Raw genomic sequence first — 288358 nt, 5'->3', positions numbered from 1 at the left:
TGCTTCTAGATGACGACGATTCAGCGCCTTGCTTGAGGTGTGCCTGTTACCGTGCCACTGCATCGGCTTCGAGTTTGAGTAGCTTTGAGCAGCTGGCATCGTCCGAACGATGCGGTCCCTGACAGTTCACGCAGTTGGTGATGCTCGTGTGAGTTTCGTCCTTGTTGGCGTATCCACAGTTGTGGGCAGCGAGCAATCGTTGCGCGGGAGCACACATCAGCTCTGTTTCCTGTGCCGAGGCGTTTGAAGCGTATTTGTGCCTTGGGACAGTGCGGCTTGCATCGGTCGATGGGGCCACCCAAGCTCACTTAAAGGGGTATGTATGTTCCCTAAAAAGTTATAATCGCTGTCGTGGAGCCTCCCATCATTCTTGCCGCGACGATGTTGAATCCGGGTGGAGCAGTAAGTAGTTGCATCAGAGTGCAGGATCGGTGTTGCGCTCGTCTTGGTAGATGACTCCTTTGAACGTTTCTCGACCGGCCGGCGCGTATACACTGACGCTATGGGTTGTCTGGTCGTGGGTGATTTGTGTGATCATTAAAAGCATGTTAATCGTTGATATGTTATTCCTGGTGATGCTGACGATATTTTTGAAGGGTTCTATAGTAGTAGTCATGCCTGCGCTTCCTCTGGGGTGAGGTTGCTCCTGAGGGCTAACGTTCTATGCAAGGCGAGTAGAGTAATCTGGCTAAGTTGCAGACTGCCTGGAGCACGGAGAATGAGTTTGCGCGGTTTACCTGGTTGGGTTTGTCGTACTGGATAGTGCCAGCCGTTTCCAGTGCTGTAGTACTTCATGTCTGGACCTAGTCGGCGCCGAGTGGCACCAGAGGGGTCGGCGTGCTTGGTTAGGCTTAGATCAGTCTCCAACGTCTGCGGCTGTAATTCGAATTTAACATACCGAGAAATATGCCGAGATTCTCCAAACTTAATAGAATGTCGTCGGAAGTTGTTCCGTACTTGGTAGAGATGGTCTGGTGGGCTTCCAGGGCGTTCTTCCGTGATTTAGCAAGGCTGTCTTGCAGAGTAAAACGCATGTGCGCCTGACAGGTGCGGCTGCTCGCAGCGCCCGCCGAAAGAAGGAAATACTCCCTTTCTGTCGACTACAATGATGACTGTTCGATGCTACTGCGAGAGCTCCTGCTTGCAGCCGTATTTCTCGAGCTGCCAACATACCTCTGGCGGTACCTTTCTGAACTACTGACAAGAGAAAACTCCGTCAGGCTATCAAACACGATACTCTAGGCTTTGGTCTGAGCTTTGTGATTTATCGTCCCTTTCTGGCATCTCAAACACCGCAAATTAAATTTGATAAACTGTGCGCTGTGCCGTAAGAAAGATAAAGTAGCCAGATTCTGTCGTCTTTTTTATTTTTACGGAGAGTTTAACAAATAGGCTCATTTTAATACCAATAAATGTCCACTTTTTCGTTACTAAATGCGAGCGCGAATCCGCAAGTCTTTCGGGTGCTGTCGTAGAGACGTACACTCGCGCAGCCAGACCTTGTCTCTTGTTGCATCAGCCATGACGTAGGGCTTGAGCCACAGAAATCCGTTGTGCTTTATGTATTTTGTAATTTATTTATTTTTCTTACAGCCAAAAACGGAAAGGAAAAGCTGAACGAATCCCACCCAAAAGCCGAAGGAAAAAAAGAGTCACTCTCGCCACAACCTGGATCTGATATACATACAACTCTTGACACCATCGCCAGCGTGGATCCAGGCTCTGGTTACAAGGACCAGAAATCCCCGCCACCCGTTGCACCGGCACTAGAAAGCAAAATCTATCCACCAGGCGAAATACAAGTGCCGACGCTTGCTGCCCAACCCGGCCCCACCGAATTGCTTTGCTACAACCGGGCAGACAAATCGCCGAGCGAGAGAGCACCAGTCATTGCACCGGTGGTCCCCGAAATATACCCCATCGCCAGCCATGATGGGCAAGGCGTGGTAGGTTTTACATTCGGCACTCAGCAATTATCATCTTCTCCGAAGATTAGAAAAAGCAAGTGCCGAGGGTCAAAATCCAGGAAGTCTAGGACTAAGCGTAGTCAGCCCACATCAACGGACGGTAGCGACCTGGTAACATTGGTGACGTTCAAGGATCAAGGCGGACAAGATGCGACGGTCAGTAGCGACCTAGTAACATCGGTGACGTCGAACGAACGAGTTAAGAATGAAAGCCAAGGAGCCGCTGAAACGCAGGCGATAGATGCATCTGACGTCTCGTTGTTCGACGATTCTCTCGGCTCCGACCAATTTGCAACCGTAAGCCAAAGCCCTCCGATGACTGATCCCCTACCACAGCCTATCCTTGTCAGTGGGAAATCGCGGGCGATTATCAGGGCTTGGCCTCCGGGGTCATTCTCTATTATGCCGCCGATTATCGCAACAAGAGAATGCGGCGAACAAACGGATTTCTCGTGAACATAAGAAGAGCTTATGCGATTGGGATGTGCTGCAAATTTTGACGTCGCCAAACACAGAATTTTCGTTTCTTCAAACTATGACCTTTTTTCAGGCGCTTGCCGACGAAAAAATTGCGGTCGTGTAACTTTTTTAGACCTTTATGAATATTTTTTTCGGTTCACATTGTACGCCTTAGAACACACTGTGGACAACGTACTGTTTGGTGAAAACCGGAAGAGTGGAAATCGCTTCTATGAACGAAGGATAGAACTTCGCCATCTGCAATGTTGCAGCGTCGTCTTGCGCGGACACAGCGACATGCCAGTACTAAGCTTTTATTTTATTGTCTTGTGGAAGTTTACAGGAACAGCATACTGCTTTTTTTACCCAGTTGTTTCTGTGCATGAGGAAGAAATTATACAAAGCAGCTTTCGTTGTATAGCGGGAAAGTTGAATAAACAGTGCCAGAAAAGTTGTACATGCATCGTGTGCCCAAATCTCTAGCATCATTTATTTTAATGTGGGGAATTTTTAATGCATGCAGATAACATCAAGGAGTTGGTAATTGAAAAGGCAAATCGGTAAAAATATGTTAGCACGAGCTCTAACGTGGTCTAAGTTATCTTTAATTCTGCTCCATATACATATTTTTCTCGGCAGATTAGTGAACCTTGAGCATATGTTTTATTTCGTATCTCGCAACCATACTTTTTACAGGGTAAGTTGTTTGTTAATTTCAACTTTGTTCAAATCTCAACCAGTCGCCTCATGTCGAAACAAGAAAATGACACCGTCACGTCTTGAGAGCTCACGCCAGTCATCTCAACTGATCACTCGGTGTGCATATACAAAACGAGCGAACCCTCCAGCTTCAAGTGCCACTGCACTTCTAAAGAACTCTCCCACCGACCCCGGATGCGTAAATAACTAAATGTGTTCCAGCTATCCACAGGGCAACGTATTCTCAAGAGCTAACATAGGGGACTCGCGACACACTGGAAAAACAGGCTTCCGTAAGACCAAGCAACTGGCATCCCAAGCATCTGCCCAACAGTTAATGTGGCTGGTCCCGGTAAGGTATCAATCATGGTGGGATGGGAGACAATACGAGGAACACGCGGAAACTCAAGTTAATGCTAACTGGACCCGCCGTGGTGGCTGAGTGGCTAGGGCATTATGCTGCTGAGCGCAACCGGAAGTTTCTGGAAATTGGTTCTGTGAACGAAGGACGTAACTTCGTCATCTGCAACTTCGCAGCGTCGCCTTGCGAGGCAACGCCGACATACCAGTACTTAGGTTTTATTTTATTGTCTTGAAGAAGTTGACAGGGACAATTTACTGCCTTTTTTTAACCCACCTTAGTCTGTGCACGAGAGAGAAATCTTACAAAGCACGTTCCGTTGTATAGCGGGACAGTGGACAAAACAGCGCCAGAAAAGTTGCACACGTTATCGTATGGCTAAATCTGTGGTACAATTCCTTCTAAGATTGAGAATTTTTAACGCATGCGGAAAACACGGAGGCGTTGATAATTGAAAAAAATGAATAGGTAAAAATAAATTTACTTCCAGCCCTGCCACATGTTTTGTCCTGCCAGATAAGTTACCCCTGAGCATGATTTCTTCGGTATCTTTCAGCCATATTTTTTGGCAGGGTAAGTTGTTAAGTGCAAGTTTCTTCAAATCGCAGCCTGTTACGCCCTGTCAAAAAAAATTACCCCGTCAATTCTTGAGAGCGCTCGCCAAGCATCGCATCTGATCACTCGCTGTGAAAATACACTGCAAGCTAACAGTCCAACCTCAAGTGTCTCAGCTCTTCTAAACCACTGTGCCACCGCACCCAGATGCGTAAATAACATGTTCCAGCTTCCCACTGCACTACATGTTTCTAAGAGGCAACATAGTGTATTTGCAGCTCATAAGCCTGCAGAAAAAGGCAACCAGGTGCCCGGGCAACCGGCCTTTCAAACATCTGTCCGACACTCAACGCGACAGGTCCCCCTACGTTAGCGTAGGACACGAGGAACAAGTGGAACTCTAGTTAACGCAATTGCTGTTGCAATTCGGCAGTTGTTTTATGACATCGATTCTCACCGAAAGTAAAATCATGATGGGGGGGTAAACACTGGCAATTTTTGAACGCACTCGAGCTACACTTGTAAAAACTCATCTCGAACGTGCAAATAAACAGCTGTTTTATTATAGCCGCACAAGAACTACTTGAATTTTTTTTAATTTGCGTCTACCCGGAGCCCACAAATTCGTTCATTTAAATCGAAAAGATCTGGAGAGTTAAAAATGCGTTTTTGAGGAAGTTAGTGCGGTATACCATATAGTTTCACGCGCTTTCAAATGATTCCTACGAACCGATCGTCTGTTAGAAGCATACGGTCGGCTTTCACATTTAGGCTCGACGTTCCGAAACCGGCAAACACGCGTTGATAGAGCATGTTAACGACGTGCCTCCTCTTAGATGTCACCCTTCACAGTCATCATTGTGCACGCCATGAACTTGTGGGGTGATTGATAACGTGTTCACCAGGGGGATTGATCGTTTCTCGTTACGCCTTCTTGCGATTCGTCAGTGACTTCTTGCGATTCGTCAGTTACGCCTTCTTGCGATTCGTCAGTACGTCGATTCTCACCTTCGTCCTCGAATTTATTTTAGCTCTTCCGTGCGGGGAAATTTGAACAGTTTAGGTGACGCTGAGTGACGACACTGCGTACATTGAGTCCCCATACGCAAGCTGTGCTACCGTGGCGTTGTGTTCAAAGGCGAAAAGTTAGAAACCATGAACGCTGCCTTTCGAAGCCATGATGTAGCTTCGGTCGATGGGCTCCAGGTCCGGAGATCCAAGACTCTACTGAGCGACAGGGTGAACTAAACTCTTTAACCTGCTTTTTATAATTCCGCATTGTGTTCTCCAAACACCTCCACAGAAGCGATCGGGCCCCGAAAAAGACTTCCCAACTTCCTGATTATGTAATCCTTTGCAAATCTACGCCAGTAAGGTTAAAGCCGGGGATCCTCATTGCTAAATTCATTACACAAGCTCTGGATCAAAACTAGAACAAGAAATTAAAGCCGTTCCACTCAGTGTGAAATCTGTCGGAAGTGCAGAGCAGTAATTCGCCATAGTGGGCTGTAGCACCGCTATCCGCTCACTGCTACCACCCAATGCAATTCGAATTTCCCGCCTTCGCAGTGCTCGCGCGCCCCCTGTCTGAAACTGCGCCAGCTGTTCTTTTTAGGCTTGCTTTCCCTCCAGCACGTGCCGGCGCTGCATCGCTACTTTTTTTGCTTGTTATAGTAAAATAATTTACATTGGCTTAGCTTGCCTATGCCAGGATATACGTAGCGTGAGCTAAGGTTGAGCTGGTTATTTTTAGCTTTCCTGGTTGTCTAGGATTAGCTTGATAATCATGCTTACTGCTGCTTCAATGACACACACACACAGTATACGCATTATGTGACACATGTGTATTTATCAAGCGGCTCCGGCACAGCGTCACCAATCGCCCCAGAGCTAAGCTGGTTCCACAGGCGCACGCCGGTGTTGCTGCGACGCACGAGCCATCGGTTCCACACCCGGCCACCCCTCGCATGATCATCAAGTACACGGGGCCGCCACGTGCGGAACGGAGGTTGGCGAAGACGCTGGGCGCGTGTGAGATACGCCGGGAAGCAAGCGTTCTGTGCGCCGTGTGACGTCGCTGCTTCTCGCGCATGCGCTGCACGGCTCTCCAGGAGCCACGCGAAACTGCTCAACCTCGGCCAGTGTAGCTCACGCTACAAAACCAACCAGCGTTCCTAACTGAATGAACGTGGGCGCTGCCGGTTAACGGTATATTTTGCCTCAAAGGTACCTACAGTTTTCTTTGCGCTAAACAACTGGGATATGTAAGACAAGTGCCAGGGGTTGACGAGTTTCGAACGCTTATGACTATATAAACCGCTTGGCTCTCGAAGCCTCTGGGTTACGTCGCAACGACAGCGGCTACGACGGCTCTACTTGGGTCCACCGAGGGGTTGCGCTGCTAAGGGGCTGCGCTGCTGAGCACGAGGTCGCGGGTTCGATTCCCGGCCGCGGCGGCCGCTTTTTTAATGGAGGCGAAAAGCAAGAACGCCCGTGTGCACGAGATTTCGGCGCAAGTTAAAGATCTCCAGATGGTGAAAATTAATCCGGAGCACTCCCCTACGGCGCAACGCGCCGACGCAACGCGCCTGCGTTGCGTCGGCGCTTTAAACCCTACAATCAATCAAATCAATCAATTTCTTGTCTTGGAAACGTTTACAAGGATAATTTGCTGCCTTTGCTTCACCCCGATGTGTCTGAACATGAGTCAGAATTTTTACAAATCACGCCCCTTTATATAGCAGGCACCTGAATGAAACAGCACCACAAAACAGCCCTAGCCTATATATGTCATCGTGTGCACAAAGCAGTAGCCCCATTCCTTTTAAGGCTGTGAATTTTTGACGCGTGCAGATCCTAGCATTGCGGCTTTTGTAATTAACGAAATGAACCAGTCTCTTACGTATGTTTTGTCCTGACACATAACGCACAACTTGGACATGTGCTTTATTTGTATCGCGCAGCATTCGCTTTTAAATGCATGGTAAGTTGTTAATTGCAAGTTTCCGCAGATTGCAGCCCTTCGCGCTCTGTCAAAATGAGACAAAAAATGACCCCGCCAATTTTTCAGAGCGCATGCCAGACACTGCATCTGACATTCTAAGAACTGGCCCATTCATTCATGCAACTGAAAACTACCAGCATTTTTTTTTTCTTTTTCATTACCCTTCCTCCACATCGCTTTCTTCTATTGTGACCAGTGGTCCTCCTTTCCCAATAAAGGTTCTCTACTACTACTACTACTACTACTTCTACTTACTCTCTGTGAAAAATACAAAGCAGGCGAACCCTTCATCCTCAAGTGCGGGCGCCCAAGGCGAGAGTTCGCACACACCATAACCCACGGGACGTTGCAGCCAAACAAGGAGGGTTCCGCCAGATAGGTTACGCTGGCGCCCGATTATAGGTGGGACCTTCTGTGGACGGTTTGTATGCAAAGGGGAGGATGAAGAATAAACTTTATTTGCAGCAGGCAATTTCAGGGGCAGGTGGTAACCATTGGGTGCAGGCCCAGTAGTGCTTTGTCAGAACGATCAGGGCTTCAGAGCCCCCCAACGCCGCCTCCCATTGATCACTCGAGGGAAGTAGGAGTAAGGGGTTTTGGGAGCATGCCCACATAGTGTGGGAGATGGTCTCACCTCCGCAGACGGGGCACAGGGGTGATGAGTACTGATCAGGGTTATGCAAGGTTTTTGCGACACGGAAGGCTGTAAGTTTGAACGAGTCGCCACAAGCGTTCTTCTGTTGCAGAAAGTCAGGTGTAGGCTGGGGGGTATTGCTGGCAAGGGAGGTAGTAGAGCGCGGTGATAGCCGTGTACGTGATGAGGCTATCTCTAGTGAATTGTGCTCCGTGGCTAGAGGTAACAGGAGGGCCTGCTGGGGCAGTAATATCTCTAAGTGCTTGTGTGGCCCGCCTCACTACTTCCTAAGCCGGTGTGTGGGCAGATATGAGCTCCACGGGCGCTTTGGGGGGATTGGGCTGAAGAATGTTTGGAGCTTTGGCTGGTATGTGTGCTCGGGCAAAATTCCGTGCAACACTTCGGAAATCGGACAAGATGACTGTTGGAGTAATGCAAAGAGAGAGGGCTGGCGCTATCTTCGCCTCCTTAGGTAAGTGGGTGGGGCTGGTGAGAGACGGGAGTGCGGGTGAGTTAGGATATCGATAACCGTCAGGGCATTGTCCGTGTGGCTTCGGTAGCTAGTGTCATCCACATAGTGCGCAGTGGATTTAATTGGATATTTTACCGCCAGGTACGGTGCGCGTTGTTCCCAGCGAGCGACGTGGTTTGCGGGGTGCATGTCGCGGGATAGCGGCTGGGTTAGGATACTACATAATGTCGGCATGCCACTATCGTGCTTACGTTACCATCTACAGCACTTTCGGGAGGCGTTTTCGCATGCAGCAGTAGTTACCGTGAACAGTAACTTACCGCTACAGGTTTTACCGTCGCCACCGAACTTCCTGCGCCGACAAAGTATACCGTCGATTCTTGATTACAGCAACTGCACTGAGCTCGGCGCCTAATGTCTGGTACAAACAGTAGAAGTTCTCTTTGTTACGGTTGTTAAGTAAGTTATCGTTGTTAAATGATGCTTAGGAGCAGGACAAATGACGCGTTTTCTGTGATGAATGAGCGGTGATATGCCCGCCTCTATTTGTCCTCAAAAACTTAAGACTAGTTTCCGAGTTGGCAAAGCGATCCTTATGCCTCCAAAATCGTGCTGGGTAAGATAATATAGGTTTTTCCATAATTATTACAACATATACTTATTTCATGCCGGAATATTTAGCGCACAGGTGAACCCTAATCAAACATTTTTGATTCCAGCTGTCCCTAGTAAATGCCGCCATCGACACCATGTTTGCTTGTTTAAGGCACTACGGATGATGCCTACAATATTCTCAAAACAAATAATTGTATTGTGAACGCCTAATCCGAAAAGTGAAAGCAAGTAGCTCTAAGCTAAGAAAAAGTCTTTCATCACTCGTTTTCAGATTAGGTCGTCGGCGGCGCCCGGTAATCCGAAATACATAAACCGCAAACGGTGTGCTAAAACGTATCCTACTGTTTCCAAAGGTAAACGGAAACTTCATCTTCCGCTAACACGGTAAACGGTAACGTAAACACGGTCGCGGTATGGTAATGCTCCCTATTGTCTCTCATGGTAGGGGGTATCGTGTGGGCAGAATCGGTGAGGATGAGGACGTCGATGTGTAGGGGTAGAATCGGCGGAAAATAGCCAGTCCCGCAGGAGAGAATGCTATATCCGGGAGTATTGATTCATTACGTGCACGCCTGAATAAGTTCCTTATTAGAGCTTATTGTCGAACACGATCGATTTATCCTTTCGGTAATGCATTGCTTGGCCTATCCATTTCAACTGAAAATATACGGTAGTTTCTAGGAAAAGTTCCGTCCAGACATTAGCGGTATTGAAAGGTGATTACGCCCGCAAGATTTGGTTCATGAGTATACTAAATAGCTGCTAAACTGCCCAATTAGGATTGATAAATAAGGGCTGTTGTTTGTCAGGCCATTATCGTAACATATGAATGATAGTTTAGCGCAGCGAGGACAAGGAAGGTGACGAGACGGGGCCGCTACCACTCGCAAGTGACTCATTTAAAAAACGCCGGGCATGTAAATGATAGTCATAAACACTAACTAAAGTCTCGGGCAGTTGGCAAGGGCGCACAATTAGGAACACTTATGCACTTCTCACCCACCATAACTACCTCAGCTTCGTAAGTTATTTCCAGTGTCGCTGCATCCGCATGACGGGTAATGGCCCGCTTGTCAAGCAACGTTTCTCAACGTAAGTGATCCCAGAGCCCCAATGCCAGTGCAGTCACCTTTGCCTTCCACGCCGCACGTTACTGAAGTGTTCTCGCAATTAATCATTTTCCTGCGGTAAGAATTACGTCTGATACGTATTCTTACCGCAGTAAAGGGGTGTAGCGATGGCAGCGCCGATGGGCCTCGACGGGGATATGTCTCCCCCCTCATTGTGGTCGTGTTTCGTTTTGCTCAGTCGGCGGGAGCGAAAGGAATTGAGGCCACCGGCGCCAGATATTGCTCCCTGCGCAAGCATCGGGGGAATGCCATTCTTTCCTCCTTACCGTCAGTAGGATGGAGTAGGGCGGAGTTCAAGGTCCTGAATTAGGTAGCGCACTGCTTATGAGTATAAACCGGTCGAACGGGACAGCCTGGCGACCGAAGACGCTAACTTCAACAAATTTGTCGGTAGGTGCTACTGCGAGTGGTCGCACGAAAAGTCGCTCCCGTGGCCGTGTCTGGGCGCAAGAACCTCCCGCACCTTTTCTGCCGACCGTGAGGTGGTGGTGGTGGGGGTGAAACTTTATTTCCAAAAAGGCTCCTGAAGGACACCTGACCGGTGTCAAGGTGTAGAGGGCATCTCCCACGTCGGGACGGGGAGCCTGAGACTCTCCTCCGCTACGCGGGCCTTCTGGACAGCCCAGAGTTGATCGTTAAGTTCACTGCTCCTGAGAGCACTGTCCCACTTGAACTTATCCTCCATATAGGAGGCTTGCGTAGCACAACCATACAACATATGACCCAAGTTCACACGCCCATCACACTTTAAACACGTAGCAGTTCCGTCGTAGTCCGAGTCGATGTGGCTCATCCTCCAAGGATTGGCGTATGAGTCCGTTTGTAACATGCGGAGAGTGACTGACTGCGCCGTGTTGAGTCATTTGTGTGGGAGCGCAAATTTTCTTGGCCTCTGGACTCCCACCAGGGATCGTGACGCGATACCCTCCTTGTGCACTGCGGTGCGTTTTAAATTGAACCCCGTTTTCATTTTGTCTTGTATTCGTGCTTCATCGACGGCTGTAAATTTTTGTGTTTACGTGTAAAAAACTTTTTCTTCCTCATCTACATCCTTCGTCTTGCCATCGGGTGCCTCACACCTCCTCCAAGACGACACCACCAGCATCATCGAAGAACGAAACTTTACTAGAGGCATCTTATAAATTACCCCTTCCACACATTTAGCATATTCTCCAAGATAATTCACGGGGTAGGCTGCGTTCATTTTGTAATTACATCTCTCAGTCTATTTTGCGCAGCTCGGATAATTTGCAGAGCATGAAACACGACAATAAGAATCAGACCTTGGCAGTTTTCGTCAATTTGTATGACGCACGCACCATTTTGTGCTTGACATGTTGCAGGTGCGTTTTAATAGATTTCAGCAATCCCTCAACAAAAGCACTGAACAAGAGCCGTGAGTATCCTGACGATAGGAGATTGAAGGCCGGAACCCTAAATCTATCAGACATTGCGTAGGGACATAAATTACATGCGATTTGCTGTTGAATCTGTACACAAATTATTTAGAATGTGGAATCTACGTTTTCTATTGCTTTATAAAAAATTGCTGATGATTACTACACTCCCTAAAGCGAAATTTGTGCGCGGCGCTAACTGCGGTCTTCTCAGTCACCGCGCATAGCTGCTGCGTCTCATAAAGGGATCGCGTGATCACAGAACGCACGGCGGCGCGCGCTACTCTGGCATTATCTCACAACGCGTCGCCGCCGCCGAGCATGTTGTTGTAAATAGTGGGCATCCTCGATTTACCAGTCCTGGACGGTCCGCGGGCAGTCCGAGGACTGCGTTCGGACCGGAAGCCCCATAGGAATACATGGGAAAATAGAGCGCCGGATCGGGCCTCGGCCAGTCCGCGGACGATCCGGGACTGATAATCGAGGAGGCCCAATGTTTGAACCTCCCGCGCACATGTCACGTGGTTCGGATGAGCTACACAACGAGGAGGAAGCGAAGCACTTCCACCGGTTGTCTCACTCGTTGTTTAGCACTCACTCCTGAGTGCTGCAGTGCGCTGAGGCGGCACTCACTTGTGCGTTCGTTCTCTCGGCGGCAGCCTCTGCGTAGGCGGTGCGAACTGAGTCTCAGGAAGGGAGCGCGAACGGCGTCTCAGGAAGTGAACGCACAACAACATCGAGCGTACGACGGCACGCGCTGCTATGGCGTCATTTCACGGCTCGTCGTCGCCACCAAATAGCGCATCTCACTGCCTCCCCCTTACACTTTTGCCATGCGTCGCCGTCGAGGATCGTCTCGTGCGGTCTCAGCATACTTCCCTACTTCTCTGTCACCAATTTCTTCTGAGGATGCACGGTTAAGATGTGGTGAGTCAACTCGAACGAAGAGACGACGCCACCGAACTTACAGGGTACCGGTGTCGAGGGGTGGCCGTATGATGCGCGGCCTTCGCCGACCGGAGCGGCAATGATGAGACCAAACCTTGAACGAAACATCAAAGAGACACTCATATTGGAACAGGCAAGATACGGTACAACGAGAGGTAACTCAATATATGATACAAATGCAAGAGTTAAACGGTACAGAATGATTCAAACGAGGAGCTTTAACAACGATTACAGAGCAGAAGAGTTAAAAAAAAACAGTTCGATGCATATGCAAGACACGAAAGTCCCACAATATTCACCGACCGGGCCGGATGATGCACCGCTGCCTGAGGCGATTCGGCTACCTCTGACGCGTTGCTTCGGTGTAGGCCAGGCCGTGCGATGACGACGCACGGTGATTAAAGACTGGAGAGCATGTTGGAATCTTCCGAAACGCTCGTCGCCGATGACGATGCACGCCCGGCCAAAAGTCGTCGTTACATCCCGACATTTTCACGCTACTGGACATTTCAACGCAACGGATTTGTGTCGGCGCGACTGCTATTTAATAACCGCGCTATAGCGCGAAGAGAGAAAAAATTGGCCGCGTATCTACGGCTTTCGCTGCAAATGTCGTCAAAAGACGGTAGTCTTTGTAGACATTTGCCAAGGAAATGCCCCCCTTTGGTTTTCCGCTCCCCTCTCATTCTGTTCATGTTCCGTCGCGCTCATTCCAAGGTAAACACACTAAAGGTTTGCTCAATGCGATTTGAATTTACCGCCTTCCACTGATGCCACTGGTTCCTCGATGCCAGCGCTGCAGTACGGCAGAGAAGCGCGTGAATCGAGGCGGCCGACTTCAAGGTTTATAGAACCGCGCTGCCGTGCTCCACGTGCGTTCCAAGCAGAATGTGGAACCAAGCTAGTGGAACCTTTCGTTGCTGTTGCCGCGTGATTTTTCATATGCCGCCAGGAGATGGCGCGGGCAACAGCAGGCGACAGTTTTCTGCAGTAGATGTAGAATGTCATTTGCTATTGAAAAACCAAGCATCCATAAATGTTTTAATAAAGGAACACTGTAAACATCTCTTGTGTACTAATTTCCTTACTTATATTTGCTTAATGTCTTGATCCTGTTCAACAAAGTTGACACGTATGACCATACAAACCAGGCTTAGACGTTTACATTTAATATAAGACTATTGCGCAGCATCCATTTTTCTTTGGTCGGGTGGCTCAATCGAGTCACAGACAGACAGACAAACAATTCCGGGTTTAAGTAGCCCAAGAAAGACTATCGTCTTTAAAACATCGGCCGCTGCAGTCTAACGTCCCACTTACCTCTTTCTTCCTTCTAGAATGACCGGTGCGGCTTTACACTGGTAGCGTTACGCCAGCCTCGCGCAAGCACGCGAAGGTTTGACGAAAACTGAGCGGCGGGGTTTTTTATTATTGTTATTTACTTGCCGGCGAGCCGGCGAGTGGGCTAAGTCATCGACACCTCGTACAAGAATGTTCGAGGCTTCTCCCGGAGGCTAGTAGAAAATAAATTGAATGAATCGAACGGCTCTGCAACTATAATTAGGTGCTCTACAGTAATGTGAAAAAGCTGTACAATAATTTTAGACGCCGTACGCTGGAGTTTGTGACACCCTCACACTTTGGCCACACTTTCCTCTGCCGTTTTCGTTCGCTCGGTTACGACACCGACGCCGATGTCAAATCACAGTAGCGGCCGCCAAAAATGCACTAAAATAGGCAGTAGATCGCAGGAGGTGCACTCTGAGTCTCAGCAGCATGCAGCTTTACGTGACCTGCTGACGCTGATAAATACTTCTGAAGTTAATGGTACTAACACCGCTTACCTTAAAGTCTGCTCATTTTTGTTTCTGGCGTATTTGTTGGGAAGTTTTAGAGACAGTCATGAGGAGTGCAGCATCAAAAAACATCCCCTATGAAGCTGGTTTCGCAGAAAAGGCAGCCAAATTGATGTCAATGCAGAAATATATCAAGCAGCCAATTGGCGAGGCAGTAATTTAAAAACATCAAGTGGAGAATAAACATAATTGCCTAGGTTATGACTGCTGGCCCTATCTCAGGGAAACTAAGAAGGCGCATTTACGGCTAGGGCGTATTCGCAAAGAAACAAGCAGCAGCTATCAGCGTAGGTCACCCCTCTATAACCACAACGACAGCCCCCGGGCTCTGCTACTTGTTCAGGACATAGTGCATTGCCAGTGTGGTGGCGAAAAGTGGTTTCAGAAATCAGTTCAAATAGTAGAACATGGCGGTTCGTCGCGAATACGCGTGCACAAAGAAAAGAAATCCTTACATTTAAATTTTAATAAAAGTTCTGACAAGTTCGAAAGCTTTCTGACAACAAAACTGCGTCAGGAGTGCATCAAAACCTTCGCTGGAAGTGCGCCCAATCGATCGTGAAACTTTAAAAGACCGAAATCACGAACGAAGAACAAACCCGTGCCGCGCGAGAGCAGGCAGTGCGGTTTAGGCAGCTGCAAACCAACTCTGTGCTCACGCCGGCGCTGGCGCGCTACGTGTGCCCGGAGGTGTTTGACAGTGAGCAGTGCAGTGTGTGTGGAAGTGCAACAGCGACTCTTACCCACATTCTCTGGGACTGCACTACGGACCTGTGAACACCCGGGTCACACCCGAGGGGCTTACCGACGGACGTGGTGTGGGCTATGCAGTCAAGAGACTATGAAGTGCAGTTGCAGGTAGTCCAGCGGGTCGAGGCGGCTCTCGCCCGGCAATCCCGACGGCGGGCTGATGCCGCGTGGGACCGAGGGATGCGAGCCCTCGGGACCGCCCGCGGTCCGGCCGGCCCGAGTGGAGGTCGGGGGGACACCGCGCCTTGACGACAGGCCTAGAATAGTCGGGCTGTGGGCGATCCTGCGTGGTCCGCCTGCTGCTTCCGTAGGATTTTTGATCCAATAAAGTCGATTTCTCTCTCTCTCTTCTTGATCGATGCGTGTATTGTCTTATCTAGAACTGTTCCTCTTTCGCGGTTTTCAAGTAACCGCTTTGACACACTGGGATCCCGGTTTCACGTACGCGCCGCGTGTCCAGAGACCTTAGCAAAGCTTTTCGGTCGACCAACCTATCTACGGGGAAATGCGTTACTTGTCTGACAGGACACCGTCGGACCCGCTAAAAAAACTTTCGCTTTAAAAGTGCCTTTCTGTTCACTGGTGCTCGTAGGCCTGCCACAACATTCAATTCCACATTGCCAGGTGGGTACCCAAAGCAATAGAGTTTCTTACAATATACGCTAGAGAGGAATCTGACACTAGCGTCAATGCGGCTCACATCAAGACCGTCTGTGTAGTCATGGACCGCCATTACATCATGCGCTCGCCTTAGTTTTTTATATAAGTGGACAATAAAACAGGCTGTTTTAAAGCTAAGGAAGAAGGAACTAAAGCGTATTTTTGCAGGAACGGTTGTGCCTACTATTCGGCAGGCCAAGCTGGTAGTTAACAATGATGTTAATATTTTGGGGGAAACTCATTAGAGACTGTTATTACTTTTATCATTATTTCAGAGAATAAGTAGTTTGCATAGTTTGGAAAGCTTTTTGAGCGTGCCTAAGAAAACGTCGTCTTCGCGGTGAACCGGTGCACCGACCGTCAGCTACAGTTTAACAAAACTTATTGCTGAGCCAGTTGGTTAACACTTGAAGAAAAAAAGAAAACGTGCGTTAAACAGTCGCGAACGGAGAGAAGATATGACTCATACAGGCGCTCGTATCTGACGAATTTTGTCTTCGTCGAAGTACGTTTTGTTTCTTTTTTTTTTTCGTCAGCGACAACTTTCGCGGCGGCATATTACCCGCTCAGTCATACGTCCTTTGACTGCGGCATGACCAACATCAGGTACGATCACGCACTGCCTGCCTTTTCACCGAACACGGCTACCATTTGTAGAGCATGGAGGATTTTGGCTTCCTCGTAGCTCGTAGGTGTGTTAATGCGTAGTGAAGAAAGCAAATCCCCAAAACCGCTTAAGCATCCAATTGTTATGCCAAGCCCAGCCAAAAGCAGGGGTCTTCTTATAACCCGCACGAAGACATTGATTCCCAGGTGCAGTTTCCTCTCTTGTACACTTACTAAGAAACTCTATGCCCAAAGTATAGTGGCTAGAATATTCTAGGCACTATACCCAAAGCCACAGTATGGGCAGTCCATTACAAGCCAAGCCAAGGTCGGCTTGAGTAAAGGAGCGTAAGAAAGGTCTTGACTGAGAAAAACTGCCCTCGCCGCGAAGTTCCTATCACAACGATCACCAAACCAGATCGGAGCAATTGATGGCTTGCTCAAGAATGCGTGTGGTGATTTTGTCCGAGCAAGGCGAAATTACCAAAAGCACAATTCATCTTTATTTCTATTTTTCAACATCTTATATTCGCTGGTATAAAGTATAGCTTATTTTCTTGCCAGAATAGCCTTAGCAATTGCTCTGGCGTGCTTACAAATGCATCCCATTTTTCATGCTTGAGTTTCAAAGCAATCAATGAATGCGTCAATCCTGTGGGGCAGATTCACAAGGTACTTTTATTCCGCAGCTTTCTAGGAATTCCGCAGACTAGACAGTCCTTGAATAGGTGTAAACCAAATATAGGCAGCATAAAATCTTATCGAAGTCTTTTAATTCCGTTATCCAGGTGTTTTTGTGAAGTTATGCCGAGTTGTCTTGCAGCACAAGTCACCGCGACCTGGAAAAACAAGGTTGATTGGGACATTTAGGTGTAGGATACTATTTGTTGAAGGCATTAGTAAAACTTCTAGGTGGTGTTTTGGCTTTACAAAACTTGGCAACGTTTTTTTTTCTTTACTGCACGGAGAGTAATGAAATACATAATACAAGCCAGCCTATCACAGTATTTTTTTATCAATTCTAATGCCGTTACATGTTTTTCAACTCAATTTGGTGCAGTTGAAACGCCAACACGATAATGAACTCTGTTAATACGCATCAGAACAAAAAATTGGCCACATGTCAGCTAGCTTCAAAAGTAGCCTAAAAGGCAGTCTTCTGCCACCCCAGCCACGTAATTTCCTTTTCTCTTTCGTACCTCTCACGCTACTTCCTCCTGTCTCGTCTTTCCCATGGTCAATATATGGAGGTTTGCTGAATTCAATTCAAGCTTCCTGCTTCCGCACACTTGCGCGCCATCTGCTAGAACAGCGCGCACTGTACCTGTATCTTGCGTTTTTTGTCCTGCTTAAAGTATAGATCACAGCGACATGTCTTATTTGAAGGTTTTTTTCTCGCCGCTTCAACACCATTTTAACGTGTTTTTTTTTTTTTCAGTTTGCTATCCTAAAATCCAATTTCTAACTAAAGCAATGCTGGTGCTCTCGGGTAATAGTTACATTTTGTCTTAAGTATGCGTCAAGCTTGCCTTATGCTGAATAATGTGGACACGTATGAGACGTGGCAGCGGTTCTCAGTTTGCCGCAAAGAAAGGAGATACGTGATCAATTTCCTGGCTTGGCGGCAGGTAGTTGAACCGACAGACCGACCAAATAGTTTCGCGTTTAGGTAGCTCTGCATGACTATCGTCTTTACAAAGCAAACTTTAAGATTGGTAATCCGTAGCACTACTGCACTTTCGTCTGCGTTTGTGACACTGGCTCAGAGTTGTTTTTAAATGCGGAGGCGAGAGTAACGATACCTATACTACACGCTCTCTTTCTATTATGTGACACAAATTGTTGCTGGTTGCTGTCTTGTCGTGCGTTCTTAATTATAATAGTACGGACAGTGCGTCAGTTTCCGCGTGACGGTAAAGTATACTTGCGGTAGTTTTCCTTTCGTAAGGAAGTAATTTCACACGAAAAAACTTTGCTTAGTTTTCCCAAATGCAGTTGGAACCTGGCTTTACTATGCAGACGGCACTTTTCTTCTTGAAAACGGGCATTTCTTGAAAATGTGAATAACATACATTGTTTCGAACAGTTTTTGTAGCGTATTCTTTTGGAGTATAATTCTTTTTACTTTAACCTAAAAGAAAGATATGTGCATTATATTAGGAATTGGCGTGGGTGTTTGTCTTTTATACCAGTTGCGGAGAATATTTCTTTTCGATTACAATGACAATTCTCTTTTGAATCTCTTTCTGCTGCGTGTGTAGGTCCGCAACAGTGCGCAGGGAGGTTTATCTTGAAAGCTGCTCCGAACTAAATCTCCCCTCACTTGCTTTCATTTACTGGCTTGCTTGCTCGGTAAGTTCATTTTCTCACTTTGCACGCTCTCAGCAGCCTCCTCAGTGAAGAGTCAGCTACCATTTGTTGCAAATTATTTAGGTCAACCCTTAAATGTAGCCTTTAAACCCCCCCCCCCTTTCCTTTATTCCCTAAGCCGACGGACGTGTGCACCCTCCCTAATAAACTTTTGTTATGTTATTTAGGCAAATTATAAAACCTGAGGTTGTGCGCGGTTTGTTCAGTCGCATCGTTTACAATCACAGTGACCGGTTGTTGCCTATCTCATCTCTCTCTGGAGGCCCAGGCACAGCTGTTAACAGGAATGCATTTGAGAGGGTTTCGCGTGTCTAACCCGTGGATTAAAACTTCTGCTGGCTATCAGTGGCACTTGACAAATAGTGCTGTAGCCGCAGTTTTTTTTTTTTTTCGTTACAAGCATTTCGTGAAACCAGGTTTGGTGATGAAATAGGTGCGCAAAATAGAATTCACAAATGCACTACCCAGATAACTAATCGCCGGGAAGTGTAATCTGTTTATACACTCGGTTCATTCGAATTGAGATCGCCTTGAAAAATTCGGTGTCAAGTTAATCTTCTATCTATATCCAATTGACCGTGAATTGAAACACTCATTTTGTGTTCCTTGATACATTATGGCCCTCTCTAAACTTTCAGCCTCCTGATACATTATTGCCCTCTCTAAACTATCAGCCTTCTATTTTCTCATCCAAGAATGCTCTCGACATATAGGCTGAATTCTTTTCAGTGAAGATATGCCTTCCTCACGTCGTGCTGCCGGAACTCTACATGTTTTGAATATGTGCGCAGTCACACGATAGCTGTGAGATTTCTTTAGGAATTTGTCCTGTGTTTTCACACGCAAGCCTGTGGTCATCTCTGCGGTGTCGAACTACCGCGTACTGAACAGCCAAGGCTACTTACAGGTTTGCAGGATTCAGTGCCTAGTGGCATTTCACTGAGCGCTTGGACCGCTGGATGGGCTGAAAAATACAGAAAGTCGAAGCGTTGCGCATTTGTCTCTATCATGCGGAAACAGTATGTCGGGGGCGCACTTAAGGTGTCTGTGTATGCAATTTAACAAAAAGTAAGGCGTAAATCAAGTGCGAATATAACGTCATACAGTGGGAATATTCTCTGCAAATACCATGCTGGCTCAGCTACTATTCTATACCTGTATAAGAAACTATGTGCGCGATGACGTCGAGCTTCTGCTCGGATGTTGAGCAGCAGGTTCAGCCCTTTCCTGTTCAAACCATGTCTTTTTCTGGCCAGGCCGGCAGGATTTCAGGAAAGCACCTCCCACGCGGAGGTCTAACTCGTTCTCGCTCTCATTTTCTTTCATTGATTCATTTTGTTTGGCTGGTCACCGACATCCCTTAAAGAATAGTTCCCTGCATGAGCAGTTTTTATTTTTTAGGTACTTTATAATGAAAGTAGCACGCGATAGCTGAATACGCTAAAAAAAGACGTGAAATGAGCCAGCGTGCCAAATGGAAGCACCCATTTTTACTCGTATAAAAGTAAGGCAAGTTCGAGAGGAAAAGTGAGTGTGTTCTTGCAACCACGCTCGCTTCCTTAAAGGCAGAGAGCTACTTGGAAATCATTCTCTTTTCATGACTCTCTGCGTTTCAAACACCGGCACGGCCTGTCGCCTGTACGTGCATGGAGGCTTTCTCGCGCTGTGCTGTCCCGTAGACTCTAAGCTGCCACCAGCTATCCGACGTCAATCCGACAAACTTCAAATGCCAAAGCATGTGCCTGGTCATTTCAGATACCGATGAGATGGTCGTGGACATTACAAAGGCGCAAGGCATTTCATTGCATTTCATCGCCATACTGGAAGCAACGGGGCATTTATTTTTAGTGAGTCGTTCATTGTGCGTACAGACGTACTCAACGGAACGCAGCCCGAATAAAAGGGGCCTGCCACGAGGTTCGGTCATAGCGAACGAAAGAACTCTGCAGGATGCAGAAGGGGCCGCGGCCGCCGTCACCTCCAACGTTGAGGGACTCGGCTCCGCATGCGCGTGTAAATCGCAGGCGACTTCGAACAGTGTAAAGGTATGGATAAAGCACGTTCTACATGGTGCGAATTTCGCGTGCGAATTCCCAGCTGCAGCGCGGCGCCGCTCGTGCGGCAAAACGATGCATTTCCTTAGTTTAACTGCTGCGACTAAGTGCCAATGCTAAGCGGCGTTCACAGTTTGCCATAGCAACTAGAATTGATCGTTTTGCCGCACGCGTGGTGCCGCAGCTGCGAGTTCGCAGGCAAAATTCGAACCATGTAGAATTGGATTAAGGCGCTGCGCGCACTGGTTGTTCGCCCTGGACAAATAACCTGTCGAACACAAATAATGTCGCTTTAAAAATGTAATTTCCGAGCGCCGAACACAGGAAATGTACTTTTGTATGTGCGCCTTAAGATTTTGAATTTGGATAGTATCCGTCATATCCACAAAGTAACAACAAACTTTATATCAGACTATAAAGAAGTAAAATGCTGGAAATGTTCATGAGCGATTTATTAAAAGTGCTTCCCTTGCGTTTGTTTTTTAGTTTTTAAATAATGCAACTCAAAACGAATATTTGATGGCAATTTAGCCGGCAAGCTGTAGCGTTCTGAAGTTGATAATAGCAATACACGTTCAATCGTAACTTTCACACTTCAAATAGTGGGCTCTCAAATATGTCATTTGGATTTGAAGGAAGACAGAGAAAAGAAAATAAAAGAAAAGAAAATAAAAGAAAAAGGTTTTGCATTTTCTGTGAACCGCCACATTAGTGATACGATTCTCACAATGAGGGCTCAATGAAGTATCTCTTTTCTCTCCACAGGCGGGGATAGGCCGCTGTTTCCCACACCCCGGAGCTGATCTCAAGTTTGTGAGTTTTAGTCTCGCCCTTAAAACGCTGTGAGCGGTCACTGAGATGCCGTATTGCTTAAAAATGGCTCACAACTACACGGGTTACTTGTTTTTGTATTTCTAAACATTTTGGAGGCAATACGGTCGACCGTTTTACTAGATATATCTACAGCTCTGCTTTACCTCCCCCCCACTGATCATATTTTTTTAGCAGAGACAGAGTGAGAGAGAGCCATCCATATCAACAACACTCACTATTTTGTGAAAGTCGGCGGCGAACCATGCCAGCATTTCCGACAGTCATTGCTATCGAGTTAAATTTTGTTGTCAGCGCGTACCGTTCCGTAACAGCGCAGAAGTGCAGATTTACAAACCCTGTATCAATGACATGTTCTTAACGTTCCAATGATTGCTACTATTGCCTATACAAAGAGGCTTCGGGAATGAAATGGCGAAAGCGGAAAGCCAGTTCTCACCTAGGGACGACAGCAGGTCCAGCAGGTCCAGAAGGTCCAGCAGGGCCAGCAGGCCCACTTGCTGGTCCTGCAGATACAGAGCCAGCAGGGACAACCACTGATACTGAAGATGCAGGCCCAGCAGGGCCGACTACTGGTCCTGCAGATGTAGAGCCAGCAAAGTTAGACACGCCGGCGGGCCCTCTCACGTAGCCATGATTGACTCCATAGGCTGGGTAGTTCCCATAGCCTGTGTAGCCATAGCCCTGGCCGTAGCCTTGTCCGTAGCCTTGTCCGTAGCCTTGTCCGTAGCCTTGGTAGCCGTAGCTTGGGTAGCCTTGGTAGCCTTGGTAGCCGTAGCCCGGGTAGCCTTGGTAGCCATAATTCGGGTACCCCCAGCCAGACTGCCCATATCCTACATTCCAAGTATTATAAGGGCTTCCATATCCTCCGGCACCGCCAAGTCCTTGGTTGAAGCCATTACTTCCGGAGAAGCCGTAGTTGCCGCCAAGGCCGTAACCTGCAAACGTGTCCGAAAACAGAAAGAATCCACAGTGTATACGATCGCGCTTGGAAAGCACTCAACTCATCACATTTTTTACGGACATGATTCTAAATGGTAAACATTCACTAAAGAGACACGCGAGATAGGCCACGATACTAGATGACCACCTGAAACAAGACCTAATCGGCCAACTTTGCACGCCAGCGTGTCCGTGCACTCGTTCGCTGAATGCCTTGTAACTATTTTCTTAGGCTCCCATGCATTGGAAGCACAGATTGGCCCTGACTCGGACTCTCGGAAACAAGCTATCCCGTCCAAAATAGCTGCGTCTAGATTAAAACATTATTCTTGGCGAACAAATGTGATCTTGCAATGTGAAGCTTATATTCAGTGAATAGACGGCGCGTCTATAAATGACCCAGATGTAATTTGTGTCAAATTTAATCATAGCTCGACATGGCAATAATTCGATATACAAGGCGGATCAGAAAATAACGAGATCAGGCCGAAATGCACAAGCTTACTTTCATACCACAACAGACCGCAAACGCTGCTTCGTAGACGCAGAAATTGCCGGCACCGTTAAACCCCGCGGTATTAACTCGTCCCATTGAATAAAGTAGTACCAAAAAGGCGTAAGTCAGCGTAACTCGCTATGAATTTACCGATCCACAAAGATCGCTTGCTTTTAAAATGTCCCACACTTCTGCGCCTACTGATGAGCCCCACGGTGTTCACCCATTGTATTGTATATTTACGCCGACCCCGTTACCCAAAGAACCCAAGTGCATGGCACGTCCCCTTCTTCCATTGCAATGCCGGAATCAACCAAGAGTGACTTCTGGTTACTGCTGTACATCATCTGACTCTGCAAGCGACGGGCTACGACGTTTGCGATTCGAAAGTGTGATCGTAGCTTAGAGCCCAAAGAAATATAGTACACTGAAACTTCACTTGAACTTCGAGGGACCTCAGGAAAAAGCTTTTTAAAGTGAAAGTTGACTCAACTGAAATAGGTATGTTGCAGCTTGTTACCACATGCGAAAGGAAACATGGGATGTTCGAACGATGTTTCAACCCATTTATTTGTTATTCTGTTCATTTGCAAGCGGATATTCACTATTTATCACCATTTGTAGAATGCAGTAATCTTTTGCTGCATCTGTGCACTTAGGCCTGCAGTGGTCATGAATTGTGGTGATGAAAAAGTGGTCATGAACCATCAGCCCACGTAAAACATCCAGTTTTTGGTCTAGAGAATGGCGTTTTCATTTGGTGCCCATGATTAACCAACACGCGAATGCCTTTTCTTTGTAGTTGCAGTCGTTGTAGGGCTAAAGCTGAAGCTGTGGCTATGGCTATGACTTCGGCTGGCTACAAGACTATCTAGGTGGTATATCCAGTTCAAAGTTAAAATGGGCCCTCTTATTGGTCGCGCGGCAATGAAACGCTGTTCTCAACGAGAAATGTGCCACAAAAAGTGCGTGTTGTGCTTATTGAAGTGATCAATGTGACCTGGGAGACGTAAGATGGTACCATGGAATAAGTTCGTAGAACTGAAATACGCACTGCGCTGAATTTTGTTAAACTGAAGCTCGTTTGCTTTGGGTTCAATGGCGGTTCAGTGGGGGATTTGAAAAAGTTTGTACAACTGAATGGTTCGTTTAAATGACGCTCGTTCAAGTGGTATTTTACTGTATAATACTGAAAGCGACTTGTTTCGCCACTTCTAATTACGTCCCACACGTCCCATTCGCTTACATATATTTAATGTACATTGATCTCGGGTTTTATAGTTTGCATTGAAATTTCCAAAGGTCATTTCCAAAGGGTCAAACAGAGAAGAAATCAATTGTTGCAACTGACGAGGTCGCGGGTTCGATTCCCGGCCGCGGCGGCCGCTTTTCTGATGGAGGCGAAAAGCAAAAACGCCCGTGTGTTCGAGATTTCGGCGCACGTTAAAGATCCCCAGGTGGTCAAAGTTAATCCGGAGCCCTCCACTACGGCGCGCCTCATCGCCTGCGTTGCGTCGGCGCGTTAAACCCCCACGATCAATTGTTGCAACTGTATTTTAAAAATTGACATTTTATTTCAGTAAATAAAATACTATCTGGCCTCATTACTTTTTAGGGCACAAATAAAGCTTCTGGACCTAGTAATTCCCACCAGAAAACTGGTGAAATGCGAAAGCAAGTTTGTCGATTTAGACAGCCTCTGCCCGCGTTTTGAACAACCAGTAAAATTCGCCATTTTACAAACAGAGATACCTGTATATGCAACTATGAATGACGTGAGAGAAAATTAGCGTGGGCTCGCAGGCGGATGTTCAATTGGACATCCTCCTGCGGACAGCCTCCGAGGTGTGCACTTGAGTTCTGAAAATTTAATTTAGAACGTGCAATGTCGGAACGCAGTCGGCGGTTTCATCACTACGCTTCAGTTGAAGCAGAAGTTATCTCCAATAGGTAGAAAAATTATTACTCATATCCTGGGTTATGGTAAAAAAAGATGCTCAGGCTAAACTATTTAGTGTACTTTTAACTTGCCAGAAAAAAAGGTGGTGCCTACAACGGGATCATTTTATGATTGAGACATAATTTTTTAGCCAAAATTATGTTTAACCCGATCGTATCAATGCCTTCTGAGAAGGTGGCGCAGATAGGGTGAGGACCGTGAGGTATCGGGTTTTACCTAGAAACGAATAACTGTATGCTTTACGCAATGATGATGCAATTCAGCCAAAAGTAACAAACCATGCAATGCGGGCAAGAGTTCCCTGGTGTCAGGAAATAAGAAGATGTCATCAGGTCCCCTCTACAATTTTACTTCTGGACTTCCCTCTGTACTAATAATTACTCGAAATATGTATATATGAAAACTTATAATAAACACCCCTGAAAAAGGTACAAACAGTGTTAATGCGAGACCGCCATCCGGAACAAACACAAAATAGGACGAAACGGAGCCTCTGCATAAAATCTGCACATAATTTTTATGAAGAAAGAAGCCAAAATGGTGCAAAAGGCCAAAGGGCCTTACCACTCATGCACACGCAGAGATTTTGGCGAAGGTTATAGAAACTCCAACTATGAGCTCACGTGTAATGCCCGCTTCAATTACCGATCGCCGAGGATTCAATGTCCCGTAACTTTTATTTCGGGTGATATTCAAGTTCTTTGCGTCCACAACCACAGATCAGCATCGTAATTCCACAAGATTGCATGGATAATGAGATAAGCCTCGTGCATCCATTTCACTAGTATGATTTAAGGAATTTTCAAAACAAATGTTGTGTGTTCAGGGTTCACTGTTGCGAACAAAATTTCCCGAGGTTCCATATGTTTCTGAGACGTCAGGCGTTCTGTAAGGCAGGAGTTTCAAGCAAACGTCCCGGTGCGTGCGTGCGCGTGCGTGCGTGCGTGTGCGCATGTGTGTGTGTGTGCGTGCGTGCGTGCATGCGTGCGTGCGTGCGTGCGTGTGTGTGTGTGTGTGTGTGTGTGTGTGTGTGTGTGTGTGTGCGTGCGTGCGTGTGTGCGTGCGTGCGTGCACGCGCGCACTATTAGCACGTCGTCAGCAACAACGCCGCACGCCGTTGGAAACACGATTTGGACCCGAAGCTTATACCTCTCATCACTTGGATACGCATTTTGAGTACATTAGTTACTAATAGGCACCGTTTTCAAGATCAAAACATGACTTAGACATCAAGAAGGGGCCTCGGAAAGGGGGGATTGATCAAAGAGATCCTGAGTTCCCCCTGTTGTCAAAAAGAAGGAGCCCAGCCTCTCTGATCTTGGTACAAATAGACAAGTCATGGCTCCGAAACCAAAAATGGCTGTAGTGGTCCAGAGCGCGAAGCTCAACACGACAGTCATTTTGGCCGTGCCAACGTCCTGTGTCTCTGAAGGCTAACCCTAATTTAATTCCCCATTCATTTTGTGTCTTTTGTCTCATATGTCTTTCTTTGTGTTTTATTTCGTGTTTTCTTTCGTGTACTCCGTGGAGGGCAAGCAGCTTTGCAGGTCATCCGCTTCCACAGAGTGGAAGGGAACTAATTTTTTTCGTATAACTTGTTACTAACACCTTACTATCATCGGTGTCATGCGATTCGTGTTATGAGGTTTACTTCCCATAATTTAATTCACGATATCGACTGTATCACGAGTGAAGGCACTTGATTATTAAAATATTGTCACGCAGTGAAGAAGGAAACAAGGTTCTTGTACAAATTAGCGCTCGGTGAGAACTTGTGCTCCGCAATAAGCTTAAAATGTACACAAGCGTCGAAGAAGCAGCCAAGCAATGCCTAGGCGTTTGCCCGATGAGCATTTAGCTCTCAGCGTTGATCTTTCTGGAACCATCCAATTGGATCGAAAACATTGTCGATCAAAGAAGAAATGTCTAGGCCAGTGTCGGCAAGGGAAACCCTCTCTCTATAAACCAATAAGATTACCTGGCGCGGCTCACAACAAAAAGAGCAAACGTTCTCATCTCGAAAATGTTATGAAAGCTGGGCGTTGCCAGGACATAAACAAGGGGCGTTCCGGGCAATATACTTCACTGTTAAATTACATACTAGGTTTGAAACGAATAAAAAGCTGTGAAATAAAATAAATGTTGTTTCAATAAATATTTAGTTGGAAAAGCCGGGTAGACCTGTGTGAAAAAAACTTCAGACGCCGAAAGAAAACGCCCTCTGGTCTCTAGAAGCAGAAAAGGCAAAAATAAAAGCTTCGCGTGGATAAAATCTCAGTAGCAGAAAACTGGGAATCGAGCGAAGGGTGTGCTTCAGCTTAAAGGATTTACTGATGATTACGATTCTTCATAATGCAAAATTTGGGCGCAGCGCAAACTGCAGCCTTCTCGGTGACGGCGCATAGCTGTCTTAGGAAGTGGTCGCGTCATCGGCGAACGCACTATGGCGGCGGTACTCTGGTGTTTTCTCGCAGCAGCACGTCGCCGCCGCCGAGCCTGTCTGACGCGACCTCGGCGTACAGCCCTCCCACTCACACTTTTTCCATCTTTTATTTCTCGGCTTTCGTCCTCTTCCTTCACTCGGTTACAACAAAGCCGACGGCGACGCAAAACAACAGGAGCGGGCCCTCAAGAGTTGCGCTCTAAAAATCCGCATTCACAGCGGTTGTTTTTACATCCACCCCGTTTAAAACCCTTTCGGAGCCACTGAACTCAAGCTTGCGTGTCTCATCACTTGGACACGTATTTTGAGCAGGTCAGTTGTCAACAGGCACCATTTTTAAGACCATTAGAGTCGAAATAACAGTATGTTCTGGTACATACATGTGTTTCTTAGGGATGACCGGTGTCAATTGCTGGGGAAAAATAAAATTTCCTCTTACGTTTTGCCTAAATGCTGTGCCACCTCTATGTACCGTGCTCAAAAGCTTCGCTGGTCATCCACCTTCGCACAGTAAAACGGCTCGTGATTTTTTTTTTAGATGTGTTGATAGAATTCGCAAGAAAGCTTTTTTTTCTAATCCCGCGCTTCGCTAACACAGACCATACTTTACGAATAGTTTTGTTTGGTTACTTCCTGGAGTCGCGACCACGTTCTTAACTAAGAGCAGCCATTTCGCATGATAAAAAGCCGGCAGCAGTTCAAGCACCGCGTACATACCTCCCCACTGTCCGCCGGAGCCGACAAGGCCAGTAGAAGCAACGCCACCAAGGTTTGCGCCGACTGATGCGCCGAGGTTAAAGGATGCTCCCGGGAATCCACCAGGTGCGGATCTCGATGCGCCTCCAAACAGGCCTCCAGTAAGCTTGCCTGATGCGCTTGCGTCGGTGTGCAGTCGCCGCCCGTTGACGAGGCTGGCTGTGCAGAGAACGTCAAAGAATTGAGCGGCCGCGAAACTCGCAGGTTACAATACAAAAAGATGAACACAGCGTGCGATTGAAAAAAAGTTGCAGATGATATCTAAGTTTAGGTCTTGAAGGGACACTAAAATGCATTAGTCAAGCTCCTGTTCTTGCTTGCACTGCGTAGACTAGCTCAAATAAACACACTTTTCGCCGTTTATCCGGTCGGTATTTATTTTATACAACCCGAAAGAAGAAAAACTACATGCGCGGTGTGCCGCGCAGCCGCACCAACTTTAGCAGTGACGTCCATACGAGGTGCTACGTGGTTGGACGATGTCCGAGATTAGAATTTAAACCAGTTTCGGTTCGGTTTTGTGAAACAACATTCTTGGCATCCGACGTTATCGCTGGCTGGGCATTATCGCTATCTCAGTAATCGGGATACCACTCTTCTGCCATGTTGTCGGCTGTAAATTCGTCAGATAAGCCTACCAGCCTGGCTTGGAATCGTACATTCTCTATAGTGATTGTACGAATCCACTGCGTACGCCTCGGTTATAGACGAGGCGTACGCAGTGGATTAACGCTCTCCACGTCATCGCAGACGCTCAAATGCGATGCACTTTTCCTACACTTTTGGAGCTTGCCTGGCTCCTGCTTGTATCATAAAAGACGTGTTCGCACCAGTCCAAGGGACGGCTGATTCTTGACTGTGCCCACAAGCAGTCGGTGCTTATGGCAACACCAGGGCAACGAGAACTCGCCAGCGCGTCAGTGTCATTCTGCACGCATTCTGCGAACTCGCTCGTGGAGCACTGAACGTTACAGCGCAAAAATGGTGAATTAAGTATAGAAAATATTGTCTCAAACAAATTAACTGAAAAATAGCAATAAACAAAACACACTGCACTCACGGGGATTCGAACTTGCGACTTGCAAAGAATAAAACGAGTACTCCGAGTACTCGGCCATACACCAGTGGTGCCACAGGGGGAAATATAAAGTATATAATGTGTAGCCAGTTTACATGTTTGTTTAGTTTTAGCATCGCAAGAAGTTTAGATTGCTATTTCTTGTATAGCGCTCATGCAGTCAGCGTCCCCCGATTTCCCACAATATCTCATGTCTAGCGGCTGCATTCCTTAGACCGAAAAGCGTTCGCACATGTGTGGTCGTGCTGCTGACCGCTGTGCTAGTTCACCCAGTGCAAAATGTGCTTCCCGCACCCTGGTTTTACGCTGAATGATAAAAGTTTTGATTGATTTTATTTCATTAGTACCTATATTAACTTCGCTGTCTCCTCTTTCGCCTTCAATTGGCCTTAGATGTTTTTACTAGCGTATCAGTCAGCGACGAATGTGGGCTCGTGTGCAGTGACTTGGACTCAGAGTTTGATAATGTCTACGAACTAACAAACCAAAGAAATGCACATTCTTCCATGCACAAACGTACCATGGCTTAGATTCAACTGTGCGAACGAATTGCGAAGACCCGCCGGGGGCCGGCCGAATAAATGCTGGGTCGACTGATGCTGTCGGAGGGCCGGCGAGCCGTGCAGTAGCGCAGTCAAGCCAAACCGTCTTGTTTTGACATCATACGAAATGTCATAGGAAATCAACAAGGGGGACGCAGAGAGGAGGACAGCATTTTTAAATTGATTTTTCTACTGAATAAATTCGCTCAAACGCAGCGAGAGAGGTCGAAACACGTCCTTCAGACTCCAGACTACAATTTGAGCTAGTAATTTCGCGATGTTTACGAATCACTTCAGTGTCTCTTTAATATTTACGACGCAATAGCGTTGCTTTGACGCCGATAGAGCATTTGGAGCGGTGCTGCTGCATTCACGATTTATGTGCTACGAGCGCTGAAGACTAGCCGCAACGGTTTTTAATCGCCATGACACATACAAGAAAAAGGTCATCTACACTTGCATGGCCTAAGATGTGGACGTGAAAGGTAGCGGCTTCAGGCTTTTGTTCTATTTGAGCGAGAAGGCGACAGTGGCAGTGTTTCAGGGCGCTTATTTTCTAGCCTCCTGGCCGTACTGAACGTGTCGTTTTTGCTGAGAGAAAGAGAGAGAAGGAGAGAGAGATAGAGAGAGATAGGGAGGGAGGGAGGGAGGGAGAGAGGGAGGGGGAAGGAGAGAGAGATAGAGAGAGATAGGGAGGGAGGGAGAGAGATAGATAGAGAGATAGAGAGAGAGGTAGAGATAGAGAGAACGAGGGGAAGGAAGGGAGATAGAGATAGAGATAGAGAGAGAGGGAGGGAGGGAGGGAGGGAGGGAGGGAGGGGGAGAGAGAGATAGAGATACATAGAGAAAGAGAGAGAGGGAGGGAGGGAGAGGGAGAGAGATAGAGATAGAGAGAGAGGGAGAGAGAGGGAGATGGAGATAGAGGTAGAGAGAGATAGAGATAGAGAGAGAGGGAGAGAGAGGGAGGGAGTGAGGGACAGACAGACCTTTGTTGAGTAACAATTTGGGCGAGTTCGGGAATAGGGAGCAAGCATATGGTAAAAAGCTCATGGGCAGAACCAGCGCGCGCAGGGGTGGCTGACTATCTTCCACACGATGGTCGGTGCCGGTAGTGCTTTTCCCAGCCGCTCCCTTTGTGCTAAAAGAGAAAATACTTCTCTGATTTATTCTAAGGTGGGCTTTATCAAAGCCCAATTTCAGGACCTTCCTGATGACCGTGAAAATAGGAAGGTTGAGGGCTTTCCTGATGATGGTGTTTATGTGGTTTTCTTCGGTGTTGGTAAGTTTGTGGTACGGCAACCTGTACGATATTCGCCTCATGGCGAGTGCCTGCACTAGTCTTATCGTTTATTCCCTCATTCCTGCTCTTCCCATGCTTGACTGCTTCTTTGCAATGCGAACAAATCCGGTGAAGATTTTCTATATTTAGGCGGTTATGATACCGGCTCTGCCGCTTCCCAGTACGGTCATGTCGGAGATTCTTACGCGACTTTTCTCTGGGATGACCTCCTTACCTATTTTAGCGTGATTTTCAACTTCACCGGTGCTGCCATCCATCATTCGCAAAACTCAGCTTGGGGCGGTGACAAAGCCGCGGGAAATTAGATAAGCACACTAAAATTTGTGTAAATACGTGATATATACCGGGTTTCGTTTCTTATTAGGACGCATATTAGTTCGCTTCTGCTCATAATTAAGGCCTATTTTTGAGCTACTGGCGTTAATATTTTGCCGCATTCTTTAGAAAACAGTACGTTGGTTCCCGCATCACTCCCGATGAGCTAGCGGCTTTGGTGTGATGGCGTCAGTTGCTGGCACAGCTGGCGGCTGTGCTGGCTGGGCGCGCTACCAACGACAGGGTACAAACTGCACTACGCAGGCGCGACGCCAGTTGAAATCACGTATCCTTCCTTAGTCGCCACCGCAGTATCATTGCCCTCCTTTCCACTACCCAGTTGCCGCCGCGTCGTATTTCGGATTTAGCAAAGCCCTCTCATTTGGCTACCTCAGTCGTAGCTTCCGGTTGGGAGCGATGACGTATTTTCCATGCGCTCCCCACCAGACACGTCCTCCACCACATCTACCCCACAATCTATCCCCACCAAAAGTGCCCGTTTACCCAGCCCTCCCACTACCTGGCTGGAGGTGACCGGGAGCTCCTCACCAGAGCTACAGCTCCTGACCGCCACTAGGGCTCAGGAGTACCTGGCACGCCTGACCCACCTAAGGGACACTCGCCAGGACTGAGCCTCGCCAGAATTAAAAGTTTTTCTCTTTCTCTCTCTCTATCTGTCTCTCCGCAGACGCTTTATGAGTACGGCTGATAGCGGACGGCTAGCGTCTACGGCAAAATTGCAAAATTAGTAGAATAACGCTGTCGCGTTAAAAACATTGGCTGTGGCGTTGCTCAGCTATGCCTGGGTGTGCGTAGCGAGAGGTACGGTTAACGTTATTGTTTACCTTGGTTCTCTGTACGGTTACGACACTTCTCGAGGCGTGCGGCTCGTTCTTACTCCGTCTGCTCGGCTCGCTACGTCCACTTGGTTTCGTTCCGACGACGAAGCCTGGCTTCTTTCAGTGTCTCCGACTCACTTTTTATATCTGCAGACGAATCCAATTTAGCCGACCCTTCTATATATTCGATTTTTTTCTCTTGTATTTGCGAGCGCCGCGGCCAGCTGCAGCGGGTAGGGAATCAGCCGCCGCAGGTTCCCTAGGAACCGCTGCCAGCTAAGGAAACGCTCAGCTTGCGTTGCGGCCACCGACCACAGCGAAAAGGCGAGAATACGGCCATTGTAGCTCTCCTTACAAAAATGTCGACATTTAAGTGGCGCTCCATATAGCAGGCTAGCAAACGTTTGGAAATGTGGCCGCCATATTGGCGATGCTAGCCATTTCGTGAAAGCTACAATGAAAGGTTTGGACGTGTGCGCATAGCATTTGATAACACGGAGAGAGAGAGAGAGGGACAGAGAAAGACGGAGAGAGGGAAAGCCTTAGGTAATGCTAAACAGGTTGGCCCCGCTCGCGGCAGGCTTGCTATTTCAGGTGGGGGTGAGTGTAGGGTAGCGAAAAAAAAAGAAGAGGCGGCAAAAGGACTTAAAAACAATAAATAGAAAAAGATGATAAACAAAACAAAGTAGCGCTGACATTTAAAAAATACAGTACCACAAGAAACGTATCTCAGTACCCTACGGCAAAGGCCCTTGGACAATTCTGAATCAATTAGAAAAGTCAAGAGAGCTCTTGCCCCCAGCGCCGCGTCCACGTGATTACGCCACGGTCCAAGAAAGTGGCACGGTTCTAAGGCGTTTCCTCGTCGCATTCGCGCAGCAGTTCTTTTTGCTGTTTCTCGTCCTGTAGAATATAGCGGACAGTATGAAGGCTGTAGGAGGAAGGCAGTAAATTTAGCTTGGCTACATCCTAGTTTGTTTTGCTGCGCGCGGGAAAGAGAAAATAGGCAAAAAAGAAGAAGGGGAAAGGTTGGGGCAGAGTGGTATGCCCAACACTAGGGCACTAAAGGTTCAAATTCAGTGACTGTCATTGAAGTGCCAGTGTATAGTCTTATGTTTAAGTTCGTCGGCGGCAGGAAGCGTACGAATATCTTAGTCGCCTTCTGAGCTGTTGACAGAATGCCAGTGACATGAAATGTTCTCCGAAAATGGCCGCCGAGAGTCCAGGTTGCGCAGTGCTGGCGACAACTTTTTTATTTAAAACGAGCTTTAGCAGTTGACGCCGATGTGAAAGAAAACTCTCCACCGCATAAAAAGAATATCCAACGAATTCGGAGGAGCGACGCAAGATATTGCGCGCATCTTGGTACAAAGCACACTGATTTCCAGAGCAGGCTACGGGGGTCTAAATTTCCACCTAACACAGTCAAACTCACTAGATCGAAAGCCTATCCCTTCGTGTAATTCCGGAACTCCCACACCACACGAAGGTGAAAGAACTTTACAGATACAGCCAACATCCTCTTTGAAAGGACATCATTGCACATTGAGCTCGCAACGACAATGCAAGGCACCTTTTCACCGCACAAGGCCAGCTCCTGCTTCAGCACGACGACAGAACACTATGACCGGGCTCACTTCGAAGTGGCAATATCTCCGTTGGAAGACACGATCGTGAAAGCCCACAGGCCTCTTCTGGCAAAGGTAACCGCAGGAACATACGTTCAACAGAGGGCCACCAAAGCGCTAGACAGCTGCACCCCGCTGCACACTGCGCAGCAAACCATCTTTGTACGTGGATGGCGTCATGAAGGAAGACCGATGTTTAATCGCAATGGCCGCCACTGACACGCATTTCTCCACAACCGACGCGATCTCTACACTCGAGCTTGAATTAAAAGCCATCCTCCTTGCAATGAAGACAGTGATGACGTTGAAATCTCCCAAAACATCGAAGGCAGTAATATATACAACAGCTTGGGTGCTCTAAAGTGACTAAGGGGACCACCTAAGCGCAACTCAACACTTCATCATATAAAAGAGTGGAGCAAAACAATTGGCCATAGCCACAATGTTGAAGTTCAGGTCAGGTGGATTACCGGCCACAGTGGCAACACGGGCAATGAGGTGGCCGACCGACTCGCGAGGGAGGCAAGACGAGCGTTCTAGAGGTTTGCTTTTGTTGAAACGTAGCGTTGGCTTTGATCCTTAGCGCATTATTTCTATCCTGAGCTTATTATGGTATTCTTCGCACTCAAATTGCCTGTTTTCTTTTAAATTTTCGCACCTCCAGTCGCCCCTTTCTGCAGAAATAAATTATGCCACGTCTCCGAAATTCAGTTAAAACTAGCCACAGACAACTTAAAGCCCGAAGCAATGTCGTGAATGAACATAAACGTGCGTGTTTTTATTTGCTGATTGTATAAAGTACAAGGGGAAGTGATTTTTCGGGCTCCTCCACGATGGGAAGCAAGAAAAGGCGCTTTTAACACTTCGATAGGCGAAGGAGGGGGAAATTGGTAGCATGTTGATTAAGTTCTGAATGCACCTGTTCCAAATTGCTTGCTCACAGAACCACTAATTTTTTCTCTATGCCTTGCCAAAATATTTAAACAAAATATATCGACCAAATATCAGAGGCCGGTACCGCAACTATAAAAAAAATTAAGTGAGCATTCTAAACAAAAACGTGCACGCGTAATTCAGTGACTTTTAGGGTTCCGGCAGGGAACGGTGCTTTCTTATTTTCTTTTTAGCTCAGTAATGTCCGAAATATAGGACACACAAAAGACAGCGTACTTTTCAGTCCTAAGTTTGAAAACTGCCGGTATCGTATGCCAGAAAAACAGCGTGACCGGAAGGAAATAACAATTATCTCTATGGTAGCCGGGTAAATCCTGGAATAACATTCTTAATGAGTGCCATCTTCGTTTTTTTATCAAAAATATTTCTGTTATAACTCATAAATGCCACCCGAAATGGTACTGATAAGCTCCCAGGGATAATACATGCGATGTTGCGAGCTCTGCAGCTTTTATTCAGTATATTGTCACTTTGATTGCGGTTTATTTCAGGGCCGTACCCAGAGGGGGGGTTTGGGGGTTCGAACCCCTCCCAAAATCTTTTCCAGGCAGCACGTAAGCAATACTTACTGTTGCTTTCAGCAAAACTACCCCCTTCCCAAAATTCATGAATCCCCCCTAAAAAAATTGCTGGGTACGGCCCTGGTTTATTTATAGAAACATGCCGAGTCACACATGTAGCTTCTCTAATTATCCCGAGAAAAACAACATAAGAACGCTACTAGAAAATGCTACAAGTTCAATCCCTTTCTTCCAGCAATTAAATTTCACAACACAACGCAAGGCGCAAAGAAGTTACTAATGTACACGTTTTCTTGGCTTCATTGTAAACAGCGTCTCAATTAATTGACACGTGCAACTGCGCGTGCGAGTGCGAAATAATTTGTAGACCCTGTCGTAAATACCATTGAATGATGAACCTATATATTTGCTTCGAAGATAGCTGGTACCAACTTGATTGTCAAAACAGTTCCCTAACTTCGGGACCTTCCTTTATATTACAATATCTCTTTCAATAAACCTTCCATCCCACGACAAAACAGGCTTACTACTGTTTTACGCTGGTCTACAAAGCGACAGTCTCTAAAGATCGAGAGCCGTTTAGCAGTTTCTTACCAAAAAAAACACATAATAGTGCATAGACAACGAAATCTTACCTGCCGAAAGAACGCATACGGCAAGAAGAGCCTTCATTTTGCTAGGCCTTGCACGCCTTCTAGTGAAACCACTGGTGGTCCCATTTTGGCGGCCACTTTTATTTATAGGGCTTGCGCGGGCCCGTAGAAATTTCTCTCGCTCTTTTGGCAATGTTACCTTTTGTCATTTGTTCAGACTTATTGTCTGACTTTGAACAAAAAGACCTCCAGTTGTACGCGTGAAAAATATGGTCGTTGCTTCGGAAGTCATGCATGATGTCAAACGTTAACCGAATGTTTCAACACTTGCTTTTGTATTGTTTTGGAAGGAGAACACACTTTCTCAGAAAACGCCAGCAACGCGCCCTGTACTTGTTCCCTATGAAAATTCTGATGGTGCGAAATAAGCTATGCAACATTTATTGCTAGCCACACAGCCTCACGGGTTCTTATATACCCCTTTGTTTCTTTTTGACGCGGTATGTATACATTTATATTTTTTCGGAAGCAACTCGCGCGCAGGTCGAACACGAAGCAAGGCAAAGCTACGTTCGGCCCGCACACGAGAACGTCACCTTTGTTCTTCGTGCTGTTGGGGCCTTTGACAAAAAAAATATGGTGTTCAAGGACGTTGCATAACTTTTTCGAATTTTCACCAGCTGCGAATTACCATTGTGTACCGAGCACGCCTACGGTCAGGCGAAAATGCAGCTCAGTTTCAAGCCAATCTGTTCTATTTTTGAGCACGTATCTCGCGTTGCTTTCGTCATGCAATCTGCTTTTCTTTTTCGCCGTTATTCTACTATGGAATGTGCTGCGATCGTGCAGTTTATATACTGTTTGCTATATAAAAGGTTAATATACTGTTACATAAAGGTTGTTAGATATACTATCGTGCTTCACAAAACAAGTAATGCGGATAAACATGTCTATTACCTTTTGTTGGCAACATAACTTCTTTTGTTGCTAGCCTCACAATTTCACTTGTCTAACACAGCGCACATTTAGTGTGTGACCTTGCCTTCACTTATGATAAGAAAACTACATTATTCATGAGGACATTTTTCACCTAACGTATTATTGTTACGCACAATACGCATACTTTCTACGAGTGGAATAAAAACATCCTGCAGCTGTATTTCCGGGTGGATTGTTGCGGAAACATGGGTTGTCGTTTGTAACGTTCTGTGGCATTTTAACGAAAGGCGCGTAGGTATATCCAATTTTTGAATGTTTTTCTACGCTTTAAAGGGGGAAAAGGTACCAAGATTTAAAAAAATCATCAGCCATTCTACACTTCGATGGTGGATGAGTAGCGAAGCTTTTAAAAACGCGCGACATAGAGGTGACAAACAATTTCGGTATAAAATTAGCGCGGTTGAACGCGGTTAAACAAATTTTGTGTATTCGATAAATGATAGCTCGGTTTTTGCGCCGAGTTGGCGCAGTTAAAGCGCGCACAATTGCACCGCAAGGCAAACCACAGACGCTTATCGGTGCAGTCGCCAGTCTATAAGTACGAAAGCTCATGCAGAGAACTTGGACGCGGAAATCGCAGCCGTGTATATTTCATTATGGCATTCGCCTGTACTCTTTCCCTTTATCCCCCTCTCCGCTTCCCTCCCCTTGGAACGAACGAGAGATTATACGCTTTCACTGTGCAACCACATGAGGCGCTGGCTTGACTTGGCTGAGCTTGAAGGTCAATTTGACACTACGAGGAGCGAGCCATTTTCTAGGTTTGGCATGGAGTATTAAGGTTCGTTTATAATTTGAGCTATGTTTGGTACTGGGTTATCGTGAGGTAGATTACCAATTGTCCCACGATAACTGGGGCGATGCGGTAATTCAGCCTGGGCACAGAGCGCTAAAAAACAAGCAAACTTGTTCGTCTTAGGGTGTGCTTGTAGCTTTTCCTGCTCTTTTTTATGAGAGTCGTTGTCCACATTCCGGTTAAGAAAATTACCTAACTGCCAGCACTCGTATAATTATTAACCTTGTTTCATTACTTTATACATTTAAGGAACACCGCTTGCCCCTACGACGAGGCTGTAGCAGGGGGGACATGATAGACAAAAATGTGTTTGCGGACAGCCCATGTACAAATATTACTTGTAGAGGTGATACCGTGTAAACAGCGCAAATTAAATCATGTATGTTATATTTACGATGAAAGGTGTGCAAAACTTACGGATTCACGCAATAAAGCCTCGATAAATGGCAGTATAAGCTTTAAGAATCATTATTCCGGGAATCCTGCTGAAAAAAATTGTTAGAATTTTTTTTACAGATTTCTACAGGCAAGCATATGACGATGCCATCAAGCAGAGATTTCCATTTTTTTAGTAGTTGAGGAAACAAAAGGCTTAAAGAGTCAGACAACCTATTTTTGTGGAGTCCATGTCCTCTAGCTCTCATGAAAACCAGCGGTTAATACAGTGAGGTAACCACAAGACATTTCCTAAAAAAAATGGCGGAAATGATTTTACTTTGCACTGATCTTTCTTACTTCTGAAAGGTGGCCAACGTGACACTACAGTTCATGTACAGACAACTCCGTTGGTTTTATTTCCTGATTCAAAAACCGCATAAAGGAATAATAATAGATTTCCCGCAATAGCGGGGTTAACCTCTCAAGCGTTGTCGTTCCTTACAAGGGCCAAGTGCCAGTTTTTGTTAACTATAGTGATTTTTTATGTTTAAGGTCACTGTAGGTTTGGCGCGCTGCCATGAACGACATTTGATTTATAACCCTGTCAAAAACAGCTGAAAAGACGGTGCAAATTCTCCACCGACACATCCTTCGGACCATCACGGGCCTTCCCAAGTTCACCGATCTACGGAAGCTACGGGACCTTGCACCCCTACCGCCAATCGAGGACATCCTCAGAGGCGCTCAGTCGTCATTGGACAACCGGCTGCACCTCACAATACAGGGCCAAGACACCTTGCTTTGGGACACCCGACGAGTCTGTACAGAATCCCGGATCACTCCAGGCGAAACAACCACCTTGAGTTTTCCTACCCTGCACCCCTCCAAGACTTGCACGCCCCCCGCAAATGACGCCACTTCAGTTAGAGAGCACCTCTCTCATAGGCACAATCAGCACAACGCCAATGCAGTATTTACTGATGCCGCTCTCGATGGATTTCGTCTGGCCTTGGCTTGGTACAAACCCTCAACCAGAGAAGCCAGACGTTACGTCTGCACACTGGACCACGCAACACCTGCACAAGCGGAACTTTTGGCTATCTGGACAGCTCTAAGGGACAACACCGGGCCTTCCGTCATATATACGGACTCATTTGAGGCACTACGTAGCATTGAGGACCCAAAAACAGACGACGCCACTGCTCAACGCATCCGCCAGATACTCCAGCACAAGCAGAGGAACGACATTGACGCTAGGGTCACCTGGACGCCGGGACACGTCGGGGATCGCGGGGGTGGTAACGAGGTGGCACATGCTCTTGCCACCTCACAATCTGGAGTTCTACCTGTACATCTCCAGCCTCTCCTGCTCGGATCTCCCGACCTCCGCGACCACCCCTACGCGGACTCGCTGCCAGGCAGCCACTTCGAAATGGCGCGAGTACGATTCTACCTCCGGTTTCTTCACCGCGAGAGATTAAAAAGCATTACCCCTCCACAAATCTTTAAGAATTTACCCCTCAGCCGATCGCAAGAAATATTTATTAACAAAGTACTTGCCAACACGGCCACTACACCTCATATCATCCATAAGTGGCAGACACTTGCTGACAGGAAGAAGGGCATTGGCACCGCTGCCCCCTGCACATGTACATTTTATCACACTGTGTGTGAAGCAAACATGGACCATCTTGTGCTGCACTGCTCCGCTTTTGATATTCATAGACTGGACCATAATGTTTTTCAAAATTCAGATATAGAATCATTACATAGGGACATTCTCGAAAATCCTCAACACCTGGTGACCTTAGCCCAGTTTGGCGTTGCCAGTGGCCTGGCGAGCAAGATTTAGTGGGCGTCTACCTCCCTCCCTATTCCCCCTCTTCCCCCTCCAGCGACCTTCGGTCCTCCCCTTCCTAATAAAAGAATTTATCATCATCATTACCGGCCGTTCTGCATGGCGCGAGCAGACATGTCACGTGGGGGCTCTGTGCAGCGAGTCGTTTGGAAATACGCTGCTCGGCTCCACCAAGGCACACGAATGCAAATGGTGGCTTCCAGAGACGCGGTGGATGTTCAACTTGGTGACCACCTGTGGCAGGAGAGCCGGCAGACTCCTGTCCTTCATCCCCCGAAAATTCAATGTCGTAGGGACCCCTCGCAAATTTAAAGGGAGCTTCCCAGACGTCAACGACGTACATGGATCCGCACTCGAGCATGGACGCCTGTACCCATTTAAAAAGGGTAAAGTGGGTGGGTTCAACGCACTGGACCACGGTTGGTGTTGGACAAGTATTCTTAGATCTCAATTGTGCGCTGGCCAAGTAGGGGGAGGGGTGCGTCTACGGAGAATCATCGCAAACCGAGCTTCTTGTAAGGGCAGCGACGGTAGATGTGGTCGGCCTCTCCGCAATGGTAGCACAACGGGCGATTATCGGGCGTTCGCCCCACATCGGTCTTCCTCGGCGTCTGGTATTGGACTACAGGGGGTCGGGCGGGCGACAGTGGACGGCGGTATGGCGGGGCCTCTTGACGACGGATTGGAGTAGGGCGGGGTTGACGAAGAGCTGCGGAATAGGTCATCGCTTATGGCTGGCGGGCTGCTTCGAATGGCGTAGTAGTCCCCAGTGCCTGTTGAACCTCTTCTCGGATGACGTCAGTCAGGGAAACCACTTGAGGTTGCGGCGTCGTTGGAAAAAGTTTCCGAAGCTCCTCCCTGACCACTGCTCGCAAGGTCTTGCGCAGTGTATCGGAGCTTACAGTTGCGGTACCGATGGTCTCCGAGAACAGCGCGTTGACAAGGCGGTCTTACTGCCTCGTTCGAATTTTGAGCGTCTTCTGCGTCGCAGCGGCTTCAGCGGACAAGGCAAGTAAAGAGTTCTTGCTTTACTCCTCGCATAAGAAATCTCAGTTTCTTTTCTTCCGTCATTTCTGGGTGTGCGCGGCGAAACAGCCGCTTCATTTCTTCAACAACGATCACGACTCCTTCGTTGGGGTGCTGCGTTCGAGTTTCAAGCAAAAGCGCAGCTCGCTCTTTTCTCGCCACAGTAGTGAAGGCCTTAAGGAACTCGCTTTTCAATTGAGTCCAGTCGGTCGAAGAGCTCTCATGGTTCTCGAACCAAGTTCGAGCTGCATCTTCTAGGTAAAAGAAGACATGCCGGAAAGTTTCTTCATCGTCCCACCTGTTGAAGATTTGGACGCGCTCCAGCTTCTGCAACCATTCTTCGGGGTCTTCGGCGGGGGCTCCCCGGAACGGTGGCGGTTCCCTGAGTTGGTGCAGGAAAATGGGAGGAGTGGCTTGTTGCTCCATAGTGTTGGTTGCAGCGTTCGTTCTCTTGGGCCCTTCTGGCAGAAGACCGAACTCAGGCATTAAACATTGCAGTCGGCGGCTGGCTCTAGTTGGACTGGCTTGGCGGCTTCCAGAGGTCGCAGGGAGCATTAAGGGTGCGTCCCCAGCACCTCCCCCAGATGTCACGAAGCCAAAGACGGCGCAGTCGTCTTGAAGGAAAACACGTTTATTGGAGCGAACTTGTGCTCCCCTAACAACTCAAAGAATACACAGGCCGCGAAGCAGCAGTCAACAAAGTGACGTGTGCAGGTGAGCGTCGGGAGTCGAATGCCGTGGCGTCTGCTCTGCGGGCATTTATCTGTCGGCGTGAGGGTTTCTCGAAAAGTCGAATTGCATCCAGAGCACTGTATATCAAAGAAGATTATTCTAGGCTGGTAACGTTAGTTCGAAACATTCTCCCAATCAAAGGAGGTGATACGTGCGGCCTAAAGACTGGAACATGCTCTTCATTTGGCCCACGCTTAACACAGATAACATAGCCCGGCGCAGCCGGTCGGCAAAAACAAAACATAAAGAAAAAAACCCAAAATATGGTTCATGGCAATATTGACACCTTTGTACAAATGCTGAAATCCACTATGACAAAGGTTACCAGGTTGGATTCGTGTTCCACGTGCCAGTGCTGGTGCAGACACAGGGAGTACGCACGGTTGCGCAATTCGACGTCGTGATGAGCGGCATTTTTGCCGCTTAGGAAAGCTAAAATATTACCGCAACGCCCACAGAACGTTAATGCAAATACGCAAGGAACTGCAGACTTTAGACAAACGTAGGTGGAGGTCCTTCTGTGCCGCTTTATCTCAGATGACATCAACGAGCAAAGTTTGGGATACGATTCGTGCTCTTCGATCACCTGTGCAGCAAGAATGCATTTTCAAAGGCTAGCGTTATATAGAGGATCGTTCGAAAAAGCTGTTGCGGACGAGTTCTGTACATGGATTACAAGCCTTCAGGGGCAATGGCCTATGATGAGTTTATCGCATCTCGCAATACCGCTAGGTCATCCTTCCAGAAATACAGTACGTCGTGCCACCCAGAGCTTGATGTCGGGTTCTCGCTGAGTAAGCTGTAAGAAGCCCTGCGAAGGAGTCGACGCAATGCTGCCACTGGACCAGGCAACGTCACCTACACTCTCCTTCGCAATCTTTGTGCCCACATGACCATCCATCTGCAGCATTTGTTCAATAAATTATGGAAAGCTGAGGAGATCGTAAAGTTCTGGAAGTTATCGAAGATTGCGCCTCTCCTCAAGCCAGGAAAATCACCACGTGCGATTGACTCGTTTCGGCCTGTCAACTAGTTGCATAGCCAAGCTAATGAGAGGATAATATTTTATCATTAAGTTGTTTTTAAAAAAACGTCTGGTGCTTTTTAGTCATGTATGTCAGGATTCAGGCCACGTCGATGCACTATGGACAGTGTCCTAAACCTGGTGACATATATTGAACAAGAAGTCGCTCAAGGAAACATAACAATAGCTGCTTTTTTAAACATTAGTCGAGCATGTGACAACGCAAATCCTTTCCACATTCGTCAAGCCCTTGTCGAAATGGGAATTTGTTGCAAGATACTTCGATGTATCGAAAACGTCTTGAATAACAGAAAAGTATATATGTGCACCAGCCAAGGAGAGAGCCACCGTCGTGCAGCAGAACGAGGGGTTACTCAGGGAAACGTGGTAAGTCCACTACTGTTTGATGTTGTAATAGCGAAGTTGCGAGCCTTGCTTTCCCCGCAGCTGCACGTAACCATCTATACGCTGATGACATTTGCATTTGGTGCAGCGGCGCTTGTTACTTATCGATTCAAGCTGAACTCCAAGCCGGAATACGTTTGCGAGGGATGCCTGTCTCTGCAGCAAAATCAGCCATTCTTGCTTTCACGCGAAAGGAGCTGCGTGGATTACCGCTCACCATGGGCGGTCAGCAGATACCTCGAGGAAATGTCACAAGTTTCTTGGTACGTGCATTGACAGATCGCTCACATGATGCCGGCATATTGATTATTTGCATGAAAGGGCATCACGCGTAGTCCACGTATTGCATTACCTCGCAAGCACGGGATGGGGTTGTTCATCCGATTCTATGCTTCAACTGCATGCTGCACTTGTCCATCAGATCGTACCATAGTCTATACCTGTTCTTCTTGGTCTGTGAAATCGTCAAGAGCAGCAACTGATTGTCAACCAGAGGCCTCCGTCTCTGTCTCGGAGTGCCCAGGCTGACGTCGGGAAATATGGTTCGCGTGGAAGTAAGAGAGCCACCTACAAATTCCTTGCGAGTGCAAGAGGTGCACCGTCATGACCTGCGCCTGACTACGAAGCAGGAGTCGCACCATTTGGCTCCTCGTCTTCAACAGCTTTCAGCGTCAAAAGTCCATGAGGTCATCTTTGGTGATGTGATGGCCCTGCCCCTTGTGTCTGAATGGCAACACATCTCTGGTTTGTCTCCATGTACTGTTCCCTGAATTGACATCAATGTTGATACCCCATGACGCCCAAAAATCATATCTATCTACAATGGCAGCAATGCAGATGACGCTCAATTATATACATGAACATTATGCTGATTGCGTGCACATATACGCCGGTGGATCGTCGACAACCACCTCGTCGTCGTCAGCTTTCAGAATACCGAGTGGTCAAGCTCTCGCACCACACATCGTCGACAGCTGCAGAGCTTTACGCTGTATACCTTGCAGTCACATTTATCGTTACCATCACTTCACCTACTCAATGGGAACTATTCATAGATTCAAAAGCGGCTATTTAAGCGCTAAGCGCAATTGCAGCTTACACCCACAACAATGTGTTGGCAAGGCGCATCTGGATGGATGGATGGATGGATGGATGGAAATGACTTTATTGAGTAAATCCTGCAGTAGGTATAGCCCGGTTGACGGGCCGACCTCAACGTGGCCGTGCGTTGCATCCTCTTGGGCAGCCCTACTCGACAGGGACACCTTTGCGGAGTCCGTGCCTTTCGAGCGCCTTGAGAACCTGCTGGAGTAAGGCGCATCTGTGATGTGATGGCAACTGAAATAAGAACTAAGACAATAACATTTCAGTGGATTCCCGGGCGCATTGGAATACGTGGAATGTCACGAGCTGACCGACTAACAGCAACCGCTCATTGAAATTCCACATCTGGCACCGTGCCTTTCACCAGAGGTGCTGTGAAAAATTATTTGAAACAACTCAGCACACACATTACTTTGGAAACCAGGTTGGCCGATAAATACCGATTACATCACCTTCATCTTGACGTGGCCTACACCAAGAAATTCCTTTACCGTATTCGATTTGCTGATGACACATGCTATGCTTGCGTACACAAATCTCGAGACGAGCGTCATGTCCTGCTCGAGGGCCCTCTATATGCGACCGAGTGGGAAAGAATAAATGACAAGCTTAGCCTGCTATCTCGGACACCCCTATCTTTTCAGAAACTGTTGGAACCGTGGGATAATAATGCACGTAACCAAACCAAAGCCTTTCTTGCCTTAAGAGAGTTTTTTTTTTCTTTCTCAAGTGAGGAATACGTGCGCACACTACTAAATCGGGGCACATTCCTCTGGATGAGTCTGGAAACACACAATGGTGTTAAATGTATAAGTGAGAGTATCCCTGTCGCATCATGGCCATTTTGTATTGTTTGTATATGGATGTATATAGGTTTTTCGGGTGACCATTGCCTTTTCAATGTACAGTCATCAAAAGTATTAACAACAACAAAAAATGAGGTGTCAGCGTATGCCTAGAATGGCAGCTTGCTACAGCGCCCAGGATAATCAGCGAATCAGCGATGCTGTGCCGCATGCGCAGGAAATGCCAAGAACAGAAAGCCAGCATCGGAAGCACCCATTATTAGGCGCCGAAGATGCGCCGGTGGCTACCGTAATCTGCCACTCCGTGCATAGGCTGGCACCCGCTTCTTCGTTATTGTTAACACTTTTGAGGACTGTACTTATTCTAACCTTGTGGTTCATTAAGATAACTATCGTACCTTTCAGTTTCTCCAATGTTTAAGTAGCCAGATCCTTTTTAGGTAGGAACTAGCCTCTCCAATGAATCATTATTTCTCTCTGTCTCTCGAGCGTCTGCAACACCTGGTGTGCGCAGCATCTTCCTTGGCTGCCGTTAAATGGCGCTACTCGTACGCGCTTGGCGAGGGGGGGGGGGGGGGGGAGGGAGGGCTCCCCACAAGCGGATGGTTTGACGCAACCTTCACGCGGCCTAAACAGGACAATACGCTTTTCTTCAACAAAGCGTCAATGCTGATCACGGGTCCCATTACGAAACATTTTTCGTAGTGGTTTGGAGCCGCGAATGACGCGGGAATTGGGATAAAGCCCGACTGAGTTGACCGATACTGACGAAACCATTTGCTACGTCGTAGCGTTACACTCGGTTACTTCTATACCGCTATACATTACCGCTGCCTCGCTTTCTTCCGGTTTACCGTGTCGCAAAGACCGGCTGTAGCAGCCGCTGTTTGCGCCATGGAGTGCTGCGAGGGAAATGAGCAATGGAAATTCTCATTTCCATTAACTGCTAATTTCCATGGAAATTAGCAGTTTCTCGGCACGTAAATCATTTTTAGGCATCGTATCAATGCTAATGTGGCTACGGGAAGGACAGAGTTCGTATTAGTTTAACTTTCTGGATGCCTTCAATGTTCTTTTAAAGGTGACAGCATGAAGCCCGCAGCCGATCAAGAGAAGGGCAACGAGTCACGACTCCAACGTAGCAACCAAGACTCTTGGGAAGCGGTTCCGGGCCGATCACATTGGATATTGTTATGTTTGTGATCGCTTGTGGCGTATCTTGCGTTTATGCCCCTGATATAGCAGTTTGAGAAGCCTTTTCTGCTTAGATCACATGCGCGGTGCCACATGGTGTCCTGGTGTTGCTGAGCTGCCGACGTTGGGCCGTGTGGGTTAACCCGGGTCTCGGTTCTGCGACTTGGAGCGGCACTGTCGTTGGGACTTGATCGATGGACCCCCCGAAAGTAGGCCAGTGATATACACTTTTGTTTGACGACAGACGATGCCTTGTTTCGCGCGAAATTAAAAACGAAACTTTCATAGTAAGCTGCAAAGGTTTAAAATGATGCATTTACATCTTCCTTTCTGTTTGACCTTATCTCAATGCATAGAGTATGCATTCGATACAACCATATTTAACTCCCTCCATAATATGTGTGCTTAATTCAAATGCTCCAGCCTGACCTGTTTTCTCTCGAACACTGCTGTTTCCTTAACAAGTTATCTATTAACGTACTGAAAACTTGCTTTGTTACAGTTTCATTCTAGGGAGAATCTCAGCCATTCCTTCCCTTTATATTTCATGTGGAAAAATAAAACTCCGTCATAATATTGACTTTTTGGAAGGTAATTGTTGAATCTCAACTTAAATTTTACGAGAGCGTAATCTCCATTATAAAAAAAAACTTTAATTTGACATAGGAGTTTTGATTAGGGCTATACGGTACTTCAACTTGCAGACTCTTCGAACCTTATACAGTAGCCGACCGTTTTTTCGGACTCCAAACATTCTGACCTGCTGGATATTTCGGACATTCCCGAGGAACCGCCGCTTGTCCCATAGGTGTACAAACAGATATTTTGGACGAAATGAAGCCGAAGTTTAATTTTCCCTACAAACGTTTGCGCGACAGAGCCAAAGTACGACACCAAGACGACGGCATTTTGAATCCTACCCACCAGTCAAGCTTCGGATTGCATGGGGATTGACTTGACTCTCGCGGGGGTAACAAAATTTGTTCTTGGAGGACATCATTTGGCATATGTAGTCTGCGGAGGAAGCAATCTCGAAACCGAAAACGGGTCATGCGGGGCCCATTTTTTTTAAAGACCACTTTTTTTATGCACCAGGTGACGCTGAATTATGAGTAGCCGCGTCAGTAGGTTTGTCTTGAATCATTCAGCTCTATTTAATAAACAAAAGTTCATTATTGCGCCTCGCGAATTTTTCGGACTGCTTTTTTATTCGGACTATTTTTCGTTCCCCTCCAGGTCTGAAAAATCGGCCGGCTACTGTATTACGTTTTTGTTCACAGCCCTTAAATTACTGCATTTCTTTCCCACATCACACCGTTAATAACACGGCAAGAACAAATGCGCACTATTGCATTGTTCGACCGACAAGCAGTGTCTTCTCCGCTGTTCTATCAGCTTCGTGTTTTGCCTCGACATCAACTCTATCGCTACAGCATCGGTATCGTCTTTTTTAACGTTTCTTTGCGATCACCTCGTTTTAGCGAGAGAGAGAGAGAGAGAGAGAGAGAGAGAGAGAGAGAGAGAGAGAGAGAGAGAGAGAGAGAATATACTTTACTGAGCCAAATGGGGCGGGGCCCTCTTCACGGGCTCCAAATGCTTTCCGGGCCTCAAGGCCCGTGGCGATCAGGAGGGTCTGGTCCTCCAGGGTGGGGCTGGTCCTCCAGGCTGGGGCTGAGCAGCACAGTCTGTCGATGCTGATCGGGGGGACAGGAGGCGAGACGGTGTGGGAAAAGTCGTACTCTCCAATTACGTGGTGGAGTGTGCCAACTCGTTTGCAGAAAGGGCATTCCTTGTCGTGTTGCGAGGGGGTGATTATGTTTTGAAGGATAGGGTGGGGAAAGGATCCGGTTTGAATTTGCCGATAGATGCATTGTTCTTGTCGAGTGAGGGAGTGGTGAGGCGGGTTAAACGTGTTTGAGTATTTCGCGTTAGCTAGTGATTGGTTGTTGTGTGGTCTCCTCGGCCCGGAGGGTAGCTTCGCGGGACTGTTGATGGGCAAACTCACTGCCCTCGACTTTGGAGTGTGATGGGAACCTATTGAGCTCTGTCTTAGGATTTGGAGGGTCTCTTTTTTTCGAGAATGCGGATCGCCGTGAGAGAGTGAGAAACTTTATTCTCTAAGCAGCCCTAGTCCGGGCCTTTGTGCCACACTCTCTTCATTAGGAGATCGCTGCTCCGCAGAACTCCCAGAGGTCCTCACTAACGCGAAGGCAGTGAGCTACCAGGAGTTCTTGCGACGACTTGACATCCGGTGTCTCTCACGGGTCGAATGCGTGGGAGATGAGAAGGGAGGTGTCTGTGTAAAGGATTCCGTTGTTTTAAAGGTGATAGTCTTTATTGGGCTACTTAAACGCAGAAATTTTGGTCTGTCAGTCCGTCTGTTTGTCTTTCTGTCTGTGACTCGACTCAGCCACCCGGCCAAAGTGAAACAGAGCTGCGCAGTAGCCTTATATACCCACCGCCAAATCTGAACGTCTAAGTCCGGTGTTAATGTTGATAATTGTCAGCATGGTTTTTGCGATAGAAAATGAAATACTACATCAACTTCAGAAAACCGTCGCCTGCTGTTGCCAGCGCTACTGTAGCTGCTGGCAGCATTTAAGAAATCAAACGGCAACAGTAACGAAAGGTTCCACTAGATATGTTTCGCTTTCCCCTTAGAACGCTCGTGGAGTAAGGCAATGTTGTTCTACAAACGTTGTAGTATGGTGCCTCGATTCGGTGGCGCCTCCGCCGTACGTCAGTGCTGGCATCGAGGCACCCGACTTGGAGCAGTGGAACGCGCTAAATTTAAATTAACTTGAGCAAACCTCTAGCGTGTTATCTTGGGAGGAGCGAGACAGGAGAGGAACAGCATGAGAGGTGAGCGGAAACCGAAAGGAGGCATTTACTTGCCAGGGGCGCCAGTCGACCATCGTCGGTCGTCGACATTTGCAACGAAACGAGCAGCTACGCGGCCATTTTTTGTCCAGGAGTTTGGCCAGGGATTTCACTCTAGCCTTTCGGCGACCTGTGCTGCGATCGGAGTTCATGTTTTGGGGAATTGCTTTACTTTCGATTACGGTGACCCAGATAGTGGACATTGGTACGTTGTCTTGGATACCTGCCATCCGATTTTGGCTAGGATGGTTCATCCCGCTGGGGTCTGGGTGGTTCGGATTCGTTGGATGGAGATGTGGGCCTCTGTTAGTTCGCGGATGGTATAGTGCTTGCCCATGCCCAGGAGGTTTTCGTTGGAGGAATAGACGGGGATGCCCAAAGCCAGTTTTGTAGCTTTTCTGATTATAGCATCGAGCTGGTCGATATCTTTTTTGAGGAGTTGGAGGTATGGGGCTGAGCATACTATACGGGATATTACAAAGGCTTGAACCAGCCGAAGCACGTCTTCCTCCTTGAGTACCCTTCGATGATTGGTTACTCGCCGGATCAGGTGGACGATCTGATCCGATGTCGTTTTGAGTTCGATGATTGCCGCCCCGGCCTTGCCGTTTTAGATCGTTTAGATCGAAGGCCAGGATGGCTGTTAGCGTTTGGTTTTTCGCTCTCTTGATGACAAGCTAGTGAAGTTGTAGGAGGACGTCGTTGGTGCTGAGATGTTCGCGGAAACCGTACATGGTTACCGGCATCTGTCCAGTGGCGTCCAGGTGCAGTTGGATGCGTTTGAGAACCATTCGTTCTAGGACCTTTCCCGCGCAGGAGGTGAGTGAGATAAGTTGCATGTCGTCGATATGTGGTGCTCTTCCCGGTTTGGGTAGGAACCGGACCTCGGCTTCTTTACACTCCTTAGGTAGTACCCCTTGTGCAGATACGTCGTTGGTGTGGTCTAGGAGCTCTAGGCGACTCTTGTTGCTGAGGTTGAGTAACCGGTAGGTGATGGTGTATCTGCCGGGTGCGATGCCGTGGTTGGATTCGTAAATCGCCGCAATGAGCTCTTCGTCTGAGAGCAGGACGTTCCCTCGCAGTCGGGGAGAGGCGCGGGGCTCTTTTCTGATACTTGTTTTTGAGGTCATGGATGAGTTGGTCACTACCCCCCGTGGAGTTATTGAGCGTGCGCATGAGGTTGCGGTTGCTAGCACTTTTCCCATTTAGTGGATCGATCATATGCCGGAGTAGGTTCCATGTTTTTCTTGTTGATAGGGTTGCTTGTAAGCCGTAGCAGAACTTCATTTAGTTCTCCCTGCAGAATTAGGAGGTGTATTCCATTGCCTGTCTGTTAAGGTCGTGGACGGAGCTGCGAAGCTTCTTATTGTGCCTTGTCCCTTCTATTATTTGGTTAGGGCGTGTCGAGCCTCCCATATGTGTCACAGTGTGCGAGTTTAGTGTCAACGTACGGGGTTAGGACTGTGGGGACTATGGGTGTATTTGTCGACCAACTCGAGGTGCTTCTTGGCCCAGGCTTGATATGTCCGGGGCGCCGTTTGGAATGTTGGCTCGCGCTTCTTGTTGTCCGTAGTGTTTTTACAGAGTCGCTCCCAGTCTGTTCAAGGGGCCTGACCCACCTGCGCTGTGAAATTTGGCCCCTTCATAATATCGTGATACTATCGGGATCAGATCCGAGGTTTGTGCCTATGTTCTGCCATGGCACAAATCCCGGATCTGATCGCGATACATTTTCGCCCAACACATTACTTAATATCCCCGATTTTTTTCACGCCGTTCATTTGGTGCTCCCATTTATACACAACTACGACGGCAAAGAAGATTCAGTTTTCCGCCCTCTCGCTTTGGAATTCGCTAAGTCCTGATAATTACACTCCGTGCTTTTATATCTAAACGAAAATATTTGCCCTTTGATATGACACGTTTGAATTATTTGTAACTGCAGAAATGTGTGTTCATGTTGTGAATATTGCATTTATTTTCAATTTTTGACTATATTGACGTTGTACTCATTGCTGTCTCTGTGTGTATCTGCTTATTAGTGTAATATTTTGCCCTTAGTTACTGTAGCATTTAATTTTCTCTTTTATTCTACTTCTATGCTGTTCTTTTTTTTTTCTTTAAGTCAGTGTTCTTGATGTAGGCGTCGCTACCACCGGCAATGTCTCTGCCAGTGATAGCTACTTCAACTCGGCGTGCACAAGACACTCGAAGAGATCGAGGAGGCGCAGCTGACTGCAGAGCTAGAGCGCCTCTCAACAACCAAGACAGGACGCCAGATTCTCAAGACCCTGGGTTACAACCCCCGAGAACCGGACCGGCACTCGAGCGACATCGGCGAGGATGCACAGGCCCGTATACGAGCGGACGCTATCCCCAAGAACGTCCACCCGGAATACAAGGAGCCGCGAGCGCCGCGGGCCAAGACCATCGTCGAGCAGTACGCCAAGGACGAGCATGCCCGTTACGTCGAAGTCGAGAAGGTATCGTCACGGTGGCCGTCAAGGCTACCACAGGTATCACGACAGCAGCAGCCAGCGGGCGGTGCACGGGTGCCGCGGACGCCGAGGAGGTCGCCATCGCTCTGGCGATATCCGAAGCCGAATGTCGCACCGAGCTCAGCGACTCAAGAACCGCCCTGCGCAACTTCGCCAAGGGTCAAGTTTGCGCCAGGCGGCCGCCATCATCGGCAAGACCTAGCTTCAAGACCGAGAAGTTCACATCAAGTGGTTCCCGGCTCACATGGGCGAGTGCGCAGCTATAACCACCACGGATCACTTGGAGGAGCATGCACTTACATTCCGCTCCCACGAGACCGACCGTCCGTGGTGATTAGAGAGCAAAGACTACCTATCAAGCTACTGCGCAATCACAAAGGCATACCGCCTGGCTCGACAGGTGATTCCTCCCCCCTCCCCCGCTCGCCAGAGACTGAGCCTGGAAAACGCCGTGTTGCTACGGCAGCTCCAAACCGGATGCGTCCTTCCGCCGGCAACGCTGCATGTGTTACACCCAGGACTTTATTTCAGTGGTCTGTGCAAAGTGTGTAAAATGGGTCTGGCACACCAGTGACGCATCTTCTGGGACTCTGTCCGGTTTCCAGACGAAGCGAAGTCAAGGACTTATCCGCCGAAACTCTAACAAGCAGTGGGCAGTAACGACAAGGACGTTCAACTTTGGGTGGTCCAGCAGGCCGGGGTGCGCTCGAAAAACAGGTCAGGCGACCCGGCAGCGGGGTGCGTTGGCGCTTCGCAGAGTAACAGCAAACCCTACGTCGACGCCACGCCCGCGTTGCGGCGCGTAAAAATCGTCGTTTTTTAGGCATCAATAAATTTTTACCTAACCTAACCTAAAGTCAGTGTTCTAGGGATGCTTGCCACATATTTATTCTTTAACTATCAACAAGGGAGCTCCCGCCTGCGGTTTTTACCTCGGGACCTGCCCGTGTTTTGTACCCATACACGTATCATGTATATGGTTTGGAAGTAAAATTCCAATTCAGTTCAATTCGATGCAGTCCCAATCTTGACGCTGTGTCTTACTAGGCTTCCATGGGTACCCGTTTTTGTGGTACATTAACAACGAATATGCTTTGACAACAGCTTAAAGCGGAGTACACTAAAGTTCCCAGTGCCCAATGCGACCTTTTGATCTACCTGGTGTTTGACTGTTTCAGGGGCACATTCAAAAGGCATATAGGCAAAAGGGGCATATTCGGGGGCATATTGGTGTTTTACTGGACTCTAACCTAAAATTTAATTCTCATATCAACCTTATAAAAAAAAACTGCATACGGGCCCTAATTAAACCTCGTCCGTTTTTCTCACATGATGCGCTTTTATCACTTTAATTTCTTTCATTCATAGTCATTTAAATTACGTGATCGTAGCATAGGGCAACACCTATCATTTTCATGCATCATCAGCCCAACATATCAAAAATCAATCAATTCGCATTATCACCTGGAGCCATCCTCGGTCATATTCCCAGGATTTATTGCGCCATTATAATGTGTTACCAATCAACAAGTTGTTTCAGTATAATTTAAGCATAATATTTTTGAAGTCTTTATGTTCCCAACTGCATTTCAATTTCATCGACCCGAAATTCTTAGTAAACCAGAACACCACAAGATTTGCCTCAAATAAAAATTTTCTGCTACCACGTGTTTTAACTAATTACGGCAAAATGACTTCAACTTTCACAGCCGTATCAATTTGGAATAGTCTACCAGCTGTTAAATCCACTAAATCCACTAAATGTTAAATCCACTAAATGCGTGTCTTCATTTAAATCATCCTTGAAAAACCATCTGTTGTCTTATTAATTGTGTTTCTATCGCTTAATTCTTTTTCTTGTTAGTCTTTCCTATTGTATAATTGATACGATGGCCTTGTACACCTACCTCGTACTTTTTCTGCTTCTATGGTTTACTCAAAATGTTGTAGTTCTTTTTATGTTGTATTTGCCATACATTTCCAATTGAATTTGTTTCTACTATTTATTGTTGTTTTGGATAATAATTGCTTGTCGCTGTTCATTGTTTGCTGCCTGAAGTTTACTCAGTGATTACCCCTGTTGTTAACTTACCGGTGCTCCCGGTACAGTCTTCGACTTTGGAACCCTTGTCTGAAAAACTTTGTACTGTTGTATCACTTGCCTACTGCATTTTAATAAACTTTCTTTCTTCTTCAAAAGAAAAATGTCTTAACAGGCTATAGCACTTTGAACTGATGTGCCAGAATACAAAACTGTTTTTTTTTCGCTCTCCCTGCTGGGTTACAATATTTTGATGAAGCTTAAAAAAGGCAAAGTATCTAACAGCAGGTTACAGCGGTCTAAGCTAAAGTATCCAGAGCTCGACGTTTTCAGCGGATTATGCACGTGTACGCTAAATCTATTTCGCCTCTGAGTTTGCAAGCCATTTTATTTAAAAGCATATTCTAATCGTATAATTATTTGCAATCTGATAATTAACATTTATTAAGCATTTTTTCGCTTTTTTCTGGCGAAAAATTGCGGAGACTAACGTTTTGCGCAAGGCCGTCTGTCTAAAATGGGCCATTTTAGAAAATTTTTAACTTTTCGCAATCTGAGAATTGCGAGCTACTTAATTCCTACTAACCGAATGCCTATTAACAGAATGTTTTCTCTTGCCTAAATGTTTAATTAACGGCACCCCATAAAAGTAACGGTAATTTATGCTTAGTCCCATTTTCAGGCCCACATCTAGGAACCTCACGTGCTCAACGCAGATAATCGGACCGCAACATTTTTCATCGAAAGAGGCGTTTCTTTTTATAGAGAAGTCCACGACAAGGAAATGTATTGCCTAACCGACCGTGAGTTCAACGTAAAACCTACGATCGAAAATTTGCGTGCACTTCCGACAATTGGTAAGTTTTTTGCACTGCTTGCGTAAGCGGTAGCTGATTGTTTTCTTCTTAAACGGAAGTAACGGAACACTTGCCTCTATTATTTTCTATAGGCTATTCTGTGTTTTAGACGAGCAAGAAATAACAGGATAAGGCCGGGTTCAGACTGTTGCCGCAACTGTCGCAGTAACTGTAAAAATGACGTCATTTCGCGTCTAAGCCAACCGAACTGCGTGACACGCCGTTTTTTACGCCCCTAAATCACCATTTGGCTTTTTCGTCGGTAGTCCGAACATAGCCTAAGCAAGAAATAAGCGAAAAATAACATGCTACTGAAATCTGTCAATGTAGTTCACCAATGCATTCTCGTTCGGCGCAATAAAACATCAAAAACCTCACACTATGCCGAATCATGCCAGCGAATGTGTTTTCCATGATTTCAAGTCGAACGTCCATGCCTAGGGATACGCATATGCATGATGCAAGTTATCCTAGCCCCATTGGCTGCTGTTGCTGTGGCGTGTTTAGTAGAACTGACAATGCACAATAGCTTTGTGGCGATATTTGCTGTCTTGAGAGGTAGACGGCCTCTGCCCGTAGCTAGAACTGAGGCAAAGTATTTCTGGGCACGTGTTGCTTGGCGCATCTCCTTCCATTTACTTTCGCTTTCGGCTAAAAATACAGCGCCTCTTCTGTACTTGTGCAGTTTCTGTTCGTGTGTTTTCAGGTATTTTTACAGACTTGATATTAGGCAGGCTTTTTCTGGACGCGAAAAACACTCTGTATGCACGGGTTACGGCCCGAACACTGATTGTGGTTTTCGGCATTGTTTCCGGATTTTAACTGGAATGTGTGGCAGGAAGTTTGAAAGATTATCTATTGTTAAATATATTCGATTCGTTCTTTATTCCTTGCTTTAGCCTATGTCCCTTACGATCCCTGCAGGGTAATGTTTTGTTAATCGGTAGGATGAACATTTTGAAAACGCCCTCTGGCCTGCTGCATTACGTGTGGCGATATTACGCAACGTGCCTCCTCTCATTTTTGACAGCTCTCTCAATATTGCGAATTTATTTATTTATTTATTTATTTATTTATTTATTTATTTATTTATTTATTTATTTATTTATTTATTTATTTATTTATTGAAATACCTTAAGAGCCCAGATGTCATTACATAAGGGGGGATACATACATGAGATTACTACAGCATCAGTAAAACAGCATGTCAGATAGTGATACTAGTAATCAAAATGGCCAATAGCACGAGCAACATTACTAATAACACAGTAAGTAATAAACAAAGTAAGCAGTCCGCCATAACACGAAAGATATTACATGAAATAGCAATAAACCTTCTCTGCGCATACGTTATTGAATAAATGTCAACGATGGACAAATTATTGTCGACTTCTAAGTAATGAACATTGGAAAAGCGAGGGTTCTGTAGTAGCGACGAGTGCATTCCACTCATTTATGGATAACAAAAGTGAGAAAAAATGCTTCTTCTTAGTGCGTGAGTGTATGGGATCGACCTTATGTGCATGATCGACGCGAGCAGAAGCGTAAGGAGCCGGGTGAATGAATGTTCGAGAAAATGACGAGTCACTATGATATATAAACTGTGGAAAAAAGAAAGGCGGGAGTACTTTCTGCGCGTGGCAAGCAATAGAAGGTCCACAGAATGCTTAAAAAAATGTTACACTTTGGTGGCGAGAATGACAGGAGGTGATAAATCGAGCTGCTTTATTTTTGCACCGATTCTAGCATATCAGACAATATTGCCGTATGTGGATGCCAGATGGTTGACGCGTATTCAGGCATCGATTCATCGAAATTATACGATTCAAATCCTGCAATTAACGTTAAGCCTTGGCGAATCACTCGCCGCTTTACACAACGCACAAACGAGCGTCAAAATTACCCACAGGATCATTTGATTTGAATTTTAACAGCGAGGATGTTCTTGGTTGAGACTTCCATGGAAGGAAATGCAAATTCCGTCGCAGCGATGTCGACAGGACATAGCCTAGCGAGAAAAAGAGTACGCGCCAAGCACACATGCGGCAAGTGAAAAGCACGCTTGAACTAGAGGCGTATTTAGGCAAAGCTTTTCTAAACTACTAAATTTGGTGGAAATGTTTATACTTGAAACATTGTTGAGCAAGAATCAGGCATTATATAACCATATTTGAGGCGAGATATTAATAAATAAATGATCTTTGCGTTGTTCTTTTAATTAAAAACGCATGGCTGCTTGATGTTCCCGCAAATAAGCAAATACGCTTTGAAAAAGCGCTCGCGGCGCGCCCTCGTTTCAGTCTTCCAAGTTCTAAAGTAACAGAATGTTCCAGAAGATGGTGCCGGCAGTGGAACACGGCAAAAAGGAATAGTCGGGAACGGAATTAGGTCTGCTGGATTTTTTGACGTTCCAGAAAGCTTAGCCTTGTGATCAGGGAACGTCAGGTAGATTCGCTGTTAACATCAGCGTTCGCGACGCTAGGTCAGTTAATCTGGGCTTATTTTTTTGTGTACTTATAGGACAAGCGTGTCCTACTGAGACTATCTGAGTAAGACACGCTACTGAATATTATAGAATTTGCAACTCCCGGAAACGTTGTAGACACTCCCAAATTGGGAATTCTGCAACAGTGCGTGAGAAGTCATGCCATGTGCTCATTTTCGCGCATTCCATATGCGTATGCTCGCCTTGATCTTTGTCATTTTTATTAATTCGTTAATTATGGGCTCATTAGTAATAAATGGAGCTATGACTTTTTCTAGAAATGCCCCGTGTTCCACATGCATACTTATGGAGCGTATCGGGTCTTGCGCTACAGACGGACGGCAAGTCAGACAAATTTCTGGGGAATTCGTAAAATAATGATTACGCATTAGAAAAAGGGTCAGGTTAGGTTATTTTTCTGTGTTATTTATTTATCTATTTGTGCTACTCTCGGTGCTTGAAGTTGTTACAGTCTGGTACTTCCCACAAATACGGTTATAAGAATAAACCGTTCGGGCGTCATTCGGTTTGCCTTATAATCAAGATATAGTCCAGAAACCTCAAAACCCAGCACTGGACTGGTAACAAGTCGCGCTGTCAAGCTCGGACCAGTATATAGGAACAGCATAATGATGATGAGAATGATGCTTATGACGATGATTGATAGTGAGCGAAGTTATGACGCGTCATCTTACCAAAAAGAAACCAAGAAAGAAGCTAATACACCTATGTTTTACCTCTTCGTTTAATACTAGCGCTGCTCTAAGGGCAGGCACAAAAAAACTTATTAGGCACAAAATACTTATTTTTTTGTTTTACAGGAGGGGGTAGCTGTCCTAGGCAATATTTCCCCTCTCTGCTTTTCGTCCACCAGCATTATAATCTTCTTTTCGTCGTATCGACAGCCTTGAAGTTAACTGCCTCTGTGCTACCCTTAAATCCTAGGGCTTCTGGAAGCCGAATATTTCTCTCTTGATTTGGATGGACACCATCGCATTCTAACACTCTATGCCGCATAGTTTTTTTTTTCTTTTTTCCCGCACACCACGCATGCCCCATCATTTTGTGAATACTTCCCCACAAACTCTTAGTTAGCAAGCAACCTGTTCTAGCCTCAAAAAGCAAAGCACTGCCCCGCGAATCATCGTAGAAATTTTCCTTTATGATGTCCCATTTTTCAGCCCTGTACATCTCTAACCACGTTTCCGCTTCCATTTTTTCTCGCCACTTATTGGTTTCTATCTGCCTTGCCTCTTTTTTGGTTACCTTGGCTGTCTAGGCTTCTCCACTGTACTTTCCGTATTTCATCGTTAGCCATCTAGTCTTCCTTAGCCACTGCGTGTCCACACTTTTCATTTATAAGTACCTAAAAACTTTAGGTCTCCACTTGCTCTAAACCTCGTCTCAAAATACATTTTATTCTGCGAACTTCAAACGACGCCCAGCCCATATTTCCCTGCACTGCTTCGTTCGTTGTTTTTCCATGCGCTCCTAAGGCCAAACGACCTACCGTTCTCTGGTTCACTTCTATGCCTGCTAAAAGGTCTGTTTTTAAGCAGAGTACTGCATTCGCGAATGTGAGACCCGAAGCCATTACTCCGTTCCACACTCCTTTCACTATTTCATATTTGTTATACCCCCACAGAGCTGTATACTTCATTATAGCTGCGTAGTTATCCATATTTATATTCCTTGACTTTGGGTAATTCGTCATGCTGGATTGGAACTGCATCAGCGCTAGTGTCATTGAAAGCCATTGTTCCCAATTTTTCGGCGCTCAATTTAACTTGAGGTTGGTGGCTTCCTGACCGCTAATATTTATGAGCCGTTGAATATCGGTCTGGTTATCAGCTAAAAGAACAATGTCATCTGCGTATAACATTCCCGGAATACGCTGTTGTACCACTTCGTCTTGCAGCAAATGCGTTAGGTTGAACCCTACTTGAATTTCTTCCGGTTTCTTTTCTAACCCTGCCATATAAAGCATAAACAGTATTGGGCTCAAAGGGCATCCCTGTTTCAGTCCCCGATGGGTGTTGACCTGCTGGGCGCATTTCTGTCCTTCCCATGTAAGGTGCACTCTATTATCTTTATAGATTGCTATAAGGAACTGTATTAACCCCTGGAGTTTCAGCATTCTCCACAGACGTTTTCTGTTTACGTTGTCATATGCCTCTTTAATGTCCAAGAACGTTATCCATAATGGTCTATTCTGCGCTTTCGCAATTTGAATGCACGGCGTTATCACGGATAAGTTATCATCCAATCACCTGTCTTGTCTAAATCCATTTTGCAGTTCCCGAAGGATTTCATTTTCTTTCATCCATGCTTGAATTTCTGATTTTATCGCCTGCATTACGAATCTATACACCACTGACGTTGCTGTAAGTGGTGTGTATGAATCAATACTGGCTTTGCTACCCGTGCCTTTATATAATAAATTTGCCCTACTTTCTAGCCAATCCTCCGGTATTTGTTTGTTTTCTATCACCTTGTCTATTGCCCTCATAAATGGTGCCTTACATTTAGGTCTAAGCAAGATTATCAGCTGCATTGGTATTCCGTCCGGTCTCACTGCTTTTTTGGGGGAGACCTCTTGCTCTGCTTTTTTTTCCAATCAAGGTGTTGCAATCAAGGTTTTTCCAATAAAGCAGAGCCCCGTCTACCGCGCCAAGACGGACACGAAGGATACAGCTAGGTGGTCTGGACGAGGGTTCCTGCCGGCTCAAGCCAAAAAAGAGCCGTTACTCAATACATGCTCTTCAATGAACGTTTTCCCTAATACATTCACTACAATAAACGTTTTGCTTCTTTGTGTTTCTGCCTCTAAAAGTTGAAATTTGGGGATTTAACTTGCCGAAACTAATTCTTCGCTACAAGGCCCGCCGTTGGGGAGGAATTGGAAATTATTTTGAGCACCTGGGGATCTTTAACGGGCGCCGAAATCTCGACACGCGGCCGCTTCCGCTTTTTGCCTTGATGAGAAAAGCAGCCCCCGCGGCCGTTATCGAACCTGCATCCTTGGGCTCCGCAGCACAACACGTTAGCCAATAAGCCACTGCGCTGTGTAGTGTGGCTGCTTACGTTCCTCTCGTCTTCTCTGTGTGCCTTGTCAACCGGTGTGTTGAAACCACGACCGGTTTTATAGAAGCGAGTGCGGGGAGAAATTGCTGGGTAAGCACGGCGCGCTCCGTCAGACGGGGCTAAATTTATTCCTCAACCTCGCCACCTTCGCGTTGGTCGTAGTGCGACCTGCGACTTCAAGCATCAAAAGTAGTGGTCGGACCGATACATTACCATCCTGTACACAGATTAAAATGGTCAGACCGGGCCCGAATCTATGCAAGCGTAAGCGTACCCAAGTGACTAATACCAGGTGTGCCTGCGGAAACGGCAGACTTCATTCATGTTCAAAACAAGATAAAACATGAGCAGTGGCTTATATCTCGGCTATGCCAGGATATACGTAGCGTGAGCTAAGGTTCAGCTGGGTATTTTTAGCTTTCCTGGTTGTCTAGGATTAGCAGATTATCATGCTTACTGCTGCTTCAATGACACACACACGCGTATACGCATTATTTGACACGTGTAATTTGTCAAGCGGCTCCGGCGCAGCGTCAACAATCGCCCTAGAGCTAAGCTGGCTCTACAGGCGCAAGCTGGTTCCACCAGCTTGCGCCTGTGTAACCAGCAATGATCATACGGCCACCCCTCGTATGATCATCAAGTGGACCGGGCCGCCACGTGCAGGAACGAAAGTCGGCGATGACGATGGCCGCGTAGGGTGTGTGAGAGACGCCGGGATAGCGAGCAACGTTCTGTGCGCCGTGTGACGTCACTTCTCCTCGCGCATGCGCAGCACGGCTGTACAGGAGCCACGCGAAACTGCTCAACCTCGGCCAGTGTAGCTCACGCTACAAAATTCCTCCGGATACTAAAGTCTGCTTAGGGGCTCTGAAGACGAAACCCTGGCGGTGCTTATCAACGACTTCTTTATTGGTGCATCGTATTTGCGCCTCTTTCTTCGCGCCATTTCTTCATCTTTTGGCGCGAAATACTTCAACGAGATGCTGGCAACACGCGCGGCAACGTTCCAAGAATCAGCGTTCTGCGCAGCAGGGGTGCACCTGTTCCACTCACGTGCCGTCACGTTGACGTGTCATGCTGCGCGCGCACTGCTCAGTTTTTTTCGTCCATCACGGCAACGTGGAGAAGTTGCCCAGTAGTTAAAGCACTGACCTACTAACTGCAAATACCCGTGTTCAAATCCCCTGCAAATTCAAATGTGTTTCATATGAACTTTTTTACCGCGGCGTTCATTTTCTCTACTAGACAACTAAAACAACAGCAGCAAAGACGGTTTTTCACACAGTACTGCACTTTCGGCTTTCACCTCTAAGAATGCTGGTGCAGCTCAGGGTTAGGAAGGAAATATTTTGTTCCCGTTCGCTTTTCCCTCGAACAGCGGAGTATAGCGGTTCTCGAATGGTTGGGAACGTCGATCTTGTTCGGCCTTTATGTTTCTTCATGGTTACCTCTCGCTGTAATTCTGAGCTGTTGGCAGGCCTAGTCTGAATCGTGTGTAGCGCGTCTGAGCAGGGACGCCCGCAGCCTGCTGCTAACGATGCGGCTCAACTGAGCCCGACTGCACCGCCACGGCCGCTGCGCCTCCCCCACCTGTGCCCACTGTCCCGAGCACGAGACGCTGGAGCACCTGATCTGCTCCTGCCCAGAGTTTGCAGCACAGCGAGGAGTTGCTGCAGACTTCGCTCCAGCATCTTGGGCTGCCCCACCAGCGCCTCGACGAACTGCTGTTCCCGACGGGCTCTGACGGCGCCCGCCGTGACGTCTTCCGTCACCTCTTGCTCTACCTTGCGGCCGCCGGACTCACCAAGCGCCTGTAGACGGCAGACTGCTGTCCGCGCCATTGCTGCTGCTGCTTCGCTTAGTTTAGCGTAGAGGCTCCACTCTCTTGTTCTTTTTTTAGCTTACCTATCTCTTTTACCACCCTATTTCTCCTCCATAATCTTTCATCCCCCCTCCTCACCCTCCCCACCGCACTGGGTTGCATGCAGGTGAGCCCCCAGATGGGCTCAATAATATCCCCAGTGCATTTCCTTTCCTTTTCACCGGAATCACTTAGTAGTAGTAGTAGCAGCGCGAACTCGGCGTCTGTGCTCCGCACTTCAGGTGCGAACGCACGTGAACTGGCGAGAAGAAGAGCACGCGAGAGATCCCACCACGAACGCTGGGCAGAGTGCTCTCGAAGGACCAGCTGGGCGACGTCGGGCGTTCATCACGAGGGGCTCGGTATTTTTTCTTGGTATTTTTTTGTCAGCTCCTCACGTGTAGCCACCCCATGCGCAAGCCTGGACATCGCCGGGTGCTGCTCACCAGCGCTCGGCTGGGCTGAGTTTCCTGGTAATGCTCAACGGCGGCACTGAAAGCTTAAACAGCTCTGCTGTTAAAAAGTTCGTATAGCAGCCCTCTCCACGCCCTCCCGAGAAAAGCCCGCGTGACTACTGGAGACTAAATTCAACGCCACTGCACGGACGCGTGGATTGCCTGCTGCCGATCACACTCGCACCATAGGCACACTGCAAAGCATTCACTCTAAGCCAAATCCCACTGTTCAGCCTTCAGCCTAACCACACTGAATTCTAGTTACTATAGTCATGCCGCCAATAAAGAGAATTCGGCGATTGACAGTGACGTGCCCACAATTTGGATTAAAATGTCATTCGCGCCGGGGTACTGCGCAATGCAGAACGTAATACTTGCTTTGAGTGTTGCCACAGCGCAGACCGAACTTCGGAGTGAACTCGCACGCTCGATATTGTCATCCGCCGAAGTTTTATTGTTGTGTGCATATTCATCCCTGAAATGCATTCTTGTGCAGCGTGACCTCATGATTGTCTCACGGTGTGCAGAATGGAGAACGAGCGGGAAGCGGAGGGGACTAAACGAAGCGGCTCTGTACTTCTCAAACAGTCTTCTCAGTCGTCCGGTCATTGGCCTAGCAGAAGGGTGGCGCCCTTATGAGGAGCTCGCAAGTCGGCCTGTAGCAAGGCAACGGTACTAGTGCATCGCGGCTATCCTTCAAGATCAACGCACTGGCATCGGTGAACGCCGCTGTCCTTGGAACACCTCATCACAAGACTGCAAGGCCTTACCCAACTGTCGTGTCTGCATCCGAGTAGCTATCAGGGACGTTGGCAACCTTGCTTTGAGGGCTAGTCGCCAAGGCTTACATTCTGTTAAGCATGTCTAAGCTGTACATAGTCTAGCATTACTTTGTGCTGCTATTCATCATGCTGTAAATAGTGTTTAGATTTTTATTTTAGCATTGGAACTGTTCAAAGGCTGGACCTGACGCCAGTCTGTCCTGGTGTCGTGTCACGCTCCCTCCGCACCAAGATTCTCCACACCGCAAGAACCGCTTCTCAGCGTAGAAACAAATCAAGAAATAGAACAAAGGCCCTAGGGCCTTCATATTTTGATATAAGACGGCCTGTACTGCCGCTAAAAAAATTTCTCCCAGCTATGCGTTGGCGTTTAGATGTGAAGCTGATTTTAAGGGGATCAGTGTGAGCTTGGTCTTTGTAAGATGGCTTTCCCACAGTGGGTGTTCCGCAGTCAATCGTGGCCATCTGCGGAGGGAGTAAGATTACAGATAACGGCTCGTGTTATCGAAAGTGGATATCTGAATACGATCATCATCACCTTGCTCAGGTTCACTGCAGGACGAAGGCCTCTCCCACTGACCTTCGACCGCTCCTGTCCTGTGCTACTCGAGTCCACAGTGTGCCCCCAAAGTTCCGTATTTCATCCTACCCTCGGGTTATTAACCTTCCCCTTCTTCTAGACCAATATTTTGGTATCAGCTCTGTTACCCTAATTGTCCACCGACTATCGGTTCATCTCACGGCATGGCCAGCCCAAGTTCATTTCTTTTCCTTTATTTGGGCTATGATATCTTCACCGCTAGTTTGTTCTCCGACCCAGGAAGCTCGTTTCTTGTCCCTGAGTGTTATTCCTAACATTATTCGTTCGATGGCCCGTTGAGCCGACCTGAGTTTGCTTTCTAGTTGTTTAGTAAGGCGCAAACTTTCAACTATACGTATGTCATCGCCAGCAGTCTGCAGTGGTTTGAGATTTGATAGAGGTAGCTTACTTTTCATTATTTGGGAGGGTTTACCGAGTGCTCCCCAGCCCATACCAATTCTGCGCCCGTCTTTTTTCTCGTGGTCGGGGTCGTCACAAGCCACCTGCCCGAGGTAGTTATATTCTTTTACTTCTAGCGTTTCATTTCCTACGCTGAAGGATACGTTCTTGGCATGCTTATTTCTCATTACTCTAGATTTGGTCATATTTATTTTTAGGCCAACGACCGTGCTTTCTGATTGTAGTTCCAAAAGCATTGTTCGCATGCATCTTGCATTTTCACTCCGCAAGACTATGTCGTCCGCAAACATAAAACGGCTCAAGTATGCGACTTATATCCTTAATCCTGTTTCCCAAGTCTATCTTTCTAAATACCCCCTCCAGACATGCTATGACTAGTTTAGGAGAGATGGTATTTTCCTTTCCTAATCCCCTTTGGATCGGAAATTTATCGCTTTGCTTGTGGAGGGTTATCCTGCTCGTGCATGCCTTATATATGCCTTCTGACATTTTTATAAAGCTTTCCTCTATTCCCTGGCCTTTTAGTGCTTCTAAAACCGCTGCGTTAAGTACGGAGTCAAACGCTTTCTCGTAATCTATAAAGGCCATGTAAAGGAGTTTAGTGTACTCTGTGGATTTTGTCTATCCCTTGGTTGACGACATGTATGTGATCCATGCTTGACTGCCCTTTCCTAAACCAAGCCTGCTTTCTGGAATGATCCGGGCTGACACCTATGCGGCAAACTATAACTTTGGTAATCTTCTTGTAAGCAACTGAGAGTACGTTGACGGGTCGGTAATTCTTGAGGTCTTTGGGGTCTCCCTTCTTTTGAAACTGAATAATGTTGGCGATTTTCCAGGCTGTGGGAACATTTTGAGCTCTCAAGCATTCCGAAAATAGTACAGCAAGCTTTTCCCGTACAATATCTCCTCCCTACGGAGATAGATCTACGCCAATAGATCTGCGGTTATGCCGTCGTCACCTGCAGCTTTCCGTATTTCCGTGCCTTTGAGAGCCTTTCCAACTTCCTCTTTAGTTGCTTGTGGGACCCCGCAGTTTGAGTTTGTACTCTCAGTAGTTCTCACCATGGCCTAACGTCGCTGACATACAGCTTGGTGTAGAGTCGTTCTGCTACCTTTATTATGTCGTACAAGCTCGTCCCTAAGTGCGTACACCCTGTCTTTGCCAGTGGCTAGCTTTCTCTCAGTTGCCCTCAAGCTTCCCCCTACTTGCAGCGTTTCCTCGATCACGGCCATGTTATATATGCACGAATGTCTTTTTTTATTTCTGGTAATCAGTTTTGACAGCTTCAGTTTCACTACAGGCGTGCGCGACAACGTCGTCGTCGGGAAACTTCTTTCGCTCTCTGGCTATATTTTGTCTGCCTGTATGGCCAACCTCGGCATGCAGGTATGGGGTGCTGCCTGCTACAGAAGTAACCATCATTCTGGATGCCTAAGAAGCTACACTAGAAAGGTTCAACCATGATAGGAAGGCTCTTAGGGGCATAAACAGCACTCCCTCATCAGAGAAGGATCTAGCCACCCTGGTGTAGTAGATGGCCGCCACCTCCCACGACTAAGTCATTCAAACAAACAAACTATATGAAAATTAGCTGCTAAGACGACTCTACCATTGCGCCGAGTTTCATTTACTTGTCTTAATGAGTTTGTTCAAATTGAAATTGTAAACGTTACAAAATTGCTGTCTCCTGTCAATACGTGACCCTCTACGGCGGGAGTATGGGTACGGAAAGCGGTTGTAACTTGTTTTACCGGAACTATCCGGAAAAAGCAAATTATGAGACAATTGGGCGCTAACACGCCTCGATCATTACGCACAAGAAAGAAGCCGAAGATAAGCGAAAGAATTCGCAAACAAAACCCGGAGCTCCTCGGTTTAAGCAGATTTCGCACTGGGTGAAACTGGGTTGAATTTTTTTTTCTCTCGTCAACTGTATTTGGAACGTACCCAGCGGGCCCGTTAGAGTTACTCCAGGTCTGCCTCGGTTATAGTTTGCATTGCGCCTATATTTTGCCAAGGCGCATTCCGAGCAATAAATGTTGCTTTGTGGCCAATTCTAGACTCCTGCTCCCAAATCTCTTCGCTGCTACCCGTGAAAACAGAGCACGAACGACGCAGTGACACATAGCCACGACGTCATCATCGTTAAGGAGCCCGCGCGAACTACTGGCAGCGCAGTGGACGCGGGTATGCACCCCGGCATATCCTTAGGCCAACTTCCCCCTTTATTCTTTATTCAACATATACCTGCAGCGCCCGAAGGCGTTATAGCAGGGGGGTTACAGGTTCGAAAAAAAAAACAAATTTTCATTCACAGCAGACACTTGTACATTTGAGAGCCCATTCCACTCGTGTATCGTTTTGACAAAAAATGAATTTGCAAAAATTGCAGTCCTGGGACGGTATTCCCTCAGTTTAAAGGAATGATCAATTCGATTTGACAAATAATATGGCGTCTGTAAATACATGTCCTTGTTGATTCCAGTTTTATTATTAAATATTAAATATAAAAGTTTTAATCGCAATTTTCTTCTACGTGATGAAAGCAGCTCCCAATTCAATTCTTGTTTCATAGCGGTACAGCTTTCCCGCCATTGATACCGTCCCAGGACGAACCTTGCCGCCCTGTTCTGTATTTTTTCTATCTTATCACTGAGAGATACCTGCGCCGGGTCCCAGACAGCGCAGGGGTACTCTAAGACTGGTCGTACACACGTCAAATACGCACATTCTTTAAGTCGCTGATGCGAACATCTTAAGTTACGCTGAATAAAATTTAACACTCTCGCAGCTTTCGTGACAACATAATCCACATGTACATTCCATGAACAGTCAGAAGAAAAGAAAACACCCAGGTATTTGTAAGTTGTCTTCGTGGTAACTGGCACACCATTTATACAGTATCTATATTCGATCTTCTTTTTCTTCTTTGAAAAACAAAGATTAACGCAAGTGAAGAGCGCCTTGCCGAAACAATATGAAACCACCATATCTCAGCCATATGACCCTGACGCGGGTCGTCACATCGCAAACTACCCTCGCAAACTCCACACAACGCAGGTATGCTTTCGCATCCTCCCAAGCAGACTTAGATGCTCTCCGAAACTGTATGTCCAGGTTTGAAGCTAGCTTCGTAAAAGATGTCTCCACCGTGTGACGACTATAGAAACAGTTTGTTTCTATAGCCTTGGTTTGTTAATGCGAGCGCAGTAAATGGTTCATTGTGTAGAAAAGTCGCTGGCGGTGTACCATTGCAGCAAAATGGCTTTGCCGCCGGAGCTAAAAGAACGAGAGCGAAGTTTAGGGGAGTGTTAGGCAAGCACGTATATACAACGCTTCTTTTTGACGCTTCCGATTGAGTGAGTGAAGTGGTTCGTATTCAAGAGAGGAAACGGAGAAGCGCACTGCGTATATTATTGAGCGCGGCACGGAGCTCACCTGCGTATACAACCCAGTGTGGGAACGGGGGAGTTAAGGGAGAATGTAGTGATAAAGGGGAGTGTAAACGAGAGGGGAAAATGGAGAATCTCGACACCAGTTCACCTCCTCCTTCCGCCTCTTTTCTCTTCTAGTCATGATCCCCCCCCGACCCCTTCACATTTTTTTAGAGATTTCCCTACGTTGTAAGGGTCCTTAGAAGGACGGCAATGTACCCGTTTGGGGAGAAAAGTGACACGGGATCAAAGCTGGGACCCCATATCCTTCGCCGGAGACCTGGAGGTCACCCTGCGCCACGGGGGAGTTGGTCCAGTGCGGCACGGAGTGCTGTAGCACGTCCGTTATAGATGGTCCACTCCAGGTTCTGGAGCACGAAACGTACAAAATGGAAATCTGTCCGCAAAAAGGGCATCAAGTCTGAAAGGCCGAGGGTTAGCCACGTATGTTGATAGGACTATTAGAACTCGAAGCTTCCGCAGTGAGACCTCCTCCTCGCCAGAGAACACACTGCGGAGGTCAGTTCCACTCGGTTGAAGTACGGAACACGCGGGTCCGAAATTCCAGGTCCGGGTTCGAAATTGTCATTGTTCCTCCCGCGAGCCGCCTGTAAATAATGGTTTCCTGCTAGAACATTTCGTATGTAGTTCAGAAGCCGACAGACAGGAGATGCGAGAAAAAGCAAATTAGGGAGGAAAAAGCGCAATTTACACTTTAATGGGGCACCCGTATAGGTGCGGTCAGTACCTGGCAGTGTGGTTAAAAAATAACGCCTCCTCCACTTCCCGCTGTTCAAACACGCTGCCATGATATCCTCCATTATCGCAACCTTCGCATTACCCTGCCGCAACCTGACATTCAACTAGCCAAGGAGGAAGCAATCGCCTGGCGTCGTTCACAAACAAACACCAATTACAACGCACCCAGGAGCGGATCCAGGTTTTTTTGTGTGTGTGGGGGAGGTCAGGTTCTATCAGTAATGACGATGAATTGTGATGATGATGAGTAGTCGGAGGAGGATAATAGCCTTTTGTACTCACCAAAATGTGGGGAAACCAAAAATACAAGAAATAGAAAAAAAATATATACTAGAGTTTTTATGCGACCTGAGGGGTCATTTCTTGTAAAAACACTGCGGTAAGTCTGCATCGTGTGTTCCTCCGTCCTTCGTCTTCGTAATTTCAATTTAGCGCAGTGTTTTTACAAGAAATAATGTGCCAACTATCCCAGAAGCAAGCTCTCACTGAGGGGTCATCTTCTTGGGGGACTAAATTCAAAAATTAAGAGAAGCAGCCAGGAGATCCGGACCCTCCTGTGGATCCACCAATGAACCCAATCATCCTTCACTCTATCGCTCCTGCCTAATACCCGCTCACCTGCTGTCACTTCTGCCCTTCTCTCAATACTGCTTACCCCACGGTGTTGGCTTGCCAACAGGGCCCATCGCTCACCCCTAATTCCAACCCTTCGAAGCTCCAGCCAGTGGGAGGGCCTGCTGACCAGCTCCCATCACTCAGACCATATCTTTCTGGCCGCCTGTGCCAGGGCTGCAGCCAAGGCCAAAAAGTACTGGGACTGAGGTGAACCCACCCCACCGCTCACGGCTCAACCACCACCGTTTGCTCGATTAATGCACATGTATAGCTATAAAAAGTAATCGTTTTGTTGTAGTAAAGTTATAGAATTCGTTTTTTGTGGTACCATTTCTCACCGGCGCAGCATACCGGCGTCACCGGCGCAGGACGTCACCGGCGTCACCGGTGTCACAGCGTCACAGGACGTCACCGGCGCAGCATAAAAGGCACAAGCTCGGACAGACGGAGCACATTTGCACAGCGGCGGTGGCGAGAGGCAGCGGTCCAGCAATAACAACGTGCTTCAAACTTTGCAGGTTGGTTTAAGTTGCACTTGCGTTTTTTTATTGTCTTATCACCGCCGCCACCGCTGCTGTTGCCATTGCTGTTGCCATTGCTGTGCCATTGCTGTGCCATTGCTGTTGCCAGTATGGCTGCGCCTGACCCTTGCTTTGTTTGTAACGATCCTCTCCCTGAAAAGGGTTCATACCCGATATGTTCTGAATGTAACTACGCGTATCATATCGGTCCGTGCTCGGGCCTTTCTAAGCAAAAAAAAAAAAACTGGACATGTCATGCGTGCCTTGTCTCGGCAAATCGGAACGGGGGTAGTGTTCAAAAGCAGAAACGTGACCAAGAAAAAGCATTTGAGAGCGTGCTGCTAGACATAAACAAGAAGCTCGCCGATCTTCCAGAGATTAGAATGAAAGTCGAAACTCTGATGAAAATGCAGGAAACTGTGAAAGACATGGAAGCGTCCATGCAGCTTTTGTCAAACACGTATGATGACGTGCTGAAAGGGGTGAAAGAGCAGTCCACCGAGATCGCTATGCTTAAGGCCAAAATACAGGAAATTCAAGCCGGTAATGCTCGCCCTGATGTGCTGAAACTGCAGCAGCAAATCAACAGCTTGGAGCAATACAGTAGACGTCAAAACATCGAGATTCATGGGCTGCCGCAAACGGCAAATGAAAATTTGATGGACAAAATAAATGTTCTCGCCGCTGATCTCAAACTTGCGCAGTTGACTGATTCTGACATTGAAGGCCTTCATAGGTTGCCGCCAAAACGAGACAGAATTGCGGCTGTGCTCGTTCGTTTTGTATCGCGCACAACTCGTGATCAATGGATGGCGCAAAAGGGCAAAATGAGGGCTGCCAAATCGGATGTTTACTTTCTTGATAATCTGACGGCCCAGAACAAGAAACTGCTATGGATGATGAAGGAAAGGTGCGCCGAAATGCAGTATGAGTATGCTTGGCAGGACAATGGTAAACTACTTGCGCGAAAGGCCGATGGTCAACGTGCCATACGTATCGAGTGTGAAGCCGACCTCGAGAAGATTTGCTGAACAGTAGCACTGCGCATCGTCGTCTTCTTTCCTTTTTTATGGACAAGCCTCGTACATCTGAATATTACGATGCCGAAGCGTTTATCCGTCTCGTTAACTCTTTGAACTTTAGAAAGAATGACAACTTGTCGGTTTTTCATGTTAACATTAGAAGCATGAAAAACAAAATATTCGAGCTTGACAATGTTTTTCAATCCCTCCGGTACAACTTTGACGTTCTGGCTTTTACAGAGACATGGTTCTGCAATAAGGATGATGTTGTTGCTTTGCACGGGTATAGCTCAGAAGGGGTATATCGAAACGACCGAAGGGGAAGAGGAACGTCTATTTACATCAAAAAAGGGCTAAAGTATGAAATGTTATCCCAGTTTTCCAGAGTATGTGATCATTATGAGTCCATTTCTGTTGTGTGCCTTGATTCGATAAGTATGTCCATTTATCGCCCACCGTCTGGCGATACAAAAGAGTTTATGCGTTATCTAACAAGTGTATTTGAATACTCCTTAAACCTCAGTCTACCCGTTATCCTTGTTGGTGACTATAATGTTGACATGCTTGCCCCTAACGCCCGATGTCAAACTTTACAAGATGTTATTGAAGAATTTTTCTGCCGGAATGTGATTAATTTGCCAACAAGAATAACTCCTGAAAGCCAAACCCTCATAGATTTGTGCGTGACTAATTTTGAACCGAGTACTGTTACTGCAGGCATCCTTACAGTCAATTTAAGTGACCACTTACCCATATTTGCTTTCTTTAGTAAAATGACGAAAAAGAAATGTTTGAGGGACCATCCTGTGCTATGTCGTAATCTCAATGAGCCAGCCCTAGTTGCATTTAGGGTTATGATTGAAGGGACTAAGTGGGATAACGTGTACAGTTGTGAAAACCCTGATGAATCGTACGACCTTTTTCTCAAGAAGGTTAAGGACTGTTATGATAATGCTTTCCCTTTAAAACCGGTTAAGAGGTATCGACGATCCCGAAAACCTTGGGTTACTCAAGAACTTTGTAACCGAATAAGAGCAAGAGATAAACTTTTTGATAAATTCATTCGCCGAAAAGACCCTAAAATATTTTCGGAGTACAAGCGCGTAAGAAATAAATTAAACTCAGACCTACGAAAAGCAAAGATAAGTTACTACAAGTTAAAATTTGCTTCCATATCTAATGATCCTCAGAAAATCTGGAGCTTGGCAAAGAACATCATAGGTGTCCCCAACACCTCTCTTCCAAGTACACTCACGATTGACGGTGTACAATATAGTGATCAGGCCTTAGCTGAAAGATTCAACCAACATTTCCTTACTTCTTGTGCGCCATTGCAGACACATTCTTCGTGTGTAGGATTAGACGAGAGTACTTTTCCTCGAACTGCAAACACAATTTTCCTCACCCCAAGTACAGAGGTCGAAATAACTTCTTTTCTGAAGTCTCTAGCTAAAAGCACCGCACCTGGTTATGACGATATAAAAGCTGAACCTATCAAAACTGTAGCCTATATTTTGAGTTCCCCCTTATTGCATATTTGCAACACCGCATTCGTCACTGGCATTTTTCCAAAAGGAATGAAAATTGCACGTGTGGCTATACTGCATAAAAGTGGCCCATTTGACAATATTAATAATTATCGCCCAATATCCGTCCTGCCGCTTTTTTCAAAAGTTCTAAAACATTTAATAAAAACGAGGCTAACTAAGTTTCTTGATTCTACTCATGCTATTGTAGACGAGCAGTATGGCTTTCGGGGAAAAAGATCTGCTGAAATGGCGCTCCTAAATATAAAAGAGAAAATCGCAAACAATTTCGAGCAAAATTCGTTCACCGTTGGGTTGTTCCTCGATTTTAGGAAAGCCTTTGACTCAATTCGACACGATGTATTGTATCGTAAACTCCCCTTATATGGAATCCGTGGTGTTGCATTAAATTTGATCACCAGCTACTTGTCGGGTCGATTACAATTTACTTGCCTTAATGGGTTTCGATCGTCGATGAGACCAATTTTATACGGGGTCCCGCAGGGCTCTATTTTGGGCCCATTGTTTTTTCTGCTTTACATAAATGACATTGTGCATATACCTCTGACTCCAAACATTACGTTGTATGCCGACGATACGAGTGCTTTTTTCTCCAGAAGATGTTTGCGTGAGATTGAGTCGTCAGTCAATACTTGGCTTCGGGAATTGTCAAGTTGGCTAATTTGCAATCATCTTCAACTGAACGTTAATAAGACCAAATTTGTTGTTTTTAAGCCCAAGAATAAACCTGACAATTGCAGTATATCCTTAGAATTTCGTAACACCGTAATTGAACGTGTGTCCACCTACAAATTTTTAGGTGTTCTCTTCAATGAAAATTTAAATTGGACATATCATGTAAATAAAGTTCACGCAAGTATGTCCCGGTCTATAGGCATGTTATTCAAAATCAAGTGTTTGATTCCAACCTGGTTGATGCGTCAGTTATACCATGCTCTTGTGCAGTCACACCTTCATTATTGCCTTTTAGTTTGGGGTACCACAACCGTAACAAATTTAGACAGGCTGTTAATTTTACAAAAAAAAGCAGTCCGATGCATAGAGAATGTGCCGAGCTCACACCACTCGAAGCCGTTGTTTTTAAAACACAACTTGCTTAAAGTAACTGAATTGTTCGACCTTAAGCTTGCTGTTCATATTCGCAGTGAAATGAATAGAGACGCACTGTTTCTTGATCCATACACTCCAGTTAACCCGCGTTACAATCTTCGACCAGGGGCTCTTAAGACCCCATTTATTCGAACTAACTATGGTGCACAAAAACTAGATTATATAATACCCCATTTTCTTAATACAAACCCGGTAATATTCGACATAGTTCTTCAATTTACCTCACTGCTCAGACTTAAACAAAATATAAAACGTCATTTTTGTACTTCAATTGTCTAGAAGTCTGCACTTGTTTCTTTTTTTTTTTTTTGAGGTCAATTTATGTGCTATGTGATCAGTTTTCTGCTTCTGTGTTACATTCGATGTTCTCTGTCGGTTTTCTTGTAAACATTGTATAACGTTGCTTTTGCTGGCTTCTTTCGTTCTTTTTTTTTCTGCTTTTTCTCTTCTTTTTTTTCATCACCATTGCTGATTATCGCCTTTTGTAGTCATTGTATAACGCTGTTCTTTTTTGGAAATCGTTTTTTTTCATCTCTCTCTCTTTCTCTTTTTTTTTTGCTGCTCTCGTCAACACTGTGCAATGCCGACCGCAGGGGCAGTAGGCCGTCGTCAGGCAGAGTACATCTGCCTTTTGCCTCTGTACCCCAGGCTACTCCTGTCTGAATAAACTTCAACTACAACTACAACTAAAAAAAAAAATATGTTCTAAAAGTTAACTCGCGCCTTTAGAAGCGGTGACAGGGTGTACACTATAGCGACTCTCAATCGCACCAAGTATACCTTATTTTGTCATTACATCCTGTCTTCACTCTTCTTCTCACTGGTTTTTGTACATTGGACCAATTAAACAATGGTTTCATAGGATTTTGACATTTTGCTTTTGTTTTTCCGCCGTGTGTATAAGAGCTCGCGTCTGTACATTTCGTGTGGCTGTGCCTGAGTGCGCACCCACGCCCATCAACTATTTGCTCATCACTCACCACATTTTTTAATATTATTTCTTTTTTTCTTTTTCCTTTCCTTCTCTTTTTTGTGTGTCCGTACCGGCGAAGCGATTGGCCTCGGTGCCGCCAACTGCCGGGCACTGCCCTTCAAGCCTTCTGTGGCTTCGGCAGGCCCGCAAATGTACCTTGTATATTGCAATAAACATATATTATTATTATTAGTAGTATTATCACCTGCGCCCACATCCCTGGTCCCTAATAATTCCGTTGAAGAGCAATTTTTGAAATTTTAGTCAACATTTTAATAGTTTCTTAAAAACCAGTGCAGCCTTCGCAGCAAAACTGGCGCGAATTTTAGGCGGAGAAGATGATGAAGAAGAAAAACCCACCATTCGGTTCGGTTTGCCGAAGGAGCTTACGCGCTGAAGAAGCCTTCTACCGAAAATTTTTGGCGGAGCCTGATCGTGGAGGTGCGTGAATTTTAGAAATGTGTATTGCGTCATTCTCACTTTGAACTTTCGTATTGGTTTCACGGCCTATAGTTGTCTAGCTGGCTAATTGAGTTCTTTTGCAATCCGGCCAATTAAGCCCACAGCGCTGCAGCTCCCCACGGGAATTCAGTGGCCGCCGGTGCATTTCAATACGAAAGAATGTTTGAGGGTGTTTTATGAAACGTGTGGGGGCAGAAAAGCGTAGAGGAAATCGGGGGTGCATAAAATCGGAGCACGAGCCGATAGAGAGAAACAGCACTGCCGGTGGAAGGTTCTGAGAACGGGCGATGGACGCACATAATAACGCCACCGCGTGGGCTCAGAGCTTCATTCCAGGCACTAGCGGCCAGCGCCGAAGACAGAGAAAGTACGCCACGGCAAGAAAGGCGAGCGAGTGCAGTTCGAAACGCCACCCGCCGTAACCACCGTGGGGAAGACGGCGGATATGTAAATAAAGCTACTGCGCTGGCCCGGCGGGCGCAGCATGAAAAAGTTCAACAGAGAGTTCAACAGCAGATGAACACAAGGTACAACTGGGCTCTCGCATTTACTTTATTAGGAAGTTTGAAGCCCCCCGCATAACTTTTTCTGCAAGCAGATTAGCATCCGGGGGTCGAAAATAAGGAACCTCTCAGGATCTTGAATGTCGCAAGGTGGGTTTTGTCGTTGTGCGAGTTTTGAACCCGAGCGTAATGTCAGATAGTAAAATAAAAAATAACTACCTCCCTTGTTGCTTAAAGATGCGAATTGATATCTTGAGAGTTTCACCTGTGAAGAACATATTGTCTTGCAAGTAGTTTGAACATTGGGTTAGCATGAACCTTCGGCGGCCGAAGGTTGACAAGTGTGTCTGTCAGCCCCGTGGGGGAACCCGCCGTGGTGGTGGCTCAGTGGCTAAGACACTGCTGAGCACGAGGTCGCGGGTTCGATTCCCGCCCGCGGCGGCCGCTATTCTTATGGAGGCGAAAAGCAAAAACGCCCGTGTGAACGAGATTTCGGCGCACGTTAAAGATCCCGAGGTGGTCAAAATTAATCCGGAGCCCTTCGCGCCTCATCGCCCGCGTTGCGTCGGCGCGTTAAACCCTATACGATCAAATGATCGAGCCCCTTGGAAAATTTCTGTAAATCTGCTGCTTTCTCAGCCCGCAATTTGATTTTCAAACAGCGCGCGCACAGATGAGGGCGCGGGAAAAGTGGTAAACGCACGTGCGAAACCTCGAGTGAGCTTATGTCTTTTTTTTTTTTTCTGTCATCTATGAAATAGCTGTTTTACCGCCCTTTCACGAGCTCCCGTAGCTTGCTAGCTGCGTATTGTCAGTTTCGCTGCGGTCTACAGTCAAGTGCAGGATGTTCCAGCTCTTCAGCGCTTGCTCTTGCACTGCGGCGTTGCCTTTCTTAACATGAGAACCTTTAAACGCAACCTTTTGACCTCCATACAGGCGTTCTATTCGAAACATGCGTCGCTTTCTCACTTCATTTAGCCGCGAAGTCGCCGTCGTCCCTGCAGTTCAGTTCACGGGCAAATGTATGAATGGCGGCCTCTCGTCGGTTCTAATGCACTTTTATATACGACTTTCATAGAATTAAAGGATATCCCGATTTCTACTTCCTGTGGCGTCCCACTGAAATTGTTCCTGCTACTTTAATACACCGTCAATATCGTCACGCAGTGAAGTACAAATCGAGGTTCATGTACAAATAGGGTTTATTGGATTGATGACGGAGGCGAAAAGCCAAACGCCCGTGTGTACGAGATTTCGGCGCACGTTAAAGATCCTCCGGTGGTCAGAGTATTGGTTTGGGCGACTTGGTACATAGCGTAGTATCGAAGCTCAGCACAAGACGAGGGACAGAAACACAGAAGACGACGCCACTCGTCTTGTGCTGCGCTTCGATACTTCCCCAGGTGGTCAAAATTAATCCGGAGCCCTCCACTGCGGCGTGCCACATCGCCTGCGTCGCGTCGGTGCGTTAAACCCTACAATCAGATCAGATCGTTTATTGGATTTAACTTGTGCCTCCGCAATAATCTAGAATTAAACGCAAGCATCAACGCAGCAGTCAATAAAGGGGCGTGCGCAATCGAACGTCGGTGCATCGAATGCGGCGGCGCTTTGTCTTCATGCATTTAGCTACAGTGCTATCCTGCACAGCCACATCGAACTAGACCCGCCGCGGTGGCTCAGTGGCTAAGGCGTTGCGCTGCTGAGCACAAGGTCGCGGGTTCGATTCCCGGCCGCGGCGGCCGCTTTTCTGATGGAGGCGAAAAGCAAAAACGCCCGTGTGTACGAGATTTCGGCGCACGATAAAGATCCCCAGGTGGTCAAAATTAATCCGGAGCCCTCCACTACGGCGCGCCTCATCGCCTGCGTTGCGTCGGCGCGTTAAACCCCACAATCAAATAAAAAATCACATCTAACTAGACCGACAACATTGTTGATCAAACAAGAAAAGTCTGACCGCGAAGCTACACGCTTTCCTTACCACACGTTGCCGCTGCGGCACAGGAAACTTTAAAGGAGCCGTGAATACAAAATACAAGTTGGGTTTATTAGAAAGACTGCTTCGTCCAGATAACAATGATACCAATATCACGGCAATCTTCGAAGAAATAACGGAGATATTAAAGAAAACGTGTGAAGCAGTCGTGACCCCCTAGCCGATTTCCCGCAACTTTTCTATCACGTCACGGAACCTTGTTTGTGCGATTGGCGGCCGCCTAACTCACCTGTCGCGACGACACATGACTGGACGTCTGTAATGGGGCCTCTAGTTCCATTTGACCGCATCCCTTGAATGCTAACGTGCAGTTAACGCACGGAAAATTATGTTTTATTGTTGGCCCGTATGACGTCATTCTTGCTCATAACGCATCACTGTGGCGCAAAATTTGAAAGTTTTTAAATACTTCTTGCTTTTCTTTTGTTAAAAAGACATCTTTTGTGGCTGTAATGGAGCTGAGTGAGATACTGAATCCTAGTTCTTTCAAATTAAACGAAGTTGTATTTTCTCTCCATGGCTCCTGTAAGCAACGCGCGTTCGTTTGAAGCAATGCGGATTGCGTTTGGAGCACAGAAAAAGATAGCCAGGTGCTTCCGAGCGCTGGTAACACAAAATAAACAAAACGTACAGGCGCGATTCGCGGCAATATTCCTAAAGTCACCTTAGAATTTTCTCCTTTTCGGCCCTCTGCAGCGAGAGTCGATTGTGCCCACGATAGCAACATGAACACGATGTCCCACTGCGAACGTGTCTAGGCTAATTTATGCGTATACAAGACCGGGGAATAACTTGCAAAAGGGGCCAGGAAAATAAAACGCAAGTTTGGTTTATTAAAATGACTGTTTTGTCCTTGTAACAACGAAAATTTCATCGCAAACGTGAAACAAATAATGGAGATGTTAAAGGGACAGACAACCGATTTTTGTCGAGTATGCTTTTTTAAACCCAAATTAAAGGGCATCAGTTGAAACACCTGGATCCCAAAAGCTTTTTGCTGATAGCTCCCTAGAACTTTTGAAATCGGAATTTTTAGGCCTACCAACCATATGTGTCCCGCCAGAAGGGATGCTGGCAACCATGGCAATGAGCCGCGCGGCAAAATACCTCACGGGAGATTAAAAGAGGGATTTAAAAACTTGTCCCTGGCTAAAACAACAATCATGTGCAACGTTTCACATTCCTTCATACGTTTTTTGAACCGCGTTTTGAAATCGACGGCAAATTGCCTGGACACGTAGTGTAGTGTCACGTTTACACGCCAGATGGCGCCAGCTTACAGACATCAGAAATTTTAGTGCGAAATTGAAATTATTTCCGCCCGTTTATTTAAACATTCCTTGCGGCTACCCCGTTATATGAAACTCGGGATTTCGTATGAGCTATAGGCGATATGCCCTCCGCAAAAATCGGCCTACGCCATAAAGTTTCATACATTAATTGTATAAAACTCTATGGTCTATTTCCCTAAAAGTTATCCGCGCTAGGAGTGCGGACAATTTTAAAATTATTCGCGCTAGAAGTGCAGATAGGGACAGCCCAGAAAAACAAGAAGGGAAAGCAGCGACGAGTTAAAATTTTCAAAAGAATGTTTAACAATAAATAAACAATTTAAACTTATAGAAATAGTCGTCTTAAAAGGTTTTTGATAAGTGAGTAAATGTGTCAGCCGTTTCAGTCATAGAGTTTCTTACAGTATACACTAGAGAGGAATCTGGCGCTAGCGTCTATGCGGCTCACATCAAGGTCGTCTGTGTCGTCATGGGCCGCCATTATACATCGCGCTCGCCTTAGTTTCATCATTGGCTTGGATTGAAACGTTTTAGTTACCGCAAATTTAAACAAAGTGCCACAAAAACGAGAATAATAGTGTTCAATTATGTAAGTGGAAAATAAAAACAGGCTGTTTTAAAAGTAAGAAAAAAAGAAGTAAAGCGTATTTTTTCCGGAACGGTTGTGCCTCCTATTCCGCAGGCCAATTAGTTACGAACAATGTTATTATTTGGGGGGTAACTCATTAGAGACTGTGATTTTATTAATTTTACCATTATTGCAAAAAATAGGTTGCTTGAAGAGTTTCGAAAGTTTTTTGAGCGTGCCTATGAAAACGTTGCCTTCGTGCTGAACCGGTGCACCGCGACCGCCAGCTAGTTTAAGAAGAAAAATGAAAACGTAGCGTTAAACAGTCGTGGACGATGACAAGATAGGACGCATGCAAGCGCCCGTATCTGCCGTATCTTGTCTTCGTCGAAGTATGTTTTATTTGTTCTTTTCGTCGGCTGCAAATTTCGCGGCGGCATATTACCCGCTCAGTCATACGTCCTTCGACGGCGGCATGAGCAACGTCAGGTGCGATCACGCATTGCCTGCTTTTCTCTGAACACGGCTACCACAGAAACGGGAGGATTTCGGCTTCCTTGTAGCGCGTAAACGTGTGAATGCATAGTGAAGAAAGCAAATCCCAAAAACCGCTTAAGAATCCAGTTGTCATGCCAAGCCCAAGACAAAAAGGATGTATTCCCATGAACCCCCATGACGACATGGCTTACGAGGCGCAGTTTCCTCTGTAGTATACTTACTAAGAAACTCTATGGTTTCAGTAGCTGCAACAGGTCATGTGACCACCACACGTAATGTAGTGTCATGTTTGTACACGATGAACCGCCATGTTTCAGTTTTCGAAAGTTTAGTGCTAAATTAAAATTATTCCCGGCAACTCGCTTATAAATCGCTTGTGGTTACGCCACTATTAAAACGCTGGCTTTCGTATGAGCTAGAGAACATATACTCGACAAAAATCTCCCTCTAATGAAAACAGATGAAGCAGTGGCGACTGGCCAGCCCTCTTCCGGCGATTTTAGGTGCGGAGTACCTTAGGACCTCACAATGTCCGTCCGCGTCCGTGCGCATAGCAATTACAATCGCTAAAAATTACACAGGCACCGGAATTATTCGCGCCTGTGTCTGGTAGACAAGACATAGTTTGTGTCAGTCAACTTACCCATTGGGCTACGACCGTGAGTTAGCACCTGAGAGTCAAACGGCATACTCCCTCTCCTGTGACGGTGCGGAGTACCTTAGGACCTCCCAATGTCCGTCCGCGTACATCCGTGCGCACACCACCATCAAGCGAAATTCGATTTGAGCCGTGAGTTGCAGTTTAGGTTAGGGAATAATCAAGGTGCAACTCACGGCTCAAATTTAAGGACGGTCGGGGCGCAAATCGAATGTCACTCGGGGCGCAACTTGGATGTCATTTCGGGTCCCCGTACTCCGCACCTTCGCCATCATCCACGGAGTGGAGCTGCTGCCATTTTTTTTTTGTGACGTCACCAAGTGCTGTTTGTGCGACCGTCTGCCTTCAACCTAAGCCACCACCGAGAAACACAACTGGACGACTGTGGCGGGACCTCCGGTCTTGTTTGATGGCACCACTTGAATGATAAACGGGTAGTCAGCACTGATTACTCTCTTTTTAATGCTTTGTTATAATAAGTCGTACTACTACTGTAGTACGAAATTTGAACGTTTCTCAATATATCTTGCGTTTTCTCGGTCAAAAGAGCGTCTTTCCGTGCTGTAGTGGAGCTGTATGAGTTGCGAAACGCCAATCCTTTGAAATTGAACGTTTATTTCTTCATGGCCCCTCTAAGTCCCCTGGTACGATTTCTATCTGTATTAAAGTTTTACTACTCATACAAGTGCGTTCGGTTCATTGCGCATAATCGTACTTTCCTCAAACCGCCCCTGTCTTGTTTTTTCTGCAGCGTGCCCTCCCCCATCGGCCTGTCGAAGTTAAAAGGCTGCTCATAAAGCTGCAGCTGGCGTCATCGGAGCTTAACAGCGCTTCAAACCCTGCGCGAGGGAAACATGGTAAGCAGTGGCTTGAGTGTGGCTTGAGAAGGCACGTCACTTGCGTAGAGCTGTAAAAGTTGCCGCCTGTTAGGCTATTGGTGATTTATTTATTTATTTATTTATTTATTTATTTATTTATTTATTTATTTATTTATTTATTTATTTATTTATTTATTTATTTATTTATTTATTTATTTATTTATTTATTTATTTATTTATTTTATTTATTTATTTATTTAAATACCTTACGAACACAGCGGCCATTCCATAAGAGGGGGGATACATCAACGCAGCTACTTACAGCATCATTAAAACAGCATGTCAGGGAACAACTCTAATACAGGATATAACGCAGGCTACACATTGCATGAGCTATTGCTTGCGGGTCATACGCTTGCATGCACTACCCTCATCCAAAGGCACTGCGGCTGTGCTGGATGTTAATCTCTGTCGCCCTTATGAACACCTACATTACTGGGACCATTTATCTCCTTCGCTATACGGAAAACCTAGCCCTGGGCTCGAAAAAAAAAAAACGCTTGCGGTTATAGTTTCTGTTCCCGCAACGCCGCAGTGCAGCGTTCGCTGTTATATTTCCCTCCGTTGCGCACTGTCTCTCCACATCATCTCCCAGCACGTGTTTCTTCCAAACGTATGCACATACGGTAGCGGAGGGTCCATCAGGACCCCATGTCTTAACCATGGAGAAAAAGTATAGTAGTAGTAGCACGTGGAGTAAAAGTAAAAAGAGGTGCTGTCGACATTACTGCAGGTCTTTTCTGATTGGCTCTCTGCCTGTGGTTTTGGGGCTCAGCACAAGCACATGTCATATCACTCATTGTACAACACATTATTTAACATCAACTTGCTAAGCCCATCCTCTATACAGATTCCGTGAGCGTTGTGAATGCATTGTCATCTCTGAAGCCCGCAAAAACCCCGTAGTCAATCTAGTTTTTAACACCATCGCGTCTGTGTATGCTCTGAACAGTAACTGGTCCAGTGCTGGGTTCCAGGCGACGCGGAGATCGCTAGCAACAAGGTGGCAGACGAAATGGCCACTGCTATAGCACTTGGGAATACAGTGTACATAACACTACGGCACACTGCGTCCAGCCGCCCATCAGACATCTTCGTAACCAATGGCAATCGCAGTGGAGTGAACAGACAACAAAATACACGTAATCAAACCACCCTTGGGACGATACCCAACTGACTCAAACGACAGATTCACTGAAGTAGCCTTGTGCAGGTTGCTGATAGGTCACACACGTATGCAACAAACTCGCACCTGCTCACAGAATCACCAAGACCCCTGTAGAGCAGGTGCGGAGTACACTTACCCGTGATTCACGTTTTAAGACCGCATAAACGCTACCCGGAACACGAAAACATATTCCGACGCACCCATTATGCTTTTTAGCTAACAATTCTGTTTTCCATTAAGGGTTTTTCACGTATATATCAGAGGTCAAATGTTTATAGCTCATTCATATGATACGTAATCACCACCCGGCCCTTTACACCGGCTATCATTATCATCCCACTTGTCATTATCTGAGCAATTTCAGGTTTTACATCGCTTGCATTTACTTTTAATATTTCTGGCGCTCTTTGCCCTCTGTTGGCCTTGCGCCATTAAGCGGGAGTTACCATCATAGCCATCTATACACCAGTAATTTATATTTTAAGCGATTTGACCTTTCAATCTGGCCGTGCACACCAGGCAATCGTCGTCATCTGTGCTTTGCTTTTCACGTTTGTTAGCCGGAAGCGGTGGACAAATCCTGCAAATTTTAGCAAATAATGCGTATTCTAACTGAAGTCGCATAAATTGTTAAATTGGGAGACAAGGAAGAAGCAGTGGCCAGGCCTTACCTCATTTGCGCAAAGTGTCACAATTGTTTTAAGAAAGTCGCCATGCATTTTGGAATGCACAGACAAAGAGTTCGGGGAAAGGGAAAGAGAGAAAATGTTCGGGGAACCACAGCGATGGCTCAGTGGCACTGCACTCGCCTCGTATGGGAGAGGTACGGGTACGAATGCGCGTACCGCCGGGAACCCACCGGTTTCTTTAATTGGGTACTGGCGTCCCTGGTCGACGAGTGCGGACCCTTGAAAGTGGAATCCACGCCTGGAAAGCTGCATTTACCCCTTCGTGGGGCTCATGACCCTTTCCAGCTGACGGTGCCCCCGGCCATCGTGCCGCGTTGCCGCATTGCCAGGGGGGGGGGGGGGGGGGGTGAAAGAGTCCGGCGGCATGTCCTGCCACACGCGGTTATGAGTTGAGCGTCCACCGTGGCTGTCGAAGTCACCAAGTGAATTAGTGTTCCCTGGTAAGGCCGGGCACCTAATGGTAAAATACCGTATTTACTCGATTCTAAGCACCCCTTTTTCCCACGATAGCGATGCCCAAAGTGAAGGGATTCGAGAAACCTAAATTACTCCCCCCCACTCTCCCAGCGGCTGCTTTTCGCATCCGTATCTTGACGAGACGGGCGCTAGGAATAATGATTTATTTGGCAAGCATTACAAAAATAATTACAGACAGGGAACCCACTTATTAAGTCTGATAATCAGTTACCCTCACTAGTCGGTTGTGCCGTTTGGGCCGCCGCTCTGTTTCCCAGCAGGTCGTATTCTATTCCGTTGAAGTGTCTTGTATCTGATAACTTCATAAATTACTTGGCCACAGCGTCAACTCGGGGCCCGCTTCCACGCGTCTGAAATCCACCTTCGCAGCAAACTATTTTCCTTTTTTTTTTTCCTAAAGTAGGGGAAGGTGCTTAGAATCGGGGGCGCTCGGCCTGGCCTGGCGCTATGCCCTTGTATGGGACTACAACGCATGGGAAGTTGACACGGCTTGTACGGGAAATCGCCCCTGTGGAATGGGACGGCTGGAAAAATGCATCAACTTTTTTGGAACCACAAGTGATACCACGGTGGCAGTTTCGGCGCTTGTAAAAGTCGTGAACATTCGTCCGGCGGCCCAGAAACGCTCCGAGAATATTGCTCCCAATAGGAAAGATGGATGTCGTACTGCCCATGAAATCGATTGAAAAAAAACTTTTGTTAAGTCAGGAAGACCAGAGGTCCGAACGTGGGTGAGGGAAGAAAGAGAAAATGAAAGCGGCCACTCCAATGCTTGTTCACATTGATATCTCGATCATGTGCATTGGTCTCTAGAGGCAGTCATAGGCCGGGGCAGAGCCACTAGATCAGGTTATTTGGTGGCTTTAGGTCAGGGCCTCAATCGTGTCCGCCGTTAAGTAATTACAGGACGATATTCACCGATGTGCACTATCATACCCGTCGTGCTAGGCCACTCTTAAGTGAATACGTCGCTATTTGCGCGAGTAAGGTGTGTCAGTAGAGTTGGGTCGGGTTGAGGGTGTGAAGCGGTGGAAGTACGGTGGCGATAGAAGGTTGGACATGCCCTGACAAAGTAGCCAAGGTCGGCTGGGAGGCTTGAGGGACAATAAGGGCATTGGGGAGGAAGATGAGTCTTGTACCATTTCCGAACTGTTTCCGGTGTGAAGGCAGTGTTCGTGATAAATTTGTTGAAGATCTGGCCATTGCGTGGTAACGGCAGAAGGTTACTTACCATGCACGAAGGTTTTTCTTCGTTTGCGTCTATATCGATTTTGTAGCTATCAATCCGCAATGACGGATGTGGTGTAGGCGAACTAGCCGGTTCCTCGGCAGTGACCAGCGGATTTTTACTTAACGAGGCGGCCACATCAGCCGCCTTATTACCAACTGAGTTCGACTCAAATCTGTCAGGTAAACAGCCAAGCGGACAGCGATGTGGTTTCGTTGAAGAATTTGCACTTGAAAATTTCATGCACAGTGGGGTAAGTGGTGGTATGGGAACGAAGAGTCGGTAAAACCCCGTAAGAGTCTGTAATGAGCCAAGCAGAGCTAGTGGAGGAACAGTAGTAGTGTCATACTAGAGGAATCATACAGCGGGCTTCAAAGCGTGCAGTTCGGCTTTAAAACTTGTTAAATATGGATGCTCCATGGCGGATATCCCAACAAAGCAGGGAGTTCAGGGTACGTTGATGCAAGGCCACCAGGATGAGGGATCACGCTGGAATTAGTGTATATGTTGATTGCGCTGTCTTGCAGTGCCGCCTGAATCTGCAGAATGCGTCGTCTATGTAACTTAGGGTTTCTGCGTCCGACGGGGTGCGAGTGCGGTGCTGTTACACTGTGCAGTCGTGTCCAAGGTGCCGCAGGCACTAGAAATATGCATGTTTTGGGGCTTTTGCGTTCATCCCATGCAATGAGTGAAAGCCCTTGGTGGGTCAGCGGCCGCTTGAAGGATGCCTTTGCTTTTGCCTCTTCTATGATTGCTGAAATTAGCGGGTGGGGGGCTGATTGCTCCAAACTGTGGATGGATCCGCTTATCGCGCTATATGTAGTACCTGCATAGTCTTCGGGTGAGTTTTATTGAGGTCTTAAACCACCGCCCCGTAATTAAGGGTCCTGGGTGGTGGTGGAACGCAATTTATTGTATTGGCCTTCACAACAAGACGGGTATGAGGAGAGGAGGCCTGGAGACCGGCTCAGGGGAATCCGAGTGCCGTGGACGCGACCTCTGCTCTGTCGACCTGTAGGAGCTGGTCCTCGAGAGAGAGGCTGTTCAGGATATGCCTCCAAAGCCTAGGAGCATGACGGGATGGAAAGAGGATGCTATTGTTAGTGATGGCTTGTTGGGGAACCTGTTCTGAAAGCAAGGGAGGATGAGTGCCGATCCGAACAACTGGAAGAGGGGTGGACGGGAGGCCCGAGGTGTGACTGCAAAGCCAGGCCATGTGCTCCACGGTTCGGTCGCCGCCACAGAACTTGCACTGAGGACTGGTGAACTTCGTTGGATAAAACTGGCGGAGTATGACTGGACACATGAGTGTGTTTATCAGTAGTCGCCTCAGAATTGTCTGCTGTGCCTTGGTGAGGTTGGGATGGGAGTGTGGTAGGCGTTGCCGCCTGGATCGAAAACGTTCAATGATTTCGGCGAACGACATCACACTATCGGGTATGTAATCCACGGCTTCGTATTGATTGAGTTTCCGGAACAGGGCGGAGGAGGGCGAAATTGAGGGGCTCGACGCTTGTGGGCCAGGTGGGTTAAAGTGCTGGCCGCTGCGTGAGCTCGCTCATTGCCCTGTTGCCTGAGTGTGCCGGGGTCCAAAGCAGGTAGAATGTAGTACTTGTGTGGCGGTGCCTTGATGAGGGAGCGAGCACAATCTCGTGGGCTCTCTTTGAGATGATTCCGGAGGTGAAGTATCTGCATGCCTCTGCCGAGTCAGAGACTACGTACAAGATATGGACATTGTTGGTGCCTGGGCAATGGCCGAGGCGATTGCCACTCCTTCGGCATCTAGGACTGAGACCGGTGGCAGGATTGTCACAGCGGAGACGGTGTTTCCATCCCCATCAACCACTACTGCAACCAGAGGTCCGTGATTGTAGCTGGCGCCTCGGATGGGCAGGGCTGCAGCATCCACGTAGAGAACCGCTTGTGGCGGGATGGACGATAGGTGAGCTTCGATGGTAGCAGCTCTTTTTCCACTTGCGGTCAAGATGTTGCGTCGAATGCATATTTCTAGGGATGGGATCGACATGTATTTTAAAACGACAAGTTGTCGATAAGGAGTGCTTTACTCGCCTCTCGTGAAGCTCATGCGTGGGGAGTTCCAGGCGTCAGAGTACGTGTTCCCCGCCTTCCTTTTTTCGAGCCTTCTGTATTGACATGTCAGGTGGACTCTGATTAGTTCATCCATAGTGTTGCAGAGACCCAGTTCTTCAAGTCTATCCGTATGAACATTTCGTATGAACATCAAGTCTGTCATGTATGAACATGTATGAGCATTTCGTATGAACATCAAGTCTGTCCGTATGAACATGTCCGTATGGCATTTCTGTTTAATGATGTTTATATCCTCAGTTTCACGCGCGGAAAGACGGTGGTATGGTTTGCTGTAAATGATTCGGGTAATTATGAATGCCTGGACAATTCGCGTTATCTCCGCCTCTGTCTGGCACGGTTTCTACTTGCGATTATTTTCATTAACTGAATTACTTGTCGGCATGTGGACTTGAGTTTTTGAATGGTGATGGTATTAGTTCCTGATTTTTGAAGGTGCAGCCCAGTGATGCCAATGTTGGCAACTTCAGGGATCATATGACAGCCTACTTGGATGGGTGGTCTCTTAGAGCTGCGAACCTTGCTGAGGCGTTTGTGGCCGTCCAGTAGAAGCAACTCCGATTTTTGCAACTCCGCAGCTACGGGCGATGTCCTCTACAAGGATGCCGCACCTTGTAGTTTTGGGGTTATGGTGAAGATGCTTCATTTCTTTCCTGTGGTCCAGAGTGTAATGTCATCAGCGTAGAGCGCATGCTGCACGCCTCCTACTGTATGTAGTTGGCCGGGCAGTTTGAGTAGTACCAGGTTAAACGACAGTGCCGACAGCACTGGTCCCTGAGGTGTTCCTCTATCACCCAGCTGGACTGCGTCGGTAGTGATGTTCCCGATCTTAATTTTGGACGTTCTGTTCGTGAGGAAGTCCAAGTACTTGTAGACTCGTGCGAAACACCCGGTTCCGTTTAGGTTCGCAAGGATCGTGTTGTGTAGGATATTATTGAAGGCTTCTTTGAGGTCTCAGGTCAAGATTGCCTGCGGGCTGTCCTTATCAAACACATCAGTCACTTGACGCTTTAGTTGGAGCAAAACGTCTTGGGTGGAAAGGTGTCCCCGGAAGCCAAACATCGTTTTGGGGAGCTGTCCTGCAGCTTCGAGGAAATGTTGTAGCCTTCTCAGCAAGATCCTCTCCATGAGTTTGCCTACGCAGGGCGTAAAGGAGACGGGCCTAAGGTTGTTAATATTGAGTGGTTTGTTCAATTTAAGAATAAACCTCACTTCAGCTTCCTTATATTCAGCCATAATTTCGCTTGATTGCCAATATTCGTTAAGTTTGCACAGAAGCATTTCCAGGGACCGGTCATCCAAATTAAATAGCATACAATATGTAATTTGACCGTGGCCTGGAGCACTTTCTTTCCGACTACCATTAAGTGCGGCCCTCACCTGGCGCATTTCTATAACGGCGTCCAATTCGGTGTTTGGTTGGCCGATATAAGGATGGTGAAGGGTTCCTCTGGCCGTTTTGTAGCGTGAGCTACACTGGCCGAGGTTGAGCAATTTCGCGTGGCTTCTGGAGAACCATGCTGCGCATGCGCGAGGAGCAGTGACGTCACACGGCGCACAGAACGTTGCTCGCTGCCCGGCGTCTCTCACACCCCACGCGCCCAGCGTCTTCACTGACCTCCGTTCCGCACGTGGCGGCCCTGTCCACTTGACGATCAGGCGAAAGGTGGCCGGGTGTGGAACCGATGACTCGTGCGTCACAGCAACACTGGCGTGCGCCTGTGGAACCAGCTCAGCTCTGGGGCGATTGGTGACACTGCGCCGGAGCCGCTTGATAAATATACTTGTGTCACATAATCCGTATGCCGTGGGTGTGTCATTGAAGCAGCGGTAAGCATGATAATCAAGCTAATCCTAGACAACCAGGAAAGCTAAGAATAACCAGCTGAACCTTAGCTCACGCTACGTATATTCTGGCATAGCCGAGCTAAGCCACTGCTAATTTTTTAGATAGAGTGATGTTACCTCAGCGAAGAGGTGTTGCTGCCGGCCAGTATACATGTTTAAAATTCTGGCCATGTTGCGATCTGGTACCGCTCTACCTGAATTGCGATCGATTAGGTACTTCAGGAGGCTCCATGTTTTGCGGAGACCGAGGCTTCCTTTCATTTTTTCGCAGATATTGTGCCGTCGGCCATGTTGTAATTTGTTCGCATGGTCCTCCGCTAGCCTCGTGATATTTCGTAGCCTCAGTTTAAATCGGGCATTCTTCTTGTATTTCTTTTTCATCTTTTAATTAATTTTATACGCGTCCTTCATAGGCGGATTAGCCGTAAGTTGGCTTCCGGTCTCATCGAATTGAGAGGGATGGTTCCCGTACATTTCTGGACGTCGTCGGGAATTCCTTGCACTAGGCTGTCATAACTTGGTACGCCTTTTCCGTCTTCTACAGTTTCGAGGGTGCCCTTGACCCCTTTACGGTGGTCTCGAAAACGATCCCAGTCTACGACGCGAGCCGTGCGGGCGGTCGCCTCGTAGTTCTTTCGTTTCCCAATTGTGATTATGATGGGGTGGTGACCCGACCCTGGTGTTCCTACTAGGACAAACCACTGACACGCAATGTTGGGGCTGGCTATAGTCACGTTCGTGTTTGTATATGAAATTCGCAAACCCCCATCTCTTGTAGGCGTTGTCGGATCATTGAGCACGACAAATTCTTGGTTTTAGATGGTCTTCATGAGATTGGCTCCACGGACAGATTCGTTGTTATATCCAAGTAAAGGGTGCGGTGCGTTGACGTTTGCTTCCAACTAGGATGGTCTTGATTATGTCGTCGACAGTTTTCTAAATGTCATGCGAGACCTTGACCTTCAGTATATGTTCACGATGAAGAGGTTCTGCGATCGGACGCCAATGTTTCTTGCGTGGAGCTCGGTGACAACGTGTTGGCATCCCCTTTGCGGCGTGTCGATCTGCGTGGAGGCTATTGTCGTATTGATGAGGGTCACCGTGCTCTTTGTAGTCGGGTCGGTGTGAACATAGTATCCAGGCAAGGTAAGCTTCCAGCGGCTCTCTTTTAGTGCAGTGATGTCGGGTTTACAAGGCATGAGGTCAATGTAACTGACGAGAGTTCCTACCTTCTGTCGCAGCCCTCGACAGTTCCATTGCATGGTTGTTACTGGGAGTTAGTTTTAATATTTGATGTCATGGTAGTTGCTCTAGGTGTGGAGAAACACTGTTAAAGTGAGTGTAAAATCCATTTCTTAAGGCCTCTATCTGCTGTTGTATAGCGTGTTGCATTTGTGCAAGTTGCTGAAAAACCGTAAAGATAGTTTCTAGTATTTTCTCCCCACCGTTTTTAGAATCATCTTCGGTTGGTTTTTTGACCGGTTGCTTGCGTGGTCGAGCAGAGTCTCTATGTTCACTCAATTGTGCAGTCGCTTCCTCGTTTATAACAGAAGTGTCATCGTTTTCTTCGGATCAGTATGTGTAGGCGGTAAAGCGGTTCTTTTTTTCTTGAGTGGACTTTTCATTTCGTCACCTTGACGGCTTTTCTCGAATTTTGCCGTTAGTACAGCAAATTCTTTCTTTATGTCACTAATTACACTGTCTTTGGCTGTGAGTTGGCGCTCTTCGCCTTAGTTGGCCTTGCGCCTTTAACATACAAACATCATCCTCATCATTTGGCTGTGAGTTCTTGTTTGAGAAGAGTGATTTTTATGTTTGCTTCTTGTAGTTGCTGGGTAAAAGTCGCCTTTTTGTTTTGTTGCGTGCCATATGCGGTGACAACTGTAGCCCAATTAGGTATTTTTGGTATCGAAATATCTTTAGCAGTCCTAACTGTGGAAGTAGTGGTCGTTCGCGTATGTGTAGTTTGAGGTTGAGCTGTGCCGCTTGTTATGACTCGATAGTCCATGTTTGGATTGACTCCTTCAGGCTGGCTGACTGTTTTCGCGAATCCGCATCTTCTCTTTATGTGAAGCGTTACGAGCCCGTTCTTGTTGTTTATCCATTTGTCTGGTAGCGTAGGGGGCACTGTACATCTGCAAGCACATTTTCGATGCCGATAAGTGTGGACCCCCAGCACGTAGCTATACGCATGCATGTTCTACCTCAGTGTTCCATTTACAGCACAAAGAACATGCCTTTGCGGATAGGTTTGAACAAGATGTGGCGAGATGGCTGAGTTGTTTGCACACATCACCAAGGGGCACACTTTTCCTGTGGGGCCTGGCTAACGTCATTGTTCCGGCTTGAGTCACTACTCCATATTTATTAGACGCCTAATGCTGTGAATGTCTTTCCACTTAAGAGCACAGCACTTTGGCGGGCACTGTCGGCGTCGTAACCGAGCTGTGTTCTCGTCTCGGTGAATTGCACATCCCCATAGTTAGCTGCACAGCGCACGTAGCGTTTTCCTTCTCCTGTAGGCGCAATTTAACCGAAGCCGATACGCATTTGAAGCGATGCGCTCTTCCCTCAGTGTAAACTAGGAAATTGAGAGTTCGCGCTCAGTGCGTCGGGGTAGGGAACTGTGTTTGTTTGGCATATTATGTACAGGTTATCTGCAGGCTAGAAAAACAATAAACATCTCAGAGATCTATCATGAACCCTTGACCGAACTTCGTTCATCACTCAAGCCAGTGAAGTGAATACGCGCTCAATGCAAACTGTAACGCACAAACTGTCACCGCAGGCGCAACCCGCTGTGCCACCAGCCAAGAGGGCCTCGTCGGGTTCAACTGCCAGCACCACTGCGAAACATCCCCCATCGGAGCTCACGCAACCAGAAGCCGCGGGTGGCATTCAAGCCAAGCACTCAAAGCACAAGCACGCAGGCAGGTCATCCATGTCGAGCTCCAAAGGCCCCAAGAAAGCAGTGTCCTTGCCCCCACCTGTGGACGAAACGGAACCCTTCGAACCACAACGGCGGCGCTCTTCCCTCGGGCTTTACCATAAACGGGGTTTCCCGCGCCCGCACAGGCGACTTTCTCTGAGTAACTGGCCAGACGGTTTCACTTCGTGCCCGAAACATCCACCGCTAGTGCCTAGCATCCCTTCGTTCTACCCTCCCGGAGTGTCTCCCCTGGCGCCCGGAACGCCCGTCCAGCTGCCGGGAATGCCACCCCTCATCGCCGGCAACCCCGTCCCGTTGCCACCGGGCTTCTTCCCTTCGGCGCCGCCCTTGCTAGGCCTAACTCCGGGCGCGGGATTCGCATTCCCCATGGGCGGCGTGGCCCAGCAGCCCATCGTGCTGCCCATACCCATCCCCATTCCGATGCCTTCTTCCAACGGGTCGCACGCTCCCATCGTGATCCCCGCTCCGCCGCCGCCTTCGCCACCGCCGCCTGCGCCGTACCCCATCTATCCTCCTCCGGCGGCGCCGGGTGGCGGCGCGGACTCGATGCCGATGATGATGATGATGATGCAGGCGATGCAGCGGGAGCGCCGAGCGGAGGAAGAGCGTCGCGTGGAAGAGACGGAGCGTCGCCAGGAGGACAGGCGCGAAGAAGAGAGGCGCGAGCGGAGGAGAGAAAAGCAGGAGGAGAAGAGGAGGAAGCACAAGGAGAAAGAGCAGGAGAAGCGGGAGCGCAAGAAGGAGAGGGAGAAGGCCCTGGCGGAGCGCAAGAAGGAGATCGAGCACCTCCAGGAGGAGAACAAGCGCCAGATCGAGGAAGCCAAGAAGCAGGCGGAAGAGGCAATAGCCAAGAGGAAAGCCGAGCAGGAAGAGGCCGCGGCCAAGAGGAAGGCCGAGCTGGAGGAGGCCCGTCAGAAGAAGGAGGAAGGCAAGAAGAAGGAAGAAGAGGAGAAGAAGGCGGCCGAGGAAGCGGCGGCAAAGGCGGCCGAAGAAGCGGTGATAAAGGAGATGTCGGAGAGGCATTCCAAGCGGTCTCTCGAACCGGGGCCACTGCCGTACGAGGTCATGCCGCCTGCGTCGAACCTCCCGGCCTTGTCCCTGGGACATGACTTGAAGTGCGTGCAGTTCGCTTCCTTTTCGGGCACTCCGGGTTGTAAACAAATGCAAGAGAATTGATTGGCTGCACCACCTGTAAACACAGAACTGAGCGTGATCTCTCAAGCTAGAAATTAACAAGGTCACGAAAACTGATTCGCATCTTCGTATAGCGGAAAAAAGTAGGCAACCACAGAAAGACGTTAGAGGCACAAGCGATACGTGATTGCTGCGTCTTTCCGTGGTTGACTCCCTTTTTCCGCTATACGAAGCTACTGCGAACCCGCAATCTCTCAGGAAAACTGTTTTAACTTTGAATCCTTCACTTTAAAAAAAAAGGCGGTGCATTTACTTACAGAGCAGTAACCAGTTACTTGGTACAGCATTCACTATAGGTACTTAATGCTTTTATTAAACTGGTCATGCATAGCCTAGTAAAAAAAAAAAGTCCCGGACCATTTCCAATAACGTGACACCTGGTGAGGAGCGAAGAAAGCAGTGTATAAGCGTATTCTTGGCGCCTTGGCATTTTTGTCCACGGAGATGACGCCGTTGGCGGGTAGAGGTATACAGCTTTGCTGCAAAAGTTTCGTGTCTTTGGAGCACGACGCGTTCTAGCGGGAGGCTTTGGAAAACGAATGTCCCGGCGTGTTATTTTAGTACGCGTTTTTCCCCACGGAGATGAAGCGCTCTAGCGCGAGGAGTGGGAAAACAAGTTTGCAGGTGTGTTAGTCAGAGTGTCGAACCGGAATCGGAACCGGGCCGAAAACTGGAACCGAACCTGTATTTTTTCCGCCATTTTAAAAGGAACTGAACCCGAACCGGAACGAATCGAAGGAACCGTTCCGAACCGGTTAAAGGTCTTCAAAACTGTAATTTCTAGTTCTTGATTATGGAGCTCTACCTTGCGTCTGGAGATACTTTTACCCCTCGCCCGACAGCGCCCCCAAATATTATGCATAGTCTGTAGTTTCACATCTCAACAGGTTCTCTTCTTATCACCCTCTATTTAATGTGACATTGCCCGTATATACTATCAATTTGCGTTAGATACTCCCCATCCCCCCAAATTTTCTGTTGCATTTAAAATAATTTAAGTTAGAACGTATATTCCGAAGTAACATATCATGGCTCATTCTTGACTAAGCTACCATCTTTACTAGAACCCAATCGCTGTCACCAGTCGCTGAAGCGTCATTAGCAAGTTGCTATCGCCGGTGTTTCCCCATGATCAGTGAATCACAGGTATAACCAACTGTTACTTCTAACCGGTCATGATCTTTCGCAAATTGAAGGAAGGTGGTGAGAATGAAATCTCTCTGAACGCCACGTGCAACGCTTGACAGGTGGAGGTTTACGCCGACGCGGGCAGCTTCCTACTTCTAGAACTGCTAGGGCACCCATGTTAAAGCTAAAACACCGTTTAAATTACAGTTTCAGGTAAACCAGGATATGACTAGATTGACAAAATCTCGTAAAAATTTTTGTTACAGGCAGGTTTCGAGTTAAGGCTTGCGTGAATGAAGCAGAAACGAAACCAGAATGCTAGACATCAATGAAGGTGAACTCACCATTCAAGGACTCGTTCTACAGTAAAAAACTGCGCGATCTGCGCCTGCTACTTCCGCACGAGCTTAGGCACTACACAGCGCTCCAAAAGCGCATGGCCATTTACCCCCGTATTCACACGCGTAACTAAATTATCACTTTTGCCTTTCGAAACTTTTTGGTTCCAAACGCGTTTCAAGAACCAAATTTATGCTGACAGGGCGCCTTTTCGCGAACTTGATGCTGACGTCCGCACTCAAAATTGTTCGAGAGCGTGCTAGCTGGGATATCGTACCGGGCGGCGATGTAATTTACTTGCTTGTTTTGAAAAAGAAAAGGTTTCGTTTTCCGGCAGCGGAACTCATCACAGGCGAACCAACACCACAGCTAGCAGTGGAGAAGCCCGAATACACGCCGACAGGCAGGCCTATAGCACCTCAAAACTTCAGTGTAGAACCGACACCGCACTCAGACGTGGGAACGCATGTTCGTTTGCAGTGCGGGCGAAAAAAAAAGTGAAGGGTAGCTACCCTTGCGACGTGGTGTCGCGCTCCACAAGCGAAACCCCCAATGGGTGCTACTTTAGCCATCGGATGGCGCTATCCCCTCCGTCCACCATCATTATCACAACAAATTTTATTTTCAGCAATTCTAGACGTTTTTTTGCAGCCGCTGGCTTCTTAAAGTAGTGCTAGTATTCGGTAAGTTAGTGTGTTCCGCCAGCCGATTTTTCAGTAAAAGTTTAAAGAACAATGACTGATCACCGTAGCGAGTTCGTTGCATCAAGGTTAACCGCCGCAACGCCTTCGCTACATAGAGGTCACAATCACGTGGGCTTCAATGAGTTGGGAAATGGGGAATGAAAAAACTTCGTTACATCCAGGAATTCGTTACATAGAGGCTCGTTACATCCAGGTTCAACTGTAGTCATAAGCAAGTGAAACGCGATCACAAAAATATGAACCGGAACACACAAAAAGCGCGATTTTTTTCCATGGCGGTCAAATCGACGCGTACGCGTTAATTGTAGTATAGTTGGTATTTTTGTAGTAATTGTAATTGTAATTTTGTTGTTTTTGTGGCACCAGTATAACCCCATTTACCTTATGTAATACCCTCCCCAGAGGGCCTTTAGGGATTTTTTAAATAAAAAAAATTACGGTAGCAAAGTTGGGAAATGTGGCTTCACAAATGTACCAATCGCACGCCATTATTTACCTCCACGAAAAGATTTTTTAAAATTGTGCACGTTCTGGGTCATATTTTTCTGTTCGCGTTTCATTCGTCCATGACTGTACACGGAAAACGTAGCAGACCAACCAACTTTCTTTTCAACAGTAAATTCCTTGCCTCATGTGCGAAAGTACGTGTGGGTGTGCGCTCGAGTGCATCTGTACACATTTCAAGGTGACAAAAAAGATGGCGGGCGGGCAGGCCCTCTGCTATTCAGAGAAGTTGCCTGTCCGCCAATGAGGCCGACTGCTTGCCAATAAAGGCCATCTGTCTGCGTGTCTTCCGGCGTAGCAGCCAGAAGATTCTAGTGAGGATGCGTGCTTTGGAGACGAGGGCCCGCACGCGGGGGCTGGCGGGGATGGGGCGCAAATCCGCACTACGGCAACACTCGATCGTACGAGAAACGGTGGTGTGCGGACGGGTCGTCTGCTTAGTGGACAAACAGGGCAACGGGGAGCAGCTGGAGGGTCGCTACCCATTTCCAGAAGATTCAAGGGAATATACCACAAGGGGAGGTGGGGGCTTCTGCAGCCCCTAGGGGTTGCCCACTGGCCAGGAGGCTAAATGCCTGCCTGCCAGAAGACTGCGGCGATGATGCCGCTGGTCGGCGAGGGGGGTGGAACGCAAGGCGGCAATGCGGCCGCTACATACAGGCGTTGTTTAGAGCGCCGCTCTTAGAGGGGCCATGCAGACAAAACACAAGTTTCGTCCATTCGAAAGATTGCCTCGTTAGAATCATGCTGACACCACTTTTAACATAAACTTCGCTCCAATAAGCTACATAATTAGGAAAAAAGGGAATGGCCATGCGACCCACTAGCTCATTTCCCACAACAGAACCTATGATGTCTTTCCGGCCATCTCTGCGATTTGCGGAGGCCGGTAAAAGCAAACGCAAATTAGGCAGAGCTTATAAGCTTGCGGAACACGCTATTTGCGCTTAAATTTAGAGCACATTCTTTTTGTATCAGTAAGAATGGTGGGACAAACAGTGGAAGTTACGAAAGCACACGTAAACATATAAGTACCGATGAGCACTGCTGTTGGTACTGCGCGCCCAGCACTGCGGGGCTTTGGGGTTGTCTCAGACGACACTGGACGATTGATGCAAGCGACGGTCCCCGAGAAGGCTGCAGTTCGCGCTGCGCTCAAATTCCACATAATGGAGTATGGAGATCAACACCCGATTTTTTTTTGTTTCCTCAAGAAAAACAGCGGCGGCGTATGAAACTGCGGGTTTATGAGCCAAGAATAAAACAAAATTAAATAAATGACCAAACTAAGTTATTAAAAATAACCTTGCGGCTAGAAGATTAATGCGTTCATATTCACACACATAAGCAGCCTTGAGTGTCCCAGTGAACCATTTATTTCGCTTAAGTTGGTGTTCTATTCATTGGCTTCCTATGGAAAACATCACGGCCGCAGCTAAATGACCACGGTGTTCGTACGTTCATACTGTAACAAGGGAATCCCGCGGTCTCTCTAACCAAGGCGTTCATTCAGTTGTAATTCTTCTTCCTTATCTAGCACTGTAATACTGACACGGGGTTCACACATCACCTTCTTCGACAGACTATCTCGGCAGCGGAGTAGATTCCATAGTCGTGAATATGCCCAGTAACCATTTTCCGCAGGAAAGTTGTGTCTGCGTTGGGGGGGGGGGGGGGGGGGGGGGTGAGGTGACGTGCAGAGACGCAAAATAGAATGCCATGCTTGATTTCCGTCTACCCTTTTTCGATGAACGCGAATCTTATCAGTGCCGTTCGTTCACGCATGCGCAGTCCGGCTCTGCATGTGGCCGAGCCGAAAAGTCGCTTCCGCCTCATCTGCTTCATGCTGCTGGGACTCGTCGTATTCCTCGGAGTCGTCTTTGGCATCGTGTACGTGTTCGCTCCACATCTGATTCCATTCCTAGGTAAGTAAAGAGAGAGGGAGAGAAAGAGAAAGAGAGAATGGGGGTAGAAGGGGTGTGTTCACCAAGGCCCCACAACGTCAAGCGCAGAACCCAAAAACGTTGCTACTGTACGGAACTAAAAGCAAATACCTTATATTTTCTAACTTCGTCTAACAAACCAAAAATTCCCTATTTCAAGAAATGATACTAACTTTCGTTTATCTTCCCAAATTTCTGAAAACGAAATAATGTGTGCCACTGCACACAACAAAGAAAATGAATTGGAAGATCTCCCGCATGTGAGGGATAGGAGCAATGTGAAGATTTCAATAATGGCTACATCGTCATTATTGTCAGTGTTTTGAACTAGCTGCACAGAGGAGTTTAAGGAGCATCGTTTCAAATGATTGCACGGACGTCATACCCGAACCGAGTTGAGACGAAACTGCCTGGTTGATGAGCCTTGTCCATCGGGATCTCCAACCCCCGGCGGAGAAGCTCAGGTTACGAATCGACTGTGTTCGCGCGTATTAACGCGATGCGCGAGCTTCGATAGCGCACAGCACGACCGCGCGCCGGGATGCTTTCCCACATAGCCTGAATTCTGCTAGTGAAGGACCACTTGCTTTATGTGCCTCCGAAAATACGGCTTGGCCCTTCGAACCACCGTTGTCGGCGGTGGTGGCAAGTATTCTAGTAGATTACTTCTAAATATTCTAGGATACTTCTGCAGTGAATACTTCTAGAATACTAGAGAAGTATTGAAGTATCCGAAGGTAGGGGAAGTGTTGCCTCTCTGACGAGGGGCAACACTTCCCCATGTAAATATACACTCACTTTTTTTTTTCACGAACGCATCACGACACCGGTGGAGAGTGTTCGTGGGTGTTCGTAGTATTTTGTTCCGTGCACAAAGCACTCCAAGGCTTTGGAACGGTTGCCGCTTCTGTTTATATATTCCGCCCTTTCGGCACCCCGTCCCAGAACGCTACGGGCTTCCGTAAGGAGCGTTACTCCGCTCGAGTCTCGAGTCAAGACTCCGCTCGAGTCTTGTATCGTCGCTGTTCATTTCTCGCCGCGCAGTACACCAGTTAAGTTTAGCTTCGGCTCTATCAACAATCAACACCGAGGCTGGGCCGCTCGTGCACCACGCTGCCGCTCCATAACGGAGGTGATGGACGTCGGTACGGGGAGGTCGTCGCCAGTGTAACCCCCCGCCCCCTTCAAAAAAAAAAAAAAAAAAAAAAACACCATCTGGACTTCTGAACGTCAGTCTCAGAGGAAAGGAGTCTGCCAATGCAGCCGCCTGAGCTCTTTCCTACCGGAATATCCCCCTTCCCCACTAATCCAGGATCGAGAGGACCTCTTCTTAAGTTCAAAGAAATAATATAAAATTTCAGAGAAAATCATAGGGTCAACACTTCATCAGCCAAAGGGCTAAGCACAGAAAATGAACGTACTTTGCGCTGGATGCAAACCAACACTTCGTCATGCCCTGTCACTATAATTTTTTTATCCCATACTGTATGGGCGATGCCCTTTCGGCGGAGATATCTGGTATAATTTCCACATTACTTGATCGTGTCAAAATAATCCTCCCCATCCATTCCCCCGCTGGAGAGGCAAGGAGAAAGCCACTCTTAACTACTCTGGACTTGAGTCCCAAAGGACTCTGGTTCGAAGAGCTCGAGAAGCGGCCAAGTCGTGTGGTATCTCGGAATAAGGATACCACAGCACATGATCCTTAAGATTCTTCTCTCTTTTTCGAATAAATTTTTTTTCTTCCTCCTCCTCCTCCGCCTACTGCCAAAGCACCACCGTAACTTTTCCAGACAACTTCGCTGACATATTGCATAGAGCCAAGAAGCGAGCTCTCAGACAGGGCAGGATATGAACGCGTTACCAGGGGCGATGTCACAGCGTCTGCTCTTGTTGCTGAGCGCGGTACATGCGGAATTATATTCGTGTAAGAACTTGGGGCGAGTAGATGGCGGTGATGTGATTTTGGCGACAAGTCTTTGGTTCGAAATATTAGTTTGCCATATGGTTAACCGAATGACTGAATTAATACATCTTTATTGAAGAAATTACAAGCTCGGATAGGTTCCCTCAGTTTAGAAGACCTCTGGCAAATTTCTTGGTGAAATCTGCCAGGCGGCGTGCCGCGTTAGTTATCTAGGGCTGGTGAATAGAGTGCTGCCCCCCCCCCCCCCCCTTCAAAATGGGTTCGCCCATTGAAGGTGCGGTCTTGGTTGAGGCCTTTGGAGCGCGTTGAAACACTTTTGCCCTTCTAAGGTGCGCATTGTCGCTACGACATAATTCTCGATGAAGTCAAATGCTGAAAGGGCTTGACTTTTGTTTGGATTTCAATGAGGTACTAAGCTCAGCGCGTTGTTGGGCTCGTGCTGCATGAAGAATGGAAAGCTGCGGCAGTAAACAGAAAAAGAAAATGGCATTTCCGACGTAGAGGTGGGAACGCGAAGCTTTCATCGTGGCATATCCTGGTTAAAATGAACTCACGTGCGATATTTTCTTTAGTGCTATTGCATTTGGCGTAGTTGCTTATTATCGAAAATGATGAGCTGCGGCGAGTGCGCCGAGCAAAAATCTGCACAAATTCAGAGAAATGTCTACTAATGCGTAGCATTTTTATGCCGCGTCTCTCGAGTTGGAGTTCTTTGCAGCCCGATATGGCTATCAGTAGCAAAAGACGTTGGATTATTTTGTTCTTTTGTTCCTTTCCGATTATTGCGATGAGGTGCCTTTGCCTCTTTAATTATGTTTTTTTTTTTGAAGATGCAAAGCGTACTGCCGAGTTGGTCCGTTTACGCTATTTTCAACGTATTTTCAGCATTTTCTGCTTACTGTCTTGTGTAATCTCTGGTTCGGGGACGAGAGTTATAAGATGCATATTTTTTTATTTTATCAGTTCGTTTATGTGAACATTGTATTTTTTCTATTTTTCTTTTTTTTTAATTCTGTTCGACCGATTACCTCCATTTACGCTATTACAACCATTAAAGTTATAAGTTCTTCCAAATCTGCATTTTTGTGGAAATACAGGCGTTGCACGGTTCTCTCATCTCCGCTTTTTTTTTCGAATTTGGAGCGTTCTTTTGCAGGCGTGTTTCGTTTATTGTTCGGTGTGGGGGAGATGTTAAACGCTTATTTTTGATTTTGTCAGATCATTTTTCTGAAAACTTTTTTTCCTTATTTTTTGGTTTTTCAAAATTGTGTCCGACCATCCATCTACGTTAACGCTATTATAATGATTAAAAGTTACTTCCGTTAAATTTGCATTTTTGTGGAAATGCTAGGACACAGTCCTGGATGTGGGGGTACTCGGCAAAGAATGCTACATTAAAGAGGCTCTGCAACACTTTTTTTCAGCTTTGTTCAAGATCTTAAATGCTTTCAAAACGTAGTCAACAAACGTATCCGCTACTTAGATTAGTGGTCGCAAAGTATACCAGCCAAAAAATTTCTGCTCTATGCCCTTCAGATAACTTAGAAACTGGCTCAAAAGATTTTACTCTCTTTCCCGGTCTAGGCGTTCTTCGACAGCGGGAGTTACGTCATTACATGTATAGCGGTGTGTAGCGGCCATTGGACGGCTTTCTTTCAGCTGCAGCAATGAACGCATTCGATTGCCACTTTAAATTTAAAGAAAACCACAAAAGCAAAGCGGAAACGAAAGGCAAATAGTTCTGCTGCGACGAGCAAACCACGCAGTGCCGCTCCGTACTGGCGATAACTGTAGCTTTCGCAGTTCTTCCAGACGCAAAGGAAAGAGTGAAAGCGTTTATGAGCAGTGTCGCAGAGTCCCTTTAATACGAGACGTAAGAAGAAACGCTCGAAGTTTCAACCTCACTGGCGACCAGCTCCAAGCGCAGAGAACGTGATGCACGACGGAACTGGAGATTCCGCCGTAGGACACACCACCAGATTTCCCTGTGTCATACCGCAGCCTGGTCGGCGTAGTTGCGATACTAAGTGGTACCAGAGTCCTTCAACGGTATTAAAGGACTCTGGTGGTACTGAGGCAGATTATATCACCGCATTGACGGTAACCAGATGTTGACTGAGCACATCCATCCCCGCGCGTCAGGGGAAGCAATATAAATGCGGTCATACATTTTGGTCAGGCGTATACAATCTTCAACGAGACGCATTTAACGTCAAATACCACTGCTATCGCATTTGGGTGGCCGTTGTGCAACGGTTTGTATAAAGCACTGACATGAGGGCAGGCTTTGGTTGGCAGCTCGTCCATACAAAGTTATATTGGTTTCCTCATCGAATGGCGAACTGATTATATTTCCTATTCCTATTTCTGCTAGAAGTATGCGAACGACGAACCGTCTCAGCATATGCGTTAAGACAAGTAACTGTAGATTGTGGCAATTTCTAGTTCCATTAAAGCTGCGAAATAAAGAATTCGCAAACTATTTGCCTACTTCTCTTCTGACCTAACACTCAAAAATTGTTTGTAAAAAAACAGGCCTATAAATCGCCAACAGAAATGAAATTAATGAAAAGCTCAGTGCAAGAGTGGTGTTTAGTACTTCACCTTACCAGCACGATCCACACAGCCTTGAGTTTGTCACAGTTCCATACTACGCACTTTTGTACAATGTCCACATCTATACACGGTCACTGACGTTTCGATGCGTACTTTGAACCGAGGCTCCTTAACAGAAGAGAAAAAAAAAACGCCTGAAACTTTCAGGGCAGTGATTGGCCATTCACTATTGTAGCGAAGAGAAATAAAAGGTAAGCATGTAAAAAGAGCCCGCTAATCAACCCGTGTCACCTCGCCTTTTCGCAGTGAGCGGCATGTCTTTATAGGAACGCCAGCCGTGACAGTAACACAATTGACCAATTCAGTGGTTGTGCTTCTCCGCAATGCCTACAGGAAAAGGCGACGCCACCACTGAGGAAGGGGGTGCTGCCGATACGGCCGTACAGCCACTGGAAGAAGAGGCCGCCGACCACCCGAGGAGGCACGGGCATGCGGTGACGAGTACGACGGCACGACGTACGGTTACGCTACCGGGGCTGACAACGGGCCCGTCTTCGTCCTCGCGGCCGCAAGCTACACCAACGCCGAATACCGTCGAACCGAACACCATAGAACAGGCCCTCAACGATCGCCACTGGGCGGGCAACCACCTTCTCGATGGCGGTCGTCGCGTACTGGATCCTCCAGGCGATCCTGGCGCGGGTTCCGGCGCCTCGTCTACGCGGGACGAATCGCAGGTAGCGACGAAGGCAGCCAGAAGTCAGACGCTCCCCTGGAAATACCCCTGGCCGATGTTGGAATTCGGCAACGAGACGGACGTCGACAAGCCGCTTGCCACCGCACTGATGCTTGGCTCGTTCCTGGACGTAAGTTACCGGCAGAAGCTTCGGGCGCGTCTCTTCGCCGGCGGTGACGGATCAAGCGGCGTTATCGCTAGTACTGCACAGTCGTCGAAGAAGACGTTCTCCACAAACTCAACTGTGCGAATCGACGACGACGACTACAACGAAGGGGCTGTGACGGTCGAGCCGAGCACGAAGTCGCTCATTCGACAGTTGCTCGACAGCTTTCAGCGAGGAAGATCTCCTCCGGTAGAGGATTCCCGCCTCGACAGTGGGGAATCAACCGAAACGTATGTGAGCGCTCGGGCAGTGCGAGGCGAGATCGCGAACACCTTGGATGCTGGCGCTATGCTCCTGGCCGAAGACGATACCACCACCGATGGAGCTGTGACGCTCGAAGACTTTCGAATGTACACCGTTGCGCGAGTCAATCGCTTCGACGAGGCGCTCGAAAAGGCGTTTCAAGAATTGAGAAACGCGAAGACGACAGTGAGGTAGATGTGTCAGTGGCGATGATTTTTGAGAGGCCAATGCTTCGTCTCAGTGCGATATGATATGAATTCTTATACATACAGCGCTGCTTGCATCGTCAGTGGCCGTCTTTTGGTATATGTTTTGTTTCAGACATTACACTTGGCTGCGAATTCATTTTGCTGCCAAGCCCACTAAACCATGTTTTTCATCTACATTGACTATAGTATTCGGGTATAACGTCTTATCAGCTGCAAAAATCAATAAATACATATTTGTTGCCCGCCATTAATGAATTAATCTAATCGGGGACATGTTCTTTTAGTGTTGAAGCACCCTAAGGCCGAGGCTTGTGCGGCGTGCAGCGTCCGTGCTCACGCACAGCACCGTGTAAATCGAAACAACTGTGAACAAAAGGTTTACAAATGGTTAACAAGTACAAAATAAAAGGTTCACAAAAGGTGAGAGAGAGAGGGACGCACATCACCGTCTAAATCGAAATATCTGTGAACAAAAGGTTCACACAAGGTTAACGGTTCACAAACGTTTTAGAGAGAGAAAGGGAGATTCACAAAAGATTAGAGAGAGAGGGAGAGAGGGACGCACATCACCGTGTAAATCGAAACGTCTGCTAAGAAAAGGTTCACACAAGGTCAACAAGAACAAAATAAAAGGTTGACAAAAGTTTTAGAGAAAGGGAGATTCACAAAAGGTTTGAGAGAGAGGAAGAGAGAGGAACGCACATCACCGTGTAAATCGAAACATCTGCGAACAAAAGGTTCACACAAGGTTTATCATCATCATCATCATCACCAGCCTATCTACGCCCACTGCAGGGCAAAGGCCTCTCCCATTGTTCTCCAATTACCTCGGTCCTGTGCCAACTGTGACCAATTTATCCCCGCAAACTTCTTGATCTCATCTGCCCATCTAACTTTCTGCCTCCCCCTGCCACGTTTGCCTTCTCTAGGGATCCACTCTGTTACCCTTAATGACCAGCGGTTATCTTGCCTTCGCATTACATGCCCTGCCCACGTCCATTTCTTCTTCTTAATTTCTACTAATATGTATTTAACACCAGTTTGCTCTCTGACCCACTCCGCTCTCTTCTTGTCCCTTAATGTTACACCTATCATTTTCCGCTCCATTGCCCGCTGAGTCGTTCTCAATTTAAGTTGAACCCTCTTAGTGAGCCTCCAAGTTTCTGCCCCGTAGGTGAGTACCGGTAAGATGCAGCTGTCATACACTTTCTTCTTCAGCGACAATGGTAGGCTGCTATTCATTATCTGAGAATGTCTGCCATATGCGCCCCACCCCATTCTGATCCTTCTAATTATCTCTGCCTCATGGTTGGGATCTGGGGTCACAACTTGGCCTAAGTAGATATATTCGCTTACCACTTCCACTGCCTCGCCACCTATCTCAAACTGCTGTGCTGTCCCGAGGTTATTGATCATTACTTTAGTTTTCTGCATATTAATTTTCAGGCCCACGGTTCTACTCTGTTCGCCCAGTGCGGAAAGCATGCTTTGCAATTCGTCCCCCGAGTTACTTAGCAAGGCAACGTCATCAGCAAATCTGAGGTTACTGAGGAATTCTCCATTAACCCTTACTCCCACCTGTTCCCAATCCAACGTTCTGAGTACTTCTTGTAAGCATGCTGTGAATAACATTGGAGAGATTGTGTCTCCTTGTCTGACACCCTTCCTTATAGGTATTTACTGCTCTCCCTATGGAGGATGATGGTAGCTGTAGACCCATTGTAGATATCCTCTAGTATTCTTACATAATGCTCATCTACCCCCTGGTTCCGTAATGCCTGAATGACTGCTGGGGTTTCGACCGAGTCAAATGCTTTCTCATAATCTATGAAGGCTAAATATAGGGGTTCAGTATACTCAGCGCACTTCTCTATCACCTGATCTCTATCTCTATCACTCAGCGCACTTCACACAAGGTTAACAAGAACAAAATAAAAGGTTCACAAACGTTTTAGAGAGAGAAAGGGAGATTCACAAAAGATTAGAGAGAGAGAGGGACGCACATCACCGTGTAAATCGAGACATCTGTGTTCACACAAGGTCAACAAGAACAAAATAAAAGGTTCACAAAAGTTTTAGAGAAAGGGAGGTTCACAGAAGGTTGGAGAGGGAGAGAGATGGAGCGAGAGGGAGGGAGAGAGAGAGAAGAGGTTGAGCAGTTTCGCGTGGCAACTGGTGAGCCGTGCTGCGCATGCGCGAGGAGCATTGGGTTGGATTGAATTGGATATGAATTGTGTTGGATTAGATTGGATTAAATTGGATTTGGATGGGACTGGATTAAATTTTATTGGATTGGATTGGAATTGTATATACTGTGCACCCACGTTGTCACTCATTTACATGCTCGAGAGGGCAATGTCACGGGTGATTTACGGTAAGAACGATCCCCAGTGCTTCGCCCACTGGTCATGATTCACTTCGTGGAGACGCGTGAATTTTTTTTACCACTGTGGAAGCATCCCAAGTTGTTCAGAAGAAATTTTAAGCTTTCCGTTTTATTTCATATAGTATGAATAATTAAAAAAATACTCCCCCGTCGCATGTTTTCCTTAGCGTTCTTGATCACTTCCGTTTTTTTCTTTTCTTTTCTTTTTTTTTTTTATTTCGACGAGCCACCCCATTCCAAGTCTGTTTCGCTACGCGCATAGCGAGAGCCCCCGTTCTTGGAAGTCTTGGTGCCATAGCAGCAGTGTAGGAAGTAGTAGTTTTCAAAGGGTGTTATACTTCATTGCTAAAAAATAAAAAGAATAGAGCCTGCTCCCAAACAATACCGCAGTCATTTTTTTCTTCAACACAGCCGGACGGTTCGTTGAATTTGTCCACTAAAATATCTACGTAAAAAAAAAAAAAAAAAAAAGTGCACACAGGTCCCTCACTACTTTTAGAAAAGATCAATTCTTTTCTCACAAAAAAAGAACGCAAATGCTCCGAAACATTCGTGAATTATTACTGAAACACAAATGTAAGGGCCACTGTTAGAAGCTCAACACTGAGCTGGAACGGGAGCGGAAAAATCCGCGGCAATGCATGAAACTTCTGAGAGTTCCTACAACATCATCCTCATGCACAAAAAGTAGGAAAGGAACCTCACTGCTTTGTTCAGGCAGCGGTAAGTCTTATGATGTCAATGCTGAGAAAAGGGAGATGAGAATTTTCAAGTACCGTAGGTGATAATCCGGAAACATTGTCGCCAGCTCTCTTCGTCCCAACGCTTATACGTACGCTAAATACCAGCGCTTTGAGGGAATTTGCTGTTACATCCTACTTTTAGTTCAGCCTATGCAAACAAACTTCTAAGGCCCCTAAAATTTTAGGAACCTTAGAAACTTCAGCTTAGTAGTTCTATCTGGTTTTTAGGACAGGAACCATTTTTGTCAATAAACTAATTCACTCTTCCTATTTTAGATTTTATGTTTTAATACATTGATGTGGTGTGTAAACAGTAGGGACAAAAAATAGAAGGAAAGGAGGGGTGCAGGGGATTGCACCGGTCAGAAAATTTCGGGGGGCGTTCCGACAGCAATGTGACCATTTTCCCAGAACACTAGCTGCTATGATCTTGTAAAATATCGCAGTATGTATAAATAAATAAATAAATAAATAAATAAATAAATAAATAAATAAATAAATAAATAAATAAATAAATAAATAACCCTATCCTCGGATAGGATTAGCTGCGGCCAGCAAACTCATTCTATGGCCGGGGAATGGTGAAGTAAGCAAACTTGACAGTAAGAGAGAGAGAGAGAGAGAGAGAGAGAGAGAGAGAGAGAGAGAGAGAGAGAGAGGGGGGGGGGGGAAACTTGGCTTTGTCGCAATTGTTGTTATCGTTTTTGTTAACTACAAATTTTCGTTCTGAGGGCGTCCCTCTACATTTCCGATGCCAACACGATCTCTGAGTGTGGTAGTTACACTCGGCAGTTGTGGTGCTAAACTCTTGGTTAATTAGATGGGTTATAAGGTGACGCCACCTTTGTCTTATAGGTGTAGATTTATGAACCGGGGGTATTCTTCTTGTGTTCACGACTCGGCTTCCTTGTCCTTTATGATTGTACGATGTGTGTGTATGGGAAAGCGTCATTGCTTTTGGCGCTTTCCCACGGCCACCAGCATCACCCGGCCGGCGGGCAAAACAACATGACAGACCTCTCTCGCTCCTTCCTCACTGGCATGGTCTTCCCACGAGGTACTCGTAATTTCTCTATATAAACTTCTCTATACCTAGACCATGTGTATTGTCCATACTGAGCGGTAAACGCAATGAAGGAGCAACACACCCAAGGCCACGACGATTATGACACTTAGTCGTAGTCATAGTCATAGTTTTATTTTGCACACAGAGTTAGCCCACCCAGTGGTGTGCAAGGCTATATAGACAGAAAGGTGGCTGCCCTTACGCTAGTGCGTAACGGAAGCCGCGGGCATTGGGAGTAGTCGCAGGCATTCGATACACGTAAAAATGATTCCCAGACCTCGATAAATTTACTTTATTTTTTACAGCCGGTTCTGTTACTCAACGCTGTGCCACGATGTGCGAGTGCGCTGTTTGTTTTAGCGCGGGCTTTTGGTTTAAGTGTTGATGATGATGGCGAGAAGCATCTAACACGTTTTGAGCAACCACAAATAGTTCTACATAATAGCAGGAAAAGTTTCATTTGCCACATAAGTGGGGTCGCCTGTTTTGAGGTTTGCATTAAAAAATAAACGGGGAAAACGGACATACCTGGTACCAAACCCATTGAAGCCCTAGCCACCCTAGCCACAAGCGCTTCCGCAACAAGCCAAAACGGCCAAAACACGCGGGCCGCGGGCGCTTTATGCCGGGCGAAAGGACGAAGTCCGATGCTTCGGTAAACTTTTCTCGCGCCAAATAATAGCCAGCGCTTAATCCATCCTGCAGTAAAAATATTTCTGCGTAGCCCGCAAGAATCCGCGCCAGACTCATGTCTCTAGTTTGTTCGCAAGTCTAGCGGTCCTTTCTCGCTCCTTTACGCCGCATTTTTCTTGGCGCGATGTCGGATTCGGACGCGGGTGAACAAGCAGGGTGCTCCAGTTCGGCGAGACACTCCCGACAGTCTCGCCTAGTCTACCCGTCGGATCACTCGGACGACTCTCCGGACGACATCGTAAGCCCCAGCATTGCCGCCACCGTTACGGCCACTGTACCGTTCACGCTGCGCGCACCCTGATTCAGGATTGTTTTGTGCGCGCCACGTCTTCATCGCAGCGGGATGTTGACAAAAGAACCCCGAAAGCGAAGTGAAATATCTTTAACGAAAGCCGTCGCTTCTCCCAAAGTCACCATCCGTCGTGTGGGTCCGGGCGGTCTGCACTGCGGTCTGCACTTAAAACGGGCTGTCCCACTCGCGCGTGTGGCGCACTTAGCACCGCGCGATCGCGGCACAGTCCCCGTCGCTGTACCTCGGACGAGCGCGCAAACCTGTGTCACAGTTGTACAGATACAAAATGTAAATTACATCAATCACCGGGCAATCCCCCCTGCGTGGGCATGTTCCATAATAGAGGTACTTCAAAGGGAGTACCATGCACTGGCGAAGCCAGGCTTGCGTGTGCGCTTGAGCTGAGCGCCCAGTTGCCGCCGCGGCGCTAATCAATCTCGGGCCTTTCTAATAAGTGCCGATCGCGTGCGACCGGCCACCATCAAACTCGGCGACGTAGTGAGCCGCTTCGTTGCGCGTGCTACCGTCGCCCGGAGCCAGCGTTTCTCTCTCGTCGTCGCACGTAGTGGGCGCGCGCTCTAAAATGGTAATGTTCCCGTCGATGATGTCGCGTTTCGTGGGTGAAAAAGCGGGGATTCGCTTCTCCCTGCGCTCCATGTGGCTGTGCACGTGGAACGTTCGGTGTGCCAGAGTAATCGTGCGTGGCCGTGCCCTGTTAGCGCGGAACGCAAGCGCCCCACATTAGATTCTGTGCTGGCGCTGGCGACTGTACTCACCGTGGTGCACGTTTGTCGAGCCTTCTGTGCATAGCCTGCCTTCATGTGAGACACTGAAACGTTTGTTTCGTGGTGTGAAACTGAACGCAAAAGAACAAAAAAGGATATTGTAACAAAAAGGGATATAAAGAGATCAGACTGTCATAACTTACCTCCGTTATTCGTTATTACTTGTTTTAATCCCATTTGTTCGCGGCGACACTGTTTTAGTCTGCCCATATTGTTTGGTCACTCCTGTCATGTGGTTTTTGTGGCCTGACTTCCTATATGCAAAGTTCGTCGATTTGGTGTTTTCTAACTTATGAACCACACTTCAAACGGGCCTCTGGATTTGGTATAGGTTCTCAGCCTTAAAAAAAAGCCTAAAGGTCTTTGTCAAGATGATTCAAGTCCCCCCTGTATTCCTTCCAAAAATCCCCCGTGTATTCCTTCCAAAATTCTCTCGTTGAAGCTAGTACAGCCATAGATAGCAACTCGACTTTGCAAGAAGCTGGGATCGGAGAGTCAAAAAGGGACAAAGAAGAACATACAGATGTTTACCTTATGTAAGATGTTTAGCTCACGTGTAACAGCTTGCTTTCATCACGTGATCCAGTCCACTTCACTTACGTGCACATTGGGCACTGAGTGAGAGAGGAAAAGAAACATAGCTTTCTCTGATGAGTAATGATTGAAACTCAGAGCATGTTGACACCAGCTGTCTTGGATTTGAGTCATTTCAAGTTGCATCTGCCTGCAAGGCACATGTGCAAAGGGGGAGTGGTGAACAGTTCAAGAATTCCTCATTCATTTCCCACATGGAGGTCAAAAATGCCATGTTTTGTTTGGTTGCAAGAGAGTGCGAGAGAAGGAAAATGCTACTTTCGCTCTTGGAATGCCATTCTAATTTAAGGGCGAGCGTTATGTCCTTATTGTCATTGCAAAAGGATGCGAGGCATTGCAGGCTTGATCGGTGGGCCTCGGCTGACCACAGGTTTAGCAGGTCTGAAATGTCTCTGAGGCACTGATTTCAAAATGAAAGTAAAAATCTGTGGGACATCTCATGATTCGGACTGTGGGGTGACGTCATCCTTGCGCAGATAAAAAATTTGCAACATGCCTTTTAGTTTAATATTATGAATCCATAATCTCTCATTTTATGGTAAATTCCCCTGGAAGGTTTTGAGCAGTGGTTGTGCTGTAATTCTAAACTTTTTACGTGCAGGTGTGATTTGCCACTTAAAGCACCAATGTCTCTTGTAATTACTGTAAAGTTCTGAAAGAACGCCCGTGCAAACTACAGCAATGTCAAGTGAAAAATACAGGATGGACGAACTTTCTTGGGTCGAGTGGGAAAAATTACAAAAAAGTAGCCGCACCGCCAACCAAAACTGTGGAGATATCAAGTAAAAAAGCTGGACAGGTTGTGTCTCTTTTGTGCAAAATCAAGACGTCAGCAGTGTTAAGTTTTCACAGAGGGAGCTCTTCGGTCGTTTGAGGGCGTAGAAAATACTGTGATTTTAGGAGGGATCTCTGGGATCTCTTAGTAAATTGAATATTACGCCCCTGGAAGGGGTGGGCGATGTCTCGGGGGAGGGAATTCTCTCGGAACTTTACGGTAGATGGCATTTGTACCACCCAAACACATTGTTTCAGTGCAGTAATTAACAACAAATTAAATTTTAACCCTGTTCCTCACATGTTTCTGTGCATACCAGCAAGAGAAAGGAAAACCAGACAGCAGCAGGTGATTTATTCAATGTAGATGCTTTATTCATATTTATTTAAATTTATTTATTATTTATAATAACTGAAATTATTTATGATATTTAAATCTAAATACATTTAAGAAAATGAAGGTTACTGCGACAAATTTAATGGTCATTCTATGAGCAGGTGTGCACAGCTGTAGTTGCCTTTTCTGTATGTTGTACATTTGGTTATGTTTATGGGACTGTGGTGGAGTATGCCCTGCTTAATTAATATTCAAGCTCTAGAATTACAGGCAGTCAAAACATTTTAAATGAGAGACTGGCACGAGGATGTGATGGAGTGACATACATCTATTGTCACTGACAAGTATTCTCATGTGCTATGCTAGGCCTGCAGTGTCATTGTGGAAAGCAAGGAACCACTTCTGAATGTTGTTATGTAGCCTCTAGTTTCCTGTCGTTGGCTCATTAGAAATTGGAGTATCAAGCATTGTTTAATTTTCATTTGTCCAGTGGCCTCTGATATTTTCATTTTGTCCTTCAGCATGCATTCAAAACAGCTTTGATTGCCGCTCCCACCCTGATTGAAGCAGCAGAAAAGTTTCCCCCTTAGACAGCCAACTTCAGCACTTCTTTCAGCCCTCGAGCCTTGAACGTTTTGAGACCTTCACTCCTTAACGCTTGCTGTGCAGGATGAGACGTCGAGCGTGGGAAGCGCGTCGACGGCTGACAACACCTCCCGCAGTGACACGCCCACTAACCGGGGTCGGAGGGGCCGTCGACGAAAAAGCAAGACCAAGCGCTGCAAGCTACTCTACAAGTGCTCCGCATTTGTCAAGGTGAGGGCAGTGGTCATTGCCACTTTTCACGCTCGCATTCAGAGCAATGTGCTGTGGAGGGCAAGCCTGTGATGCCAAAATTTGGTTGACTAAAACAATGAGTCAGCACATCAAATACAGCAAAAAAAAGAACAGCCTTTGCAGAAGCCCGAGGAAGATAATGAAGCAGAGGACGAAGCCAGCAACATGCTTCAAGGATACTGACAAGAAAAAACTTATAGGGGCACCTGAACTTTCTCTTATGATTTGCAAATGCGTAAGCATCACTCCTCATTATGGTGTGAAAGTATCTGTGTGGTGGTGTGTATGGTGAGGTCGCTGCCAGTGGAATGTAATGACATGGCTGTGAGCTTCTACTGCAGCTGTCATCATTGGCCAATCCCCTTGGGTGGGTGAGTAGCTATCGTGGGTTGGTATGTTGACAAAAACAGAAAGAACAATGGACAACAGAGACAATGGGAAAAACAAACAACGCGAGTGTTGTCCCGAATATCCACTTTTATTCCCCCCAACAATTATGAACCAACTAGCCCAAAATGTGATGTGACTAGGTGTCCCATTTTTGCTGCAACTGCCCCACTTAAAGCATCAAATCCAGTGTCCCATTTTTTTTCTCTCTTTCCGAGTACAAATACAGCATTGTGTTGTTTTTAGTGGATGAAGGAAATCTTAGGCCTCTTGTGCCTGGCAAAAGCAGGAAGTAAACAGCACAGGGCTCCAGTGGCTTATGGTTTAGTTAAGAATACATGGGACGCTAGCATCTGTCGCGTGTATATTTGTCACAAGTTTTGACCAGTGGAGAAAAATGAATCATGGAAGCAGAGGCAGGCTTATAGAAGACATTTATCCCAAAGACAGCACACAACTACCTTATTTACTCGAATCTAGGCTGCTTCCGATTCTAGGCCGACCACTGACATTCGGAAGGTCAGCAAATAAAAAAAAGCTTACCTTGAATGTAAGCCGAATTAAAAAAGGTGCTTAAAGCGCGCCAGCGTACACTTCTCTCTCTTTTCAGGTCCTCATACTTCTTTGTTGCGCACAGCTCCTTAAGTGAGACTAGAGCATGCACTTTATTACACTTGCGGTGCTTGTCATAGCATGTTCAACGCTTGCTCGTCGTTGACGTGGAGGGCACCGCTCATACAACCATTCTCGTGGGCTCGCACGACGGAGTTCTTATGGAGAATTTTCCCTGCCTCTTAAAAATATCGTATGGTGGCAGCTTTCGCGCACCGGCCATGAAACACATCACGGTGGTGAGCTGCCTCTCGTAGTCTGCAGTTTTTACTTTCACTTCTTTCACACCCTTCTCATTCACGGTGTAGGTCACAGGCATGTCAAAATACACTTGTGTCTGATCGGCGTTACCGATCTGGCCCAGTCTGTACTTCTTTTCCAGTCGCTTCTTGATAACAATGTGCTGGAATGCAACTTGCTTCTCCTTGAAGTCAGTAAGTAGCTTTTGGCGCACAGATGTCCACCGTTGCAGGCTGAACCCGAAACGCTCCATAAAACGAGTGACCCAGCCCCTGCTGGTCTTGAACTGAGTTTGTGCGACGCCTTGGATGTTTGCGATCTCCCTCGCTTTCGCCTGTATTATCTCCACCATGACAGGCATTCCACCTTCTCTTTGTAACCGGGTAAAGTCAGCGACTTCTTTCTCCACCTTGTGGTGTTGACCTTTCTTGGGTCCTGTGAAGGCCATCTGCTTGGAAGCTCAGTTGAAAAGTTTGTTCTGCTGCTACCGACATCGGCGCACGTTCTTCTCATCGATGCCGAAGTCGTGCTATGCCTGGAGGTTTGAAGTTCTCTCGGCCTCTGATGCTTTAACTTTCATTCAAAAGGCGTGGTGTAGGGGCACTGCTTGGTGGGCGCCATTGTGCTGCAAACACGGGTGCTTCTCGAGGTCACGCAGCGATGAACACAAGCAAGCGTGGAAAGCTGTGAGCTGGGTTCACAACGTTCATACAAGCAAAATGGCGCCTGCAAAACTGCAAGCTGCAATCCTGTGGCTACAAGATGGCGTTGAGTGTCCAGCGGTGACAGGAAAGCCGCATCCTTGAATCTAAGCCGACCCCCGACTTTCGTTAACAACTTTTTAAAAAATGTATCGGCCTAGAATCTAGCAAATACGGTGTACACAGCAAACAATTCCACCCAGACTTACAAACTGCCGAACACTCTACGCTAAATTATCTACAATGTCCTAAGATAGATCTCCCTTCAGTATCTGCAATGTCCTGATACGAGGAACGATTAAACAGGAGGCTTACCTAGTCATGGGTGCTTACATGAGGGAAACACAACATGGCTATGAAAAGGTTGTAAGAACTCCGTGCTGTGGTCGGTATGTTGTGAGACTGGCGTAGTGTTACTCGGTCTGGGAGCAATGCCATTGTGAGGGCCATAGATGCACATGTCGACGGTTCACTGTGCAGGGACTCGCATGTCGCCGCTTGGGCCGCCAAAGTTAGGGTTGGTGGTGCGTTGGTGAGACTGGCGCCAACAATTCGTTGGCCCGTTCTCGCCTGGCTTGCGTAGAGACATCAGTGCCCTGGCCGCCTCTACTCTAGCTTTGTTCTCCGGAACCTCGTCTCGCTGTGCCGCTCCTCCCTCAGTCTCCTCTTTCTCCTGTTCTCTGGTGGTTTTCTATGCCACCTCCTTCGGGGTGATTGTCCCTGACTCACGGCTACATTCGGGGGATTGTCCTTGACTCATAACAGCATTCCGATCTTGTGCTGCGAATTTCAGCGTTAAGACTATGTTTTCTGTTTAATTTGGCCCCCATCCTCACTGCACTGTTTTCCACCCTTTCGCTGAAAACCAGCTGGCTTCATGCCATTATGCTGTTATCTTGTTTACTTGTTGTAGGCATAATATTACTCAGTAAACATATTATGTATGTAAACAGTCTGAAATCGCAATTCAGCGCGAAATTTTTCTGACGCTATTGATGTTTGTTCCATTGCTGTAATCAGAATTGTTTTTAAACCCTGGATTTTTTGCAAAGTGAAGTGGCAGTCATGTAGGCAGTCATAAGGTTTATTTAAAACTTGTGTTTTTTCCTCTCTTAGTAACCCCTCCCCCCCTCCGTTCCATTGTTGGGACGTCCCCCATTGTCCAACTCAAAAATTGTGCTTGCCCTAAATTGTGACTCTGTCTGTGCCCCTCTGCAGGAGGACCATGGCCAGCCCCTGTTTGGCGTCCAGTTCAACCCACACCTCAAGGGGGGCCTCTACATTTTTGCCGCCGTGGGGAGCAACCGGGTGTGTAGCCATGCAGGTAGCAAATGGACAAGGTCATTAAGCACGTTCAGAGGCAGGGCTGTCCCATGCAAATTGTGGGTGGGCATGGTGCTGCCTTTGTATCATCACAAGCCTGCACCTTGTAGATACATGAAGACGTGGTGATTGCTACCCGCCGCGGTGGCTCAGTGGCTAAGGTGCTGTGCTGCTGAGCACGAGGATGCGGGTTTGATTCCTGGCCGCGGCGGCCGCTTTTCTGATGGAGGTGAAGAGCAAAAACGCCCGTGTGTACGAAATTTCGGTGCACGTGAAAGATCCCCAGGTGGTCTAAATTAATCCGGAGCCCTCCACCACGGCGCACCTCACCATCTGCGTTGCGTCGGCGCGTTAAACCCTACAATCAGTCAATCAATGGTGATTGCTGCTTTACTGGTTGGAAACAACTGGTGGAGAAATGGTACAAATAGTAAAGTTAATTTCTAGTGTTTCTGCTCTGGCCACATGTTGCATTTAACTCAAGGACTTGTGCCTGCTTTTTGAGCTTTTTAGACCAATTGTTACACCCGTGCATACCTAAGACGTTGCATAGTGATTTCGGCTTAACATCTCAAAGGTGATGATGACAATAGTATTCAGCAGGGTAGGGATTGTCTCAAAGAACAGAATGTGGACAGGTGAACTCTAAAGAACCGTTGCTTCCACCAGTCTGTCATGGCCGCCACTGTAAACAAACCTCACTGCTTCGTTATCGGTAACAATATGTGCAGCTTAAAAATTGTCCTAGGCAGAAAGAACGCAGAGAGCATGCGTGAATGCATTTGTTGCCGTGGCACCAGCGAAACGGTGTCCACTCAGCCAGCAGCTGTCAGTCAGGGCTCATGTTAGAGGTCACCGTTATGGAGGTGTCGTCACGCCTCCTGAAAAGTGTGGCCTTGCTCTCAGACTACAGAGGAGGAAAATTGTTCATAGTAGCTTGTCATGAGATTGCAACGCAGTCACTGGGCAGCGGGCAGAAATGCTGGTACAAAGATTGCTTGAAGCTGTTTCCTCTTCCTAAAGCTTTTCTGGGCTGAGTAAACACAGTTTTTTTCACATTTACACTACACAAACACTTATAAAACGGTTAAGCAGGTGTAGGTATTCACAATCAGTGTAGGAAATCAAAATGACATTTGGCAAAGCAAAGCATTGGTTTGCAGAAAACAGTGTGTTTCGAAAGTCATGTGATAGCTTTTCTGCCAATTCTTGCTTACCGTATTTACCCTATTCTAACGCGCCCCCGATTCTAACGCGCACCCGATTTTCCTGGCAAGAAAACCGAAAAAACTTGCACCTCCGATCGTAACGCGCACGGGACTTCGTGACCCAGACAAACGAATGCGAGAGAAACGGGCGATTTATTTCCCGAAGTAATCTTACTCATCTCACTCCTCGTCGCTCTCCGCTGACCACAACATCTCGGCCTCGGTGCCTTCAAGCGCGTTCGCGATGCCACACTTCTGAACGAACGTTCAACCATGGCCTATGGGATCGTGGCCCACGCCTCGCACGCCCATCCCGAGAGCACCGAGAGCTTCTCCAGAGGTGCACGCTTCAGCCGACCGGTCGTTTTGAACGCGTGGGAGCCGCTGCTGCCATTGCTGTTATCAAGCGCGCAAGTGACACGATTTCACGATTTCTGTGAACACCGATAGAAAAACCTAGGTGCCTAGACTTGCTGCGTCCGAAAAATCGTTGCTAAAAGCTTTGGCGCCATCTTGAGATGGCGATGGGTGGGACGAAATTTCTGCTTTTTCAGCAGTTTCGGTTTTGTATCCGATTCTAACGCGCATGCGATTTTTCGGCAAATTTTTTCGGAAAAAAAGTGCGCGTTAGAATCGGGTAAATACGGTAGTTCACTCTTCTCTCCAGTCAACCATGGTGTGCCATAGTTTGATTTTTGTTCTTTATTGCATTTTTGCCTGCTGATATGCATTGCTGATAGAAGTGCTCTTGGGTTGCAGTTTGTGTCTTTTTATCAACATGTGTTGAGCCACCAAGTACATTTATTTTATCTCAGCCGGTGTCTAGCTGACCTGAGCTGGCAGGAAGATATATGCTTAATAAGGCCCCACATAACCCATTTCACCACCCACAATTTGTGACGTCAGAAACTCAAGTGGATAAAAAATGCACATGGTGGCAATGACTATTTTTTCATGTTTTTGGCAGTTTCCACCTTACTAAACAACTGTTGCCACCACAAGTAGGATATTCCTATTCCCAGCACTGTGATCTACCAATACAAGCTTTGTTTTAACACTTTGGAAAATTGAGTTCAATAGTGGAACTTTGTTTCCTGTTGGGCAGCCCACAACCAACTTTTGCAAGGTGGTCCTGGACTATAGTTGAAAAGTGGCGGTGGTAATTCTAATTCTAGAGGTTTCTTTTTTTTTTTTTTTTTTTTCCCCGATGAGAACTACCTTTTGCTGCGTACAGTACTTGTTCAGTTAACTGCTGGGTACTCAATACTATGCGTAAGCTTTCTTCCCAAGAGAAAACTTCCTTGCCCGAGTGCATGCAACTGACTAATGCCCCCTTGTGAACCCCAGGTGACCCTGTACGAGTGCCTAGAGAGCGGTGGCATCAAGCTGCTCCAGTCCTACTGTGATCCTGACGTATCCTTTTTTTGGCTACCCGTTCTCAAAGATGCAGGCTTCAAGGTTTATTGTGAGCCCATGGATTTGTGTTTGATCCTGTCTGCGGTGGCCGCTTTTCCGATGGGGGTGAAAAGCGAAACCGCCCGTGTGTTGATATTTGGGAGCACATTGAAGGTCCATGCGTGGTCAAAATTAATCCGGGGCCCTCCACTGCAGCGTGCTTCATCCTACATTGTGCACATCCTGTGTGGCACAATTTAATGCGCTGCACAAGTTGTTTGATATTTGGGCGAAAACAGGACTAACCTTGTATTCCTGCTGGTAATCTGCCTTGGACCACGACATCGAAAAAAAATAATAATAAATAAAATACATGTATAGGGGCTCGAAGAACTGTCATCTGAATGCTCGCATGTGTCAAAGGATTAGTATTACAGTATATATGCTTGCCCATTCGTTGCAATTTTTGGCGCAGCGCTAACGCAGTGTCCTACACAGTTGTATAACTAAACCACTCTTCATTTGTGCCGTCGAATTCTCCGCTTGATGCCAAGGTTTCTTCTCGTCCCTTCGCGCAGTTCTTTGCACATCATCTGTTCAAAAGAAAAGAGAGAGGGAGGAAAGTCGTTGTGCCTTGACCGATTCTTCTCAGCCCGAGGAAAACCTGTACACGTGTGCCTGGTCGTACGATGACGTCACCGGCTACCCTCTTCTCGCCGTGGCAGGGTCACGGGGAGTGGTCCGCATCATCAGCCCAGCGGCCATGAAGTGCCTCAAGGTGGGTCTCTCCAACACGGCCACACGCACGGCAGCCGGTGCTTGCTCCAGCTGTTCCTCATGGATTGGCAGTGGAGGGCGAACCCTGTTTACCTGTGTAAAGAAAGGAGGTTATTGGAAGTACCTGATCGGTTCCTTGTTGGGAAGACAACCATAGAATATAAAGACCTGTGTGCGTGTGTGGAGGGGAAAAAATTAGTTACATGTGTGCAGAATTGTTAGCATCGCTTCTTCCAGAGCTGTTTGGTGGGATCCAAATTTCAGTACATATTGTTGAAACTGGCGACTGTGCTGGGTGTGTGCCAAAAAAAGTGCCGTGGGGTTCTGGAATGAATAATAATCTTTATTAGTAGATAAATGCACACAACCAGGGCAGAACGATGACTGGAAATACCTGCCAGTTTGCACACTGGAAAGGTGCCGACAGAGTGGTGTAGTCTTCGTGATGTTCCGGGTAGACAGGGCTACTTTTTCCTTGGAGAGGAAAGGAAGCCATTGACAACAACAGGTAAACAGGAGAGAGTGTGGCTGTGTAGTCTTGCATTTAGAAGGCATCTGTCTCATCTTGGAAGCAAAGGCATGAAACAACGCAACGACAAAGGGAGACAGCGACGAACACTTCCCACACCCGCAACTTTTCTTTGTTGTCTTGTTTGTTGCTTTATTTCCAAGATGAACTGTCCACTTCACTGCATGCGTCTCAGTGAGATTAGAAACAAATGGGCTACATCAGAGCCTGCTACCGTGTTGTTGGGACGAGTTTAGCAGTCGACACAACCTGACAGCAAGTTTTACACGACCCCACCCAGTAACCTATGTGGATCTAGTCCATGTTGGACCGCTTTGTGTGTGTCCATATGTCCACATGCAGTCTATATGTGTGGACAAGTAGACAAGTAGCCATTTTTTATTGCAACCTCAGGCCAGCTGCCTTTGTTGTACTAGATGTACTCTAAGCCAGGGCAGTGCTGAAGTAAACATTTTCACTTATTTTCATCCTGGGTTAGAGTCCTTCTGAAGTGCTCTTTGAAGAATTAAAATGAGGGATGGCATTTTGCAGTATTACACATGCTGATTTGAATGCCACAAATTTTATGGAAAAATTTTGATAATGAAGTGAGATTGCTAGAACATCCAACCACCAATGGATGTTCTAGCAATCCATCAGCGCCTGGGCCAAGCACCTGTGACATTACTGATACTAGTTTCATTTAATTGGCTGCTTTGTACAAAGACAAATGGAATTGTGAGTTAACCAAATGGCATTGGAGGTTGCTGAGTCTCTATTGGACTGTACAACTTGGATGTGCAAATTGCTGCTTTGCCACATTGCAAAAAAGAAAAGTTATTTTCGCCAAAGTGGTGAGAAACTTGATCGTTTTTGTCTTGTTGCTACCTGCTGAGGTGGCCGAATGCCTAAGGCATTGTGCTGCTCAGCGGAGGAATGTGGGTTGAAGTCCTGGTCACAAGGGCCGTTTGTCTGATCGAGGCGAATAGCAAATGCCCGTGTGTCTGACATTTTAGCGCACGTTTAAAATGCCCAAGGGGAAAAAATAGTTTGGAAGTCGTGCCTCACGGCCAAGATGTAGCTTCGACATGCAAAACGCTGTGGTTCTAATCTCAAGCTTTGCCTTGTCGTTTTCCCCACAGCATTACGTCGGTCATGGGAATGCCATCAACGAGCTCAAGTTTCACCCCCATGATGTCAACTTGTTGCTTTCCGTCAGCAAAGGTGGGACACAGTGACTCCTTCACTTTTATTTTTTTTTAAATATCTACTGAGCCTGGCCTAGTACTGATCGTCAGGAACTGCTCCAGCAGACGCATGTGGTCCATGAAGGACTCTCATATTGACTTAGGTTTCGGGGTTTTGGAAGCTTCTGTGTGTGGTGTTCGCCATGGTGCTGTTTGTGTACCGCTGCTTACTGAAATGCTATTGTGGTCAGCAAGTGCATATGACTGATCATCCTTGAAGAACAATGGAGGGGACACAGATGAGCAAGCAGAGAATGCAGGCACTGAGCAGCAAGTGCGTGTACATTTGGTATGTAAACCAGGCAGCTAGGGCAGGGGGACATCAGCAATTACTATAGCTTCACACGACAAATATCGTGGCTCAGCTAATGCTTGTCTACACTCATTGTTGGTTGTAATCATGTCAAAAACCCTTTGAGGGTCAAACTTTTTTGCCAATTTTCCTTATTGCTGATTTGAATTCTTCGGGCAAATCTATTTCGAGAAAAAGTTGTCGTAATATTTTTAGGGTGACCGTAAAGTGACAAAAAAAAAAAAAAAGAACGCTTGTGTTGTTACATACATGTTGTTTATTTATTAGTAACACGAGAAAAATTCTAAAAAGGTTTCGCGGGCGCAAGAAGTGGGTAGTGCCTGGAGGACGAAGTCGAAACTAGCCGCTGAGCGCCCACGCACTACTGGATGCGCAAGCGATAGCCGGTGCACGCCTGTTGCAAAGCATAACAAAAAGAAAAGCCACTAGTGCAAGAAAGAAATTTCTCGCAGTGTGACAGCACGTGGCAAGCGAGAGAAATGATCGAAAAAGGCACGCTTTTTGAACATACAATCAATGACGTACGTGCACGTCATTGACCATTTTGAAGGTGTCTGCAGGAGACGTACATGTACGTCATTGACCCTGAAAGGGTTAACTAAGACCATGCACGCCTGGCTCAAGTCGAGCACAGATAAGAGGTTTGTCAGTAGTTGGTTCCCTTAGGGTGGCGGTCACTGCAGGTGTACCAAAGAGCAAGTATGGATGGCTCACTCGAGTATGGCTCACAAGTACGGCTCACTCGACGTTTGTAGTAGTGCGAGACAATAGCAACAGTACCGGTCGAGTGAGCCATTTCTGTGGTGCTGAATTTATTTCAGCTTACCTTGTATTGCCCGGAAACAGCAGAGGCTTCGCAGAGACTGGGACGGTGTGCCGAAGCTGTGCTGAACTGGAGGAGGGCGACACTTGCGAGTGCTCGTTGGGCTGTTGTATAGAGACACTGTGGTATATTTAAGAGCATGCTTTAACCTGACTGTGTGCGCCAATTTGCGATATTGTCAATTGTTTAGTAAAAAAGGATGCGCTGCTGTTATGAGAAGGACTCTACTGACTGTTACGTAATGATTTCTTCGAAACAAAAGTTCATTGTGCCTTAGCTACCACATTGTGCGCATCCACACCTTCTGCACATTTGCACCTTTGTCAAGCGACCAAACTGTCGAACGACTGTATTTGAGTTTGTATTAGTGCAGGATGATAGCAACGGTACTGGTCGAGTGAGCCATGCTGTAGTGTTTGAATTGATTTCAGCTTACCTTCTATCGCTCTGAAACAGCAGAGGCTTTGCAGATACTGGGGCGGTGTACTGAAGCTGTGCTGAAAAGGAGTACTTCACTTCGGCAGCTATTAAATATTTGAACCCAATAAGTAGGCAGGCTTTAATCTACTAGTTGAAAGATTAGTCAGTCGTTTTAATGTGTTGATTTAATGTGAACTGCAAATAGAAGCACGAAACAACAAGCTTTGACTCAAAACAAGTTGTTTTCATTTATTTGTAGACTTCGTTTATAGAAGCATGAAAACTTGTGTGGATTAAATTTAGCAGCAGCATCTTTCTGGGTTGTGTGTCCCCATTTTTCGTATTTAGCACAACCATGTCTCGAAAGAAGGGAAAGCTCATGCTTGCTTTCATAGCCAAAGATCCAAATCATGGGGGTCCCCGTGTCTGCTTGGCTTCATCAGACACCCAAAAGGTTGACATCAATGACTGTGGGTATGTGTGTTTCCTTGAAAAAGGTTAGATAGCTTCATGAAATAATAATAATTCAGAATAATAAAACAGCCGACTTCTTACGTTTGCCTCCATGTTTGCCATTTTCTTGGTTGTATGTGGAAACCTGGCACCTCACTAAACAACTAGAAAGCAAGCCGAGGTTGGCTCAACCGGCCATGGAATGAATAATGGTCGGAGTAACATTTATAGGGACAGGGAGCGAGCTACCTGGATCAGAGAACAAACCAGAGTAGAAGATACCATAGTTGAAACAAGGAAAAAGAAATGGACTTGGGCTGGCCATGTAGTGAGAAGAACCGACAACTGGTGGACCATTCAAGAGATGGGTTGATTGATTGATTGCAGGGTTTAACGCGCCGACGCAACGCAGGCGATGAGGCGCGCCGTAGTGGAGGGCCCTGGATTAATTTTGACCACCTGGGGATCTTTAACGTGCGCCGAAATCTCGACACACGGGCGTTTTTACTTTTTGCCTCCATCAGAAAAGCGGAAGAGATAGGTCTAGAAGGAGGAGGAGGCCAGTAGTCCGTTGGAGGGATGAAATAAGGAAGTTCGGGGGATAAGCTGTGGATCTGAGCAGCACAGGACAGGAGCGGTTGGAGGTCAATGGGAGAGGCCTTTGTCCTGCAGCGGACCTGAGTAGGCTGAGGATGATGATGATGATGATGATGGTACCCCTATGCAAGCTGCAGGTGTTGTGTCTTGCGATGGAAGCAGTGTTTTGGATGACCTCAACGCAGACATTATAAAGATTGGCCCTGGTTGACTTAGCTCCTGTGAATTAAAATGTTGATGATTGATTTTGCTTAGAGGACCAATGAGTTACTAAAATCGGAAAGTTGGTGATTTGATCAGTCGTCCAGTTCCAGTGCAGACTAAAATGACACTGTATCCTGTGGTTGTTGGCGCTTTGCTTTCTCACCTGTTTATGGTGCTTTTCATGACTGTGCAGACCTGTAAATGCCTGACCCCATTGTTCCTCCTCACTCTCAGATCACACCCTCCGGTTGTGGAACGTCAAGACGGACCAGTGCATTGCCATATTCGGTGGGGTCGAAGGCCACCGCGACGAAGTACTCAGCGCAGTGCGTACAGCAACCCTCCCTGTCTCTTTTATTAGTGGCGAGGCCCCTTAGCGGCTGGGGCTTTTGGCATTTCCTGTCATTGTCGTCGTAATCGTCATTCATCTCGTGTAGTCGCGGTCCTAAAGCGCTAGAACGTAGCACGTACTAAAAAAACACTGGGACACTTGCTTACTCCTCGCACTAGAAAGTTTCGTGCTTCAAAGACAAGAGACTTTTACAGCCAAGCTGTATAGCTGTACCCCCCCAACGGTTTCATCTCCGTTGGCAAAAACACCAAGGCGCCAAAATACACTTATACACTGCATGCTTCGCCCCTCCCAGGTTTTAAATTAGTGGAGATGGCCCGGGATTTTTTTAATCTCTCTTCTTGTTGTGATGGCTGTGTTCTTTTGCATGTGAAAAACAAAAAGGAGCATCGTGTAATGAGGACACCTGCTTGAGAACTATGAGAAGGAAAAGTGCGAAAGTTGTGAGAGATGGACTGGTATTAGAGCTAACAGGGGGAAAGGCCCAGTTCTGTCCGTTGTGCTGCTGGGGTATCAAAGTGAAAGTGGATGCAAGCTTTGTTTGTGTGTAGCCATTGTTTGATCTGCTGGCCGAAGCTACTGTGCCTTTTTTAATCTTTCAAGCCACTACTTTGCTGTTCACCTTCTTTCCTGTTTTGGGGGGATTATGTTAGCTTTTAGCTTTTTTTTTTCTCATATGATTTTCTTGTTTAGCTGTTTAGCAAATTGTAATTTTTCATGGCCACAGTTAAAAAACACCAAGAAATTGCCTAGCACTTGTGTGTGTGTGCCTCGCGCTGACTGCCGAGCGTCTCCTGCCCTGCGCTTGTTTGTCAAGTGAAGCATACCCACTTAGGAAGATTGGCCGGGATTGCCCCCCCTCTGTTCACCCCCGTTCACCCCCAAAAGCTTCGGCGTTCGCCATAATCGTTGCTGCACTTGCTTGGAATGAGAAGGACACGTCATACCGTACGCCTTTCCAATGTGATGTCCAATGATTATCACTTCAAAAAAAAAAAAAAAGAAATGAGAGGAGCTCACACTTATAGCAGTAATGGTGGAGTACAAGTCGTTGCAGCAGCAGTGAACAAGAAGAAATCGGCTGCAGTCGTGAACTTCAACTGTCGGGATGATCGTGAAGGTTGCGTGCAGCTTCATTACATTCAAGTTTAACGTGTTAGTGTGAGCTTCCTTCATTTTTCTTTTATGACAGTTTGCTAGTGCAAACTAATCCTATGACAAATAAATTTAATACTAAATCAGCAAAGTGGAAGGCTGGTTTACGAGGATCTCGCAGGTAGTGGAGAGAATTTGCTGTTGTGATGACTTGAAAGGTGAATCAGTGTACATGCTTGCATGTGGGATGGGAACTTTCTCCTTTAACCAATCCAAGTTCTCTTTCCCAATGACTTACTTCATAAAAAAAACAAAGATGGGAAGTGGACGTCAAGAATTAGAAAAGTGAGCGAATGTTGGGAGGCAATTTCGATTCATGTCTAAGTAGATGGAGTGGAGATCAGCGAGGCATGGCACGCAAAGGAGGGACTACAGTTTAGTGCCTCATGAGACGTGCTGCGTTGCGGCAGCCTACTCGGGGATGATACTAGAGTATGCGGGGAGCTTGTCTGCCGATAGTACCATCAGGTGTGTCTGCGGGTGTTGCTGTGAAACGCACCCATGCATCACCCAGGCGCTCCCTCCCATGGTTTCCCAGTTAGCAAGGCAGTTCCTCCACACTCCGCACAGTGCACCGTCCAAAAAGCCACCCGTTCACCATGTTCTCTTAAAGGAAACCCTGCAACACTTTTTGTGCAGTGCAAGTAAACCTGCGCGACGTTTAGATAACACTGCCAGGAATTCCCGAGCCAAATATTACACGTGCACGTGAAGCGGTAAGTGCGCAAATCGCCGTGAAAGACGCAGGAAAGCCAACCGCGCTTTCTTCAATTCTCCTCAATAGCCTAAACGACGTCATTTGGGCCATGGCTGTCCTATTGGCTGTCGCTGGTCAACTTCGCAGGTTATTTCTCGCATTTCCTGTGACGATCCACTGTCGTTGACACTGTGTACCAACCTCTTCTATGCCTGAACCTGTACGCATACTTTTGGTGTTTCGTTCATTTTGAGTGCACGCGGGATTTGAGTGATGGACTCAATACTTTCCTATCAACAAGACCACTCGACAACAAACGTTTATTGCTTCAAAAACACCCTACCAGCCTGAGCGCTTGCTTGCAAGCAGGCAGCCATGCATGCTTTTTTGTGGCACCAGACCGGAAATGGAACCCTCCACGTTGCGGAGGAAAAGCGAGAACTCCTCGGCCTGTGATATATCGAAGGCCGCCGAACAGAACGGCGCGAGCTGCCCCCCTCTCTGAGAGAGAGCGCGCAGCTTTCGTCGCGTTGTCCGCGGTTGAGAGGAAACAATTATGCGCGATTTCTCATCGCGCGTAGTTTCGGTGATAGTGAACGGATTTTCATAATTCGTACGGGAGGAGATTGCTGGGACAATAGACTTTACCCCAAAATACATTCTGAGTAGTCGATGGTAAGTGTTGCAGGGTCCCTTTAAGAGTGAAGAGTGATCTGTTGCTGTGCATAGGTACGTGCCTCGCTTCAACCTTTTCCTTAGGTGTGCCGCGAAATCGAAGGGTACAATCAAATTAGGGAGCATTGCAGTCGTCGGTGTTTCCCCTCTTTCTCTCTCTGCCTCTTGGTGCTGCCACTCATGGTGCTCACCCCCTTGTGTGCGCGCACAGGACTTTGACCTGCTGGGGCAGAAGATCATGTCGTGCGGCATGGACCACTCGCTGAAGCTGTGGAAGCTGGACACGGAGCAGTTCCACCAGGCCATCCGCGACTCGCACCTCTACTGCCCCGCCAAGTCACAGCGGTAATGGGACCACTGAATACTTTGATTTTTCATCATTGCCGTGTTAACTGCATTTGGTCCTGTCCGTGAGGACCGAATGCACAATTCGGGGATAATGCACATAATACACATTTTTCAGAAGGTACACACTTATTCGTTATAATGGCGTAAATGGATACAATTAATCGAACAGAATTTTCAAAAACCCAAACTAGTACAAATAAAGAAATAGCAAAAATGGCAAACTGTGTAATGCTTTTCATTTACACAACAATGCAGATTTGGTGCAATTAACAGTTGGAATCGTTATAACAGTGTAAATGGCAATAATTGGTTAGACAGAATTTAGAAAAACCAAAAGTTTGCCAGAACTCACACTCTAGACAAGCAGCATAAGAATGGTACGCATTAGTAGAGAATTCTCTGAGTTCTTGCAGATATTTTTTTCCAAAAAGGGCATTTCAGTTTGTGTGCCAGAAATGTAGATGAAGGAATGGTCGGCTGTTTTCATCAAAAAGAGATTTGAAAGGCTGTACTGTATACTGCTTGAATGTTATTTTGCGTACCAAGATCCCACAGGCCAACATTACAGTAAGGGGCCTCTGATGATTTGCTGCTTTTGCATCCAGATGATCTTCAATGATTTGTGCGCTACTGTAGGTGGATAGTAGTGATGCTGTTGATGCTTTTCCATGTGCAGGGAAGGTGTGTGGTGGGAAAGGGAAACGTGAACTGTACAGCACCAGTGTTGGCTGATCTTAAGGGGGGACGCGGCTTTCAACTTCGGAAAAATGACCAAAACATCGTTTTTTTGAAACCCACATATTCGGCTTCTATGTTTCCTATTCTGTGCGTCAGCAAAGTTTTTACGCTGAAAAGCGTCGCAAAGTGGCATAAAAAAATACTTTTGTCAGGCGCGGTGACAAACTATCAGCGCAAAAGGGCGAAAAAACGGCAATTTTCGGAGCGCTCTATCTCCGCAACGGTGCCACCGGGCGCGGCCATTTTGATATGGTTAGATCGGCCGAGCGATCGTCTTTCCGGTTCCGCTCGTCTCTTGTATCTTCGTTCATTCACAAACGCACAAACGGCAGAAAAGAAACGACGCACAAACGAAGTTAGAAATAGATGCTGAAGCGCTATTGGTCCTCCGGTCGGGCACAGACCAACGACCCTCCTGATTGGATGTCGCGGGCGCAACGCAAGATGGCGGCCGCCTGAGCTGCGTAGCGAGCGGATTGAGTTCATTTTCGCCGCTTCGCTCGGCCGAGTTTCTGTTCAATCTGTGGTATTCAATACGCACGTTATCGCGATGGGAATGCTAGAGATAACGAGCCAGATTACGGGAAGTTGTGTGGCTCGAAAGGCGGAGGTCATCGAACGCTTCGTGGTGCGCGTGACTCTACCGTCGCCAGACCTTGGAGGGTGACGCGGTGTGCGCGCTTGCGATAGCGGTTCGTGAAGTGAACTTTTAGTCGGATTTGCGATGTTTACACGCTTAGTTATTGCTGTGTTTTGACTGTGGGCTCGCTAGCCTTGAGAAAGAAACGGTCGACGCGTCAAACGCTGCGGCGCGCACGGCATAGCCGACGCGCATTGGAGCATCACATGACTGGGCAACCGGTTACGATTGAACGCCAGTAGTTGTAATTAACGCCTGCGACGTTAGATTTAATCTTAAAAGCGACCTGACCAGCCATATCAGGTATAATCAAAGTTCGATATGTCGCGGTAAGCGTGCGCTGCGATGCGCGCGAGCCGTATCGCCTTTCTTGCCCTACGTTTCCCGTGCACTTGTAATTTTCATGCGAACAGGTTTGAGTTAGTAATATAAGAATAAAAATATGCTCTCTGCGTTAAAAATGTACGTTACTGTGGCAGCATTTAACAGTGATTTTTTTAGGGAAATTATTGATACCATTGCTTAGGGCATACTGGCTGTGCCGCGAGAAATATTGGATGCCTTGAATGTCAATAGTAAAAAAATATGCTCTTGCATTGAAGTTGGGAGTTATGCAGAATACTCTACCAAGCTTCAAAGTAGCTCATTTTCATCCTTGTGGTATGCAAACTTTTGGCAATGAACACCTGCACGTATATGAGTACTAAGTTGCTGTGCCAGGCAAGATAAAACATAAAAAAAGCCAAAAATGTTCAAATTTAAGTAAAAAAAAATGCTTAACTTGTTGCCATGGTGACAACACTGCAAAAGGAGGTTGTCCAGTGCGATACAGCCAACCAGCTAACCTACTTTGCATTGAAAGCCCATTGAAACACATCTTCCTCTCCGTTTGGTTTGCAAAGGGGGTATGTACTCTTCACGGAGGAGCTGAAAATGATGTTTTCTGGAAAGAGAAAGGCTGTAAAAGGCACTCAAATTTCAAGGCAAGGCCTTCCAGAAGCCCCATGTTCAAAAGGACATGAAAGGCTGCAACCGTGGCGACTTTTCATAAGTGAAACCTATGTTGCAACTTCGGAAGCCGTTTTCTCAAAACAGTTTTTTATGCCACCTATGTCGCTTGTACCAGGGATTTCTTCGTGACCACTGGGTCTATTTTGATTCCGTTTCTTGCATTACATTCCTTGATGAACAGTTCAGGTCGTGACACTTTTGGTTTTCCAGATTTGTTTTTTGTGACTTTTTTATTCAAATAGTCGTTCACAGTCGACATGCCTGTTGCACATTAACCTCTAAAAAAATGAAAACTAAAAAATATTGTTTTGTAAAAAAAAAATTCTGAAACTGTCACGACCTCGCCCATTCATTTGGGAATGCAAAGCACTTCGAACAAGTTTTCTATCGTGTTTTATAAGTCGCTCAAGCTCGGTACAAGCGGAACAGAAAGAAAATTTAATAAATAAAAAAGTTATCAAAATATTATCTTGAAATTTTTATGGTGTTATCACAGAAGCATTTCCAGTTGCTGTGCCAATTTTCATCAAAATCCACAAAGAAATAAAAAAGTTGATTTTGAAAGCCACGTCCCCCCTTAAGCAGCTTTTCAATGATAGATCCTTCTTTTGTGCTGCAGCGTTAAAAAATCGGCTTAAAAAAAACATCAGCGTTCTGCTTTTCCACCAAGCATACTTATAAATAAACAGTTATAAGATAAGGGACTAAAGTAAACCCTTTACCTTTAATTTTTGAAGTACAGTTGAAGCTCGTTACAACAAAGTTGTATCATGACAGTAATGTTTAGTTCGTTATATCCGATATTCGTTGTAGCAGTAGAGCTAAAAATCGGTTCAGACCAATCTGGCTCCCGCAGTAATCCTTGACACAAAAACGCATTATTTTAATCTTCGAACCTCCTCTAAACGAGGTAACGCTCATCTTTCTCCTTGTGGCATTTCAAGCTCAGTGAACCAGAACATGAAACGGGAAATTACAGCAGAACAAAGTTCATTTGACAAAACAGGCCTGCGTTCCTATTTTTTCACAGAAGGATGTGATCTTTGTCTGGTGGCTATTCACAGCACTGAGCAGGATGAACTTTTTCACAGTGTCCACGAACAAAGGGGCCCTTTTTTACTTCTGCAGTTTTGGACGCCAGGAGTTTTTCCCAGTAGCTTCTCAGCCTACTGGTAAAATGTTTCTTCGTTATAGCCGATAGTGTGTGCGGCGCTCAGAGTTTCACTTTCGTTATAAAAGAATAAGTGTCATTGAAATGAAGCGTGACCAACCAAAGTTTGTATTTGGTTCACTATAGCCGATAATTCGCTATATCAGTGTTCATTATAACCAGGTTCAGGTGTGATGTTAATGGTACAGACGGCAAGGTAAAAGACTACAAGAAAAGTCAAAGGGATTTTAGCCTAACTTTAACGCCCCAAGGCGACTGGAGGTAATGTTGAAAGAGTTGATGTTCGCGGGTTCGATTCCCGGCCGCGGCGGCCGTTTTCTGATGGAGGCGAAAAGCAACAATGCCCGTGTGTACAAGCAAAAACGAGATTTCGGCGCACGTTAAAGATCCCCAGGTGGCCAAAATTAATCCGGAGCCCTCAAAACCCTACAATCAATCAAATCAATCAAAGGGTCGATGTCTTGCTGTCTTTTCTGCCCTTGGCATAGCAGTTTTCCAAGTCTGTCAACGAAGTCTGTCCTCCTCCTCCTCCTCCCCCTGTTTTCCCACAGGCCCTTTCCCACTGTGCGACAGCACTACCCCGACTTCACCACTCGCGACATCCACCGGAATTACGTGGACTGTGTCCGCTGGCTGGGGAACTTCGTCCTGTCCAAGGTAACCGCTGCCAAAGCAAAGGCATGTGCGATGCAGAAGGCACCACTGTTTGGTCAAGTAATGGGTAAAAATCTCAGGTATGGCTTCCGCAAAAAGAATTTCACGCATAATACAGTGTAGACCGCTTATAACGTATGCCACGGGAGCCACAAAAATCTGCACTGTAAGCAGTACCGCACTACAAACAAAACATGCGCGAATCCCACCACATGGCAACCTGCCTTTCAATCATTCTTTGTTGATCATCACTCAAATTAACGGCACTTGAAAACATAGAAGTGGTCTTTATTCCCTTTATTTTTTTTTTTCCCACACCAGCCACTGCTGCAGGGTCTTACAAACCGTGGTCACGGCTTGACCTTCATGTGTGTTTGTGTTTTGAGGGAGCACGACTGGGTTTCATGATGAGTATGAATGGATGCCGCAGGACAACGTGATAAGGATGCAAGGGAGATTCTTTTTTTACCCCTGCTTACATTCGCAATGCCGAAGGCCGTTGCTTATCAGCACTACGTACAGGTAATGGAATGTTGTGGCTCGCAATCTCCAGATATTCAAAAAGAGAGAGAGGGCGGTTGCTTATCTGCACATCGTTCGAATAGAAAAATCTTACAGTGAGGGGGGGTGCGCTCGCAATTGTGGTTGTCATGCGAGCACAAACGGAACGTGCGAATTAAAAGCTGCCTATTTTTTTCTCTTGGCTGTAGAAGTTAGAGGAGAGCAGGGAGTGGGCGCCGTGTCAGATGGCTCATTGCGGTTTTTTTTTTTCGTTCTCACAACCCTAAAACAATGCTCCAGCTGCACCAGTCGATCAGCGCACCGACGAAAGCACTGCATTCAGCCAGCTGTGTTTTAAGCGGTATGCTTATACATTGAGTTCTATGGAAGGCAAACCAGTGGCCACAAAAACCGCGTTATATTTGTCCTGCGCTATAAGTGGTTACGTTATAAATGGTCCACACTGTATAAACATATCAAAAGATTTTTGACCGAAATTGGCACAAGTGCGTGATAATAAACTTGCAGGGCGGGCAAACTTGCTTTGCCTGAAGTCTCGACGCTTTTGTGTCAAAAAAGCTTCATTGTGGTTCCTACGAGTGCAAAACTAGAGAAAATTAGGTTGTTCCAATGTCCTATATAGAAAATAAAAGGAACATCGCTTTGCGCATCTTTTGATGAAAAAAGCCGGGGATATTTGAGCACGCAGCTGGGCTTTCTCATCTAGGGTGGAGTGCTCACTACAGAAGCTTGAGTGTGACCGTGTTTTTATCAGAATTGAGAGAGTAGCACCAGGGCAGAGTTGGCCCAATGCCATGGAGGTAAGAGGCACTCCCCAAAAGCACCTTTCTCTTACTGTTTGGCTGCACGCACGTCACCCGAGCAGTGCGGGAAAGCCCATAGCCAGTAGCGGAGAACGCAGTGCGTTTGTAGCAGTCAATCTCAAGCGCTCCAGGTACCCAAGGGCCACAGGACCCCCCTTCTGGTGCCTTTGTTATGTGCCCCACTAAGCTCACACGTGCCTCCCCCCCCTGCTGTCTTCTGTGCAGTCGTGCGAGAACTGCATCGTGTGCTGGAAGCCCGGCCTGCTGGAGCAGCTGGAGGTGCGGCACACGGACACCAGCGTGACTGTGCTGCACCGGTTCGAGTACCGCGAGTGCAACATCTGGTTCATGCGCTTCTCCATGGACTTCGAGCAGAAGGCCAGTTGGTTTGCTTGCGCCCTCTGCTTGCCCCGTCTCCTTTGTGCCGAGGGCATTTTGTCACACCAGTCGTGTCACTGCCAAGTGCGCCATCTCGCGCTGGGCTGCCGGCCGTGAGGAACAGCATGGGCGCTAGGTGGGAATTTGAGGGATTGCCAATCCGGAGTGGGATGCCATATTATTTGCTCTGACATTAAAGAATCATCAAAACTTTCATTACCCATACTGAAATTGTATGTCACGCTCTCTGAATGTCCAAACACTGTCAACTTAGCACTACTACTTTTGGAATACAGGTACATCACAAAACAAGAACTTGTCTTCCTGTAGAGAAGCCATCAGGCAGGTTTTAACATCTACTATGGATACATTCAATCTTTCCAACGTTTACATTGGTATTAGTTCTCACACAGTCGAACCCCACTACAATGAACTCCACCTCTATGAAATATTTCCAATTTCCCTTCAGTTAGCCATAGAAGTCAGTGCAACAAAGTCCTCACCACAACGAACCATTTGTCCGGCTTGTTTTCGCTTCAACAAAATTTTCGCTCAGTGGGGCTGGGTTTGAACACATATTTTACGATAAAATTAGCATTAGGCCAACCATCAGTAGCTTTTATGCATTCAGGGCACTTTGCTTCACCGATAACGTGCGCCGTGTGCCCACACCACCACCCATAAACAAAAACAAACTCTTTATGGAGGCCATCGTTATGCTGCTGTTACAGGAGGCACAGATGCGGTTCACCAAGTTAGAGCTACAGCCAATCCATATCCAGTTGAAATCACACAAATGTGTTTTGCTGGCACTGCTCTGTCATGTATGCGTTGTGAACAGCTGTCATTGCAGTTTTCCTTCTACCATTCTTCAGACTCAAGAGCAAGAATAGTCTCTTCATGTTTAGTTTTGAATCTGCGTCATCTTTGAACCTGCGTCAACCTGCGTCATCCTCATGTTTAGTCTTCAACCAGCGTCATAAACGTGCACGCGGCTTGCCAAACAAGGTCAGATGCCACCATGTCCAGTCAGCCCTCGAGAAAATGGTGGCTGGTCCTAGCTGGTTTACGGCCAAATTCCCAGGTGGGCGCTGCTTGGAATTTGGTTGGGAATTTGGACCAGCTACCATTTTTTTGAGGGAGAGGATAAGATAACGTGCGCATCCCGTGCCGCAAGTGAGAGGGCTTCCAACGGTTTAGCAGCTATCTGCAAGTAATCAGCTCAGTAGATATGCCTTGCTGTACAGCAGTATGTTTTGCAACTGCATTTCTCCCCTCGTAGCGCGTTCTTTACATGCGGGAAAAAAACAAGATCATTGGTATGTTTGTTATCCGAATAAACACGACGTAATTGCACGTCACTCCTTTTTCTAAACATTGCATTATGCGGTCAATGATGCAGATTGTATACAGCGCTATGTTTTTTTGCCCTTTCGTGGTGTGTTGGGGGAGATTTTGCCTCAACGAATTTCCCCCTTTAATAAAATTTTTCGCACATCCTGTTGATTTCTTTGTTGCGGAGTTTGACTTCCCTAGCTTTAGAGAGAGCAAGCAAGCTGCAGATGGACACTGTTGGTCACTGAAGTGCATCAGTGCTTTAAAATTTCAAGAAGGAACTGTTTCGTAAAATTGTTTTCTTTTGGCAGAAGTTTATGCGTCTGCTGGTAAATGCAGAAAGTTTGTGATTGAAAATTTGTGTTCTGCATTAGGCTATTTTTCACACCAAGGGGAACACACTGAGAACGGATTTGTACATGTTAGTGCTGCTGAAAAACTGCTGCCTGTTAAATATACCGTATTTACCCGATTCTAACGCGCACCCGATTTTCCTGGCAAAAAAAACGAAAAAACTTGCACCTCCGATTGTAACGCGCACGGAACTTTGTGACCCAGCCAAATGAATGCGAGAGAAATGGGCGATTTATTTCCCGAAGTAAACTCACTCATCTCACTCCTCGTCGCTCTCCGCTGACCACAACATCTCGGCCTCGGTGCCTTCAAGCGCGTTCGCGATGCCACATTTCTGAACGAACGTTCAACCATGGTCTATGGGATCGTGGCCCACGCCTCGCACGCCCATCCCGAGAGCTTCTCCAAAGGTGCACGCTTCAGCCGACCGCTGGTTTTGAACGCGTGGGTTTTGAACGCCGCTGCTGCCATTGCTGTTATCAAGCTTGCAAGTGAAACGATTTGACGACTTGTGTGAACTCCGATAGAAAAGCCTAGGCGCCTAGGCATGCTGCGTCCGAAAAATCGTTGCTAAAAGCTTTGGCGCCATCTAGAGATGGTGATGGCGATGGGTGGGACGAAATTTCCGCTGTTTCGGCAGTTTCGGTTTTGTATCCGATTCTAACGCGCATGCGATTTATCGGCCTATTTTTCCGGAAAAAAAGTGCGCGTTAGAATCGGGTAAATACGGTAAATAATCCTCATTTCTACTGTTGTTGCCAGAAAATTGGATATAAAGCTTTTCAAATTGGCATTTAATAATTTAAATAGCGAGCAGTAATAATTCGGAATGGCAGTTTTTAAGCAGGAAGTGTTGTTTCTGCCCTGCAGACTGTCTCGAATAGCCTATAAAAAAGGAAAAATCAGGTAGCACAGTTGAACATCGTCATGACAGACATCACTTCAAAGGTTTTACAAAGCTACAAGGTTTTTCGTTTCACATTGTCAGTTCCAAAGAACATAAATTATCTACAATAAAGCATAACAAAAATTTGTATTTAATGAAATGCACAATTTAATGAAGCTGTGCCTGCAGCCCTGACTTTGTCGAATAAAAGTTGGACTGCATACTGAACTTATTACTGATGGCATAAGCACTAACGACAAAAGGAAAATCTGTTGTCATTGGTATCTTTTATAAATTGCAACCAATCTGTAGTGCCACGCCACTTCCCGGTCACAGTCTCATGCCGTCGGAAACAGTGACAGCAAGTTGGGGGAAGAGTTACCCTCAGTTTCAGTTGTCTCGATGGACATCTGTCTCAACGATTCCTCTGATGTCGTAACCATCCTGATCTCCTCTCTTGTTTTTTCCTCTCCCAGATTCTAGCACTGGGAAACCAAGTGGGCAAGACCTACGTCTGGGACATTGACGTCGACGACCCGACAACTTGCAGGTTGGTTGTGGCCCAATACTGCTTTCCTGAAAATGAAGTGGGCATTTGTTGCGGCATGGGGGGAAAGAAAAAAAATTTTGAGTACTGCGTTCCAGCTCATTCTTAAACTGGACAGTGGATTCAAAATTCTGTGAAGCTACCACAATGCTGGCTGCATGCCAGATTGCTCCTGGCCAAAGCACACAGCATTGTGTACAGCACAGTACAAGTAGCTGCCTCTACTTCTGCACAAATTTTGTCAATCTGGTCAGTATTGACAGTGTTATTGCTTATTATTAGAGGACTTTTTTATTCCCCCCCCCTCTTGCTTTTCGTTTGTAACACTCTGGAAGGTGCGCTGCACTGGCTTCTGCCGGCCGGCCTGATCTTGTAAACGTTTGCATGCGACTTCCGGCTTTCTGCATTTGTTTCAGAGATGTTCTGCTGAAGCTGCCCAGGATTGTGGCGCGATCTTATTGTGTGCCCAGGGGAAGTTTTAGAGGAGTGCTGACACGAAATTCGCGTGTTAAGTTTTTTTCGCTGCTATGGGTGCCTAAAAGCCCACTGATCATAGAATGGCACATTAGACGGTCAATCGCAGCATAAGTAATTGTTTACTGCCTCGTTTATTTGTGTCAATTTCGATTTCGACTAAACAAACACCGAAGCGACTGCCATAACAGGAAAGCGCTCGTGACGCCACAGGTCTCGTCGCACCACTGCTGGTGTGGAGTGGGTAGGGGAGGAGGAAGAGAGAGAGAGATGGCAAATTCCATTGGAAGAGCAGGGGCACTAAAAAGCACTCCGAAAGTACTCTCTTCTGAGCCGGCGTGTTTCAATGGTCGAACAGGAGTAGGAGCACTGTCATCCAGTGGTAGAGCGGGATGACTTTCGCTGCTGCGAGAGCAGCCGGGAGCAGTCCGATCTGCTCCCGCCTGAAAAGCGGAGTGAGCACAGTACAAAGGAAGTCACAGGACTTTTAACGTCATATCCTCCCCTTTTCGTGTGTGCGTTTTCTTGCTCCCGCGAGTTGTCGCAGCTCAGCGAGCGCGGTGTTACAAAGACAGTGGCGGCACCCAAGTGTGTGTGGTGCTCAGGCTTCAACGATTTTGACGTCGTTGCAGTGGGTTCTGGCAGACCCCGTTCACCTTGCCTGTCGCTATATGCACTAGGGGGGACAGAGGCAGCAAGGCATCGTCGCCTTGCCGAAGTGCTTGGCGTACTAGAGAACGACAGCAGCGATAGCTGCTGGACCTCAACGTCGTAGTCAAGTTCAAGCAGCAGCAGCGGCGATGATGACAAGTGTATGCAGCAGCGTTTTGCCACCTGTTTTCTATGCCGGAACAAAGGCCGAAGGTAGAGGCATATGTTAGAAAGATGGTGTCAAGCTACTCAGACAAAAGAGGTGGGTCATTCAACTTCCAAGCGTGGTGAGATTGCTGAAAGGCCTCCTCGCTCGCTCGTCGTTTTCCCCTCTCCCACCTGCTCTCGGGGTGCGTGCCGTATTCCATCAACAGGTGGAGTTGCCCTGCTCCCAAGTGCCCCCAAGTGTTCTGCCCCCTACTCCTCACTGCACGACGCCATTGCTTTGTTTCTCTCAATGGATTTCTCCAAGAGAGAGAGAGAGAGAGAGAGAGAGAGAGAGCACTCTTTATTTCGACCTGTGGATGTGTGCGTGTGCCTAGATAGGCTGTGGTTTCCATCATCTCCACGTGCCGAGCAGCATGACGTTATACGCTTGGCGGAACAGCACATGCCAACCACAGCGAGCGAATTGGCCACGTCACAAAAGCCCTCATGTCGGCTGTTTGCGGCCAGGAGGAGTACATGGCATCATGCTGATGCTGATTGCAGGGGTGAGACAGCTGCGCATATTGCGCAGTACTGATACAAATGTGTTTTCCTGCGCCGGGCTGCGCCAAAAGCTTGAAATTCACAAAAATTGCGCCAAACTGCTCCAAAACAGTCTGAGAGCCAAGGATTGTACCGCTCCCGTCAGTTTCGGTGGGGAAAAATGCTTACTGACGGCATAATTTTCCAGCACCACAAAGGTGATGCTGTTTGTAAAGGTTTAATCAATTGACCATTTAATAAAAAACCCGCATAAATTTTCCCCGAGATAGTCTTTTCGAAAGTCACAATGTCGGGTTGCACATATTATATTCTGTGAGATTTTAAAGTCTTCCCATCCAAAACCATTGCAAAGTCCTGTAGAAAAAATACTTATGTGTGCTGAGGCGACAAACTACTTGTGCAAGTTGATGAAAAAAACGGCAATTTTCGGAGCGCCGTATCTCCGGAACGACATCACGGGCGCCGCCATCTTGGTGTGGATAAGATTGGGAAACATGGCCGCCGAGCGAAGCAGTTGCTCGTGGTTCAGGCAGAGTGCTCTTCGCCGATTTCTGCCGCGGTTTTGGTTATGAGGCTGGCTGGGTTTACATTTAGTCATTTGGTCTGTTCGGGAAGTTGCGCGACTCGAAAGACGGGAGTTCATCAGAAACGTGGTGCCCACGAATTCGCCGAGTTTCGGCCTTGAGTGTGAGGCGCGGTGCGTGCTTGAAGTAAAATTTCGAACTCATTGCGGTGTTATAAAACGCTGAGTTATTGCTGCCTTTGACAGCGAGTTTGCGAGCAGCGGTAACGATCGACACTGCAGAAGTGGCGGCGCAGGCTACATCGCCGCAAAATGTTCAAGCAGTGTCCGATAGCGGGACGGGCTATTATTGCAGGCTAGTAATAATAGTTCATCTATCTGAAGTGAAATTTAATGCCAAGAGGGAGGTGGCTACATATACCAGCATTACTCAAATTACGATCGTAATGAACGTGCACATTGGGAATTGAAATGGGAGGGCTGGTGGGGTGCGACGACTGTCACCTCGTTTAGCGCAACTTTTGCCGTGGCTCTACATTTGTGTGTAAAGCCTAGTCTAGGATTAGAAAAATAATAATTTCTGCATTCACATGATAGTAAAAATGCTTTGAAATTGCTTGGTTTTTCAATTGGATATTTCCAACAGCGCTCCACGCTATCTATGCATAGAGCCTCAGTATTTAAAAATGGTTTGCAAAAGGGTAGTGGAATAGAAAAAAACTTTATTGAAATGCTGTATCAGTGTTATGTACGTTCAAAACAGATTAAAAAGTGCACTTTTCTCCCCGGAGTCGCCAAAAATTTGATTTTTTAGGCTCCTGAGGTGACGTAATAAATGACGTTCTTCTGCTCCAAATCAAGGTTCTTCTGCTCCAAAATCGAGATTTCGCTGCTCCAAAAACTGCTCCCAAATCTGATTCAGCTGTCTCACCCCTGTGATTGCGAAAGGGTGTCTGTTCTGAACTTTCTCGTGTGTGCCAAGATTGAAGTGGATTTAAAAGATGTTATACTGAACGGTTACTGTTGAAACTTGCCGGGAGATATCTCCATATGCAAAGGAAGCCTTTTACTTAGTTATTCCAGCTTTGAAATTTCGTGTCAGTACTCCTTTAAAATTACTGAGCCCAGTGCTTGCGAGTTGCATTCACTGCGGCCTTGCGTACAAGCTATTTGGCAGAGCTTCTTCACACAAGCTCAAGCCAACGTACGCTGGGTTGAATTGTGGTGGTTTTCTGCTTTGCTCAATTGCCGTCTGATATGGCTGTAGCGATCGATGAATCATCCATCAACAGGGCCAATGCTTCAAGTTTCTGAAGGGTGTTGCGAACATGTAGATTAATATCTGAATGTGTAATTGAGTCCTTTTGCATTCACGGGGAATCACAATTGCAGAGAAAGGGAAGGCCAGTGCACCGAAAGCCGCAGTACTCCCACAGCTCATTGAGATGTCTAGATGCGCACCACTGCGGCCCGTAAATGGTGCTTTTCATCCGATATACCCGCACAATTTATTTTCCCAAAGTACCTGAATGGTCTTCCATAAAGACTTGTGATAAGATACCATTGAAAAAAAGGACAAACATAGGTAAACAAAAAAGCACGCAAACGTGTCGCGGGTGATACTGGCTAGCAAAAAGTTTCGCGTGAACGGAGAGACGGCAAGGACAACACCTGTGTGTTATTGAGAGGGCCCGATAAACACTGACCGATAACAGGGACTTCTGCTCTGTGGTGTGTAAACCCTAGATGATGCGAAATCGCAGCAAAAGGTGGTGGGGGTCTGAAATAAGGACGAGAAAGTAGTGGCTAATTTTGCAGCAAATTGGTTACTGGACATGGAAAGTCGTACGAGAAAGATGGGTCAATCTGACGTGCACACCTTTTTTGTAAATGGCTGGTGCATTTAACCCTTCGCAGGGCAAAACTTTTATCCACTTTGCGGCTGTCGTGGTCCGAAATTATTTTGCCAGTTTCTGGCGCTGCGAAGAAAAACACAAACTATGCAAGAAAAACGCACATGATATTTAGTTTTTTCTCTTGCATTCTGCACGCCTTTACCGATACTTGAGCTGTTGTTTCCGTCGAATCACTCTCATCACATTTGATGGAGGTATGCAATGCTCTTCCTCACTAAAGACATCATCGCTTTTGCTAAATGCACCACTGTAAAACGCATGCGGTGAGAACACAGTCATACTTCTCAGCAAGCAGCACGCAAGTGAGTACGTTCTGGGATCCAGAAGGCCGTACTGTACTGAACATTGTGCCACCCGCTAGTGTGAAAATCGGTGAATTTCAGCAAAGTTCACTTATCCCTCAAGAGATGGCTCATAATGTATGCAAAGAATGCGCGCGCTATCCCTCAAAAGATGATACATCCTGTATACAAAGAATGCGTGCGCATCGCAGTGAGAAAAACTGCAAAATTTAACCCCGAACACCCTTGTTGGACGGTGCCCGACAGCGCAGCACTTCGACAGTATTGCGTTGTCGGGCAGGGCCCGACAATGGACCACAGTGTTAATAGCAGGCATTTTATACGCAAGTGCAGTGAAACCTCACTGCTCACAGTGTCGTCGAAAAAGGACCTTTTCTTTCACCATGACATCGTCATAATGATTGTCTAACTCATTTGCAATTAGTTTGTTGCATAGATTAATGTATTATGGTCTGTTTTGCTTAATGGGTTCAATTGCAGTGCTTTGAGTGCATGAAAATGGTTCTGCCAGATGCCAGGAAATGTTGCACTAACTTTGCGAGCACTCAATGGGGACGCCATGAAAAAAAAAAAAATTACACAAAGACCATCTTTGTGTCCCCGTTCGTGAATGTTAACCAACTAGCCCGCGTTTCTGTGTTACTGAAAGGGGCTGACCTGATGCCGTGCTGATTTAATTGTGAGTGTGAAACACTCACGACACAGCATATAGCTGCAAGTAATGAAACAGTCGCTATGTTTGGCCGTAGAGAAATATGGAGAGCAAGGGAAAGGGGCGAGTGATGGAAAAAGAAAAAGCCACCTCTTTTAGGTGTCTCATTTCAAGCCTTGCATAGTATCAAAAAAGTGTTATCCAAAGAACACAAATAAAAAGAATTATGTGAAACATTAGGGAGTAAAGAATGGCAAGTGCTCAAGTGTTGGCACAAAATCACTGGGAATTTTTGCTTCGTTATTGCTCAGATTCCCCCGTGACTTCAAAAATATTTGTTAAAAAATGGAGAGAAAAATCTAAATTCGCTCGGTTCTGAAATACCCAGCTGCCTCTGCTTGTTCACCAAGCTTCGTCCAGGTGATGTTTGATGACCGGAAGCGACCTTATTGGCACCGAGTCAGAAAAGTGCTGATCAAGTTGACGGGGGTTATATGGTGTTCCCGTTTCCCTTCCCTTCCCTTCTTTTCTCTGTGCAGGAGCTCGGTGCTGACGCACCCCAAATGCACGAGCCCCGTGCGGCAGACCAACCTTAATCGAGACGGCAGCATTCTTCTCTGCATCTGTGACGACGCCACCATCTGGCGCTGGGACCGCGTCAGCCGCTGACCGCCCCCCCAGTCACTCCCATCCGCTTCCTACAACCACCCACAGGGAAATCTGACGACGCCTGTCCGCTAGACTGTTCAACCATGTGGTCTCTATGTCACTGCCCATATGCCTGACAGATTACTGTTTGCTGCCTGCTGGTCTGAGCGAAGTTTGTGCCTTATGCAGACCACCACGGCGCTACTGTGGAGAATACTAATAGCTAGTCTGGTTTGAGATTTGGAAGGACTTTTGGGAGACAGTCCTCAACCTCACTTGTGACTGCACTGTAGTGCAGTGCCTGGTGACCTTAGTCACTTTGCTCCTACACTTTGGTGGGGTTCAGTTATCACATATACTGCATTGCAGATGAGTGCCATGCCAGTGGTTGCTTCTACGTCGAGCTAATCGAACGAAAACGAAGAAGCCCCCCTTCACTGTTCGCTCGCAGAATGCTCTGACTACTTCGGTTCCTTGTTCCTGTGCTTGGTGCAACCAAAACTGCTTCCCTCTCTTGAATTATACCTCGAGAGTAGGCGTCTCCATTTTGCCATCTGCATAACCATATTTCAAGGCATTTTGAACTTTTGTTGGCACTGTAGTTATCACTGGTGTATTGTTCAAGGTGGCATCCTTCATGAGTCACTCGCACGAAGCATCCATGCACTGGCCATGAGTGGGCCGTCATCAGCGTCGCATCACTTATGTATTGGTTGGCTGAAGCCCCTAGCAGCAGCGACCGTAGTGCTTGCACTTTTGAGGAAGCCGGGAAGGAGGCTGCGGTCCAGCAGTCAATGCCACACAAGTCATGATGCTGAATAAATGCATAGACTTAGAGCAAAGCTACACACTTACTCTTCTTGTTTTGTTTTTTTTTTTTACAAAAAAAAAAAAACAACAAACAAGAAACAGCGTAGTGGCTGGAAATCTCAGGGCAGTAATGTCTTCTTCATATCAACTTCATGAATGCTCAGTCAACTGAAGCTTGAGTGAATATAGAAACTACTGAAAGTAGTATGGAAGTTAGATTTCATATTGCAGGCATCATTGCCTTTTTGCTGGAGGGATAAGCTTAGGGCCTGTAGTCCTTGCTGTGTGCAGATGCTTCCCTTTCTTGGCTAACCAGTCTATACAGCGATATCTTACTGCTGTGCACTGCAGTGATGTTCTGTCGATGCTGTGATTTCTCTCTTGGTGGTTGTAGGAGACTTGCCATACCCCCCCCTCCCCCAAAACTTCCCAATCGTTCGTTACACAAATCGTTCTTCACCCACCGTCACACCCATTGCCACACGTTGCTCACAGCTCGGAAATTGTGACATTCCGAAAATCTGACTGCAACAATGCAGCTGGCCAAATAAAAGATCTCAGCATCTTCCTAGCGTGTTTTTACTAGTTTGTTACAATTCAGTAGCTTTGCTTTTGCCTCTTTCAGCCTTTCTTGCTTTTCAAAAGTTTTTGCACACAATATTGCATCTTCTGATGAAAGGGGCGGGACTGGCTGACTACAAATAGCACGGCAGTTTTGGAAGCACTCGGTGCTGCCTCTGCTTATTCAGATCTGCACTTTCAATTAGAAATGTCTCAGCGGCGGCAACATTGTCTCCTGTCGAGCAAAATATTTTATGCGGTGCGGGAGACCACGTCTTTCAAATGAAACGAAAGTTTTATGCTGTCTGTAGGGTCTGTTTAAAATGCACAGAAAGTCTTCTTGCAGATGCAACGTCATCACGCAAGCCTTCCAACTTTCACGAGCAAGCATAAATGAAATCTTTTGACAGTGAGCCACAAGAACTTGAGGTACATGCCTGCGGTCCGAGTGCTTGTAGTGTAGCCGTGATCACTTGTAGACTGTAATGACACGTCCAGTGCAGCGACCCGCAAGTCCCCAGACCCCGGCTATGACACTTGGTGGCAGCGGTGGGGTTAGTGCAGCACAGAGTCATGCGGTGAGGGTGAGTGCCTGGCTTTCCTTCTATGAGGCATCGGATATAATATTATAGGTGAAAACCTAGGTTCAGCCTAGGTTTTCGCTACAACCGATAGTGTGATTTCAACTGCCCAGGCATTTTGGGGTTAAAATCATCACTCAGAAGAAAGCAGCTTTCGTCATGGATCTGAACAAGTTACAGGAGCCCGATCTCATACTTGTCTACGATCAGTTAGGGGAAACATGCAGGAAGCCACACATCATAGAGGCCATCTAAGCTATTGGTGCTGCCGATGATGAGCTTAAAGGAGCCATGAAGACAAAATACAAGTTGGGTTTATTAGAAAGACTGCTTAGTCCCGATAACAATGATACCAATATCATCGCAACCTTTAAACAAATAACGGAGATATGAAAGAAAACGTGTGAAACAGTGGCGACCCCCTAGCCAATTTCCCGCAACTTTTCTATGACGTCACGGAACCTTGTATGTGCGATTGGCGGCCGCCTAAGTGACATGTAGCGACGACACATGACTGGACGTCTGTAATGGGGCCTCTAGTTCCATTTGATCGCATCACTATAATGCTAACCTGCAGTTAACGCACTTAAAATTATGTTTTATTGTTGGCCCGTATGACGTCATTCTTGCTCATAACATGTCACTGTGGTGCAAAATTTGAAAGTTTTTAAATTCTTGCTTTTTTTTTGTTAAAAAACATCTTTTGGGGCCGTGATGGAGCTGAGTGAAATGATAAATCCTAGTTCTTTCAAATTACACGAAGTTGTATTTTCTCTTCATGGCTCCTTTAAGGAATGCTGGAGTTTCATTGAAGAAAGGCAAAATGAAGCCAAGTTGCACCAAGAGAGAGGGCGAGAAGAGAAGCGGCTCGATCGAGAGAGGGCGAGAGGAGAGAGGGCAAGTGGCATTTAAGTTAAGGGGGGACACTCGCCTTAGAACAACTTCTTTTTATTTTCAAAGAAACTTTGTGAAACTTGCCAGCCTTGCTGCTTTTTCCCCACTGATTTCAAATATGCCATCATTTTTTCTGTCAGTCAATTAGTTCCCAAGATAATGAGAGGTAATTGTCATTTTTGGAGGAAAAGTAGACAAAACAGTGTTGGTCATAAAACTGTAATCTTTATATTTTCCAATACTATGAACCCTGGTGAATGCAATAGGAGAATCGGTCTTTTGATGCATCACTTGGAACTAGTTTTACAGCTCATTAAACTCTAGTGTTTGAAATGGGCACTCAAAATGGTTCCCTGCCACTGGTGCCACCAAGGTTACAGTTTTATGGCTAACACTGCTTTGTCTATTCTTCCTCCAAAAATGGCTAATTGTTGCTAATTATTTTGGGAACTAATTGACTGACTCAAAAAATAATGGCATGTTTGAAATCAGTGGGAAAAAATCAGCAAGACTGGCAAGTTTCACAGAGTTTACTTAAAAATTAAAGGAAGCTGTTTTAAGAGCCTGCGTGGCGTCAGCGTGGCCACGTTGCATGAGGAGCTGAGGGTGGATAACATTTGTAAGGTGTTGATTCATTTGAAGAAAAGGGGGTGGAATGAAAGAATGAACTTTTTAGGAGGGCGTGCTTTGTCACTGCTACCAAGACAGGTGGGGAAGATCACTTGAACCGTTGGGGGTGCCAAGGAAATATTGAACTGAGATTCTGCACATGGCATTTGGGAGTTAAAGCAACGAAAGCTAGACTTCACCGGGAATATGAATGACTAGGCTGCTTCTGCAATGTGGAGCATTTTGTGAGGTCATGCGATGCATGTCAGTGCGTGGGAAAATTGTCCAACTAGTGGAAGGTACCGCTAAAACCGGTTCCGCTGATAACCGAGCCGTTTTGGTGTGTCGTTATTGACACGGTAGGACTGCTTCTTATCACAACTTTATGGCACAAGTATGTGCTGGCAATGCTCTGTCCAGCGACAAAATTTCCCGAGGCGGCTCCCTTCAAGGAGCTTAGTTCCACAAAAGTGGTGGACAGTCTCCTGAGCATTTTTTCACACATAAGTTTCCCCACAAATCGCATAAACCTGATGAAGACATAGACAGGCAAGCAGTCATTTGCCTCACTAAATGGGTACGAAGAGATGCCGGTTGACATCCGTATGTCTGGGGAAGTGATAGTTGAGGCCCTCACTAAGCAAGATGCACAGGCAGTCATCAAAGATGGGAACCGAACGTGTGACCAAGTCACGGATTTGGAGAGTTTCGTAGAAGAGTTCAAGGACTCGTTAAGGACAGGCCGGGAAAAACAGACCTAATAACTTGACGACGTTGAGCTCAGTTCTGACGAGCCTGTCCAAGTTAACCCTTAGCGGGCTTCCCCAAGACAGTTTGATTTAATGAGGGGAGGTAGAAAAGATGTTAAACTTCGAGGTAACTGCAGCCAGTGACAGCAACTTATGCCTCCCCTATGATAATGATGGAGGCCTCGGGAAAAGAGCCACGACCATGCATAGATTACTGGCGACTTAACGCAAAGACGAGGGATCAGCTCCACCCTCTCTTGAACATCAAGGAAAGGATAGAAACCGTCAGCCAGGCCCCCTACATCTCTAACCTTGATCTAATTCGCGGGTACTGGCAGGTGCCTCTGACGGTGCGTGCCAGCCGTTATTGTATTTGTGACCTCTTTGGGATTGCACCACCCCCTTTGCTTAAGTTTCGGACTGAAGAGTGCCCCAGTTTGTTTTTTGCGGCTCATGGACAAGGTGCAGCAGGCCATGAGTGATTTCACATTGACCTACCTCTATGACATGGTCGTCTTTTCTAATTTGTGGAGAGAGCACCTTGAGCATCTCAGAAAGGTGTTGGGAGCGGCCGAGAGAAGCTGGGCTGACGGTGAAAGCCCACAGATGCAAGCTAGGTGGAGCAGAGGTGCCCTATCTCGGGCTTGTGGTAGGGCGCGGAAAACGAAGGCCTTAAGAAGTTGCGGTTGAGGTGGCCGCACCTTACCCCAGACTGAAAACCAAGACGGACGTGCAGGCCTTTTCTAAGGCTTACCTGCTGCTATTGTCGGTACATAAAGAACTACGTTGAACCCCTTTATAAGAGACACGTATCGAGAAGCAGTTTCTGTCTCTTATACGAGAGGTCTCTTATAAGCAGGGAACCATGTTTTCACTAACTGATCAACCCCCAGTTCAATGTGGCCACTGCACGACTAAAATAAGCTCAAAAGAACGCTACAGCAGTTGCAAAAGATTCATTCTAATTTATGTTTTGCCCCCACAATTTATGAAACAGTTCTGAATTTTTGTTTGCTTCATGACTGTATTTACACTGTTCTTTACAACAGCTTCTACCAGCTTTCTCTTTCACTGTTTGCGGAAGATGAAGAATTGTAGACGTCGAGTTCACAAGCCTGATGGCTAGCCAGAGCGCACAGCTTCTTCCGCTGTGTGCTCTGGCTATTCATCAAGTGATTGGGAGAGCCCACTGCACACTCCCAGTATTCTGGCTTGCGCAGAAGCCCGCATGCACGGTCGTGCTCATACGCGTGGCAGTAAGCCTTAACCAGTTTTCTACGTTGCATATCCATTGGCAGGGCTTCTTGTCGTCGTTTTATTGCTGACTGAACCACTGTGTGTTTGCTGAAGTTATAATAAATAGTGACTGCGGGCATCTGTCGCCCCCCTGCATTTCCACAATGGAAGCAACTGCAGCTAGTGACTGGTAGCACTGCATCTGAAGTTAAAATGTCTGTTACAAGCGAGATTGTTGACCAAAAATCAAGGATAACTTGTCCTTTATAACCAACTATTTTCTGCAACCGATGTCTGTTATAAAAGAGGTCAAATTAATGGGAAAAATAGGGTGGGTGAATAGTGTCTCTTGTACCCGATTTTCTCTTACATCCATGTCTCTTATAATGAGGTTCAACTGTATTTGGAAATTGCAAGCCCACTAACTGATGCAGTACGAAAGGACAAGCCCGTGCAACTTGTGTGGGACGAAAGAAAGCTTTGCAATGTTTGAAAGCTTCGCTTGCGAGTGACACCATTCTTGAGGCATCAGATTACGACAGCCCTTTCATCGTGCAGTGTGATGCCAGTGAACGTGGTAAGGGGGTAGTTTTGTTCCAGCAAGACAAAGAGGGGTACAGGCACCCTATAGTATACAGGAGCAGAAATCTTAGTGTTCATGAAGAAGCCTACAGAACTTCAGAAAAGGAGCGTGGGTGCCTAGTGTGGGCAGCACACAAGGTAGATGGAAAGCTGACTCGCGTTTCTGCTTTGAGACTGATAACTGCCCTTTGACATGGCTACAGAGCATGTCACCCAAGAACGGCTGCCTCTGGAGGCAGAGTCTCGGCCTTCAGCAGTGCAGCTTTGGTGTTTGTTCCAAAAGGGGCAAAACGCACTGCAGTGCCGATGGCTTGAGTAGGCCTTCACAGTGATGTGAGCCAGGCACGTGTTGTAAAAAGTGTAAACTTCTTATGCGCAAGTCTCGCTTAAAGAAATAAAAGCTTATATCCACAAAGTTTTGGGCTTTCGTCGCGTTCTGGAAAGGGCTTTAGTGTTATTTCGCTCTTCATTACAAAGATAAGCTTTGATAGCAGATATTTTGTTCTGCTATTGACCCGATGGCTCTGGAGTGAGCCAGGTGCTTATCGTACTGTGCGGTTTTATGTGTATTTGTGTTATCCTGGAAAGTGGTGTAGCAGTACACACCAGTGAGCTGCCCAGACCAGCGAAAGGCTGAGGAACATGGTCCACGTCGGTTCATGCCATTCAACTAGCAGTCGACCCTTCGAGTGACCCATTCTGGCTGCTCATTCTCAGGTTGAGTACCCCTTGCGGGAGTTGAAGCTGTAACGACAGAGGCCAGACAACAAAACACCGGGGCCTCACACGCTGCATCACACGAGCATTTCATACAGCTTCTAGAACCGCCTCAAAGCACGCAATGACCGTTCCCGCAAGCAAAGGGCTCCTCAGAAGCCAAGGAAGCATTTTTCCCCGAACTCGGGGGGGGGTTAAACCAGAAGGCGGAAAAATGCCTACTGCAAAAACAACAAAGCGGAATGCACACGTCTGGCAAACTTGGCAGCCATGGGGGTCAGCAACCTTTGCTGTGGCCCACTTCTGAAGACCACAGATAGTCCCACGACTGAGGCCCTGGAGACGTGGTGCCTGCGCTGTGATTGGTTCATGCAGTAACAGTGAGAGACCCCATAAAATTTGCCGGCCCATTGTTTGACACTCGACCCTGTATGCAGACACCATCTGTATATAAACCGTCTTTTTTTCTCCTTGTCACCCAGCTCTGACCATGGTTTGATGCAGTAAACACCGAGTCCTTGAACCCCTGGCTACGACAATGCTCGAGAAATTTACACCTACCGTTTGATCTCTGAACCCGTTATGTCATGCAAGTCCAAGGCCAACATTCACTATTATCCAATTACGGCCACCCTTTCAAAAAAGAGTAGCGTAAAGGCGGACATCCAAGAGGGCTGAAGCACAGTGGCTTGAGACGCTTGCACCTGCTTAGGGTATTTGTTTCGGTGCGTTTAAGGGGGCACATGGCTCTTTGGGACCAAAAAATTGCTGAAAGAAGCATTTTTTTAGGTATCCTTTATTTTCCCAATTTCCACAGTTTTTCCTGGGAAAATTCTGTACCCAGAACAGTACCAGGTACTTATAAAAGCCATAGAGGTGCAATTTCAACAAAAAAAATAATTTTTCCATAATTCCCGACTTCTGCACCACGAGTGGTATCGCAGTGATAGTAAAATCTCCAGAGGTATATCCCAGCATGTAGTGCAGCTATGAAGATCACTTCTTTTGCACTGTGAAGCTGAATGTTTAAACCATCCAATAAGGGAAGCAGATTTTGCGTTTTATGCTTCAGTAGTTGTTTAATTAGCATTGTTTTTAATTTGTTAGCAGAAGTACCTCAAACCAAGAAGTTAGGATTGATGTAATCTTGTATGTGATTGCAAAACACACAAAAAAACTGCTTCCCATATTTCATTCTCCAGAACCTCTGGTATCTATTGATACCTCACTGGTAATTTTTTGTTGAAAAGGTTTTCCCTGTTGTGCTCAAAAACAATCAAGGATGATTTTTAATTAATGCCAAAACTAATTACCTCAAATCAAAAACAATTGGATATTTTAAATAGCTAAAAAAACTGAATAAGCCCATGAGGCTTCATCAAAATTGGTTGGAAAGCAAAAAAAAGTTTCAGTGTGCCCCTTAAGTGTAGTGAAGTGCAGATTAATATTTTTTTTTACATTTCGCATGTGTTGTTTGCACTCCCTCTCTCCATGCTGAGAGAGGGAGTGCAAAACTGCAGCAAAGCGCACTCTCACATGACTCGCGTTCTGCCAGCAGCCACATTTTATTCACACTCTGCCTTGTAGGCGAAGAAATTTGACGCATTTCTTTGAGCACGTTTCGTACGGTGAGTTTTCCGGCCAACATGTACACATATTGGAAAGGAAAGTCTGTATTCGATCATTATATACACTATTTCATCATTACCGGGTTACATTCAAAGTGGGCTCTTGTGCACCTTGAACCAAGAATAGTCCAGTAGTTCAAACTCCATGTGCTATGAAAATGCTCTTAGAAAAATTTGAAAAACAAGCATGTTGCCAATTGCAAAAATTTTTACTGGCATCAGATGCCCATACACATTCAAGGCATAAAATAATTACATCACTTACACAATAGAGCGTACAATAAGTTAGAATAGAATAAGCCTCAACTGCTGTCATCCACCTTCACTAAATAAGAGACATTTGTCCAGAATCAGTACAAGGGTACCAGGTCTGAGGTACCAGGTGGTACCAGGTGGTCTGAGGCACCACAGACAATTCAAATGGTGAGACGCTTTTAGCATAATAACTTGCTTTACTTGTTTTCTTTGAATCTACCCTACCATGTGCACATAATCCATCTTTCATTTTCCCTGGATGCATTGCTATTTTGTGAAGTGAAGATAAATTGAAGATACTTGGTTCAGCAAATTTTTACGAGTATAAACAGTAAATTGGCACACTTGCACAAAGCACGCATCAAGACGACACAAGTGTGAGGAATAAAAACCTTGAAGCTTCATCTCTGCTTATTTTTCAACAGCAGCGCTCAACTTTTTAAGCAACGACACAAACTTGGTCACAGTATGAAAGTGACAGGTTTAGTTTAGTGTGGAAAATCTTGTTTCTCCAAGAAACTGGATGCTTGCAGTTCACAGGTGAACATCCTTTGTATTTTTTTTTTGCCTTGCCATAGGGTGGACTAGGTCAGAACAGAAATGTTTACTCGACTGCTTTAAGACGTAGCCACTAACGTCGACTTTGTCCACTTCTTTTCTTCACCCGGGCACTGTTTGGACATAACAATATTTCTCTCCACAGTCATGCAAGGTGCTTTATCTTGCGTTACCTGTAGGGTGTCCTTGATATGCCTCTATCCCAGCGTGCATTTCTCACTTTTTTTAATGCAAGCTTGACCAGGAGGCAGATTCTGGAGGCACTCTTCCCTCTTTCGAATTCAATTGACTGGTGGGGCCATCAAGGGAAGAACCACGGTTTGCACTAGGACCACCTTTTACAGTGGTCCTTCCACTAGGGAGTGTAGGAAATCAAACGGAGAGGAATGAACTCCACCGGGCCCAGAATACTCGCCACTGTTACCACTGAAGGTTCGCTTCTCTTTATTTTCATCAGGTATGCACCGTTGTTTCTCTCCTAGCAGGCATGCGTAACCATGTTGGTACCGCTCTTTTCATGCCGACCTTGCATGTCTCTCAATCCTAACAAACCTTGCTGGAGAGCCTCAAGTTGACATCGCACAGCCGCTATTCTTTCAGAGGTGCTTCCCAACCCTTCCGCTCGTCGTACTGGTGCTGCTTTTGTGCCCTGTTCGTGCGTTTGTTTTCAGCACATTCCTTTCTACTTGGCACTTGCACTCTTAGCAGCCTCGCTGCTTCAGTTGGTGCTTGTCCAAAATGAGCCTTTACTTCTCTTCTTCACCCACTTTCCTGTTATTAAAACTACCAGTCTGTCACCAGACCGTTCAGTCACACAATCAATTTCGTTGTTGTTGCTAAACTGCAAAAAAAAAAAAAAAAAAAAAAAAAAAAAAAAAAAAAAAAAACTTACAGAGGCACACAGTGGGTAATGAAGACGAAATACGGAAAGAACAGTGGAGAATCCAAGACAGCCAAGGTAACCAAAAAAGAGGCAAGGCAGATACGAACAAATAAACGGAGGGAAAAAATGGAAGCTAAAACGTCGTTAGAGACGTACAAGGCTGAGAAATTGGACATCGGACAAAAAAATTTCTACGATGCTATCAAAGGCTGTGCTTCGCTTTTTGAGGTTAGCGCGGGTTGCCTGCGAACTAAGAGGTTTGTGGGGAAGTATACACAAAACGATGGGGTATGCGTGCTCTGCAGAAAAGAAACAGAAACTATGCGGCACATAGTGTTAGAATGCGAGGGCATCCATCCAAATCTACGTCAGGGGAATATTCGGCTTCCAGAAGGCCTAGGATTTAAGGGTAGCACAGAGGGAGTAAACTTCAAGGCTGTAGAGGTGATCAGAAGATTAGAATGCTGGTGGACGAAAAGCAGAGAAGGGAATATTGCTTAGGACAGCTACCACCTGTAACAGAAAAAATAAGTATTCTGTGCCTAAGAAGTTTTTTTGTGCCTGCCCTATGAGCAGCGATAGTATTAAACGAAGAGAGTAAAACATAGTTATATTAGTTTCTTTTTAGTTTTTTTGGTAAGATGACACGTCATCACTCTGCTACAAAGCGGATACTACCACAATAAATCATCATCATCATCATAGTTGGATTGATAGCCAGAAGGCAAACTCTTGGTCCACTATGACACTGTACGTACAAGCTGGCTTCTATATTGACGCATACTGCACATGCGTATTTGGGGGTGACCTTAGGCTTTACTAAGACCAGGGGCAGTGGTGCACACCGGTCTTGACTGAGGAGCACTTCAGCCGCAAGAGCAAGTCACTCGCACTTGGATGTAGTGACGATGATGCATTCCAGGTAGCACCCCTTTGCCGTCATCATCTTCGCTGTGTGGTGTCTCATCAAAAGTTCATTAAGCTGGGACCAAGTTCAAAAACTGCGCGTTCAATGCATCTCGCCCTTTTTTTTTTAACACCGATCTTGACCATTACTTTTTCTTCTCCCTAGTGAACGCTCCTCTTGTCGCATTTCTTAACACAGCACCAAGAAGTTGAGGGTTTCTTGCTGTATGCTTTTTCTTTTACCTACGATGGCCTACATGCAAATGCACTACACTACCTCTTAACCAGTTTATCAAGCTTTTGTCCCCATTTTCTAGCGTCGCCCATATTTCTCTTCATGTTTATGCCGTGTTCATGGGCTCCTGTCAGCGTAAAGTTGTCACTCTTACTCTGTTGCCATCAACTAGCTCCTTCACAGTGATTGCAAAGCACCCTTCACGAGTTATAACCACAGCTTCATAGTGTTGCCTACTGCTTTCATGAAGCACCAAGACAGGAGGCCTTCAAACTGAGATGTGTGATGGAAGGAACTGGAGGGACAAGAGAAGGCCGCACACTTTTTGCGGGGGTGGACCGCCACTTCACCGATGACCGAGTGGGTTGTCAATGTAGTGCGATGACCCCGACAGGCTCACGTAGCGTCTAATACCCCAGCTACACTAGGGTCCGAATGTCATTTGAACCAAATGTCATTTGTCTCAAATGGGGTGCTTCGAATGCCAGTCAGAATCCGCCATGCACCATGCCACACTACATTTCAATGGCATTTGAAAGCTTTCACAATTGCTCGCCGTGCTGCATGGCGCTGCTGCTGTCGAGTTCTGTTTTTACACAATGCAACAATCAAATTTAGCTGCAGTCATTCGTATTAAAATGATATGAAATTACCAATAACGTAAACTTTGACACGGTTTTTGTTTAATTCTGAATCCCAATCGAGGTTTTTTGTGCTGTCTGGCCACACTGGTTTGTCGCTTGCTCGCACTGGTGCTGAGAGTACGGAATTATTACATCTTGATATCACGATTTAAGTGAATGAGAAGTAAACAAAGTCCCACAATTAAGAATATTTTCCTTGTTTTAAGTACACCAGTAATGTATCTGTTTATGCTGACTTGGAACGCTGTGCGCGAGAGTGCTAGAAATGGCATTTGAAATTCCAAATGTCTCTCTCGGTGCTCATTTGGCTCGAATGTCATTTGAGCTGAATGGCATTTCAAGACCTAGTGTAGCAGCACAACTTGGCATTTGAGTCAAATGACATTTGGTTCAAATGACATTCGGATGCTAGTGTAGCAGGGGTATAAGAAAGGCTTTAGTCCTTCTTGGACATTTACCCGATACAATTTATTGTGTCATTCTAGCAACAAACCAAGAGTTGTAATTTTTTGCACACACCAGACCACATCGTAATAATCTGACATTTCTCATTACTTCCGTCACTTTGCCAGTTACATCCGCACCCATGCGACACTGGCAAATTCTACAATTCTACTTCTTCGAAGACTTCTGTCCTACAACCAATTCTACTGTAAAGCTGTGAAGGAACGCCCACCAAAAGTACTAAGATATCAAGTGAAAAATACGGGATGGGCGAAGTTTCGGGTCAGGTGTGAAAAACTTCGCACGCCAACAAAAACTGCGGAGATATGGAAAAAAAAAAAATATTAGACAAACTTTTGGGTCAAGTGTGGAAAGGACAAATAAGTGACCACATCAACCAATGAATAGATGATTCGTGTTTATTTTGTCCACTCATCGGCACTAAAGCCATCGAGTTTAGGGGGTGGGCTGTCTTTGGGGTGTTTTATAAATTGAATACTTCACCCATAAAGGGGGGCGAGCGATGTTTCAGGGAAGGGTGTTCTCTTGGAACTTTACGGTACATCGGTGTCGTCTTTTTTAACAGCGAAGCTGTTGTTGCTGCCCGTAATGTGTACAATGTCATCAAGTTACTCTTGCCATTTACCACGCGCGTAAGCACATTTATACGAGAAGCACGAGGCGTCGTCCACGCAAAAAAAAAAAAAAAAAAAAAAAAAAAAAAAAAAAAAAAAAAACCCAAGAAAACAGTTCACGTGCGCCTGTGCCTCAAGGAGGGAGCACAAGACAGGTCGCGCTACAGACGACCAGTTTGCAGACGACCAGGTTGCCGCCGGTTCTACCGCATACTGACGCATTCCACTTCGTGAGGAATGTGAAAGCCTGCGGACAAAACTATCTGGGCCCGCCAATCATACAAGAGGAAGACAATGATATAGATGGACATGACGATGTCCACTACTACCACAGTGAAAAGCGATGACAGAACATGTAAATAAATTTCAAACCTAATGCAATGCATGCTGGTGTGCCCTTAGTGCTTACGTAGAAGGAAATCCTGCAGCTTCAGTTCAAGCCTTGCACGACGTAGTGCAAGCTTTGCCAGTTTTTCACATTGCACTTGTGGAAGTTCTGGCTATGGCATGTGGCACTGGCAAGTTGGAACAAAGGTGGCGGCTATGTGCTCCACGAGTTTGGGCCAGAGCCATTCATCCATCACCCAGTATGTGAGTGCCGACTATCCCCTGGACACTGGCACCAACACTGGCTGAACTCGTGGCACTCTTACACAGAGCTGCACTATTTATTCCTCTCCACGCTACTCCCTCCCCTACGTCCTTTTGTCCCCTCCACAGCCACAATGTCCTTGCCGCACTCCTGCATCCCACAAGCGCACACTTCACACTCAAGTCTTGCCGTCCTCTGGCGTCCTGCCTCCCTCATTCGCACTCTTATGCTTCTCCGCATCCTCCTCCGGTTTGGTGGGCCGCTTCTTCCCCGGCGCGAGTTTGGCTATGGCCGTGTCGAAGCCCAGCAAGTCCCGGCTGGCGTCGTCATCGCCCGGCATGACGACATTGAAGACCCGGAAGTACTTGAGTATCGAGTGAACGTCCTTCTCGCTGAGGTCGTACTGGGCAGCCAGGGCCTGCGGGGTGAACTTGGCGGGGTTGGTCTGCGCGTCGGACAGCATCTGCGTCGCCTGCCGCAGGGTCAGCCGACCACGGGGCACCACGCTCGGCTCGAAGAAGCCGTACTTGCGCTGCTGGGGGGTCGTGCGGCTCTGGGGAAGGGCCCGGGCACTCCCCGCAGGAGGGGGCGCCACTCGCTCTTGGATCTGGGAATGCGGTAATGGCAGGGGGAGTGTGTCAGTGGCGGTGATTGCACACAGTGTTGTACAACGATTCGCTAAGAACGCAGTAACGGCAGGGGGAGTGCGGAGTGCATTGGGGGTGGTAGTGATTGCACACAGAGTGTTGTACAAGGATTCGCTTAGAGTGCAGTAACAGCAGGGGGTGTGCATCAGGGGCAGTGATTACAGTGTCGTACAAGGACTCACTTAGAGCACAGTAACGGCAGGGGGAGCGCATTCAGGGACAGTGATTGCACACAGAGTGTTGTACAAGGATTTGCTTAGTAAAAAGGTAACTTAGGATCAGAACGAAATGGCAGGGAAGTACATCGAGGCGGTGATTGCACACAGAGTGTTGTAGAGGAACTCTCTTGGTAAAAATTCAGTGCCACTCCACTCTGTGAACAAGGATGACCAGCGAGGCTAGGCGCAGTTCAAAGGGTGCACGAAACAATACACGTTTGTTTGTAATTCGCGATTGTGCACACTTCCTAGTTAACTAGCTGAATGAAACTTGGAGGGACTTGAGTTTTATTCTAGGTGGTCCGTTTCTCTCCTGTAAAAGCCTATGTATTTACTACAGGTGCGAATATTGCAATATTTACAACTTTACTTGGACTACATAATCATGAAATGTAAATAAAAGTCAGCGTTGTGTTAGAGTCACCTTACCGGCTGATTCTGTTATACAGTAAAAGCTCGTTAATTCGAACTTCAATAATTTGAATTTATGGATAAGTTGAACTATACAACTTGCATAGAAGCCTATGTATAAAAAAGCCTGTTAATTCGAACGTCAGTGGTCTCCCCCGTAGATAATTCGAACTACGCGCCCCGTTTCGCGCCTGGGGTCATCATCAACCTGTCTACGCCCATGGCAGGGCAAAGGCCTCTCCCATAGATCTCCAATTATCTCGGTCCTGTGCTAACTGTGACCAAGTTGTCCCTGCAAACTTCTTGATCTCATCTGCCCACCCAACTTACTGCTGCCCCCTGCCATGCTTGCTTTCTCTAGGGATCCACTCTGTTACCCTTAATGACGAACGGTTATCTGGCCTTCACATTACCTGCACTGCCCATTTCTGAACACACGTTTGTTCCCTGACCCACTCCGCTCTCTTCTTGTCCCTTAACGTTACACCTACCATCTTCCGTTCCATTGCCCACTGAGTCGTCCACAAATTAAGTTGAACCCTTTTAGTGAGCCTAGGGCGTGGCCACAGAAACTCACCCACTGCCTGCACATGACAGTGCATCGCTACCGGAACATAGTGAAAAACGGAGAGAGAAGGCAAAATTGGATAAAACCAATAAAAATCCGCACGCCGGACGGTATCGAAGCCTTCTTCTTTGTGGACATCATCAGTGTGAACACGATTGCAGTGCTTTGTTGGGCACTGACCGATGAGGACATCATTTCTTAAGTCAGAACCACAAAACCTGTCGCTGCCAGTGACGACGACGGAGAGGAGGAAGACGCAGTACCAGTGCGGTCGCACGCTCGAATGTCGGGGTCAGATGGAATACCACTCATTTCTTCTTTAGCTTTTTATAAAAAGGCGGAGAGAAGGCCTTCTGCCATATCCGCTACTTAGAGCAAGAAGTGCTCACCCATGCCTTATAGGGCAAAAGGCAGGCGGCAATCACGGCAATTTCCAAGAAATAAATTACTGACATATCTTACTGGTTCCCCATTGCCGTGTACGGTTGTATTCCTCACTTTTGTTATTTCAAACTTTCATTCATTCGTACTAAGATGGCGTCCACTTGCGATTCGAATTAACGAGCTTTTGCTGTATATTGTGTCTTTCATATATTGTTCTGAATAGTGCCAATAATACAAGAGTTACAGCCGTTTCCTGTAACCATTCTACCTTCGTAAAAATTCTGTCGTAAGCCGATTTGTCCACGCACACCGTATGGGGAAACCAGGACATGTACGGCTTTACTGTAGAAGGTAACATGGACTGTACTTGAGTATCTCAATACAGCATAACTCTGTTAGCGGCTCGAGACCGTATCGAAGGAGTGATGCAACTGCAGTTTTCTAACTATTCGACATATTTTCCCTGTCCTCTTGTTAGCAACGAATCTTATGGCCCTGAATGGTTCTGTTCACAAAAAAACAACTGTACAGCTGGACCTCGAAACATCACTTGGCCTATTGCAGTTCATGTTGCGCTAGCTGCCCTTGCAATTTGCTACAAGGAATTAATATATTATAATTGGCAAACTACACTTAAAAGGTCTTTGTGGAAAATGCCCTAAACTACACCCTAAACAGCATTTAACGTTACGGCATGCTCTCGCTAACAATAAGATGTTGTTCTCTTGTTTTCGTTCCTCTTTATGGTAGATTTTTCGTCATGGGAAAAATAGCCACTCTTTTGTTCCAAAGGCTCGTGCACGACGACGTTTTCTGGTGCAGCACACAACATTCAGGAAACCACGCAACGCACGTGAGCTAACGGGTCGCAGTAGCCTCCAACATAGCAACTGAGAATGAACATGCCAGACCACGCAGGGCCATTCGAGGATGACACCGTTGCGGGGAATAAAAAAATCTAGCAACTTGACGCTTGCATAAATTTTTTACGGCCTTCGGTGACCCTGTTTCACTGTCGGTTTCGGTGCGCGACAACATGAAGCGATGCCCACCTGCGGATCCGACGAGACCACCTTCACGTTCCGAAGACGCTCCACGAGGTCCTCTTGCTTTTCGACCACTTTGCTTCTATCTGCGTTGAACGAGAATTTCATTACGCGCCGCGCTAACCAACGTTCACAAGAACGATTCGAGCTCTAGCGGCGTTTAGTTCATTTGAAGGTCATCTTGCTTCAGGATCATGCAAGAGCAAGCAAACATAACGTTAGTTCTGTTTCTGGGAGTGTAAGCCTCGGGACACTCATAAAAGATTGTTGCGAGGGATGTTTTAGAGGCCGATTTTGTATCTTACCGACGAGCGACGTCTCAGCTTCGTACTTCGCATCGGAAGGATGGCGCGGCGCCGCTCTCGGCTTCGCCGCGCTGATAACCTTTTCGACGCGGTTTTCGATGTTGAAGTCCCTTACGGGCTGAGACACAAGAGCTGCCAGCCGATTACCCATGGCCGTGGCTCGGTTAACAGGCGATCAGTTTGTCAACTTGGCCCGTGAAACAGGTGAAACCACATGGCATTTTTCGCCACATCCATTCATCATAGAAACCGCAAATATTGAAAGCCAACAAGAATGTCTGTGGATTGGCTAGGCTTGGTGTATTATAAAATTGTAGTTTGACAAAAAAAAAAACAACAACTGATATATAAGTTGTAATAGAAATAACCATTGCTCACAATAAAAATTTTGTGCTCAAACAGAGCTTTATTGTAATATTACAAATTCTTTACGCCCTATTTTATGGTCACCACGCAACCGTCGCTTAGCAACGCTCGAACCGAAAACAAAACTCTAAACCCGCGTTCGCTGGCTGCGCCGTGCGCGCTTTCCCCAAGTTCGTGTGAATCGCATTTCGTCTCTTGCGAGTTGCATGTAAAAACGCATGAAAAATGGCTGTGGCTATGGAAAGAGTGCATCTGGTACCATCTGACGATGATGACCTGTATTCGGGTTACAACGAGTTCAATCCTTCTTTGGACACAAATGTGAGTCCAGAGTTGAATGCTCGCAATCGTAACAATTGTAAGCATGTGTGTACTTTCACGTTGTTACTTGATCCATCAAACTACTTCCAGGGACTTACGCAAGATGAAGGATTCCGGCAGAACGTTAGGACAAGCTACAGCCGCAGACCTCCGGTAAGTAACACAGCGGAAATATCGGTGTACGTGCGCACTTATCGACAGGCGGAATTTGCGCCGATCACGACCGCCACTACAAATTTACTCTAGATTCAGCAATTTACGCACTGTTGCGTCGCACCCCCGTGGGAGCTGTTAAAAAGTTATTTCGAAAAGTTATCACTTGGATTTCCCGTTGCAGTTTTAGGCGTTTAGATACGTTCCGGGGATACTGACGTAGGGTTTTTTTTTTTTTTTTTTTCGGAATAACCCAAAAGGTTGCAAGAGCCAGACCAAGCAGAAATGTGAAGTTGGTCCCAGTTGGTTCCAACTAGAACGAACTTCGGGGGCATAATTCCTGACTGCCGTTGGGAAAAGGCCCGTTGCGCGCAGTTACCAACTCGGAGAATTCTACACTACTTAAAGGCCAACTGCACTCAAATTTTCGACAACGTAAAAATAATGTCACCTAACAGTTCATATAAAAAGGGTGCGAAATGCAAAATATTGCGCTTCAAACATCAACGCGCGCGACGAAAACGGCTCACGACATTCGCGTTTTCGGAACCGAAACTGAACAGAAAGGGCGGCCATAGCGGCGGCCGGACGTGACGTACGTGAGGGAACGGAAGCGACCGCGCCAGAGCCGGCGGCCGCTCAGAGCCGCCTTCAAATGCGCGTGGTAGCGCCGCGTTTCGCTTTTTTATTTCCACAGAAGAACTTCCACTAACGTTTGCCCATGATAATGGAGTTGGGCACCATTCCGGCATCCCGTTGCTATCAATCGAGATGAAGTAGACCGCCAGACAGTAATTTTTTCCATGATAATAACTGCCGGAATGGCAATTTTTGGCATTGCAAGTAAAAAACGGACCCTGATTTACAACGCTATTTGCTCGTATACGATATCAAAAAGCAGCTTTTATTATAGCCGACCCCTCGGCTATCACGTCGCGCTCTCTGAAGGGAACAAATCGCACGCGGGCGGAGATAAATCACTATTTCTACTATACATTACATACAAACAGCTTCGTGAATATCGACCCAGTATTTTTTCCCGTGTGTGCACATCGAGAATCGAATTATAAAAGGGATCTGAAACTATAAGCCCGCCTCCAGAGCTAAATGGCGCACTAAAACACGAAAACACTTCCTATCTACCGCTGTTTTCTACTTTAACCAGAGACAGGTATTGTTGAAAACGTTTTACTTTCAAATAAACTAAATCTAACGCTCAAAGTAAATACTTCACTCGGGAATAGAACAAAAATAAATCTATTGTTTAGGAGAGGAGCAGTTTAGTTTTCGCACTTCCCAAATACGACGGCCAATATTTGTGCGGGTGTATTTGTTACTACGAGAAAGGCTGATTTTGGTTCACTTAGCTAGCGAGACAAAAGTCGCACAAATGTTTATAGCCGCGTGTACAAGAACTCTATTTGGGTCGTAAAACTTTTGGAAATGTCTAAAGGATAGAGGTGGCGTTGGGCCAGCCCAAATGAGGCCAATATTGGACGCGAAAGTGCAAGTGGTCAATAATTTATAATATTTTTTTTCTGTGGTAAAAGCAATAGGAATGACAAATGTAAGGCAAGTGCTCCTTTCGCGCTATTTTTTTTCTTCGAATAAAAATATTATTTTCAAGTAAAAAGAGTTTTGCTAACTCCAACACGTTCGCAAGCGCCTGAATAGGTTTAGGCTTCTAATAATTTTTTTTTCATTGAGAAAAATGGGGGATATTACTGCCTATGCGGTTAGTTTAAACATTTGATGGCGACGCCGGTACAGCGTGCTGGTGTAGGAGAGAAACCCCGGGCGAACGCATCATTTCGCCCGGCGGAGCGCCCTGCAAGTCGCCGGAGAAGCGCGAGCTTCACGGGACAGGTTCCCCAACCTCCGTCACAGGCCGCTCGGAACTTGTTACGGCGACTCTCCGCCAGGTGCAAACGTCGTCTGCTCGGAGGTACTTTGAACGGCGGTAGCTAGCGCTCTTTGTGATTACGAAGCTAAGGATTTCGCCATGGTGATTTTAAGAGCATAGACTACTTATTTGGAGAAAAAAAAATTTGAGTGCAGTTGGCCTTTAATAGACCCTATGCGAAATTGCTTGGTGATCTAGCAACACTGATGTAAACAAGACCGTCCGCCATATTGGTACGGGCGACGATCGCGAAGTCTCGTATTGTTTACTGTGGAAGAGTAGGTGACGGTAACGCGGTATGGCTCAAACTGGACTGCGTTTTCCGGGTCCCGACCACGGATTGTGGACGAAGAACTCGTCTGCGCTGCCGACTGTGTCAGAGGGCTCATATACCACTCGTGGTGCCGCGCCAAAGACCCATCCGAGCGACAGCGGAGCAGAGCATGCCGCCTAGCCACCGAGCCGCATTGCTCGCCTTCATCGGTGCGGACCAACACGTGCGACTCGCAGTAAGTAAATGTTTGTTTTTTCCTTGACGCGAGTTAACCGGTATGAGCATTTGTATAGCCCTTTGTTCACCGTTGTTTACCATGTAAATGCGTAGCGGGGACCCTGTTGCAGTAACCCTGAAAGAGGAAAGTGACAATCGCCAGACCGTACCGCTAGTGGGTGGATTAGGTATTTTCAAATGCTGTACATCGAATTTACGGGACGATTTTTGGCGAAGATGTTTACGGAAAGGTTGCGGCCGTTTTCCGGGACGGTCGTCCGCCCGCGCGTTTGCCGCAAAGCATTTGTGCTTTGCGGCGAAGTCAACTACAAAAGTGCACATGCGCCTTGAATTTTCTTTTTTGTGTGTGTTTTCATTATTTATTGCGCATGTCCTGCCGCGAAAATCTGTTTGTGCGTCTGGCTTGTTCTTTTTCGGCAGTGGGGTGGTTGTGGTAGCTTCTAAAGCGCATGTTTTGAGTGCCCGAACAGATAATACCGTAAAACCTCGTTAGCTCGAACTCACTGAACTAATTTTTTTTTAAATTCGATGGGTCATCGGTATAGCCAGAATGTTTACCTGTTTATCTCGAAAGGTTTTGGAAGTGAGTTCCAGATAATCATAATATTGCTTGTTTAAGTTATGACGAACACGAATATGCGGGTACTGGTATCATTACCCACGGTGAGGTTCTCTTGAAAGTACATTAACAAAGCATGCAGCGATACTTGCACGCTCGAACTTGAAAAACAATTTTGACATCATTGCTGTTTGAGGTGTAGATTATTGCCCTTGCAACAGTGTTAAGCAAGACACAAAATCTGGTCATTTTGAGTCTGTTCATTGCGGCCACTGCTTGCTGCTCTGTCCCTTTAGCATAAACTGTAGCGGACTAGTCCTGTTCTTCCCTGAGTGCTATTTACTGTTACTCTCTCTGTTCTTGCAGGTTGGGCCTCATCCATGTGGTCAGCAGCTGCTTCCGCTCCCAGAGAAAAATTGGCCGGCCCTATGTTGTGTGCCTCACCTCTGAGACGGACATGGGGAGATTGTGGAGGCAGCGTGCGAGTACCCGGCGGGTTGCAGTGGAGCATGCAGTCACATCCTGGCAGCTGTGCACCTACTCGTCCTCTTGCAAGCCCAAGGTTTTAAAGAGGCGCCACCGGAGCTTGCGTGCACAACTGCCACAACAGTGGGGACGTCCGAGGCAGCAGGGCATCAAGCCAGCGAGTGTCCAAGACATTGACTGGAGAAGCCCGCAAGAAAATGGCCCCTCCCTTCCCTTGCCAATGCGTCTGTTCGGCGCACGTCGAGTGCAGAAGCAATGCGAGCAGCAATAAAGTGCCGTGCAAGCGCTTGGGAGAAAACTTGGTAGCCTTTGGAATGGGTTTTTTGCCTCAGTTTTGCTGGCCTCACCCCCCCCACACACACACAGTAACAGAAACAAGGACTGGCATGGCACCTGGAGGGTCACCTATGAGCTACCAGCAAGCATTCAAGCCACATCACGCCGTGGTCATCCCGCGAGCACGCAGAGGCTGGGCAACGTCGTGTTTACTAGACCGCTGCATGCCGGGGTGCGCGAATGCTTCCCTTTGTTCCATTTATATCCACAGTTTGCTATACTGCACGCGCTATAAATCAGCGAAGTATTTTAATTTACTTGGATTTTCACTGTGGATACAAAAAAAGCAAAGCACTCAAGCTGATGCGCGGCGGACTGATGCAACTCTGGCCGTGTTTTTTTTGTTTTTTTTATGAAAACTTGAAAATTGCCTCAGCTACCTACATCAATGGCTACTATCATTACGTCGGAGGCATGCATGCAGCATGTGACAAACTAGAGGAGTGAGTGTGTATTTTAGTCGCAAAATATTCGACAGTAAATACACCGCGGCTGAAATTACAATGGGCAACAAGTTAACTTGATGTAAACAAAACTGTCAGCCCGGCAAATCGGGAACCAAGTGCAGAAACTCGAATTTTCCAACGTCAGATCATCATAAAACAGTGTACGCCACTTCCGCAACTACACGCGGCTAAATGCACCGAAAAGAAACTAACAACATACTCCGATACCGTGCGCGCCCGCCACAGAGGAAATTTTCAACCGCGCCGTGATGGCGTAGTGCGGCAAGAAAAGTTTACAGCCCTAGGTAAGATAAAGGCTCGTGTAGGGGCTAAGCGGTACCATTTAACAATGAAATGAAGCGGGCGTAGAGCCACAGGGACAAGTGAAGAAATAAAGCCTAATTTTGACAACGTGTGGTACTGTTTCCCCGCTCGAGCGCCGCTGTCAGTCATAAATAGGTGACGCACGCTCAGGCTTCATTTATAATACAAAGGCTGAACCACGGAATTTCAACGCAGCTGTATTTTTCATCCGGACAGCGACTACGAAATCCCGAGCTTAGCGAACCAATGACAAATATTCGCTCCCAGCGCACCGCGCTCAGCGTGTCACAAAGGTTGCTCGCGCCGGCATAGTTCGCGTCAGAAAGTTCGTTCAAGAGCGTGGAACTTCACGTGCCTTTTCTCCATCTGGACCGGCATTTCCTCGTTGCGTGCACTGCAGCATGCAGCAATGCTCCGGCATTGTAGTCCATCACCAAGAGCGGTCAATGCCCGCCTTCTATGTTTTGCTACTTGGTTTCGGTTTCAAACGACCGTACCAAAATGGCGGACCTAGTTACCGGAGTCGACGTGAGATGGCGGGGCGCATTTTGCATAGGGTCTATTTTGGGCTTTTACTTTAGGTCGAATTCTTATCGCAAATGTCATAGGTATGAAGTATAACCAAGCAAGGATTATATTTTTTTTCCTGTAACAAATCAAGTTTTCTTCTTGTGAAAAATGTAAACTAAGCGCTAGGTGTAAAGTTTTAATGCAATCAAAAACATGCATTGAGTGGCCTAGCTAGTGAGTACTGTTTCGTTGTGGGTTCGTGGATAGAACACGGGACTCTGGTTATGCTGCGTGGTTGTCTGGGTTTGTTAAAGCTTAGATGGAGACAGAAAGCAGTTGCTTTTACTATTGTTTATGTAAAGCTCAAGTAAGAGTAAAAAGCAAATAAACTGTTCGCAATGAAAACACTGACTTTCAAAGTTTTTGAAATTTTGCAAGTCTTTATAAGTGTAGTGAAACACACGTTAAAGAAATCTTGTAACAGTTGGCCCATCAGCATTTGTCACATTTTCAAGAGTTGTGCAATAACCGGCACTACTACTCGTGTTACCGGGAGATGACACGTCATCACCCAGTTACAAAGCGGATACCGTTATCAATCAATCAATCAATCAATCAATCAATCAATCAATCAATCAATCAATCAATCAATCAATCAAGCCATGCATATAGACCAAAGATGTGCGTGTGGCAGCGCTTCTTTACCAATGTACTACAGCAAATGTGAGAGCATTAGCCTTCTCGTTCTGTCTCTCAGGGAACATGAATAAGGAGGAGGAGGAATAGACTTTCTTGAAGCCATAAAGGACTTCGGGGGATCAACCTGGGCTGGTCCCTACGTCCGGGATCCTATTGGTCCTGCTGCAGGACCAATGAGGCCTGCAGGACTCCTGCAGGCCTCATCCGCTAAGGATATCAGCTGGTACGGACCCTCGTTACCGGAAGTAAATGAAACGCTGTCGAAGCTATTTTATGAAATGTATTACATGACAGGTAGGGGAAGCTTATGGCGGCAAGTAATTAAAAATTATGCGGTGAATTTGAGCAATTTTAGAGTGATTTTAGGATCTGGATATACCTACTCTGGTAACGTTCCTCTTTTGCAAGGGTCAGTAAACTTACTTTCTTTCTAACAGACAAAAATTTTGCTAAAAAAATTTGAAACGATGGAATTTTTAGCTTCTTAGAACAAATGATGCTCCGTTAAAAAAGCTACGGCGTGCGACCACGACGATTGAAACAAAGGTCTAGTAAAAGACATACACTACATCGGGGATGTAGTTCCCGCATCACTGATGCGGTCTAGAGATATATCTTAGTAAAAGAGATTTCCACAGGAAAACAAAAAGAGAAGGGCATCACTAATAGTGCTAACGTATTTCGGCCACAGTCTATGCACGATTAATTCCTGTTCGTTTTTGGTACCACAGCCACCAAATAAGCGCAAAACCCAGGGTTGATTTTTCTCTAGGAGTTTGTCCGACCAATCTCATAACCAAACCTATCATCTTCTGCAAACCAAAAATAAACCTGGTAACTCATTTGAAATGTAAAGTCTGTATATAAAAAAAAATCTGCGGCGATACCTGCGGTATAGTTTGTCTTAGGTGAAAGTTTCGAATTTCGCGTGATTCGTCCAACGCGCTTGTGACCCGAACGGGCTTGGTTTTTTTTTCTTTTGAAAAGGAAAAGTTTTCTTTCTGTAAAAAAACTAGAAGGTATCTATTTCCCCGTGCACAAGACGCAATGTATAAATTTGTCGCGCAAATTAAAAATCTCGACCGGCCACGCCTGCGGCCTGTCCAATCTCTCGTGAAAACATCTCTAACTAGCCCCTCGGAGGACGTAAGGGCTTGGCGACAAATTGCCTGGTGAATCGTCACAACATCATCTGTTTTCCGTAATATATCTCCCAGTTTAAAGTTTATTTGAAATTACACCGCTGTTATTGGGAAAAATCCGTATTTTGAATTTATGTTGGCATTTTGGTTTTATGGTCCCTTTAAACTACTGAAGATTTTTTTTTGTAACTTCGCTTTTAATTCAACTCATCGAACCGGTTCGTAAACCGGTTCAAGCTCCCAAACCAGTGGGCGAACTGGTTTGGTACGTGATTTAGTCGAACCGGAACTAAACCGGAACGAAATCAATTCACCAGAACCCGAACCGTAACCGAACCGGTATTTTTTTCCGTTCGACACACTGGTTTCTACACAAAAATGGGTTTCTCTACGAATGTTTGTTTTATGTTTACTTGATGGCTGATGGATGAGGCCAGCAAGGTCTTATCGATATCCTCGCCTTCGATATTCTCGGAATCGGCCCATCCTTCGGCACAAACACTTGGGACATTTGGCATTCGCTGCTGCCGTTGTAAAGCTTAATTAACCTGCTTGGATAGTACACGGACATGGGGAACAATAATAATTTATTTAGCACGAATTTTGCCATGCGTGATGGCGTGTAGGTTATTTGCCAAACATATTTTAAGCAACAAATGAAAAAGAACGAACACAAGTTACTGCAAAATTGAAAGAAGAAAAGGGTCGTAACAAGCCCCATTCTCACTGTTGCATACAACCACTGAAGAAAAAAGTTCCGCACGAAGGGAAGTCGGGCGCAAAATCTCCCGGGTTCTGCATCTTAGTGAGGCTGGTAAAGAATACCATGTGCTTAGCTTTCGTCTGTTTTGTTTTCGTTTCAGACAAGCTCTGGTTTCCATGCCGGCATGCCGAGCACCAGCACTGGCGTGAGTACACATCCTGCCTGCATGAACAGTCGCTGTTAAAAGAATTGCTACAGTGATAGCAATCCCCGTGGGATGGCAACTTTCGCCTAAAAAGGGTAAAAACTTGCTCGTCGCAGGTGTCTTAGCACATGACATAGTACACTCGTATTTTAATATAAAATGGATAAAGAGATGCTGAGGTTACTACGCCGAACTTTCATTTGTGGTTGCATCAGGCAGATCAGTACATTTAATCCTTTATTTCAGTATATCTCCAGTAGTGATGTACGACTGCAGCGATGTCGCCCTGGTTTACAGTCTGGCTGGGTATTGCTATCTCGGTCTTCAAAACGTTGATGCTGACAATTTAGGGATTAAATTTGATTTTTCTTATCTTCGCGCGCAGTTTGTACAGGCGAAAACAGGCTTGCAATTTGTTGAATAACGGCCTATTTGTTGTGACACCAAACACCACTAAATTGGACAAGAGGATAACAGCAGGGGTATCCCACCTTTCAGTTTGATTTTGTTGCATGAAATTGCGTGCGAATTAGCAGAACATACTTGGACCGTAATATTTACACAACCAGGTTGTCTTCGCATAATCTTACCATTCTTCTGTTAATCGTTCACTGCAGTAGCTGTTACACTGCCAAAGCTCAGTTATTGGCGCAACATTGCGTTTCAATTGACGAAAAATGTGCATAGCGCCAAGTTATTCTTAAAGGCCAACTGAACACTCAAATTTTTCTTTGTCCAAATGAGATCCTAATAAGCAGACTAAGCTCTTAAAATAACCTTGGCGCAATCCTAAGGTTCGTAGGCACACAGCACACCAGGTACCGTCGTTCAAAGTAGCTCCGTGCGGACCACATTTGCACCTGGCGGAGAGTCGCCGAAATAAGTTCCGAGCGGCCTGTGATGGAGGTTGGCGTACATATCCCGTGGAGCCTGCGCTTCCCCGGCGACTTGCACGGCGCTCCGCCGGGCGCAGTATCTCACAAGTATCTCACACTACATCTCACAAGCTAGCTGCAGCACTGTGGAGGCTACATTGTTATCAATAGTGCGCCCACTGAGGGCGCCTAATCCGCCGTGAAGGGGTCCTGAAAGGACACTCCCTTCTCCCCTCTCGGCAAGTGGCACCGCATGGCCCCGGCGCCTTTTGTCGCTTCCTTCGCGGTGAGTTAGGCGCCCTGAGGGGGACAACCATGTAGCCTCCATAGTGCTGCAGCTAGCTTGTGAGATGAACTATAGAGTTGTTGCACATGCGGGTATAAACATTTGTGCGACTTTTGCCTCACTCGCTAAGTGATCCAAAATCAGCTCGTGGTAACAAATACATCCGCACAAATATCGGCCCTCGTTTTCGCGAAGTGCGAAAACTAACAAAACTGCTCCTCTCATAAACAATAAACTTGATTTTTTAGGTAACTGTTTTCGTGTTTTAGTGCATCATTTAGCTGGAGAAGCTGGCTTATAGTTTTAGACCCCTTTTATAATTTGATTTTCTATGTGCAGAGAGGGGGAAAATGCTGGGCCGATATTCACGACGCTGTTTCGACGTACTGTATAGTAAAAATAGTGATTGATCTCCTCCCGCGTGTGGTTTATTCCCTTCAAAGAGAGCGATGTGACAGCCGAGGCGCCGGCTAACCAAAGCCGCTTTTCTATATCGTACGAGCAACTAGCTTTGTAAATCAGGGCCCACTTTTTTACTCAAAATGCCAAGGATTGCTGCAACGGCAGTTATTCTGACGGAAAAATAACTGTTGTATGGTCTACATCATTTCGATTGATAGCAACGCGATGTCGGAATTGCGCCTAATTCCATTATCCTGGGCAAACGCTAGTGGGAGTTCTTCTGTGGAAATAACAGTGCGAAACGCGACCCTACCACGCGCATTTGAAGGCGGCCCTGAGCGGGCCCCCGGTTCTAGCACGGCCGCTTCCATTCCATCATGTACGTCACGTCCGGCCGCCGGTAATGGCCGCCTTTTCTATTCAGTTTCGGTTCTCAAAACGCCAATGTCGTGAGCCGTTTGCGTCGCGCGCGTTCATGTTTGAAACGTAGTATTTTACATTACGCACTCTTTTTATGTGTACTATTAGGTGACATTATTTTTAAATTGTCGAAAATTTGAGTGCAGTTGGCCTTAAAGGGGCCATGCAGACAAAATACATGTTTGCTTTATTGTTGAGCTGGCCTGGCAGAGATGCCCATACTCTGCCAGGCCAGCTCATCTTAGGTTACAAACATCCAGGATTCATTTTGGGAAGGTAAAGGTGATAAGGTGCACGATTGCATGAAGAGACAGGACAGGAGCCACACAGACGTCCCGCAGGCTGACAAGAGTTTTGCACGGAGAGCTCGCAAGAGCAAGCGTAGGTGGGGGGGGAGGAGGAATAGGCTTCTGATCCTTCCTTGAATCTCTCCTCCATCACAGAGGCGCTGCAACAAAACAAAAGTGTGGCCCTCTTTTTCCTAACCCCACTCTGGGTCTGCGAGGTGCAATTTCTTTTCATCAAGCCCAAATTGAACCTAAATTAAGATAATAATAAAACGTCACTGTTTCGTCATGCAACAGCTGATGCAGCGTTTAGGTAGCCCATGCTGGATGGCGCTTAATTCAAGTGGGGTTCTTATTTCAGGCGATCTTACGCCTGTGAAACTAATTTATTTATCTATGTGAACACGTTAATTAGTAGTTTGTTTTGTCAGAGGACTGACGATCAGATAAATATTTATACACATACATGCAGAAGAATTTGTAGGTGGGAACACGCCCAGGTACCTTGAGAGAGACACTCAAGCGCACGTGAGAGGGATGTCGGGGTGTTTTTACGAGAGATCGGACAGCTAGGCGTGTCCGGGCGACATCTTTAATTTTATATAACAAGAAAGTGGGTGGAATTTTCTCATTCCAGAATGCTCTTATTTTCGGAGGCATATAACGCACCCCCGAAAAATCGTTCTGGCTACGCCACTGTAAAAATAAATCACTTGCAGACACCATTACATTGTTGAGGTCGGCACTATAAAGGCTATCAGCTAGTTCAAAAAACCAAGCAATGGTTCATGAGTAATGCATTTAAAAAAATCCACGCATCTCCACGAAGTGAATCATGACGAGTGGGCGAAGCAGTGAGGATCGTTCTTACCGTAAATTACCCGTGGCATTGCCCACTCGCGCATGTAAATGAGTGACAACGCGTGCGTACAGTATATACAATTGCATTGCAATCCAATCTGACACAATTCAATCTAATCTAATCTTATCCAATCCATTTCAATCCGATCCAATTCAATCCAAATCCAATCAATATCAATCCAATCCAATCCAATGCTCATCGCGCATGCGCAACAGCGTGTACACAGACGCCAAGCCCCGGACAAAGCGAAATCATAAGGTGCTTCGCCCCTAAAAATCAGCCCTTCCAGCCTGTGAAGAAAGAGGTCCACCAAAGCTGGCGCTCTGGTTGGATGGGCTATGTTGGGGTTTAGCTATATACTGAGGCATAGCCTCCTCTATAACTTTATAGAGGAGGCTATGACTGAGGAATCGCTGTCTTGATTGGTAAGGACAGCGGGGCGATCTTCACGTCAGAAACAAAGGACAAACACGATTTGTGGATAGAGACAATGGCATCTCTTGTTCGCCGCACAGAAGAGCGCGCGACATTGCGCAATATTGAGCATGGCGAGTTTACACGACTGCGGCGGCTATGGGGAGCAGTGTAAACCAGGGCTGTAATCACACTCCCTCCGTAGATGGTCATGCTTCACTGTGCAACTCACAAGGTAAAAAAAAATTACACCATCTTCCCGTGGGGAACCCTGATGAGGATGCGAAGTATCGTGGCGGTTCCGTGTGGTTCCATTGTGTTGCCGTTATGTTGAGTGATCTGGTTTTTACTAGCGCCAGAGGGAATTCCGCGTCCGGGTCCACACCGGTGGCAAAGGCACGCAAGTGCTGTTGTGTTACGGTGAGTAGGCGGTGGTTCTCGAGCGCCGAAACTCGTCCATCATGTTCTTGTCGATGTTGTCGTCTCTGTGGTAGAATCGGTAGTCTCCGTCAGCTTTGGTGAGGTAAAGGTTGTTGACATTGGTGCACCGGCTGAGAGCAATGTACACGCCCTCCTCTTCGCAGCTTTGTTGTTGTTGTTGTTGTTGTTCCTTTGTATATTGGCGCATACCCAATCAGGGGATCGGCCAAACATCAGTGGTTAATTCGAATGTGATTCAAAGAAAATTAGAAAATTAGAATGATTCAAAGAAAATTATAAAAATTTGGAAGCTTTTCTTTTTCTTGTGTTGGAGGAATTGAGTTTGGAATTTGGGTAATATTGAGAAAAAAAAGGAAATAAGTAAATAAATAATTAAATAAAGAAAAATAAGAAGAGGAAGAAGAAGGAGGGAGAGGAGGAGAAAAAAATAAAAATAAAAATCAGAAATGGATGCGTTTGGAGGGCTCAGGTGAGGAGCCAGAACAAGATACGAATTAGGTTGTAAATCTTTTGGAATTTGTCTTCTCGTTCTTCTTCTTCTTCGGCGGTTCCCCTACGTGAAGATGACGATGGTGGTTGAACGCGAACCTCGTGATGGATTCTTTGGTTGGCCAATCCCTACTGGCATCCTGCCACAATCAGCATCAGAGGCGCTGCGGACGGGGCTGTTTGAGCTGCAAGGCGCGTGGCGCTTCCCGCCACAGCTTTCCCACGGGAAATTCAGCATCCCCCTCTAAAGTTTTCAGTTCGTCGTTTCCGTTGACGTTCAGCTTCGCGTGCCTTCGTTGTATCAGTAGCTTCTTGACGTAGTTGGATTTGTAGCGTAGTGGGAAGAGCACCGCGTACCTCCCGTTGCGGCCAGAGAGTCGTGGGATCGAAACCGGGCGCCGGTAACTATTTCTTTTTTTTTATAGTGTAGTACCGCGGAGCTGTGGGTGTAAGGAGGAGAGTTGCGCATGCGCAGTGAGCGTGTGGACGGCGCCGCCATCAACGACGCAGGACAAGGCGAGCCTAAGAAATGCTCCGCATTTAAAAAGTCAACTTACAGAGTCCCAGCTGACACCTAAACACTTAAAGTCGGCTTCATCTCTAAACGCAAATGCGTTGCTGGGAAGACATCTCTGCAGGTGCAATATGATCTGTCATAATGAAATATGACATTTTATTAATTTTAACGGTTTTTTCCGTGCTCTGAAAATGGTTGGTCTAGGCTCAGTCTGTCGCCAGACGCAATCTCCTGGATCCTAGTCATAGACAGCTTCGCTTTAATAGCGGAATGCATGTTAGAAAACATTTTTCTAGAAGGTCAGCACTCCGGGACACTGTCTACGGGACAGGTTTCAGCTGTCAGGATATTTTTAAACCGAAGCTTTCTATACAACGTTGATGGCTTTCACTGTCGCTACATAACACACTGCAGGAAAGCCAACTTTACACAACGGGTTTCACAAAACAATGATGACGATAAGCGAAGGCACATCAAGCGCCACAAGAAAAAAAGTGCTTCCCGTAGTCATAATGAAACCTGGGTCCCTTGCTATGAAGTAGACGTCTATGCGATTGCGGGGTTCTGACACGGTAGGGGCAGTTTGGATTTTGTGCGCAAACTTTGAGTCAGGTTGCATGGGACAAAGCTTTTACTTTTAGCCATCGTTCTCTTAAAAAGAACACTGATTGTTTGTATCATACAAGCTCCTGCTGTACATTTATACAAGGTACTAGTGCACTGAGCGGTGACCGATCTGTTACATACACCAAGGAGCTCGTGGCCTCCATAGAAATAGGAGGATACTTTTAGTAGCACAAATCGAGTGTTGCCAGTGTTTGTTCGCACCTGTACAAATGTTGCAGTGGAAGCATAAATGAATACCAGCTTGGGCACGCTACAAAGGTCTCAGCGTGTCGTGCGCGAAAACGGCGGAATTTGGGATGCAGAGCTCAACGAACATGTCATGGTAAGAGCTATAGGTGACACAGGGACCAGGGAGGCATACTAGCATGTTTATACAATGTACACACTGCGTCCTTGTCTCTGGTGTCTGGCCATAAAATTTTATGGGTTATTCTCCGTAGGCTGTATCTATGCTATTGCATATCAAATAGAACTTTGTTTGCGAGCACGTCCTCTTTTATGTGAGATGCTAGTTCCCTTTACAGATTACAATTTTTCTCTCTGTCTTTGACTGACTCCTCCTTCTTTTCACACGCATTTCTTTTTCTCCCCATTGCAAATGTAGTTCCGTGGCCAGACGTCAGTAGTTCCGCCGTCCCGCCTCAACACGTCTGCCAGCTTTGCCTCGCGGCCGATGACTGCTGTACGTGGCGCTGGCTACTCTTCAGCGGCTGTCCAGGGTGAGTGTTTACACGCCATCACCACTTCATTCGTATGCATGCTGTTTCTCCCAGACAATATATGTTGGAGAAGTGAAAAAAAAGAAATCGAAAATCATTATTATTATCATCATCATCATCAGCACTTTTGTGCTCCGGCAGGATAAATGCTTCTCTCATTGACTTCCGGGATCATATCCTAGCTGTGCTGCCCATATTCATTCTTTGCCACCGAATTCTCGTAAATCATTCTGTCTTAGCCTTTTTCTAGTCCTGTCTCTGGGCAGCGATTATCTTAACCTTGTGGGCGACTGGTTGTCAATTCCCCGCAATAAATGTGAAGCCTAACCCTGCATCTTGCTTTTAATTTGACCTGAGTCGGCTCCCAGACGCTCCCAGACACTTTTAGCATTCTTTTTTCTATGCTGCGTCAGGGCAACCTGCGTTTCCTATCGGGGTTCGTAGTAAGTCCCCATTCTCATGCGCGATAAGTCATCACAGTGAGTATGCATACACTGTGTACTTTTTTACTGATCATAGCTTCAGAAAGCCGGCTGAATGCACTCCAGCCCGTTGTAATTCTACGCCTGAGTTTCCTCCCGTGATGTTGGTTGGAAGTCCCGACTTATACAAGGCAGTTTCGTCTATGTAGATTTCATCGCCTTAGCTGAAAGGGAGGCTTATTGTGTGCCTAGTTAACATTACATCTTACTGGTATTTATATTTATTCCTACAACAAGGCTTCCTGACTGTAGTTCCTGAGGCATCCTTTACAGGTCTTCCCCCGAACCAATGAACAAGACGATATCATTCACAAAGATCAACTATTCTTCTTTACTGGCATCCCTGCCTTCTTTCGGAAAGCTTCCTGAACACCCTCCTGTACACGCTGTAAATAATTTTTGTGATATTGTACCTCCTTGCCTGAGGCTCTTTGTAAGAGAGAACTATCACCTCATCGCAAGAAGCATTAATCATGCCTGTACGTTCACTGTATACGTCTTTCAGGAGCTCTGTATATGCCTTCTATAACGCTACTCCGTGTTCCCTCAATGCTTCATCAGTATTGGATTGTAGTGAATCATATTGTGCAGACAAGAACACATGCATGAGGACAGGCAAAGACAGAATTTTGGTGGACGTGTGTAGCGCCGACCAGAACGCAGTACGCCCCATCTGCGCCTTGCACACCTGGTTTGGGAACGTGCGTAAAGCACAAGCTGGTTTTCCTTACTTTGTACAGGCATTTGTATTTTCATGCTTTAACCCAGTGAAGCTTTGAAGGCCGGATATGGCACAAGGGGTCACTTTACCGGCTGCGATGCGGCACGCCTGCATCTCAAAAAAAGGACCGTGCACATAGCGTTGCTGAGTTCATTATCAGCCATGGAGTAATTTCGTTTTTTTACATCATTGGAATTGGATGCTCCAACCGTCAACATATTTGTTTTGTACACATGATTATTACATACTTATACTTTTTCGTGCTTCCTTGGTGGATCCCTTCCTCTAACTAAAAAAAGCTTTTAAAAAAGTGCTGGCCTGATTATAGGCATCACTCCTATTTGAACATTTTGCTCATACGTGATACGGGCATGTGCGGGAAAGAGCTTAACACTGGAGCAATCCAACGAATTATTGATTATGTGATTTAGCGCACCACAGCTACACATGGGCTAGGAGGCGCGCGGTGGTGGGAGGGGGGGAGGCTCCGGATTAACTTTGACGATCCAGGGATCTGTAAAGTCCGCTGAAATCTTGAACAGACGGGCGTTTTTACTTTTTGCCTCCTCCAGAAATGCGGCCGCCGCGGTCTAGATCGAACCCGCAGTGTCATTTGGCTTGGCAGCACAACGCCTTGGCCACTGAGCCACCGCGGAGGGTAACAAGCCAACGAGCATAGACAAAAAGTCACACATACATGCACGTGCACACACACACATACCTAATCATGTGTGCGCATACGCACATGCCATTGTTACCCCAGGCCTAGCATGCACCGCCAAAGGCTAGTACAAGGCCCTGCCAATCCTACTGTTGATTTCCTGCAGTCAGTAAATGCTTGTGGGGAGCAGGCTTTTATCTTATTTTATATTTGTCATCTTAGTTCTCACCGGGGAAGTACAGACCGTCAACCCGAGGTAATACGAGGTAATACAACCCGAGGTAATACAGCTGTGCAAGACGTCCCGTGCAATGTATTTTCCTCGGAGAGTCATTACAATCATGTAGGCATACTTCAGCAGCTGTCGCGTAAAGTTATTGTAAAACCTGAGGGGGGGGGGGGGGGGTCGTCTTCAATGTTTTTTCAGTTAAAGAAGGTTTTTTCGCTTAGGTTTTCTGAGGTGGCGTGTTATGACGACCAGTATCCAGAGTCAGGAGTTAGCGAACCAGCTGCATATATTGATGCCCATTTGATATCTCAATTTTTAAACATGAGCTGCAGGGCGAAAAAAAACCTTAATGTTCTTCTGAAACAAGTTCTCCTACTTTCTTGATTAAAACCTGCGCATACCCTGGATGAAAAGAAAAAAAAATCCTGGGCCATCTCCACTAACGTGAAACCCGGGGAGGGGCGAAGCATGCAGTGTATAAGTGCATTCTTCGTGCCTTGGCGTTTTTGCACACGGAGATGAAACCGTAGGGGGGTAGAGGTAAAGAGCTTTGCTATGAAAGTCTCGGGTATTTGAAGCACAAAGCGTTCCAGGGTGAGGCGCAAACGAGTGTCCCGGTGCTTATTTAGTACGCGTTGCGTCTTAGCGCGAGGCGCAAACGATTGTCCCGGTGTTTTTGTGCCATGACTACATGAGACGACGGTTACGATGACGACATGAGACGCCGAAAGCCCGAGCCCCTAAGGGGGTTCGCCCATAAAATAGGAAACGCTGTGATGGGTATACTGCAGGCCGCAAATGTACATGGTGAGGAAACCGGTTCAGTTGGACATTGGTAATGCACGGACCGCAGGACGTGCTCATTCAATGCGGAAATTGCGGCTCCAAAAATGACCTGTTTGTGTTGTGCTGATGTGGTAATGCCAGAACAGTATGTTTTACGCCATGCTTGCATCGTGGTAGTTCACTGACACAGCGATGTTAGTATGACAAAGGTTGACGGGAGGAATTCAAAAGATAGCGCATTACAGTCAGTAGCTGCGCACTCGGTTGGTTTCCGATAGTGTGCAAAAACCACTGCCCTGATGTCTTGGCGGTTCAAATAGCTCATCCTGCCATTTACCCTCCTGCAGGGCCCGTGGGAAATGTCTTCGATCCCCTGGCCCAAACGAAGGTGTCGACGCCGTCATTCAGCTCTAAGGAGAGTGCCAGGTAGGTGAGGCAATTCAAGCAAGGAGTGGTGCTGTTTTCTCTCAGCCTCACGTTAAACACCCGTGGCTGTTTCCCGCCATAAACGTCACGTGCCCGTTCCCCACTGATTCCGTTGCTCCAACACTGCCTCAAAACCGAGGTATTAATGCGTGCGGCCACCTGGCATTATCCGTGTTCGCCAAGGGTTGCTACTACCAATTGTCTTACTACCCTGACTTGTGCGACACCAGTGCGAACAGATGCTGCTGCCCCTTTCACAATGCTTTACTTCACAGTTGCTTTTGAAAGACAAGGGAAAGTCATCCCTAGGTGGGCGCCTGCATATGTCTGGTCATGCTCTGTACACCCCCCAACCTGTGTGACTTCTTTATTTGAGCCTAGCATCACATTAACTCATGTCGTCTCATAAACATGCTGGTTCGCGTCATGTAAAAAGGTTGAACTTTACCTTTCGTCTTTGCCTTCGCTTTGCCGGCCACACAGGCAACGCCCATGCTATCAGTGCGTGCTGCCTCAAGAAATTGCAAGCACTTTCGAAACACTCGGTGGCAAAAGGTCCTACATTTTTTTGACCGATAGTTCGCACGTTTTGTGGATCTGACCTTTTATTCAATGGCCAACGACACCTTGTTTTCTGTGAAATAATTAATGAAACCTGGCATTTTCTCCCGTTTCCGTCCCATTTTTTCATGACAGTATAATTAAGGAGCACGTCACAAAGCGCCCAGAACAGGCCGGCGGCCCAAGTTTACTCGACCGCCGCCGTCTTCCTAAAAGTCTGTTCTCACTGGCTTTCACATTAGTCGCACAAATTAAAAGCCGATCGGAAAGGGTATTTTTGCTGACATCTTGCTGACGTCCAGGCAAAATTGGCCATCCAGCCCCGCCCCTCTAGGCTACCACATAGCGGAAATTTGCTGTGACGTACTGCTGCATGGCAAAAAAGTGTAGGAAAAACACGCGCAATAGACCGTCAATGAAGTTAATCGGTGCTGCATCCTGGCAGCGTAGCGAATTGTACTTATGATAACCTCTGATTTTTGCTGTTGGCTGTTGTATAATATTTATGCGCTATAGTGGTAAGCAAGAATGGTAGGCTCCTGCGTTTACCCGCACGCCCTTTTGGACTGTGCTTGTACTGCAAGGTAAAACATTCCAAAGAAATTAAAACTAAAACAAATCCTTCCACTTGCTATTTTATATTTTCTAGCTCAGATTTGTGCCTTAAAGTCAGCTACTCAGTAAAATTAGCTCCTACATACAATTATTTTCATTTAGTTGCATATCCCTCCTTTCTCCGTGTTTAACAAAAGTGTACGGACAATCTTCAGCAATCGCGTTTCACCATCTGCAGTCTGTGACGTCACAAAGTGTAATGTGGGAAAGTGTAGGGGGATGCAATACTGGTGTTTATGCTGTTGTCATTTTTGAGTTAATAATAATTTGGTGCTGCTGCGTGTGGTATATTTGTGCTCATGGCACTCTAATCTACCAATAAAGGCCTGCTCGTTTTTTTTAGTGTCCCTTCAGGCGTACCCGAAGGGGCCATGTGGGTTAAAAATTGCTGCGTTTATTAGGAAAAGTAAGATGTTGCGATGTACCACTGCATTGTAAATTATGGCTTTCCTGATCGAAATAAGTATTTCGGTTGGCATTCATCCGGTATTACAACCTCGAGCTGTGCGTTTCAAGAATGTCTCATGAAGTCACGTGATTTGTCTGCTACGTTGTACTGTACTTTTTTCTGCCAATCAACAGTGCTACCACTTTGTGATTTGCGGGCAAAAGGGGTCCGCCCATTTGTTCGCTGTAACACTCGAACAACCGAAATTCAAGCTCCGAGACAATTATCAAAGACAGGAAAATAACTGCAGCCCAGCACAGTTTTCCAGAAGATGTGGCCTAGGTCGTATAAAGAAAACGTGCATTTTGAGAGTCGTCATTATATGTGTAACAACTTACTGAATATTAAAAGTGCAGTGTCACGGCCTTCGTAAAAAAAAGCCGGGGGCGTCGGTGGCGTTAACCATGAAAAAAAAAAAAACGGCGCGAGCAAAAATTCTATAGAGCCACCTTGTAGCGCCCAACAAAACTCTCAGAAGCGGAAATTTTTCACCACTCCCGTGCGCGGCTAAGAGCACGACAGGAAAAACCTAAAGCACTGCGAATGGAGCCCGATATTGCTATTGCGTTCCCTGCTTAAAGGCGAAGATAAAGCATCCTCAAATTTTTATTGAATTATTGAAGGCGTATGCTCCCTTTTTTAGTTTATCTATACTACGAAAATTGTACCAAGTATTGCTGCTCGGTGTGACATCTTGCACACATATGTATTTTCACAGCCCTGAAGAGCGGTTGAAGCAACTTGAAGGTGCTATCATGGAACTTGTGGAACAAAGTTCTATCTCGGCCTCCAAGCAGCAGTACAAGCTGGTGAGAAATACACGTTTGCACCAAACGGTCTTTTGCGGCATCTCTTGGAACTTTTGTTTTCAATTTTTGCTCAGACATTTCATGCACAGGGTATTGGTGCTATCAGGACGGAGCTTACAGCAGCAATTGGTGCTGAGTATGTATTTTTACATGATGTTCTGTTTAGCAGGTCTTGCTCTCAGCAGGTAGTTTATGCAGGAAGTACAAAGCGTGCAGGCAAAATGTGCAAGCCTTTTTCCTGGACTTGCAGCCAAATCGGGACGAAGAACAGCATATCAACAGAAATACACTGACCAGTGGTAGCAACGCCACATGTTTTCCACACCGTACACCTTTGGATTAGTTGGCGTATTCATGGGAGGTTGTGGCCGGTACTACACCAGGGTGGCCAATCCTGCTCTGGTGAGGGAGTGCATTACCGGCAATGGTCGCCGGGGTCAGGCCGCACCCCAAGCCCCTTTATGCAATTCCATCAATACGCGGATTTTTTTTTTTAATCCGGTGGGAATTGTCCGGCACCGGGATTCGAACCACGGTCCTTCTGCACGCGAGGCGGGTGTTCTACCTCTACGCCATCGCTGCATCCCTCGCTGGATAATGATCAATAACCTCGGGACAGCACAGCAGTTTGAGATAGATGGCGAGGCAGTGGAAGTGGTAAGCGAATACATATACTTAGGCCAAGTTGTGACCCCAGATCCCAACCATGAGGCAGAGATAATTAGAAGGATCAGAATGGGGTGGGGTGCATATGGCAGACATTATCAGATAATGAATAGCAGCCTACCATTGTCGTTGAAGAAGAAAGTGTATGACAGCTGCATCTTACCGGTACTCACCTACGGGGCAGAAACTTGGAGGCTCACTAAGAGGGTTCAACTTAAATTGAGAACGACTCAGCGGGCAATGGAGCGGAAAATGATAGGTGTAACATTAAGGGACAAGAAGAGAGCGGAGTGGGTCAGGGAGCAAACTGGTGTTAAAGACATATTAGTAGAAATTAAGAAGAAGAAATGGACTTGGGCAGGGCATGTAATGCGAAGGCAAGATAACCGCTGGTCATTAAGGGTAACAGAATGGATCCCTAAAGAAGGCAAGCGCTGCAGGGGGCGGCAGAAAGTTAGATGGGCAGATGAGATCAAGAAGTTTGCGGGGATAAATTGGTCACAGTTGGCACAGGACCGAGGTAATTGGAGAATAATGGGAGAGGCCTTTGCCCTGCAGTGGGCGTAGACAGGCTGGCGATGATGACGATGATGATGACACCTTTGGATGCTCGTTGCTCGTCTTGTCACAGATTTTATCATATTGGCGTAGAAGGCTAGAAGGCGTTGTTTTGCATAATCTGGAATATTGGATAATATTTCAAATCAGCAGCCAGGTGCAAGGAAAATGTGTGGTGCTTGTGCTGATAGAGAATAATACAAATATGGACGTGTGGATGATGCACCTAAAATGATGCACCTTTCCACCAGGAACCCAGCATTCGTCATGTCATGCTATGCCTTCCTTGCATTTACAGGGATGCCATCCAAAGAGCAAAATTTCTGAATCTCTTTTAATTGCTAATTGTCTTTATTATGCAACAGCTTGAACCTGAGAGCGTTCCCAGCAATCATCTGTCTCGAACACGCTGCTCGAATATTATGGGCAGCTCCAAAATCTGTGAAAATAACATCGTCCTTGCTTAACTTTGCTCCTACTTAGTGCATATAGCAGTGCATGCCTTTGACTGCTCGCCCATTTCTGCAGGCCCTTGATCAGGCTAAGGATGCTGTGGCTAAAGAGAAGAACCTGTCGCGGCAACGTGAGCAAGCGGCCTCCGAGATGCCTCCCAACCTCGATCTTATGTACTGTGTAAGTTGGGCATTGATTGTCTTCCTGCGGCTCACCTTCATAATCCGCCCCTAGCCCTCTTGTAACAGAGGTGGAAAAATAGGCTTGTTCGTTATAAGCTTGATAAAATGTTTGGAAGCGAAATAGAAAACTAAGACATTTTACAGCTCACGATTCAATACGATAGGGTATTGCACTGAAGGTGTCTTACCTTTGTAATCGATCCCTAGCTGGGGAACCGATATAAAGAGCTGGCTGGATGATGCGGCAATTTAAATGCTGTTTTAGATGCGACTGCATCTAATTCACTCGCCTTGTCCCTCCATACGGCGTTGTCCGTCCACACCCCTCCCCCTACACTACCAAAAAAATAATAGTTAGCGGCGCCCGGTTTCGATTCCACGACCCTGTGGGCGGAACGCGAGGTACATGGTGCTCTTCCCACTGCGCCACAAAACCGAGACAGAATCAAATGCTCCGAACGCGCCTTATATCCTTGACTCATTCAAACTACGTCAAGAAGCTACTGATACAACGCATGATGGGGCAATGATTGACACTTGCAATAAAAGAAAAGAAGCTCCCACTTACAGCAACAATGATGGAGTAAAGGCCGTTGCGACAGCGAAGCCCCAGGCATACCACTTAGAGAGATTGACCAAGATTGGCCAATAAAACATAATAATAATCATAAAACATAATAATCATACGCGTTCCCGACACGTTTCACGCGATTTCAGAATGAATCCAACGGAAACACCAAGTGAACCACACGATGCGTCACATCTACACAGGGTTCCCCTCGCGGGGAGGTGGACGCAATTTTTAATACATCCCTGGAGCATTGCTTGGAATACATGCTTAGAGTACTATGCCCACATAGTACAAATCTTTTACAAGCCTTCATGTACAAGTACCAGTCTTCCGGACGGACGACTTGGTATACGTAAGATCGGGGCCGGTTTGACGGGTTGGTAGGTGTTCATGATGACAAAAATGCTATTGAAAACGAAGACTCACTAAGTCTTCGCTTTCAATAGCACTATTTTATGATAGTATTCTTGTCCACCTTCGGTACCTTTGTCCCTCCTGCTTTTATTCTGTCGTAACTGCCACGCCATGCGTTGCAAACGGTGCGCATTTTGTGCTTGGAAAAAAAGAAATTTCCCGGCGAGAAATATCTAGGAGGTAGCAGAAAGAGCACCAGTCTTTTTATTTTGCTTCAAATGAAAGAGGTTTTGTTTTACGCATCAAAAAAGTTGCAGAGGACATTTAAGTAATCAATATAAGATGCGATAGGGTTCTTTGCTGTCAAGGGGGCATTTTGAAACATAGCTGCTGCATTTAAAAGCACTGCTCTCTAAGCGCTTGATATGAACTGAGAAAGAAAGACTAGCAAAATGGTTTATATATGCAGTGGTGCACAGAAATAGTGACTCTGAACCTGAGGGCAGAATGCAGAAGAATGAACACCACTGCGCTGGTGTGTGCCGAAGTCATGCGTCCTCTCTTTTTCGTTGTTATGTCGATTTCGGCACTCTAGACTCTAGACTGCACTTGTCACAGCACCTGATTCCAGCTGCAGGTGGCCACTCGCTTATCGCTGCCACCGCCACGTGGCAATGACTATGCCGTTTCTGCAGACACCTGATAAGCATGGCTGATCAGCACGGCAGCTGCGGACGCCTAACGCCCTCTGAAAACTAAATAGCTTAGTAACGCTACTACGTTAAAATACCATTGCCCGAGAGAGCAGCTTTGCATCCTGCGAAGTGTGTGTAGTCAGTTGGTTCATCCTCTTTGAAACAAGACCAGCCTGAAAAATCCGCGTAATCTTGTCGTGGTCAAGTCACAGGGAAACATTTCATGTGGGGCTTCGCCAACCTTTCCAGTTTATCGCCGGTTGCACAATTAAGTCTGTCATGAATTTTTGAAGTGGTGGCAGTGGATTTACACTTGATGCAGCAGCAAAAATAAACTTTCAATTGGGGCTTCGAGTGCTGCAGAATTCGCGAAAATTGAGCCCCGCGACCAAGAAAATAAGATACCGCCACTGTTTAATGGAAAAGATCCGAACTCGCACACATGCACATGTTCTTCGGTGGTGAGTGCACGCATCGATCCTTGGGCAGGCGCTGTTCAACCTGGCCGTGCAGTACACCAACAACCAGATGTACACCGAAGCTCTCAGCACGTACCAGCTCATTGTGAAGAACAAGGCCTTCTCGAATGCCGGTGAGTACTCCTTTGCTCTATGCTCACCGGCAATAACTAAAGTAACAAAGGAGGTAGAACTTACCCTCGGGGTCAATTTGCAGCTGAGTATGTTTTGGGTGATGTAATATATATTGTCACGCAAGCGCAATGTGCGGCAGATGACTATTGCCAGGCGGAAGCATGGTACGGAGCACCGGTGATAGGCCCGCGAAACATTGGCTTCGGCGCAAGTCTTGGGGATCCGTCGTTGCGCATACAGCACCTTCCACCAGGCTGTTACATTCGGGAATGGTTTATTTACAGAAGCGCGTTGGCTTTGAAGATGGAGGGAAAGCTGGAGCGCCGGTGGGAAAAAAGAGGAGAAATCCACGCTTCTTTCTTCTTCTCGAACGTCTCCCACCTTCTTCATCTTACTCAAGAGTGCTGAGTTATCAGAGTAGTCAAGCCACAGGTATTACGCAAGTGCAGTGTGGCCCGACTAAGCTGATAAGTTCAGCCCTCTTGACTGAGCTGAAGAAGATGGGAGACGTTCGAGACGAAGAAAGAAGCGTGGATTTCTCCTCTTTTTTCCCACCGGCGGTCCAGCCTTTTCTCTGTCTTCAGGGCCAACGATATCTGAAAATAAACCATTTTTGGACGTGACAATATATGTGTTGCATTTCCTACTATATGGTATGAGAAGCACGGTTCCGGCTCCTGTTGCTAATGGGCGGCTTTCACATCGACGTTTCTGCAAGCTGTCATTGGTGATGGTATAAATAGAGCGCTTTTCCAAGCGAGTGTTGCGGGCTTCACCTGGCTTCACTGCATAGCAAATCCTATAAAATTCTCTGAAATACCTGCTTAAATGGCTAAAGTTTGAACTTCAGCGAGGCATTCTGATGCTCACGGTCACAATCCATCGTGTTTAAGGGCCATTTATTTTACATGGGAACGCACCACTAATACGCTGAAGCAGTTTTACTGAATTTGCCTTTGACCTACATTCAACATCACTTCCCCTCCCAGGATTAAATACGTACTACTGAAGTGTTCTGTTTGCGAATACCGACTAGGTTTTGTGCAGAAACGCCCTTTTACGTCTTTTGATGTGAATTTAGTGGACGAGGGCCATCCTTCATGAACTTTGCTTTCCTTCATTGTGAATGTGCTTGCAGTGCAGCATTCTTTACACGAAGTTTTTCGGTCGAACATTTTGAAACCTCGACATCCCCTCGAGTGAACAGTCACAGGAGGTTGTGGCCTAGTATTGAACCAAGGTGACGGAATCCTTCTCTGCTGAGGTAGTCCTGTTTGTATTAACTTTGCTGTCACGGCGTAAGAAGCTTGATACATTGTATTAGTGCTACATACCGTAACTATCCAAATGGGATAGTTACAGTATGAACACCACCAGGGATAGCTACACCAGAACACCAATTAATGTGAGAACATCAAATAGCTTTAAACTTCCTCCCTCAAGTGCGATATAAACTTTAATGATGAATCCTGATGCTACGGCCACTGACTCAAAGTGTACGGTATGGGGCATAGATAAACTTGAGGCATACATCACCTGTCAAATCAGACTGGAAGGCCAGTGTGGAGCGCATTTCTTCACGACATGATTACTGCTGCGGAGCAAAGTCCTGCCATACTGAGTAACTAAGGTTTCTTTCAGATTGTTGGAGTTTTGTGCCCCCTGTTGTGGCTTAGTGAGGTTGACGTTGAAAGCAAGAAAAACTACTAATTCCGTATGTGCCGCTGTTTGAGCGCAAGCAAAAACAGCGAAGGAAAAAGTCACATCCATTCGAAATGCAGCTGTTCCGCTACAAAGGAGGGCTACACTACAGCTTTCCCGGAAAAGTTGCAGCTGAAGAAATATAATCCGGAACCATTGCCTAACTAGGGTAGTCACCCTACCAACTGAGCTAACCAGGACGCTGGCCGTTCGACGCAGGATAGAGAATTGATTAACGATTCTGCGTGAGATAGAACTATCAATTCGTTTCTTCCCTGTGGTTGGACTGCAGGTCGGCTGAAGCTGAACATGGGCAACATATACTTCTACCAGGGAAACTACAGCAAGGCCATCAAGTTCTTCCGAATGGCTCTGGACCAAGTGCCTAACACACACAAGGACATGAGGTGGGCAGCAGTTTAAACACCGATTTTACAATTACCTGTTACACCAATATTCTAATTAACAAAGACACATTTACTGGTAAGTAACGAATGCAGCCTAATGTTTTCGGTATTTAAATAAATACTCAATTTCACGAAGTGCTTGGCGGTTCTCCTTGCTTTAAAGGTGCCATGAAAACAAAACACAACTTTGTTACTTTGAAAGAACCTGCCTTTGGTAACCCACTGAGCCCTGCACCCAGAAAAGGTGGTTTGTTAACAAAAAATAAACCAAATACTGAAAACGTATAGATTTCGCATTATACGACATCAGCAGTGACTCAATGCACCAGTAATGCAATAGAGGGAAACCCTAAAATAATGGAAGCACTTCTATACAACATAAAAGCTGTCAAGTGCGCAGCTGGGATTCGCCCGAGGGGCTGTGGAGCTCTCTCTTAACTAATTTCGGCACGAGCCTGGCGTTGGTATACCGAAAGTTGTCAAGAGAGGGTGCCGCAGCCCCTAAAAAGGTCTATAAAGAGACACGGGATTGAAGTTTCATTAATTTGGGGTAATTAAGAGGCGTTGCGCTACTGAGCACGAGGTGGCGGGTTCAATTCCCGGCCGCGGCGGCCGCTTTTCTGTTGGAGGCGAAAAGCAAAAACGCCCGTGCGTACGATATTTCGGCCCACGTTAAGGATCCCCAGGTGGTCAAAATTAATCCGGAGCCCTCCACTACGGCGCGCCTCATCGTCTGCGGTGTGTCGGCGCGTTAAACCGTAAAATCAGTCAATCAGTTTGTGGTAATTAATGCGGTAATTCATCACTTTTCCTTATTTTATATTATTGTGTACTTATTTGAAGCCTAGGCACGGCAGCCTCCATGGCAACAGCGCAGCGCAAAGACCACACCCACCAATTTGCATATGAGTAACGGTTGCTTCTGTGGCGCAGTGAGATTGACATCGGCTTATTAACACGAAGGACCCAGGTTCGATTCCGATCAGGGGAAGCGGTGGTCTTTAAAAAACCTTTTTTTTGGGTATATTGTGACCCCGGACGAGCTACGACGGCATCACGGGCCCCTGAGGGGCTCCGCACTTAAAACACAGTTATCAGAGCGTTCACTGTACATTAGCATTCCAGTGGTATTAACAGGAACTATAGAGGCCCCACTACAATCCCTCAGGGATGTTCATTGGTGGTGGCTTTGGGAAGCAGACGCCAATTGCATAAACAAGATTCGTAGATGTCATAGAGGCCTCTCCGAAAAGTAGCTGGGGAGTCGCCGCTGCTTCATCTGGTTTTCCCCTAATATTTCTATTCCTTGTTTGAAGGTTTCGATGAAATTGATGTCATCGTTACCGGGATAGAGCAGTCGTTTAAGTGAACCAAACTTGTATTTTGTCTTCATAGTCCACCCAGCTAGCAGCAGTTCTCCCACACAGACGTATTTGTCTGCTTACTCTGTTGGGAATACAGCTGCCATGATCAGAAATGGAGCTCGATTGCCATGTGGTGGGAGATGCCCTGTTGTGCAGAGGCCGGTTGAGTGCAGACTTTGACGCTCAGCGTAATCACACTCCCCGTGCTGCATGCAGGCTGAAAATCATGAAGAACATTGCGCTGGCCTTTGTGCGTATGGGCCAGCTAGTAGACGCGGTGACGTCACTGGAGTACATTATGGCGGAGAAGGCGGACTTCCGCACCGCCCTGCACCTGGTGGCCTGCCAGTACGAGCTGAACGTGGTGGCCGGCGGAGGGGACCGGGACAAGGTGCGCCGCAGCTTCCTCAAACTCCTGGACGTGGCGCCCGAGCAGGTCGACGAGTTCGACAAGTACGAGCCCTCCTCACAGGTAGGGCCTGGCCCTTTTAAGAGCGGAGCCATTGTATGTCGAGCCTTTTCATAAGTCTGCTGTAGGTCGTGCGTCACGCAGGGGTGGGTTCCCGGGCTCACCGATAGAGGACGCAGTGGTCTTGCAGAAGTGGGTTCCTCTCCTTTCCGCCGCTGAAATTTAGCTGCCAATTCCTTTTAAGAACCGTAGAATTTGTGCGGTGATGGCGATGCCGTTGTCAACCGAGCGCCCTTTGACGTTCGAGCAGATACAGGAGAGTCGCAGCTCCACTGTTTCAGAAGATTTTAGACTGGATGGAACTTTTTTTCTCAGGGTATTAGGGCCACGTGTAGGTTGAAAAAGAGGCATACTCTATCGCAGATACTGCAGGTTAGAGTGCATAAAATGTGCTGTAAATTTCATCAGAGCATCGGTGTTGGCTAGTTGGTTACGGTTGTGAAACATTACTTAGCGCACCAGAGAATAGAATCCAAGAACACCTGTCCTGTGTTCGTTTTCCGTCCTGTTTTCTTGCGCACTCAGCAATAATGTTTTACAGACCTAAATTTGTTTATTGTGAAGTCCACTTTTTCTCTTGTAGCACAAACATTTAGTTTTGCGGAGTACTGCAACAAACCTGAGAAAAACCAGATCTCCGAACGCATGAATTTCGTTTGCCCCTTTCTCCCTTTCGTATAAACGCTTTTCAGACTCTTCGCTGCATTTGCACTAACTGCTACCTGAAGCTCAATTGCAAATAAAAAGAACATGAAGTATTTATTGTTCCTCAAATCCGACACAAACATCCTGCAAATATCCTGCACAAGTGTTCCAGGAATTCAGAGGAGCTGGTGCCACTCATCGAAATTAAATCTCCAAACTTCAACGCATATGGAGAAAAAAAAGACATCCATGCACGTACCACTATACTCTTGATCTCGGCTTGCTCATCGGACATGCGGACGTCACCTTTGGCACCCCTCTCTGCCCTTTAAAACTTGACCAGGTGTTCTCCCGAAGAGTGGACCTTTAGAAATAGAGAAATTACTGTAATGAGGGAAAATTGCTATAAAACTGAAGCATCCGATGTGATGTAGTAAATGCAAAAGCATTGCTTTCCAGTTAATTATAGTGTTTTCTAATTATATATATTTTCTTGTGTTTTTTTGTTCTTCATTGCTATAACTCCGAGTTTGAGTGTTCCCGAGACGGGGGTGAGGGAAGGAGTGAGGTGGGAGTCCCCTTCTTTTTTCACCCCTCTGACGGTGCCCAGAAATCCTTGGGCCCTGGCAGTGTCTGCTTGAATCTTAAGTTCTGGGCTTTTAAATAAAGTACTAAGTTTGCGGGTTCAGTTATGAAGGTAGGTATCTACGGTAGAAGCCATAAAATCACTGTTTAAAATAAACGTAATAAAACCTGTGCGTTTGTAAGAAAATCTTCAGTTGCTAATCTGCACTCCACCACACCAGTTCCTAGTTTTGCCCTATGTTTTTGCAGTCATTTTTCTGATGCTCCCGTACGAGCGCGTCTGAATTGATATGCATACAGCTGTCATTCAAGAAGAGATTTTAGTGTTTGTGTGTGTATGCATGCATGCGTGTGTGCGTGCGTGCGTGCGTGCGTGCGCGTCCACAAGCAATGGAATGGTTTTACTCTGTTGAAACCAGCATCAAAGAAGCGATGCCGAAAAAGTCCCATGTTCGCCTAGACACATTTCAGATACTGCAATGAACGGGAAACAGAGCGAAATGATATTCTCAGTCCGCAAAACTTTTGCATGGCCGGCTAAATGTCATAAGGTGGTTTGCTTATCTCTTATCCTATTCCACTCTACAGCATTTCCATTTAATACTTTGAATGCCTCTGAAACTTGTTTATTTCATGCAGGACGATCCAGCCGAGATGCTGTTCTTTGAGGAGATCAAGAATGATTCCCTACAGCAGATTGAACGGGAGAGGTAAGTGGCTGCAGATTTGATAATCCATATTCGTTGTTGGCATGTTTCCGTCAATCCGCTAAGTAAAGAATTTTGGCTTGAAATACACGACCCTTGCAGTGTGTTGTAGAGGCGCCGTGTCTGCTGAAGTAGTGGGCTGAAAATGTACGACCTCTGGCCACGCTTGCTGCGAGAGCTGAGGTTGCTCTGCAGTTTTGCAAGTTGTTGTGCAATATAGTCCAGAATACCTGGATTACATAGCCATTTACGACTGATTTCAGGCGCCGTACGCATCAGTACTTGCACTTTCTACGGCTCCAAAGATGCCAACCTATTTCAGACCAGTTGTTCGCAAAGAGCTATTTAACTCAATAGTCTTACAACTTCCACGCATTTCTAGGTAGAATCTGCGCATTGCTCTCTGAAAGTATCTCAACCTTGCCGCAGCGCTTCACTTTGGTTTACAATAAAAGAATGAATGCAGCACTCATTTTTGCAAATGTTCGTTCTACAAATAAGGGACCTATCTTTTGCTTGAAATCTCCCCAGGGTTGGTTTCTGTGATGAAAGTTACACACACGACCCCATCCCCGATGCTAGTGTGTTGGCCAGTTTAGTTGAACTGTTACATTGTTTCTTCCCTTTTAACCACTTTAGTCAATGCAGCGCATTCTTGAAAGAGTTTGGCCACCAATTTGGTTTTACCAAAAAGTGACACTCAAGAAGAGATGCCAAACATAGGCATCAAGAACCCTGTGGGGTTTGCCTAGGTGTACTCCGGGAGAAGCCCCATGGGGCCTCAAACATCAAAGTCCTCGACGAGTCGCAGCTTCTGCACTTCCCCTTGACGGCGTCTTAGAGGCTGCTGTTGCAACTCGTCCGTCTGGGACAGTGTCATTCCGGCAGAGGATTACTCAGACATCTACGCTTAGGGGTGGACTCACACATACACGCGGCGCTCAGTACTGGCGAGATACAGGGCTGAAGTGGGAGCCGTCTTGATCTTTGGGAGTTTGGTGTGCGCACTAGCCATTCGAGGCATCCAATCGAAACGATTTATCCCAGTTGCTGAGGCCATATTGCTAGTACTTGAGCACTTGGACTGGACGTATGGAGACATGCTTCATGTATTCACAGACGGCTCTGTAGTCGACAGATGACAGAAGACCAGCGAAGTGGCCTTTGTGCTCCCCGCCTTGAATGTTTCCTGGGATCGTCTCGACCTAATGACGTCATCCACAATGTCCGAGTGTGTTGCCATTGAGGCAGCCTTAAGAAGATCAAAGCGCTTAGAGTATGGCGCGTCGTAGTTCCAACATACTCTACAGCAGCTCTACAAATTTTGATGCATAGACGTGCCAACGCTCTTTACGTCTTGTTCACGAGCTCAAGGAAAACGGCCGTAGTGTTTCCTTCCGGTCGCTTCTCTTCCACGTAGGTGTGCGAGAAAACGAAGTCGAGGAAAAGTTGGCTCGAGAAGCTCTTTCACATATTCCATCGCTGAGACTGATACAAAGTACCCGCGATTCTAAGGCAGGTGATCACTGATCATTTCGGATCCCTTTGGAGCCCTCAGTCCCAATCTTGTGTTACTAAATGAATGAAACAAGCAGAGGCATCATTACTGTTTCGCATCAGGACAAATTCAACCCGAACACTTGCTTGGCTTTATAAATCGAATCTAACATCATTAACCCTGTGCCCGACGTGTGGTATGCTTGGTGAGACCAGACATTTTTTTCATGGACTGCCCAGTGCATGCGATTGAGCACTCAGCATTATTTCAAAAACTTCTCAGAAGAGCAGCCTAGCATTCATCCTTCGACGACATACTATTTCGAAAAGGGCACTGGATGGCTAGGAGGGACACATGCATCTTGTCCTGAACTTTTTGAAGCACGTTAATCTCTCTGACTTTTGGTGATTGGCTGCGAATAGTCTTAAATGGCGCCTTGGGCGGAGCATTTGCCGGTGCACCTCGCAAGGCTAGGTCCCTCCCTTTGCGACTCACTCACTCACTCACTCACTCACTCGCTCGCTCGCTCACTCACTCACTCACTCACTCACTCACTCACTCACTCACTCACTCACTCACTCACTCACTCACTCACTCACTCACTCACTCACTCACTCACTCACCCACCCACCCACCCACCCACCCACCCACCCACTCGCTCACTCACTCACTCACTCACTCACTCACTCACTCACTCACTCACTCACTCACTCACTCACTCACTCACTCACTCACTCACTCACTCACTCACTCACTCACTCACTCACTCACTCAAGAAACTTTTTCCAGTGTTTGTGTACGGATCCCACGAGAAGACAAATGCTCAAGTGTTTTTTGTCGGAAACGTCTTTTACACTTGTACTGCCTACGGTACCCTTTCTAACCGTGAGGCCTTTACAGGAGACACGAGGCCGAGTGGTGCATATCGACAGCAGCCAAGCTCATAGCGCCCGTCATCAGCACTTCCTTTTCGGAAGGTTACGAGTGGTGAGATGCCGTTCGCATTCCGTCATGCGTGCACACATTTTTAAATCAATTTGCACATATCCTGTAATATTCATTGTTTTATACTAATATTAAAATCTCGTATTAAGAAGCATATTTGCAGTCGTAGCAATTCTGAAAAAATTCTTTTTCGAGGCTGGTTTGCCACAACATAGGGACACGCTGGCCCTGGTATTAGTAGTTACTGCAGTTGAAACAACAAAAAGGCACATCAATATTAAAGTATTGTAAAAATAACGCACAAATACAAAGGTAACTACAAAATCGAAACTTTGAGCCATTTGATAGCAGACTCACCTTCAGGAGGTGAACACCTACAGTTTTGCTCCATTTTTTTACGAACATAAAGAGGGCCTATTGTGCAGATGAGTAGTTAAGCATGCTCCAGGTTCTCGAAATTTGGTTGAAGTATTTTTCTTGACGCGAAAAATCGGTTATAATAATGAATAAATACGTGGCTAGGGGACACTTTATATGCATACGCGCGTAGCAGAATGCGGTGTGAAGAGTAAAAAAATGAGTTGTGAAAAGTTTGGGTGTTTAATTGCATGTTGAAAATTCCAGCGAAGCTGCATGTGGCTGGTCCCGTAGAATTTTTGTGTTCATGGGCACAAACTCCCAGCGCAGTGTGTGTTGAAGCAGGATTTGTACTTTGGTTGTGTGTCATGCAGTGGAAATTTTCGACAGCTCTCAAACGTTCGCATGCTCCACGATAATGAATTGGGCTGCATTAGAAAAAACATTGGCTACTTTGACTTTCAAGCCAACGCGACAGTGTTGCAAGAACCTGGTTCGGTAGTGAAATTGAGGCCACGTGTGGTTAGAAGCAGCGCATGTATGGGGGGAAACGGTGTGAGCAACAGAGAGAACGTGAGAAGCTAAGGCGTCCATGCGAAAAAAATTACGCCCACCTCCCCTCACGGGAACCCTGGTGTGATGCGACGCTGCGGGGCGTTCAAGCGCAAGCGGAGAGCAACCGTCGACCGAAAGGCCGCCGGAGGGCGGCACACCGGTTATATGCGCAGCGCGCCCGAAGGAGAGGAGACCGCGGAAAGAGAGAGTACTGCACATGCGCAGCACCACGCGCAGCGCCGCCCACCGGCGGAGTGAGAGCGCGCTGGGTCGCACACGCGCAGATGTTGAGAGAGAGTGTTCGCTCTCACCTGGGCACGCGCCGGCGCCAGTGCGTCTGCCGCGGCTATGACGCAACACAATCCAACACAATCCACTTTAATCCAAGCACAATCCAAGCCAAGCCAAGCCAAGCCAAGTTAATCCAATCGAATCCAATCCAATGCCCCTCGCGAGAGAGTGTTCGCTATCGGAGAGGAGAGGGGGTGAGCGGAGGAGAGTGCGGACGCCGCCGCCGACGACGACGACGGACGCACGCAGGAAGGACAGGGCCGCCGACAAGAGACGCTCCCAGCGTCGCATCTAAAAGAATGCCGAAGATTGTGCTTGATAGGCCGGCAAGCGGCAGGCCAGAGAAGATGACGCGTGTCGCTAAGCAGAAAACACAGCAAAATATGCAAGCACCAGGCTGCCAAAGCGGTTAACTTGAAAGGAGCATGCGCAAAATACAAGGGAGCCTTTCTGGACAGACAATTCGGATTTTGATGAGGAGGATCGGTTCACTCATATTTCTTGTGCACGCGGTTGAACTGACACATCGGACTGTAGGCGACATGCTGACTCTTAACTAACGTATCATGTTTCTCTAGAAACATCAGAGTTTTTTGCGGCGACGTTATGACCACATTCAGCATGTTCGCTCCTAATGCTATGAGGTCTGGCCGTAACCACCATTTGCAGCTTCGCTGGCCTTAAATTTTTTTGGTTGTTCCTTTGCAGGTGTTTGGAGCAAATCAAGTCGTCCGCATATGCGTACATTGCCAATGATCTAGAAATCAGCAAGGCGGTCGCTTACCTGAGGAAGCGGGAGTTCAATCAGGTTGGTGGGAAATGTCTCCAAGTTTCTCTAATATCACTCGCTGTGTTTTCAACGTAAGCTACACTTTTGAAGTTTGCCGCATCCATAGTGAGCAAACATTCCAATTTCTTGCAGGCAATCGAAACCCTCAAGGCATTCGAGAAAAAGGACACCAAAGTTGCCAGCACTGCAGCCACGAATCTATGCTTTCTCTACTACCTGGTAGATATACCTGTGAAAACAATTAGCACGCCCTTGCTCGCTAACGAGCACCTACATTATTTTGTTGTTCCAGGCCGACAGTGAACCACACCACATATTATTTTGCCTTTGTGACGTACTGCAGCCACTCGGAGGAAATGAATTGATAAAAGGCCTTGCAATGTCTCCGAGTTGACCAGTTTTGTGGAGTAACTATGAGGATAGACTGATTGATATAGCTTTATTTAGCGAGCACCAGTCGAGATACAGTGCATGACGGAACCAATTTTTAAAGATGAACAACTGTGAGCGGTCACTTCTGAAGTGTTGAAACTTGATATGATTACTACATAATCGTAGGGATGAAGACAGCGTGACGGATGGGACACAGAATAAGCTGAGACAGACGTTCTAATTGCTTCAGGACACCACCTTTATGCAAGCTGTCACATTTGACTTGGTGCAGTATGATAAAGATTCTTTTTTATTCTCACTACGGCATATATTTTCAACTGTATAGGCTGCCGTTCTGTAAAAAGCTGCAAAAATGCACGGTTTATGTTTTGCAGCAGCTACACCTTATTTCCTTGGCGGTTGCCTGAAATCAAATGTTACACGATTATTCATGACAACGGTGCATGGGAATATAACGCAATTGCAGCAACGTGCGCATTCTAACTGCTGTAATTAAATAAATGTTGCTGTTAGGAACCTCAGTGAATTAACGTCGGAAACAGCGATTTTTCGCCGAAAAACAGCTGTTTTTCGCCGCTAGTAATATAAAAAAAAAAAACTGAGTGAGCATTTCTCCTCCCAGACGTGAAGCATTCAGCCTGACTAGCAACCTGGCAGTTGCAAATCAGCCTTTGCCGCTAACTTCCCAGTAACTGTCGAAACGGGTGCGTTGACCTTTTTGTCGCCGAGTCGACTGAAACAGCGGAGGGGTGCAAATTCTTAATTCCATTGAAGAATGTGGCTCAGGCATGAAAGTATCACAGACTGTACTCTTAAGATCAAGCGATTGTCGCTACACTTATCTAGAGACAAGCATTTAAGACAAGTTTACTGATGTGATGATAGGCGACCGCATTCTAAGACGTTTGCAGCGAAATGTCGACGAGTGCGAAGGACAGCAACAAACATTAAGAAAGCACTGAACGTTATCCTGGAGGAGATGCTCATTGGGCAATGCAAGGAATCAAGTGCGCTCATGCGCGTTATAGTTATCTGAGTCTCGTCGACCAGTGTCTCCTTCCTTATTTTATTACCATAGAACAATGGGTATGTGAGGGAGCAGTGAGAGCAAATAAGACAAGCCCTTGACACTAGCACTTCTTAAAATCTGTGCAGCAAGGCGAACTCTCGCAGGCTGACAAGTATGCCGACCAGGCCGTTCAAGCAGACAGATACAATGCCGGAGGTGAGTGCTGTTAAATACACGCATCCTGCACATAATATCGCACGTCAAATCTCTGAATGGTGGACGCGGTTATGACATATGTTCTATCAGTACATTGTGCAATTCAGACGAGCCTCTTACGCTGTACAATTAAAGGAAAAATACTAGGCGGTTGCGAGCAAGTTCTATGAAGAAATTCTAAGTGGTCGTTTTGTCTTTCTCTGCCATCATTTTAGTAGGAAAACAAATAAATGAACAAGAAAATAAACAATGCATTTCTTTCTTGGCTTCACGCAGCACTGGTGAACAAGGGCAACTGTTGTTTCTCCAACAATGACTTGGAACGTGCCGTAGAGTACTACCGTGAAGCCCTCACCACCGAAGCCAGCTGCGCAGAGGCCCTCTACAACCAAGGTGGGCGCATCGTTTGTACCCTGGTCGGGAATTTGCAGACCATTGTCTTCGTGGAATGCACATCGTGGGGTGCATTTACTCTTGACGTGACTTGAGAATGGCATGTAAGAGAGATTTCGCGTCGTGAAGGAAGAGGCCATTGGCAGTTGCAGATTCGGCGACCACGTTCGCCACAATCCAGTTGTGCTTGGTCACCTGAGGTCCAAAGATTGAGGTACACCATGCACTTCTGGGGATGTAGTGCTGTTGGTTACCTGCATCTGTGCTATAATAACGAGAAGTGCTTTTCCTACCTTATTTCAAAAAGGTGCCCCTGTCGGCTGGTAAAAAGGGCATACGTAGTCGAGCCATCGTACAGTGCGTACTATCAGTCGGGCCTCACAATGACTCTGCCAATTCCAAACAAAATGTGACGCGCACGTTTCTATGGTCCAGCAGTGCCCCTCACGGAGGGCGCTGCAGGCTGGGAAATCCAAGTCGTCCGCTAGGTTCGCCTTCTTTGCAGCTTGGACAAGCGAGAAGCCACGCAGTGAGGTGACATTATAACATTGTGCCGAATGCGTAGATTGAATTACCTGCCAATGTTCCAACATAGTGTTTATCTAACCGGGCGAACACTAGATGCAGAGACTCTGGAGCCAGGCGAAACTACTTCTTGTTTGAAACCGAAAGTAAACTAAGACGAAGCTTTCACTGCAATGCCAAGCCGGCATCGCAGTGCTAGTCCGTATTATCACGCGTTGGAATACATAGATGGCCATACGGTGAAAACATATGTTTAAAGCAACATCTCACTGCCCTTGTGCACTTGCTGCAATGCTTTTCTATAACTGAAGGGCATGTGCGAGCAGTCATTAACGACATCACTGTATAATTCACGAAACCGGTACCGGTTTCGTGAATTATACAGTGATGTCGTGACATCCTTCTGCCCAAGCAACGTGCACACTCCCATTTGGTAGTGGCAACTCAGGGCTGGCATGCATCGTTCAGCAGCCAGCCCAGGTTGAGCGGAACTTTTGACAGCGAAGCGAGGCGGTTTGTGATGTATACCCTTTATAATCTGTGGCTGCTCATCGGAATTACCACACTGCATTATCATATGTTCAAGTAATGCAACAATGAAATCTGCAGATTCTGGCGAATAATTACTATGATCTTTGGTAATGTTCTGCTCAATGTACACACGACATGCGTGCCTATCGCACACAGGACTAGCATACCAGAAGCTCGGCTCTCTGGAGGAAGCGCTCGACTGTTTTTTCAAGCTCAGGGCCATCGTGAAGACCATACCGCAAGTCGTCTACCAGATTGCCCGCACGTATCCTTGCCACGTGTTCCTGCGCCTGTGTGTGCACGTGCAGTAAATGCAACAAAGGTACTGCCTTTAACGAAAATAGGTGCAATAGTGTCAGTTGAAGAGAAATACAGCCTCCATGCTCACTAAAAGGGTTCAACTCAAATTGAGGACGACTCAGAGAGCAATGGAATGGAAGATGATAGGTGTGACATTAAGGGACAATAACACAGCGGGATGGGTCAGGGAACAAACGCGTATAAGGACATATTAGTAGAAATTGAAAAGAAATGTGCGTGGGTAGGGTGTGTAATGTGAAGGCAATATAACAGTTGGTCATTAAGGGTAACAGTGTGGATCCCTAGAGAAAGCAAGCGTGGCAGGGGAGCAAGAAAGTTAAGTGGGCAGATGAGATCAAGAAGTTCGCGGTGATAAATTGGTCGCAGTTAGCACAGGACCCCGATAATTGGAGATCTTTGGGAGAGGCCTTTGCCCTGCGGTGGGGGTAGACAGGCTAACGATGATGATGACGACGATGATGATGATGATGACAGCCTCTAGAATGTTAGAGTGTGCCAATTTGCTGGATGTTATCGCTCGGTGTCTTCGTGGGATGTGATCCTTGACGCCAGCAAAAAGGTACGAGCTACAAAGAAACATGGATGAAGCCCTTGAATGGTAAGATCCATATGACGAGCATGTGTGTAGTCTTGTTTATAAAAGCTCGTTTTCGTTCAACTTGTATGGGTGGCAGTTGCGTTTGATACAAAAGTCTGTTGAAATAATTTTTTCAAATTGGTTTTAGTAAAACTAGAATAAAGACCGCATCCAGTGTGATGTGTAATTTTACAGAAGCAGCCAAAAATACAAGGGGCTCTATTTTCCCGACCATGGCTCCTTGACATGGTGCTCGTTTTTTAGCGTGCTGCATGAGCGTGCACACTTAGCAGCGTTACTGCTAAATGCCATTTCCAGTTTGTAGTGTTCCCACCTATGTTGCGTAATTATTATGAATTTATGACTTCACTCTGCCGGGAAAATGAACTCATGCACAACGCGTTTGCCTCGCCCGTTTGTGCGCTCAGTCACGAAGATCGATCTTACTGCACATAAACGAATAATGTTTACGATGAAGTCACTTCCAATGCTGCAGTTGTTTTCAGTAATGAGGTCACAAGAACATCAGTTTCGTAGGAGCTGTCACCTCCAGGGTCACAGAAGCAGTAACCAGAATCAGGAAAATGGATATTCCAACAAATGCTTTGCGCTTAAAATTAAGCACCTACAGGCACATCTATGTTGCGACCATAACATAGAACGAAAGCGTATGGAGACCCACGTTGCCATCTGACTCGTAATGCTTAGTGAGAATTGATTTATTGGTGTCGGTCAGGCGCAAACGCCTTTGCATTCCTATGAGAAGAGGCGGTTTCATCACTGTCGCTGAACTCATTCGCGAGGATTTTTCTGCCGCTGCATGTCGCCTTGTCATAGCAAGTTTGCAATAAATTACCTTTGTTGCTTACTACGCGTTGTGTCATTGCTCACGTGATCTACAGAACAGCTGCTATTAAGAATATCATTCAGTTTCCTTATATCCACTTTTGCTCTAGTGGCCACTATTCAGTACGTTATTCACTGCGTAGTATGCAACACTTAGGTGGATTTTCAGCTGGGAATAATGAATCGAATTTTGATTCCCTTCACTCTCACATGATGATGAAGGCCTGCACTGAAGGCCTGCTGCTTTCAAGGCACCACAGATCAGCTATATTGCTACTTTCTGTCATGAATTGTTCCCAAGACTAATTGTGAGCCGAAACCAGTTGCTTTACGGTTCGACTCCCAGTAGCGCCCAGATGGGGATTTGTTATAAACCGATTGGTCGCAGCTCCAATTTATCCTAGGGAGGGCAGGCATGCTTTCAAAGAGGCAGTGGCATTTCATTGTGCCGGTACAGAGTTCTTGTCACTAATTCAAACTCTTGTCAGCAAGTATAGTGTCCATTGGTTTGGGCTAGTTGGTGTCAGTGATTTATTGCCTCATAGAGATAAAAAAGGGAAGACTTAACAAGCACACGCACGAACGTGGTACGCGTTTGCCTGTTACTTCTTTTTGCCATCTCCTTTTTTATGCTGTACGAAGCTATGTACTTCGCAAGGTGTTCAAGGACCACTCTCGACTGTAATGCAAAATGCTATCTGCTGCAGGTACCAGCAGCTAGTGACACTGGTTCCTACGGATCCGAGTCTGCTTTCAAAGATTGCCGAGATTTACGATTCCCAGGGCGACAAGCAGTTGGCTTTTCAGTTTCAGTCGGACGTAAGTCACACTTCTTTCTGCTATGAGTATTTCCAATGCGCTGGCTGGCTGTAGCGTATCTTTCGGTGTCCGCTGGGGTATTGTCTTATGACTAGAAGAAGCAACTTCATACAGGTCACCACTTCAACCAAAGTAATTTTCATTACGTCTTTTCCTTATTTCAGCATCGCAAAGGGCAAGTGCATAAAATGTTCACTGAGGGATAAAAAGATGTCTGTAACTTTGAGTTCTGTGCCACTGATATTAGCAGCGCCAGAAAAAAGAAGAAAATTATGACAAATGCAATAAATTGGAGAATCACAGTCTACCATCCCAAGAATGATCTGAAGAAAAAAAAACGAAGATTGTATTCAAACCGTTGTTATAAGAGGTTTGTACTGCGGAACCTGTCGCTGTTGAAAAAATTTTAAAACAAAGTTTGTAAACTTCTGGTATGAAAAAAATGTCTCAACATGGGAATGAGTGTACAAAGGCAAATTTTCACCGCTAAATTAACTGTGCGGGTTGCTATGACCTAATCATACACTTCTACAAACAATTTAATTGGCGTTGTAGCTTATGGAACACAGTAATACTTATAACACATGCAATCTCTGCTTTTAAATTAAAAACGTATGACGTGCATTCTCCGAACAAACAGGGCGACTTGTGGTTGCGTTGGTATCTAGTCCACTGTGCAACGTATTACGTGCATTGTAACAAACGGGTTGTCCTGTGATTGTGTTGGTATCTAGTCCACCGTGCGAGGGTGTTTTCTACTTGGAGATTAGTACGTTATTTTCTCTATTATTTTCACTAGAATAAGCGAAAAAACTGGTTCATTTGCTGAAAATTTGTAAGCTGTCAGTGCTGCCAGTGACAAGCTGACAAGAAGCCATTTCTCGCCCTTGTATTGATATCGCCTGCATATATGTAGTCATTACCTTCATTTCTCCATGTTGCTGCCTTTTCCGGTTTTTTTCGTTTGCAGTCATACAGGTACTTCCCTTCAAACATCGACATCATCGACTGGCTCGGGGCATACTACATAGAGTCGCAGCTTTACGAAAAGGCCATCAAGTACTTTGAGAAGGCTGCCATTATTCAGTGAGTTGACACTCATGCCCACATGAAATCCAGGGTTATTTTAAAAATGGTAGTCTTTCTTGGGCTACTTAAATACAAAACGTTTGGTCTTTCTGTCTGTCCCTCGACCTAGCCACCCGGCACAAAGTTAAAAAATTCTTGAACGAGACGTTTATATCAGCAAAACCTTTCCAAAATAATAAATCTAGTACATACTTCAAACTCGTCAACACTGTCCAAGAAAAAGAAAACATAATATAAATTTGAAGTGAAAAAACACAACAGATACTAGGAGTGTTGCTGTAATAAATATTAACGGGGGCGGAATTTTGGTAATAGCAAAGAAAGAAAACACGAAAGAATTGTTTAAGCTCAAAATACCGAAAAACGTGCGCTTGAGCATCGAGTTTGTGGCTCGAGCGACAAAAACAACAGCAACAAAAGGTCACAACACATAGCTTGCCGGCAGTGCGAGCGCGAGAAAATTGAATTAAATAGCGCGAACCCCCATTACCTATATCATGGGAAAACCTAAACAGGAGGGGAATTGCGCGCGAGGTGAGTGGGGGAAAGAGGAAAAGCAGCGTAGCGGCGATTGACTATCATCTTTACGTGATATCTGCAGCAAAGCGAGCAGATACGCAACCATTTTTGTAGCGAGAGCTACAATGGCCGTATTCTCGCCGTTTCGCTGTGACCGGTGGCCGCACCGCGAGCTGAGCGGTTCCCTACCTGGTAGCAGTTCCTAGGGAACCTGCGGCGGCTAGGGAACTAATGATTACCTAGCCGCCACAGCTGGCAACGCCACTTGCCGCGCCATAATAAAGAAATAAAAATAAAATGTAATAATAAAAAAATACAAAAATAAAAGTGAAAAGAATAAACATTAAAAAGTAGAAAAAATCGCATATATAGAAGGGGCGGCTCGGTAGGATTCGTCATCAGGCTTCCTCGTCGGAACGAAACCAAGAGGAGGCAGCGAGCCGAGGAGACGGTAGAAAAACGATCCGGACGCTTCTAGAAGCGTCGTAACCGTACAGAGAACCATGCTAAACAATAACATTAACCGTACCTCTCGCTACACACACCCAGGCATAACTGAGGTAAGCCACAGCTATTTTTTTTCATGCTGTCCTGCGCACTTCCAATGGCTCTCCTTCCTGCATCAACTTATTCATTAAAAATTGCGTGCAGTTGCTGCACGCATCTTCTTGCACGCAACTTATTGCAGTTACTGCACGCAACACGTTCGAGCTCAGCACTTGCATCCAGCTCTGGCCACTTTTGCATGCAAGCAAAGTGCGTTCTACAGTTGACGGTCGCGTTGTTCTTGCAGACCGAACCAGGCGAAGTGGCCCCTCCTGGTGGCCAGCTGCCACCACAAGAGCGGCAACTACCAGCAGGCGCTTTCCACCTACAGGGCGCTCCACAAAAAGTTTCCGGAGAACGTCGAATGTACGTACTCCACAGTGTCATCATGTACTCATATGAAAATAATTTATTTTAGACTTTCGGTGCATGTGTCATTGGTGTTTACTGTTGTATTACGAGAATACTTGGTAGAGAGATCGCCGATGAACTGAACAGGTGCTGATCAATTGGTTAGAATATCTCCCGAAACATTTAACACATTAATTTTTGCAAGAAAACTCCTGAATGTGGTTACGCAAAAGGGTCGTCGTTGTAAATTTCTCGCTACTCGATCGTGAGTCGAACTACAAAAATATTTCTCCAACTTTTGGGAGTCTGGGAAAGACTGCTGAAACGGAGAACACATTTAACCGTGTCGTGCAACTGTTGCTCTGTGCCTCAAAGCATTTCACTGGTGCTTGTATGGCGCGCATATAAGTGAGCACCTTACTTCCTAGTACATGATGTTTGCACGTGGCGTTGGTTGCAAACACTAGAACTTACCTCCGTTCTGAAGCAGAGGTCTCTTTGAGCAAATGATTTTAGCAAGCATTTGCTCAAAGAATATCAATAGAAATCTTTACTCACTTTGGCACTACATGTGTAGCTACATCAGTTACTGTAGCACACTGAATCAGTGTGCTCTCTGGTGTTGTCATTTTTCTGCTATTTTACTGCGAGAAGTACAAATTCTTGCACCAAGTAAGCTGTAGTTCACTCCACAAAGCACTTTTTCTATATGTGGTTTCATTTGAGTTTTTCTATTAAACGTTCATTGTCAAGTCTATGTGTAAAAATAAGGGTTTTGGCACCTCCTTGGTTCAGAAAAACTCAGCCGTTAACAGATTGACCCAAGATGTTGTTTCATCTTTGCCAGATATGTCAGTATTGTTTTTTAACCGAAGAAAGCACGTGAAGAAAGGGGTCCATACAGCTTTCCTGACCGTTACGGGTGAAAATTGTGCATCATGTTACGACGGTAGCCTTCTGTCCAAGCTTAGTCAAGTCCTCTTGACTACTTCTTAACAATGCTTCCTTTTGCAGGCCTGCGGTTCTTAGTTCGATTGACGGGTGACCTGGGTATGAGCGAGACAGCCGAATACGCGTCCAAGCTGAAAAAGGCTGAGAAGGCCAAGGAAATGAAGGAACATGTGAGGAAGATACAGTGTGATTCTCTTTTGCATGTGTGAATTCTATTGGCGGCAGCAGTATTGGGTGCCTGAACTCCGTACAATTGAAACCGCACCACTAACTCTTTCTATTTCAGCCACAAGCAATAGCCTTCAGTGCTGAATCTACAATTAGCCTCCTGATAGTATAAACGACAGGATCGAATTTAAACGGCGATGTATGAATGACAGGACTTCGGAACACAGCTCTTCTCTTAAATCTTCAGACGGGGCTGGTATGTCCGCCCATTGTCATAGTGCGGCTGCAGACTACTGTTCGAAAAGTGCAATTATAGGGCCGCACCATTTTTGAGCGAATGATTTTAGAAACCTTTATATTAGGAGCAGGGGACGGCAGGGGGGCATTAGCGTGGAATCTTTATGGGTAATGTGTGTAGCTATTGCTTGTGTGCATTTTTTACTTGCATGCTTTTGTGCATTGTGGCGAACCTTGATGTAATATTCACATGTGAAGCGGTCAGCTTCAGGCTTGTGTTTGAGTACTCCCCATGCGCAGCTTTCATTTAGTAGGAGGTTTGGTTTTCACTAAACTCAGTTTTTATGAGTCCAGTATCGTCCAGTGGGCTATGCTCTTGTATTTGCATCTGCTTAGTTGAATTTATTTTTCATACCACGAACCAACAGGCCACGTTTTCAGCTTCGCTAGTAAAAACAGCAACAACCAAATGGGAATTATGTTGCGCCGAATCCCTACAGTGAAATGTGCACGACGACCGGAAAAGCTTTTGTTGTGCAGCCTATGGAATAAGGACTGTTAGAAACAAGTTGCGTCCTAACAATCTGAAAATAACCGACTTGCCAAGTAAGGATGGCGACAGGCCCTGAACAGTCTTTCATATAAAGTAACTGTAGTAATGATAATATCTAAGGGAACTTTAGAGCAAATACTAGAAACACAAGTTCTAGTACTGAATAGAGGATACAAAAAATAGCGTGCTATGAAGCTACGTTCTCGTTTGGCGTTCATGTCCACGCCAGATGAACCTCTAAACAAGTGGTGTCATTTTTGCTGGCGTTCATGTCCACGCCAGATGAACCTCACAAGTGGTGTCATTTTTGCTGGTTTTGTGTCGCATTCCGCGGATAAATATTTTTCCAGTTTCACGAATAGTGCCGGTGTTCAACAGACAAGGTTGACTATGCTATACTCGGGTACAAGTTGATGGCAACAGCTCATGCAGTGTATCAATCTGCCGAAGGGACGAACTCGGTTGTCAGCGCGCACGCGTTTTTAAAGGAGATTGCGCCTAATGCGTGACATTGACTTCTCTTTCTCGCGTAGTTCCTTTGTCGTCGCTGCTATAATTTATAAGCCGATTAAGTCCGAAAAATTACGGAAATGACTCGCGTTACGCTCAAAATACTCGCAGTAACGCGCTCTTTGCGTTGCGCGGAGGAAAAGCCAGCCGAGGTGATAAGGCGCAGGCGTAACTTCTGTTGTCGTTCTCAAGCTTTACCCAAGTTTAATGAGGCGCATCAAACAGCTCAAGAAGACTACATGCAGATTATCGCGATTCTTTACAGTTGCCTGGCATATCCCTGCTGGTTGTATCATTAACGTACAGCATGCAACGTTTTTTTTAAACAGCAGAAAAAGAGAAGTAAAAACAAAAATACATAAGAATCGCAAGAATAAAATGTGGTTTATTGAACTCTGACAAAGCTAAGCGGAGCCTTTCTTCTCGAACTTAACACGTCATTACAGCCAGTAGTTTAACAACTATGTGGTGCTGTGTCGTCATAAATGTTCAAGTGAACATTGCTTAGTGTGCAGTTCCATAAATAGAACTGGCTCAGATGAGAATAATGTAAACATAGACTGACAAGCCAGTGCACTAACTTGGCTCACCTATAACAGTATAGTAGTTTGGGAAAAATATCAGCCCTTTCTGTTAATGCATCTTGCTTATTGTGTATGAAATCAATAAGAATTAAGATGGTCCATGTTTTAAAGCTGGGTACAATATTGTTGCGTCTTAGTAGACGGGGGTGTAGACAGCAGGATGGAGATGTACCTATTTATTAGGCGTAGCGCTACACCGAAGAGTAGAGGCAGCACGGCGAGTCTCAGCGAAGAAGGCTGAATCGTTCTGCCCGCGAGCGGTGAACCCACACACTTGCGTCGTCGTCTTCGAACACCCTGGCTGGCAAGGAGAGGGAACGTCACACTCGCTGGGGATTGTACACGAACACTGCACGGCGATCACGCATACCGCAAGCAGGGGATCGCTACTTGATAAATATCCACGTGACATTTTCCCCCTCGTCGATAGAGCATCGTCCCGATGCGTGCAAAGCTCTGGGAAAAAAAATGAATGCGCTCGAGGCATTGTCCCTCAACGTGTCAGGTAGGGCTTCATACGCACGACATGAACGACGTCCGGGCGGTGGTTACGCCGGCGTTGAGAAACGATTCCGTCGTCCACAACCTCATAGGTGACGTCGCTAAGTTGGCGCAAAACTCTATAGGGACCGAAGTAGCGTTTGAGGAGCTTTTCAGAGAGTCCCCGACGTCGAACAGGAGCCCATACCCAGACTCGTTCGCCGGGTTTGAAAACGGCAGTCCTGTGACGGAGGTTGTAACGGTGCGTGTCGTAGCGCTGTTGCTGCCTTGTTCGTAAGCGCGCCAGTTGACGCGCCTCTTCCGCTCGTTCCGTAAACTCATTTAGCTGCATGTTGTCGTTGCTGGTGTCGTGAGGCAGCATTGCGTCCAACATAGTGGTCACGGGACGCCCGTAAATGAGGAATAACGGCGTCATCCTGGTCGTGTCTTGTTGAGCCGTATTGTAAGCGAATGTAACGTATGGCAATACGGCGTCCCATGTCTTGTGCTCGGCGTCGGTGTACATACTCAGCATATCCGCTATTGTTTTGTTGAGCCGTTCAGTCAACCCGTTTGTCTGCGGGTAGTACGCTGTTGAGGTCTGATGTGCTGTACCGCTCAGTTGGATCACTGCGTCGACAAGCCCAGCAGTAAACGCTTTGCCTCTGTCCGTAATAACAATGGCCGGGGCACCATGCCGACGAACGATGTTGTCAATGAAAAACTTGGCAACCTCGAATGCAGTTCCTCTTTGGAGGGCTTTTGTTTCGGCATACCGAGTGCGGTAGTCGGTAGCGACTACAATCCACTTGTTTCCCGTGGACGACGTCGGAAATGGTCCCAACAGGTCCATCCCGACCTGTTCAAACGGCTTCTCGGGGATTTGGACAGGGTGCAGGAGGCCCGCTGGCCGGAGTGGTGGCGCTTTCCGTCGTTGACATTCACGACACGTGCGCACATAATGCCGCGCGGCTGCAGAAAGTTTTGGCCAGTAGTATGACTGCTGGATCCTAGTCAGGGTACGGGTGAAGCCGAGGTGACCCGCCGTCGGCTCATCGTGGCAAGCCTGCAGAACCTCGTTACGAAGTACTGCAGGTACAACAAGCAGGTAGCTTCGGCCACGCGGAGAAAAATTCGCTTTATACAGGACACCACCGCGGAGACTGAAGGATGACAGCGCTCTTGAAAACACCCGCGGCACAGTGGATGAACGGCCCTCCAAGAAATCAATCAGCGGCCGTAGCTCGGAGTCCCCCCGTTGCTGCTCTGACACGGAGGATGTGTCCAGCACTCCAAGAAAAGCGTCGTCATCGGTATAGTCATTCGCCGACGCAGGGCAAGCTGGTGCTCGCGAGAGGCAATCGGCGTCGGCATGCTCTTGGCCGGACTTGTAAATGACTTTGACGTCGAATTCTTGAAGCCGAAGGCTCCACCGAGCTAATCGACCAGACGGGTCTTTTAGGCTCACCAACCAGCAGAGTGAGTGATGGTCACTGAACACTGTAAATGGACGGCCATACAGGTAGGGTCGAAATTTAAGTACTGCCCAAACGACGGCGAGGGCCGAGTAGTTGGCTTCCGAAGAGGACAACGTTCGGCTGGCGTACGCTATCACCCTTTCGAGGCCGTCTTGCAACTGCAGAAGAACCGCTCCGAGTCTAACGTTACTGGCGTCGGTATGGAGCATGGTGATGGCGTTTTCGTCGAAATGGGCCAAGACAGGAGGTGTTTGCAACCGCTGGCGCAGCTCGTCGAACGCCCTCTGTTGCTCGTCATTCCAAAGGAACGCGACATCATCCCGTGTAAGGTTGGTCAGCGGAGCTGCAATGCGGGCGAAGTTCTATATAAATCTTCGGTAATAGGAGCATAGCCCCAAAAAGCGCCTCACGGCTTTCTTGTTGGTTGGCACGGGGAACTGGGATACCGCTTCCGTCTTAGTAGGATCAGGTCGAACTCCGGCACTGCTAACTACATGGCCGAGGAACAGGAGTTCGTCGTACCCAAAATGACACTTCTCAGGCTTCAGCGTAAGTCCGGCGGATCGTATTGCCTCGAGGACGGACGTGAGGCGTTCGAGGTGTTCTTCAAACGTGGTGGAAAACACGATCACGTCATCCAGATACACCAAGCAAGTTTGCCACTTTAGGCCCGACAGCACGGTGTCCATCAGTCTTTGAAAAGTGGCTGGAGCGGAACACAACCCGAACGGCAACACTTTAAATTCGTACAGCCCATCAGGCGTCACGAAAGCGGTTTTCTCGCGGTCCCGTTCATCGACCTCGATCTGCCAATACCCGCTTTTTAAGTCCATAGACGAAAAATAGCGGGCGTGTCGTAGTCTGTCGAGGGAGTCGTCAATGCGAGGCAACGGGTAGACATCTTTTTTGGTGACCTCGTTGAGTTTGCGGTAGTCCACACAAAACCGTAATGTACCGTCTTTCTTTTTCACTAACACCACGGGCGACGCCCAAGGACTATTCGACGGTGCGATGACGTCGTCTTCCAGCATTTGCTGTACTTGCCGCCGTATTGCATCGCGCTCCTTAGGGGCCACACGGTACGGGTTCTGACGGATGGGCCTCGTCGTTTCTCCGGTAATTATTCTGTGCTTTGTCAGATGCGTCTGACGGACACCTGACGTGGAGGAAAAACAGTCCGCATACTTTTTCAGTAGGTCGAGGAGCGCTCGGCGTTTTTCTGATGACAGGTTGGTGCTGACGTCTATTGCGAGTTTAGTGCTGGCTGTTGCGGTGGCACTAGTTTGAAGCACAAAACAGCCCTCTGTGTCGTCGACAGCTTCGAAGAAGGCTACAATAGTCCCTTTCAGGATGTGCTGGCGTTCATTGGCGAAATTGGTGAGCAGGAGGTTTCCGCGGCCACAGGACAGGTGCAGCAGGCCTCTCGCGATGGCAAAGCCGTGGTCGAGGAAGAGCGATGTGTGCAGCTCGGCAACGCCATCGGCAGTGCAAGGATCGTCGCACTCTACTGCGACAAACGCGCAGGATCGTGGCGGCACACTTACGCCGTCAGCGGCGATACGCAGCGGTAGACGTCGGTTCTCGGTAGGCTGTAATGGAGGCAGGTGCGTCGATAGGCTCACCCTGCCCTCGCCTATGTCTATAACGGCGTCGTATTCCCGCAAGAAATCCATGCCGAAGATTACGTCTTTGCAGCACCGAGGTAGAATGACAAAAGTGCCAACAAAGTCAGTGCCTCCTAGACGAATCCTGGCCGTGCATTTACCGATTGGTGTCATCAGGTGGCCTCCGGCGGACCGAAACTGAGGCCCGTCCCACGGAGTCTTTACCTTGCGCAACCGCTCGGCAAATTGCTGGCTCACGATAGAATAGTCTGCTCCGGTGTCCAGCAAAGCGGTCACCTCATGCCCGTCGATGGTAACGCTGAGCTCAGCACTAGCGCCTTCGTCGGCGTTAAGGGTCGTCGTCGTCGTGTGCTTACACAGCGGCAAAACTCTATGGGCGCTTTGTTCTCGTCGAGTGGTCGCGGCAAAACCATTGGTTGACGTCGGCGGCGGTTGGAGGTCTTCCGAGCTACTGCAATCAGCAACCTTGCCTCCCGAGGTCGCTTCGTCTAGTTTCCCCGCCGGGGGCTGGAAAACCGGACGTCGGGGTCGTATCGAGGGGCGCGACGAGTCGGCGGGAGGTGCGTTGCCGGAGAAGGTGAGCGGGATCGACGAGTAGGCGGTGTGGTGTTGCGTGCGGAGAGGTAGTCGGCGATTTCGGTCGGCCGCTGACCAAGACGGGGAGGAGGAGCAGCCGGAGAAAAGCCACGTAGTCCGATCTCGCGGTAGGGGCATCGTCTGTAGACGTGGCCAGGCTCACCGCAGTGATAGCACAGGGGTTGCCAGTCAGCTGTGCGCCACAAATCCGTTTTGCGAACCCGGGTCGGTGGGAATTTCTCCTGCGAAGTGTGCCACGACTGCACAGGCGGGGGTGGCTGACGGAAAGGGACAGTCGGCAGGTTTGGTGGCTGCTGACGCATGGCTGCTGCGTAGCTTGCGGGGCTCTCTTGCACGGGCGGGTCGGGAGGCGAGAATGCTTGGCGCAGTTCCTCGCGCACAATCCTGGCCACGGAGGGTGTCGGCTGTGGAGTCGCAATTCCAAGCTTGCCTAGCTCTTCGCGCAAGATCGACTTGATCAGTTCCCGCAAAGAGCTGTCGTCGGTCGTCAGGCTAGCAGTGGTCACGGGAGCGTTGGCGGACCTCCGAGAATACTGACGACTTCGCTCCTGCACAGCCCGCTCGATAGCCGTGGCCTCCCTGATGAACTCTTGCACAGTGCGTGGCGGGTTTCGGACAAGGCCGGCAAAAAGCTGCTCCTTGACGCCGTGCATAAGGTAGCGAAGTTTCTTCGCGTCCGACATGGCAGGATCAGCGCGGCGAAAAAGGCGTGACATGTCCTCGGCAAACATGGTGACACTTTCGTTGGGTTTCTGGATTCTCGACTCCAGCAACCGCAGCGCGTTCTCAGGACGATCCGGGTCGGAAAAGGCTTCCTGAAGCTCCTGGCGGAAGTCGGTCCAAGACGTGAATGTAGCCTCATGGTTCTCGTACCAAATACGAGCGCCGTCTTCCAACGAGTAGTACACCTGCCGCAGTTTGAGCGCATCGTCCCACTGATTAAAAGTGGCAACACGCTCGAAGTGAGCAACCCAGTCTTCCACGTCCTCGAAGGCATCCCCGTGGAATTTATTGGGTTCGCGAGGCTGGTGAATTACCACCTGTGGTGTGGCCATAATGGGAGCTTGCGGGGGCTTACGGGTGCGGACGTTGGAAAGACCCGGTAATTCAGGAGAGAGACCGAGCTTGCGCCGACTGCTCCGATGGACCGGCGTGTTGATGAGACACGGCCTTTCTGGGCTGGCGCCGGACAGGGATCCAGGCATAAGAAAACCCGTCTCCTCCACCAGTGTTGCGTCTTAGTAGACGGGGGTGTAGACAGCAGGATGGAGATGTACCTATTTATTAGGCGTAGTGCTACACCGAAGAGTAGAGGCAGCACGGCGAGTCTCAGCAAAGAAGGCTGAATCGTTCTGCCCGCGAGCGGTGAACCCACACACTTGCGTCGTCGTCTTCGAACCCCTGGCTGGCAAGGAGAGGGAACGTCACACTCGCTGGGGATTGTACACTAACACTGCACGGCGATCACGCATACCGCAAGCAGGGGATCGCTACTTGATAAAAATCCACGTGACAATATATTGAAGACCATACGGATTTTTTAAGGACGAACATGCTTTGGTATGTATTTGCCGACTGTTGCTATTGGGCTACATCGCCAGAAGGCTCCCAATCAGTGACTAATAACGAAGAGCACTGGAGGAGACCATTTAGCTAATTATCAAACCCGATGAATGATTCGATCAATTGTTCATAAGAAAACGCGAGAACTTGTTGGTCGCGGCGTTTGCCATCAGGTTGGGTGTAGGCCAGATACGTGGCAGCGGTTTGAAATGGAGAAAAGAGTAGAAGTATTAAATAGGTGTACCCTTATAAACCTTTTGCATGTGTGTTGATTTCGTTTAGTGTATAATTTGTGCTTCTATCTTTGCAGAGAACAAGTAGCAGCGGAAGCCGAAGTGGTAGTCGTCGGAGCAGTGGCCGCCTCTCCAGGGATGGATCGGCCAGTAGCAGTGAGAAAGCTCTGAGTCCTTTCGGAAACGCATTTTTATGGCAGGCGCCGCAAAATGCCCCAGAATTCTAGTGAACCCGGGTGCACTTATGTCATTATACTGGCTCTTGAGTTGTCAAGGGTGGGAGAAGTAATCAGGTATTGTCCGACAAAAAAGGGCGCAACACTGAGAATATAGGGACCGTGCGATCGTGGTGCCAGCTTGCACAAGAACATTGTAGGAGGCTGGCAGGATACGCGAGAAGATTTCCATAAACATATCTCATGTCTTGGCGCACTTTTATTTCATAAGTTATTTCATTCCATTCCCACCGATAACCGAGTAATCAAGCGCGTCCACTGCATTTCCCCTGCTGCGCATCCTAGTGCTGCTTATATAGAACGAGCCCGCACGACAACTTTTGACCAATTTTTTTTAACTACGCAAGTCTCCCGACTAGAACGATCTTGTGGCTGAAGTCGCTATAATCAGAAACCGTGACCGATTTAAGTGTGCCATTGAAGATGTCTGTTCATCTGAGTGAATATTGTTACCCACCGTGTTTCCGCCCGCCCCTCATGTAATGTACTGTCACTGGGACCCTTGAGGTGAAATAAATAAGTTCTGTTAACTAAACTCGGGGCAGTAACTAAGCTGGCACACAGGAACCAGAGCAGTCTTCCTTCTCAAAAACCCGAAATTTAAGCCGTACAAAAGTTTTGACAGAAGTATGGCCGTGACCTGATGTGCAACAGCACAACGTCCCAGCAGTCTTCATTGCTTTCAGGCCTTCGGGCGTTTGACACCACGGCGGGAACAGCTTGGATATATGAATCACCTGAATGTGGATTATGCAGAACATAGTAATTGCCTGCTATACAGACGTCTAAGCAACAGGCTGTACAGGTAGCACTTCCCCACCGGTTACCTGTTTCTATTACAAAACGTGCTTCATAATAGTTCAATACCTGTTCCAATTGTGGAAATCTCTATGCTGACGAAGTTCGCGTTGAGTCCAAGATTCATTGAACGTGGTGCCTACCCTTCTGTGCTTAGACTGTGTGGGAATTTTATTATTGCCAAACCGCCACCTTGAAGCCGTATACCACTATCCGCGGTATGTCGAAAGTCTCAGAGCATAACCATGACCAAAATACCCATTCTGTTCAACTGAAACCAGGATAGTGCTGCTGCGGCAACATACAAAAAGAAATTTACATGTTAAGAGAGTGTTACTCTGCCATGAGCATGCCTGGGACTCTGGGCTTCAAAAAGTGATTGGTATGAAGGATGCCAATGCGTCTCATATTGCGAAACAATTTGCTATTGCAGCTGGAGTCACCCCTGTGCGTATTTATATGACCTCTTTTTGTGTGTCTGGCTTATTGACACAGTTTTAGTGTTACGAAAAATGTCGCCTTAAAAACGCGTGCTACGCGAAGTGAAACCTATGTGTCATGCGGCAAAGAAACCTCTTTGCATTGGCGGCAAGGTTCGGAAAGGAGGAGAAAAAGGGGAGTGTTGTGGAGGGTTTTGTGGACCCCCTTAAGCTGGCTCTCAAACTTATTGAGGTCCGCGGAGACCTACAGGAGAACAACTGTCGTAAGACATGCTGGGATATGTACGAAATTCAAGCGTGCGTGAGATTTTCACGTGGGCAGTCATCTTTGTGATATCAAAGCCATGTCTCGTAAATCTTTATATCATACATGTGGTATGGATATTGTCGCCATATTTTCAGCAGGGACATACGTACCGGTACAAGAAAGCGCTGAGAGTTGCATTATGAAAGCTGGCTGCCCAAACAAAATGCAACTCCATTCAAAAATGCAACCTGTTTAATACACTCGCACTGGGCAAAAATATGCTTCTGCTGCCTAATTAGGCTAATACATCCAGAAAAGTGCGTATTAAAGTTTTAATGCACCTGGCTGCCCCGTTGAACAGGCATGCAAATAGTATACTTTATCATTTGCTCATGACTTGCTTACAAATAACTACCATGGGTCACTGCGAATACAACAAAAAGTCAACAGAAACTCCACACTAGAAAAATCATTGTGCAGACCACAATGAAAATTTTGTTAAGTTGTTAATGTGTAAACTCGATCAGTATTGAAGTTCTGTTGACTTTCTGTTTAATTAATAAGAACTACACGAAATGTCACCAGATATTCAGAAACCAAAGGGTGACTTTAGATGGCCAATGCACTGACACTTCTGGAGCATGACGGAAACCTTTCTTCAGATTTGATAAAAAAGAAGAAAGCTTGCTGTGAGATGCACTGCTGCTATAACTGCTCCGTTGGTCAGGCATATCTGGCTGTAGGTTCAGGCGGCCCCACAAAGTGGGCGATACTGTCTTTGCCCAACAAGAAATAAATATGTTGGACAGCGACTAACAGCATTAATAAATATGCCCGTGGTTGCAAGGTTCAGAACAAAACCTTCGAGTCGGTCTTAAGCGCACAAGTATGGCGCGCAGTAAATGTAATGCAGAAAAGGAGCGTAAGGGGCTTTAGAAAAAGGATTAAATGCCAGAGAAATTGAATCTGAATACTCATAAATATATACTCATAAACATATTTACTCCTGTTCTCTTTTTCCCTTTTTCACCAGACAACAGTGTGCAGTCAGAGCCCGCGACAATGAAAGGTCAGCAGTCGGGCAGTTCAGGCCGGACAACCCGTCACCAGATACCACTGGTGGAGGACGAGGAGACATACCAGGCGTCTACCAAGGAAGTCGGTGCGCCCACTTATGCTTACTGCTAGCTTTTCTGTGCGCGGACTCCATTAACAGGCTTCAAGAAGTATATACTCACTAGAAAACATTGCGTTCAGCAGAAATGAGTGCAATAAAGGTAGGTGCTGCGGTACCAGTCTTGTGCAGGTTATCGCTTTGGTTTTAAAAAGAAGTTGCAATATAAAAACAAGACAGAGGAAAGGAATAATGCAGAATACTGCCAAGGGGACTGCCAAGTGATCATTACACGTATGGCTTGACCTTCATAAGTGAACATAAAGTAAAAAATAGCATTCACAGAAGAACAAGAAAAAAATGACGAACACTTTTCGTACCCTAAAAAGCTATTTTCATCGAAACAGCCCATTTTCACTTGTGTGAACACTATTGCATTAGGTTAAAGTAGCACTGACACCAAATTCTTGTGTTACGTTTTTTCGCTGCTATGGGGGCCTACCATCCCACTAATCCTTGAATAATACTTTAGAAGGTCCATCCCAGGGTAAATATTTATTTGCAGCTTTGTTTATGTTAGTTTCCGTTTCGGTGAAAGGAGGGCCCTCTTGACGTCACTGTTATCGTCGCACCACATCCGATGTGGACGCACGCGCGCGCGTCACACCGGCTGTAATCCCACGCGCTCGGGCAGCATGACGTCAGTCCAAAAACTGTTATGTGATGCACAAGGCGGAGCCGCGCACACCAACACCAGCAGTCCGCCTTGGCTACTTAACGGAAGTCCTGACGTCGATAGTCTGCGGCGATGCGCACATGGTGTCATGTTCATGCCGATGTATAAAGGGTGTCCGTTCCAAGCTTTCTCGTGCAGGCAAAGATTAAAATTGATTTAAAATGTCTTCTTCTGAACTATTTCGGCTTAAACTTCCTAAGGTATCTCCATATACAGGGGAAGCGTTTTACATAGTTATCTGAACTTTGAAATTTCGTGTCAGTACTCCTTCAGTGTGTATGAGGCAAAAATTCATTCTATTGGAACTCAGCCGACAGTCTGTGTCCTGTGGCACAGCCAATGGGTGGCCCAGGCCCCACTTACCCAATTTGAAAATTTTCCAGCGGAAAGGTGAATAAAAAGAACTAAATGTAATAAAAACAAGGTATTACAATATCGCAGACATGTTGCTCACATTACTTTCATGTAGGCATCGTACATCCTCTGCATAATGCACACATCGACAGGGATGAAGTAATAACAAAACTTTATACCGTTCATGTGTTGTAATGTCTGCACAAGGTGTCGTCATGGGCATGGATATATAAGTTAAACAAGATAGCAATGTCTTGTTCAGTTCACATTCACAACCACACCTGTCATTGCATGCCCATCATAATAATAAACTTGAAACACACTCTTAAAGTGGGTGTATGCAGCGCCCCCCGCTCTGTGCTCGGAATAATTGTTGGCTACGGGCCCGCTGTGTATGTTTTTCTTCATTTATTTCTCCTTATTTGCTACGGAAATGACCACTCAAACATAAAACCAATGCACTTCTAAGGTACTACCTAAATTAATTATCGCGAAGAAAAACAAACAGATACAGGAAGGGCCATGAATAAGTGAGGAGGAGGACGCGGGTTCGATTCCCGGCCGCGGCGGCCGCTTTTCTGATGGAGGCTCAAAGTAAAAACGCCCGTGTGTACGATAGTTCGGCGCACGCTAAAGATCCCCAGGTGATCAAAATTAATCCGGAGCCCTCCACTACGGCGCGACTCATCGACTGCGTTGCGTCGGCGCGTTAAACCCTGCAATCAATCGAATAAGGAGGGTGTTTTCACGAGAGATGGGACAGGCGTGTCATGTCGGCTTCTTTAATTTTGGACTAAAATTTTTTATATAGCTCCTTGTACGCAAGGGAAACATATGTAAAGTTATTTTTGGGGAAAAAAATTTTCTGTTCCTTATAAAATTTTCCAAAGCCGGATCGGTTCACTGGCGCGTTCAGTGGCTTGCGGAAAATTTGAAACTTCTACAACTGTAAAACAAAAACTACTGCAGCTATCGCCCTAGTACTTTTTATGTACTAACTCTGCATAATCTCAAGTGGTTTTATGTATTAGTGTTCGGCTTGCAGAGTGAATTCCTCCTAATAAATATTCCCAAATTAGAAAAAAAAATTAAATTACCCCAATGTGGGGTCTTTTTTCTCGGAATCTAAACAAACCAGATAGTTGAAATTTTTTAGTGTTATTCTTTTATAAAACCAAAGCAGTTCAATTTAAAAAATGAACTGTACTGCAGTTGGTAACGCATTTTGGTATGTTTTGAAATCCAATTAAAAAAGGCCATCTTAGATTTTTTCAAATTTTCCCAAATTACAGCCAAGGTTGCTATCACTTATATCAAAAAAACATCTCGCACTATTATTGTTGTTTTGCAGCTACAAAGCGCCAAATATGGTCTTGTAAGCAGTATTGCGGTGACATACTCGATTGGTTTGTAAGAAGCTTATGACCGAAATGTTGGACGAGAAATGGCTGTTACAAAGAAAAAAACGATTAAAGAAACATTGTCGGGATGTGCTTTGTTGAAATTGGACATGTATAGAATACTTTGCACCTAAATCTCATGTTAAAGCTCTGACATCCGAACCCATGTTTGACCGTGTGTATAATTATCGACTGGTCGCGTCTCAACCGGGCAATTCAAGACCGGGCGTTTTTAAAACCGCTGGGCTTTCAATGATCGCCATAATATTTTGGACGAAGTACAACAGACTCATCAAGCGATACCAAAATGTATTTAATGAACGAGCACGGCAAATTATGCTGATGTTCGAACTATGTGCATTCAAGTTGTCTGATCCGGTATTCGCTCTGTCTTCAAACTTCAGGAATAGCACGCATGTGCAATGTCTGTTTACCGAAAATTTGAGTTCACATGAACTGGTTTCCGAGGATCTTTGTGGCACCGTACGCTACTGCAGAGCACTTAGCACTGATGAGGCCGTACGTCTTCGCTGTCGTTCATTTGAGCATAAGCAGGAGGGCAGTGAGGATGATCCGTGTGGTCAGTAGTGAGTTTGCGGCAACCTAAGCGTTTTAGATGCGAAGAGTCTCAACGCGGCAGCCGTCTAGCCACCTTAAATACATGTCAGGACGTACATGCTGGTTACTCGGCTTAACAGGATCTTTTGTTCCAGTGTCCAGATTTTTCCCGCAAAAGAAATTCCTTCTTTAGAAAACGTCTTTCTTATGCCATCCTAAACAATCAGCACAAAGCACGCGATCCTAACCGCTCTTAAGCCATTGAGCCTTCTGGAGCTTGCCGATGTCCGTGAATCGCCGCCGGCGATGACCAGGCAGAAACTGTTCCTAGATGGGGCGGTTTTTTCAAGCCGCCCCCTGTTATCGCTCACGGCGACTAAGGTCATGGTTATATGCTTTGTTTGATACATTTAGTTCTGCTGGGAAGCATTAGATCATATCTTTTGGAAACTAAGCAGGAAGGTCAGCCGCCGATCTTCAGAACTTATTCATTTCCGCTGGAATGCTTCCCCCGACGCTGCAAGTTAGACTCATTTCGGGCATAGCGTGTGCTCCCCGGTCACACCCGAGAGGTTTGGATCTCTGTGTATATGCGAGTGGGCCTTACACATCGTGCAAACAAAAACATTGAGCAGTGCATGAAGAGATGCATCCGGAAGAGCGACTGCGGTAGCTTGAACGGTCTACTGGGGGTGCTTTTCCACAACTTGGTGAAATGCTGAGTATTTTGTTCACGCTTAATCAACGAAGCATGCTCACTGCAGTGCTTATTTAATGTTTCTCTATGTAGTGGGTATTTCTCGCCCTGCATTGCGGGGATAAGCTTCTCACAAAGCACTTGAGTATGCCACCGCAATACTGCTACAAAGGGCATATTTGGCATTTTGTAATTGCAAAACAACAAAATAGTGCAGCACGGTCTTAGCGTAGGTGATAGAGAGTAATAATTTCTGAAAGTTTGAAAAGAAATCGAAGATGGCCTTTTTTAATTGTCTTTCAAAATATTCAAAAAATGCGTTACCTAGCTGCAGCACAGTGCTTTTTTCAAATTGAACCGTCTTGAGCACATGCACTAAAATTGGCACGAATATTTAAAAAGGATAGAAGAATAACACTGAAAATTTTCAACTACCTAGCTTGATTAGATTGCGAGAAGGCCCTACATCTAGGCATTTTTCAAACATTCTTTCGAATTGCGAATTTTTAATAAATGGAATTCGCTCTGCAAGCCAAACACGAGTTCCTTAAATCATTTCGTAGTACCAAAGTTCTTTACATAAAAAGAACTATGAAGACAGCTGCAGTAGGTTTTGTTTTACAGTTTTAGGAGTATAAAATTTTTAGCGAGCCGCTCAACGCCTTAGTGACCCGAGCCGGCTTTCAAATTTTTCTGTGGAAGCAATATCTTTTCCCACAAAATAACTTCACATATGTTTTCTCCTGAGCACAGAGAGCGATATATAAAATTGTCGTCAAAATAAAAGATGTCGGCTGGACACGCCTGTCCCATCTCTCGTAAAACGCCCAGGAAATTTCAGTGTCTTTATATTTCCCAAAAGTTTTTTGGGGGGAAGCTTCAAAAGATTTTGCCTCTGGAATGTTAGCAGCTTGTTTCTAGATGATATACAACTATATAAACATTTCTGTTGCTGCACCCTGCTTTTGTAGTCCCCTGAAGGAAAAAAGTGGGGAAACCGAGGCAGCTGCATTTGTTCAGAGTACAGAGTTTGTCACCCCGGCTAGTTTGCGAAGTGAACACGTCATTTTACTTCTAGCTTGCTCGTTAATAGCTCGTTAAATAAGCCAAATAAACTGGTCGCTATGAGTGACCCCTCAGATCAGTGATTTCAGAGAATATACGAAGGCCCGTCGCTGCTTTGATTGTGCCTTTGTTCTTTCTTTTTGTGTGTGTGTACTCCTAAACCTGTGAAACACACTTAAATGATGCTGCGTAGTAGTAAAGGAAGGCTTTTGCAAACAAAAACGAGTGTTTAGGAGTGCTTAAGGCCGATTTTTATTACGCTCTAGTTCACAATTTTCTTTTACGTTGGATTTGCCTATGTGCGTGCAGATGCATCGTACGAGGATCCTCTTGGACCCTTGGAGGAGAGGCCTCGAACGGCAGCCAGGGCGAGGAACCAGATTGAAGACGACTTTGATAATGATGATCTCGGGGACGACATGCTGCCAGAGTGAATGGCAGGGTCATCCCGAGCCGGTTCTGTTAGCATGCTTTTCAGCCCACACGGAATCCTGTCAAATGTACTCACGTGCATTCAAATCGTTATGCGCATATTACACCTCTCACCAATCCACATGGCTTTATGTTGATACAGAGCCCGAGCCCATTCCCAGCTAGCAACATGGACTCCATGCCACACGAAGAAAGAACAAAGAACAGATTCTCACACTTTTTTGTGTAATAAACTATCAGTTCCAGCCGACTTCGTTCGCCTACGTTTTTTAGATGAAGGAAGGAAGGAATAGTACAGGAAAGGCAGGGAGGTTAACCAGAATACTGCCCGGTTGGCTACCCTACTCAGGGGGGAGGGGATACGGGAAATGAAAGGGAAAGAAAGGACAGCGGTACATATTAAAGGAGAAAATGAGAGAAAGAAAAGTATAAAAAACACAAGGCGTGACCAGGGAACTATAAAGGCGGTAAAAACAACGGACACAACCAGAAAATGCACAAAACTAATACGGTCCACTGATAAAATGGGCGAACTAAGGGCACTGCACTATAGTAATGTCCCTACAATCGTTCAGACAGGCCCGTGTCCTTCAAAAAGAGCAGTAGGGCTTTTATAGCCTTTTCGGCCTGTGTCGGACAACGCCTATGGAACAAAATTGTCTGCGCTGTAAAGGGGAGGTCGTCGAGTCGGCGAAGTGTGGTGGAGAGCTGTTGCCTCGGCGTTATGAAGCGGTCACAATGGCACAGAAGGTGTTCAATCGTCTCGTCGGTAGCGCACGCATCACAAGCAGGGCTGTTGGCCATTCCAATGGTGTAGGAGTAAGCACCGGTGAAGGCAACACCTAGCCACAGGCGACAAAGTAAGGTGACGTCCGAGCGTGGCACGTTATTAGGTAGGTGGCGCTGCAAATCTGGGTCGATCGAGTAAAGACGAGCGTTGGAGAACTCGGGTGTATTCCACTTAACGAGAGTGACTTGCCGGGCAATGGACCGCAGCGACCTTGCTGCATCAGTGCGTGATAGAGGGATGCAGGTCAATCTTGTACTTGTGTGGGCGCCATGAGCCGCTCTATCCGCCTGTTCGTTCCCAGTAATGCCGCAGTGGCTTGGGAGCCACTGGAAAACGATATCATGTCTATGCCTGACTACTGTGTCATATAAGCACCGGATTTCAGCCACAAGTTGTTCGTATGGGCCGCGGAGGAGGGCAGATTGGATGCACTGAAGAGCGGACCTCGAGTCGCATAGCACAACCCATTTTTCTGGCGATTCCCGCTGGATGAATAGAAGGGCCTCCCGAATAGCTGCCAATTCAGAAGCGGTTGACATCGTCGAGTTTGAAAGCTTAAAATGGATTTCGGTCGACTTCTGTGGTACCATAACAGCGCCGGCAGAACTGGACGTGGTGACAGACCCATCCGTGTAGACATGGACCCGGTCTCTGTACGCCTCATGTAGAAAGAGTAGGGATAGCTGTTGAAGACCGCTAGGTGGAAGGTCCGCTTTCTTTTTAATTCCCGGGATGTTTAAGTGCAGTTGTGGCTGTGACAGGCACCAAAGTGGCGACGAGGGCCGAGACGGAGGTGTATAGCTCGATGGCAAGCTCCGACTGTGAGCGGCAACCACCTTACAAAAAGATGCCTGCGGTCGTGTTGAAGGCAGGGATGCAAGGTGGTGATGGGGCAACCGGGTGAGTTGCCTAATGTGTGCCCTCAGTGTCTCCACTGTCATGTGGGTTGTGATCGTGTGATCCCTTGCAACGCAAATGACATTATAAATGAAGTCATTAAAGTCTCCACTGCCATGTGGGTTGTGATCGGGTGATCCCTTGCAACGCAAATGACATTATAAATGAAGTCATTAATTTTTTTTCTAAATAGTGGTACCAGAATCAGACCTACATCAGCACAAAACCAGTCAATTCAGTAAGACCACATCAGTTGCACTGTATTGGTACCATGATGCCCTCTTGTAAAAACCCTTTATTAAAAAAAGGATACAAAGTTTTACATATGCTGAGAAATGGTCGCATGCGTTCGCAGAGTAAAAAAAAATCACGCCATATCCACGGAATGAATGATGATAAGTGGGGCGAAGCTCGAGAGGGGGAGATCATCGGTAACCGTAACTCTCCCGTGAAAGTTCGCCCATTACATCATTAAGAAAGACGTAAGACTGTGTGCGTACATTGTACAAATCAACTTTTATTTTCGGAGTCAATGCTCCCAGGCCCAGACCTGGTGAAAGACCCCGCGCCATCGAGGACTACCCCGCACCTCCACCACAATTTGTCACGTAGGATGGGACACAACGGTAAAGAAATAACTTTTATTTAGGGCGAACTTGTGCCCGAACAAGACGAGAGGAAACGAGCAAAGGTCCTTGCGTCTCGTTCGAACTCCGAGAACGACTGCCTGCGTTCGTGGCGTGATCTCGTGCGTGATCTCCCCCTCGCAGTGCACGTGCGCTCGCGCCTCCGTTGGCGAACACAGACAAGCTCGCGCTCCCGGTGCCGAGTTTGCGCTGCCGGTTGCAGCCGGTTCTTGCGCGTGCAACGCGGCCCACTTTGCGACATCTCCGAAAGCATGCGGCGGTCACGTACCACGAGACACAAGGGATGGCCAGACCCATGACTTAAGGAGCTTCGCCCCTAAAACTGGTCGCAGATCAACTTGCTTTGCTGCGAACTACATCGTAAGATGGCGTTGTGGCCATTTCTCCCATTGAACGCCACTTCCTTCCTCTCAGTCGTACTCATACTCCTCCACTCTCCTCTCCTGCCTTTAGTACCCTTGACTCAATTCTACCTTTTCACGCTAGTCTCTATAGGTTGCATTCACTGGTGAGGCACGCATGCAGGCAACCATGTGACTGCGCCGTCACTGGTTACGTCGGGCTCCGATGGATGGGGGCACTTGTCAGTGCTAACACATGATGTGTGTTGAACGTTCCAAAGTCTACTGCACCTAACGTAAAGTAATGCCTTGACTCCAATGTGAGTGCGATAAATAACATCTCTGTTGACCCCACCGTTGAGAATCGGGTTGAAACGAAGCAGAAGACGCGCGCCGGTGTTTTTTTGTTCTGCGGCTTGCCGGCGCAGTTGCACAGGCCGCGCCATGTCCGTGGCCGTTTCCAGTGTTGCCAAGCGAATAAATTTACAGCTAAAGGTTTCAGTGAATACAATCTATTGGCCTTATTCAAAATCTGCTGCCCCCTCGCGGGCACCGATAGCGCGGCCTCCATTTTCAAGGGTTGAACGGGGAAGCGAGTTTTCGGCCATCTAGCGTTTTCTGTCGTCCAGGGCGCCCACATGTTATTGTGTGCCATGCTGCACACAAAATGGGAAGAAGGATGCTCGAGGGAGGCAGGTAAGGACTCTAGAAGTCAAAGTATTATTGTTTATTGTGTCATCGCAAGTGCAGCAACGACCGTGGACCTTGCTGCTTTCTCGTGTATGCGTGTCGCGTGCGCTGTAAATCGTATCTGTGTTAACCTCGTTCATGTAACAGCGATGCACGAAATTATATCCCTGTGATGCGGAAGGTGCTACCAAATAACTGCCTGCTTGTCTGAAATCTGCCAGTTACTTCGCGCTAACACAGCGGCGATTGCGGGCTACTACTGCGGTGATCGGCGCGAACGTGATTGAGGCCCTAAAACGGTTTACAGCGAATACTAAATGGAACGGCTAATGCACGTGCTTCTAATAAATGATAGTTTAGCGTTCGTTCTTGCTCGTTCGGTATGGGGACATGCTTAGTGAGACTAATGCATTTCCCCATAGACTGGTTGGTTGGCCTAAAAGCTCTGATAAGAGTTTTAGACACATGGCACGTGCGTGAAACAGGGCTTCTATTGTAGAAAAACGGTTACTTGAAAATCGATAAAAAGGAACGGTTACAGGTAAGATAATACACGCATCAATCATGAAGGAGTACAATAGCTATTGCATTCCTTCGCGACTGGTGCGTGATATACCTGTATCTTGTTAACCACGTATCGGTATGCGTTTTGATCGTTCGTAGAATCGTTTTATTAAGTGAGCGAAAAACGATTGCACGGCTGCTTCGTTCTTCGTTTGCGATTAGGGTCTTTGAAGGGTTGACGATAGATTGCGCGCAGTTTCAGCGAAGGCAACGCGCACTTTTAGCTTTCGGCCTTCTCTCAACCTCCTTTAGGAATGGATGGTATTTTTTTTCTTTCTAGTTCCCTCATCCTCCCCTTCTTGTCCCCCCCCCCATTTTTTTCTAATTTAATTCCTTTCTCTCTTTATACTTTATTTTTCGTTCCTTTGTACGTATTCTCCCTGGCACTCCATTCCCCAGTGCCATCCTAAACGCAAAATAGTTCGACATATTAACAGCGGAGCTGCTGTTACTGGCAGAACGTTCTCCGTTGCAGGAAAATAATACCAATAAAATGCCTACTGCTAGTGAGCGCGTGCCTCGCGGCGACCGCTGAGCGTCCCCAGCTCGCGCAGTAGCAAAACAAAACAAAAAAAAAAGATCACTCCAGCGCTGTCCTCACGTGCTACCCCACGTGTAAAAAAAAAAAAAAAAAAAAAAAAAAACTCCAGCGCTAATGCTAAAGGTGACAAACACCATGCTTGGCAAAGGTCACCGCGGCCGCCGCATTCTCAAGAAGCCGTTATGAATATTTGGAGACATGGCTACGAGTTTGCCACTTCTTCCCGAGACGACCTGCAGAACCCGCCACTGTTGCCTCGAGTCGATGTCGAAGAGCTGGTGAAAGTCTACAATGTTGAGGATGACTTTGCATCCACCACTCGCCGCGAAGAAGGCGATTACCTCTTTGATGCATATGACGACCACTACTAGCATCGCGATTATGCAAATAATGATACTGAACCTTTAATATGTTCCCGGAAATGCTCACCTACAACAGTTCCGTAAATTCAAGTGTTGAGCGTGAGTGCAAGCTTCCGTGAATTTTTTCGCCTGTGCGTCCCTTTGCAGTTATGCTTCAGCGAGTGCACTTGCTTTATGCGGTACATTTTTCCGGTGCCCTGCAATTTTTGTTGTGCTAACAAAATTAAGGAATTATTCCAACCATACCACTACATATTCAAATTCAAATCACTACATGACGTCTGTCATGCCTGTGACATCTTAAAGTGAACATTTTGGGCGCCATGAGCTGATTTATAGTTTATACCCGTTTCTTCATCTTCAAGCCTAGTTTCCAGTTTTAAACAATAATGTTGAGGCTAGACAATGTTCATCCAATGAAAAGAAAAAAAAAACGACCGACTATCTGCTCGCTATAGACCCTTTGCAAAATGGCCAAATCGTTGGCGGAAAAGCAGCAAGCCACTCTTGCAACACTGTGCACCCGCTGCGCCGCCATTAGAAAGGAAGCGAAAAGGCTGCGAGCACAGAGTTTCTATGGAGTAGCTACCGTCCACCGTCCACGTAATTGCATACGCGTTCCGCGAAGTGGTGTTTCCCACTGCAGGATGGGAAAATAACTTTGCCGCCCTTCCTTCGATAGAAGAGCGGCATATTCACGATTTTTATTCTTCGAGGTCGACCACTGAAAGGTCGAGTACGAGCGATCATACGTCAGCGTGGAGTCCTACGTTACGCCATCGTCAGTGTTGACAAACAGCAGCAAGCAAAGGTAGGATTTGTTGCTAATAAAGAATAGCCTTAGCGCTGCCTCCTTGTTTGGTTGTCGAGTTTTAATTGTGTTTAATCGATGCGCCCTTGCCCAGTGGTAGCGGCGGCTGGCCGCTATGAACGGGCCATTAAGCGGTCCGTCTCTGCTGAGCGCTCACTTTGCGTATGTTCAAACTTTCAAAACTATTAGCGAAAATGACCAAAGCATGCATGATGAAACTGATTTTGATGTCTTTGCTAGAGGTCATGTTTGCGATTCACCGCCTCTGCACTTGCGGTGCTTAATTTTTCCGTCGGTGAATGCGGTGCTAATGCGGGAGCGATAGGTCGCACGCGTGCGTCAGCAGCGAGCAGAGGTAGTCGCCTTCGCCTTGAGAGGAACTCAGAGGAAGGAAGGAACACAGAAGAAATAGGAGAAAAGAAGGGCACGTCTCGAGTCGCGCCAGACGAGCCGTTGTGCAGCGGGGTAGATAAGCGGAAGCGATTTGACCAGCGTTAATCTTCGAAAGGTGGCGCAAAACACCACTTTAGGAGAGAAATATGACTCCGGCGATGGGGCAACAGACTCGCGAAGCCGTGGGCGAAAACGTGCAACCGCAAACGGCGTTGCTACGACCCGCTTCCTTTCTAATGGCGCCGTCGCGTTCACCACCAGTGTTACCACAGCTGAATTCTCAGTGTTGTCCGCCCTTTTTGCAAGGGTCTATAATATAAAGGGTGCCGAAAGACGATTATGTTTCGGCCTCTCCTCCATATAACGCCTATCTCGCCTCCTTCCAATCCGAACGCTCTCCCTCATCCCTCCACTCTCAGTCTATCCGCCATCTTCCCTCTCGCCTTCACTACGTCTGAATGCCTTTCCTTTTCTATGCTCCTCTCTTCCCCTCATCACCTACCCTACCGCTCCTAAGTTCCTAGCGCCCTGTCTGTGTTTCCTTTTTTTGTCTCGTTTCCCGCGATGTTTTATAACTCAGTTATGTACTAACTGGTCCGCCTTCAACCGTTGTTCTCCTCCCTTACTCCGCCTCCTGAAACTGTTCCTCAGGCTCAACTCCTTTTGCCTCCTCACATATCTATTTTCTGACCCCGGCCTCCTCCCCTACGTCCTATGACCTCGACCTATCTCCTCCGTCAATCTCATCTGATTTTCTATCTCGTCCGTCCGTTTCTCTCCCTGACGTTGTTCTCGTCATCTTTCCTTTCCCTATACTCCATTCCTATTCCACTCACTGTCTTCCATTCTCATTGCTCCATTAATCTTCCCTGCTCTCATCTCTTCTTACATCATCTCTGATTCTCTTAACCACCAACCATTCTATTTTCTCTCCCTAGGCCACCTGTCCCCCCTATTTTACCGCGCGTCGAACTCCCGCTGACCAATTCCTTCCCTACTCTCCACTACCACATTCCCATCTGCAACTCGTTCACCCTTTTACTGATGTTCATCTTTTTAGATGCGACTGCATCTCATTCACTCGCCTTGTCCCTGCATCCGGCGTCTGCGTTGTTGTCGGCGTCCGCCCCCCCCCATTCTCCTCGCCGCGTGAGCTGCGCTCTCCGCCGCTCACCCCCTCTCCTCTCCGATGGCGAACACTCTCTCGCGAGGGGCATTGGATTGGATTAGAATGGATTGGCTTGGATTGGATCGGCTTGGCTTGGATTGGATTGGATTGGATTAAAGTGGATTGTGTTGGATTGTGTTGCGTCATAGCCGCGGCAGACGCACTGGCGCCGGCGCGTCCCCTTACCGTTATGCGCGCTATAAAACGCGGTATCTGCGCCGCTCCGCTCCATCGTTCCAGCGCCGTTCCTCCGCTGTCCAACGCTGCAACGTGAACCCCCTATGCGTCGCATCTACACAGGGGTTCCCGAGAGGGGAGATGGGAGATTTTAGATGCGACGCTCAGAGCATCTCTTGTCGGCGGCCCTGTCCTTCCTGCGTGCGTCCGTTGTCCGCAGCCACTCTCCCCCTCTCCTCACGATAGCGAACGCTCTCGCGAGGGGCAGTGGATTGGATTCGATTGCATTGGATTGGATTGGCCTGGCTTGGCTTGGATTGGATTTGGATTGGATTAAAGTGGATTGTGTTGGATTGTGTTGCGTCATAGCCGCGGCAGACGCACTGGCACCGGCGCGTGCCCAAGTGAGAGCGTGTGCGGACCAGCGCGCTCTCACTACGCCGGTGGGCGGCGCTGCGCGCGGTGCTGCGCATGTGCAGTACTCTCTCTCTCCGCGGTCTCCTGTCCTTCGGGCGCGCTGCGCATATAACCGGGGTGCCGCTCTCCGGTGGCCTTTCGGTCGACGGTTGCTCTCCGCTTGCGTTTGAACCCCCTCAGCGTCGCATCCCCCCCCTCAGCGTATTTTTTTGTCTCCCTACCCTTCCGCTACTCCTATTCCCCTCTGTAGAAATCTTGCCAACCGGATATCTACATCCATCTCAGCGGAAGAGATTAAGGACGCGGAATTGTACTGGATCCGCGTTGTTCAACAAGATAGTTACGGTGAGGAGCTCGAGCGGCTCTTGAATCAAGCTCCTCTCGACTGCCGATCAAGCATTCGGATGCTCAGTCCGTTCCTTGACTCAACGGGATTGATGCGTGTACGAAGCAGGCTAGAGTTCTCTCAAGAAGAACAGGAAGTCAAGCACCCTCTCTTTCTGCCACCTTCTCACGCGTTCACCGAACTTGTCATTCGCGATTGCCACCAACGAACCCTTCATGGCGGGACTCAAGACACATTGACCGAGCTAAGACAGAGATTATGGGTCCGGCGCGGAAGACAAATAGTAAAAAAGGTAATTGGCAGATGCAATGCTTGCTTAAGGACATGACTAAGGCCAGCGAGTGCGCCTGTAGCCCTTTACCTTGTGATAGAGTGCGCCGCTCGGATCCCTTCGAGGTAGTAGGGATAGACTTCGCTGGACCTCTTTATGCTCGCACTGAAGGATAATCTGCGAAAGTTTACATTGCCTTGTTTTTATGTGCAGTTACGAGAGCCCTGCATTTGGAGTTGGTTTCGAGACTGTCGAGTGAAGCGTTTCTTCTAGCCCTACGAAGATTCACGTCTCGCCGTGGACTCCCGGCTGTCATCTACACGGACAACGCACGAACTTTCAAAAAGGCATCCAAAGATATTGCATCGTTGGAAAAGGCGTTCCTGGACGTAAAGTTTCGAGATTACTGTGCTGAAACACGCGTGCAATGGAAGTTTATTGTAGAAAGAGCGGCGTGGTGGGGCGGATTTTGGGAGCGTATGGTGCGAACCGTAAAATCTTGTTTACGGCGAGTCCTGGGGAAAGCTGCATTGACGACTGGAGAACTGACGACTGTACTTCAAGAGGCAGAGGTGGTAATTAATTCCCGTCCGCTCACGTACCATTCTGCAGCACCAAATGGCCCAGAGGTACTCACGCCCGCACACTTCCTAATAGGAAGGAGGCTTGTTGCGATACCTGCGGGTCAACCACCAACAGCGGAATCAACAAGAAGCGAAGTCACGTGAAGGTGGCTCCATCGTAAACGGCTTGCGGAACAGTTCTGGAGGAGATGGCGGAAGGAATATTTGTTGCAGCTGTCCTCTTTCCACCACGCGAAAAATGTGCCCACCCACGAGCTTAAAGTTGGAGATTTGGTGCTTGTGCACGAAGAAAAAGCTCCTTGACAAATGTGGAAGACTGGTCGGGTTATACAAGTTATCATGGGACGCGACCACAACGTCCGAGCCTGCATTGTGAGGATTCCTAGCGGAGCTACATCGCGACGACCGGTGCAGCTACTGCACCCAATAGAGCTTACTGCAGCGTAGACGGAGATTACAACCCTCAGTGCTGGGGCCGGGAGGATGTTTCTTATTGCCAGGAACTGTGAGCTGGTTTGAAATTGGCGCCCGCGTGCGGGGCCCAGCACGTGGAAAAATAGCGGGAATCTCGGCGTGATGGCACGTGGATGAGACAAACGAAGACGAGAAAGAAGGAAGATTCTCGGTCGTCATGTCGAAGCTTGCTTTGCCCTGTACTTACTGTGAATACAGTTTGCTTTTCTTGCTTTCCGTTCGCCTTTGAGATTCTTCAACACCCACCCTTTTCACTCTAACAGAACATCACCATATCTCATTCTTGTCCTCCCCTCTATTTCCCCACTTCAATCACATCATCCCCGTCAAATCCCTTCAAGCCCTTCCCTTCCTTTCGCCTTCCCGCTACGCTCTTTTCCCGTATCTTCATCTACAATTCCTCCCTGCATTACATCGACTTCTCCAACTGTACCTTTTGTCCCCTGTCCTCTCACCTTTTCTCCCTGCATAACCCACTCCTTTTACCATTCTGCTTCATTTTTTTCCCCGCTGCCTCTCATAATTTCACCAGCACCTCCAATTCTACTTTACTTCCCTTCCCCTAAAGCGGGATTCACACGACGGAGGAAACCCGTCTTTCTGGCCCGCGGAACCTGCTCACGTGACCAGTTTTAGGCTCCACCCCTCGGCTGGGAACGCCCGCGGTTGCTCCGGGAAAGCGGGATTCACACGACGGAGAAACCCTCTCACGGAGGCGGGCGGATATGTGACGTCAACAGCACGTGACCGGATTATCCGGCCTGGCGGCGCATCCACACCTGCGGAGCTACGCGGAGTGACTAGCAGACGACAGCGCCGAGGAACAGGTTCCATTCCCCGCCGAGGGCCACCGCCGTCGAGCGAAAACATGCGGAGGCATTTTCTTTCGCCGAGCCACCGCGGGTTATCCCCACCGAGGGGCGGAGCCTAAAACCGGTCACGTGAGCGGGTCCCGCGGGCCAAAAAAAGAAGGTTTTCTCCGTCGTGTGAATCCCGCTGAAAGAAAATGCCTCCGCATGCTTTTGCTCGAATGCGGTGGACCTCCGCGGGGAACAGAACCTGCTTTTGGCGCTGCGGTTACGCAGTGTTAGGTTGTACCAGGTGCGATGGTGGCTTTTTCGAGGCGCCGTGGTCGACACGTGTGGAAGTGACAAGTGCGGGCGAGGCATCCGCGATTGGCTGCGGCGGAATACGTGGATCGTCCAAACAATTTTTACACGAAATCATCTTAATCACTTGTGGTGGTGGTTGTTGTTGTGTGGGATAAGGCGGGGTTAGTCTGAGTTTGAATCTTTTCAATTCATTTCCGCTAGGATGTGTGGCGTAGGATCACTGAAATAAATTTTTTTATCTAATGAAATAAATTAAAGTGTAGTTATCTAATTTGTGTAAAGTCTGTACATATTGACTTGAGGTGCAAATGTTTTCAACTTCGTTACTATAGACATGACCATACACATAGAAACTTGAGAAACGCTTTCGCCTCAAATCATCGAAAAATTTCTTGCAGAACTTGTTTAATGCATACAATATAATTATGGTCAGCGCCTATTCTATGAATTCCCTTGGTGCTTGATTTATGTTTTATTCATTACAGAAAATATTTGATGCTTGTGATTTAAATAATTTTTATAAGGGCATGTGCAAAGCAGAAATAGGGCAGCGAGACAACTCATAGAATAGGCATTGGCCACAAGGACTGGCCATAAAACCAGAAATGTGCACGGAAATAGCATGGTGTCCACGCATAGGCATCATCATGGTAACATAATTTTCCATGCATTGTCCTATATTGGCCTTCCATTGATTGGCCAATTGTCGGTTTGTCACCTCTCCCAAAACCACCCAATAACGGCGAACGAGGTATTGCCAAGCTCGGACCCATTGGCCAATTTGCCATGCTTGGGGTCGGTGCTCTCAGCCACTTGGGTGGCTGTGCGTCCGCAAGCTATTTATACTGAGCGATGTTATCACTGCAGACTTACTGTTCTTCCGGCATGTGCCGAAGCGAAATTTCACTGGTTAAGTTTCACCCGTAGTCACAAATTGTTCAATACTGAAATAAAAGGTCACCACAAGAGTTAAAATGAAACGTAACAGTTGCAAAATACCTTTACACCTTTAATGATTCAACAAGACAAACTATGCGGCACTTGCACTGCATTCAGTGTAAGAGGAAGTACAGGGAGGCGGTGATGTAAGCCTGATGTTTGCCTTCTTCAATGTCCAGGGTCATTCTCTCACCTCTGTTAATACTACTAACCTTAGTAGCTTCCGACCTTTTATTCTCGCCATCCAAGTGGCATGTTTCCCTGTTCAGCCACTACACCTTTTTGTTCAAGCAGTACAAGGAGTGCAAGCATGTCTGAAAGCAAAGTTGGTGCTCAAAATCACAGCTGCCGCAGTCAGTCGGTGCACACGTCACGGTTAGGAAAACAGGTGAAATGTTCAGTGAAATGTCCGCAGGGCCAAATTTCTACAGCAATGTCAGCAAAGGCTTCAACAGCGACTGAATGACAGAAAAAACAGCTTTGAACAGTATCTGCATCCCTTACTGCAGGACTTCCTGAGCTTCCGACGCAAATTCCGCAAGGTGGTCCCTTACAGCTCCTGCTGGAAGCATTTTACACTGACTAAATCTGGCGATGTTCGAAAGGGCCTTAAAGGTGTCGTTGAACGTACCGGCGCCCGTTGCAAGCTTTGATAGCTGACACGCAGTGCTGGTAGGTGGCCATTGTGACAAAACCGTATCCCATGGACAGGCCAGTGGCTGCGTCACGGATGATGTTCACATTGATCACCTTACCATAGTTGGCGAACAACTTGTAGAGCGAGTGTTCGTCTTTATCGACTCCAAGGTTATAAACAAACAGCACGTGCCCACCGGTGCCAGCCGTCGCTCCTGGAATGTCGGCCCTGTAGGATTCTGAGCCCTTAGGATGTTTCTGTTTGTTCCAGGTGAGGAGTTGACGTGCTGATGCGCTGATATGGGGAGGACTGATGGGTTGATTTTGTGCTCGTAGGGGACCAGACGGCTGCCGCTTATTTGAGTTTAGCTGTGCGTACTTTATCACCATTGGCTCACTAGCTCCGGGTAGCATGGTTCCTGCCAGTGCCTTCATCGCGGCTTCGGCGTTCACGCGCAAGTCGTAGAGCACAAAGGCCACAACATTGGGGGCGCCGGGATTTTTCTTGATGACACGAAATTGTATGATGTTCCCAAAGCGAGCAAAGATCACTTCAGCTTGTTCAGCAGGGTAATCTTTGGGAATTCCCCGAATGTACAGCTTGGCCCCTTTGATGGCCTCTCCACCCGGTCTCGCGTACGATACCTTGATTTTCTTGTTCAGGATCTGCAGGCCGTTCAGGGTCTCGATGGCGCAGGCCGCGTCACCGGCGTCCTCATAATCGATGAATCCGAAGCCGTAGCTGACGCCGGTCACCTTGTGGCGCACTATCTTTGACGCCTTGATAGGGCCGATGGTGGTGAATATGCTGCGGAACTCCTGGTCTGTCAGGCACTGAGGTATGTAGTTGATAATGAGATTCGTCTTGCCGTCATTGTTGCCGTTGTCCTGCTTCACCACCTGTTGTATTTCCGCTCCATTCGGTTGCAGGTCCTCATTGACTGCGGCCATGTCAGTGGGGGCAGGAGGTTGGGGGCTCGCAGGGATTCGAAGGCAAGGCCTAGTCAGCAAAATTATTGGCTGCCTTTCAGTAATGGTACATATACGAAAAGGTGGGATTGGCCGAGAAAGAGAGAGAAACGTTTTATTCAAGCTTTAAATACCCAGTAGGCGGCGTGGTGACCGGTGTAGCAGTGACCGCAGCAGTCTTCGCCGTGACCAGCAGTTGGGTATACACTATTGAACCGATTTGATTTAGGACTTAAAAACTGAAAAATGACACAAACAAAGGCTGGTTTAGGACTAAAACAAGAGCAGTAATGGGATGATGTGCAAATCGGGGTGTCGCTCATTTTCTGTTTTTGTTTAAGTCCTAAATTAGCGTGGTTCAGCAGTATGTGCAATGAACTAACCCAAATTTTAGGCTTGCTACCAGTTGGGTAATTAAGTTGGTGCGGTCGAGCGCCTCTGTCCAGTACCCACTGTCTCGTAAGGGGGATAGGGGTTATGGGGGCAATTCCAGAGGGTATGTTCGAGCGTTTCGACGGAGTAAGGTCAGTTGGGGGAGGTGTAGCTGGAAGGATACGTTTGGTGTATACGTGGTCGCGCTGAGGGAGGGCTTTGGTTTGTGGTCGGGTGTGCAGGGGGGAGCTGGTGGTGTAACAGTTGGTAATGTGCCGTACAATCATGAAAGGTGATGAGACCACCTAAAGCTGGTAGGGCTCCGTGAAACATTCGAAGATGGGACTTGCTGAGATAGTCATCTCTCGAGAGGCTTTCTGAGCTGCCTCGCTCCCCCCCCCTCCTACTGCCATGTGTGCCAGAGTCCAGATCAGCTCTATGGGGATAGTGGGAAGATTTGTGAAGAGAGTTGGGAACGTAAGAGGCGAGTTAATTATACTGGCGTAATTTCGAGCAGCCGTTTTCGAATCCGAGATGATAATGGAAGGGATGCAGTCAGTTTGTAGGGGCTCAGTCTACTGTTGGTTGTTCTGGCTAATTGGGTCGGTTGGTGCTAATTGTTAAGGATTTACTGAGAGGAGTGTTGCGGTCGCTCATTAGTGCGACGGCGTGAGCTTCTTGCGGTCGGTAGCTATCTTAGTCCATGTAAACTGTAGCGGGGTGAAGCGGGCATTTCTCGGTAAGTGCGCGTGTCTGCTGTTATACCTTCGCTGCTTGTCGAGAACAGGGTGCATATTGCGGGTAAAGGGAAGACATTGAGGGGTTCTTGAATGTCACGTCGCAACGGGAGCTTGTCCTCAAGGAGGATGGGGGCACCAGTGTTAAGAATAGCGGGGAGGGTGCGACCTGTAGGAGTGGATGAGATCGTACTCATCTGGCCGATGATGTGTGCTTCTATGACTTTCTCTCTCGTGTTGTGTATGTTCAGTTGTTTGGTTTGGAGTAAAAGTGCTCTGAGGGATTTATACCGCCATTTTGTGAATTTCGCGGAGGAGGCAGCTGACTTTCGAAAGTTCGATGCGCGACGGGAAGAAATAAGAAGATACGGAGAGCGTAGGCCAGACGGCCGAGCATAAATGACAGGATGAGCCAGGTGTATTTTGTTTCTTTGAGTTACTTGATGAGGGAAACAATGCTGCGAATGAGAGTAGACTTACATACCAGGGAAGGGAGCTGTCATAACTTAGTGTTTTCGCGGTTGCGCTGTATGCATGCCGACCCAAGGATTTTTCGCATTTACACTTGGAGAACAGCCCGACCACGTATACGGGCCCTAATTGCGGGTGACTGGTGGGTTGGCCGCTTGTTTGACAAGAAAGATTAAAAGGTTATATCTTTCAGGTGAGAATCCGAGTCCAATTTTGCGAGCGGCGGTGGCAGCTATGTTTGAGAGTTGTATCTAACGTGGGTTTTGAGCATGAAAGAATGTATACTAGGGAACAAGTTAAGACCGGCAATAGCTCCTTTATCGTATCAGTCCGCCCATGCGACGAACCCGGAGGTTAATGGACGCGCGCGTTCTGAAAGGACATTGCTATGAATGTGTGATGTTGTCCCCCTTTTCTCACGTAGTTTGTTTGTCCTCGCTGCAGTAAATTATGAGCATATTAAGTCCGAAAAGTCACTGAAACGGCTGGTGCCATGTTCAAAATATTCCCGCTAACGCACTACTTACGCCGCGCGGAGTAACATCCGGCTAAGGTGATGAGGCACAGCAGCAACTTCCGCTCGGGTGAAATAATCTTAGTTGGAGATATGAATGCCCAGATAGAACGTTTGGATGGATACACAGACCACAACGGTTCTCTACTGATTGATCTATGTCAGGAAAACCGGCTTGTAATAGTAAACACGGAAAGCAAGTGTGACGGACAAATAACGTGGGAGAGCGGTAACAGACAGTCCAGCATAGACTAACTGCAGTTTAGTATCCGAGACAGTATACTAAAGGTTGCGGGAAATGAGGATAGATGAAAATGGAACAGACAGCTTAGGAAGGTACCACAAGCGGCTTACCTTGCACTTTGGAGGCGCAACCCGGACAAATTTAAAAATAGGTACAATAGGAGGAACTAATTTGAACAATGAGCAGTTAAAGATCATCGCTGATAGAATGGAAGATGAAATCAATAAATACCCAGACAAAAATTGGGATTACGACGAAAGGATTGCGTTCATAAAGGGCAAGATGAAGGAAGCAAAGCAACGAAACCAATGGAAAGGGAAGAGAAAGCCGAGAAGCTGGTGGAATAAGGAAATGCAAGAGGCTATTGACCAGCGAAGAAAGGCGTCGAGGGAACGTAGAGAAGCAAAAACAACTGGTATGGAACCGGAGGTAGTGAAGGAGAAATGGGATATCTACCGGGGGAAAAACTAGAAGTGCAGAAAATGGTGCAAGCAAAGATCAATCAGGAAAGCGAACAATGGATGGCAGAAATACGGAAGAAGGACAAAAGCGCATCCAAAAAGTTTTGGAACCATGTAAGAGGCGAGCTCTAAGCTCAAAAAACGGTACGCATCAAAAATTCTTGATTGATGAGGAGGGGAAACATTTAGAAGGAGAGAACGCGTTGGGTCATATTCATCGAGTGATTAGTGAGAAGTTTGGGGCAATAGTGGTAGGGAAGCCTGAACCGATAACATCAGCGCCACAGAAGACTACGGAAAGGGAAATAAGTTTGAGCAACCTTGATTAGAAAAAAGCAGCGCAAAAGGTTTCCTCCCAGACAGCAGTGGGCCCGGACGGCATATCAATGCAACCGAAAAACCTGCTTGGACGTCAAAGTAAGGAGTCGTTTATGAGGGCAATAGATAAGGTGATAGCAACCAAACAAATGCTAGAGGACTGGCTAGAAAGAAGGAAGAATTTAATATATCGAGGCAGAGGAGACAAAGCTAGTATTGATTTATACATACTACTCACAGTAACGTCAGTGGTGTATAGATTCGTAATGCAGGCGATAAAATCCGAAATTCAAGCATAGATGGAAGAAAATGAAATACTTGGAGAACTGCAGAATGGATTCAGACAAGACAGGCGATTGGATGACAATTTGTTCGTGATAACGCAATGCATTGAAATTGCGAAAGCAGAGAATAGACCATTATGGATTATGTTCCTAAAGGGGCATATGACAACGTAAACAGAGAACGGCTGCGGAGAATGCTGAAACTGCAGGGATTAGATGACGAGTTAATACAGTCCCTTATAGCAATCTATAAAGACAATAGAGTGTACCTTACATGGGAAGGACAGAAATGCGCCCAGCAGGTCAACATCCATCGTGGACTAAAACAGGGATGCCCTTTGAGCCCAATACTGTTCATGCTTTACATGGCAGGGTTAGAAAAAAAAACTGGAAGAAAGTCAAGTAGGGTTTAGCCTAACCCATATGCTCCAAGGTGAAGTCGTACAACAGCGTATTCCTAGAATGTTATACGCAGACGACGTTGTTCTTTTAGGGGATAACCAGACCGATATGCAACGGGTAATAATTATTAGCGGCCAGGAAGCCACCGACCTCGGGTTAAATTTTAGTCCAGAAAAATCAGGAATAATGGTTTTCTGTGACGCTACCACTGACGCAGTGTCTATCTAGCAAGGCGAATTACCTAGAGTGAAAAAATATAAATATTTGGGAGTGTGGATAAACAAAGGGGATGACTACTTAAAAACTCACGAGGAACAACTTAGGGTTAAGGGAAAGCGAAACGCAGCTCTGTGGGGGTATAACAAATATGAAGTAGTAAGAGGAATGTGGAAAGGGGTAATGGTTCTGGGTCTTACATTTGCGAATGCTGTACTGTCTGCTTAAAATCAGACGTTCTATCAGGCCTTGAAGTGAACCAGAGAACGGTAGGACGTTTGGCCATAGGCGCGAATGGAAAAAAAAACTAAAGAAGCAGTACAGGGAGATATGGGCTGGGCGTCGTTTGAAGTTACAGAAGCACAGAGTAAAATATGTTTTGAGATGAGGTTGAGAGCAATGGATCAACGAAGGTGGGCTGGTAAGGTTTTTAGGTACCTATACTTGAAAAGCGTGGACACGCAGTGGTTAAGGAAGACTAGAAGGCTAACGATGAAATACGGAAAGAACAGTGGAGAATCCAAAACTGCCAACGTAACCAAAAAAGAGGCAAGGCAGACTGAAACGAATAAATGGAGGGAAACAATGGAAACTAAAACGTCGTTAGAGATGTACAGGGCTGAAAAATTGAACATCAGAAAGGAAAATTTCTACGATAATTCCCAGGGCAGTGCTTTGCTTTTTGAGGCTAGAGCTGGTTGCTTGTGAACTAAGAGCTTTGTGGGGAAGTATTCACAAAATGATGGGGTATGCGTGGTCTGCGGAAAAGAAACGAAAACTGTTCGGCACATAGTGTTAGAATACGAGGGTATCCATCCAAATCTACACGAGGGAAATATCCGGCTTCCAGAAGGCCTAGGATGTAAGGGTAGCACAGGGGAAGTTAACTTCAAGGCTGTCGAGGGGACGAAAAGAAAATTAGGATGCTGGTGGACGAAAAGCAGAGGGAAATATTGCCTAGGCCAGGTACCACCTGTAACAGGAAAAAAAAGTATTTTGTGCCTAATAAGCTTTTTGTGACTGACCTAAACAGAGCTAGTATTAAACCGAGAGTATAAAACATAGGTATATTAGTCACCTTTAGTAAGATGACACGTCATCACCCCGCTACAAAGGGGAAACCAATAGAAATCATCATCATCATCCTCGTTGCCGTTCTTAAGTTGTAACGGCGTATAGCAAAAAATTGTCGCTTCGTATTCTGAAAAAAAAAAGCGAGGAACAATGAACCGTCGACATTAGAGTATAAATATTTCGTGTATTATGAAGAATAGAGGTGTAAGCAATAAACGCAGACAGGTCAAGCAGCCACGGAAAACGGTGTAACCCTGAGCTAACGTTTCCAGAGGAATCTTGGTAAGCACGTTTGCTAGTTGCGTTGCAATTGTTGAATAAAAACGAAGAACGGGTTCGTACGCACAAATGGTCGTGTTATTTACGTACGGTTAGTGCGTATATTATAATCAATCGCACCTCTGTAAAGGTGTGGGATACAGAAAATGAAAATGGAGGTGTTTCATCCTGTATACTATAACGCTTTCATTTTTAAGCATGCAGTGAACAAATAGCAATTTTTGTCAGAATAAAATATAGTGTCTCTTATTCCGGCAACCATGAAAATTACCGTCAGAAATTTCTCACGGCGTGTCGCCTCTCATTGGCTAAGCACGCTACGCAGAGATCTACGGGATAAATATTACCTAGAATGCCGTTTAAGCAGCTGTCGCTGTAGGGCTGTGGTACAATACTTTGTTTTAAACGAGAAGGCTCAGGTTCGAATCCGGCAGTGCTATGCTTTTCTTAGCTTTCAGAATTTGTCGGCCATCGTGATTTTGTTAATACTTTTTTTTACTCTGGTTTTTACTATATCAAGACATCATCGCACGGGACTTCTAGAATGGGTTGAATTACTTTTAATATAGATTGTGTTCTGTGTCGTTGGGCTGGGTTAGATTGGGTTTGTTGCAGTTTGGCTGGATTTCGGTAGGTCATTACGCGTTCGGTTAGGTTATGCTAGTTTCGGTGAGGTTCTCTTATGTAGGTTACGTTGGGAAGTAATAATTTTTAGCAAATTTTAGGCCAGCCAGCTTTTGTGGAAACTGCCGTGAGAATTGCCCGGAGGTAATTCTCATGGCTTCCGTGAGATGAGGTGCAGTCATAAAATATACACCGGAGCGAGCGACGAGGACCGCTACTTGATACTTTAATTTGGCCTGTTCTTGTTGCCTGGAGAAAGCGACACAGCAAGACAGCGATTGTGATAGGAAAATTTACAACCTTAATCCTGGAGGCCGTGGACCCGATGGCGTGACCACCTCTTTCAGGGTGGAATATTCACAAACAAAGACGATGGAGAGGAAGGACACACGTACAGAGCGCTATCTTTCAACCATTGGTTTATTGAAAAGAGAACATCTTTAATACTCATAGGACAAAAAACATCGAAAAACTGCAGAAATTCAGAGAATTTTCTGCTAATGCGGAACATTCTTATACCGCCTGTTTGAGTTCCTTACGGCGAGATTTGGCGATAAATACCCATTGCTACGTTGGCCTATTTTATTGAATGTAAGTCTTCCCTTGTTTAGTTTTGCAAATGGTTAAAATTTACACCTTTATAGAAATTAAGTTCCCCTACTTCACTAATTATGTATTTTTCGCAGATGCAAAACGTTGGTTCGTTGCCGCTATTTTTTAAATTTGTTCTTGGCGGCACGGAGTATCTCAGTTGGAACGAGTGTCGATTGTCGCCATCCGTCACACTAGCTTAGCTGAGTTTGTAGATATAGCGCATCGTTTACAAGGTATGAATAACTCTAAAGAACACGGAGCGTCTCTGCAGGCGGAAACGCCCGCTAAAAGCGCGACCGCGGCAAGCATCTGCCTGCACGGTCGACAAGGAGCGCACTGTGCGGTGTATGCACGAGACGGTATACACGGCAGCAGCTAGAACTTGTCACCGCCCGCCATAGCGGGACTATTGCTGAAAATCAGTTTAGAAATGTGTGAAAGTGGGTGATAGTGCAGTGAAAGATCGCGCTGGGTATCGTCGTCGACGCGGCCTCGGAAAATATATTGTCTGAATAACTGCGGCGATGCTAAGCCTTTTCTCCTACCTCGGATGGGCCAGTTCGCCGCGACAGCGCCGCGAAGTCATCGGTCATGAGCGAGCATTTAATGCTTGAAACCCACCTATCTGGCCTTCAAGCGCTCGTTTCGGCTATTATAAAACTGTCGGGCCGACGCGGGTACGGCCGGCGCGAGGAGCAGTACGATGCGGGCCGACCACTGACTGGCCCCGCTGAGCGGTAGCGGTGCACCAGGCGGAGCTTGGCCATTGTCTGCTAAAAAAAAGCATGACGTAGCGCCGAGCGGAGCTAATTGCTGCACGCGTCTCGAACCAGCCCTGTTTGTCTAGATGGTCTTGCGCCTGGTCGGTGACGTCACCGCTTCCACAGTGCTTTGGAGGCACGGTGAGAGGGTAAATGCACCAGGCCTTATTGAGGGCCCTTTTTAATGAACGATAACTCGGCTAATACTGAATGCTTTAAAACCTTTTTGGCTGCAGGACGTTCCTTGAATAGTACTCCAACGATTGCGCACGGAAAAGCGCAATTTTAGGAACCCTGTTTAGGGCCCCTTTAAAACACAACCGAATTGGTATTCACCAATTATGAAAGCGGAGCCCCATTCATGGCAAGCAGTGCGCAAAATTTAGCGTTTCTCTAGGGGTAAGATGTGTGTATGTGGTTTGTACATTTTGTTTTCCCGCCCTGCAAACCAATCCTTAAAGCATGTTAGCCATACGACCACTTAACTTCGTCCGGTACGGGTTACCCTGGAGGTGCCATCGAACACGTTAATCGTGTCGTGCGAAGGCAGCGCGCAATGGACGCGAAACTGCGCCAAAACAGACCAAGAAAAAAAAACCGTCGCTAAAGCAGCCGACAAAGCCGTACCGCTGACGCCGCGCCATCTAGTGTGCTCCGTGAGTAAAACAAACACTCCGCCCCCCCCCCCCCCCCCCTCTCTCCGCCGCCGCCTCCGCCGCGTTGCGAGTTTGTTCTCCCCATGGAGGAAAAAAAAGGTTCCCGCATGCCACGAAAGAACCGTTGGCTGGTAGAGCTAGAAAGCTTTGCTTTAAAACGCATGAAGCAAAGCAAGATTTCTGGCTCGGTATTCTTGCTTACAGGACAACGCCGCTAGAGTGCGGCATGGCACTAGCGGAGATATTGCAAGGCAGAAGACTGCGCAGCACCCTGCCGGACATAGGGACCGGACCGGACCACTCCAGCGTGAAGCGCTCCCGGACCAACCACCCTGGAAGACTGCTGGCGCCGCTCAAAACCGGGGCCACGGTTCGTCTGCGTTCCAAAGTTGTTTCGTCGAAGAAAGCTAAAGTCCTGATGCCTTCAGGACATCCCAGGTCCTACGACGTCATGACAGAAGGGCGCCAGCTGCGAGGAATCGTCGACATTTGCTGCTAACCAGCGAGGCCTTCCGCCCAGACCTTCCCGAAAGCGGTGGGGACGAAGCACCGTCTGCTACGGCGTATGAGGTTCCAGTCGCCTTGCCGGGGTACATGCCCGCGTCCTCAATCTCGGACGCAACACCTACGCAAGTCCCAAGAAGATCGCAGCGACAACGCAAAGCGCCAAAACTCTTTGCTTACAACGAGAACTTTGTACCAATGCCGTGAATGAGTGCTTAACATTTTGTGAGCGTTTCAATTGTGTTAACGCGTCAACTGTTTTATACACCAAGGAGCATGTATCATATCTTGCGCAGCATGCGCCTCGTGTCAAACCCGCCCCTTTATGATACGATAGCGCGGCGAGGGTACGCACCCTTTCTTGTCTCGCTCTGTATGCAAACACTGCTACAATAAATATGCGGCCTTCATCCCACTGCACCCACGTGTCAGGTATCGTTCGATCACGCTAGCGATACTGTGAGCAGCACAAGTCACAGTAAGGGTAGTTTTTGAAGCGTCAATATAAAATTGTGTACGCTGGTATTTTTTTCTGAAGGGACAAGAAATGTTGATCCCACTTCTTGATATCACAAGTGTTGATCACACATGCCATGGTGGTAAGAGGTTACTATAACATGATTTGTATGAGTCTAAAAAAGAGACAGAAAGATTTGAAGCCTCCTCTTTTACTCTAAATGAGAAGGACAGAGAAATGAATGGACGATTTAAAGAGAGTTGCAGTGATGATGCATCGTGAAGGTTGGGTAGTGATAGACATAACTTCAGAAGCATACAGAAAGTTCATGTATATTCCTGGTAATCCAGGGACCATTTTTTGCACTCAACGTATTGGCTCTGGACTGGGATAGTGCGGATAGCCCCAAACGCTTAAGCCCCAAGTGCTACACTGGGTCCAGCATTTTTAATGCTGTTTACGAAGCTGGCCCATACATGTCACAGCGATAGTTGTCGCCATTTCGTTAGTGGGATGCATTGTTAACAAGATATGGGGAGTTGAATTGGGCGAGCAAACAACCCCACCGGATCTACGGGGCAGAAACGAAGGCAACTCAGAAACGATTACAAATGCGAGGGGAGTTGAAGGTTAGACAAAATGATACAATGAGGAGAGTTATCAATGAATATTACCGGGTAGAGCCGTTAACTTAAAGGAAACAGTTCGATGCATATGAGAGACAAAGTCCCACATTATTCACCGACCGAGCCGGATGACGCACTGCTGACGGAGCTGATTCGGCTACCCATGAAACGATGCTTCGACGTAGGCCAGGCCAAGCCATCCGATCACGGTGATTTAAAACTCAAGACTATGTTGGAGCCCTCCAGGGTGCGGGTCGCCGATAGTGGTGCACACCCGGGAAGAGGCCGTCGTAACATTACGACGTGCAAACGTAACTAGCTCGTCTCGGACGCGGGATCTCTTTTAAATGCAGAGCATTTCTTTAACTCACATGTAGCGTCCGCCGTCCGTCCGCCACAGCTCAGCACGCAGGCACGCCCTCTCCCCCACTCCCCCTCTCCCGCATCACGCTACCCTCCTCGCTCTCAACAACAGGTCGGCACCCCTCCCCTTACACTATATAAAAAAATAATACTTATCGGCGCCTGGTTTCGATCCCACAACCCTGCGGGAGGAACGCAAGGTACATGGTGCTCTTCCCACTGCGCCACAAAGCCGACACAGAATCAAAGGCTACGAACGCGCCTTATATCCTTGAATCATTCAAACTACGTCAAGAAGCTGCTGATACAACGCATTCACTACCTGTGGGCGGAACGCGAGGTACATGGTGCTCTTCCCACTGCGCCACAAAACCGACACAGAATCAAAGGCTACGAACGCGCCTTATATCCTTGACTCATTCAAACTACGTCAAGAAGCTGCTGATACAACGCATTCACTACCACCAACTCCCCAAACACTAAACGTTAACGCAATACACCCACCCACTATTCGACGCATTTACTCGAGTCCCCCTCGCGGGGAGGTGGGCCCAATTTTTTAAAACCGCTCCAGCGCTGAGAAAGAACAACACACAACGCTACCGCCACCGTTGAGCGCGCAACTTCGCCCTCTCCCTTCTCGAATCGTCGGCGCGCCTTAGCACTGGCAAAGCCACCCTCGCCCGCGAAAGGCCTCGAAGCTTCGACGAAATATCAGCGGCCGAGGTTCTATTTTTGTTATTTTCTTGCCGGCGAGCCCGAGAGTGGGCGGGGTCATCGTCGTCTTGTGCTGGAATGTTCCAGGGTTGTCCCGTGGCGAACAGAAAAGAGAAGAGACTGCATAGAACGACTGGGTAACGAGAATTAGGCGTTGTACACAATAACTTGAAAAGCTTTACGATACTTTCAGACGCCGTACGCTCGAGTTTGTGACAATAGTCCAATCGTGAGCCTACCAAGCGGGTAGAACACGAAGCAGAAGTTGTCTGCGCCATAAGAAACGTGTGAGAGGACCCTCAAAATATTCATTCAAAACGCACATTTCAGCGCAATACTTAATTCGGCGAAAAAACTAAGCAATAACTGCTTAGGTGTATATACCCATTGTTTATTGATGATTCATTCGCTTTTATTCAAACGTCATTCATTTTGTATCACTCATTTATGGATATTTATGGACATTTTCCTGTATACTCTGCCTATTGGCTCCACCGTACAAGCATTATACAAATTCGAGAGAAAATACAAGACAAGAAGAATCGGCTCGCAATCAAAACACGCAGTCACCGTCGACGTCATGGAAAGAACGCTCTTTTCCATGTTCAAAGTCGCGAGCGTAGAAGCAGAGTCGCGCGGAACGAAATTTTGTTTTGTCCTCCTTTAACAATGAAATTGCTATACTACTTTGCTCTAAATATCCACTGCGCGTGTGCGCTAGCCCGTGCGCGCATTTGAAGAAACGCGTGAGAGCGCCGAATCAATATCGCCCGGGACTCCCTAAAATGGGGTGTCATTCGCCGACGATAATGTAGGCACTAAAAACAGAGTGTCGGGGAAATCTAGCGTTTTCGGCCTCTGCGAGACGATTTCTTCGACTTGTGCGCCGAGCCGGCATGCTTGCGCGACGAGCTTGAGCGCTTGTGCGACGAGCTGGCCTGCTTGCGAGTCGTGCTGGACCTGCGTGATGATCCAGCAGACCTGCGGAAAGAGACAACGCGCGTGAGCGGAAAGTTGGTATACTTCTTTCTGGGGTTCTGAATTTGAAATATCTGGAACGGTTTACGTGCTGAAGCTGTACTTCGACTGTAACCGAGTGCTACTGATTAATATAAATCACAGGGGGATCTTTGTCATAGACCGAAATTGCGGCGACACGCTGGAGTTCCTCTTTTTTGTCAACACCAGGGAAATTTTGTCAACACTAGGAAAAACCTTCGTAACTTCTTGGGCAAATATTTGCAAGCTTTTCTGCTGAATTCTATAAAATGGACTTCTTCAGACTTTTATTTTATCAGAAAATATTTCCCGCGTATATCATCGAAAGCAATGTCCCTCAAAAGTGGCACTTAAAAAAAATTAATAGTGGAGCTGTTTCAGCCTGAGCTTGGTCGGGTGGCGTTAGCAAAGAAATACCAAGGAAACAAGAACTTTATTGCATCGTTACCTATGTGTTGCAAACTAGTGTGTGTAAAGATTCTCCCGCTATTTTGGTGCAGTTACAGGACTACTAAGCTAGCTACCACTGTTGCGTATAACCGTTAATCTTGTTAAAATAGATATAATAATAGTTTTATTATCATGACGTATACATACAAAGTTCTACATACAAATAAGAGGCGATGCACTCTTCGATGAAATGTCTTTGGAAGTGTGAAACAAAACTGTGGTTGATTCCTCGGTCATAGGAATCGGTAAGACACGAAAGTGAAACGTGCAGCGAAATCTGCAGCTGAGCATGATTTGCGGTTCAGCGGCTGTCTTGTGGGTGTGCTTGGTGAGCGACGTCATGCTGGCGGGTCACTTCGGGAAAGGTGTACTGGCGTCATTTACGTGACGGATATGACTTCATTGCAATATTGGTGTATCCCGGCATAAAAAAACTTTCGTGTTGAAATATAAAACCCCAAAATTCCCCCGCATTTCCCCGAGGGGGAGAATGTGAAAGTGCGAATGCACGGTTGTCGGCCCGCTTGCGGCGCTTGCGCTCGGCCCCCGCAGCCCACCGCCTCGCCGCCTTCTCTTCCATCTCTTCCATCGGGTTTGTAGTATCACGTGTACACCACGCAGTTATCAAGCCGCTATAACGCCGCTGAGTCGCCAACGCACGCCGCTGACGACGTAGTTTGAATGCGTTAAAGATATATGGCGCGTCACTAACGCTGATATCAGCGTCGCGTCCGTGGCTTGGTCGGTAGAGCGTCGCGCTGCGGCCGCAAAGTCCTCGGATCGAAACCTGGCGCCGGATGCTGTTTCTTTTTTAAATATAGAGGACCACTGCGGACGCCGCCGCCGCCGGCGGTGGATGGTTTGGGGTCGCTTATAAAGTGCATTCGCACTTAAAACAAACAACCCTATGTATAACGTACTCCTTAGTGCTAAAGGTTGCTTCCCCGCCTGAAGACCATGTGTGCAAGGGTGCACGCTTTACAGGCCGCTTGCTTCGTTGAACTGGCGTCACTTCTGTGACGCATATGACGTCATTAAAATCTTTGTGTATCCGGGAATAAAACACTTTCAGGCTAAAACAACGTTCGTTGCCATAATGGTTTCAGTGATAATTAGTTATTCACAGTTTCTCCGCATATGCGAGCAGGCCAACTGTGATAGTATTTTAGCCGGATCGACTTGCCTTCGGGCCCTCTTAGCGGGTTTCGCCGGAGACCTGGAACGGTGCTTTCCGGCCTTGGTCTTGCCTCTGGATTCGTCGCGGCGCTTCCTGTAACGGGTGAAACGAACACATCGCGCGAGAAAAGTGACCCATAGATGGCAATTACATTGACGCGGCAGCAGCAATTGTGTCAACATTCGCGGCACAATAAGCCTTTAAAAATGTTTGGGCTCACTTGCTGAACTAACCTTATACTGATCGTCCCCAAAAAATTTAAGCGCCAAAACATGGAATTAAGTATCTACCGCAATTTGTTTCGATTCCACGGAGGTAGACACACGGTTTGATATAGAATGCTGTGCTTTGACGCAAGCAGGTAGACGCCATGCCATTTGACGCCAGTGCAACACGCTATAAATTACGACTAATAATAGATTTCGTATTAAAAAGAATGAAAGGTACACAAAACAAGAACCGAACATTTTGGCATCGCCGAATGAATGGAACGTGATGATGTTGGGAAGCAGAGGTTGAAAAAGAAGAAAATTAACCGGCCATGTTTTAGATGCGACGCATCTCTTGCTCTGGGGTATGTCCCTCCGCCGTCGGCGTCGGCGTTGTCCGCCCGCTCACTGCACATGTGCAACTCTCCTCCGCTATTCTCTCCGACAGCTGTGCGTTACACTCTCACTCCGTCTCATTATCATAACAATAGTTGCGTGCGCGCGCTTCGCTCCGCTCCCATCTGCTCCGGCGCGCAAGTGCGCGCATGCGCGACTCTCCTCCGCTGTCTCCTCTCCTTCAGGCGCTGCGATATAAAGCGGGTAGCGCGCTGCAGCGGTTCAGTCAGCGCTCGCTCTCGTTCGACTCCGCGTGACTTCGATTGATGACTTCGTGCTTGTCTTGATTCTTCCGATGAAGACGTGATGAAAGCGACAGTCCCTTCAGCGAGTGGACTGCGCAATCCAATACCAGCGTCAGTCCAAACGCTCCCCCCTGATGCGTCGCATCACATGAGGGTTCCCTCGCGGGAAGATGGGCGTAATTTAAAAAAAAAATGGAAAACGGGGAAGTCAAAATACTCGACCAGGCCCATTTTCTCTTGCGACTAGAGCCCTGCCGCGGTCACCACCTCACTGACACTGCTTTGTGCAGCTCCACTGGAGGCTATCGTTGTAGACAGGGTAATAGTGAGGGAGAAGCCCCCGTCTGTAACGATTCGGCGCGAAGTACTTTGCTGTTACCCTGTGCGCGCGCGAAACAAGTTTGGTGCATGGTGGTGAAGTTTCGTGTGTGGCGGTAAAGCCCGCCCCTCCTGGAGCAGGTCTCGACCAGTCGAAGAAGCGTGCGCTCGAGGTCGGGGACTCATGTCAACGGTGGCTGTGGCGCTCATGACTCATCGCCCCCCAATTTTTCTTCAACAAAGAATGCTCCGGCTTCTGGTGACCTTGCCGCTGATTCTAGGGACATTCTAACACTGTATCCAGGGAAGGTGTGTTTTGTGTGTTTGTAGTTTTCTTGCCGTGCGCAGTGTGCTAGACGCCTTTTTGACCGCAGGAACTTCCGGTTATAAATTGTCGCCCTTCGGCTACCGGCGAGCCTAGTCAGAACGTCGTCGGCATCGGGGCAGGACCTTACTCTACCCTATTCATGTTGTAAGCACGCCAGCGGACTGCCTCCTGTATCATCGCTGACCTCTGCACGCTATGCATTGAACAAGTTAATTGCTCTCGGCTGTTTGTCGTTCGGAACAGAGGAAACTCTCCTGCTCTCCGCTCGTGACCACGCTACCATTACATGATGGAGGCGAGAAACGTCGGTTTCTTTGTTGCAGTTCCGCTTGCAGTTCCTCCGTGGCTTAAACATATATTTCCCTTAAACGAAGCTGTCTGCATGCTTGACTTCACGTGAAAGGATCGCAGTTACCTATTCTATTAAAAAATTATTTGGTATACTTCATTACTCCGGAGAAATGATTTGGGAAAGCAATAAAGGACGCCCTCGTTAATTATAGCTTGATGGAAGGTACGAAAAACTACCTACACAAACAAGGTTTAACATTGGTGCAGACTAATTCTGCTGCATCTTAGTTCAGCAGAATAAGGGGCGGGGTTCGTTTTATCGTTAGGCATAAGTAGTAAACGTATGAACCACAACCACACAATTTCTGGCTGTAACAAACTTTAACATCACTCCCTGGGCACCGCCTTTCGTTTTCGGACATCTTTGCTCTAAGCTGAGGGTTTCGTGGCGTTGGTCGCATGCGATTATTTCTTCTCTTGAAATGTGCACTAATGACAAAAAAATATGGGAAGTAAATTATTGTTCGCTGGTGCTACTTCCCTCTGACCAAACATCATGAAAGGGGTGTCAGAAATGTGGCGATTTTTGCTGGCTCATCCCACCTCTTTCGCTTTAAAAATGTAAGCCATTTTTAAAGCGAAAGCTTTTTTTATTGAGACAAATGGTTTTCTGTAAGAAGAGTAATGCATTTCCCCATAGACCGGTTAGTCGACCGAAAAGCTTTGATAAGATCTCTGGACACACGGCGCGTGCGTAAAAACGGGATTCCATTGTGTCAAAACGATTGCTTGAAAATACCGAAAAAGGAATGTTCTGGGGCGGTATTCTCGTAACTGTCCCTTTTGAAAACGTCCCTTTTGCGCCCCTTCCTCGTGACGTACTTCCAGTTAAGCATTAAGCGTTGGCAGTAGGTTTGCCGCGCTTGCGTTACGTCACTTCCGGTTGTTTGCTTTTAGCCAATCAGGGCTTGCCAAAGGGGACAATTTTGAAAGGGACGCAAAAGGGACAAAACTCGAGAATACCGCCCCTGGATAAGACAATACACGCATCGATAATGAAGGAGTAAAATGGTATACATTTATCTCTCAAACCACGTATGGGTATATTGTTAGATCGTTCGTAGGTGCGTTAGCTTAGCGCGCGAAAAATTGTCGCATGGGTTTCTTCTTCGTTTGCGATTTGGGTCTTGGAAGGTTTGACTATCGATTGGATGCACTTTCAGCGAAGGTCGGACGCGCTTTTAGCGAAGGTTTTGGCGCACTTTTGACCCCGTTTTGATGTCAGAAAGGCTTCGCGTTTCTCTCAGCTTTCTTTAGGAAGGGACGGTGAAGTTTTTAGCACAGCTAATAGTGGAATATTGGGGCCGAAAGCTTTCTGTGGGCGCAGTTTGAAGGGTAGCCATGGAAACTACCCCATTTGGAATATATCGGCAGTAAATTTTGAAATTTTGACAGGCAATTAGACACGAACTTCTGCAAAGTATTTTTTTTTTGTTTCGATAGCCAAGTGGACTTCCTGAATTATGCATGCGGAATATCCCTCTTCTACAATAGTTTTACAAGGTTTTTCGGGCGTTGGAATTTTGAGCGAGAAAGCTGGGGATGTTTTATTCGCTGGAATGCTTTTTTTAAGCGCAAGGACTGCCTACTAGCCCGAGTTGAAATTGAAATCAGCGATGAAAGTTCATCGATATGCCTTTGAGGAACAGGCTAAGGCGTGAAGAGTCGAAACATACGTTCGAGTATGTTTCGCCTCTTCTTCAGTTAGTCTTTCCCGATGTTCGCTAGCACGATGAATTCCTTAGTTAGCAACCAACTTGTCCAACTTTCAGCTCTAGTTACGCTTGATAGAAGAGCAGCACAATGAACTGATAGTCGTTTCATAAACCCTGCCATTTCCCAATCGGCATTGCGTACTTCCCATCCGCCAGCAACCCCTTCACCACGTTATCCCAAAATCGTTATTTTCGTTTTCCCCGCCATATAGCCCAGCGTTACCCTCCTCTCACACCTGTCAGCTAATTAAAAGCGAGTCTTCCTCCTGCGCCTGCCAACCCCTCTCCAGGCTCCCTTTTCTGTGCTTCTCGAAAACTTGCGGTGCGTATTTAGGGACAGCAGAATTTTTGCAGCTTGCCCAAGAGGGCGCCACGCTAAGAAAAATCTCTCCGCCCTCTACACTGGTTCCAGAGTAGAACTAAGTGAGTAAGCGTTCTGTACCAGCAGTAAGGGCCGGAAAATGTGTAGACAGGACTGCACTGCTCGTCTTTCGTATGCACAGACTATATGGCCACGGAAGTAGTGAGTTTTAAGCGTACCCGCTCAACAAATACCTCTGCGTTAAGCATGCCAGGTTTTTCGTTACTCCAGAGGTTTGCCTGATGTAAAACCCCTCCATCACGGCCACGCCCGCTTTCTTAAGTAACGCCATTCCTTGAATAGTGACGCCACTTAGTTCCATTTCCGCCGGATTCGAAAAAATGTTCCCTTCTGTCTCCGGAGTTCGGCGTTGGGCAAGAAAGTCACGGGTGGTAAGTACGTGCACGCTTATGCGCGCTTTCCGAACGTTCCTGGGCTGTCGACGGTGCCTTCCTGCACTTCAAAAAGCAACGCGTGTATCTGCGCGCCGCGATAACCCGGTTGCCGTGGCAAGTGGTAGCAGCCGGCTGAGTATTCGGCGACAAAACTATCATGGCGGCACTTCCGCTTCGGTGCTCGAAAAAAACGAGGAAAAGGATGACGCTCTCGATCATGTTTACAATTCGGCGGACAAGAGCACTATGGGAGGGGCTTAGCCCTATCTCGGGAAGCAAGGTAGCAACGCAGCTTCATCCAATGCGTGTATGAACTGGCCGCGATAGCGCGGTGGCAGAGTGGGCGGCGGAAACGCTGGCAACCAAACATGGCGGCGCATCCACTTCCGTAGCTCGGAGAAACGGAAAGGGGGAGGGCCAGTTTGCGCTAACCGCGGACGAGAGTAGTATGGAGGGCCTTTAGCCAGACCTTCCTGAGAGATGCAACGCGCTTCTGTAGAATGGTATTGTGCACTCACTTGGCGGAGCCGTAAGGCAGCACGCATTCCACCGTGCTAATGGTCACTTTGGTGACGATGGGCGAGACGCGGTGGCAGACAAGGTTGGAAGGTGAGCGAACGTTGCGCGTCAGCTGCGTGGCGCAATCAATCAATCAATCAATCAATCAATCAATCAATCAATCAATCAATCAATCAATCAATCAATCAATCAATCAATCAATCAATCAATCAATCAATCAATCAATCAATCAACCAATCAATCAATCAGTCAATCAGTCAATCAATCAATCAATCAATCAATCAATCAATCAATCAATCAATCAATCAATCATTGTCATTTATCAAGTATTGCGTACAAATTATTTTAAACACGCAAAATAGTATAAGCCTGAGAATTTCACTGTCGGGACTAATGTCCTTCGTTCGCTCAAGTAGCCGTCTACTGTTGAATTCTGCCAGTTATTTAAAAATATCCCACCCGTGTGCAACATGAATTAGATAGATTGTAGACATCGACCGGTTTTGTTTCAAGTTTTCTGCAGCTTTTTGGCGGAAATATTTAATCAGAAATATCTGTTTTAGGCTTTCTTCACAGTGAGCTCTCGCATGCTTAAGTTTAGTTAAAAACAGGGAGCACGGACACAGCGTGTCTCTGAAGGCGTGCTGTAAACATATGCACAAACTTGTGATACTCCGCTAAACCCAACATGAGATTTAAGCTGCGTAGTGTGGATGCACTACGTCAGGCTAGCCTGCTAGGCCTGTTCGAGTTCTTGGTATTTCAGTTCTGGTTATTTGCACTTGGACAAAATTTTCTGTACTGAATTTTCTGCACACGTAAGCTTCTAACAGCATTTTGTAGCTTTCAGTTATGAAAACCCGAAAGGAGGAAACGACAAAGAGCAACGTCGAGAGGAAGAGCAAAAGACGCTGAGTTCCTCGTAGAGAAAATCTGCCTCGAAATGGAAAGACCCCGATGCAGGTCCGACAGTTTTGTAGGTTATATTCAGAAGTTTGGGCGGTTTTCTACCCTTAAAATGTGTTTGAGCAGTGGGTGGGTTCAAACGCGTTACAAACAGTTGTGGTCTGTGTTTCTGAAAAAACGGAAATATGCGACTGCGTGCTAAGCCAGATATATTTTTTTCTTGGCAACACGTTGAAGAAATGTCTGCACAACCAAAACTGCGCATCGTATAGAAAGGCACAAAGTGCGTTTATCGCTTGCAATGTTGACGCTCACAGAAGGATTTTTGAATAACCTTGCGGCAGTGACGTCGAACAATCACGTCGGCGTGGACGTCAAAGAAAAATTAAACCCAGTTCCACCCAGTGTGAAATCTGGTGAAACAGCAGAGATTTGGTCCTCTTGTGTCGGCTTGAAAGTAAAAGTGTGTTCGACCAAGAACGGCAGCGCCGTCGCCGCACAAATTCTACGGTTAGCGCAAAAAAATATCGGCAGCTAAACGTCAGTGGTGGAGGTCTCCCTTCCCCCTCCCCTAGCGCGAATGAGAGGACGGACTGACATAACAAACTTTATTAAGGAATAGCAAAAGGAGGGAATGGGGTAGGGGATAGAGGGGAGTGGAATTCATGGGTGGAACCCTAGGTCCAATGCCCCAGCGGCTAGTGCGCCTATATTCTCTCTGTCCAGCAGGTTGAGTTGGTCCTGTAGAAATGTGCTTCCCAGTGCCGCCTCCCATGTATCCAGTGTAGTAGGACCTCAACACAGCGTACTACATGAGAAGAACCCGCCCTTTGGAGACCACTCGCCCTCTATCGGTGGGTCTGGGAACATGCGGGACGCATGCGTGACCCCTGCGTGACGCATGACTCACAGCAGACGGCCAAAAAGGCTCGACCTGAAACAGCTCCACTGTTAAAATTTATCGCACAGCCAAGTAGTAGCAGCGACTAACCAACTTGCAGCAGAAATTATTCACGTAGCTCATGGGGCGTGCCCCCCGGTATTTGTGCGCATGCACCAACCGTAGAAATTTTGTCAGTGAAAGCGCGTTGGACTGGATCAATGCTCCTCTGGATCCCTTATGAATGCAACTGTGGCCTGTGCACCGAGAACGTGAAACAGCCTCGCTAGGAAGTACATAATAAAGAATACGCCGACCACCAGAGAAAATAAAACAACTAAAACAATGACGTTTCGACACCCCGAACGGGAGCCTTGTTCACACTAAAAGCAGAGACAGAAAGCTAAGAGTTTAAGTAGTATGAAGCACGTGACCTAAACACCTTGCGTAAGCGGGGCGAAGATTGCCGTCAGTGCGGTTCAGGGTGTTTTTGTTCGTCTGTATCATTATGGATTCAAGATACAGCCTAGAGGCGAAGTCCTTCTCGGTGGCGACAACACGTGCCTTGCCCCAGTCTATCTCATGGTTAGACGATTGTGCATGTTCCGCGAGGGCATTAGTAGACACTTTTCCTTTCTTTACGTCATTACAATGCTCTTTTAACCGTCTTTCAAAATTTCCAGATTCCCCTATGTATAATCTATCACAGTTCGCGCATGGCACTTCATATACAACACCGGGAAATCGTTCTTTCGGTAATCTATCTTTCACTTTCACAAGAGCGTCCTTTAGCTTCTGGGTAAAGGACGCTCTTACCCAGAAGCTAAAGGACGCTCTTGTGAAAGTGAAAGATAGATTACCGAAAGAACGATTTCCCGGTGTTGTATATGAAGTGCCATGCGCGAACTGTGATAGATTATACATAGGGGAATCTGGAAATTTTGAAAGACGGTTAAAAGAGCATTGTAATGACGTAAAGAAAGGAAAAGTGTCTACTAATGCCCTCGCGGAACATGCACAATCGTCTAACCATGAGATAGACTGGGGCAAGGCACGTGTTGTCGCCACCGAGAAGGACTTCGCCTCTAGGCTGTATCTTGAATCCATAATGATACAGACGAACAAAAACACCCTGAACCGCACTGACGGCAATCTTCCCCCCGCTTACGCAAGGTGTTTAGGTCACGTGCTTCATACTACTTAAACTCTTAGCTTTCTGTCTCTGCTTTTAGTGTGAACAAGGCTCCCGTTCGGGGTGTCGAAACGTCATTGTTTTAGTTGTTTTATTTTCTCTGGTGGTCGGCGTATTCTTTATTATGTACTTCAGTGTCATTCCCGACCAGACGGGCGTCCGTCGAAGCCTCGATTTCATCAGCCTCGCTAGAACACAGAGATACGGATGTGATTTCCAAACATTGATCGCCTTACGAGACAAGAATGCGCTTTTCAGGCCTGAAAAAAGCATTCGAGAGTGCCGGTTCCCTGGAACCATCCTCCCCGATGTTGGGACTGGGCCCTCTCGCAGCAGCCACCACTGTACCGACTGGCCATGCGAGCGAAGTCATCCGTGTTGCTCTGTCCGCTATCGACACGGCGCAGAGCAGAGCGATGAAGTTCTCGAGCCGACGAAAAGTTGAAGCAACATTTATATACCGTATGTACAAGGGTAACAGCAGCGTTACATGGCTCGCACAAAGGCGACAGCACGTCTCCACTCGGTGCCTCCGAAATGGGGCGCTCTCGCTGATGATTCTGGGCTGTTTTATACTGCCGGGGGTTTGTTGCAGCCGCGAGATGTTTGAATCGCCCCAATCAGGACTCTCGCTGGCCGAAGTTTGAATCCGACGAATCGAGGCAAAGTGATTGCGTCAGCCAAAGCCGCCGCGACGGGAAAGGAAAGGCGACTCAGCGGCGCCGTCTCCAGGCGTGTTGCTGCCTGTGTGCCGCGGGCCGTTCCTCCGAGGCATGATTCGGCCCAGCCGTTGAGAAGTGGAAAGGAGAGGCGACTCTGTGGCGCATTCAAGTTGTGGCACGTCTGCCGGGGGCCGTTTGGCCCGGCCGTTCGGGCACAACACCGCCGATAGGGCGACGTCGCCTACAACAACACAATAAAGTCCACAGTGCTAGATTTAATAAGTTCTTGATCTCAAAAAAACAGCGAGAATTAAACAGGACAACAGGTGAGGAAGGACGGCACAGTGCTGAACTCACAACTCAGTCCTGTTTAATTTGCGCTGTTTTTTAAGATCTTGAACTTGAATCCTTTAGCCCAAGTCGGTGTAATTCTAGATTTAGCGAATTTAACGTTACAAAGCTGGAGGGGAACAAGTCAGAATTAAAAACAAGAGTTCGAACGCTGCAATCGGTTGACACCACATTGCAAACCTGTTTGAGTTCATTACGGCAGTTGGTGATATGTGGAGGCAAAATATTGGATGCTGTCACCAAACGTGTTCAGCGCTTTAAATAATACCAAATAAAATGTTGGTCGTCGCTAACCCACGAGAACATATCGCGATGCTTGAGCGGTCAGAGGCTGTCCTGAAAATGTTTGTTCTAGAATAAAAATCAGGCTTACCTCTTTGAAGGTGTATTTCGGATCGAGCCACCTGTCCACTGCCTCTTCGCCGTTCAGAATGACCTGCGCCGAGAAACGTTTGAGGTGTTATGGGCTGCTTGCTTAGGGGTTCTTGTGCGCGTGCGTGTGAGCGTGTTATTGTCTGCGTGGGTGCGTGACGGGAGAGTGGGTGTGCACGTTTGTGCGTGCGTTCAGGCACGGTCTTCGCCGGCAGAGAAGCGGAACATCGTTCGCTGTAAGAACAAATAGGAAGTTCTTTCGTGTGCGGCGCCGTAAGTAATGACGAACTATTGGTGAATTAATGACAAATTAACTAACGATAATTAAATAAATAAATAAATAAATAAATAAATAAATAAATAAATAAATAAATAAATAAATAAATAAATGCGTAAACAAAAATAAATAATACAAATGCATAAACGTGGCTGATGCCATAGGAAAAGGTTAGAACCTTAATTCAGCCACGACCGAGAGCTCTGAAAAAAAATGGCGGCGGCTTAGGCCAGGCAACCTTGGATATTCAAAGCAAAAGCTTGGCTTAGTCTGACTTCTGGTTTCACTTGGTCAACCTTTGATGTAACTGTATTACCGACCACAGCTCAACGCCGTTCGGTCCCGTGCAACGCTCAGAGAAAAGGCGCGCCTCGCTTTCATTCGCGGCGAACGCGATGTTCCTCTTCGCCGGACGCAAGATGAGTCACGTAGCCTGAGACGGGAGGCGGTGGGGTTGGTCGCATGCCGATCAGCTGAGCGCCCGCCACCGCCCGCTGCTCGGCTGATCAGTTGAGCAGAACGACTGAAAACGGGGCGTTGCGCGCAGCGCCGGAAGCTGGCCCGGCGAATCACACGATGCGCTTTGAGGGGTGTGTCGCAGGGGGTGTGTCTGAGCTCAAAAGGTTAATTTGCGCATCGGCAGCGGAACCGCTGGATGAAAGTAGTAAAGCTTTGCTTTAAAAACGAACTCCGCTTCCCCTAGGCGGCTTTCGACCATGGACTTCTTCACCATCAAGAGAACACGCTATACTCTCGTATATTCCGTTCCACGGAGAAGGATACCTTTGAAGCGTAAAGGGTGCAAGTTGCTGTCTGGTGCTAGCGCCCTGCTGGAGACACCGTAATTGTTCTGAATAAGTTGACAGTAAAGACATCGCCAAGTGGTCCTGCCAGTGAATCGCGCGTTTCTGTGGACGCTGAAATTGCTAGGACACGCCGCGTAATGGAGATGAGCGTGTTATTTGCTAATTCTTTAGATTGAAGAGGAGGTAGCATGTCGTAAAAGAAAAAAAAATGTTATGAATGATTAAAGAAACATGTGCATCGTTCTCTGTCTGTGTTAAATGCGTTGTACACCTGGAACACGATAGTCTTGCGGTACTACTCTCGATAGTTTGTGACTCGTCTGTGTGCACATAGTGTTTCCTAATACACGCCGAGGCATAGACACTTGCAGGATATTTTGGTGATGAGAATTATCACAATGCCGTTGGTATTTACTGGATTCAATTCACATGAGGGTCGCTCCCCGTGATTTCACTGAAGAGGCTGCTGTCATGTGTTTGTGCTGTGTATTTGAGGTTGTCATTCATTGTTTGTTTTGGTGGATTGAAGTTTCATTTATTAAAAGCGTTAACACTTTTATGTATTTATGGCCGATCTTTGAAGGTCGTGAAACCACCATGAAGTTGATGCTACATGTATTTACAAGCAAATATGCGCGGGCGGAAATGGTGATTGGATGGCCAAAGCAAAACGGCTACTGGCTGTACTGAAATGTATGCTTAGGTGCTGAGATCACTCACAGCCAGTAACGTACCGTCTATGCCACCAGCACAATGGTCTGATGGGCCCAATTAATTAGTGTTTGTAGGACCAATGACCGGATCTTCGTAAACGTACGTTCGATGTAACCTCAACAGGCAGTTGCGTCTTGAAAACAAAGAAAAAAAGAAAAAAAGAAAGGAAACAGAAAGAAGGGAAGGAAGGAAGGAAGGAAGGAAGGAAGGAAGGAAGGAAGAAATAAAGGAAGGAAGAAAGGAAAGAAAAGGAAGAAATCTAAAAGAAATAAAGGAAGCAAGAAAGACGACGCTCCAATTCGTTGACTCCGTGTTACCGAGTTGGGTAAGCCATTTACGGCCACACAATCAGCGCTACCGGCTTGCAGAGAGAACTGACTCCTAAGTATCTGACGCCTCGCATGAAGGAACTTGACGTCAGTGTCATACAAGGTAGTGAAACATCAGGAGCGTCCTTGAGCAGGATTTATGAAGAAAACTCTGGGGTGTTGTTGCCTGCAAGTAGAACACATAGATGGCGCACGCACTTGCAGAAGACTGGTTGAAATTCCAAATAAGCCGCTATAAGCTGAAGCCTGGCACTATTTGGACAAATGAGCACGTAATCGACCTAAGCACCCCTTGATAAATACTCAGCAAGAGGAAAGCGGCGTTGTTACTAGACATCGATTAGACGAGACGTAAGAAGACAATCTGAGAATGCAGCGATGGCGTAGAGGTAGAACACCCGCCTCGCGTGCAGAAGGTCCGTGGTTCGAATCCCGGTGCCGGACAATTCCCACCGGATAAAAAAAAAAAAAAAAAAAAAAAAAAAATCCGCGTATTGATGGAATTGCACAAAGGGGCTTGGGGTGCGGCCTGACCCCGGCGACCATTGCCGGTAATGCACTCCCTCACCAGAGCAGGATTGGCCACCCTGGTGTAGTAACGGCCACAACCTCCCATGAATACGCCAACTAACCCTCGGCCCTCAGTCCCCAGCGGCTGCGAAGCAACTGACCACGGCGGCGGTCAGACCTGTGACGCAGCAGAGGGTGCTAAGAATCCCTGGATCCGGACAGGCCGCCAATGGAATCTGAACCTGGCAACGTTTAACGCGCGAACCTTATCTAGCGAAGCGAGTCTCGAGGTGTTGTTCGAGGAACTAGAGGGCATTAAATGGGATGTAATAGGGCTTAGCGAGGTTAGGAGGGCAGGCGAAGCCCTTACGGTGCTGAAAGATGGACACGTCCTATGTTACCGTGGTCTAGAGGACAGAAGAGAACTGGGAGTGGGATTTCTAGTCAATAAAAGCATAGCTGGCAACATAGACGAATACTATAGCATTAACGAACGGGCAGCAGGTCTTGTAATTAGGCTCAATAAGAGGTACAAGCTCAAGGTGGTACAGGGCTACGCGCCCACATCCAGCTACGACGACCAAGCAGTGGAACGCCTCTATGAAGATGTGGAATCGGCAATGGCTAAAGTAAAAACACAGTATACCGTAGTTATGGGGGACTTCAATGCTAAAGTAGGCAAGAATCAGGCTGGAGACAAGGCAGTTGGGAACTATGGTCTAGGCTGTAGAAATAGCAGGGGGGACCTACTAGTTGAGTTTGCAGAACGGAATAACCTCCGCATAATGAATACCTTCTTCTGTAAACGGGAGAGTCGGAAGTGGACCTGGAGGAGCCCGAATGGGGAGCACAAAAATGAAATAGACTTCATATTATGCGATAACCCTGGCGTCGTGCAGGATGTGGAAGTGCTAGGAAGGGTAAGGTGTAGTGACCACCGTATGGTAAGATCTCGAATTAGGCTAGATCTGAGGAGGGACCGCAACAAGCTAGTACGAAAGAAGCCGATAAACGAACTAACAGTAAGACGTAAAGTAGAAGAATTCAGGATCGCGCTGCAGAACCGATATTCCGCCCTTAACGAGGAAGCCGAGCTTACGACACAGGAAGCCAGCGACAACCTTACACGCATCATCACGGAGTGTGCAATAGAAGTCGGGGGCACTATGGCTAGACAGGATACTGGTAAACTTTCACAGGAGACGAAAGATCTAATCAGGAAGCGGCAAACCATGAGAATCTCTACCGCAGCTGACAGAATAGAACTAGCCGAGCTCTCGAAGTTAATCAATAAGCGTAAGACAGCTGACATACGGAAGTATAATATGGAGAGGATCGAATACGCTGTAAAGAACGGAGGTAGCCTGAAAGCAGTGAAGAGACGTCTTGGCGTGGGGAAAAATCAGATGTATGCACTTAAGGATAAGCAAGGCAATGTCATCACAAATAGGGATCAAATAGTCACAGTGGCCGAGAAGTTCTATAGGGATCTGTACAGTAGCCGGGACATACAGGATAATGCCGAACGAGACAGTAGCTCAGAGGAGATAGACATCCCACCAGTAACGACCGAAGAAGTAAGGAAGGCTTTGAAAGAAATGAAAGGGGGCAAAGCACCTGGTGAGGATCAGATAACAGCAGACCTCTTGAAGGATGGCGGAGAAATTGTACTTGAAAAACTGGCAAACCTGTATACGCAATGCCTAATGACCGCAATGGTACCGGAATCCTGGAAGAACGCGAACATCATCCTAATCCATAAGAAAGGCGACATGAAGGACTTGAAAAATTACAGGCCGATCAGCTTACTGTCAGTCGTCTACAAGGTATTTACCAAGGTAATCGCTAACCGAATCTCTGCAACCTTAGATTTCAGTCAACCTAAAGAACAAGCAGGGTTCCGTAAAGGTTATTCAACAATGGACCATATTCACACGATCAATCAGGTGATAGAGAAGTGCGCTGAGTATACTGAACCCCTATATATATCCTTCATAGATTATGAGAAAGCATTTGACTCGGTCGAAACCCTAGCAGTCATTCAGGCATTACGGAACCAGGGGGTAGATGAGCATTATGTAAGAATACTAGAGGATATCTACAGTGGGTCTACAGCTACCATCATTCTCCATAGGGAGAGCAGTAAAATACCTATAAGGAAGGGTGTCAGACAAGGAGACACAATCTCTCCAATGTTATTCACAGCATGCTTACAAGAAGTATTCAGAACGTTGGATTGGGAACAGGTGGGAGTAAGGGTTAATGGAGAATACCTCAGTAACCTCAGATTTGCTGATGACGTTGCCTTGCTAAGTAACTCGGGGGACGAATTGCAAAGCATGCTTTCCGCACTAGGCGAACAGAGTAGAACCGTGGGCCTGAAAATTAATATGCAGAAAACTAAAGTAATGATCAATAACCTCGGGACAGCACAGCAGTTTGAGATAGGTGGGGAGGCAGTGGAAGTGGTAAGCGAATATATCTACTTAGGCCAAATTGTGACCCCAGATCCCAACCATGAGGCAGAGATAATTAGAAGGATCAGAATGGGGTGGGGTGCATATGGCAGACATTCTCAGATAATGAATAGCAGCCTACCATTGTCGCTGAAGAAGAAAGTGTATGACAGCTGCATCTTACCGGTACTCACCTACGGGGCAGAAACTTGGAGGCTTACTAAGAGGGTTCAACTTAAATTGAGAACGACTCAGCGGGCAATGGAGCGGAAAATGATAGGTGTAACATTAAGGGACAAGAAGAGAGCGGAGTGGGTCAGAGAGCAAACTGGTGTTAAAGACATATTAGTAGAAATTAAGAAGAAGAAATGGACGTGGGCAGGGCATGTAATGCGAAGGCAAGATAACCGCTGGTCATTAAGGGTAACAGAGTGGATCCCTAGAGAAGGCAAGCGTTGCAGGGGGCGGCAGAAAGTTAGATGGGCAGATGAGATCAAGAAGTTTGCGGGGATAAATTGGTCACAGTTGGCACAGGACCGAGGTAATTGGAGAATAATGGGAGAGGCCTTTGCCCTGCAGTGGGCGTAGATAGGCTGGTGATGATGATGATGATGAAGAAGACAATCGCGGTTGCACGCTGTACGCCCGTGAAACTCCAACGCGTTTCCTTAATGGGACGAGCTGTGGCAGTCCCTACTGAGTCCTTGGAACATCGCTTACAAATCGTAAATAGAGCGCCATATTTTAGGTTGCTTAGAGCTTGTGTGGAGTGCATTACAGCACGGACAGAATTCATGGCCAGGAACGTATCTTGGAAATACACGGGATAATAGGCTTCAGAATCCCCCCACCCCCTCTGGAAATGGGGACACTGAATCCTTTATTAAGCTAGCTTAGGGAAAGCCGAAAGTGGGTTACCTTGTAATTGTTCATTTATAATACAGCGAATCTTGAAGAAAGGTAATTTTGGAGTGTAGATAATGCATAAGCGACCTGAAGTAAGCCCTCGCTCGCCCTCTCCCTCCCCGAAATAAATTCCTACCGCCTGTCCCAGGTGATCGTATACCATCGATGAGATGCTGCGACTATCTGGCCTCCTCTGTTCGTTTGCGCTTGGCACTTGCGCGTGTATGTTAGGCAGCGCCTACTCGACCTGCCACACGAGAAAACTGAGGCTGCTGAGGTCCAGTGCGATGTGGGCGATCAGCAACGTTCCACGAGTTGCACTAAGAAATTGCAGTGGATGGCATTCATTCCATGCACCAGAACGACCAGTCGGCGTGGCCAAATGAGCTAATTTGGCCACGCTGCGCTCAGAAAATAGAAGCTGCGCTCGGACAATAGCGCACTTGCACGAATTGCGCTGTTGTTCCATAGCAGCTTCTCTTTTTCAGGTGGTGTAATGCTTGGACTCGTCATTCCCCTAATTCTCAAATTTGGTCACGCTGATTGGTCATTCTGGTGCACTGGGGTTGAAGCCCGTGAGCGTATACAGATACGACCTGGTGTGATTCTACAATGACGTTACGCTGGTCCAGATTAGTGTAAAATGTATCTTACGATCACTAGATAGTCCTGAACACCTTTTGATTACATTCCAAGACAGTCTTTGTTCGTCACCGACTTACAGGAACCCGGTTTTGGAGCCACTGCAAATATTCAGGCGCGTCCATGGTCAGTATGCTGAAGCTGTAGAGGTCATCCTGGAAAAAGAAAACAGCAGGGGGGCTTTGTCCCAGACAAAAAGAGAACCGACAGCCTTTTGCACACATATTTTCCTGTAGATAAAATAAATTCCAATATCACGCCCTGCCCCCCGTGGAGATTCTCTTTTCGGCACCATTTTGCTTCGCACTGGATTTTTCGGTATATATGGAAAACAAGTTCATTTGTAGGCCATAGGGTTGTATACGTTTCAATGATGTCTTAAAGGAGTACTGACGAAATTTTGAAGGCGATATAACTTGGGAGATAGATTGGTGTGAAACGCACATACATCATCTGCAAAATATCAGTGGCAAATACACCCTATAGCATATTTAAAATCAATTTTAAAGTGTGCGTAACGCAACCGAGCAGCCAGCAAAGGTTCTCGCGAGATTGACTCGACATCCAAACACGTCACGAGTTTGTGTTTTCCGCTTCCGCTCTGCCGGCGTGCCTCGCCGCCTCGCCACTCCGATTGGAGGTCGTTGCTTCCGCTGTAGAGCTACAAACGATCCGATCGTTCACGGCGGAGGCGCCGGGATTTAGTTGGCTCGTCGGGCAGCTGAGCACGACCTGAGTTCTAGAGCAATTCCAGGTACACTATTTTTATTGCTTTTTGTTAAAGTGTACGCGAAAACGCGCCGGGCAAATGGTAGGCGCACTGAGGGAGTCACGCATACCACCAGCACGGTCGCTGTGCGGGCGGCGGCCGCGGCCGCGAAGTGGCGCGGCAGGCGCACGTAGCTCAAGGGATAGCTTGTTAACGCGGCAGTAAATGGCACTCAAGGCTCAAACAAAGCTGCACGTACGAGAAAGGAGGTAATGATGTGATGGTAAATTGCATTAAAAACCGTCATCTGCACCACTTACGAGAGCGGCAATCGAATATAGGCCGAAGTGTTATGCCTAACATCTCTATGCGGACCTGTAGTCAGACCGGCTTGCTGCGCCCGGGGCCATAACGCCAGTCTCCTGTGCAAGATATGTGTTCTTGTTTTGTCTTTTTCTTTCTAAAAATACACAGCGCAGTTTCGCGACAGTGTGGGAAATATACCGGTATGCACTAGTATCCTTGTCTCTCAGCAGTTTCATGCAATTCACCACCATGCCACCTTCACAAAACCACCATTAGACGTTCCGAAGGCGGAAGACGGCTGCACTTGTCGGTAAGAAACGCACAAGTTGTCTAAACAACGTTATTAGCATGTTCCACGCTCAAGCGATGAAGACGGCGACGAGGTTTTGAACTACACTACCGTGTTATCCCGCAACGGCCGCTTATTATTGCGTTCCTAAGTCAAAACTACGAGCAGAAGTAACTATTCTATTGCTTAATGGCCGACAAGTGCACATATTTTTTTTATCGCCACCAGCGCTTGTCTTGCGTCGTGCGCAACGTGAACGAGAGGCCGACGCGACAGCGGCCTCCACACTTTCTTCCTGCGCCGCCAGGGGTCGACTGTGTTCGCTGTTGGGGTGAATACCTGCCGTACCTTTATTACGGTTGATAGCAATCGTGTCTTAAAACATAACCTATGACTCGACAAACATGGTCACGTAAGTGACCGTGCAGCTTCTATCAGTTGGCCAGTGTTCTATCAGACAACCTAACGTGTTCGAAGGCTGTGTTCATAGAGTTAATACTACCCGAGTCCTTCAATGCTGTTACTACTGAGCCGTGTTAGCCAGCGTCACCCGGCAATGTGCCGCACTAACTCGTTCGATGTTTACGTGTTCTTCCTTAACTTTCATTGGTTACCCCACTGTTCGTGCTGCTATAAAAAGAATATGCATCAAATGTAAGCACAAATAGCTCGTTCTGCAAGCTCATCTGGCCTGCCTAACGTGCGTCTGCTTTTGCCGGCCTCAGCCAATCGCACAGCTGCCCATAATATGTCATATAGGTTCTAGTGCAGAAAAAGCGTGTGCGGCGCATGGTCATTTGCTTTTATTCTAAATATACAGCTTATTTGAAGGAAGTTTGCATTAAAACTGGTGTTAATTTTATTCTAACGAGGCAATCTTTCGGATGAACCAAACTTTCATTCTGTCTTCATGGCCTCTTCAACATTTCGGCTTACCGCCGCGAATTACGCCGATCCGCGCGTGGGAAGGCGTTGTAATACGGGACGATAGGTGATGGTGTCATCAAGCTTAGTCATGGCCTGGCTGTACCAGGGGACCATAGGCTTGAGTGGGCCGGTACGGCCCCATCAACTATTTCTTTCCGTTTAAAGGGGTGGCTCAGTGGCTAAGGCGTTGTGCTGCTGAGCACGAGGACGCGGGTTCGATTTTAGGCTGCAGCGGCCGCTTTTCTGATGGAGGCGAAAAGGAAAAATGCCCGTGTGTACAAGATTTCGGTGCACGTTAAAGATCACCAGGTGGTCAAAATTAATCCGTAGCCCTCCACTACGGCGCGCCTCATCAGCTGATTTGCGTCGGCGCGTTAAACCCTACAATCAATCAACCGCTCGAAATAGGGTGGCGAAGGCTAGAAGGCCTGGGCCGTTCACCCTTTCCTCGCACCTCAAAGTGCTGTGGATGCTACGAGCTGATAAGCCCCAGAAAAACCACCTAGAGGCACTTGTCAGGGCGCTTGCGTTCCGAGGTACGCGCAGCCATTGGCTCCGCTCAGTGGTTTTCCCCGTTTATTTTTAGCAGCCGGCGCGCATGCTCCGCCTACTACTGGCGGCGTGGCGGCGTGGCGCTGCTTTTCGCATCGGCCGTGCTAGCGATAGCATGTCAGTTTTCACTAAAAAGACTTAGCATCACCGCAGTTATTCGGTCACCGCTTTATGAAGACGATCGCCAGCACACCGCACTATCATCCCCTTTCACGAATTTGCAACCTGATTTTCAGCAATACTCCGGATGTGGCGGGCGCCGACGAGTTTTAGCTGCTGCGGTGTGTGCCGATTCGTGCGCGGTCTATGTCCACCGGGAAGGCAGATGCTTGCCGCGGTCACCTGCGTAGCGTTTCTGCCTGCAGAAGACCCCATGGGCTTGTCAGCTTTATTCATATCTCATAAGCGACGCCCTATATCAACAAACTCAGCTAAGCTCGTGTGACGGATGGCGAAGATTGACATAAGTCCCTACAAAGATACGCCGTGCAGGAGTGTCGTTCCCGTAGACACCGTCCGAGCCACCAAAACAAGCTTCTGTTTCCCCCCGAGCCGGAAAACCTGATTGGCTGCAGCATTTAATGGGACCCGCCAAAAGCGGAGCCGTAGTCGTAGGCGCCAGCTGCGTCGTAGCGCCTTCATCAGAAGAAAAAAAGCTGCGTCAAAGCTCCATGGAATGGTGGCAAGACTTCGTATATAAACAAGACAAGAAAAGAACGCTTATGTAGCGATAGCGCGCTTGAAATCGCGTCCTATTTAGGGCCCCTTTAAAGATGATAGCTTTTCCTTACGGTGAGGTAAACTAAAAAATTCCGGACGGTCTGTCTCCCGAATCACAGAAATGTTACTGGGAGTTTGCGGGTCATCGGAAGGTCACGAGGCCAGCAGTTCGTCCCCTTCCCCTGACCCGTGACCAACAAAACACTCTAACCCTATAAGATGGGGGAGGGTAAGGGGATGAAGGAGTGGATGGAACAGGAGTGAAGCGAAAGGGGGAAAGAGAAGAAGGGTGTCTGTTAGAAAGGTAGGCCAAACGCAGTAAAATTGGAGTGTGAAGGGAAAGAAAGGGGAAGTGGGCACTTGCTACAAAAGGAGATGTGAAGGAATCACGGAAAGGATGATAACAGGAGAAGTGTACACGGAGGGCTCAGGAAAAGATGGGAGGAGAGGTTGATGAGAAGAGACAAGGTAGGTAGGTGGGAGTACTGGTGGGTGAAGTGGTTGTGGAGAGGAAAAATAACTTAAAGAAGTTCTGACACGAAATTTCAAAGCTGGGGTAACTATGTAAACTGCTTCCTTTGTATATTGCCTCATGGCGATTAGCGAAATGAGATAACCGTTTACTGTCCAGAGACTCGACATGCAAAGGGCGCAATCCCCCGAAGTGGGTGTGTGCCAGGTGGCGTGGGCAGCCTAGCTAGCCGTCGAGGAAGAAGAAGGCGCTCTGGTGCACTAGCGTGTGCACGAGCAGAACGACCTAGCTGCCTGCCTGAATCTGCCTTGCAAATTATCTGTAAATAGAGTATTCTCCATTTATTACCTGTAAATAGGCGTTTACCCAGCACGTACCACAGATGTTGCGGAGCCGGCGTTTTCCCTGCTCCGCGACAATATGGAGACATCTTTCAAGAAGTTTCAACCGTTCGGTGGAGCATATTCTTCGCGCACGAGAAAGCTCACAACTGATATCCTTTCAACATCGGCATCAGCATGACGCCGTCTGCTCGCAGCATGGCTCCTGGCCCCAAACTCCCGACCTCAGGTCTACCGTGTCGTAGCCAACGCGCTGGCTGCGGTTGGCGCGCGGTGTCCCGGCGTGAGTACAACGTCACGGTTTTTGAACTGACATCATAACACTCGGGTGCATTGAGATGGTAGAGACCACGGCCGGTCTGTACGCGCGCGCGTCCACGTCGGCAGTGGTGTGACGTGAACGGTGACGTCCCAAGTGCCCGCCTGCCATGGCGACCGTCTTGGTGCTCGTTTTGTCGAAACCGAAACTGACACCAATAAATGGGGCAGGAATGAAGAGTGATGGAAAGGGTGGAGCATAGGTGAAGGAGGAGTAGGATAATCGACACGGGCGGAGGAGTGACGCGTTTTCTCCAGCATTTCCAGCGAAAAAAGTCGAAACGCTGACATTTTTGTGGGAAATCGTTGCCGCGTGCTTACGTTGGTGGTGGAGATGTCGAAGATTCCCGCCATGGTGAGCAGGCGTGGTCCCGCCCAGCGGCCGTTGCGCATCAGGCGGTGGGGATCGTGCACCTGCTCCCAGTCACGGTGCTCCATCGAGACGTTGCTCGGCTGCTTGAAGTACACGTAATACGCATGCCGTTGGCCATCGTCGTCCGTCGTCCACTCGAAAAAGCTGCGCCGCAGACCACACCCAGAAAGAGATGTACACTTTTGAGCGCAGCGATGTCAATTGGAAGAATAACTTATTCCTCTTCGTATCGTTACATCACGTGCACGTTGGGAGCTCTTCGAGGCGTAATACCTGAGAAATCCCTGCTTTTGATTCTTCAGTCGCTGCGTGTTCTTTGAAATGCGGTAGGCAAGTTCACATTGAGTGTATTTATTTTTGCTGCACTTGTGCTTATACGCTTGTTTTCCTTCTTGCATCAAGTCATGGAGCAGGCGCATAGAACTCTAAAAATAGGTATTCAATAAACTCGAATCTCTTGTCGAGGGAGCGTAGCCGAAACACCTCGTGTGACTTCCGAACCTGGAATCTACTCCTGAGTAGGATGCGAATGAATTTATCGCGAATTTTAAATGCAGAGCATTTCAGTAACTCACGATGTCACCCGCGTTGACGTCTGTAGTCCGCACCGCACCCCTCCCTATTATATAAAAAGAAATACCATCCGGCGCCCGGTTTCGATCCCTCGACCCTGCGGGCGGAACGCAATGTACTTGGTGCTCTACCCACTGCGCCACAAAGCCGACACAGAATGGGACACTACTAACGCGCCTTATATCGTTGACTCATTCAAATTACTGCTGACGAGCGCTCTCTCGTCAGCAGTTGCCACAAGTGCAACAACATTAACGTAACGCAAACTACTTAACGTCGTGCGCCCCCGGAAATGCTCTGCATGTGATTGTGCTCTGCATGTGATTGTGTTTAAACATCCACCTCGCGAGGGGGATGTTTCATTGCGTCTTCTCTCGGTTGCGGGACCCGTGGCGCCATCTGGCGGAGGCGCGGCACAACTCGTAGCACTTTCTTTGAAAAAGCGCCTCGAAAGCGCGGCAAATATGAAATAGGGATGACGCGCTTTCGAGGCAATCCGCCGACGCGGCTGCTTTGTGTACAGACTCGGCGGCGAGCGTCCCGGGATTCTGGTGCCGACCGAACCCCATTGTTTGGCTTTCCTCGGTCTATAATATAGTAACGTTGAGGGACGGACGTCACCGCAGGTCCCAGAACGCGGTAGTCGCACCTCGATTACACATCATCGGCTGCGGCCGCGCATTGAACGAGCAGCAGCTGACTGCGCCGCGGACTGTCTCTGCAGTCAGCACAAAACGTGGAGCGGCGTCCTGCGCGTTTACGCGAATCCACTCTGAGACCTTCATGTGCGGTCTTTCTTTTTTTCACAGCTGAATTCCTGTGAGGTGCGTTGGCCAATTGATAAGTTTTCTCTAAATAGCTCGTATATTTCAAACACAGTATTCTGATTCTCGTTATATTATTCCTGCTAGACCACACCGCTGTCTCACTAGCTTCCGGTAATCGTTCATGTCACAGGAAACATGATGAAAGGTCGCGAGAAATAAAATGCGTTTTTCAATGGGTAATTTCAGGGCAAATAAAGCATCTTTAAGTGCCCAATATACGGTGACAGTGCTTCAGGGCAGTTGAGCTTTTGTCTGAGCCCAACGTACTATTTTCGAGAGTGGAAGCCAGCCGTACATGGTCAAGCTTATGAAGGTGGTTCGCACTAGTACCTTCCATCCTAATTAGAATCCGCATTGGAAGCAACTCTTTTTACGATGCTCTATCCGAAACTGTGCTATCAACTAAAAATAACTTTTGAGTGTGACAAGGTGCGTGCGTACGTGCGTGCATGTGTGTGTGTGTGTGTGTGTGTGTGTGTGTGTGTGTGTGTGTGTGTGTGTGTGTGTGTGTGTGTGTGTGTGTGCGTGTGCACGCGTGCGCACGCGTGCGCACGCGCGTGTGTGTGTGTGCGAGTGTGTGTATGATGATGATGGTTGGGTTTTTACGGCGCAAGACCGACTAAGGGCAAACAGCGCCAAGGAAAAGTTGTTTTATGAGGAAGAGATACTAAGTGTAAAACATTTAACTAAAAATATACTCGCGATGACATAAAAGGCTATGTAGATGACTGGTGTAGAGGGCCAGGGTTTTAAAATGCATGGTAAGTAACGAGATGTAAAAACTTGACATCGCTAAGAAACTTAAAAGTACGCTTGTGGGTGATTATAGGGTCGTCTCTCAAAAATTATGATGGGTGGAACGGGATGTGTTGTCTGTATAGTTGTGGGAAGTGTTTGCGTCGTGTGGTGTCAAGTGCCTTGCATTGAAGAGTATGGAACTACGGATAGGGCCTCTCTGCACCTGCTGCACTGAAGTCTTGAAGATGCGTTGAAGTGCGTTGCATGGGTGTGCCCTATCCGTAGCCTAGCCAAGGCGACTTGCGTGTGTCTGTTGTGTGAGTCAGTTATGTACCGTCCTAAGTGTGGTTTTATTCCATGTAGTTTGTTATCTATCTGTTCATTCCACTGTGCTTGATATTTGTTCCGAAGGTGTTGTCGAATATGTGGCTTTGTGAAGGAGGCTTTGTGAAATGCTTCGAGAAGGTGGCAATCAAATTTATTCAGGTGGTAGAATACATAATGGCGTATTTTTGAGCCAACTCTGAGCCCCATACGTTGTACGGATAATGTTTAAACAATTTTTGAAGATAGCCTTTCTCAGCCGATGAGCGCGACGCCGCGGCGAGCCGATCACTGCTGACGCTACGTCGATCGCGGCTGACGCAACGGCGAGCCACCCCCCTGATTCGCCCAATCGCCGGTGAGGTCGGCCGCCGGCAACGACATTTCGGTTGGCTTCCGGCGGCTCTTCCTCCTTCCTGCGCGATCCCGAGGCAAGGCGGGTCCGCAGCGATTGACGCGTGCCTAGGCACAGGAATGTAGCTGGCGCAGAACGGAAGTCGAGCATGGCTATTACCAGTGTTTCCAGCTGCTTTCAAAAAAGCAGAGAGGGAGGAGGAATCGATCGGCAAGGGGGGAGAGGTGCACTTAATTGTTCCTCGCGCAGCTAATACTGAATGTAGATCAATAATTCCAACGGCATTGCATCGCTATATTGGTGCTACGCGACAATACAGGCCTTTTGTAACTTTTACAAAAGGCTTTTCTGGGTCCCTTTAAGGGCTCTGTGTGGTATTATTGTTATGTCTACTGCTATCCTGAGTGCTGCAACAGCGGCCCTCTCGTCTGCCAACTCGTTGCCAGCAATCCCAGCGTGGCCTGGAACCCAGAACAACACCAGAACAAGTTTTGGGGCATATATGGACATGATAGTGTTGAAAACCATATTGGCAATTCTGGTTTTGCATAGCTTGTGTGATGCCAATGCCCGCACAACGCTCAAGGAATCTGTATATGTGATGGACTTTGAAATTTTATGTTCAAGAATGTGTTGTGCAATGAGTAAGATGCCATAAGATGCCATACGCCATATGGGCCCATGAGCAGCGCAAGACACCATGGTTGCAGGTTTTGACGCTTCACTATAAAACTCTGCACATTGATACTTATACTGCAGGGACAAGAAGTGCGGCAAAATAGCAGTTTGTGGTACCCTGGTTTTAGCAGTATTCATGAAGGACAAGTCACAAGATACAGGTTGAAGCTGTCAGGGTGGTAAAACGTCAGTAAAAGAAGATGTGTATATGTCTAAAAAGGAGATGTTGAAACACAAAGCTCCCTGTCATTGCCAAAGAATGGCAATGAAACGGATGGGCGATTTACAAAGAGTGGAGATTTGGATGTATCATTAAAAACAGGTTTAAAAGCATGGTTATTCAGCGATGAAATTTTAAAAGCGTAGAGCAAGTCCATGTACGTTTGTTGATCCTCAAGGCACCACTTGTTACACTCAACATACAAACTTCGGACGGGGCTAGTGCGGGAAGCACCCGACGCAAAAGCGAATCCCCAAGTGTAGCACTGAGTCGAGCATTCTCAATGCTGTTCTTGTCCCCGACCCATACACAACACTGCCATAGTTCAGACGAGACCAAACCAAAGCAGTATACAGGCGTAGCAGGAGTTCTTTTTTCGGAACCATACGATTGGTGTGAGAGAGGACCTTAAGAATGTTCATTGTTTTGAGACATTTATGCTTAAGTTCTTTGATGTGGGGAATGAATGTGAGTTTGTGGTCAAACAAAACACCTAAAAATTTGTGCTCCTTGTTCACAGGAAGCGACACGCCTTTAAGAGTAATGTCTGGGTCCGGATGGACCCCACGCTTCCTGGAGAACACAACGCAAGAGCTTTTTGCAGGATTCAGTTTAAAACCATTCTTGTCTGCCCAGCCGGCAAGTTTCTTGACACCAAGTCCAAGCTGGACTTGACTTTCGCAGATTGACATGTTACATGATTTAAAGGATATCTGGACGTAATCTACATACATGGAATAAGAGATCGTAGGTTGCAATGCCTTTCCAAGATAGTTTATCCTACTTATGAAAAAAGTGCAGCTCAACACCCCACCTTGTTCCACTACATTTTCTTGCACGTGAACCGACTCTCACGTGAAACGTTCCCTCCGACAAATAACTAGCAAGAACAAAATTCGTCCCGTTTTACGTGAAAGTGGGTAGTGTGTTAATTCGCTGCGGCCCTTTCCGCCGATCGGTGCAAGTGTGCCGCGTGAGTGGTGAACTTGGACATCGGTCAGACGTGTGCCCCACTCCCGACCACCCAAAGTGTCTGAACTGCGGACTATCCAACCCACCACCAAGTCACTCGTGCGACCCGAAGTGCCAGCACACCACGGCGGGCAAGGACTGTCCACGCCGTTTCCTGCCGCAACTCCCCGCACGCCAGCCCAACGAAGGCATCCTTGATATATAATTAAAGTACCATGAGTTGGTCGTTCGTGGATCGCCCCGCCCTGAAGCCTGCCTGGCAGCTCTCGAGAAGGCCGTTGTACTCCCAAAAGTACACCAGCCTCCGGTTTATCATCTTCTCGAGACGCTTGCACAGGCAGCTGGTCATGTCAATGGGTCGGTAGCTAGCGGGAGATGAAGGGTCCTTCCCTTCTTTCAAGAATGCTACAACTATGACCTCCCTCCAAGGCTTTGGAATGTGCCCCGAAAGCCATATCTTGTTGCAAAGGTGAAGCAGTGTTTAAGTGTGTGTGCGTGTAAGTGTTGCATTACTGTATTCGTAATGTCTGGGCCTGGAGCTGAGGGTTTATATGTGCTGAGAGGAGCCCTCAGATCATGTAGTGAAAACAGGTAGTTGTAAGAAGTCTGTAATTTGTTGTTGTGGCGTAGTTACTACTTTTCACAAGAGGCTTTATGCTTAAAGAAGGTGTTCGTGTAGTGTGCTGAGCTGGACACGTGTTAGAAGTGTTGTGCGAGTGTGTTAGCTTGGTCTTCTTGTGTGTCCCCTGTTGTACTAACCAGGGGAAGGCTGTGTATTTGTTGTCCTTTGAGTTTGCGTATACGTGACCATACTTTTTGTGTGTCTGTGTAGCAGTTATTGATGTTATGAACAAACGCTATCTCGTTTAGCCTTACGGCGCACACGTTTTCCTAACGCCTTTGCCCTTTTGAACAATAAAAGGTCACCCGACGTGGGGTACCGATGAACGATACCCCACGCCTTGTTCTGGGCCTCCCGCGCCCGCCTACAGTCCTCATTCCACCACTGCCTCCTCTGGTTGCGCAGGGCACCAGAAGCGTGGGGAATGGATTTTTCGTCGGCGTCGAGGATGTGCGCCGTGAGTAGTTTGGAAGTTTCTTCAATGTGTAGGTGTCTTATGGTTGTGTAGTGTAGTTTGGATACCTCTGTAAATGTAATCCAGTTAGCTCTTCGTTCATTGCACCTGTTCTGGGAAGATGGACTGCTTGGCCTTTACCTATATGTTAGTGAGGTGGGAAAGTGGTCACTGCCGTATGGGTCAGGGCCCACACCCCGCTCAAGACAAGGAAAGAGAACTGCGGAGCCAATAGCCAAGTGAAGAAATGAGTGTGTGTTGTGTCCTATGTTATGGTATGTAGGCTGTTTCTTGTTGAAAAGGCATGCTCCAGAGGATGTTAAGAACTTGTCTATCAGGCGACTTCGGAAATCCGTGCGAGAAGAGCCCCAAAGAGAACTGTGTGCATTAAGGTCACCTGTGAAAATTTATGGTTCAGACAGCTGGTCAACCAGCGCCTCGAAGTCAGAGCTCGAAAGTACAGGATCAGGAGGAATGTATATGGAGCATACCGTTATCAACCTATTAAATATTATTGTGCGAATTGCTTCAGCCTCAAGGACAGTATTCAAAGTGACAGGGTGGCATGCTAAGGATTTCCGGGAAATTATGGCCACACCACCAGAAGAGTGTGTGCAGCCATCCCTGTCTTTTCTGAATACCATGTAACTATTCAAGAAATTTGTGTGGTTGGAATTCAAATGTGTTTCCTGAACACACATTACACTTGGCTGGCTGATTAGCATGCAGTATTTCGTATACATTGTCAAGATTTTTAAGAAGGCCTCTGCAGTTCCATTGGAATATGTTTCCTGTTCCCATTATTAAGTGTTCGGAGCTACTGGAGTGCGTTGTTTATGTATCGTCTCTCGGGGCTTTTTCGGCCTCTCTAGAGGTTTGGATGCAGGGACCCGTTCTTTCCGCTGCGACAAAGACAGGAACGGTCCCACGTCCATCTCATCCTCGGATGTCCTAGGGGTTCCCGATGGACCGTGCCCCCTAGACTTGGCACCCATTCGGTCGCCCTTTGGTTTTTGAGCCGCTACCACCAAAGGTGTCGGGTGCCCCACAGGTGGCACGAGCGGTGCGGCCGGGCTGAGAGCCGATGTTGGACCCCCCGTGTCCATCTCCTCCGCCTGCTCCAGTGGAAGCAGGGAGGGTGAGGAAGCAGGGGCCGGACTGGCATCGGTCCCAATGGTGGCTGTTGCCCCCATAGCCGCTGCTGGCTCAGTGAGCGGTGCCGAGGCGGGTTGTGCATCCTGAGGCAACCCAGGGAGGGGGGGGGGGGCGGGGAGGGGGGGGCGGGGCCAAGTCTGATTCGCGGTAGTGGGTCCCCGCCGAAACCAGACGCCACTCCGCCCCCCGGCGAGCTGCGTCGGCATACTTCCCCAGAGGGAAAGACGCGAGCCTCTGGCGCGCATCTGGGAAGGTGATGTTCTCGGTGATCTCAACATTGATTATCTGCTTGTCCTGCTTAAACTTTTCACATTTTTGCGAGTACAATGCATGGGGTCTCTGGCAGTTGGAACAGGTGAAGGTTTCGCATTCACCGTTTCATGAAGGATGGTCATGCTGGCCGCACTTAGCGCAGGCAAGTCGCCCACGGCAAGATTTTGTGCCTTGTCCGAACCGTTGGCACTTGAAGGAGCGCCGTGGATTCGGGATGTACGGGCAGAGAGAAGAATGTATATAACCAGCATTTATGGATTCTCGAAGGGTTGATCGTTCGAAGGTCAGGATAATGTGTTTAGTTGCTATCTGCCATCGCGGCGTATGGATATGAGCTTTACAGCCGTGACGCACTTACAACTTAAGCCTTCTAAAAGGTCGTCATCGGTTTCAGTAATCAGATCTGCCTCAGAGATCATACTCTGAGAGCTGTTGAGGCTGCGGTGGGGTGTGACCCTTATCTCCAGATCTGCCATTCGGGTTTGTTTCAGGAGGAGTGTGGATTGCTGCTGAGTTTTTACTTCAACTAGCACTTCACCAGTTCTGAGCTTTTTGGCGTCGTATGTTTTGCCCATGATACCTTCAAGGAATTTGAAAACAAGAAATACGGATTGAGAGCTAACCGGTTTCGATTTGTCCACAGATTCAAGGATCAAAAAACGAGGATAGTTATCTGGCTTTTGGAGCGAGATGGAAGGCAAAGAAGGAAAAGAAGCTTCGATGCGGTCCCTTTTCATGGACCGATCACGTTTGGGTGGTGGTTTAGAAAATACCTTATACCATAGTATAAAAGCAGCGGACGGGGGTACCTTCTTCGCTCAGTTACCGTGATACCGATAGAGGTCCCGGAGCTCCCTGCCTGGTAAACAGACAGGGAGCCCATCCGCCGGAGCTTGACCACGATTCTGACGGCCACCGTTCGTAGTTTCTCACCCTCCACCTATCAACACATCGCCACGGTTGTGTTGATGCCCCGTGCCCCGTGCGGGGCCGTGTGTGTGTCTGCGCGTGCACGTGTGTGTGCGTGTGTGTGCGTATGTGTGCGTGTGTGTGTCATGTGTGTGTGCGTGTGTGTGAGAGTGTGCGTGCGTGTGTGTGCGGGTGTGCGTGCGTGTGTTAGCGGGTGTGTCGGCGTCCGTGTGTGTGTTTGTGTGTGTGTGTGTGTGAGTGTGCGTGCATGTGTCAGCGGGTGTGTGTGCGTGCGTGTGGGTGTGTGTGTTGTGTGTGTGCGTGTGTACGCATGCGTGTGTGTGTGCGCGTTAATGTTTGTGCGTGTGTGCGTGCGTGTGTGTGCTGATGTGGGCGTGTGTGCGTGTGCGCGGGGTGTGTGTGCGTGTGTGTGTGCTGATGTGTGCGTGTGTGCGTGTGCGCGGGGTGTGTGCGTGTGCGTGATTGTGTGCGTGTGTCTGTGCGCGCATGTGTGCGTGTGTGCGCGGGGTGTGTGTGTGTGCGTGTGTGTGTGCGTGTGTGGGTGCCCGTGCGCGCGCGCGTGTGTGTGCGCGTGTGTGTGTGCACGTGCGCGCGCGCGTCTGTGTGCGCGTGTGTGTGTGTGCGTGAGTGTGTGCGTGACTGTGTGCCTGCGTGCGCGCGTGCGTGTGCGGCGGAAGTACCTATTTATTGTAATGTGCACTTTTGTAATGTGCTGTTGACCTCACCAAGCAAAGGGTCTTCATGCTGCTTTGTGCTACAAAACTTCACGAAAAAAAGCACTGTGTGGTCTATTTTGAACTTCTGTGGTATGAAATTATATGTAACTATATTCTTCTCAATGTTGCCAGTGCTATATTTTTCGCTTCCAGTTGAGTGATTGTCTTTTTTTGTTGCGGATTGAAATCTGCTGTATTTTTCATTGCATGTAACCCTTCGGTTTGTAACCCCCTCCTGCAATACCTTCGTTGAGCTGTGGGGAATAAACAGTGAAATAAATAAATAAATAAATAAATAAATAAATAAATAAATAAATAAATAAATAAATAAATGAAACTTTATTGGCACAAGGATGGCGACTCGGCCTATGTGGGGGCGGTTGGGGAGGGTGGTGTCAGTTCGGGAAAACTACATTCTCAGATGAACGCCAGTAGCGAGAGCGAAGTCCCACAAGGAGGCAAACACCTGCTTGGCTGTGGCTGCGGCAATAAATAAATAAATAAAAAAATAATAAATAAATAAATAAATAAATAAATAAATAAATAAGGGCTCCTTTTTCTACTGATATCAACAGGCGATGAATGAACAGGGTACTCCTGCCACAGAATGCTGCCGCTGCCAGGGCTACAAATGTTGTCTGGGTGTAGCTTCTGTTGCAATTCACTGATTCAGTTCATTAAATACCCGGCTTTCATGCCCCGACATTATTTAATTCCCCAATGGCTGCCGTAACGCATTGCACTTTAGAAGTGCAGGACAAACTTCACCGGTGCGCCACATTCGAAGTTATCATTTTTTTGTGTGTGTGTTTTTGGGGGTGGGGGGGGGGGTCAACTAATTGCTCAGAGTCTCAGAGACTACTCTGAACCTCCCGAGCAAGGTTGGGTTTGGTACGGCCTCGACACAGAATTGTGCCAATTCTGATGAAACCAATTCACGCTGACGACTAGTTGTCAAACAAAACACAAGATCTCTTGGAAGGCAGAAATAGAACCGACTCGGCAGAGCTTTCTGTTTTTTGGAAGAGCATTGAAATGCAAAAGGCAGAGAGAGAGAGAGAGAGTTTAGCTGGACACAGCCGTCGAAGTTCCAGATAAGTGCAGTTAAAAGTTACAGGCATGTAAGAATCGCTAAAATCTCGCTGGAAGGAGTGGGGCATTTTTTATAAAAGATAGCCCATACTACGCTCGGGTTATGGAATATTGCAGAGGAAAGGATTGTAGCTCGAGGATAGAAAGGTGAAAAGAAATGCGTGTAGCGCACTGTCAGCTTTGTGAACGCTACCATATAATGTGTACCTGCAAAACTCTCCCCCCTCCCTTAGGCCGCAGGAATTATCTGAAGTGCTCGTAACCCGACTATTGAACCCACAGTTGCGTTTGCAAGGTTGCATTTGATACTTTCTTTAGAATCTATGAAATTCTAGGACAGTTGACGTCATTGGCCATTGGCAGCTATATTTGGTTGGCGACCAACAATAGAAAATTCGAATAAATTGGAAGATTTATCAATGCGGCAGCATTTCCCCGGAGTTCACGGGTTGTTATGTATATTCAATGTAATCCCCTTCCTAGTAGTACTGCATTGTAGTCGGCTCGCTGAATTGGAGGTCCTGGTCCACGCACGGTAAAACAATTTACACAACTGAGGAGAATTTTCGTCTACAACTATTAAACCCTAGCAAATAATAAAAAACTGTTTTAGAGGCCGTTTAAATGGCAAAGCATCCTGTAAAAGGGTGTTTTCTTTTTTTGGTTTGTAAGGGTCTTCGTTATACATACCATAACACTCTTTAAAAGGATGGTTTCTGTCTTCTTGCTATGGTGTAAAGGTGTTATGGCGTAGATCATTTTAGAATGCACCACCCTCTAGGTGAAACGGAGGTAGATATAGACACTAAAGTTTCTTTAAGAGTGCACATCTGTATAATTGTACCGTGCACCACCCTAGAGGTGAACTCACCCTTCTGCGACGACGACGCATCGTCGCTCCGCCTTGATGGCGCCCCTGAAGCTGATCTTGTCTGTGCAGCTTTCGATGCGGCAGTTGACGGTGTTCCAGATGAAGTTCTGCGGTTCTTGCTTGTACCACGACGGTACCAGTCCCCAGCGCATGGGGCTCATCACGTGCGTGGTGCCCGGAGCCTTGCGAGCACCCCCCGACGATCTCGGGGGCCATAGGCCCTTCGGGACGTGGACAGCGCTGAACAGGACGGGGCTGCGACGCGCGCGGTCGTCGCACATATACAGGGTAGCCGGTGAGTTTGTGAGGGAAGAGTTTCAATTCATTTTCAATTTCGATCGACTTTACGTGATAGCCATTGCACAAGACAATCACGAAAAAAAAAAAAAAGCCGAGAGCAGCATGAAGGGTCTTGATTCCGCTAGACCAGTTTTGGCAGACAAGATACGGGCGTGTGGAATAATGCGACAAAAATAAGAAACGAAATAAAAGCAACGAAGATAAACAAACAATATTTAGATGTTCATTTGAAAAAAATTTCGGCACAAGTTTGCGAAAGACGTGGTGGTGATGTTAAGGTTAGAGTCATTGTAGGGAGTCAGCTTTTAAAGGAGCATTGGTACGAAACTTCAAATTTAAGATAACAATGTAAAAAGCTTCCTTTGCATATGGAGATACCTCCTCGGAAGTTTAAAACGTACCCGTTCAGTAGGAAATATTTAAAATCTATTTTAATCCTTGCGCGCGCGAGGCTGCCGCGGTGCCGTTGGCGAGCGCTTTTCCGCCTTGTGCACCCGTCACAGTTTTTGGGACTAACGTCACGTGCGGCTACGGCCGCTCGGGCCGTTCTGGCACGCGCGCGCGCCTAGACCGCCATCGATTGTGGTGCGACCAGAACAGTGATTTCAAATAAGCCTTCCCGTCATGGTGGCTGCCTCCGTGTTCGCTGTACCGGAACCAAAGCTGCCACGAATGAACGGGGCTGTAAGTAATAATTTATGCTGCGTTCGACAATCTAACGTGCCATTCTATGATTAGTGGGCTCGTAGGCACCTACAGCCGCGGAAAAAAACGCAACACAAACATTTTGTGTCAGTACTACTTTAAGCATTTGTTTACAAAAGCTTGTGTCCGACATCTAGAGGCCAGGAGGAGCGCCAGACTATACTGCGGGTTAAGGTTTGGCAATCAATCCCAAGAACAAAATTTATTTGAAAATTCTCGATCTGAATTTCCAATGCATGTAATTCTTGCTATGAGGCGACGCCAACGAAGCAATAGAGATTTTAAAATGGGCGACAGTTCTTGACCACTACTGTTCATCGGTGTTTACAAATAGTGACAACTTCAGCTCGTTTGTTGGGTTCGCGTTTCACGTTGCCTTCCCCTCGGCGTCTTTTCGCCCCTCGCACTCGGTCTCTTTCACTCGTGCAAACTGCATGCTATGGAGGGTTTCCTTCTCTCTGACACGTAGACGATTTGTCCTAGCCAGAGACAACTTCATTGTTAACAGTATTGGTGACCAGCTGTAAAGGTCCACCAATACGCTGAGCAACAACTGATCTCAAGTGATATTCTACGATGCACGATCGTGCCACTGTGTACTCACTGGTAGTTTCTAGGCGAGACGTTGTACGAGGGCTTGTATTCGGCGTGACAGTTGAGGTCAACCCAGTCCGGGACGCGGTACACGCCGTTCGGGTCCTTGTACAGGCAGGCATGCAGCAGTGCCGGCTGGTTGAGGGCGCTGCAAGGAATAAAAAATTCCACTAAATATGAAAGCTGCCGGCCGTGCAGAGCAGTGATTCGCCTTAATGGGCTGTAGCGACGTTATCCGCTCACTGCTACCACCGAATGCAATTCAAATTTCCCGCCTTCGCAGTGCTCGCGTGCCCCCTGCCTGAAACTGCTCCAGCGGGACTTCTGTTCTTTCTGAGCTTGCTTTTCCTCCCACGCGGGCCGGCGTTGCACTGCCACTTTTTTTCGCTTACTATCGTAAAAACCAACCAAACGAGCGTTCCTACTAAATGAACGCGCGCGCTTCCGGTCAGTTACAAATATTTTGCATCAAATATACCTACAGTTTTCCTTGCGCTAAACAACAGGGAGATGTATGACAAGCGCCAGCGGTTCACGAGTTTCCAACGCTTATGACTACACAAACCGCTCGGCTTTCCAAGCCTCTGGGTTACGTTGCGACGACAGAACGCTGTGTGACTTATAATAAATTCTCTTTTCACACCACTTCGGTCCAGCGAGCGTGCTAGAACGACAGGGTGAGCCCCTAAAGTGCTCTGCACTTAAAAGTCTACTGTTTCCCTTCTCGCGCCCCATACGGGACGCCCGTTGCATGTATTAATAAAGCAATCAGTAATCGTACACTCGCAGACTGTGTACCAACGAGGTATTGCTTTAAATATCCGCGCGCCCGTGCCCATTCGAAAAGACACCTCCCGGCTAGCTCCAATTTTTGTAGTTCGCTACTGTTTCGAGGGCTACGGCTGCCTGTCTCGTGCAGATCGTACTTCTGATGTTCTTATCCCAGCTCCCGTTACACCGCCTGTTGCACGCTCGTTGGTTAATTCGTATTCAGCCTAATTAATGGTAGAATAACTCGCTTTTTTGTGACTGCGACAACGCACCGCTCTGCTCCACGTTTCCACCACAACAATCACATAGAAAATAATAACATTAAAATAATAATAATAATAATAATAATAACAATAATAATCAACATCTTATTTAAGGCCGCTGCAGGGTGGAAGGCCTCTCATGTTCCTCCAAGCGCTCCTGTCGTGCGATGCCATAGCGCACTGTCTCCTCCGAATTTTCTTATTTTTCTTATTCCGTCCCCCCCATCTAATTAATGGCCTTTCCCCTTTTCTTAGACCCGTCTTTGACAGGCGCTCTATAGACGTACTCATAAAAACATTGGACAGACGCAGCGGGAAAGCAATAACTTGGGGGTGCGCAACAGCGAAGGAATAAATAAGAATGGAGGAGGAACGGGCGAAGAGGAGGAAGCGGGTCGGATATAGTTATCATGGGTCGGCCATGCGAAGCCGCGCCGGTGAAATTACCCCGGGGGAAGTAAAAATTGGGCCCATCTCCCCGCGAGGGGGACTCGAGTAAATGCGTCGCATCAGGGGTGGGTGTATTGCGTTAACGTTTAGTGTTTGGGGAGTTGGTGGTAGTGAATGCGTTGTATCAGCAGCTTCTTGACGTAGTTTGAACGAGTCAAGGATATAAGGCGCGTTCGTAGCCTCCCATTCTGTGTCGGCTTTGTGGCGCAGTGGGTAGAGCACCATGTACATTGCGTTCCGCCCGCATTGTCGAGGGATCGAAACCAGGCGCCGGATAGTATTTTTTTTTATATAGTGTAGGGGGAGGGGTGCGGACTACGACTACGGACGTCAACGCGGGTGACATCGTGAGTTACTGAAATGCTCTGCATTTAAAAAAAATGTCGCCTTAACTCACGAACGGCGTGAACCAGTTGGGCTTAGCTAGGCGGCCTATGTGATCAAGTTCTTCCCGTACTCTTTTATATACAGTCACACCTGTGGTGTGACTGCGTATAAATTTGGCGATAAATACGTTTCTAAACAGGCACCCGAACGGTAGCGGTGACCTTGTTCATCTCCCACAGCTTCAATCGCACGAGCGAGATGGAAACGATCAATAAACGTTGCTTGCTACGACGCGCATAATGGGGAACGCAAAGGCGCGTTCCCACTTGCGAATCGCACACGTCGCTCGAAGTTTGCGCCATCGCAAAGCGACGAGAGTTGGTCTTCGCTTTTTGTAGCGTGAGCTACATTCGCCGAGGTTGAGCAGGTTCGCGTGGTTCCTGGCGAGCCGTGCTGCGCATACGCGAGGAGCAGTGACTCCTCACGGCGCACAGCTGGCGCGCCGGAGCCGCCGTCGCCACCGCGACTAAATTTGATTGTATACCCTGGCACGTATATCGCTACGTATATCCTGGCATAGCTGAGCTGAGCCACTGCTAATTTTTCTGTCGCTTTGCGACGGCGCAGCTGATCCCTAGCGGACCGAATTCCTTCTCGAGCGATGGAATCGCAAACCAATCAACCAAGCGTGGCCGCAGAGTCCTCTGACGTAACCGTACACCATACGTTTGTTTACTTCCAGATGGCAAAGATGCGACCACCCGCCGCTGGGAAGCCGTACACTACGGTTCTTTGGTCAACGGGTTTAGCTTGCACATGTACGAATCGACGAACAGCGTGGGATTCATCAGTGGGCCGAAACGTGTTCGAATCAATAAAGCAAACAATATTCGTAGATAGCTGGATGGATAGCGGACGGTAGGCTGACTTGCAGCCTTGTCGTTCCTCTATCGGCACCTAGTAAATACCGAGGATTTCAAAGACGCCACAATGTCTGCGTCTATGAAAAGAAGGAAACTTTGCGGGCCGTGATGTCAGTGTTGTGGTGTACAAGCTAAGCCTACCAGAGATGACCGACTAAAACGCATAATAAAAAAAATGGTGGCGCCCATGAAGCGTAGCAGTTTAACAAATGTCACGCAATGCGAACTGACCAATGATAATGGCGGCGGCACGGAACAATAGGAGAAAAGAGTGCCGATACTTTGTACCCTTATCTAGTGACACTATAGCCGAACGCAACCGGCAAACACTTCATTCCCTACTCCATCATAATTTGTAGTGGTTTACAACAGCCCATTTTCCTGGAAATTAAACTCCTACAAGAGCAAGAAGAGAAAATAGGGTTGATACAAATTCCTGATGATCTCATTTGGCCCTGGAGACATCGAGCTGGACTTTGGTATAATGTGAAACCCGTAAAGATGTCTAAAAAGAAGTTTCGTGGTTTAGGCCTCGCCAGATCCTAAGGGGCGAATCTGGATTTTGGAGTAAATCGGGGTTGTCACGGATGCCATTGTCTGTTCAACCCTTAAATATAACAAATTTGTTTTTCATGGAAAATGTTACCCTTACAGATGCGAAAAGAATGTAAGAAGTTTCTTAAAGGCGCCGTTAAAAGGCGAGGGGGACGTTTTGAAAGTACACTACTAATAGTATGGTGGCTAGAGGGGGGAGGTGTGACGGGCGACGTATCCGCGTCGTGGAAAGGAGAGGCGCGATGTGCGATGAAATTTTCCGGCGCCGCCAGGGGCGCTGAAACATCGCTGGTAAAAGAAAAATGTAAAAAGTAAAAGTAAAAAAATGAAGTAAGAGAAACAGAGACAACGACCTGGAAAAAGAGGATGGATGCGAAAAAGTCCTTAGATATCTACAGGATCGGGAAGCAGGAGATCACAAGGGAAAAATTAATCGATAATACCAAAGGGAGTGCATTGCTTTTTGAAGCCCGGGCGGGTTGCTTGCGGAATAAAACGCTTATCCGCGAGCCGGTACAGGAATAACTATGCGCAGGCTGCGGCAAGGAGCCAGAAATCATTCGACATATTGTAACAGAGTGCAAAAGTATCCGTCCAGTCCTCGGTGAGGGAGCCATCCAGCTTCCGCAGGCCCTTGGCTTTAAGGTTAGCGGAAAAGTGAATTGGACAGCAGTAGAGGTTAGTAAAAGAAGGTTAGAATGTCGGTGGGAAAAGAGCAGAGAACAATCTGGGAAGACATGCGGACAAACAAGTCAGACTAGCACAAAAATTTTGTAGAAGTATTTTCTTTTTATTTTGATATTATTTTTTTATTTATTTCGTTTATATTTTTTTGGCGAGGTGATTGTAGAGTGGCGTTGCTACTAAGGCCACTGTGCAACGCCACCCCGTTACAAAGGGAAAGCCGCTAATCATCATCATCATCATGTGCTCGTCCGCGTAGTAATTCCCGCTGTGTACATCGATCGCCCTCACATCGAAGCTCGGAAGCGTAGCTCATGGGCCACCCATTGTGCCAAAGGTGTGTAGTGCGGGATATTGTGCAATTCATGTGCGATGTAATGGGTAACGCTGCGTGCACTGACGGCGTCGAATGCGCGAATATGTTTTGTGCCTGGGTGCCGAACGGTTACCGAACGTGCAGGGTATGTAACCAGAAAGTTCTGTGGTAACATTTCTTGCCAGCAGTGTGCGTCTGGCCTGACAGTCACCAGAGCAGCAACTGAATGCTTTGCGGATAGTGTGTGCACGCTACAGTTTGAGAGGGGAGGCCTTTTGTACCCTGGCGATGCGTTGGCCACAATTGTATGTGTTAGAGGATGCATTTACGTTGTTCTTCTCAACAGAGAAACTTCACGCTATCAATGTGCACGACTTTATGCAGTTTTTGAGCAGTGTAACACTCCGCCAAGTAGGGGGCGAGCTTCATCGCAAAGAACTTACTGCGAAAATTGTCCAGTTTGTGGTGGTAACTATATATGCTGCATTTCTTTACAAAGTCTTTGAACGAGAACAAGGCTCTTCAAGGGGAGCGCCAGAAGCATTTAAAGCTAAGGAGGGTCAAGTAGAGTCCGCTGCTATACCACTGCTTCTCCTTGTCTGATCTGTAAATATGATTGGTGTTCTATGAAATAAAAAAGCTCCAGTACGCTCCAGTGAACATTGTGCGTATGTGGATTACTGTGCTATGTATTTCCTCTGGCCTTGTGATTCCGTGCTGTAAACGCTGTATTGGAAAATATTTGCTGCATGTTAGGTTCGCCAAAGCACTAACATGAACACAACCTTTTACAATACTAAAGCTTTTGTTAAAGGTATACCGTGCTGGCGAACGCTGAAGCGAACAGAACAACAACGACAAAGAGTTGCCGCGATTTATTGCGTGTGTCCCCAACGTAGTTTTTTGCTTATTCGTATGTTTTTAGTTTTTATGTGTGTGGCCACCGACCATACGCCAGACGGGTGAAGGACTAAGTTGAAAATCCGCGCTCCGAGTCGTTCGTGTTCGCTGTCCCCATTTGCTTGTTTACACCATGCCTTTTCGTGAATGCCAACGCACCCAGCGTCTGAAAATTCCGCTATGCGTCCGGGTGTGAAATACAATCTTCTTCAAAGGTCGAAAACACTGCTACGACGGGACAAAGGAAGGCGAGACGAGACCGCACGCTGTTTTCGATATGTATGTACCAACAAACCCACATTGAGACTCTTTCTCCTTTTTTTTTTCTCCCATTAAAGGAGCCATGAAGACAAAATACAAGTTGGGTTTATTAGAAAGACTGCTTAGTCCCGATAACAATGATACCAATATCATCGCAATCTTCGAACAAATAACGGAGATATTAAAGAAAACGTGTGAAGCAGTCGCAACCCCTAGCCAATTTCCCGCAACTTTTCTATGACGTCACGGAACCTTGTTTGTGCGATTGACAGCCGCCTAACTCACCTGTCGCGACGACACATGACTGGACATCTGTAATGGGGCCTCTAGTTCCATTTGACCGCATCACTTGAATGCTAACGTGCAGTTAACGCACTGAAAATTATGTTTTATTGTTGGTCCGTATGACGTCATTGTTGCTCATAACACGTCACTGTGGCGCGAAATTTGAAAGTTTTTAAATACTTCTTGCGTTTTTTTCGTTAAAAAACAGCTTTTGTGGCTCTAATGGAGCTGAGTGCGATACTGAATCCTAGTTCTTTCAAATTAAACGAAGTTGTATTTTCTCTTCATGGCTCCTTTAAGCTTCTCTTGCCGTTCGCTAGCTAGCGAATCACGCATCGGTTTTTTTTCTCCCCTCTCGAAAATAAGTTTAGTTAATCGTATTTACGCAGCTCTGAGCTGCAGACAGCTCGTGATGTTTGCACCGCGCATCACATGTCCTTCAGCACTAATTAAAAAAATTGAAACTCAACCACTGTATTTTTTTCGCTCAAACGTTTTCCTCCTTCTCAACGCAAATCGTGCGCGACGCGTGTGCTAACGGCTCTGCGCTACTCTCTTCAGCAGCCACGACGGCGGCACACCAGCGTCACGCAGCGCCATGTACAACTCCGCTCCGAATTTCATCGCTCCCCGGCGCGCCCCGCCCACTACCACCCATCACTCTTCCCCATTCTAGCCACCATACTAATAGAGTGAAAAAATTGAACAGTTGACGTCAACGCTCAGTCAAAGAGCCGATGCAGCACATTTCTACAATGCTACAGGAGCCCAATGGGTTTGAGTTACTTGAAGACGGCAGAGAGACAAAATAGAAATTTGGTTCATTAAAAGGATTGCTTTATCTTAATAACAATAACACCACTTTTATGGCAAACTTAAAAAGAGTAGTCGAGATATTAAAGGAAAAAAAAACACACAAAGCGTTGGCGCCTTCCCAGCCACTTTTCGGCGATTTGTCTATAATCAGATAACCGTCGTAAACTCATGGTTGCAAAATTCCCGCCTGTAATTAATGCAGAGCAATCTACTGGATGAGTATGGTTACACAACAAAGCTGTAACAAAAATTTAACGGAAACTATGCTGCAACACAGTATGAAAGAATTAGACGGGTATAACATTGCGGGAGTTTGATTTACTCCTCTTATTTAGTTAGTTTACAGTAACAGCGCACTTGAAGCTGGAATGCACGTCTGCTGTCAATACATAGGCCTATACGGGAGGAAAACGGACAGCTCCATGGTTTTGCTGCTAGAATAAATCTAGTCATTTCAAGTTTCACTGGGAAATCACAAATCCAAACTCGCCACCCTTACCAAACAATGGTAAAAATAAATAAGTGCGCCTTATCTTTCCATGAGTGCGTTATCTTGCGAGTGCGTTATGTTGAGTGCGTATTTCTTATCTTTCCATAAGCTTAGTATTTTGTACACCTTCGCCTGTCATCTACCTTCGCTGAGGGAAATGAATGGCTCCTACTTTCATTCCCTATATAACGCCGACAATTGGAGAATGGGTCCTATCGGCATCGCCAAGGATATACTTTCGCAAGTTACCGATTGACGGAAGAGCTCGAAAAAGCTCATTGGTGTTGCATACACCTACTACAAATTTAAACGAAACAAAAAAAGTCCACAATGCTTGATGCGCACAATCTCGAGTAGGCGCTACACTCCTGGCGGCATTTCTTCATATTTCCTCATTTTGTAGAAGGAGGTCGCATTAAAAGGGCTACAACTAAACTTTTATTTACAAAGGAACGATTAAATCAATGTGGAGGCTCACTAGATGAAACGAGTTTCATAATTCTATGGCTAAACGCATGACGCTGTGAAATGGTACCTGAATGGCTATATGGACAACTTGGTTAGTTTCAGAAATCTGAACAGTGTTTTCATTCACTCTGCGTCCAAAGCAGCCTATACAGTCTAGTCACAATATCCAAGTGCCAAGGAAATCCCATCGTTATAACCGATAATTGTTATAAGCGGGTTGCGAAATAAAAAGACGGAACACAGCTCGAAAAATTTTATTCGCATGCCATATGGCAAGGTCGTACTACTACTAAATTGCAGTTAAGAAGCCACAGTCGGCCACCTTTGTTTGCCGCGTGTGAAGCTAGCGCAAATCTTTTCCAAGAGCATCTATAGATGCTTCACCTAGCTGAGGTAAATGTCCTTGGCGGAAACAAGTTGAGGGACTGTGCCACGCATTGGGCCTGCTATGAAGACACTACCTGAGTAGGCTGCGCAACCGCGTCATTAGAGTCGTCACTGTTGCATTTTTGGTGCACAGTATCACCGGATTGAATCGTTATATCTGATATCGTGGCATTGGAGTATTGTAATAAGCAGTTTATTTTACCATAGAAAGAATACAAAAGTTGACGATTCCATAGCTGTTCATCGTTATATCCGATATATTGTTATAAACGGTATCTTTATAAGTGGACTCGACTGTTTACCACTCCATCGCACACTCTTCAAATGCGGTGCAGGTGGAAATTGAGTGTTGACTTGGAATACTAAGTTTCAGAAGCGAAGAGCAGTGGTTTAAGTGCCCTGTGCCGATAGTCACTAAAGACATGTCACCCTCCGCAGCTAAAATAGAGCTTAAAAATATATTGAATTGATTGATTAGGTTGAAAAAAAAAGGCGGAAGGTTAGCCTGTGCAAAAGAAAAAGCCAGAAGCACGTACGAGCGGGATTCGAAGTCATAGCCTCGGTAATGATGCCGGGGGTAGTAGTACGGGGCCACAAAATTACGCCCATCATCCCGCGAGGGGAACCCTGATGTGATGCGACGCATCGGGGGGTTCAATTGGCGTTTCCATTGGTTGATTCTCTATGGTCGTAACGTTGCCTTGAGCGTTTGGGGTGACGCTGGTATTGGATTGCGTCAATCCACTCGCTGAAGGGACCGTCGCTTCCATCACGTCTTCATCGGAAGAATCAAGTCAAGCACGAAGTCATCAATCGAAGTCACGCGGAGTCGAACGAGAGCGAGCGCTGACTGAACCGCCGCAGCGTGCTACCCCTTTATATCGCAGCGCCTGAAGGAGAGGAGACAGCGGAGGAGAGTCGCGCATGCGCGCACTCGCGCGCCGGAGCAGACGGGAGCGGAGCGAAGCGCGCGCACGCAACTGTTGTTATGATAATGAGGCGGAGTGAGAGTGTTACGCACAGCTGTCGGAGAGAAGAACGGGGGAGAGTTGCACATGTGCAGTGAGCGTGCGGACAACGCCGACGCCGACGGCGGAGGGACATACCCCAGAGCAAGAGATGCGTCGCATCTAAAAACAAGCCGGCCCTTTTCTTTTGCAGGTTACGCTAAGGAATGTGCGAATGTGTGCGGTGCAGCGTATATCCATTGCAGGCAGAACACACGATGCCATGCGTATAGTGTTAGTCTTTTTATAATAGACCCATGGAGGCTCTGGAAAGGGTTCGCATTCAACAACTGGGGTGAGTTCAATAGAGCCGTTATTCTATGGCGTTGACAAAGACAGCATTAAGAAACGCCGGATGCACAAGGTGCGTTTTTTCGGGGTCCAGCTGGCAACGTGAGAGGCGACCCGCCGTGGTGGCTCAGTAGCCAAGGGGTTGTGCTGCTGAGCCCAAGGACGCGGTTTCGATCTCGGCCGCGATGGCTGCTTCTCAGATGGAGGCGAACAGTGAAAATGCCCGTGTTTCAATATTTCCCTGCACGTTAAAGATCCCCCGGTAGAGAAAATTAATCCTGAGCGCCCCACAGCGGCGTGCCTCATAGCCTGGTGCAGCTTCGGCGCGTTAAATCCCACAATCAGCAGCGTGAGAGGCCGAGTGCTTGGAGGCCGATATCTTTTCTCGAATCCTTTAGCGGACACGCTTACCACGCCACACGGCTGCACATCGGGGCTGAGGCACTCGGGCGCCGGGTCCGGGATGAATCTCAACTTCGGTTATGTCGGGCCGGGCTTTGGGACGCCAACAACCGTCGATCACGCCATTGACCTCGTCATCCTCGCCTTTTCAAAGCAGGCAGTGATGATGATGATGATGTGAGCCCACGGAAAACGCGCGTACCCGCTGAGAGTAACTGGCTAAGAATATGGGTTATTTCAAGAATGTAATCAGACAAGACGGAAACGGCCGAGCGCAAAGAAAGATTTAGCCTAATGGCAAAAAAATGGCTGCGGCTTCGCTCGGCTAGGCAAAAAGCTCGCATAACCAGTTTGGCAGAGATGGACCAGCGTCCTTACTCCCTCTCGCCATCGCAGCGCGCACCGGTTAATCTGAAGCACCGCCGTGGCTATAAAAAGAACCTGAGAGGCGGCGGAGAGAACGGCGCTCTCTCCCTCTAAAACGATCGGTGAGTCACGCGGTCAGTCACGGGGTCACAGAAGGAAGGCCGCGAGTGTCGCCGTGCACCGCTGGTGCCGCGGCTGCGGCGACCCAAATGGTATCACTTATTCACTTCAAGGTCAAACTGTCCCGCACGGCGAAATTCCTTCGACTATGCCAGTAACGCTTTCGCTTTAAAAAGAAAGAATTGTGGGGATATAAGAGGAAAAATTGGTGGATGCCCCGCATATGTGGGAAGCGACGTAACGCGAAGCGCTTAGTAATGTTTACGTCATCGTTAAGGGCAGTGTTGTGTGAAGTCAGCGGGGCGAGTGCTATTTGATACGACGTGTCGCGGCCACCGAACACTGCAGCTGTACTCTCAGTTTCCA

At 47.1% G+C, this 288358-nt stretch overlaps 7 protein-coding genes and 1 pseudogene across 7 annotated transcripts in view; 4 read left to right on the top strand and 4 right to left on the bottom strand.

The window, feature by feature from the left end:
- The window catches only part of LOC144152317 (uncharacterized), an 18372-nt gene extending 15507 nt beyond the window's left edge, over window positions 1-2865 (top strand). Inside the window, exon 2 of the mRNA XM_077683574.1 lies at window positions 1594-2865. Coding sequence (XP_077539700.1) covers window positions 1594-2423 — 830 coding nt within the window. The 3' untranslated portion in view covers window positions 2424-2865. The remainder of the gene's footprint in view (window positions 1-1593) is intronic.
- Window positions 2866-16766: 13901 nt separating this feature from the next.
- Window positions 16767-35936, bottom strand: LOC144152086 (uncharacterized). The gene is made up of 5 exons (XM_077683293.1): window positions 35778-35936; window positions 27927-28124; window positions 21808-22306; window positions 19389-19447; window positions 16767-16952 (listed from the first exon to the last, which is right to left on the bottom strand). Exons 1-4 carry the CDS (start codon window positions 35812-35814, stop codon window positions 19420-19422), a joined length of 762 nt encoding a protein of 253 aa, XP_077539419.1. The 5' UTR covers window positions 35815-35936; the 3' UTR covers window positions 16767-16952; window positions 19389-19419.
- Window positions 35937-69122: 33186 nt separating this feature from the next.
- Window positions 69123-103208, top strand: LOC144151810 (uncharacterized). Its single transcript, XM_077682944.1, has 5 exons — window positions 69123-69333; window positions 80717-80822; window positions 91151-92427; window positions 96973-97106; window positions 102001-103208. Exons 2-5 carry the CDS (start codon window positions 80820-80822, stop codon window positions 102945-102947), a joined length of 2361 nt encoding a protein of 786 aa, XP_077539070.1. The 5' UTR covers window positions 69123-69333; window positions 80717-80819; the 3' UTR covers window positions 102948-103208.
- A 4520-nt stretch (window positions 103209-107728) lies between these two features.
- LOC144153619 (polycomb protein EED-like) lies at window positions 107729-141693 on the top strand. Its single transcript, XM_077685269.1, has 12 exons — window positions 107729-108087; window positions 111301-111447; window positions 114627-114716; window positions 117287-117352; window positions 117987-118112; window positions 119762-119843; window positions 122911-123002; window positions 125767-125900; window positions 130015-130120; window positions 131668-131820; window positions 134872-134945; window positions 140711-141693. Exons 1-12 carry the CDS (start codon window positions 107974-107976, stop codon window positions 140838-140840), a joined length of 1314 nt encoding a protein of 437 aa, XP_077541395.1. The 5' UTR covers window positions 107729-107973; the 3' UTR covers window positions 140841-141693.
- An 11819-nt stretch (window positions 141694-153512) lies between these two features.
- On the bottom strand, window positions 153513-158193 carry LOC144153960 (NADH dehydrogenase [ubiquinone] 1 alpha subcomplex assembly factor 4). The gene is made up of 3 exons (XM_077685752.1): window positions 157918-158193; window positions 157619-157698; window positions 153513-154945 (listed from the first exon to the last, which is right to left on the bottom strand). Exons 1-3 carry the CDS (start codon window positions 158066-158068, stop codon window positions 154517-154519), a joined length of 660 nt encoding a protein of 219 aa, XP_077541878.1. The 5' UTR covers window positions 158069-158193; the 3' UTR covers window positions 153513-154516.
- A 223-nt stretch (window positions 158194-158416) lies between these two features.
- Nompb (intraflagellar transport protein 88-like protein nompB) lies at window positions 158417-218474 on the top strand. The gene is made up of 25 exons (XM_077683145.1): window positions 158417-158604; window positions 158695-158757; window positions 166537-166581; window positions 172806-172920; window positions 176147-176225; window positions 178568-178658; window positions 180411-180515; window positions 182627-182729; window positions 184724-184838; window positions 186419-186674; window positions 188541-188611; window positions 191007-191093; window positions 192963-193062; window positions 193177-193263; window positions 194593-194662; window positions 194939-195055; window positions 196268-196376; window positions 196992-197030; window positions 198563-198674; window positions 199645-199760; window positions 201076-201194; window positions 202194-202300; window positions 210236-210314; window positions 212913-213041; window positions 218113-218474. Exons 1-25 carry the CDS (start codon window positions 158509-158511, stop codon window positions 218235-218237), a joined length of 2535 nt encoding a protein of 844 aa, XP_077539271.1. The 5' UTR covers window positions 158417-158508; the 3' UTR covers window positions 218238-218474.
- An 11894-nt stretch (window positions 218475-230368) lies between these two features.
- Window positions 230369-231346, bottom strand: LOC144153415 (ELAV-like protein 3 pseudogene; annotated as a pseudogene).
- Window positions 231347-242465: 11119 nt separating this feature from the next.
- Window positions 242466-287535, bottom strand: LOC144152257 (abasic site processing protein HMCES-like). The gene is made up of 9 exons (XM_077683489.1): window positions 287516-287535; window positions 277921-278058; window positions 276312-276566; window positions 265460-265655; window positions 260585-260659; window positions 253866-253928; window positions 249501-249613; window positions 244671-244757; window positions 242466-243019 (listed from the first exon to the last, which is right to left on the bottom strand). The coding sequence occupies exons 1-9, from the start codon at window positions 287533-287535 to the stop codon at window positions 242881-242883; spliced, it is 1086 nt and encodes a 361-aa protein (XP_077539615.1). The 3' UTR covers window positions 242466-242880.
- Between the last annotated feature and the right edge of the window lie 823 nt (window positions 287536-288358).

The sequence above is a fragment of the Haemaphysalis longicornis genome, unplaced genomic scaffold (assembly GCF_048455015.1).
Source record: "Haemaphysalis longicornis isolate Haplotype H1 unplaced genomic scaffold, Haemaphysalis longicornis Haplotype H1 scaffold_9, whole genome shotgun sequence".
Taxonomy (NCBI): Eukaryota; Metazoa; Arthropoda; class Arachnida; order Ixodida; family Ixodidae; genus Haemaphysalis; species Haemaphysalis longicornis.
Note: the sequence above shows the minus strand (reverse complement) of the source record. Positions and strands in the feature narration are given on the sequence as shown.

What these genes read in the sequence shown, in the direction of transcription:
- LOC144152086 (XM_077683293.1), bottom strand. Translation starts at nt 35,814, where the DNA reads ATGAAGGCTCTTCTTGCCGTATGCGTTCTTTCGGCAG. An exon ending in CGTATGCGTTCTTTCGGCAG is followed by an intron (nt 28,125 to 35,777) that starts GTAAGATTTCGT and finishes TTCTCTGCACAG; the next exon opens with CCAGCCTCGTCAACGGGCGG. An exon ending in CTCCGGCGGACAGTGGGGAG is followed by an intron (nt 22,307 to 27,926) that starts GTATGTACGCGG and finishes ACACGTTTGCAG; the next exon opens with GTTACGGCCTTGGCGGCAAC.
- LOC144151810 (XM_077682944.1), top strand. An exon ending in TCCCTGGGACATGACTTGAA is followed by an intron (nt 92,428 to 96,972) that starts GTGCGTGCAGTT and finishes ACGCATGCGCAG; the next exon opens with TCCGGCTCTGCATGTGGCCG. An exon ending in ACATCTGATTCCATTCCTAG is followed by an intron (nt 97,107 to 102,000) that starts GTAAGTAAAGAG and finishes CAATGCCTACAG; the next exon opens with GAAAAGGCGACGCCACCACT.
- LOC144153619 (XM_077685269.1), top strand. Translation starts at nt 107,974, where the DNA reads ATGTCGGATTCGGACGCGGGTGAACAAGCAGGGTGCTCCAGTTCGGCG. An exon ending in GGAACTTCGTCCTGTCCAAG is followed by an intron (nt 130,121 to 131,667) that starts GTAACCGCTGCC and finishes TCTTCTGTGCAG; the next exon opens with TCGTGCGAGAACTGCATCGT. An exon ending in GACGACCCGACAACTTGCAG is followed by an intron (nt 134,946 to 140,710) that starts GTTGGTTGTGGC and finishes TTCTCTGTGCAG; the next exon opens with GAGCTCGGTGCTGACGCACC.
- LOC144153960 (XM_077685752.1), bottom strand. Translation starts at nt 158,068, where the DNA reads ATGGGTAATCGGCTGGCAGCTCTTGTGTCTCAGCCCGTAAGGGACTTC. An exon ending in AGCTGAGACGTCGCTCGTCG is followed by an intron (nt 157,699 to 157,917) that starts GTAAGATACAAA and finishes CGTTCAACGCAG; the next exon opens with ATAGAAGCAAAGTGGTCGAA. An exon ending in TGGTCTCGTCGGATCCGCAG is followed by an intron (nt 154,946 to 157,618) that starts GTGGGCATCGCT and finishes CCGCATTCCCAG; the next exon opens with ATCCAAGAGCGAGTGGCGCC.
- Nompb (XM_077683145.1), top strand. Translation starts at nt 158,509, where the DNA reads ATGGCTGTGGCTATGGAAAGAGTGCATCTGGTACCATCTGACGATGAT. An exon ending in TGCCGAGCACCAGCACTGGC is followed by an intron (nt 166,582 to 172,805) that starts GTGAGTACACAT and finishes TTGCAAATGTAG; the next exon opens with TTCCGTGGCCAGACGTCAGT. An exon ending in GGCGTCTACCAAGGAAGTCG is followed by an intron (nt 213,042 to 218,112) that starts GTGCGCCCACTT and finishes ATGTGCGTGCAG; the next exon opens with ATGCATCGTACGAGGATCCT.
- LOC144152257 (XM_077683489.1), bottom strand. Translation starts at nt 287,535, where the DNA reads ATGTGCAGCCGTGTGGCGTG. An exon ending in TGCGTCGTCGTCGCAGAAGG is followed by an intron (nt 265,656 to 276,311) that starts GTGAGTTCACCT and finishes TCTGCGGCGCAG; the next exon opens with CTTTTTCGAGTGGACGACGG. An exon ending in TCGACATCTCCACCACCAAC is followed by an intron (nt 260,660 to 265,459) that starts GTAAGCACGCGG and finishes TTCTTTTTCCAG; the next exon opens with GATGACCTCTACAGCTTCAG.